At 35.4% G+C, this 234,686-nt stretch overlaps 1 protein-coding gene and 1 non-coding gene across 2 annotated transcripts; one reads left to right on the plus strand and one right to left on the minus strand.

Annotated features, from left to right (window-relative positions):
* Window positions 1-2,857: 2,857 nt before the first annotated feature.
* Window positions 2,858-124,226, minus strand: LOC129230500 (nose resistant to fluoxetine protein 6-like). The gene is given in 17 exon segments (XM_054864902.1): window positions 2,858-2,935; window positions 2,937-3,038; window positions 3,040-3,189; window positions 10,168-10,310; window positions 12,840-13,026; window positions 17,368-17,488; window positions 19,134-19,256; window positions 19,388-19,467; window positions 27,058-27,223; window positions 27,765-27,854; window positions 30,112-30,205; window positions 31,006-31,182; window positions 33,885-33,991; window positions 40,182-40,275; window positions 42,094-42,208; window positions 43,366-43,601; window positions 123,899-124,226. Coding segments are annotated over 17 exon segments (2,391 nt in total).
* A 102,210-nt stretch (window positions 124,227-226,436) lies between these two features.
* Window positions 226,437-226,543, plus strand: LOC129230771 (U6 spliceosomal RNA). Its single transcript, XR_008581176.1, has one exon. It is a non-coding gene; the product is annotated as a U6 spliceosomal RNA (small nuclear RNA).
* The last annotated feature ends 8,143 nt before the right edge of the window (window positions 226,544-234,686 follow it).

The raw sequence follows: 234,686 nt of genomic DNA on the forward strand, positions 1-234,686 counted from the left end.
AAGATATTGTTAAGTGTATGCTGAGAGAAAAGTCAGCGAAAAAAATTGACCTGGTTCCGCTATCAAACAACACAGTATCACGCAGAATTACTGATTTGGCAAGTAATGTGGAGAAAGAACTTGTGAATAGAATAAAAGAGAATAATTTTGCGATCCAGCTTGATGAGTCGACTGATGTAGCAAACGCTGCAATATTACTTGTCCATGTGAGGTATATTTTTAACGATACAATTAAAGAAGATGTACTATTTGCAAAACCTTTGAAAACCAACACAACTGGAGAAGCAATTTTCGAACTGGTCAACAGTTACTTTGAAGAAAATGCAATAGATTGGTCTTTGTGTGTGGGTGTGTGCACGCATGGTGCAAAATCAATGACAGGAAAATTTGTTGGCTTTGTGGTGCGAGTAAAGAAGATCAACGAGAAAATTGAATGGACTCATTGCTACATTCATAGACAAGCATTAGCATGTAAGCGTATTCCCGCAGAATTATCCGCTACTTTGAATGATGCGGTAAAAATTGTAAATTTCATAAAATCACGTGCCACAAACTGCCGTCTATTTCACGCGCTTTGTGAGGAATTGAGAAGCCTTCATGTTACTTTACTTCTTCACACAGAAGTTAGATGGCTTTCCCGTGGCAAAATTTTGACACGCTTATTTGAATTGAAGTCAGAAGTCCAAGCATTTTTTGTTGATCATCCATTTCACTTGTGCACTTGCATATTCGATCCTCTTTGGATGCAAAGGCTTGCATATTTAGCTGACATCTTTTCAAAATTAAATGAATTAAATCTATCCTTGCAAGGTGCAGTTGTTAATATTTTCGTTGTATATGATAAAATTGAAGCTATGGTAAAAAAATTGAATTTCTGAATCCAATGCCTGGAAATGGGTGAGTTTTCTTGTTTCACTTCTCTTAGTAGTTTTTTTTATCAGAAAACTCAATGAAACTTGATGAAAGCGTTAAAAGAAATGTATGTGAACATCTGCAACATCTTGAACTAACTTTTGACGAGTATTTTCCTAATAGGCGTAACGTCCCTCTCTCAAACAACTGGATACGCAATCCTTTTGAAGGAAATCCATGCTTAGAGAACACACTGACATTACCTGAAAAGGAAATGCTCATCGAGTTATCTTGTGATAATTCATTGAAAACTACCTTTAAAGAGCTCTCGTTAATTGACTTCTGGCTCAGTGTAAGAAATGACTATACCGTTTTGTCCAAAAAAGCAATTCGAATTTTATTACCATTTTGTACAACATATCTGTGCGAGAAAGGATTTTCCTCCTATACTTATCTCAAAGATAAATACCGAAGCAGATTGAATGCAGAGCCTGATTTAAGACTCAAACTGTCAGACATTGAACCAAACTTTCAGTTTCTTTGTTCCGTCAAACAGCCACAAATATCGCATTAAGGATTTTTTCCCCAATTTAAAGTATGCTTAAAAAAAATAGTTGGTTTATAAAACTTCTTGCTTATAATTTTTCTTGTAGATGTAGTTTTAACTTTTTATTAATGTTTGCACTTAATGATATTTTACTATTATATTTTTGTTTATTGCAATCAAATGCTGCAAAAAATGGAAAGCAAACATGCTGTTTTTTTTATTGTTTCTTACATGTTACTAATTTCAACATCAGGGGGTTCGCAAACTTTTTTGCCTGTTCCAAGGGGTTCGCAAAGAGAAAAAGGTTGGGAACCGCTGGTCTAGACTTACTATAATTGGGGGCAAACCTAACCAGGCATTATTGTGAAGGCTATGTAAATACTAATCACGGTATTACAACGCTTCCAGGTTAGCTTTGCCCCTTCTATGGTCAGTAACACTTACTTGCGGTCGTAATGGATGATCAATCTTAGCAAAAAGTGGATTAGGAGCATTAGGTTGTGTCACAAATTCAGTCGTTTCTCGTTTGAAAATCTCTTCTATGAATAGGCAAGCAGATATAATCATGCAGTTTAAAATAAGCCCGCCCGTTTCGAAAAATGTTAGTAAAATTTATGCATATGCATAGGTAATTATTTTTTCACTCAAAAACAAAACAGCTAAAATCTAGCTAGAGTAGGTAAATTGCAAAGGGGCAGAGTAGTTTTAAAATAGAGGTGGAAAGGTTTTTTTTGTTTAGCAAAAGACTAAATTACCGGCTACAGGGTTGTAAAGCTTGACCACGGAAGTATGACGCGTAAACTCGAAGTGTAAACGGGGAATTTCTTTTTGTAATAAGTTGGATCAGCGAGAACGCAAGACTTTACTGCTTGTGCGTTCTCACTGATCCGACCATAATGAAGTGGTTCGTTTTCGCTTCCACTTCACACGCCATCTCTTCGTCGTCAAACTTTAATATAATCTTTTATTTTGAAGTCAATGTTGACTCTCAAACGTCTACGTCACGAAAGCATGTTCAAGTACCAGTGCAGAGAGACGTCTCCAAGGCATTCGTCATTGATTGTGCCAATGTAGACTGACATCTTTGAGTCATGCCCATGTGTCATCCACTGTCATCCAACAAAATGTCAGCCACTGAAAGTGCTATTGCAGACTGACATTTCGAATACATCTGTCATTGCAAGAGTCATTGTAAACTGACGCCTCAAAAACGTTAGCCATTGTAAGTGACATTGAAGACTAAAGTTTCTGAGATGTCAGTCATTGCCGGTGACATATTGAAAGACGTCTCAGAGACATTATTCCTTTCCTTTGCCATTGATGACTATCCGGCATCACTGAGACGTCATCACTTGCCAAGAAGTTAACTGAGTGGATGAATGTGTGATACAACCTAATACTATTTCAGATTAAAGTACTCATTCAGCAGCTATATTATTTTTGTAATCATAGTCTTCATTATAGCCTACAGAAGGCTCCATTGTCTGTTCCACCTCTGTACTGTCCATTAGTGGCTTTGTAAAGCCCGTCTCCCCCCATTCCTGTATCCTCCATTGCTGTGTCCGTGCTTGGGTACAGCAAAGGTGCGAGAGGACCTCATCTCCGAGTCGTAGGCTGGGAGTTCTGGCACTTTTTTGGGGGGGAGGAGTTCCAGACGGGCGGTCCCCGTCTTCCCTGGACCCCCCTCCAAAAATGATCTTCTCCATGGCGAGGAAGGGTGCCTCAAACGACAGGCTCATTATCAAAGCTAGCACCATGGATACCATGTAGTGTCCTAATATGTTGTATACCTAAATATGGGAAAAGAAATGGAAAATTTAAGTTTGGAGTTGAGTTGTGCAGTTTAATAATTTTGAAGTAATGAACGAAAGTCTCTGATAACTTTGCAAGAACATTTTTAAATTGAGAAAATATTTAGCTTGAACTAATATATTTTTATTAAATCGCTGGTGACTTTGCATGCGCATAAAATACTGAAAACGATCTGCTGTGTTAGGGTATTGAAGTTTGCAAGAAACGTCATTATTAGGCTTTCCTAGAAATGTACATTTAACTTCTTCACTGATTATGAAATAAGAAAAGCTAAAAATACACTTTCGTTACCTCGAAAAGACATTCCTCCAAATTGACTCATAAGTTGAAAACATGGGCGTAGTCAGGATTCCTGTTAGGAAGGGGGCAAGCATAGGCGCAAGAAGATAGTATGTTTTTAGTTACCACCCCCCCTCACCTTAGTACGAAACTCGGAAATAGCTTGAAATTACAGTCTTCCTCCCTCCCTAAAAAAATTCTATGCTATTTTTTGTCAGATGAGGGCAAAAAAAAAAAAAAAAAAAGCGGTTATGTGGGTCCTCTACCGGAAATTTTTCGAAATTGAAGTCCTGAAATTCCATTTTAAAATTATCTTTGGGGACATTGGGAAAGAGCGGGGGGAGTCAGAAGTTCTCTTCTATGGAGGGGTTGTTGCCCCTCCCTGTCTCGCTCTGTCTACGCCCATGGCTGAAAGTAAGATGAGAGATTTAATCAGCAATGACAGAAAATAATATTGAATTTTTAATTTCAATTTTTTATTTAAAAAAAAAAGAAGGGGAAGAGAAAAAAATGATCTAATAAATATTCAGGCCATCTACAGCAGAAGCAAAGTGGAGAGGGCTCTGTTTTAACTTCCAAACAGAAAAACTAAAAAAAAAAGAAAAAAAAAAGGAAAATGAAAGAAGCATATTTGTTTCAAATTGTTCTATCTCTTTCTCTCCCTCTTCTAAATTATTATTTTATTTTTTTGGGCAATTGACTATTTTTTGCTATTTAATGAGATGGATCTACTGATGCCAAAAACTGATTTCAAGTAAATCCTCTCGATTGAGAATAAAATCCTATTGTGCCCGTAGATGATTTAATAACGCAGTTTGCATATTTACTAAAATGTTTATTTTAAAGAAGTATTATGAACATAGTTTCCTAGTATAGCACGTTCGAGAACCTAACTTACTGACCTCGCGAATTAAGTCAGCTAAATACAGTTAAATAATTGAATATTACTAATCCATAAATTTTTCGTATACTTCCAGACCATTAGAAGCACCATAGGTATTCTCTACACACGTTTTTCATTCGTGTTATAGCAGAACCCCTTTATAGTGAAAATTGTTCTTACCGAACAAAAATGAACGAAAGTAGTACACTTCTAAAAGAGGCAATAATTTGGGAGAAAAAAGGGTGAAATACACTTGACAAAGAAACGACCTTCCCAAGGTCAAAAACAAGGAAAGTTTCAATTGGTAACAGACTAGAAGAAAGAAAAAAAAAATGAATAACTACCTTTGTATAATATAGTAATCATCATACAGCAACGTATCGAAGCCCAAATATAAAAAAATATGCAGACACGTATTTCGAGGTTTCAACTAACTCTTTTTTTCAAAGCTGCTGTTTAGTTACTTTATATTTCAGTTTACAAATATAGTGTATTCAAATTTTACACCAAAAAGCTCAATTTTTTGTATTGAAAAAGGGCTTTCTTGGAATCCCGAAACACGTGTCTGCAACTTCTTGCAATGTTTGGGCTTTGATTACGATGTTGTATTACGGTTATTTCGGGAGATAAAGTCCTTTTTCTTCGGCATACGTAAATTGTTTAAAATGCAAAAGTATAATTCGTAAAGTTTTTTTTTTAATTAATTTAAATAGATTTCGGGAAAGAAGGAAGACAGAATACTAAAACAAATCTCTCAACTCTTCAATCGAAGAATTTAAAAATGTAGATTGCACGACAAACCAGAGTATTATCCTTACTGGAACACTATCCTTAAGGTTTTTGCAGTGGGTGGTTAAATGATATTAAAAGCTATGTTGTAAATCAGGAATATCATGAAATGATGACTAAAAAATATTGAGTGACAATGGGGAGAATGTAACCTGGATGCGTCGTAATGCTGTAATTAAGATGTGCGTAGCATTCAAAATGCTGCCAGGTTACGTTTGCCCGGCTATAGGCAGAAGTTACTGCATTTCCGATTTCGGGTACTCATAACCAATATACACTATATGACCAAAAATTTGGGACACTTTCAAAAATTCACATTTTTACGAATTTCTCGAGAAATAAGAGATCAATTGCTCTGTATTTTTTTTGCATAAAAGGTATACTCTAGCTGTCATTTTCCAATAAAAATTAAATCTACTATTCATGTAGGGGACCAGCAACAAATTGAAAAAAAAAAAAGTTTTTGATTATCCTTCATTGTAAATAGCTAGGAATAAGCTATAAATTTCAGTAATAAGTTTACGCGAACTACATCTATTTTTATATTTTCATAAAAGTATCTCTTATACCCACAGAAATATAAGCATTTCTTTCAAAAATACAAAGTTTATTTGCAGGTTTTCGGTCATAACAAGCAGAGTTTCCCGTCAAACGTCATTAACCTTTCAGAATATTTGACAGTATACAAGAGAAACATAATAATAAAATTTGAAGTTAAAATATTGAAGATTTTTGATGAAATATGAATGTTTAAAGCAGTTAAATATTCACTGTGCATGTGCGAAAAATAGCAACTTATAGCCTTCATTACCAAAAGCGAAAGTAGATCCTGCAACTCAGAATAAAACTCCAGCTCGATGTCTTTAAAAATTTTAAAAGTTATCAGCGAATGAGCTGAATTTCAATAATTATTGGATAGGCGACGAATCGTAAGGAGCCGTTCGAAAACTGGCAACACTTTTCATGCTATTGTGCAGAATGATTCATGATAAAAACGAATTATTTGTGAACGATCTCTTTTGATTCGTCGCCTAGCCAATAACTATTGAAATTCGGCTCATTAAACCGCTGATAACTTTTTTTTAATTTTAAAGATATCATGCTGGAATATTTTTATGTAATGGAAGATCTATCTGGGCTTTGGATTACTTAAATTATAAATTGTTATATTTCGCGAATGCGCAGTAAAAAATGAATTGCCTTAAACTATCATATTTCATTAAATTTTCAATCTTTTAATTTCAAATTTTATTATTACATTTCTCTTGTATGCTGTCAAGTATTTTGAAAGTATAGTAACACTTGACTTAAAACTCTGCGTGTTATGAGCCGAAAACCTTCAAATAAAATTTGTATTTTTGAAAGAAATGCTTATATCCCCGTGGGTATAAGAAATACTTTCACGAAAATATAAAAATAAATTCTACATACTGTCCAACCACGGATTGCATGGAATTTTCGAACGTCCAGATAAGACGAATCTATGTGAATAAGGGGGGAAAGAAAAATTTTGACGCGCGTATTCCGCTCATTTGAATGACTCTGCTTCTGCAAAAGCTGACATCGGTGAAAAAAAATCATAGATTCGTCCATTTCCGGCTGTAAAACGGAAGTTTGTCTTTCCATACAATCAAGACAGTGTAGTTCGTTAACTTATTTCTGAAATTTATAGCTTATTCTGAGCTCTTTCCAATGAAGGATGATCAAAAACCTTTTTTTTAGCCTACTTTCCCAGTAAAAGTCATAAAAAGAAGAAAAAAGCATGAAAGAAGGCTTAATGCATCTTAAAAATATCGCAAAAAACAAAAAAACAGTCAAAAATAAATAAAATAATTAAATAAATATTGAAAAATTAAAAATTGGAAAGTAGGGTATTGAGATGGGGGAAAATGTCTGTCGGTCTGTCTGTCTGTATGTCCCCCCCCCCTAATAACTTTTGAATGAATCGTCCGATTCGAACAAACTTTTTTTTGTTCGAAAGATCTTGGCGAGGACATCTCATTCCCATATTTCACTTTTTGATTTGAACTATTTTTTGTTCAATTTTGAACAGTTCAAAAAAACTTAACATTAGCGCCTACGGGGAAATTCAAGGCAATTCCGAACTGTGAGGCGAATTTGCTTCAAACAAACTTTGTAGGAAAAAGCGTTTGATGAAAAACTTGTATATAAAATATCTTTTTGATTTGAACAATTTTCCGTTCAATTTTGAACAGTTCAAATTCCTTAACATTAGCGCCTACGGGGAAACTGAAAGTCAATGTAGATTCCGTGCTTGAAGGCGGATTTACTTCAAACAAATTTTGTTGGAAATAGCTCTTGACGCCAAACTTCAGACTTCGACTCCGAGAATTTAGGGGCACTTGACTTAGACTCCGACTCCTGTGCCCGACAATTAATCGGACTCCGACTCCCCGACTTCGACTCTGACTTCGTAGCCTTGGCAAAAATTTATACACGGAGGACAAATGACTGACTCCGATTCTTAGATATTCGACTTCGACTCCTTTATCCCAAAATGAGATTAACTCTGACTCCGCAGCTATGGTTTTGACTGTGAAATAATTATTATTGATTTGACTTGTTTTTATTTTTACGCTAAAGTTTTAATTTAGGTATTCAGTTTTCGGCGAATAAACTCGAAATCATTTATGTTTCTACATAACGATTGCGCAGACGATTTTTTTTTTTGTTTTTAACAATGAAAATTATTTTTTTAAGTTGACATTTTATTGTTTTTATTTATTTTGGTAAGTGCATTAATTCATTTAAAAAATTGTTTTTGGCAACAGGGGGAAAAGAAACGATATTTTTATTATTTTGATATGATGTATTTATTTTAATTCGCAACTCCAGCGCTCGAATACGCTACCTTGCGGAGATTTACAAAAATGCCGACAAAACTCAAACATTGCGTTCCATGTGTTCATTTTGGGCAAAACAAATAGTTTGTTAAGTGTATTTTTTTTATTTGCGTAATTCATCATTTGGAATCGTCATCCGCAACAGCGTAACATCAAAAATATCTGATATAAACTGTGAGTACACATTTTATTTATCTTGTTCTGAGTGAATTTGAATAAATATCAGTTTTTCAATTCGATGAAAAAAAAACGAACTTAACAACATTGACTGGACACTTTTCCTTAACCTAATTCCACATAAATGATTTAAATAACTTTCGTTACTACAGTATCCTACTGAAATAGACAATATGCAAATAAATTTTCTTGAAAATATTTATCGCAGAACAGATTGAAAAATCCAGAAAGAACGTTAAGAATTTGAACAATAAAAAATAAAAGTTCGCCAAAAATCTGTTTATAGGGTTATGGTTTTAAAGTTGTGTGAAAGAATAATGTATCTTGACAAGATTTCGCATATCAGTTAAATCATTTCCATGACGAATGAATTAAATGCATGATGATTTCTTTTGATATCCAATCATATAGTCATAGAAATAAATTATCTAGTGTTAAACGTTACTCTTGACAGTCTGTCACGTATGTGCACTACGTGACAAAAATGTCAACAAATGCCGGAAATGTCACGAAACTGAACTTAATATGTACTAATGTATAGAAAAAACGGTACAAAATGAAAATGCCGTTCGAAGCGAACCAAAAATTTATGAATTCCGAATTCAACATCGTGAAAATGGGTGCTTCAGAACAACTGAAGCAACTTACTGTGTGTTCTGCATAATTTTTTACTTTCGTAATACTTTTTGATTTCTAATCTCTTTCTACATGGGTCAGAATAACCAAAAGACTTTGAAAAATCTTTTCAAATGAATAAAGAACAAAAAATCATGCATGCGAACAAAAATCTCTATCATTTCCTAAGTTTAGAAGCAATTTATATGTTACAGCGTGCGTTTGTTTTAGTTTTTTCATCGGCCATTAGACAGTGGCTGCAGTGCCCCCTATAGTTTGTTGGAGTTGCGAATAAGCTTATGAATTTTAATTATAATTTTTTCGTTTTGAAAGCTGTTAAAGATTTTTTTATTGGAAAAAAGTGTATTAACTGCTTTGTTTAAAAATTGCTGCTTTTTTTTACGCATCAATTTTTTTAGATGAGTGAGGAATATTTTATTCCTAGAAATCAACTTAAAGTATTTTAAAAATATGTTTGAAAAAATTCGCGATTTTAGCTATTTTTGAGTATATTGATCAGGTACTAGAAAGTAGTATGGGTATACGGCAGGGGCGTAGCTAAGGGGGGGGTTTTGGGGACAAAACCCCCCCCGAAACGTTAGTCTCAAAAAAAAAAAAAAAAAAAAAAAGAGAAAAGGAAGAGAGATGAGAAAGAAAAAAAAAAGAAGAAAAGGAAAAACGATTATTTATATATATATACTATATATATATATATAATATATATATATACTATATATATATATATATATATATATATATATATATATATATATATATATATATATATATATATATATATATATATATATATATATATATATATAATATATATATATATATACTATATATATATATAATATGTATATATATATACTATATATATATATATAATATATATATATATATACTATATATATATATATATATATATATATATATATATATATATAAAAGAAGTAACCCCCCCCGAAAGTCGGGTCTAGCTACGCCACTGGTATACGGGAAAGTAGGCTCGTCTAGTTCTAGACAGAACTTCTTGTTTTTTTGTTTCTCAATTTGTTGCTGGATCCCTAAATGAATAGTAGATGCAATTTTTATTGTGGAAAATGGCAGCAAGAGAATGCTTTTTATGTGAAAAAAATTACAGAGCATTTGATCGCTTATGTTTTGAAAAATCCGTTAAAATGTGAATGCTTGAAAGTGTCCTAATACTTTTGGTGATATAGTGTGTGACTTGAATTTATTGAACAAACTTTTAGTTTAAAGATCATGTAAAACTGATTAATTTCATGAGAACCCGTTAGAAGATCTCTGTTAAGATACCACTGCATTTAGTGTTTCATCCTTACCCAGAAGTAGTGGCTTGTATACATCCTGCTGTGTCCCATGGCTTCATGGACCCAGATGACTATGGGATGGATGAGATAGAACATGTAAGACAGACGAGCCATCGGTATCCAAGCCTTCCAAGACAAGATGTCGTTCACCACGCCTGAAAAAGAAACGGCTTTATGAAGTTCAAGCTAGGTGAGGTCAATACTCAAAGCAGACATCCAGTACCGGAAGATTTCGGTGAGACTCTTGACCTAGATTTTTGAATTGCTATCATATTGTTTGACGCCAAAGATTAGACTTTAGCGTTCAGGGCCATTCCACGCAAAAAATTGACAGTTGGTCCCACACGTGACAGCTCATATATTTCATTAAAAAAAATAATTTGAAGAGATAATGAACAAAATTTTAATGTTGAAAAACCACAAACGGATGTGTGATTTTTAAGACGAAAGTTTTCTTTACTACTTTTTAAAATGGGAGTGTTTCCTTCAGTTAAAAGCTCTACGTTTGGTCTCTGGAATTGATAGAATAAGCAGAGGGGGGAAAAAACAGGGTCCGAAAATACTTTTATTTTACCAACATTTAATTTTTAATTCATTTTTTTAAACGTCAGATTTCTAAAACAAAATGTTCCATCGAGTGACGTCACAAGGAAAGACAGCCATCTAGAGTCGGAGCACGTGGTTGTCTTTCCTGGAAAGATGTCGATTTTTTGTGGTTTTTCGCTGCGAGCCATTATTAGCGATACGAAAATTGTTAGTTAAATAAAATATTCATTTTGCGATGTTTGGCAAAGTCCTGAAACTTTGTTCCGGTCACCCTAGCGACTTGTTCACTTGTGACATCAGTAGTGACAATGAAAACAGCGACTGAACGTCCTAAGAAAATAAGTCAAAATTAAGAAAAAAGTAGCTCATCCCATTTTTCGATCATACTCTTTCAGAAAAAAACATTTTTTAAAAAATGACAAAGAACCCAATTTGAATAAAATGCGTGAGCTGTAACGGACAGGACAAAATGGCGGCTTTAATGTGGAATGGCCCGTCCTGATCTTCCAGAATGGAGTGGTTTCCTTCAGTCAAAAATACTACTTTTAGTCATTAAATGGATAGAATGAGCGAAAAAAATAATAATAATAACATAACATGGACCTAGAAAATACTTTCATTTTCCCAACAATTTTTTTAAATTAATTTTTTTAATTGTCGATTCTTCAAACAAGACGTGGTCTTGATGATGTCACAAATGATGCACTTTGCCGCATCTTTCTACTACGTTTCCACGTTATAATAATCAAGCAGCGAATTAAAATTGCGCTCTAAGCTTGCTATCAACCATATCGTTGCCAATACACGCGAGTAAAGATGCGAATTAAATATTTTACACTGTGAATGGCAACACTGAACGGCATTTCATCATTTGTGATGTCATCGGCAGAAGCTATAAACAATGAAAGCGCTCCGATTTAAATAATTTTTTTAAAATAATTAATGTAAACAACTTGGTCAGATCCCATGTTTTTAAGCATGCTCTTTCAGAAAAAAAATACTTTTAAAATTTTGGAAACGACCCCATTGAAAGATTATTGCACAAACATTGACAACCGCGCCATGATCTCAGTTAGGGGCCGTCTACAAATGATCTTACGCTTTGAGTGGGACGGGAGTGTGACATCCCACAAATTTTTTAAATCAAAATTTGCTTATAGCGTGACTGGTGAGAAAGGGAGGTAAGATGTGATGCTTTGAGACACAGGGGAAGGGGATTCAAATTTGTTTAAAAATGTGTGACATCACTTACATAGATAGCCCCTTAAAAGAAGTAAGACAGATAAGAAAATCTCTTTCACGACAGCTAAAATAGAAACATCAAAAATAGGTGAAGATTTCAAAAACAGACACTTTTGACTGCTTTTTCCACTGACACCAATTTTTAAAAGCCAAAGAGTAATGCTCCTCACGGATATTGCCCGAAATCAAGTCATTATTGTCCGAAGTAATCGCCAATGGGGTTTTTTCCTTTAGTCAAAAGTAGTACTTTTTGGCACTGAAATTGAAAGAATAAGCAAAAAAAAAAAAAAAAAAACATGGACTCAGAAAATACTTTCATTTTCCCAACGCTTAATTTTTAATTCATTTTTTTTAAATGTCCAATTTTTCAAACAAGGCGTGGTCTTTATGACGTCATAAATGATGCACTATGGCGCATCTTTCTACCGCATTTCCACGTTATGATAATCAAGAAGCGAATGCGCTCTATTATAGATGCTTCAAGATAAAAATTTATCATGTATCCTCCAAATAGTAAATTAATTCGATTCACAGTATGCTGTTCAATTTTCAACCCGTAATCTTTTTTTTTAATTGTGCCCTTTTTATCGCCCTCCACAGAAATACATTCATTTCTTAAAGTCAGGATGAACACTACCTTCCATTCCTGACCCCACCCCCTCCTAATGACGGGCCTGACAACAGAGGTTTGAAACAAGGTAAGCACTTTGTGCCATTCTTTTCATGTGCCAGTGCAGACTGACTCTCCAAGACGACATAAGTTCCACATCCCACTCTGGACTGACGTCTCATAGACGTCAAAGTTTCCATTCGCCGTTAGACTTTTTGACGCCTCCGATATGTCATTATATGTTAAGAGACTGACAAAAATCAACCGATAGAGCAACGTCACTTACCTCCGTTTCCTGTGCAGCAAACGAACAGCACCCATGCGATTCCAAGCGCCCAAACAGTCTTCGAAGTTCCAGCGTACAGAGCGGACACGGTGGGTCCAGGAATGCTATTGTTGTTCCAAGGGTAAGCTCCATAAAGGTCCACCAGTTGCAGAGTAGCAAAGAACAACCATCCACTCACCCTCAAAGTCTGAGGAAGAAAGAGTTACTATAAAATTTACATGTAAAAACTTTTCGCTTATGTTTTGTACTGCTGTGGATGTGCTTTTACACGAAGACCACACCACGCTTTAAGATGAGCCTCGCAGGGCAAAACATATACAGGGTGTTCCGTTTTAACCTGCAAGACCTTCATTTTCGCAACCGTTGGTCCTAGATGCATACTTCCAATTGCAAAAATGTTAAAAATCAGATGTAGAGTTAAGATAGTGAAAGTTTGAAGTAAAAATAAAAATGGACCAAAAGATACAAAATTTAACTTTTTATACGGTCCCGAGGTCCTCTAACTTATATTTAGGGAAATATTCTTCATTGAAAAATAATTCCAACACAAAACGTTTGAAATTAGTACGACCAATATTCACCGAGATATGAAGCGCAGCGTTTTGTGACTTACACCACTTTACACTCGCCGTCAATAACACCTTTTGGGGGAAAATATAGCAGTTAACAAGTGTTTAAAATTATATGTGTGCATAGGATGTGGTTTTTCAAACTGTTCGAGGTTTTGCAGTGTGTTTTTGCGTATTGCATAACATTTGCATTTATTTCTGAATAGCAATGAAAAATATAAATACTTTGTCTTTTTATTTTACTTTGACAACCCGTCATTCTTCTGAAAGGGCGATAAATTCCTATCTCATCTTCTGTATGGTCCCTTAAAACTTTAAACTGGAATATCTCCTTGAATTTTGGTCGCACATGTGTCAAGTTTTTTTTATGTCAGTAATACTTTTTAATGGAGATTATTTCTCTAAATATAAGTTAGGGGACGTGGGGCCCGTATAAAAAGTTAAATTTTTATTTTTTGACAAATTTTTATTTTTGCTTCAAACTTTTTATATCTGAACTCCGCATCTGATTTTGAAAATTTTTGCAATTGGGAGTATGCATCTAGGACTAATAGTTGCGAAAATAGAGGTCTTGCAGGTTAAAACGGAACATCCTGTATAAATTTATTTAGACTTTTTCTGGAGACATGGGAAAACACACAGAAGGAGAGAAAATTACGAAAACCAAGTATTGTTGTCATCAATACTAAATGCTTCTTTTTCTAATTAGTGTACATATATTTTTGAAAACCAATATCGGGCGGCTATTTGGCTCCAAATTTGCAATAAACACTCATAATGCAGACTGAAGATGAACTGTTACTTCGGAAGATTTCAGAACTTAGTTTTCGCTTCGTAACATTGAACAATATTACGGTTCACATGGATCAGCTTTGCGGGTCACATATGGCTCGCGGACCGCAGGTTGAGCACCATTGGCTCCGGTCACATATTAAAGATAAAATAGACTGCATGCCCCTTTTCCGAAAGGTAGAAACTGGTTGAAGACATGAAGAGGAATCTAATAGTCAAGTAAGAGACGGGATTTGTGTTTGGAGTTTTTCTCACATCATGGTGAAATTAAACTATGTCTTTGACTAAATTTTGGAAAAAAAAAAAAAAACATAGTTGAAAAACTACCTGAGTAAAAAGGAAATCGTTTAGCTGAATGGTCCCGTGATTGTAGTCAGAAGCATTTTCGGGTTGAGAAGCTAAACGTAATTCCAGCTAAAAGTAATTCCAAAGTATATGCTTTTCCTTAGTCTAAGGCTCAGACATGTAACAGTGTACATAAATAAAGTTGAATAAATGCCTGTTTGAAAAGTAAAATAAGAAATAGCAACGTTTCGTTGCAAGAAATTGTAGATTATTGTTTACACGTGTTTTGGAGTAACATGGAATTCCTTTTTCATTGCAAAAATAAGTGAGCTTTTGAATGAAAAGATATCCGACAAAAACTGAATTTAATTTTACTACTGTCTGACCACGGATTGTATGGTAAGACAAACATCCGTTTTATAGCCGGAAATGGACGGATCTATTATTTTTTTTTACCAATGTCAGCTTTTGCAGAAGCAGAGTCTCATTCAAATGAGCGGAATACGCGCATCAAATTTTTACTTTTCCCCCTTATTCACATAGATTCGTCTTATCTGGACGTTTGAAAATTCCATGCAATCTGTGGTTGGACAGTATGTGCTTAGTAATAAATGCGTCGCATGTACAGCATTCCCAAAATTAATTAGCACGGCAAAATGTCGACATGACAACCATTGAAGGCGATGTTGCATGGCAAAATATATAGCATATAATAAAGCCGACATTGCACGTCAAGAAAATATCTGCGCAGTACACATGGAAGATATATTTCATGGCAAGAAATGATCTACGTAACCAAAACTGAAGATGATATTGCACGGCAAAATAATAGTGACTATACTTTGTTCACGGAAAAGATAGATCGAAAGTAAACTAACAGGTTGCCATAAAGTTTGCCATTATGCCTTTTTTGAGGATTTTTTCTGGAAGAGGAAAGCCAACCCAATAGTACATGCAATATACGAGACAGCTCAGTTATCACATCCAGAGACTGCAGTACCGTTCTTATTAGAACTCATCAGTCTGGATTAGTGAATAACCGAGCTGGAGGCAGATGTCGTCTCATTGAAGCTGAGAGTGCCAACAAACAGGTAGATGAATTTATTCCGCCCGCCAGAGTGGCCGCAGCATGGTGCGGTTCGACTCGTGAATTGAAGGCAAAGCTTGGGCATTCAAGAGTGAAGCCGCACTATGCTACGGACAGTTTAAAAATAATTTACTTTATTTACCTATTTGTTGGCATTCTCAGCTTCAATGAGATGACATCTGCCTCCAGCTCGGTTATTCACAAATCCAGACCGAAGAGTTCTCATAAGAACGAAACTGCAGTCACTGGATGTGACATCCGGGACGTCCGCTTAATTACATGTAGTTCTTCCTTAACCCTGGCTTAGGGGCAGTAACTTACAGCTAAATTAATGTTAACCAATAGTATTCGCTTTCGCAGTGTACTTGACAACCATTTGCTTTTGTCTGAGTCAAACGCGTGATTAACGTTGACAAATGACGCATTTCTTTTTTTTACACACGTTTATCTTTTTCGTGAACGTAGTATAATATAGAGTGTGATACTGCATAGCAAGGAAACAGCGACATACCTGGTATTGATGACGATATTATATTTCAAAAGAAAGGATGCCGGAGTAAAAATTACAAGAAGTATGAATGTAACAAAGAAAACCATGTCGAGGTCTTGTAATAATATTCAAGGTAAGGATGAATAGCAAGATAGTGTAATACGTTCTTTATAAAAATTTTCACACTAGAAATAAACTTTCGTGATCAGATTGTTTAAGCTAGAAATAAACTACAAATAATACAGGTTGGTTGAAAGTAAATTGACAGTTTTTTTTTTTTTTTTTTTTTTTTTTTTTAAATACTCAGAGGCTCTACGCTCCAGCTCTACTGGACGATCCGAATGACGATGTTATGTAGGTTATGTAGACGAGATTATTGAAAGAAATCTAGTTATAGAAGTTTCGCCTCCAGGTGGCGCTTTAATGAAGCAAAAAGGAAAGATAACAGTTGGCAAATCAAAGAAAAATTTTGTGTACATGTTTGTGTGCTTTAGGTGCATACCTTGTCGGCCAACAAACATACTGAGAACTTACAAAAGCATTTTCAACTTTTCTTACCCGCCAATCAACACCGTACAGCGTACGGATGAGGAAGCAGAGTGAGTCATGCTTCCGTGGCGGATTTTGATCCATGGACCTGTGTGATGGTAACCCAGTGTTTAACCTCCAAGCCAAAAGAACCTCAAGGCTCGAGGGAAAAGTTGGGTTGCGTGCTCTCTGAGAGTACAGAGCTCCCCCCAAGTGATGCAGTGGGGAAGTGAGAGAGCGATATTTCATCAGATGGGACGACGAAGTCAGACGTTTTGTCTCCGACAAGGATTACCGACTCCGACAAATATTAAACAAATGAATTGTCATGTTATATAGTGTAACAAAAGGTCTCTGTTAAGTAATTAACTTGAATTCTATAAACTTCTTAAAAGAAAAAGAAAAGAATAAAAAGAAGAATGAAAGGCGAATTCGCGTTTCTAGCGGTAATTTTACGAAAAGTTGCAAACTTATGTATTTATGAAAACAGTAGACATTTAATTATTATTGTTTTACTTGTTTTAAAATACTAAAATTGCTACATACAGTTCTTTGTTCATAAAGATGGAAAATAAAATATTTCTAGTGATTTTTGAAAAAAAAAAAGAACAGATTTATATTTTTAAACATATACGGTAAAAAATCTTCATTGTTAAACCACTTTTAGATCCATTAATTGTACTGTTTTGCTCCGATTCGATTGAGTATAAAATTAGTTTAATGTAAAAAGAGCAAATAAGCTGCAAAAAAAAAAAAAAAAAAAAAAAATCTACTTACTCTGGGGATGACTATTTTCGGTTTCTTCACTAGGATGTATCCGAGCAGCATGCCAACCATGTATGGCCCCACGTGACCATAGGGTTTGAAGTAGTTGGGAACTTCTACGTAGACACGATCACTAGAGTAGGATGAAGAAATAACTAATTGAAACGATATGCTTAAAAAAAGGTGCTATTTCGACCAATTAACCATTTATTAAATGCACAGGTTGGTGATAACTAAAGTTTCCTTGTTTAAATTTATGCGAGGTTCGTACTAATAAGCGTATCGTAGAAGCTCGGCATATGTGTTACGTGGATTAAGAGAAAGAAGGAAATATGCGATAAGAAAAAGTTGTTCACATAACTTGCTAAGAGTTTCGTGGCTTCTTTATCAATTGCAATTCTCATTGCCATTGGGTAAAAATATTTTTCAGGCTTGGTACATCTTTATGGTCCATCGGATAAACATTTCTTAATAAAGTAATCAGTGATTTTCTTTCGGCTAAGCATAATGCACACTATACTTTTTAACGTGAAGTCGCCATTTTTTTTTTTTTTTTTTTTAAATTTTACTCAATTGTTTAGAAACTGGGCGGTCATTCCATTCCAAGCTCGTCAGCTTGCGAGATCGAGATTCTCGCTCACGTGATCGGTTGTGACGTATAAATGTCGCAAAGTAGCACTCTAATCTACTCGAACCTAGCCGCAAGAAAAGTTCATGTCGCTACTTTGCGACATTTCTACGTCACAACCGATCACGAGAGCGAGAATCTCGATCTCGCAAGCTGACGAGCTTGGAATGACCGCTCTGGCGCCCTTTACTTCAGGAAATTAATACAAGAAGTGTTCAGGGTTTTTCATTCTTTTGCTGCAAACTATGTTTCATTTTACCAACTACTAATTGATGCTTAGAATGACACTTGGTCTTTCTCTTGGATACGCCATATATCAAGTCATAAACGAGCTGATGTGTGCATCACATGATTACCTTTTACTCCAATTTAATGTCATTTTCTCATTATTGGCAGTTTTAATATGATTCAATAGTTTACTTTCTAAATATCACCAACAGTGGCCAAATTGAAACCAGATTTAAAGAAAAAAAAAAAAAAAAAGAATTTAAATCGCCAAATTTGTCGCTAAGTTGGCGACCAAAAGACTGGCGATATATCGCCAAGTGTTCGACAAATTATAACACCACTTGAGTTTACATCGAAATTAATAATGATTTCCCCCCAAAAAGGGGCAAAAGACCCCTTTAGAAACACCCGAATGCAACCAAAAGGAGAGGTGCACAACTAGACCCCTCTAGTAGTCTACGTACCAAATTTCACGTTTCTAGGACATTTCGTTCTTGAGTTATGCGACATACATACACACATACATACGTACATACAGACGTCACGAGAAAACTCGTTGTAATTAACTCGGGGATAGTCAAAATGGATATTTCGGGTGTCTGTACGTTCCTAGGCACATATCCACGTGTGGTCGGGTTGAAAAAAAAAATCAACATTCATTTGGGGGTGAGCAAAATGGAAATTAATGCCGATTTTTGAGTGAAAATCGAATACAATACTTCCTTTTTTGTAAAAGGAAGTAAAAACAGTGAAAAGGTAACTCAAAACTTAAAGTAAAACTATAAAGAGTAAACATGGAGGTGACGTAGGTGATATTTTATACTTTTGCGAGGTAGAAAGAAAAAAAGTCGCCAAATAACAAAGTCTCCGTTACTGCGTTCCTCTCTTTATTTCGAATTTGCAATTTTGTTGGCACACTTACTCTGGATCTGGGAAGAGTCCAAGAGGACTTGGAGGCAGATCGTGGATCAAGTTGACAATAGCTGCCACAGCAGAGAAACCAACTGCGAGAATGATGCCAACTACAGCGCCAAGCTTGGGCCACCTGAAACAAGAGATTATCACGTAGAGTGGCATAGCTATTAGTGTGGAATCTGAAATTTTACATTGTATACTTTCTTGAAGCGAAATATAAAAAAAATAAATTAAAAAAAAAAATCGTCTGTCCAGTCTCACCTGATAAGAGGTAGAAGAACGAAAAGTGCCAGGATGTGCAATTGCATGTCCACACCAAGATACCACGTATGCTCCAAGCACTGAAATGATTGTTGATAAATTATTTTTCAAAGAAAAAAAGAACCGACTTCAAAAAACAAAGAGGAACTAAAAGTAAAAAATAATTGGTCATACTTACATACGATTTCCTACCCAAACGTATAAATCAAATTTATTTTACAATTCCAGTACAAAAATCAACTAAACTAAACACCCAATTATAAAATAAACACTGAATTTAATTACTATACGATGAATTATTTTAATACCTAACTAATTACATACGGTCTCTTATTTTTTAATAACCATTTGAAGTCGGGGCCTCCTATAATCTACTACCTAACGTAACTGAGTAGGTTTAGTTTCAAAGACTTGCGCGTTTTGTTAAATTAGCGTTTAACTCAGGATTTGGTGGATTGTCAGTTACGTTAAGTAGTGTAGTTTGTAGAAGGCCCCTACTTCAAATGAATATTAAAAATTAAGAGATCGTATATAATTAGTTAGGTATTAGAATAATTCATCGTACAGTAATTAAAATCAGTGTTTGTTTTATAATTGGGTGTTTAGTTTAGTTGATTTCTGTACTGGAATTGTAAAATAAATTTGATTTATACAATTGGGTAGGAAATCGTATGTAAGTATGACCAATTATTTTTTACTTTTTAGTTGTTGTTGAAGTCGGTTCTTCTTTTATTTGAAAATAATTTATTTTTTGCTTTTTAGTGGTGTAAATATAAAATAAGTACGTAGGGTAGAGTATGTGGTACACTCCTTACGTACATCTCAAGTGAGAAAGCGTCGAGCACAGGAGTCTAAAAACAGCTAAGATGAGCAAAATAGAGAAAAAAAATAGAGCATAGCTCTCGAAGACTTCCGAAGACTGCGAAGAAAGGCTTTTTCAAATGCGCAATTATTTACAAAGACAATTGTCTTCATCATCAGTTTGACTTTATCAAAGTATGCTTTCCGAAAAAAATTCATGAGTCACAAAAAAAAAAAAAAAAAACAGAAATTGCTTTAACTTTGAACATAGAATTTGAAGAGTTTTCTTGATTTTTCAAGGATTCCATCTTCAGATTTGACCTGATGTCCATTGGATCATCTGGGAAGTAAAACGTCGCCTTAGAGCAACAGTAAGACATCTAATCCCAGTAATAAGAGTAAGATATACTACTGTTGCTCTGTGCGACGATATTCCTTTTCAAACGAGAAAAAAAAAGAATTTTCAAAATTGGTCGATACATGTTTCAGTTTACAGGGGACATACACTGGTGTGCAAAAATTAAGGACGAAGTCGAAAAATTAGCATATCAGCTGAACGAAGAGGCAGAGCGGACAGAAAGACCAATCAGGAGATTAAGTAAGGTGATGTACGGTAGCACATGCGCAGATATGCAGGCAGACGTAATGGGGGAGTGTCTGAGTAGTATAAAGCACGTTGTCGGTGTAAGATCAGTATTTCTGGCAAAGAGATTGCACGCCGTATAGCAGTTAAAATCACACCGAGTTGCTGCCTCAGCGAGAAATGGCGAATAATCAATCTGTTAGACGACATCTGGATGCTTTTACCCGAGGTCGAATCATTGGGAAGTTGGAGGAAGGCCGCAGTGTGACAAGTGTGGTTGCAGAGTTCGGAATTGCTCACAGCATCGTTTCACGACTTTGGAGACAATTTCAAACTACAGGAACAGCTAGCCGGGAGTTCAGTAGTGGTCGTCCACGAGGAACCACACCCGCAGATGACCAGCATATTGTCTTACATACCAGAAGAAACAGGCGGCAGACAGGAGAAATGGTTAGACACACGACACAGGCGACTGGACGACCGATATCACGTTTTACCGTGGCCAGAAGACTGCACGGTGGTGGTCTGTTTGCACGACGCCCTATACGGTGTGTACCTCTAACGCCTGCCAATCGGAGAAGGCGTTCTCTGTGGTGCCGAGAACACCGGAATTGGAGACAATGAATGGGGACGAGTACTCTTTACAGATGAGAGCAAATTCAGTATGAGTAGCGATTCTCATCGCATACACATCTGGAGATGAGAGCGGGGAAGCCGCAATCATCCCTCGAACATCATTGAAAGGGACAGGTATGGAGGTCGCGGTGTTCTCGTTTGGGGAGGCATCATGCTTGGTAACGATTCGGGAGCTTCGATTGGCGCTGCAAGACGAATGGGCAGCAATGCCTCAACAACTCATTGACACCCTCATTCTCAGCATGGGCAGACGCTGTGAAACCTGCCTAGCAGTCGGGGGAGATCCTATCCCCTACTAAAGACCGGATGTTTCTTGCTGGACACCCATCACAGGGATGTTTCGGCATTCAGTCGCATTGCGCTCCATGCTACTTTTTCAATAAAGCTTCTTTTTATCCCTCTGATTTCTTTTTTAGTAAGTGTTGCTTACATTACACATGTCCTTACGTATTGGGGATCTTACGGTATTAAATGTGTTGATTTGGAAAGCTTTTGTACAAAGTTATATTGAAAAAACCGTCTCGTCCTTAATTTTTGCACACCAGTGTACATAAAAAGATTCCGAAGAGTTGAGAATGTCTTTTTTTAAGTCGGTTGAAAGAAGAAAATTTTTTAATGCGCATAACATTTTATACGATTGGCACTAAAATCTGCTCTTTGTTCTTCTCCAGGATTTATTTGTGCACTAATTTAGTTAGAACCATTTAAATGTCAATGGTTTTCCTGACTATTTTACATTTCTCAATAATACATATTACGTAACTCGTGAAAAAAGTCACATTTCTCTTTACTTGGCCCCGTTATAAATCGATACCACACTAGAAACAGAGAATCTATTGTGATGTTGTATATATGAAGATCAAAATACAACGAAAGCAATGATACTAAATGAATTTCCTGTTTGCTTCAGAGGAGTCTTTATTCAAAATTTGCGATATGACTACTAATGATTAATACAGAGGAAATATTAAGGGGGCACTCCCCCAAAGCAAAAGCCCCCTAAAAAGGAAAAATACCCCTCAAAACACCGCCCCCCGTCAAGGGGCACCACTGATTAATATTAATGTTTTATAGTACTTTCTTTAACACTGAGTAAAGAAAATACCTTTGTTTTATGGCACAATATTGAAATTAAATGAAGTGTATTGTTTTTTGCCCGTACCTTTTTTAAAGAACAAATATGGTGAAGTAAAGGTTTGGGAACTAAGTTAGATCACTCCTATCCATTGCACAAAAAACCATAAAAATCGTTTAAGTGAGACGCTATGAAGTTACAAACAACAAAGCGCGAGTAAGAAATTTGAAGAGCTCACTTGATTTCTCCAAAATCCCTAATACCCGGACGTTTAGATCATTAGACGACCGGGAGAAGTATACCGTTTCAAACAGAAAAAGAATTTTCCTAATCTGTCCATATGTCTTCTAATAATCGGGGAGCATAGTACATAAAAAAATTCCAACGAAGTCTGTTAATTAGTATTGCCATAACTGTAAATTAAACTGACGGCGTCATGAAATATTAAATCTAGAATACTTGTCAAACTTCAGAAATCGGACACCAGTTACGATATACTTATTAAGGAATATAAATTTAATCGTTGGCGGGGGGGGGGGGGGATTTGTCTTCAATTACCCTTGAATTGAACACTAAATATATTTCAAAACTGAAATATTTAAATAATAATAATAAAAAAAACTTCAATGACTAAATGCAGTTATTTATTAGCAAAAAAAAATTAAATAATTAATTCCTCTATTTTCGTAACAAAATACATTTAATTTACTGATTTGCTACATGAGTAATAAGTACATTAGTTAGACTATAATTAAAATTAACAGGTGGAGCCGTGAAAAATCAAACATTCCGATGCGTGAGAATTAAATTTTGTTCAAGACAAGTTCCTCTGCCTCCTGCCTTGTCTAGTGGTCAGAGGAGCCTGACTGCGACAGGAAGGTCCGAGTTCGAACCCCGGCTTGGGCATGGACGTACTTCCTCTCTACTATCCTTGTCCTTCCTTTGTGTGAATGTGTTGTTATACGTTCATGCCAAAACACTGTGACGTGTCGCGCAGCTGACGAAAGTTGGTCTACGTAGCCACAACGCGTATGAAATTTAAAGTTTCTTAGATTTCTCTGGGCTCCTCATCAGTCCAGACAAAATTAACATGGGACCATCTGTAAAGTATATACTTCCAAACGAAAAAGGAATTTTTCAAATCGGCATTCTTGGAGAAATAGAAAACATTCATAAAAAGCCGCAAGAACGAAATCATAATCTCCTTTTTTGAAGTCAGTTAAAAAAAATTTTACATTAAGTAAAATCTTAATGTTTTTTCACAACTTTTGTTTGAATCTTTTTAACTGAGTATCTAATACAGTTTTTCTCTATAAATATCACTACCCAGGGACAGGTCAAACTGTTCTCAGTTGAAAACAGACTAGAGTTTTAAAAGCTATGACCTTTTTTATTTTCGTAATTCTCAAGCGTTAAATGAAAAACTACATGACATGTCTTAACGTTAGACTTATCTCAATTAAATAATGAACATACAATATCAAAACTAATACCAGCAAACATAGTAAAAGAGCTTAACAAAACATGTTATTGCACTGATGAACAAAACATTTTTTTCTTGAGAATTTTTTAACAAATTTAAGTAGTACCAGTGGGGATGAAGAAAATATTCACAAAAATGTGGAGTTGTTTCTTATTTCAGAGAAATTCACAATCAAATACCTCAAAAAGGCTATTTTTAGCCCTTTTAACGCTTAAGAATTCACGTTCTAAACAGTACACGAACGGTTGCGCTGGGTGCCTGTGTGACCCAATTCTATTAATTAATGCAATTTAAAAATGAAAATTTTAGCAAAAGTTCATTTTCAATTTGTAGAACAGATATTTTAGCAAACAAAAAACAATTTAGGAGACCTTAAATTGATTAACACAACACGTTTTCAAGAAATACTTAATATATTTCAAAAAAGGAACAAAATAAAGAAAAAACACTAAAAAGACACTTAATACATATCCATATTAAATTTCACATGCATTTATCATTGACATAACAGGAAGGAATCTTGAAAGTAAATTGTTTACATTTAAAAGAGATATGGGTTTTTTGGATTTTGACCCCAGAAAATGAATGCGGTTTTTCAACTAAAGAAAGACACTAACTACTGGAGGGTGAAAGAAAATATTTAGAAACTAAACTACTGTAGTTCAGGATCAAATCTGTTGAGTAGGGAAGTTTTCGATTTTTCAATTTTATTTTTATATGATAGAGTAACCTGTATGAACATCATAGGTGAAAAAAATTTTGCGATACGATAAGTAGTTTTTTTTAAATTAATTTTTAAAGTTCAAGCTATTGTGACGTCAAATCGCACAGGAAGTGACGTCATGCGCTCTTCCAACGTGCAGTTGTCTTCGAAGACGAAACGTAAGGCTTACCACTTCGCTTTAACTCCTCGCGTTTCTGGAACATTAAACCTCTCATCCTCTCGAAAATATTCGAATACCATCATTGATGTTACTTGAGGAAGATTATTAGATTGCGCTTTTAACGAATCCGGCCTCCATAGTGTGTTCAAAAGGATTATTGAATTTCTAAAAAATAAAAATATCAGCGCGCTCAAAATGTCCGTAGCGAAAACAAGGGATCTTCGGCGGAAGGCTGCCCACTGTGACGTAAGCTCGTGATGTTTCAGAAGAGCGCACTTTTGTGCGTGGATTTTTAAAAATTCATTAAAAATCAATCACGGTGTTTTAAAATTCGGCGATGGTGAATTTTTTTAGTTTTGAGAGTCAATTAACAATATCCAATAGTCAAAATATGAACATTTAATAGGTTGCAACTTCCCTATTGCACACTCTAAAATAGAAGATTTTTAGTGATTGGGGTAACTCGGAACGCCGTGTTTATTATAATAAAGTAAGGAAGTCTGCATGAATTACTAAGAAATTACTACTATATACATAGCGAATCAATAACATAAAGCTCAGGACTTTCCAGTTTCAAACTGAGTGTATAGCACTTTATGGCTCAAGACCGGCATCGTTCAATGTTTCCATCATTAGCTTTACTTATTCTCATAATCTTTCAAAGAAATGTTACTTAACGCGACCTAAAACAGACATAAACATTTACAAAAATATGTTGATAAACGGTTCTTCTCACATATCGCCTGTTTATTTATTTTAAATCTTATCTATCAGAGCTAGAAAGCGTCAACTTGTAAAAGCAAATCAGCTGTTCCTTTGATTTTTTGCAAAATTCATTTGACGTAATAGTGTGACGTATGATGTTTCTGAAACATTTCGTTAAAATCTTGACCTTCAAAGCGACGCATGGTGCGATTCTGAAGACAAGAGAGTTAAATGCCTTGTCACATCAATATGGGATAAACCGTTAAATGATTTCAAAAAAAAAAAAAAAAAAAAAAAATCCAGTGGTTGTATTCGTTTAAAAACTAACACGTTAAAAATTAAAAAAGTGTATACTCGTAGCATGCAAAACTGTGCACCTGTTAATCCCAAACTTTTTTCTCTTTCTGTTTTTCATTTCTAATTTTTAGCCACAACGTCTTTAATTCTGATGAAACTCACGAAATATGTCGCTATGCATTCATGTATCATGATGACAAAGTACTCAAAATTATTTGTAGTCCATTTTCCGTTCAAAAAATTAAAATTCAAATTAAAAGAAAGTATGAAAGTAGACTGCCGTTAAAGTATCGCTAAAAGTGAAAACGCAATAAAATAAATTGATTTACTAAACTATAAAAATAAAATAGTAATAAGCATTGAAAGCTGAAGGATGTTCTCAAAAAAAAAAAAAAAAAAGTTAAAAAAACAAGCACTTAAAACGTATAATGTTCCCTATTCTTATCGATCAAGATTTAGCGCTTAACCGACAGCTTAACGAACTGTTCGACGTTCTAGAGTCAACACTGCATGAAGTGTTAGACGTTCGAGACTAGAATGTCTACATGATCTGCTCAAGTTCAAGAACCAACGTTAAACACATCGTTCGACGTTCTAGAGTCAACGATACATGGCCCGCGTGATGTTCTAGAATCATCACCATGTGGAACGCTCGACGCTCTGAATGCAGTCAACATGACATGGACTACTCGACGTTCAAGAACCAACGCTAAAGGCACCGTTCGACGTTCTAGAGTCAACGTTACATGAACCGCGTGACGTTGAAGTGAGCACTACATGGATTATTCTACAACACTACGTGGACCGTGTGATGTTCTAAAATCAGAATTATGCAGCCCGCTCGACGTTATGCAGTCAATATTACATAAACTGCTGGACGTTCCGTAGTCAACATTAGACAGAATGATCGATATTCTATAATAAAAACTATATGGACCGCTCGATGATCGAGGGTCAACGTTACATGGCCTGTAAATTGAGGGGCGTATTCATCTCTAACACAATCGATTGTGCTCGATTCGATATAATTCTATCTACTAATAGAAGAGAGATAATTTTCCTTTGGGACTAAGAAAATTTCTGGCTGCGCCATTTGAAGATAAAATTCAATCGAATCTAACACGATAGATTGTGTTAAGAGATTATGTGCCTTAAGTTCAGCTTCGATCATTGACACATTAGAATTTCTTGCGCAAATAGACTTACAAAATCATAAGTGTTGACGTAATTGTTGACGTAGAGGAGGTTGGTCCACCAATTAGCCTTGCAATTGGTGATGAAGGGCTCCAGGGTAATTTTCCAGACCGGACCAGAGCCAAGGATGGGGCTGGCCAACAGAAAAGCGATGGTCATTGCATACGGAGGAGTCAGCCTATAAAGAAGAAGATTTGATAATGTAACGTAAATACATACAGTAAAACCTGTAAAGTTGACCCTCCCCCCCCCCATGGATGTCCATGCATATACAGCGTGATCCGGAAATATGGTGGTATATTTTTAAGTTGGTTAGATCACCTTAAAAATTATTTAATAGCGGTTATTTTGCTTCTAGTTTGTATCATAAATATAAAAATTTCAACAGACGGTGCTTCCATCAATCGTGTGTTCTCTGAACTCGTGTGGGGTTTGTCAAAACGGAAGTCGAGTTATTTTGCCTTAAATCGAGTAGGAGCATGTACTTCTAGAACTCGATATACCGATAACTGCAAATCGTTACTCAGCAATGTTTCTAACGTCAAATGTATGTTCGGTTAAAAAAATCGTTTCGATTCATAACGATTTTGTTACATCGCGGGTACAATACAAGTCACCAAAAAATAGAGTTATAACGAAGTTCTTCTGAAGCATTGCTAAGCGTGATAATTTTAGAAATTGAAAAAAAAAAAAAATCCATGGTAACAAGTTTTTATTACCTCCAAAATCTGTGAAATATGTACATGAATACATTTAGTCCTTTCCTCTTTTCTTGAGATTTGACCACCCCATAAGTCACCAACATGCCACTGAAAAGGAAACAAAGATCATATTTTACATAACAAACATATAAACACAAAATGGACTCCCAAAATTTCTTTGTACGCCAATTACAAACTCCATAAAAATTCTCAAAGTACACATTTAAGTGTTGGGTTTCTGCTCCAATCAATAAAATATCGAATAACTCGTTAGATCATTCAGACCGGGTTTTCCATCATTTAGGCATAAAAACTATGAAGTTGCTGAGAATATCTTCACACGGGTTGCTGAAATGATTTACCCACACCGACCACGTTATGGCTGTTCCAGACTGACGAGCCAAAGCAAGAGCGAATCTGCAGTCTCTAGATGCTATGATAAGCTGTTCAGTATTTGCTTTGCCACTGTACCTCAGTTCTGCTAAGGTTAGGTAACTCGTAGCTTTGCATGCTCCAATGTTTTAAAAATTTTTATTTCTTACGAATAACATGGAATAAGGTAAAAGCACCAGTTGACACTGTACTAGCAGTTGACAATGATAAAGGGAACAAAAACGAGAGAAATTACAAAATGGTACAAAAAATTCAAAATTAATAAAATCTACCTCAGAGCCAGACTAACATAAGTTCCAAAAATGTCACTTTTCAGGTTATTACTGCTTTATACGTAGAATCCTACTCCGCATCGAGCTATCACAACTTATTTCTTTAAAAAAAAAAAAAAAAAAAAAAAAAAAAAACTTCCTTTATAGCTATTAATTGGCATAAAAGAGGGCGAGCTCTGCCCTTTGCACACACCAGGCGAAAGTTTCTTCGCTCCCCTGCAAATTAGCAATAATGTGACTTACGTTAATCTAACTCTGAGGCACAAAAATGGCCTCAAAATTTGCAATACACATACCTTTTAAGTTATTCTTCGAAAACTCTACAAGGAAGTGAGCACTAAATAATTGTGGCAGGGAAAAGCAAAGGGAAATAAGTGACAAAATTAAAAATTTGGAGATAAGCAGTACAAATGCTAGGTGACCCTCTCTTCCATAAGCGGTTTGTACGGGGGAGGGGGGGGGGCAAGGAGGACAACTACCCTCTCACTTCCAAAAGTAAGGTGCCCCCTCACTTTTCAGAGTTAAATACTAATGATCGATTGAAAACTGATTTTTTAAAGGGTAGATTGATTTATTTTACGAAAGTAAAAAGAAAAATTCCAAATATAAATGAGCTTTTCTCATCTTATTTCATAAGAGTGGAACAAAATGGAAGGGGAAAGTCTGCGGAGGAAATCCGTCCCGATTTTGGTGCCATATTCCACAATTTCAGAAGATTTTAAATCGGTATCATTGAAAGCCAGTAGTACAGTTCAATTTAACCAAAACAAAAGGGCCTAGGGGGGCACGTCACCTAACCCCTGCACCTCTCTTGACCCCCCACTTTTTTCGTGCACAAGCTGCCTACGCTCTCCTCTGTCTTGGGGCTAGCGATAGTTCTAATAGCCCAGGTAGGTTCTGATATAGAGTATGTTTTAGAAAAACCTTTCAGTGAAAGCTCATAAGTTTAACTCAAATCTTGAAAATATCCACGTACATCCCTTTGCTTCTCATTGCCTCAATTTAAGGCCCTTATGGTGGATAACTCGACGCATCCGCTATTTTGGAGCAAACTTGATCCAGTGCTTCGCAGCAATAGCATTACTGCTGATGTTTATATTTCTTTAGCATGTGCTAAATTGAGTCAAATGAGTGGTTGTTCGGCTATTAATGATTCAAAAAGCTCCAAAAAAGGATTTCAGCTCTTTAGAGTTCCAGTATATTTAGAAAAAAAAAAAAGAAATGGATAAGTAATAGTCGACGAAGTGACTGGCAGCCTGGAAATGGAGCTCGCTTGTGTGAGGTTAATATCGATTTATTTCTCATGATTTTACTATCATTACGTTATAAATGCTCTGTAATCTTTGCTAGCATGTTGCAGTGTTCTACGGAATGTCTTTTATTCCGTATTTTCCTGTTGTACGATTAGTACGCTTGCTCCGTTTGCTCCAACATGGCGGATGCGTCGGCATCATCAAATGATCGCGGTAATACTGACGATGTACTTGGCGGCTAAATAGTTTGCTTTTAGCGTCATTAGAGAGCTATGCTGCACAGACGAAATAGTTTGATCTTTTGGAGCCTGCGTTGCTCATGTTGATTTACTTTTTCTTTTTTATTGTCAACTACTATTACAGTTACAACCACTACTGTTGTGGTTTTAGTGTACGTACTGATGGCTCTACTTGGTACGAGTTAAAACTGATGAAAAATCTACATACCTCATGAGAATAAAGGTGTCGACCGTTAACATGGAATTAGCAACCACTTGAAACCAGAAATCAGGGGGTAGAAGAGACAGTCTGTTGGCTTGCACTAAAATATAAATTCATTCATTATCTGTTATTAGTCTGTCAAAATCTGGAGCCAAATTTGCCCTCTGAAATTTTTTTAAAGGAAAACAATGATACTGATGACTCAAATCATGCACAGTAGGCTCTTAATTTGCTTTTTAAGTTCACAAGACTGAGGTTGATGTTGCTCTGATTTTTCAGATTACCATGGCGACAAGAATACGTCTAGCTACTTATTTGAATATATATTAAAAGAACAAATCCCCCCCCCCCATGGTTACAAATCGTTTGCGTTTGTTGAAGGCTGAACTTAAGCAGATTTTACTTTTAAAAACAGATGAACTTACAAAACAAAATTTCATCTGAATACAAAGCTTCCAGATTTCTAATAACCTAATATTTAAGATTGATAAGAGATAAAAATACCATGAAAGTATACACTAAAATTTAATCTTTATGATGAGTAAAATTTGCTATAATAACTAGGTCTTCATTAGCGAGTGATTGATAATCGAGATCTTTCAAAATTGAGAACTGGACCGATTGACAATCGATATCTTTTGAAATCGAGAACTCGAGCGATTAATATTTGAGATTTTTTGTAATCTAGAACTTGAACAGTGATAATCGAGAACTCGAACTGTGAAAATGGAGGACTCAAGTTGTGATAACCAAGATTTAGAAATACGATAATCGAGAACTAAAGATCTAATAATCAAGAACTCGTGACAATCGAGTTCTCGAGTGATCTTGAATAATCGAGTGATTCGATCATGAGAACTGTATTATGTCTATCCCTATAAGAAAGTCTTCTCCACTTACTCATGAGGTTGTAGTCTGCGTAGAGGTAGGAATGTCCGACGATGACCCACGTGACCGTAATGAAACGCATCCCGTTGACGGCGCTCAAGTGTTTGTTCTCTTCCTTGGTCTTCACGTTGATGAGCTTCAGGTAATTCGTGTACACCGAGAAGCACACGAGGAACTTGTAGTATCCCTCTGCAACGAAAGAAGAAACATATCAGTATTGAGTTCTAGCTACCACAAAGCTTGAATACAGCTGGAGTAAAGGTTTCTTTATCCAGAAGTGCAGAAACTGGCTGTCGACACGAGGAGAAACTAGTGCTTAAATAAGAGGGGGGGGGGGGGGATCTAAATCTTTACTAATAATAAAGCTGAAAGTCTCTCTGTCCGGAGGATGTCTGGATGTCCAGATCTCTGTGACGCGCATAGTGTCTAGACCGTTCGGCCGATTTTCATGAAATTTGGCGCAAAGTTAGTTTGTAGCATGAGGGTGTGCACCTCGAAGCGATTTTTCAAAAATTCGATGTGGTTCTTTTTCTATTCTAATTTTTCAGAACAAAACTATCATAAGATGGACGAGTAAATTACGAAATTATCATAACGTGGAACTGTAACATGGGTACAAGCCAATTGACGAGAAAATTCACCATACAATATTTGTAAATATACAGGCGAACCAAAAGATCTTTTAACTTTTCTATTACGGGCAAAGCCGTGCGGGTACCACTAGTTATTTCATATTTCTCACCACATAATGGTGAATGTAAAGTACGTGTTTAACTAAGTTTATGCACTTTATACCTTTGCGAGGAGTACACGGAATGTCGCAAAGCAATCTCTGGTGGGGCAAAAGCAAACATGAGGCAAATGCTTTTATGCGAAGAATTAAAACAGTGCACAGAGTATTTACAAGTTTGATACGAATTTGTTTCAGATCAAACACAGAAATCTCAAAACTAACCTGAATGTCGCATGGTTTGTTTAGAAAGCTAAGCCATTACAACATTGCCAAACTATTTACAAGTTAGACCCTAAACTGTTTTAGTTCAAACATTTTGATCTCAGAAATACCCATAGTGTAACAAGTATGCGAAGAAAGTGAAGGCATTAAAACATAGCACACAGTGGTTGCAAGTTTAACTCCCCCCCCCCCTCTATTGAATAATACTGATAATAATAGTAATAATATAAAATAGTAATATATTAATAAAATAAAATAAATAGTAAAGTGCTTAAAATTAAAGTGAGTTACTAGTTAAATTCCAAACTGAAATTTGCATAGCCAATCACTGGTGCACACTTTAAATTACATTTTTTAGCTAGTGGCGTACCTGGCACAGGGGACAATCGGGGCGGCAATCCGTAGTTTCACCCCCTCCCACAGACGCAAAAGAAAATATATATATAAAAACATGAAATTTCATGTAATTCAGAAACAACTACATTTGCGTTATAACGATATTTTAAGTCGGCTAATGTACGAAAAACAGATAAAAATGGGGGGTCCAAGGGCATACATTCCGGAAAATTTTCAAATTTTTAATCTTAAAGATGCATTTTAGCTTCATATTTTTCGAAAACTTGCAATTTCATTTAGGGTGTCACCCCCAGACGGATGACACCCGAAGCGGACCGCCCCTCCCCCCGTAGTGACGCCACTACATTTTAGCATTAAAGTAGTGCATCTTATAGCACTAAAACAGATATTAACATCTTCAACAGATTTTTAAATCACGCAATTTGCCGCCCCTAAAATTAATTTAAAATTCCAGTTAAATTACGAACTATGTCTTGCATATCCAAGCACAGGTACACACTCTAAATTATTATTATTTTTTTTTCAGCATCGAAGCTGTGAATCTTATAGCACTGAAACAGATATTCATACTTAAGAAAACAAACAAAATGTGTCAACTTCGAAACTTGCCGCAATTCTGCCGCCCTAGGCGGCCGTCTAGGTCGCCTACCCCAGGAGCCGGGATTGTATGCCAAGAAAGTGAAGGCATTAAAACATTGCACAAAATATTTACAAATAAGATATGAAAATGTTTTGTGTCAAACATTCTAATCTCAGAAATACCTAAAATGTGGCATGGTACGCCAAGAAAGTGAAGCCATTAAAACATTGCACATTGAGCTTACAAGTTAGACACGAAACTTGTTTTAGGTCACAAATTCTTATCTCAGAAATAACTAGAATGTGGCATGGTCTGCCAAGAAAGTGAAGCTATCAAAATATTTCACAGAGTACTTACAAGTTAGATACGAACCTTTTTTATGTCAAGCATTCTAATCTCAGAAATCAAGCCAGAACATGCTGAGAGGCTTGTTTTGATCGAAAAAATACATGTCCTTTCGACCAATAGGATCGTCACATTTTGGCTGCTTGATTTGGAGCTGATCTACCATGTCAAGCTTTATGCTTCTTGCTCTTGAGGTTATGGTGGATGGCTGCGAATGTATTTAGCTTCTAAATTCGTTCAAAACTAAAAGTCGCCTGCCAATACGAAGGTCACGAGTTCGAACCTGCTGCTCACACTTTGCGTTTTTTAACTCTCGTTTATTCTACCGTAAAATTTTACAGTAAAATACGATTTTACGGTAAAAGTTACTGGCAACATGGATGCCAGTAACTTTTACCGTAAATTTTCCGGATTTTGTTTGGCAGTGTGGTTTCGATCAGTACCTCCTCAATAGTCTTCAATTAACGAGATCTAGAGCTGGGGATCAAGGAGAAGTCATCGTGTAAAAATCTTCAAATTGAATATTTGGCTCACAATGGACTGTCTATTCTGCTATGAAGTGACTTAAGAAGAAATTCCGATTAAAATAAATACTGGGTTTTATGGGATGACAAGGAACCACAAAAAAATTAAGCTCCATGATTCTTTACGTACTTTCGGTGATTGATAAAGGTTCCGGATTGTCTCCTTGCTTCAGTACTGTGATTACATCGATGGCAGTTCCGAGGAGTAGGAAAAGTCCCACTACTCCGCAAACAGCGCTGGAAAAAAGAGAGCGAACTTACATGAAAAAGCATCATACATTCTTTGTGCTGAAATGTGTAAAAAATAATTGCGTGCCTTAAAGATTAACGATAGAAGTGTAATTTTTATCTTTTTTTTTAAAAATATTCTTTTTCTCTCACGCCATGCCCTATTTTTTCTGCTCCTGACTTGGGCATATTTATGACAAAATTGTGTAGTTTAGTGAAGAAAATAGATTATGAACAATGAGAAAAACTAAATAATACTTGAAATTCGCTTTTAATTGTGACTAAAAAAATGCAATATAATAGTAATGACGAAGTTAATTATGAAAATGAAAGTTAACAAGCTAATTTCAAGGCTGAACTTAAGCAATGTGGATTACACTTTTAAACTCAAGACTTGACCACTTGAATCAAAAAAATCTTCCAACACTTAGATTGTTTGAAATGTGTGATGCGTCCAAAATCCATAAATATATGCTTGCATAGGTTCAGTTTTGAAATTAAATCGTTAAATTCATTAACAAAGCATGGCCCCACTTAATTCTCACAGATCGTGACAATCGCTGAAACTCATGGCAACAAAGAGGGCGCTACAGGGAACCCCTGTTTCCAATACGTTGCCATTGATTGGTGGATGCAGGGGCTCCGTTTTGCGCCTCATGCGGTCAAAATGGGCGACGTCCAATCAAAAATAAACAAACTTTGAAACGTTGGCATTGATTGGTGGATGCATGAGCTGCATTCGTTTAACACAAAAAAGTCATAAATTGTCAAGGCCCGTTAAGCGTCAGCGCCATCTAGTGGGGCCATGAACAAAGCTAACGTTATTATTTTTCATTGTTTTTGGCAACAATAAAAAAGCAGAAGTCTTTTAACTTTTTAATTACTATTATTTTATTTTATTTTTTTTTCGGCAATAATGGGGTCGTTTTCAAAATTTTAAAAGTATTTTTTTTTGAAAGAGCATGCTTGAAAACATAGGATCTGACCATTTTTTAAATGATTTCTTTAAGTTTAATATTTAAAAAAAAAATACTTAAATCGATGCTCTTTCATCCTTTAATGCTTCTGCCGATGACATCACAAATGATGAAATGCCATTCAGTGTTGCCAGTCACGGTCCAAAATATTTAATTCGCATCTTTACTCACGTATACTGGCAACGATATGGTTGATAGCAAGCGTAGAGCGCAATTGTAATTCGCTTTTCTTGATTATCATAACGTGCAAATGCGGTAGAAATATACGCCATAGTGCATCATTTGTGATGTCCTAAAGACCACGCCTTGTTTGAAGAATCGGGCATTTTAAAAAATTAATTAAAAAATAACTGTTGGGAAAAAGAAAGTATTTTCTGAGTCTATGTTTTATTATTATTATTATTAGTATTATTTATTTTATTTATTTATTTATTTATTTATTTTATTTATTTATTTTTTTTTTTTTTTGCTTATTCTATCAATATCCGTGACAAAAAGTACGACTTTTGACTGAAGGAAACAACCCCATTAAAAAGCAATTGTGTCACTTCTGTCACACAAAGAGGTTACAGAGCAGAATTTCAAGTCTCTCGCATAAAAAGTTTCACTTCAAAACTATTAAATCAACGTAGAATCAACGCCCAAATCGTGACAAATATACTGCAAATGGCTGTCCCAAGGCTACAGAGCAAAAGGCTCATCAACAGTGAAAAAGCGCTCACAAAATAGAATCTGTTTAAAATCAAACTTTAATAGTTAAAATAATATCATGAATGAATGTAGCATCATTTTGAGGTTTAAAGCTTGACAGGTCCATTTTGCAGGATGTGTTCAAAACTGTTTTGAGTTGAACCCACTTTAACTGCTTTTGCGCTGGATATCTGCGCAGCTAAAATGTAAAATTCTGGGTGCGACAAACTACAGTTCTATTAGGAGTAGAAGTATGGCTTAATACTAAGTGATATGAAGATCTACTCCTTTTCCCTCCTCTATAATCAGAAACAAAAGGAACAGCCGAATTAGAAGTCATTCAATGAGAGAGATTCATTCGACCTCCCCCCTCCACCTAAAAAAAATACATAAAACGAAAGAGAAATCGAAAACAATGGGGTTGTTTCCTTCAGTCAAAAGTAGTAGTTTTTGTCACTGAAATTGATATAATAAGCAAAAAAAAAAATAGCATGGACTCAGAAAATACTTTCATTTTCTCAACAGTTATTTTTTAATTATTTTTTTAAAATGTCCGATTCTTCAAATAAGGCGTGGTCTTTGTGACGTCACAAATGATGCGCTATGGCGCATCTTTCTACCGCATTTCCACGTTATGATAATCAAGAAGAAAATTACAACTGCGCTCTATGCTTGCTATCAACCATATCGTTGCCAATACACGTGAGTAAAGATGCGAATTTAATATTTTGGACCATGAATGGCAACAGTGAATGGCATTTTATCATTTGTGATGTCATCGGCAGAAGCGTTAAACGATGAAAGAGTACCGATTTAAGTTTTTTTTTTTTAATATTAAACTTAAACAAATTATTTAAAAAATAGTCAGATTCTATGTTTTTAAGCATGCTCTTTCAGAAAAAAATACTTTTAGAATTTTGGAAACGACCCCATTATAAAAATGACTTTCATAGGTCAGGAAAAAGAAACTTACGTAATTCTGAAGAAAAAGTTCTCTATAACTGAACAAAAATACCTGTAGGGAGAGGGTTGTACCTTGGGACTCTTTTCATATTTTGATTTTTAACGTCAATTATTTAAATCAAATTTAAAATGTAAAAGCTACATGAACATACCCCAACATATCTCTGAAATATATATTGTAAAATTCAGACAATTTAAATGGCTGGCAATATTTTATGTTCAAAGTAAGAATTCCAAACTGCCCCAAGAGACAACATTGTATTGTACCTTGGGACACATCATATTATATCATGGGACACACTTCATGATTCAGAAAACAGGCACTAGAACAAATTTTGCACCAAAAAACAAAACAAAAAAGTTCTTTATGGTAATGAATTAAATCATGAATAATGAATCATGAAAAAAGAATAAAAATTATTATCTAACATTGAATGTGTTTAAAAGACTACATCAAATTAGAATATTTTTCCATGTTCCTAAACATATCTTAATTATAAGAACCATGCATATGTTGTACCTTGGGGCGTGTCCTAAGGTACAATGTTTTTAGCTGTCCCAAGGTACAATCACACACGTGGTTTAAGAATAATCAGAATAATGATCAATCTAGATGCATTGTCATTGTTTTCTCACAACTAAAATATTTAAAGCACTTCTCTATTGTAACAAAATATAATTCAGTTATTAAATTCACAAATACAAAGACAGAAAATGAAATAAAAAGGAAGAAAGTATTTACCTATGAGCAATCGAATTTTCTTTCTCTCACAAAACCATCAATTTTACTCATTGTTGCTGATTTTTATTATGGCACCATTTAGTGGTGAAGGTTACTATTAGAGATTAACAAAAACATGGCTGCTAAAAATACAGGGTGTCCGAAAAGGCCTTGACACATTTGAAAAATTCATAGAAAACCAACAAATTGTCGTATGAATTTGCGATTTGCACCATAATACTTCGCAGGTTCAAGAGTTTTTATGACATCGAAAAAAAATGAAAAGGGGGAAAAAGAGAAGAAAAAACGCATTTTGCAGCCAGGATGTCAGTATATGCTGACGGTTTAAAAGTTACTTTTAATTCGTTTTTGTTGACATGGGAAAACGCAAAAAGGAATGAAAATTACTGAACGAAGAATTACAATCATAGCATATACTGACATCCTGGCTGCCTTTTTTCTTCTTCTTTTTTCCCCCTTTTCAATTTTTTCCCCGATGTCATAAAAACTCTTGAACCTGTGAAGTATTATGGTGCAAACCGCAAATTCATACTACAATTTGTTGGCTTTCTATGAATTTTTTAAATGTGTCAAGGACTTTTCGAACACCCTGTATATTCTTAGAAATTAACAGTAGTGTCTGAAGGTACAAGCGTCCCAAGGTACAACGCTCTCCCCTACAATGGATTTTGCCGGTGAGAATTTCACATGAAGTTTTTTATACTTCCAGCAAAAAAAAAAAAAAGCTTTTGTTCAATTTCATCTGTATCGATCCTCATGAAGTCATTCGAAATTCTTACGGAAGCATGATTCTCATTTCCAAGGATTCATTCCCTTCAATTATTGTCTATGATTCTGGAGTAGATTCACTTAAGTAGAAGGAAATTCGCTTTGTTATTTTACTTACTTTAATGGTGGTAGTAAAGTGGATGAGAGGATAGAACAGCAGATTATAAATATTATTAAATTTCAAGAAGTTAGGTTGATAAAAAAGGACAGCTCAGTTGCAGTTTTACTAAATAACAGTCATTAAATGCATTGCAAACAAAGTCCTTCTTTTTTAGAAAGTCTAAACAAGTTTGAACTGATTTCATTCTAAAAAACATTCTGAGGGGCTGCTCCTTTTTCCGTTCAAGAAATCTTGTATTTTGCGATACAAAAGCACAATTTCTTATACCAAATCATTGTAAGCAATATAAATATAAATATAAATGAATAAATAAATTATAACTTCGAATAAAATACGTTTTATACATGAAGTCTGAGATACACTGGTGTGCAAAAATTAAGGACGAAGTCGAAAAATTAGCATATCAGCTGAACGAAGAGGCAGAGCGAACAGAAAGACCAATCAGGAGATTAAGTAAGGTGATGTACGGTAGCACATGTGCAGATATGCAGGCAGACGTAATGGGGGAGTGTCTGAGTAGTATAAAGCATGTTGTCGGTGTAAGATCAGTATTTCTGGCAAAGAGATTGCACGCCGTATAGCAGTTAAAATCACACCGAGTTGCTGCCTCAGCGAGAAATGATCGAATAATCAATCTGTTAGACGACATCTGGATGCTTTTACCCGAGGTCGAATCATTGGGAAGTTGGAGGAAGGCCGCAGTGTGACAAGTGTGGCTGCAGAGTTCGGAATTGCTCACAGCATCGTTTCACGACTTTGGAGACAATTTTAAACTACAAGAACAGCTATCCGGGGGTTCAGTAGTGGTCGTCCACGAGGAACCACACCCGCAGATGACCGGTATATTGTCTTACAGGCCAGAAGAAACAGGCGGCAGACAGCGGGAGAAATTGCTAGACACACGACGCAGGCAACTGGACGACCGATATCGCCTTTTACCGTGGCCAGAAGACTGCACGGTGGTGGTCTGTTTGCACGACGCCCTATACGATGTGTACCTCTAACGCCTGCCCATCGGAGAAGGCGTTCTCTGTGGTGCCGGGAACACCGGAATTGGAGAGACAATGAATGGGAACGAGTACTCTTTACAGATGAAAGCAGATTCAGTCTGAGTAGCGATTTCATCGCATACTCATCTGGACAGAGCGGGGAAGCCGCAATCATCCCTCGAACATCATTGAAAGGGACGGGTATGGAGGTCGCGGTGTTCTAGTTTGGGGAGCCATCATGCTTGGTAGTCGTACAGACCTTCACATCTTCGACGCAGGTTCAGTCAACGGAACCCGTTATTGTAACGAGATTCTTCTTCCATATGTGCGTCTTTTTAGAGGCGCTATGGGTCAGCAGTTCCTTTTCATGGACGACAATGCACCATGTCATCGCACAGTAGCTACCGAACAGCTCTTAGAAAGTGACGATATTGAACGTATGGATTGGCCGGCACGATCTCCAGACATCAATCCTATCGAGCATGTGTGGGATTTTCTAGGCAGACGCTTGGCAGCTCGTACCTTACCACCCGGAACAATTCGGGAGCTTCGATTGGCGCTGCAAGACGAATGGGCAGCAATGCCTTAACAACTCATTGACACCCTCATTCTCAGCATGGGCAGACGCTGTGAAACCTGCCTAGCAGTCAGGGGAGATCCTATCCCCTACTAAAGACCAGATGTTTCTTGCGGGACACCCATCACAGGGATGTTTCGGCCTTCAGTCGCATTGCGCTCCATGCTAGTTTTTCAATAAAGCTTCTTTTAATCCCTCCGATTTCTCTTTTAGTAAGTGTTGCTTACATTACACATGTCCTTACGTATTGGGGATCTTACGGTATTAAATGTGTTGATTTGGAAAGCTTTTGTACAAAGGTATATTGAAAAAACCGTCTCGTCCTTAATTTTTGCACACCAGTGTATAGATGTATATTAATTCCCCTCTTACATGACAGCAATTTGGTCGTTGTTTGGCTTGAAGTACTGCTTCGTTTCACAGTTAACGATCTTCGTTGTGCCTTTAACTTGAGCATGCTTTGGGACTAAAAGAAAATGTATAGCATAAGAATAAAAATTTGTTAAAAATAAACTATTTCATTTAATTACATTCATTGAAATTTTTGAAAACATAATTAAAAGCATCTCTTTTTTGCAAGGTACACTTAAGAGATGAGGAAACATACTTGAACTTCTTACCAGGAAATCGTACAATAGTGTAATAAAGTGAAACGCATAGTGAAACATGTTTCTGGGCGCATCAACTATTTGCCCTCGTCTCCCCGTTATCGAAATATAAAGTCATAAAATCTGCCAAAATTTCAAGAAAAGTCGCCAAATTTAACGAGTTTCGGTGCGTAATGTCCTGCTACATGCTGGCGGAGAAATCGCGTGTACATTGACTTTCTCGCCAAGTCTCTACGCTTGGCGCTTTTCTTAAGCTTTGATAGACTTAAAAACCTTATATCTCGATAATGGGGACACACGGGCGAATATTTTTTTGCCTTAAAAAATGCCTCAATTTACTCTTTCGATTCCACCCCCCCCCCCTTTTTTTTCATTATAACACTATTCGTGTGGGTTCCCTGGTAAGCAGAAAAAGGTGCATCGAGATCTTTTCGGGAAACATCCCTTTTTCCTCAAAAGAATCATTTACTTCCAGAGAGGTCAGTTGATGTAAATAGAAACGAACCGAATCACATGACCACGTTCGTAGAATTTTTTAAAAATAAACTATTGATGAGTGACGGTTATAGTGCACCTCGAGATTGTTAGGTCGCGCAGGTTAAAACTAGTTACTCTAGAGCAGCGTTTCTTAAATTGTGTTCCGCGGAACCCCAAGGTTCCACGAAGCTCTGTCAGGGTTCCATGAGACTTGCATGTTTTCATTCCACATCTTTCAAATTTGTCACTTAAAAAAAAAATGCTTTCCCAAATTAAAAAAAAAAAAATTACTTTTACTTTTGTATACTAATCTGAGCTTTATTACCCATCAGGGTTAGCAACTATAGGAAAAATTTTATTTGTCGCCTGAAATTGTGCCTTTAAGATCAAATTTCGAAATTTTTCCAAGATCAGTCATGAAGCACCTCTTTTTCACTTTTGTACACTTCAATTTCGAAAAAAATCCGGAAGCTACTGACCCCCTTAATATCACCAAAGATAGTTTAAAAGTGACTTCAATGTTGAAAAACTTATGGAAGGACACCCCAAATTCCCTTTCCTGCATCATTACCAAATATTGCCTAAAATTACTATTTTGACGCAAATATCCAATATTCTGCTATTAATACTAGAAGGATTAAAAAATTGAGAGTTAAAAAAAATCATTAAAAAAATAATAATTAAAAAAAAAAGATTTAGAATGACAAATTGGTACTAAAAATGAATAGATCATTTTTAATGGGTCCTTAAATTTAAACGAGCAAATTTATCTTTCTAAACCATTATTTTTTTTTCTTTTTTTTTTCTTTTGAACATGTGTAAGTTTAATACTCCAACGAAATTCATATTTCAAACATAGTGAAGTAACGGCTCCATTTCGGAAGTTGTTTGTAGTCACTACAGTTAAAAAGAGTAGTTGTAGTGGTGCTGGCAGTGATGCAAATCCACCAGGTCTAACGATACTAGACCAGGTCCGTGAGTTCAAAGACGTTCAAACAGTCCAAAAAAGAGCGGCTTCCCAAAAGTCCCCCCCCCCCTTTTACACAGAACTGGATGGCACCGCCTGGGTTGAAAGTGTTTGTATCACTACAAACACTTTCACCCCAGTTAATTCGATCTGTAATAAAATAGTTGTGTTTGTAGTTAACTATGTAAAGGAAGTAGATTTTCACCCCACTGGGTTTGCTAAAGCCACTTACTTTGTTCCATTATGTTGTAGACATCGTTCTCCGTGCAGACGCTCGGCATACAAACTCCCATCCTCAGCTCTAAGAAATACAGCCAGTGAGCATTTCTCGCTGTCTCAGCAAAGCTCTATGAAGTTAAAAACAAAAAATGAAAATTAAATGTCTTATTGGCCAATTAAACAGTTCACAGTCATAAATTACATGCAGCAAAACTTATACACTGCAGGCCGCACCACAAAATGCAACACCAAAAAGGAGTAGACACAATGAAACAAAACTTTCACTGTGACTATTCCTTGATTTCACTGTGTCCTACTCCAATGTTACACGTGATGGCAACATTGATATTAGAAAATGATTACAAAATGAAAGCGGCACACTGCACCCACAGTTGGATTGACATTATGGGATGCTATCGTATGCGAAGCATGGTCACTCAACCCTAATATTCATTCTCAGCAGTATGACAGCCTAACAGTACGTTTGTGTCATGCTTCGGTCACATGTGTTGGTACTCATGGCGAAGCTCCCAGTAGCCATGTTTCAACAGGGCAATGCTCAGTAACACACAGCAAGGATCTAAGGGGACTTCTTCCCCAATATCAACTTCTTTCGCCTGAGCGATCAAGGCCGACTAGAGGCCATTTCAGCCTAGTTGGAAACTAGGGGCCCGTCCCTTGAAAGGGTCCGTTGCGCAATCGGATAAATCGGAGTATAAATTTGGCTTGTTTTAACGGTGGAGGGAGGGGGGGCAGGTGACCAAACTGAGAAGGGGCCACCTTGGCTCTCAGCGAACCTGTGATGATGCCCTGATTTATTACAAATGAAGTATATCTGGGGTCACTTGAGACTGTAAATTGAACAGCCTATGAGTTTGATCGAATTAGAGGCGCGTTTGCAGTAACTGTGTTCGAGATGCTTCAATCCTCTGGGCTGGTGGATATCGTCTTATGCCGGATGCGTATGAACAACCATTACTTTGCTAGAGATCATGTAAAATTTAAAGATTGCTGATGGCTACCATGTAAAAACGTCATCCATCTCCTTTACACTTAACTTTGCATACTCAGATCATTTTTTCATTTCCAAACAAGGTCTTTGAACACTATTCGAAGGGAAGGATTAAAAAAAATTGAAACATATCTGCAATTACTTACTGGTGAGTAACGAGGACGAAAATGCAATCTCGGGCTGTCAGAAATTTGCATGTAATCGAGACTTTAATTAAAACTTGCAAATTTTCATCTAAATCGGGAAATTCCGAAACAAGGGGCTAAAAGTTACCGTGTTCTTCTTGGTAATGTTGATCAGCTCTGGAACCTGGTGGAAGAGCGTGTACATGATGGGTTTCTTGGGCAGGAGTGGCACGAAGGTGGCCAGGCAGTACTTCCCCACCTGATGATTGCCATCGAGATCCTTGAGGTCCGGAATGACGGTGTCCACGCATTCGTCGTAGTCTCCTACGTGGCCGAGGTTCCCCACCAACATACCAGCACCAGGTTTTCCCCAGGCATCCACGACTGCAAAGAGAAAGAATTTTTAAAAAAATTAATTTAGTTACTAACAATTAAAAGTCTTCACAATCAAGATTTCAGCCAAATGTTCACTCAATGTTCTCAAAAGTTGTAATATTACACAAGTTTCAGTTTAGCTTTTCATATTTCTTATTCGTTTTAAATCCTCATATATATAATAGCCAATGATCGAGTAACACTCCTGACTTCATCAACAATGAAACTCGTACCACGGCATGATCATTTGATAATATGTTTTGGTAATGTTTAACATGCAGGGAAAGGCTTTATTGTGACAAGGCTGAACTAGATCTGGAAACTTAACTGTTTTACTGGTAATAAGACTGCGTCATTTCAGGGGAATGAAGAAACGAAAAAGGGTTCAACAACGAACGCTATCTACTGGAGTTTAGGTTTATTCCACTGGAGTTAGAGTTAAATTTTCAACTATGAAAATATCACCAAACAGGCAATTGCATCGTTCAAATGGAGAAGCAATTTTTACCCGTCATATCTTGACGGGCGATTTGCTAGTATTATAATAAATATTATTTTATACTAGAAAATTGCCCGTTAAGGTATGACGGGTTAAAATTTCTTCTACGTTTGAATAAAGCAATTGCCTGTTTAGTGATATTTTGATAGTTGAAATTGTAACCCCAATTCCAGTGAATTCACCTTGAACTCCAGTAGATAGCGTTCATTCTTGACCACATTTTCGTTTCTTCATTCTCCTAAAATGACAATCTTACCAGTAAAACAGTTAAGTGACCGGATCCAGTTCAGCCCTGTCAAAATAAAGCATTTCTCTGCATGTCACACATTGCCAAAATATATTATCAAATTTATATATAACTTACTGTGAATTTGGTGCATCAAAAATGAAATAGTGCCGTCACGCAAGCTATGGCGCGAGTTTCATTGTTGGTGACGTCAGAAGAGAAGATTTGAGATTATGTTTTTGGGCTTTAAACTTCTGTTCAAACTATGAGAAAAATACTTTCAAAATTCATAGTTTAATTTAGGGATAGTTTATGGTTAAACATCCACTTGGCAATATCGAACTTTAACAGAAAAAACAGTAAAATTAAAAGAAGCCAGGAATTTTCAAGTTCATTAAACTATTAAAAAAAGGAAAAAAAAGGAAAGAAAGGAAAGAAGAAAGAAAAGAAAAGAAAATAGAGTCCTCCATTTGCGAACTTCGAAAAAAAAAAAGAAAAGCAATTTTTGTTTTTTAGCTAGATGGAGCATTTAAAAGTTTAAAATGGATTTAATAGCATCTTCAGCGAGAATTTTTGTGGTTACTGGTAACTACAGAGTTTCAATTTGTTTCAATTCAAAATTTTCGTATTATGACATATTATGTATGTGATCGCATACACATATCGTGCATAACTGATTACCGGAAGTATACCCTCAGAAAAATTGATGGGAGCATCACTGTCTTATAGTATTTTAGAAGGCTGAAAGGGGTATGTTGCCAAATGGCAAATCGATGCATTTAAGGGTTCTTTCTAGGAACCATCTAATATTTATCGTATACAGCATTGATTATTTATAATGAATTCAGATATTTATTCCACTTCTTATTTCGTTAATGAACAACTTTTTATTATTATTATTATATATATTTTTAAATATTATTATCATTTTGTAGCTGAAACTTTTTCGTTTATATTATTCTAAAAAAGATTAATGTACTGAAAAATGATAGATAATAAATTTTTTAACACAAGTTGAATAAAATGATTCTTCGGAACGACCTAATTTATTTTTGGGCTATTTTGCATTCTTTCACATTTTAATGCAACTTCTTGGGAGAATTGGGATATTTTTCATTTTTTAAAAATATTTTAGCATGGTCAAAAACATGGGGCAAGTTATTATCCTTTTTTTAAAATTTTTACTTATTTTCTCTCTTAAAAAAAGAGTTTCTCTTAAACGAAAGTCTGCCGTTGTTTTTATTTTTGCTGCTGAGGTCACAAGTGCGTAACAATCGCTAGGGTTCATCAAAAGGCGATATCTTGCCAGAAAAGACAACCACGCACTCCGGTTCAAGATGGCTTTCATCACTTGTGACGTCACACGATGAAACATTTTGGCTTAAAAATCAGACATTCAAAAAAATAATAATAAATACATAAATAAAAATTAAATGCTGGGAAAATAAAAATATTTTCCGGGTTCATGTTATTTATTTATTAATTTTAATTTTATTATTATTAATTATTATTAATATTATTTTTTTTTTTTTTGCTAATTTCAGTGACTAGAAGTAGTACTTTTGACTGAAAGAAACATCGAGGATTGCGTGATCGTAAAACCCGTGGATCCGAAAGTCCTGAGGTCGGTCGCTAGCAGTTACGTTAGGCAAAAGGAATTGGAATGCCTCCATCCCCCTTCAGTGTTGGGAAGAAATCGTGGAGATCTTACGACCCACACTTGCCACGAGTTGGTATGACATTTAGGACCCCCCATAAACTTTTTAAATTGGTTGGGTCCGGGGTCACTTATTTGCCAACTGCCAAGCTGCCTAAAACGGTTTCATTTCATTTTCTGAAGAAAAAAGTGGTCACCTAATGCTAACTGTTACTGATGACTTTATAATTATGTGCATTCACTTTTTAACGTTAAGCTATCAAAACCGAATTGCATCACAGATTAACTCAAAAAAAAAATAAATAAATAAATAAATAAAATAAATAAAATAAAATAAAATAAAGAAAGAAAGAAAGAAAAACAGAAAACTACCGTTAATATAATAAACTATCTTTTTTCACAGTCAGAATCAGCAACTCAACAAAACATATTCTCAGCAAACGCAAAGTTCAAAATGGCAGAATGAAGAAAGGCTTGTTACGAAGCAAATTAGCTCTATTTCTTTCGTAAATACATCTCTTTTTGTGTCAGAAAAACACTCAAACGCTTGACGCGTTTACAAAAAGAAATAAACATCGCGCATGACAAGCTAAGAAGAGTAAATAAAATAGAAAAGCAAGCTTTTTGTTAAACGATAATATGCAAACCTTATACCTGAATTTAGCTGTTTATTTTTAAGATTCAAAACGGAATTTTGGCGTTCAATGAATTTACTATTACTGTGGTTGAAGGTGGTTTATTGTTCTTATTAATTTTTTCAAGAAATTTTTGTCTTGTGCTTATTTGTTTATTTATTTTTTACCATTTTATTTGTTTATTTTGTCTCGCAATCGAGGAGATTTCTTCACATTTTTTTGTAGTAAGAGAGGGGGAAAACGCACGATTATCCCCAGGTTAGTAATGAAATAGACTGCAACTTTTTAAATAAATGTTGAAAAATATAAGGAGTGTACCATGATTTATAATATAGTATACGTATAATTTATAATGGCGTACTTTTATGGGAATAAAAAGGAGAAAACAAAATACATTCCTGGACTATTTTCATTTTTAGCAATGAAATTTTAATTGGCAATAGATAAGTTCGGCTTATAATCAATGCATAACAAATAAATCCGCTTGCCATGTTTTTAAAAAATGCATTGTAAACGATAGATTGTCGAAACAAATTATTGATAGGTTATATTTAACATAAACATTTATTTACACAATATATACACTGAAGTGACAAAATTCATGGGATAGCAATATGCAAATATACAGATGGCAGTAGCATCGCGTAGAACAGGTATAAATGCGCAGTGCTTTCGCAGAGCTTTCATTTGTGTTCAAGTTGTTCATGTAAAGAGATTTTGACGTGATTATGACCGCACGACGGGAATTAACAGATTTTGAACGCGGAATGTTAGTTGGAGCTAGACGCATGGGTCATGCCATTTCGGATATCGTTAGGGAATTCAACATTCCCAGGTCCACTGTGTCAAGAATGTGCCGAGAGTATCGAATTTCAGGCATAACATCCCACCATGGACAGCGCAGTGGTCGACCGCGTGCACTTAACGACCGAGACCGGCGACGTCTGCGTAGAGTTGTGAATGCTAACAGACAAGCAACACTGCGTCAAATAACCGCAGAAATCAATGTGGGACGTACGAGGGACGTGTCCGGTAGGACTGTGCGGCGAAATTTGTCTTCCTTGGGCTATGCCAGCAGAAGACCGACTCGAGTGCCTTTACTGACAGCACGACATCGCTTTCAGCAACTCTCGTGGTCACGTGAACATATCGGTTGGTCCCTAGATGAATGGAAAACCGTGGCCTGGTCCGATGAGTCACAATTTCAGTTGCTAAGAGCTGATGGTAGGATTCGAGTGTGGCGCAGACCCCACGAAGCCATGGACCCAAATTGTCAACAAGGCACTGTTCAAGCTGGTGGTGGCAGCATAATGGTGTGGGCTGTTTTTAAATGGCATGGACTTGGTCCTCTGGTGCGACTGAACCAAACAGTGACTGGAAATCCTTATGTTCAGCTACTTGGAGATCACTTGCAGCCATTCATGGACTTCATGTACCCCAACAACGATGGGATTTTTATGGATGACAATGCACCATGTCACCGGTCCACAACTGTTCGCGATTGGTTTGAAGAACATTCTGGACAATTCCAGCGAATGATCTGGCCACCTAGATCGCCCGACATGAATCCCATCGAGCATTTATGGGACATCATCGAGAGGTCTATTCGTGCCCAAAATCCTGCACCATCAACACTTTCTCAATTATGGATGTCTATAGAGACAGCATGGCTCAATATTCCTGCAGAAGACTTCCAACAACTTGTTGAGTCCATGCCACGTCGAGTTGCTGCACTTCGCCGGGCGAAAGGAGGACCTAAACGATATTAAGACGTATCCTATGACTTTTGTCACTTCAGTGTATATATATATGTAACAAGGTTTGTCCCAATAGTAATGAGGCGTTCGTACTACAGGCGCTGTAGTACTAACGCCAGAAAAACTATAGTGCAGATAATAACACTTAGTAAAATCGATGAGCACGAAATGGTTGATTATCACAATCATGCTAGTCTATATCATTATTCTCTCTCTCTCTCTCTTTTTCTGGCATCTCGCTTTTATAATCGACTAATTTTAGCAACCTGGTAAGTTCTACAGTCTTTCTCCTTTTTGGAGACGATCTAGTTTTCTTGCCAAATCTGCCACCAGTTTTGTCAGCAAAAACAGATAAAATCTGTAAAAGTTGTTTCACTTTCACCACGGTAAGAATGAAAGGAAAACAACTTGCCGTTGACACCAAAGTCAGCTCTGCGAACTTTAGGTTGGTAGCTTCCAAAAATGCTTTTTATTATTATTATTTTTTTAAGCTTAATTCGACCCTAACTGCTCCTATACAATGAACATTACTAGCAGGAATGGAAACCACTAAACATTCAAAGAAATAAATGGTATGAAAATATAAGTTATGAGCTAATATACCCGCAACAAAACTACTGTCAACAAAATAGAACGTTAACAAGACGTTGATTTGATAGTGCTAACGATTTAAAAAAAAAATTACTTGACAAAAAAATAGCATGTTTTCTCCATGGTTAATGATGAAATAGACTGAAACTTTCAAAATATTTATTGAAAAATATTACACATACGCTTTGCACCACATAATACAGTCTAGGTGTGATATGTAATGGCGTATTTTTATAGAAATAAGAAAAGAGAAACATCATACATTTTTGGATTCTTTTCATCTTTTCAATAAACGAAAACCATGTTTTCAATCCATCAATAAATCAAAAAATGAACAACACTATTTCTACTTTAAAAAAATGCATCAATAAAATTTTTAGTCAAAAATTCGATAAATCAATTTTTTATTGATATTAAAAACTATCAATGAAATCGATCATCGAAAACTATCGGCAAATAAATAGTTAGACTCCATTGTAAAGGGAGATAAATTGTCAAACTATTTCTACTCGCATTGTAATCACATTCGTAGCAGAATTTTCAAGGGTGAAAGAAAATTAACTTGACTTTTTTTACTGACATACTACTTAGAAAACAGTGGAAGGCAAAAAGAAAGAAAGAAAAAAAAACTGAAAACCGAAGTAGCATCGATTAACCTTAAAGTTTCAACTGTGAAACAAAACAAACTCAGATGGTACCTATTAAATCGGAAAGCAAATAAAAAACATTGACCTATCTGCTCTTGAACCAAGAGCTCTGTTAACCTGGCGGAACATGTCGATACGCGGAAAAGAACCATTCTGTAGCCTGTTTGATGTGGGATAGAAGGTAAGATTGGTTTCCGAAAAATAATTTTCAGTGAAATTTAAATGGAAATTTACTCAGAAATAATACGTGATTTTCAACTGAAACTAGGGTACCGATTAACTTTGCTGATTAAATGCCAAGAAACTTACGATTAATCCATTTCTTAACAATAAATAAATTCAATATTCTGTAAACAATTACTATAATATGTAGTATGAAGGTGTATACAGTAAAAACAAAGCAAATGTAGTAACAGCGTAAAACTGAAGGAAATATTAAAGGATCATTTTCTAAGTTGATGTATGATATCCTCACCTCAACTTTAGATGACTTTTTTTCCAGTTTTTTTTTTCCTTGTAACTTACACAAATGATTAAATAAAACATTTCACAACTTATTTTTTAAATTATTGATTTTTGGTACAACAAAAATTTATTATAAATACTAAGTATCATTTGATTCAAAAAAAAAGTACACACTTTATTATTATTATTATTATTATTATTATTATTATTATTTTCTTACAGACTGAAGGTTGAAGTAATGTTATCTGTTTTATTTATTTTTCCTATTTTGAATAAATATGCACTTGTATACAACGTTGCAGCATTTTTTATGAGTCGATACCTTTTTCCTTTAGCACAGCGCTTTTGTATACACTGTAAAAAAAATTCGGAAACGTTTCTGAGTATATCGTGCAGCTGCGGTTCATGAAATTTTCGAAAACGTTTCTGAGTATTTCGGAATTCTCTTTCTGTAATGTCCGGAAACGTGTCTGAGTATTTCGGAATCCTCTTTCTGTAATCTCCAGAAACGTGTCTGAGTATTTCGGAATCCTCTTTCTGTAATTTTCAGAAACGTTTCTGAGTATTTCGGAATCCTCTTTCCGTAATTTTCAGAAACGTTTCTGAGTATTCTGTGCAGCTGTGGTTCATGAAAGTTTCGAAAACGTTTCCGAGTATTTCGGAATTCTCCAAACAATTTTCAAAAACGTTTCCGAGAATTTCGGAATCCTTTTTCCGTGATTTTTTCTAAAATATAATTCTTTATTATAGTATTGCATACCATATCAGTTTCAATTCTTTCATATCTAAGAGCAATAATACAAGCAATTTTAGAATCATTCGTGGATTTTTTTTTTTTTTTTTTTTGGAATTTCTAATGACAAATAGCATGGTTAACAGCATAACATATGCACAGTTATAAATTTTTGAAAAATTATGAAATAATCTACTAGTTTCATTCCTAATCACAAAATCGTCGGGGAATCGGAGTGGGGGTACCTTCTGAAAAGTGGGGATTGTTTGTTAAACAATCTTAAACTTCAGTTTTTCTCTCAATATTTTCAAGACAAAACTATCAACATATTGTATTTTTAATGCAGAATTTAAAAACATATCTTGTATCAAACTTGATAGCTTTTATCTTTGGATAAAATTTGACAGGACTTACCTACCCTTCGCGTTCCGGAATTCGTTCACCTCAAGTCAATTTCTCTGACGAACAAAGTGTACCGAAAAGTACCAACAGAGAAATTGATGAATTTAAATATGACACCAAGTCCCTCTGCTGGAAAAATTCGGATTGATTCTTCTGTTCTTCCCCTTTTCCAGCTCATCACAAATATAAATACTTACTCAAAATAGGTTACTGATTTTATTTTTACAGTGTGCGCAAAATGCATTATATATTTTATTTATTAAAACATTGCACTCTATTACATGATTATTCCATTTCATATATACGAGAATACCCCCCCCCCCACCATAAGAGTGATGGTGCACCCATAAAATGCTATGAAGCGCCCCCCCCCCCTTTGAAAAAGCAACATCATATACATTATAAATCAAAGTATCATATACATTATAAATCAAAGTATCATATAAATTATAAGTCAAATACTTTAATATGGTGTAAAAATACAAAATTATTTTATTAAGTCTTTTTTTTTTTTTTTTTTGCTTTTGGTAAAATTGAGGCTCGTAAAACGAAAAAAATGATGACACTTTTAAATACATATATGTATTTATTTGTTAAATAAATTAATACACATTTAACTAATTTAAAGCGTTTCGCTAATGCAAATATTTAAAGAGATATCGTCATTTAGATAATACTGAAGCACTATGTTCCTAATTACAAGAGATAGTTTTTTTTTTTTTTTTTTACTTCATACAATCTAGCTACACTGTTTACAAGAGAATGAAAACATGCAACCTTAAAGACGAACTATCAAACCTGACAATTTGCATATTATAACATTTAATTCATAATGCTTGATACATAAATGTTCAGCCAAATATTAACTGAGATTGACACATAAAAACAAAGTACACAATAACACTTATTTAAAGTTTTTTATAATCTTCAATTCATAAATTTAACAGAATAAAACTAGAGGAAAATAGTTTTTTTTAACGAGATTTATATGAACTAAATCTCTTTGAAGTAATAGAGTTGCAAAGCGACTTACCTATTCGTCGGTGGTGGTCTTTTGCAGGCTTTGGTCACCAAAAAGGTGATTTTTATGACAGAATAAAATTCTGCCAACAAAAATTACCCATTTGGTAGAAAGAAGAAAAGTATCAAAGAAAAAAGTAAATTACCTACACAAGTTATGCGACGCAATGAATTTACATGGCGTCCTCTCGGCAATTATTTGGTTTTTAATTTCAGTTTGTATTCCTTCCGCGAGCATGCGTCGAGAATTTGCACTTCGTACTTAAAAATAAGTGACATAGCTTCAAATTCAATCTCATGACGATACATAAGCAAGAAAATATAAGACTTTAACATTATCTTCAGTGAATTCATGCGAGGAACAAAACTTCTACTAATCCCCTTGATGAGTGTTACTTCGCATACATGAGTCAGCAGTTGTTTTCATTGCGTGCTTTCGAAAGTTTCAGTTTAGATTTGCTGCTGGACTATAAAATTGCCGTGTCACCTGCGCATGCGTCGACTCTTACTTTCTTGCTAAACGGGAAACGTTTTTGATTATAGCAGAAAACTGCGGAGGGCGTACGAATCTGTGTATTACGGAAAACTTTTTTGTATATTCAGAGAGTTTTCCGCGATTTTTTACAGTGTATATACGAGAATACCCCCCCCCCCACCATAAGAGTGATGGTGCACCCATAAAATGCTATGAAGCGCCCCCCCCCCCCTTTGAAAAAGCAACATCATATACATTATAAATCAAAGTATCATATACATTATAAATCAAAGTATCATATAAATTATAAGTCAAATACTTTAATATGGTGTAAAAATACAAAATTATTTTATTAAGTCTTCTTTTTTTTTTTTGCTTTTGGTAAAATTGAGGCTCGTAAAACGAAAAAAATGATGACACTTTTAAATACATATATGTATTTATTTGTTAAATAAATTAATACACATTTAACTAAATTAAAGCGTTTCGCTAATGCAAATATTTAAAGAGATATCGTCATTTAGATAATACTGAAGCACTATGTTCCTAATTACAAGAGATAGTTTTTTTTTTTTTTTTTTTTACTTCATACAATCTAGCTACACTGTTTACAAGAGAATGAAAACATGCAACCTTAAAGACGAACTATCAAACCTGACAATTTGCATATTATAACATTTAATTCATAATGCTTGATACATAAATGTTCAGCCAAATATTAACTGAGATTGACACATAAAAACAAAGTACACAATAACACTTATTTAAAGTTTTTTATAATCTTCAATTCATAAATTTAACAGAATAAAACTAGAGGAAAATAGTTTTTTTTAACGAGATTTATATGAACTAAATCTCTTTGAAGTAATAGAGTTGCAAAGCGACTTACCTATTCGTCGGTGGTGGTCTTTTGCAGGCTTTGGTCACCAAAAAGGTGATTTTTATGACAGAATAAAATTCTGCCAACAAAAATTACCCATTTGGTAGAAAGAAGAAAAGTATCCAAGAAAAAAGTAAATTACCTACACAAGTTATGCGACGCAATGAATTTACATGGCGTCCTCTCGGCAATTATTTGGTTTTTAATTTCAGTTTGTATTCCTTCCGCGAGCATGCGTCGAGAATTTGCACTTCGTACTTAAAAATAAGTGACATAGCTTCAAATTCAATCTCATGACGATACATAAGCAAGAAAATATAAGACTTTAACATTATCTTCAGTGAATTCATGCGAGGAACAAAACTTCTACTAATCCCCTTGATGAGTGTTACTTCGCATACATGAGTCAGCAGTTGTTTTCATTGCGTGCTTTCGAAAGTTTCAGTTTAGATTTGCTGCTGGACTATAAAATTGCCGTGTCACCTGCGCATGCGTCGACTCTTACTTTCTTGCTAAACGGGAAACGTTTTTGATTATAGCAGAAAACTGCGGAGGGCGTACGAATCTGTGTATTACGGAAAACTTTTTTGTATATTCAGAGAGTTTTCCGAGATTTTTTACAGTGTACACTTATAAAAAGAATAAAAATTTTGACTTAAATGGCTACTAATAATTGAAAAATGAATTTAAATTAAAAGTGCTCCTAAATTAGCCAGCTGACCACAGGCAATCCCTAATATTTTTATGTTTTCATATCTAGTTAACATAATGTATAATAACATTATTATGCAAGTTGGCTCAAAGAAGTTGGATACAATTTTAAAAATCTTTTTAGGAAAGTGGATAAAAATAAATCGTCTCTCAAAAATTAACTGAGATAAAATTTATTAACTGTTTTTGAAATCGGAATTGTATGATGTTAGAAAAATATAATGGAGAAATTGGTAGCATTAAAAATGATAACTGTGATTATTAATTGGATCAACTGATTAATCGGTCGATTATCAGCAACTGATTAATCAGTTGATCAGTTGCTGATAATCGACCTTTAATCTGCTAATTTGCTTATCGACACATCCTTAACCGAAACTGCAAATAAAAAGCTTTTCAATTTAGCTTCCACTAATAATACACTTTCAGTCTTTTTAGCTACTTTCCGATTAAAAGTTTTTAAAAGAACATGGTATCGTAAAAATCGTGACATAGCAAAAAAAAAAAAGAATTTAAAAAAAAGAAGTTAAATTCAATGAATGTTATAAAATAAAAATTGGAAAATAGGGTTATGAGGGGGGAAAACTACGTAGCCTCATCCTTAAATGTTGTGAAGGAACAAATCTGTTCAGAAAAAAAAAAAAAAAACATCGGAAAACAAAATTCCTTTTCATCTTCATTTTTTCATTAAAACACGTTTTTTATTTTAACAAAAAAATTGCATAATCTAAGAAAACGAAGTTTTTGAAACCGAGGATTGCAATCAGGTGCTTTTGAAAGTTTAACTTTTGCATCAATGTCTGTTTATGTTTTTAGATTTTTTTATTCTCATGCAATTTTATGCTCAATCGCAATATTTCAAAAGATAATATTAATATCTGAAGCAAAAACCAAAAAACAAACTTTCTATGCATAGAAAAATGAGCACAATTTTGTTGAATAAAAGATATTGTTAGAAATTGTAATGTTAAAGAAAAAGAGGAAAAAACTCTATTTTAACAGGCAAAATGTTGATGAAAAACACATTCTAGGTGAATTTATTTAAGCATCTAAAGATAGATATTATTTTAAGAATAATCATATGTAATTGAAGTATTTAAGAATTTTAAGTAGAATACTAAAATATAACAGTCTCCTGAGAACATTCATTCCGTAAGAAATGGCCAATAAATAAACACATAAATAAAAGAAATTAAAAAAAAAAAAAAAAATACGAAGAGCTCTTTGAGGAAATTTCAATCTTACTTAAATCCTTATTTAACAAGCATATTTTAAGTATTGTTCAACTCTTTTCAATATGTCAATTATATTTTTTTTATATTTATAATAAACCATTATTATATAAAAATAGTTGATATCATACAAAAAAATATTATTTATAATTATTTCTTGCGTATTACGAGTATTTCTTTAACTTACAGTTTTAGCACTTTAAAAATATTTTTAACTACGTGAATGTCCAACACAGTCCAATGTATCATCGTCCGGTTACAGGTCGCGTAGAAAGAGGTTAAGTGTTGATAGTCTCTCTCACATAATTACACCATCGCCTTAATATAATTCCCTTTCGTATTGCTTCGCGGGTTCATTGAGTTTTTTTTTTTTTTAATTTTGTTTAGAAATAGTTATTCTATGTCATAATTACCACACAGACTTCGAAAAAATATATCTGAGAAAGTATTTACGGACTTTAACGTGGTATAAAATTTGAAACGATGCGGAAACCTGTTGTCGAAGAAAAGAGAAATTTTGTGAGTCCAAATTTAAGTTTAGAACACTTTGAAAAATTTTAATGTTCGGAAGAAAAAAAAGTATGTGAATCAAAGTTCCGCAGTGACAAATTAAGGGAAGATTCGACATAAGGTAACTATTTGTATTAGTAAGATACCTATAAACACACATAGGGGAACATGGAGCAAAGTGAAATAGCGGGGCAAAGTGAAAGGGTGAAATATTTACTCTGTTTTTAGCTCCACCTATCTGGTATTAATTTAACTATGTAGTGCCATATGTACTCAATTCCAGTCAGGAAAAAAATACCGCCGAAGATTAAAGCATTTGGTAATACAGGCAATTTAAAAAAATGATACTCATATTGTCATATTTTGTTGTAAGTCAAAAATTATTTTTGTTAGTATAAAATGATAAAGTTCGTGTTGTTAACATTTTAAATATTAATTGAGACCTCCTAATATTCAATGGAGTAAAAATTTAGTCAATATTGATCTTATTTGCTGTTTAAGTAAATTGTACAATTAGTCAAGTACAAACGGGGAAAAGTGTCTTTTTTTTATTTCACTTCACCCCATTGGGGGGAAGTGAAATAGTTTGTTTTATTTACTTACTCAATCATTTAACATAAATCATTTACGTTATCATTTATTAATTAATTCATTTACCATTCATTACCATTCCAACATTTCGTAATTTACTTATATTTGTTCATTCATTCACTCATTTTCTTATTCATTCATTCTTTTACTCGCTCATTTATTTTTCTTACGTTCAATGATTTATTCATTTAATTATTCGCTTATTGTTTCATTATATTTTCATTTATTCATTCAACCTTTTATTTACTGATTCTTTTGATCAAAAATCTGTTTTATAATCTAATAAAAAATATTTCATTCGAAAAATAGTTTATTTTTCACTTTTCTCCATAAAAAAAGCGAAAATTTTCCACATTTTTTTTGAAAACTCAAATTTACTACCAAAAATAAAAAAAATACTGTTTTAACGCAAGTTTTTCAAAATATAATGTTCTTGCTTTATGTACTATAATTTTCAAAACAAATTTCCGATTTGTTCATTTTGAAAAACCTCAGTCACCTTAACCATTTCACTTTGCCCAACATTCCCCTACATCATATTTTATAAAACGTCAATACATGAACTATGCTCCCGTGAGCTCCCAAGCAAGTTATGCTCAAACAACAACAAATCAACTGGTATGAGAACAACATTCCACGCATTCCAAGGCAACTAAAGGAGAGCTAACAATATGTAGTAGTCACTTAACAATATATAATAATCAAAATAGTGCGATATAATTAGCAGAAACTACCCAATTAGGCATTAAAGTAACGTAAAGTAACAACGTCTAAAAAGTACAAATTCGCAGATTACTGCAGACATATGTTTCGGCGTTTCAGGGAACGCCTTTTTCAATGCAAAACGTAGTGAACTTACGGATGAAAAGACATTACGTTACTTTACTGTTTAGCACTAAGGTATTTATTTATGCAATTAGGCATTGTTGTTTTTGGTCAGTTTAACGTCAAGCGTTTTAATTCGCACACCACTTTGTTTCAAAGATATCGATCAAAACCACCATACAGCAATTCGCATGTTTTGAACTCGCATGTCAAACAATCCAATTAGCACACAGCTCTTGTGTAACGGGTTACTTGGCTACGCAAGCACAGTTTATTCGCTTCAGTCACTGCAACTATAAACTGCGGTAAATTGACCTAAAAAGCGGAACTACTAAGCGGAGGAGAGCAGAAATAGATCCAGTGAAGCGAAAGCTATTAAGCAGTTTCGTGGATTCCTTACGCTGTGGGGGTACCTTGCCTGTGGCCGTCACTATAGCTTCATCTTCAGCAGGTTTTGGTGATAATTTTTTGATGGGTGAAATCTCGAGCGCATCGTGAATGTTTGCACCGAGAAGTTCATAGATTATGCGGTACAAATAATTAAAAATTCAAGTACTCAATTAAAGCTTAATTTACTCTTATTTAAGCTGTTAATATTGCTAAAATGAAAAAAAAAAGGGTAACAAAATAAAACAATATATACTATAGTTCGGGAAAGCCTAACCAAGCAGCACAATAATAATCACAAATAATTAAAAAGATAACTACTCAATTAAAACCTAGTACACCCATTTTTGAAGCTGTTAGTATTGCTAAAGTGAAAAACAAAAAAGTAAAATTAATCATTATATGATTTGAGAAAACCTAACTTGGAAGCATAATAATAATAATAAATAATTAAATATACACCTACTCAATAAGGTTGTTTCCTTCAGTCAAAAGTACTACTTTTAGTCACTGAAATTGATAGAATAAGAAAAAAAAAAAAACACAGATCCAGAAAATATTTTTATTTTCCCAACAGTTGTTTTTTAATTATTTTTTTTAATTGTCCGATTTTTCAAACAAGGCGTGATCTTGATGACGTCCCAAATGATGCATTTTGGCGCATCTTTCTACCTCATTTCCACGTTATGATAATCAACAAGCGAATTAAAATTGCGCTCTAAGCTTGCTATCAACCATATCGTTGCCAATACACGTGAGTAAAGATGCGAATTAAGTATTTTTGCCTGTGAATGGCAACACTGAATGGTATTTCCTCATTTGGGATGTCATTGAGCAGAAACATAAACAATGAAAGCGCACCGATTTAGGTAATTTTTTTTAAATATTAAACTTAAACAAATTATTTAAAAAATGGTCATATCCCATGTTTTCAAGCATGCTCTTTCAGAAAAAAATACTTATAAAATTTCGGAAACGAGCCCATTAAAAATTAGTCTACTCTTATTTAAGCTATTTATATTGCTAAAATGAAAAGCAAAATTAGTAACAAAATAAATCTATATATATAAAAATGGACTTTGGTAAATTTGTTCCCTAAGATCTCAGAAACTACCCGGCAGATTCGGCTGAAACTTTCACCGTTTGTTCTTTTTGGTACTGGGGAGGTTTGTAGACCAGTTCGAAAAAAATCCGATTGATAGTTCCCTTTTTATTCCAATTTTAGTCCCAATTTTCGCATAAATGCCTCAATATGACGGTGAAAAAATACGTGCACATATTAAAATTATGTGTCCATCGAAAGCGCTTATTTTTCTGCTGAAGATGGCATCTGTTAGAAAGTTCTAAGTTGTATGAAAAACGAGTTATGAGCTTTTTTTGTTCCATGTTCGAAGGCTTTCCTCAACCCAATTCATTATTTAGTGTATCATCTCAACTCAAGCTCATAGCTAGAATTGTTGAATATTTTTGCGTTTCGTCTGACTGTTTGAGGCTTTTCTCAAGTCAAATCTCAAAGTAACGTTTTTTCCCCCAAGATTGGCTAATAATAACTAGATTTGGCTGATTATTTTCCATTTAAACGGAACTTTAGTGTAGTTAATGGTTTTTTTTTTATTATTTGTGCTGATTGGACACTTAATCATTATCCAATCTAACAGCAGAAACTTTGCCAAAATTTATGCAGAAAGATTTCAGTAGCGGATGCATTTGGCAGTTTTTTCAACTGTCGCGGTTTTTGAAGCCAAAGACTACGTAATAATGTTTGTCAGTTTTCACCATGTACACAAAATATCGCCAATCAAAGATTCTTTAAAAACTTTTTTTACTGTTAAATAATCCAGCAACTAAATTAGGCAAATCCATAAACAGCACAAAAACTTCTATTAATGTGACTTTGTGCACAAATTCAAACCATCGCCAAATGTTACTACTTATTTTGGAAACATTTCGGATGAAATTATTTAGCGTCATTTTGTGGTGACCAAAAGTATCTCAGCATCTGGCGACAATATCTCTTTAACAAAAATTAGTAACATGCCGTTTTACAAAGTAAGGATGAGGAGCATTATCCAAGGTATCCCAAAACGATTCCCGCAAATTCGGTACCATTTTAAATCGCACCAAGTAACCACAATAATTGAAATTTTCCAAAATAACTAAAGCAAGGTTAAGGGGATTATGGGCGCGCGGCTACATTTTTTTTTAACAGTTCACACTTCAATAGACATACAAAGAAGATAAGACTCCATGTAAAAAAAAAAGTATTAACTGATAAATCATTTTAAACATGTGAAGTTTAATTTCATATTTTGGAAATTCTTCAAATTTAAATATGGTTAAATTTCGTGTTTTCGTTTCTAAATGAATACTATTTTGCTCTTTTTACTTACTTCTACTTTAGTTTTATGAGTAAGGAAGAAGCTATATTTTAAATCACATCAAAAAGGTGTGTTTTAAATTCTTTCACTTGAAACAGAAAACAAATGCAAGTAATGATTGTTTCTCATAATTATTGCTAACCCAGGCAACGCCGGGTATTTTTGCTAGTCAATATATAATTGGGGCAAACCTAATCTAGAAGTACAATAATAATTATGAATAATTAAAAAGATAACTACTCAATAAAAACCTAGTTTGCTCTTATTTAAGCTATTAATGTTGCTAAAATCGGAACAACGAGCTGATGTGTGCATAACATGACTTCCTTTGACTCCAATTCAATGATAATAGGGCAATGAGTAAGAAAAGAAACACTTTAAATATTTTTACCCCAAGAGTGTTGCGAACTGAAGCAAAAAAAAGTTTTATACAGATTAATTTTCCCAATATTAGACATTTTAATGTAATTCAATGGTTATAACCAGGGCCGTGGAGTCGGAGTCGGACTGATTTTGGAGTAAAGGAGTCGGAGTCATAAGAAAACATGCCGACTCCGGGCTTCTTTTTTTATCTCATTTTCGGGCTCTCCTTGCATTTTTTAAAAATTGACTACCGATTGGTTCGATTACATGGATAAAAAGCTACTAATGAGAAAATATCTGCCTTAGTTTGCTTGCTTTTTAACTTAACTAATAACAACTGTCAGCAAACGGTTTTGTTGCCTAACATTTTCAAGTAATCATTTTCAAATAAAAATAGAAATATAGTGTTTTGTTCGATCTCATCAGTTATAAAATAGTAAAAGGAACGTAACAATTTAGTAAGTCGAGGCGCGTAGCTCAGGTGGAAACTTTTGAGGGTGATTAGCAAATTCAAATAAGTTTTGGCACGAAAGCACGAATCCAAAAGATCCGATGAAATATTCTAAAGTTTTTTTTTTCTTTATTACGATTTTTTCTATAAGCTTGGTTCTCACTATAAAGTATGGAACAAAATAAGTGTAAATGATTTCTTGATTACAACACTCAATAATTGCAGTTAATCTTAAAATCTTCATATTAAGGTTAATTGTAAAGCATCCAATAAAATTTAAATTAAAATTTAGCGAAGAAGAAACATAGATACAGGAAAAGCTATCCGTGCAAATTTGTGTATCGCCGCATTTTATGTAAAATTTGCTCCTGACGTATATGTGCACTATTTTCGTTGAAATTTTATTCATGAAATAGAATTTAAAATATATTCGGGAAATTTTTCAGAATTAAAGTATTTATATTTTTTATAAACGCTGAAATTAACTTTGGGTGTCACCTACCAGATGGGTGTCACCCAGGGCAAACCACCGCCTCTCTTTTTTTTCCCTCAAGTTACAGTTTTCAAAAATTGAAAGCACACGATTTGATCAATATCTATTTGATAATCATTAAAAGGGGGCATACTACAAGTAATCCTTTTCAATTATTTCTTACAATTTTTAAGTCATCTCACATTTAAACTCGTAACTATTGAAAAATTTGATTTTTGAATTGAATTTCTAACGTTATACATGTCTTGGGTTTACAATAAAATGCAAAATGCGAAATTTTCTTAAAAAGGAATTAATATTTTAATCCCTGTTTAGAGGCCCCTGAATGGGGAGAGGGAATCGAAAAAATTCAATAAAAAAATCAGAGTCGGAGCAGGGCGTTTCAAAATAAGGATATGGATAAGGACCTTATCCAGTTAGTTACACAGCTCAGTTTTTAACAATAGACGTCATTCTCGGTCATCTACACTAGTGGATATAGTTCTTTCTGGACACTTTTCAATTTTTTAAAGAATTTACCGTTTGATATTGTATAATGAATCATTAGATCCATTTATTTCCTTTAAATCATTTATTTAAAGATTCTCAAAAATATGCGCATTCATTTTATGTGAGTGCAGACTATAAACAAAATCGTTCTAGAATGAATTTTGATTCATTTATATAGATAATTAACTTTGGCAATGATCAGGATTCTTAGAATAAAAATATTAATAATTATTATCATTGATATTAAAAATTATAGATTATTAAATATTGATTTAAGATTGTGAAATTACATTATATTATTGTTATTGTATGATTTGCTAATCTTATGATTAAATGATTAAATTAATGATTAAATTTTTTAAATATGCATAATATTCACCTGAATTGAAGAAACACATAATAGAAAAGTTGTAAATAAATAATTTAAGTGAAATAAATAAATGTAATCATTCATTATACAATGTTAAATGGGGAAATCTTAAAAAAAAAGAACAGAAAGGTGTCCCGAATTAAGAACACTGGCGTAGTGAAATTTTATTCAAGAAACTGACGCAAAAGTATTGTTGACTACGAAATGCAGCAACAAAATCCTACACAACCATTTGCAGTTGAATTATGCCATTAAACATAAAAGCAACAACACAATTCAGGAAGAGCAAACTAATGGCATAACAGCACGTGTTATATCAGCTAACCCTTTCCACCGAAAAGATCACTCTAAATTAAAAAAACAAACGTCTTGATTTCCTTTCCCGTACCACTTGTTTATTTTTGATATGGAATAAGGTCAAATAAATTGGTTCCTCCATTTTTTCTTCTTCTTGACGCTTGAGCATAACCGAGCACAATAACATATCTTTTCCAGCCGAAGCCCCGGGGTGTAGCCCCTGAGTATCTAGAGAAAGCAAGCAGCTCCTTGCTTTCTCTAGATTTCTCTTTCTTTTCCTTCACAGGTGCGTTGAACCGTGAACTGCGTTTCATCTTGCAGAAAGCTGACAAGCATTAAGGATCAGCTGAAGAATCTGTAGATTACAGATTCACCCGTCGTTTCTGTCTGGTATGGTATATTTTCAATTTATGCCGCAAGACACAGTGGTCAGTGCTCACGCGGTGAAAGCAAATCATGTAGTATCACGTGATCAGTAGAATGTCATTAAACTCACGCGACCAAAGCTAAATAGCCTACAATAGAACAGTAAGGGCTAGGACATAAAGAAAAAACTTCAAAATTGTGTACCGTCACAGCAAGAAAAACAAACGCCATGTAAGGTGTTAAATCATTTTAATAAACAGAAAGCTGTACCTTTCATTACTAGAGTTGAATACGTGCACCGTTTGCCGCTCTAACTACATTTAAACGGTAGGGGAGACTAGGGATACTTGATCCCTAGGGATACATGATCCCATAGCCAAAAATGTATCAAAATCATAAATTGAAATTTGAAACCTGACAATTATATTAAATTTATACTTGTACAAAAAAACTGGCAACATTTTTTTTTTCAGCCATTTTGTTTTAGCTCAAGAAATGATCGTCTGAATGTGACAAGGGAAACATTTTTTTAGGAAAGCATTCCAAAGTTTACATCATCCGTTAAATACAACTTAAAAAAAAAGTCCGAAGTGTAATGTTAAAGTATAGACAGCCTTTAATAATTGAGACATTTTTTAATAAATTGACACCGATTGTTAAAAATAGAGCAAGTATGTTTGTAAAAATTTCATATTAGGGATACTTGATCCCTTCGTTTAGAGGGATACATGATCCCAATGATCAAACTAACTCTACTGATGAATTATGTTCTGATTAGCCAAATGAGCTTGAACAAGTTCAAATAGATGTCAAATCTTTGCTTGAAAGGAAAAGTAAATGATTTTACTATAGTTGGATTTACAACAAAAAAGTGAGTTGCCCATTATGTTGACCCATTAGTGGATAGAATGCAAAGTTGGATATCTAGAGTTTAAAATAAGTTTTCTGAAGCGAAAAGGTAATATGTTTAATCAATCTATTTTTTCTACAAAATTGACAAAATGTGTTAAGCTGCACACCTCCAGTTGTGTTGAGCGGAACTTTAAGAACTACAACAAACAAATTGTTTGCATTTGACTTTTCAAGTTTTGAAAACATATAAGCTAGGCTTTCCTTTTTATGAATACACTGATACTTAAATTTTTCTTCCCTCTTTTTAAAAATTAATTCAAATGATGAAATTTTAATGATTTAATTACTGCAAGACAAGAAGCAAATAAGATGATTTTCGTGCTTGTCATCCCATTTTTTTTTATTTGTTGCAATTTTAGCTTCATTACGCTACTTTAAAAAAATTGTTAGTTTTATTTATAAAATATAGTATTTTTTGTTCACAACTGTATTGGATAATAAGTAACTGACCAAGAGCATCATAAGTTCATGAAAGTTGTGTACATTATTTTTACAAATGTATAGAGAAATTTGAAACTGTGTTATTTTGTGTTCACATTATTATAATCTAATAAAGAAAATTAGAAATTGTGCGTTTTTTTAGAAACATTATGTAGAAAACTAAAATCCATAAACAAATTGCCGATCGAATAAAAAGTCTATGTATTTCCTCAGTGGGCTCAAGTATCCCCCATGAAGGGCTCATGTATTCCTTGATGTGATGATACATGATCCCTTCATGAAATTTTTGAAAAAAAATTATTTTACCAAAACACTATCTGTTTCCATTTCAACTAAAAAATATACTTCAGATAGAGGAAAATATTACCTTTGTTCACGTACTTAAAAGAAAAAAAAAAGATAATTTGCAGCAGAGAAAAAAATTTGAAAACTAAAGTGGGGATTAAGTCTCCCCAGTCTCCCCTAACTACTCAAGTTCACCCCATGTCTAACCAGCATGGACTGCGGTAACAGTTAAGTCAACTTTTGTAATTCGTTTCTTCAGATGTAATGTTACTAATGCTACACAATTTGACACAAAGAAAATTTGTGAACGTCTGAAGTATTACTGCGCAAACCGCACACTCAATTGGCAATTTGCTGTTTTTCTATGAATTTTTAAAATGTGTCAAGGACTTTTCGGACACCCTGTAAACTTATTCAAATGAGGACTGGTCTCAACTGATTCGGATAATCAGAGGTTGGAGTTTTCTGTATTGGAAAGGAAGCTGCATTATTATCACTGCAGAAAAGATTTTAATAAGCCAATAATCCAGCGCAATCAACAAAATGCACAGTAAGTTGCATACATATCGTAAAATCAAGACACCCAGACATTTCTGAGCATGTCAGAAAAGGACGAATCCACCTATGTGGCATATTGACAAGTTTCGGACATGTAGAAAGCAAATAATGGCTAATCTCAAAAATTGTATGAAGTTGAAAATGACACAAAAGATAACTTATATAACATACTTGCGTTTCTATTAGTTTTACATTTAGTTTTTATGTTTCCCCACTGATATTAAATGTTCATAACAAGTTACTTTAAAGCTAACTTTAATCAGTAAAACAAAATCCGTTTCCTTTATGGTGTTGATGAATTATTTGTATCTTGTTCTTTTACTGCATAAAATAATTCGTTTTAACATTAAATGCATGATTCAGCAGATTAACATTTAATTATATTTTCTACTATTAGTGCTGTACATTTGGTTTTTCAAAACAATTCTTTTACTACATCAATAAAACCCTTTTTTTCAACATACCATTTTTAAATTTTTCAAAGAGATTGCTCCAAAGAAGTAACTCCTGAGAAGTAGTATTTGTAATCATGTTTTTTTTTACTCTGCCATTTTTTAAAATTATCAACCGACTATCTACAATAGTTGGAATTACAAAAAAAAAAAAGTTTGTAAATTTTTTTAAATTATTAGTTACATGATCTTTGTTTTTCTTGCCTAGATCTTGGGAATTTTATGAGCCGAAATCTTGGGGTCCTTGCCTAGATCTTGGGAATTTCATGAGCCCAATCTTGGATTTTTTGCCTAGTTCTCGAGAATTTTAGGAGCCTAATCTTGGGTTTCTTGCACAGATCTTGGGAATTCCAATCTTGGGATTTTTATAGATCTTGAGAATTTTATGAGACTAATCTTGGTTTTTAGCTTAGATCTTGGTTTTTTATGAGCGCAATCTTGGATGTTGCGAAAAATCCCCATAGCAACCATTTCAGCCCATCAAAAGTAAGCGACAGATTTCGAAAAGGGATTTTTCCCGCTCACCCCGTCTGCTTGTCGGGTTTCCCAGTTTACTTCCTCTGCGCTGACCGCAGTAATGAGGCCAGTGGCGGACTCTCGCATCCGCCTGGAGAGGATGTGAAAGCGAGAGCGCACCTGAGCAGCGGGGATGACACTTGGCCGAAAGAGAAGACGTTTTCTTCTCTGCAAGAAACGACATTCACGTGCGTTGCTATCGTCTCGTTCGTGAACGTGATGCAGCATTTGTTCTGATTGTGATGGAAAGTGACTTGACGTGAATACTGTTGGCCCTGAGCAGACCCTTATTAAGGCATGAGTTAATTGGGTCCAGGTTCCGTCCGTCACATGCTTTAGGGTCCCATTTCTTTTCAAAATTACATTATGTGTTATAGATATTGCATTTAATAGGTTTTAAATATAACACTAATTTACAAAAAATTGCTAATATGTTTTTGTTTCCATTTATTTTATTACCTTATTATTTGTGGTTAAAATTTAATACTCAATACATTGAATAAAAAGATTTTTAAAATAAAAGTACAGAGGACTTTTTTTATCTAAACCAGTGGTCTACGCAGAAACTAATTTTTTGGGGGAGGGGGGGGGGGGAAGGGGTGCACATTGAGAAGTCAATTTTTCAAGGTTTAATGTAATTTTTAAAATTACAAAAATGAATTTCATTCAAGAAAAATGAGAAAGGTACAGTGAGAACTAATGATCCTACTTGTTAAAATCAGTAAAATCCATCTTTGAAAAAAAAAAAAAGATCAAAATCATTCACTTACTGGAAACAAAATGGTTACAGTTAAAAACAGTTACGTACAAGCGTATTTTTGCTTTTTTTGACTTTAGTTGCATTTTAATCCCTAAAAATAGAATTTTTAAAAATGCACACTTCAGCCACTTTCAGGCGTTTTTAAATTTTTTAACTGAAGAAAATATTTTGCCAAACGTTTTTTGTTTTTTTTTTATAAGGAAAGAAAAATGGTCAATTCATGCATGGAAAACAATTTCGTGAAAATGAGCCTTCAAAACCTTGCAGTCGGGGATCCTGAATTAGAGTTTGTTTCAGAACACGTTTTGATAGGTCAGAGAAATTTTCGAGTAGTAAAATCAAAAGGACAGTCTTAAAAATTGTTTTCGTTTTTTAAAGCACTTCGTGCTTAAGCATTAGAAGAAAAAAATGTTGAAAAGTTTTATTCTTAAAAAGACTTGATCGCAAATGGAAACAAAGGGCGTTTCTAAAATCTTGCAGCGATTAAGAATATTCTTTTTAAAAAAAATATTAATAACAACTCAGATTTAGCATAATTCTTTTATTAATTTAAGCCTTAACTCAAAAAGTTTTTTTTTTTTCACAACTTTATTACACTTCTACGTGTGGGTCATTCTTCAAAAAGTGTAACTTTCCTGTCACACGCTTTTTACAGAAAAACCTTTAAGGAACAATTCATTTAACAATGATTTTTAATGTTATCAAAAATATATCTATTTAATCCGGCCAACAATTTTTTTAATAATGATTTTTATTTTAGTATATTTTTGATTCATAACATGTGAATTCTCACCTCCGTGGCATGTCACACACCTTGTGTGACTGTTTATGTTTCTTTATAACTTGTTTAATTAAAAGTATATACTTATTAATTCCTTTCACAAGTGTCTCAATTACTAATTGTTTAAGTGTATTTAATTTTTTAATATTGTGTTTTAGTTTGTTTTAGTAGGACAAGAAGTCATCTCTCACAATAAATTCTCACCTCCGTTACCTAAACACAAAATGCCATTCCTCATCAACGCGTGGCAGTAATGACATCAAATTTTATTTTCCTTGATACAAGGGAGCTTGTTTATTTTCAACCATAGTTGAAGTTGTGAGATTTTTGTCGAAAAACAAAAGGATAGATTTTTTTTTCAAAAACTTAGTATGGTTATTCTGACTTCTCACCTCCGTGAACTTGAATTTCATGGATGTAAATTACTGTAAAAAAAAGGAGTAAACGTGTTTTCATATGCTTAACATGTGCAGATTGTAGCAACGAAGGAAAAAAAAATCTCTAGAAAATGTATATTAGGTGCCAGGCCTATATTACTGGAAAATCCTCACCTCCGTGAATCTCACCTCCGTGACAGACCTTATCAATGTCATTTTTTCTGAGGTGAAAATAAAGGATGAAGGAAAAATACATCAATAATAGGCACCAAAATTCTACCAAAATTAAAAATTGCCAATATATCCTCAAATTTACTAAATACTTTTTTTAGCATACATTTGAAACTACTAACTAAGCCCAGGCGTCGATCCAGCGCCAAATTGGGGCCGCTTTGCGGTCCCTTCACAAAATTCCGCATGGGAAAAGCGGCCCCATTCACAAAATTCCGCGCCGCAGAAGCGGCCCCATTCACAAAATTCCCCATCGCAAAAGCGGCCCCATTCACAAAATTCCGCATCGTAAAAGCAGCCCCTTCACAAAAATTTATAAAAAGGCAGCCTCTTCACAATATTTTTTAACCGCATATGTGTACGCATCTACGCGGGAGCCTCTTCCACCTTCCCCCATCTTATCTTTTTGCTTGCTGCGTGAGGTGTTTTTGCTTGAGAGCGTCAGAGGGGGGACGGGAGAGGGACACTTGTGATTGGTAGCTTGTTTTCAGGAAAATCTTAAATTTTACTTTGATTACGCAATATATATTTAGTATTAATTTGTGTTGAGTTTCAAAATCCAATTCTAAAATAACTTTACTTAAAATAAAATTATTTTACATGCTGTTTTTATATTTTTATTTGTTTTGAAGATCTTAATTTTCTTACATCGGCCATGGTAAACGAATTTTTCGCATTTTTAATGTTTACTGTACCTTGTTAAGAGGCAAACAAATAAAATTTCTTATATATTTATTAACATCATTAACTTGCAAAGTTTTAAACGAAATACCTACTCTGTAAGAACGTCAAAAGTCAAAAAATTAAACGCTGAATGCTGGTGCAGTATTATTTTGGGTTTTAATTACTTTTTAGTTTTTCAAACACATACATGGAATCTTTAATGAGTATTTCACTTCTGTGTTAAGAAATATGTGATATCTTTGAGTCTGTTCATATTGTATTTATTAGGTGTTATCATTACGTTCAGCAGCATGTGCAATTTTATTGCTCTTAAAGTATTTGAGAGAGGCAAACAGGAAATCTGTTGTGAGACTTTCACCTTAAGAAAGTGTGCCTTGCATATGTATATTTGTAAAAAGCAATAAATGTAATGTATGTGTCAAATTACGAATAAAATGTTAAGGGTCTTACTTTCCCCCTCCCCCAGCGCATTTTCTCTTGACAGCTTTCAGGTATTCTTCAAGAACTTGCAATCACCCCTGAAACCTGTCTAGGGATTTTCTATAACGATACGACAGCTAAAAATGCTTTAATATAATCTTTTCCAAGAAAAAAATCACGAGAAGGTCTTTTTTACAAAAATAAAGAAAATTCACAAAAATATTTTGCTTTTTCACAAAAATAACGAAATTTCACAAAAATATTTTGCTTTTTCACAAAATGGGGACCCAAAAAATAAAACCTGGATCGACCCCTGAAGCCGTACTTTAATTAAGAAAGCTTAATATTATATTCCCACTAATCATTAAAATAGCTGATTGCTTGCGCAATTAACAAAATTACTACTTCAATATTAAATTGACCTCGATTTTTAAATATTAAAAGTTTTTTCGTTTTTTTTTTATTTCTATGAACAAGGTATTTTTTAATTTTTTTATTTGTGAGCAAAAAAAAATGGAACTTAGCTGGGCCATTGTTTATGGTTACTTCTAGTAGGTAACACATTCACGTAAGGACGAAAAAAAAAAAGAAAACAAAAGGTTTCGAAGTTGAAAAATATTTGCTTTCAAAAGTTACGTTTTCTGGAGAATGACCCGTGTGCACCCTTTCGCAGTTCTGAAACATTTTGATTTAAACTATATTAAAGGAATATATCATTTTCTGCAACACTGAGTTGACAAAAAAAGAAAAAAAAAATGGACTGCGAGAAAAAATTCCAGAAACTTTCCTCGTTTTTGGAAGCTTCTCCGTGTTTTCATTTATTGTAGTAGAACTGCAATGAGAGAAAGGAAAAAACAAAGCCAAGATCCCAAATAAAAAGCTGACCTGAATTTCGTATCTACACTTTATTTCTTTTTAATTTTTTCTTAAAGGTCGTAAATGGATCTATTAATAGAGCAGAATAATGGAAGGATTCAACATTCTCTTCGGAAATTGCAACACCTGTTGTCAGAAAAAAGAAATCAAAGCAGCGAAATAGTTCAAAACCTGCAGTTTTCTCACGGCCATTTTATCGATACATAAAAAAAAATCGCCTCGTTGATCAAAGAGGCAGCAACAAGAAAACATTTCCTCTTTGCCTCCTGGCAGTCAAAGAGTCAATTCTGATTGAGGAATGAAATGTCGAGTCCTTTTGCCAAATACTTGCAGTTCAGAGCAATTGAGCAGTCTTTCAGTTCAATTGTCACTGATCGCATGTTAAAAAAAAATTAATTAATTAAAAAAATCACAGTCATAATAGTTTTCATTTTTTGGCCTCGTTATCGTAACTAAAATCATTGTCAAAGACTAATCATTGTTAAGCTTATTTTTGCTCCAAAAACGGACAGATCGAAGTTTGCCATCAGATTTTATTTGCTTTTTGCTTAAACTCAACAACCTCGACAGGTGCAAGACGTCAAATTAATTCACTTATTTTTTTAAAAACACTTTAAGATATGTGCTTTAGCTTTAAACTTCTGTTAAAAAAAAAAAGAGCGTTTCCTTTTCAAATGCCAAAAAAATAAAGAGTGAAGCGTCGTTTATACTTTTCTCTTTCATACTTTTATTCATATTAACGACAAATCAATGACAGTAGCCGCCACTTATAAGAATCACATTTGTTCTAAACAGTTTTGATTTCATAAATTCTAATTCAATAAAGCTGGATTTTGTTCTGTTTTTGACCATTTAATTCATTAAAGCGGTTGATTCAATTAACCACTGATTCAATTAACCGGCTTCCACTATACGTTTTTTCATTAATACACTTTTTTCGTACAGTCCCTTGGAAAACGTATAAACGGTGCTTCATTGTACTTTTGTTTTCCATCAGATTGGTGCATTTACAAGTTTATAATAGATTTAACAGCATCTGAAGTGAGTATTTTCTTGGTTATTGGCAACTACAGAGTTTCAATTTGTACTCTAGTCTTTTAGAAGATTAAATTCGGTATGATGCCAAAGGGCAGCATGAACATTTAAGATTTAAGGGTTAATTTAATTAATAAGAGACCGGCATGAGTCAAAGCTAGACATGTCACTTTCAGAAACATACTCTGTTTTTTGCAGTAAGTTACCGCCCTAAGCCTAACCTTACGCTACCTTAGCCCTAAGGGCTAAAGCAGAACATAAAACACACCACCAGCTCAGTTATTCCTGAGCTAGAATAACTGAGCTAGCGACGTATTTTATGTATACTTTGTTTTATTTATTTATTTATTTATTTATTTATTTATTTATTTTGTACGTCTTTAAAATCTGATACTCTTCCAAAAATTGGAACAATTTCGTTCGTTTGAAGAATCAAATGCTTCCGCACGTTTCATCAAATGTTTCAAATTTTTCAAGCACGTCGTCATGTTATCGAGGATATAAGTTACCTAATTACTCAAAAAGAAAAGGAAATGCGAGAACATCTTCCCACTGCGCTCAAATGCAATTCCACCTTGCTCCCCGTTGACACCAGGAAAAGCATCAACATCAAAGCGTGAAAAACCAAACCACGGATTAAAAAACTAAAGTAATACATAATTTCTGTAAGCAAGAGCTGTTGGGGGGAGGGAGGGAGGGGGGAAGTGGTTTGATTGTAGCCGCGCCATTTCCTCCTTGACCCTGCAAAGTAGAAACACACTCTCTCTTTCTTTGAAGTGGGTTAAATCCTTTTTCCTCGTGTTCCTCTGTTGGGGTTGATTACAAAATGTGGAAGCTTGCCTTTATTAGCATAATGGCACAGTTAGGTAATTTAAGGCGAGGGAAGTTTATTTTTGGTCTGGATTGTGCAATGGACACATTTTTTGCAAACCTTTCAATGATTTTAATGATTTATTTATTACTTTCATTATTATTATTGTCAAATGCGTACAGTTTCATTTAAACTATGATAACAAAAGAAAAATACATTTTAGTAACTAAGAAAATATTTCATTTTAATTCATCTTTTTCATCAATACTTCTTCCAATGAATTTTTATTCGAAGTTTAAAGCTAGATGAAGTTTCCCCCTATTCTTCTTGGGAACCATTAATACGAGCGTTTTACTTGTCTTTAAAGACTGGTGATGTAAGACATCAGTTTATAAGTTGTTCTGTTGATCTTTGATGGCTTAAAGTCATCAAGGATCACCAAGAGAGAACAAGTTATAGTAGTACATCTTCGTATTAGTCATATTAGATTTGCTCATACAGACATCTATTTTGCCATGAACCAACTCCTCTATGCAATGCATGTAATGTCAATCAGACAGTGTTGCATGATCTCGCTGATTGTCCAATTTTTAATCGCATTCGTTTCAAATTCTTCATTTTTTTTTATTTTTTTATTTGAAGGAATTGTTAGAGGACACACTCCATCCGAAATTGTGCTCTTTCCTTCAGAAGATTGGATTTCTTTCTTAAATTTAGTTTTCGTCTTTATGTCCTTGTTTTCGTCTATTTTTTTTCTGTTATATAAGTTTTAATGTTGCTCAAATATATTTTTTAATTAATTCCTTCGGTTCGTTATTCAAAATTTAAAACTTCGTTAGTGTGTTCATTTCGATGCTTTTCAAAATTCTAGGAGTTTTATGTCCTTTACTCCGCCAACAATTTAACGTTTTTTAGCACCTTTTACTTTTTACTAACATTCGTTCGGGGCAATATAGCTTATTAAGGCTCTTCTGCCAAAAAAAAAAAAAAAAAAAAAAAATCCAATAGAATCAACCAACCAAAAAAATTGAAACGATTTTCATCTTCTGGATCTTGCACCAGCTTTAACGCGCTCAACAGCCATTCTGAGGCTTGAAAACCAAACTTCAAACGGTTTTAAAACTGGCTTTAAAGCTCTTTTGGGACAATCTCCAAACGTAACTATATTACAGATTACACGCTGTTATTCAATAAATGACTTTTATCCATCTTTTGGCGTGAAGTTTAAAAATATTTTTACCACTTCGTTCAGAATTCTTAAAAAAAAAAAAAAAAAAAAAAAAAAAAAGTTGAATTTTTCGAGAAATTATTTTTTTAACAGCGATTTATTTATTTATTTTTTTTTTTTCTGAAGAACTGGAAATTTTCTTCGTGTAGTATATACATTTCGGATTATTTTTAGTGAGAGTTGTTCAAATTTGAATTGCCGTGACTGTAAAAGTAAGAATGGCGAAGCATACGGCTAAAAGGAAGTTTTTCCAAAGTTTTTGAATAATTAATTTTAGAGTTCTCAAAAGTTCTCAACTTAAAAACAAAAATTAGCAAATTGAGCGAAAAATTGCTTGGTTATTCGGAAATCAGATCAGTCATATAGAAGTATATATATTCCATGACTGAGCTTACAGAAAAAACTGCTTGGACATAAAACTGCAGATTAAGAGATTACAAAATTTTATCTCCGCTCCCAATTCCCTGCTTTTCATTTATTTTTTTACTCCTATGCATTGAATAAATTACTCTGAGACGGAGAGCTAGAATTTCTTCTCTCTTTTATAGGTTTTTCATTTCCTCGAGACCAACCAAGTGGAAGAAGAAGCGTGCAGTATTTAAAGGATGCAGAAAAAAATAGTAAAAATCTTCAGAGTCGTGCAGCTGCCCCAAAAAGTTGAAGAACGTGAACCCGTTCTCTTTTACCTCATAAACCAGGAGATTCGAAACTAGGTCCCGCGGCACCTTGGAAGGCCACAAGAAGAGGTGAGGGGTGCCGCGAAGGGCTCATGATAACAATAATAAGTATAAAATCGAAATAGACAGAGTGCCGTGAGAAAATTGATTCTTCAAAAGGTACCGCAAATCGGAAAAGTTTCGGAACCCCTGTCATAAACTAAGATGTGATTCAGTTGTAACCCAGGTTCTATCCCTATGTATCCACTATGCCAGAGATTCCTAGACAGTTTAGACCGCCTGAGACAGTTTAAGAGCGAAAGAATTTTAATTGATGTTTTTAGGCCGTAAATTATATTTCTTCAAAAAAAAAAAAAAAAATAAAAAGATGAGAAAATAATTGCATCAAAATATGTGCCTTACTTCCACCATCACTCGAACCAGGCATAATTAACAAGTGTCGTCTCAATCCACCTTCGTTCGATAGATTATTTACGATCAGATTTTAATATAGTAGAATGTTATTTCTGCAGTAAAATATTTGAAACACCATGATATATTCAAGAACAACTATAACACTTTTTTGTTTCGTTGGCGGCAAAGATTTCAAACCTTGGATACTTCGTGGCATCCGTTTGTCATTCCTGCCGCACCCACATTGGACCCTTTGCTCCATGAGATTCTTTAAAAGTAATGGCGAGGGAACATCTGCTCCGATGGGGACTGTTGGCGATCCACTGTGGTGTTGAGATTTTGGAAAGCATCAAGTGCGTTCTTTGGACAAGGACTCCGGTCACCTGCTCTTTGTTCTATTGCTCTATGTAATCCTTTTGCTTTTCCATCAAGAGATGGAAAAAAAAAAAAAAAAAAACTTCGGGTAACTTTAAAAAATTCAATACTGAGAATGGAAGTGCAGTTCCGATGCTCAGAGGGTTGTTTGAGGGTCAACTCCACCAAGGCTTTGGTTTTTGACGTCATTGCCAGTCCTAATATGGTGGTTTACGTACAGGTAAGTATCATTACGGCCACTCCTTCCCCTCCCTCCTCCAGCCCCTAAAAGATAAATTCTGGCTGCACTAATGCCAATGTTACACACCAGAATAAGATACTTTTTGGTTTTAAACGGGTAGGAGGAATTGGGGTAAACTGTTTTTCCTTTCTTTACGGAGCTGCTTATCGTGAGTTAATAAAATTACAGTTCTTTTCCTAGCATTTACAAGACGATTATGCACCACAAATCGTAATAACGCACACAAATGACTTAAACCAAGCACGAGGCCAAAGTTTTCAAGAACGTTTCTCGAACACGAGTTTTCTAATACGAATTTTAAAAAAAAAAGAAACAAACAACTCTAAATGGCAGCAGTCAAAACAAGCAACCCCTGGAGCAAGTTGTAATGGATAACCATCATTTTTTCCAAACAATATCCCAGAGATGTAGGTAGGTTTCGACAAAGTAAGGGATCTCAGTTGCAGTTTCCTGTTTTCCCCCCCGGTTTGGTTTTTTAAAAGATACAAACTGCCGCCAGAAATAGGTCGCACTTTCACCAGCTCCTCTATAAAGGTCTGAACTGAGTTCGTTGACTTAAGCTGACCAATTAGAGGTAAACTCCTTTCTCTTTGTTAGAGATCTTTCCTCAAGAAAGCCACTTATCCACGTGCCACCCCCACAAAAACAAATTATGACAAACGTATTACTGTGTCTGCTATAACTGTGCATATTTGTGTGTAAGTGTGCATGTATGTGTTTGTTTATATCTACTCCATTTATCTATCTATCTATCTATCTATATATATATATATATGTGTGTGTGTGTGTGTGTGTGTGTGTGTAAATAAATGTTTCAGAATCGGAGCACCTATGATATATTTGAATCCCGAATTCGGGGACCATGTTTTTGTAAAATGTGAAAGTGGAATTTTTTGCTCCAGAAAAGCGCTGCATATGTACTCGGTGTCGGGTGAGAGTCAGTTTTCCAGAACTCTTGATCTTATGCCATTTTGCCCCAATTGTTGATGGTAATGTTCGTATATGCATGCAGGAGCGGGAAATTACGTCCCAACCCCCCTCCCTAGGAAAAGAGAGCTCAAGTGGAGCACGAATCAACATAAACAGCCTAGTATATTTCCGATTCTTCTCAACCATTGGTAGTAGACTAAAAATGTCTTATTATCTAAGAAATCCCTAACTTAATTGGGCTGGAATCCTTGGTGATCACTAGACGACTTTCACCAGTCAGATTAGATGGCCAAGCACTCCTCACATTTTCACTGGAGAAGTTTTATAAATGTTATTGCTACTTGTTTTCGTGACCATTTAAGCTGGTATGAAGTGCCAACAAGATGGAACGTCACCCTGATACTCCACGTATGTGCAGGGCCGCCAAGAGCCAAAGCGACTTCTCGTCAGTTTCGTCGTCGAGCCTCCTTCCACCAGTAAAACTTGGCACAATTATACTACTACGAGTCCCAAATGCGCCTACTCAAGGGACGGGCCCTATGTTTCTGATTAGGCTGAAATGGTCTCTCGTCGGTCCTGCGTATGTGCTTGAAACCTATGATACTATATTCCTAAGCCATTGGATTGGTCAGAGCAGTCACATGGCTGGCCTTAGGTCATCTGATCTCTTCTGTACCGATGAGACCATGTGAAAAGTCTGGTCCACGATAGACCTATTTATTGCGAGAAAGACCTTGTTGAAATATTTGCTGTTGCTGCTGCCGTAGTCCAAGAAAGGCCCGGTGTGTTCGCCAACATGTGCTGCTCGCTGCGGTGTAGATGTGAGGCATACATCACTACTAGTATAGTTGTGTTTCGAAGAGATTGCGCAGGAACCGAAAGTGAAACAGAACACCACATTCTGTAGTAGGTAGGATCAGCGAACATGCGTGAGCAATAAGAACTTTATAATACGTTCTGTCTTATCCTTCCTGCTACCGAATGCAGTGTTCTGCTTCAGCCTCCAGTTCATCTGCTATCTCCTCCAGGGCACATCTGAAGTCATTCTTTTTAGCCGATTCTATAATTTTGTATACTCTGTAATTTCTATTCATTAAATGCATCTCAATAATAGAAATATTGTGCAGTGTTTTTAGAAGCTTCAGAAAATAGGGACTTTTTAGATTTACATTTTACGGTATGCCTCCAATAACTTGAAATCAATCGAAATTAGACAAGGATATCTTAGCGCTTCACATTATATCACCTCTTAAAGAACAAAAGTTTTGAAACACCCTGTATATCTTGCTTCGCCCACGACCAGGTAAAACTTTCTAAAAATACAAAAGTTGTAGATAAGAGCAGAGAGAAGCAGAGATATGCCACAGTTTGAAATACTAAATAAGCCAATCCTTATCGAATTTTAATCACGTAAAGAGGAAAAATCTGTATACAGTTAAGATATAAAATACATTTCTTTTGGTTTCATCTTAGTGTAACGAGTGAAATGAGAAACGAATTTGATTCAATTTTCGTGTTCATTTTGGTAGAAAGAAACCGGAAAGTAGGAAAAGAAAAAAAAAGTGATCGTCTTTATTTCAGTCACGCACTGACCTGAATATGGATCTAAATAGAAAGGGAGCGGTTTCTGCACCTGATATAGGATGCTTTTAAAAATAAATGCTCGGACTTTGTAAGAGATCGTTTGCTTGTTGACGGAAATGGGCTGATTTGTGGAAGTAGTTGCGACTTTCTTCCTAAACCGGCAAACTCACAGGAACAACAGAACTTTTTCAAGGGATGCCCTTAGAAGAGGGTTTCACACATGTGGAGGTGACGCTCAGCTCAAACAAAGTTAAATCACAAGCCTAGAAATGGGGTTGTTTCCTTCAATCAAAAGTACTGCTTTTAGTCATTAAAATTGATAGAATAATAATAATAATAATAATAATAATAATAATAATAATAATAATAATAATAATAATAATAATAATAATAACACGGAGCCAGAAAAAACTTTTGTTTCATCAACAGTTATTTTTTATTTAATTTTTTTAAATGTCTGATTTTTGAAATGAGGCGTGGTCTTTATGACGTCACAAGTGATGTACTTTGGCACGCTATTCTATTGCCGCTCGAAATGTCTACGCTTTGCTGTCAACCGCAATGCCAGGTTTTGATAATTTGCGCTGAGCGCTAATGACATCAATGAATGGCATTTCATCACTTGTGATGTCATGTGCAGAAGCGTAAAAATGAATTTCAATAAGCGCATCGATTAAAATATTTGTCAAAAATATTAAACTTTGTCAAATTATTTAAAAATGGTTAAAAATTAAGTTTTTAATCATGCTCTTTCAGAAAAAAGTACTTTTCAAATTTCGGAAACAACCCCATTGTTAGGAAAAGCAAACAACTGCTTCTGAGGTATGCAACACGAATAAGCAGCAAATGAAATTTTTTCTAATTTTCTAGCTGAAGAAATGAGTTTTTTTGAAAATGTCTGAAAATATTCTAAATAATTTAGATTCAGTTGGAAATGTTGGAATAAGTTGCTTTTGATCGACTAGTTTGGATTATATTCTATTCTATTGGACTTAAAAACCTATTTGTACGGTAAAACTAAAGGGTGTTTTTTTAGAGGTATAGAACTTTAAGTTGGCAACACTGTTTGATGTGCCATTTTGATAGCTGTCACTTGTTTTGTGTTCAGTTTGGTTTTCCATTTCATCATGAATAGACAACAAGACGGTGCAACATGCCACAGAGCGCGTGTCACAATTGATTTATTCAAAGAAACGTTCGGTGAACGAATAATTTCGCGTAATGGACCCCTGAATTGGCCTGAAAAATCATGCGATTTAACACCGCTGGACTACCTTTTGTGGGGCTATGTGAAGTCTCTGGTCTACACCGATAAGCCACAGACGATTGACGCTTTGGAAGTGAACATTCACCACCTTATTACTGACATACGGCATCCATTGCTGCAAAAAGTGAGAAAATTGGACTTTCTCCGAGCCAGCCAAGGTGGCCATATGCCAGAAATCATATTTAAATAAAAATGGCAAAGAATCATCTTTCGAATAAAGCAACATTCATGGCAGTTAACAACATTTAACTGTGTTTTATTTGAACCTAAAGCTCTCTACTTCCAAAAAAACACCCTATACTACTATTTCTATACATAAACTTATATAATAAATTACATTAACAAACAAAGCAACTCAACCTGTAGTCATAACACTGCCTTCAAAAGTGCAAAAAATGATTACAATCAAAGCTTGTGGCTTTCATGTTCCTTTTTTACAGCCTGTAGCAAACTTTCATGGGAGATAAAAAGGAGCTTTGTGACTGGTCGATTGAACAATACAGTAGAACCTCATTTATCCGACTCTCGTTCATCCAGACCTCGGATTATCCGGATCAAATTTGTGGATCAAAAAACATGTTCACATAGGTTATTTTAAATTGTTTTGACAACAAAGAACGTAACAATAAGTTCTTCGGATAGTTGTTTTTTATTTTGATCAAAGGTACTGCTCCATAAACAATTACTTGACTGAAAACCAGATCGTTCAGCTCACCAAATGGTCATGTGATTCTAGCCAGAAACACTTAGATGTTGCCAGACAAACCTTTTTCTGTTATTTTCCTCTGATTTAAAGACCCCACCTTTGTTTTCACGCCTGTGTTCCGTTTTGGGAAGCAGACATCAAAAACATTTACAAGTATCCCCCCTACCACAATTCCACCACCTCAGACGTAATTAAGTCAATGAGACAGTTCGCGTAAAACGTATCCATGCTGCTCACAAAGCGTTACTCGAAGATCGATTTTTTTATGCCACAACCGTGGACTCACTCAACCGTGCACTCCACTAAAGACATTGGAATGAAAAGGAAAGTGGAGTAATTCCTGTTGACCTAGAACGCTCCAGTAATTAGCATAAACATGATCTTCCCTTTGATAAATGACTCTCACATGGAACTACAAAAACAGCTGATGTATCTTATTAAATTTCTATTAATCAATTTGTTTTTCTATTCCACTTCGTAGAATTTTAAAATAAATGGATTTCTGCTCATAAATAAACAAAATTTTTGTAAAAGAGACAGTTAATTACATATTTATACGACAGGGCGAGAAATTCAACATTGAAACTTCCGCAAAACATTACTACTCTTTTACTTTAATTCATTTATTGTTGCCATTACAAAATAAATAAATAAATAAATAGTGCAAACGATAAGTAAACTAAATAATGCAAAGACATATAAAACGAAGTAGACTGAAATAAATTCACAGATCTATTGTTTGCATTGAGTTAAGAAACATTGTGAACGAGTTCAGACCTTGAAACGAGTTAAGAAATTTGCCGAACAGGAACACACTTCAATTTTATGCCGACAAAGCAGATGTCTCATTGGACAGATGTAAGTGGGTCGGTCTTATTTTACCTCTTTCAGCAGCCATTGGTCATAGACTTTAGCGCCTCTTATAGTTTGTTAGAATTTCGAATTGATAACTAATAAATATAAAACACTTAGACAGTAAATGTAAATAGCAGTAGCGCAAGAAAGGAAATAGAGTAAACTCTCGATTATCCTCGGAATGGGGTTGTTTCCTTCAATCACAAGTAGTACTTCTAAGCACTGATATTGATAGAATAAGCAAAAAAAAAAAAATAACATGAACCCAGAAAATTCTTTCATTTTCCCAACAGTTATTTTTTAATTATTTTTTTTAATGTCCGATTTTTCAAACAAGACGTGGTCTTGATGACGTCACAAATGACGCAATTTGGCGCATCGTTCTATTACGTTTCCACGTTATGATAATCAAGCAGCGAATTAAAATTGCGCTCTACGCTTGCTATCAACCATATCGTTGCCAATGCACGTGAGTAAAGATGCGAATTAAATATTTTGTTCTCTGAATGGCAACGTTGAATGGCATTTCATCATTTGTGAAGTCACACGACAGAAATGTAAACAATGAAACCGCACCGATTTAAGTAATTTTTTTTAAACATTAAACTTAAATAAATTATTTAAAAAATAGTCAAATCCTATGTTTTTAAGCATGCTATTTCAGAAAAATTCTAAATTACCAAGTTCAGATGCTGATATGCACCCTCACACAAGAACACCTTCACCGTCCTGATTAACTAGTCCAACTAAGTTCTTAAGATTAAGTTCCTAATTTTTTTTTCTGTTTACAATTATTCAACAATTTAACCAAAAAAGTTGAAACTTATTTTTATCTGTAAGTAAGACGTATCTCCAAAACGTTTTGAGCTTATTTATCATTGATTTTGGGACGAAAAGCGTAAGCTTTCTGTTTTTCGCATGACCAAGAAAATTTCTGCGGGAAGAGGTCCCATTTAATCCAGCTAATCAGAGAACTTGGCGAACAAATTTAGGTGAAAATTAAATGTAAAAAGTTTCATTTAACTCTGCAGAAACTTTTACAGCACTCAAATGTGTATTTTTCATAAATATTTTAACTGTAAATCTCCGATCACGCTTTGTCAACTTTGCTGGTTGACCTTTTCTGATCTTGTTTTTGGTCTGATTCTTTTCTTCAATGCATTTTATCAAACACTTTACTATAGAATGGAATAAATTAACTAATTTAGAGACATTTCAAACCAATTTACCACTACTGTGGGGAAAAAATTCAAATTTCGAATGGTGTTAGTGTGTTTTTTACGAATACCAGCCATCTTAAAGTAATAAGCACAATATTAAGAAAAAAATAAACAAAAAATTAAAACCAAATGACTTTTAAGGGTCAGCACAATGCTAAAATAATAAAAAAAAACGACATATGATAATTTTAATCATGAATTTATTCGAAAATATTTGAGTGTACGATGACTTGTGGCGTATTATTTATCTGTCTCTTCGTTTTTTGACCCATTTCAAAAAGAATATCCGTCAATATTTTGAAAAAACTACAGGGTTTTATTTAGAATTTCATAGGAATGATGTGAAAAAATATGGGACTTCATATTCGAATTCTGTTTCGCGTTATTTTGGTTTTACTAAAAAATTTCAAAGTGTATAAACACTTTTGGGAGCCACTGTAGTTTATATAGATTGATATTACTAAAAAAGGTTATTTTGAAAAATTAGCACACTGATGTTAGAGTTCTCCTAATCTTGGCCATTGTCTATATCTATCTCAAGGGTTTCAAATAAAAATGAAGTGCTTGAAGAACGCAGCACTAAAATATCGAATTAATTATGTCTACTGCATTTAAATTTAATGTCTATGAAGCTTCGAGTAATTATCAATATTTATTAGGGATGTTTCGTTTACGAACAATGGGGTCAAAAAGAACGATATGATCTTTTGAAAAATGAACGACCGTTCTTTTGAACAGTGAACAATTTTGAAAATTGCACTGGAAGTACATTTGCTTCAGTTCGTTCTTTTTTTTTTTTTTTTTCATTTTTACGTTTTTATTCTAAGTTACGTTTCGTTAATACTACACAAGTAAACGTAGTTTTGCTTCTTTTCTCTACTTTATAATAAAACATTCGGCACAATTTGCTCTTCACCTTTTTGTCGCCATCTTGTTTTCGCCGGTAAGTTAATGAATTAAGTTTTATTGTTTTTATAGCCTACTACTTACCGAGTTTTTCAAATATTCCTAATTTAGTTATTTTATAATTTTAAATAAATTATATTTGATACATTTTAATCAACTTTAAAGAAAAATTAATCACTTTTTTAAATGAACGAAGTCGTTCAAATGAACGAGTTCAATGAGCGGGTAAAAGAAATGAACGATCATTAAAAAGAACGACATTGCCCAATGCCTAACATTTATCTCTTTTTTGTGTATTTGTTTATAATGTTTCGGAAGCCTGAATGGGATATGCTGTGCCAAGCAAGGTTTACTTCGAGATTTTTTAATTATTTTTTTATGTATATTTTATTTATTAATTTATTTATCTATTTATTTATTTACTAGTGGCACCCACACGGCTTTGCCCGTAGTAGAAAATCAAAAGGTCATTTGGTTCGCCTGTATATTTACAAATAATGGATGATGAATTTCTCGCCAATTGGCAATGTTTAATCGCTCTTCCCATGTTACGGTTCCACGTCATGATTATTTCGAATTTACTCGTCCATCTTATGATAATTTTGCTCCGGAAAATGTTCTTAAAATTGAAATAGAAAAAGAACAAAATATAATTTTCGAAAAATCGCTTCGGGGTGCACACCCCCATACTACAAACTAACTTTGTACCAAATTTCATGAAAATCGGAAGGACGGTCTAGGCGCTATGCGCGTCACAGAGATCCAGACAGAAATCCAGACCGACTTTCAGCTTTAGTATTACTAGAGATTTATTTATTTATTTATTTATTTTACTGCAGATCAACTCTTCACGGGAAAGCTGTCTTCGATAAATTGCGCTTGTCATCGACATTTTTGGCCTGTCTTATTGGGTGGGCAAATTTTATTGCCCCCAACCCCAGATTCATCCAACCGTACATTCCAATTGAGCCATCAGAACGAAAAGGAAAACGAGGTACTTCCCGTTGACCGAGAACGCTCCAGTGGTTAGGCATTAACCGATCCTCGCATTGATGAATTGATTTTTATCAATGACTGGAACAACTAAATTTCGGATTTTTTTTTTTTTTTTTTTTTTTTTTTTTCAGTTTTGGGGGGGAAAAAGAAACAGTTTTTCAACAGCATTACAAAAATATGAATTGCACTGAAAACTGAGTAATAAAACTCATTAACTACATCGATAGTCCTTTCAAACGGGATTTTTGAAGTTGCCGCAATTTTAATAGATAAAATCATATAAAACCTCGAATCAATTTAAAGCCAACCTCCTTGTCTAGTGGTCAGAGAAATCTAACTGCGATGGGGAGGTCCCGGGCTCAAATCCCGGTTCGGGAATAGATATACTTTCTCTCCCTTGCGTTAACCTTTCTTTGTGTGAATGTGCTGTTATGCTGTGAATGGTTGCCTACCACCCTATAAACGGGTCCCTATGGCATGTATGTACTGTAAAATTTGGATTTCACGCCAAATTACGGAACAATTGGAAAAATGAAGCAGCGCACCCCAAATTGCCAGCCTACCTGGCACAAAACAACTTCAAACAATCAACTTAAAATGTTTAGAATGATTTAAAATGAAGCTATTCAAAACATTAGAAATGAATGTTATGACTTTCTTCGTGGAACAATATTGCACACAGTGCCATTACGATCTCATAGTGTTTTTAATGATGATTTTTACTTTCTTTTATAACCAAAATAAAGATGAAAGCATTGAGTTCATGAATATTTTCAATTTATTTATTCATTTGACAATTGTTGGAAAGTCATTCGGCAGCACATTTCGACAGTTTTTAAAAAATGTCTGTTTTATGGTCTGTATGTATGTGGAAGATTTTTTGCGGTCTTTCTAACTCAAAACGCAATGCAGGAAACGGAAAAAAATTTGGTATACATACCCCATATGAATTGGCTTGGTGCTGATTAGTTTTTGGAGGGTCAGTTGCTACAACGGGGTTATGCAATATATGTTTTTCTCCTCATGACTGGAAAATCACAAAAAGTAATGCAAAGATTCAAACAAAAATTAGCACACTCATGAACCTCAATGAGCACAGGTGCTTACTAATTTAGGCGTCAGTTTATTCAAAAAAAAAGAGTTGATTTCGAACGTTTTTCTCGCTAAGCGTGACTATTATATTTCAAACAGTACTGCAAGAATTCGAAAAAAAAAAAATGTATACAGAGAAACCTCAATGAGAAAATTTGTTGATTAGTTTTGGAGTCAATCGCTCCCAAGAGGATGGCGTAATACAGGGAATGGTTGAGCGGGTTTTTTTTTTTTTTTTGTTCCATTTGAACTGACTGCCCAGAAACGAGCCAATCAGGGGTACCCCGAACTAAGCATTTTAAAAGGGGGGAAGTACTTAATTTACCAAATGAAATTCTCATTCTTCCGAATGATAAAATATAAACATGCACTCACATCCCACATACATAACATCTAATGAGAATTATGGCATTAGGCATCATTAAAAAATAATTTTAAAAGTTTTAAAAAGAAACGAAACATTGATACTGCAATATTGTCTCCTAACTTGCCGAATCATAGGAAAAATTTGCCGAATAAGTGAATTTTTGGAAGGTCACAGAAACCTCCCATGACCTCCCAGTAGGACGTCTTTGGTTCCAATGTTATGATACACTACTTTAAAATTTTGCTAAAGCCAAAAATCTCGCCAATCTGGTTGCCATAATGAGTATGTACCGAATATTGGCATGGATGAAAGACATGGAAGACAGTTTCGTGATCGTCAACTATTTTATCTTTTCCAAAAATAAAATCTGATCCTTCTCTAAACTATCACCAATTTTAATAATATTTGGTCCAGCTGTTTTCCTTTTATGCCCGATTCAAAGTGGAAATGTTATAAAAAGCACTCTTTCCTCGGCACAACAAACAGTTGCATTCTTTATCTACCTGATGTACATCAAGACTTTCAATGCACAGAGTGACTGTATTTGAATGATTCACATTACAGCTCTATTACACCACAAAAGGTTTTTCTTTTCATTTTTCCAGCAGTAATATCTGCTGCCTGTCATGCTTCATAAAGAACGTCACGTACGTTTTGCTATGCATTATGGTTTAATTGCGTCTTAATCATACTGAGAAACCTTCTGGCAATTTATTCTTCAGGAAGTATCGGGGCTGACACACTTCAAACTTTTATTTTAGAGGAAGTTCTAATTCGCAGCCGATAGTGCTATTCTCTCCAATAGAAAAAATCTGGACTGAGCCAGAAAATCCCTCGTGCCTTGGTTTGTTGGATGATACCGAAAACCACCGAGCGTGTCTCCAAGGTTTCTTTCCTTTTCTTTTCTCTCTTTTTTTTTTTTTTTTTGCTTTTTTCTTCACTTCTTAAAAATTTTGATAGATCTGAAAAATTTCATTTGTTTCATTCTGTTTCATTCTTTTTTTTCTTTTTTCTCGGTTTTGGTTTTTCCTCACTTCTGAAAAATTCTGCTTGTTCTGAAAACCTATGTGTATTCATTTCTTTTATTCTTTTTCATTATTCCTTTTTTTTTTCCATTTTTGTCGGTTTTTTTTTTTTTTTTCACCCTCACTTCTGAAAAATTCTGCTTGTTCTAAAAAATTACTTTTGTTTTCATTTCATTCATTCTTTTTGAGCAATCACGATTGCTTATTGCTCTCATTTGACTGTTTTTGACGTTCCTTTGATTTTTCCCACCGCCACCCTCCGCACCATCACCGTCGACGGGCTCCTCACGATACTGCACCTCTAGCGAAAACCGTCTCCAGGTTTCGTCAATATCCCACACCTAAACATATACATATATACACCTACACACATACATATATACACCTACACACATACACAAACACATACACACATACACAAACACATACACACATACACAAACACATACACACACAAACACACACACACCTAAACACTCACATACACACAACTACCCACACACTCATGCCTTCACACAGACACAAACACATATGCCTACACACACATACACATACCCCCACACACACCTACACACATACACACAACTACCCACACACTCGTGCCTGCACACAGACACAAACACACATGCCTACACACATACGCTTACATATACACACACACTCGTGATTGCGAAAAACATAATTTGAATTCAAGATGACAAAATTCAAATTAATTTTTAAAATTTTTTATTATTATTTCTTTTCTTTACTTTTTTTTTCCATTTTTCTCGGTTTTGTTTTCTTCCTCCCTTCTGAAAAATTCTGCTTTTTCTGAAAATTTATACATGTTCATCTCTTCCATTCTTTTATACCATTTATTTTATTTTATTTTTTTTTTTTTTTTTCATTTTTCTTGGTTTTGCTTTCTTCCTCACTTCTGCAGAATTCGGTTTGTTCTGAAAAATTATCTGTATATTCATTTCTTCCGTTCCTTTTTATTATTTAGTTTCTTATTATTTTTTTCTCGTTATTTGCAATTAATTTTATTTCATTTTTATTTAGTTTTTTGTTTCTAGTGGTGCCCGATTTATTGTCCACGGGACACATCTGGCTATCATCGCTGATCGATGCGGTCTGTTATGTTCAATAATACGAATAGAAAAATATAATCTGGCGCCTTCAAAAACAACCGATCGAACCAAAGATTTTTAAAAGGACACTGTCCCCAACCTTTTAGGACAACCTTCCACACGCCCTGCTCTCTTTCTGTATCTCTCTCCAAAGTCCTTTCTTCGCCCCTTTGAAGTTTCATCAACTCTTTATCACAAAGAAAAATTTAGCGGCATATTCATCTCTAAATCAATCGATTGTGTTTGATTCGATCGAATTTTATCTTTCAATAGCGTAGCGACGAATTACCTCGTGGGTAAAGGCGGTGAAGGAAATTTCTGGCTACGCTATTGGTAGACAAAAATCTATCGAATCGAACATGATCGAGTCTTTTTGAGATGAATATGCCGCATGGTCCACTTCAGCATCGTTGTCATTCGTTCAAAATCGGTTGAAAACAAGAGAATTAAGGTTGCTTTCGCGTTGACGAAACCAGTTTGTTTTTTTCGTGAAGCATCGTTGTTTGCTCACAATGAGAAGTAAATTTCAACTCAAAACTCTCGCCTAACTCCCCAATCAGGAGTAGACGGTTACAGTCTTGATTTGCTGATCGTGTTTACTACCGAGAGAACCACAGGAATAGTATAATAATGAAACAAATAATTAAGCAGCAATGGAAAGAGCATAGTGAAACATGTTTTTCTGCTTCAAACACCTAAAAAATGTTTGCCCTCGTCTCCCCGTTATCAAGATATAGGGTCTACCCAAATTTTTAGAAAAACTGCCAAGTTTAAAGATAATGTCGAGATATGTGTGGTACTATGCGACTTCGCGTCTGCATCTGGCAAGCCATCTCATTGCTTATCTGCAAAGTAAGTGAAAGATGTGTTTCATTTCTCACCGAAACTCGCTGAATTTGGCAACTTTTGAAACTTTGGGCAGGCTTTTAAGACCGCATATGTTGAACATGAGGAGACGAGGGCAAATAATTAATGCGCTCAAAAACATAATTTACTACGCTCTTTTAATTACCTTTTATTTAGATTTTTTAAAAAATTCTAGGGGGCTCTGAGAAGATTTAAATCGTCAGTTAGAAAGAAACAGATTAAAAACGCATTTCCCTTCAGAACAAAAAGCACCCCTTCCCCGGGTTTCAAAATAACATGTACCAACTTGCAGAGCTGTAAGGGCTAAGGGGCTCCTGGGCATTGCAAAACTGCAGTTTTGCACGTTTTGAAAAATCGCTTTCATATTCGTGGTCTCTAGTAATATATTTTGCTCTTTAGCTCAGGGCTTGAATTGAGTTGAGCCTAAGAATTTCCGTTAAAATTGAAACCCTTAAAGTTTGTGAATAAGAAAGAAGAAAAATGCGAATCAAAAAGACGTAACTATGACAACGCCAAATAAAGCATCAATAATTTTAATGGAGGTGAAATTATTCGAACTTGAGGTTTTTAATGGATTGTGACTTTTTTTTCCGTTGGAGATAGAAGCTTAGTTTTTCGACTAACAGGTCGAGTTAGATCAGGAGTAAAAAAAGCCGCTCTTTCCAGTGGTGTCAAAAATAAAACTGTGGACAATTCCTTCGCTTTTTACTGATTGATGTAATGAAGAAAGTAGTGCCTAAATTTTAGCTAAGCCTAAAAACGTTCGAGCTAAAAACGCAAATAATTCCCGCCGTTAGAGCATTGAAACAAATTGCGTAGAACGCAGAAAATTCTACCCTTTCCAAAGAAATATAATATTAATTTGTGCAAGTAATTTTTCACCCCTTTACTAGACAATAATAGACAATTTACGCGAAATTTGAGCTTAAAAAATTAATTACAAAATAAAAACTAATTCGAATTTTAAAAAATGAAACCCCACCCCCGGGGCTCGAAGTAACAATGTACAAAATTTCCAGGCTGTAAGTTCTATGGGGTCTCCTGGACGCAGGTGCGCCACAGACTTCCTTCCAGAATTTCTTTGAAACTTTACTTTAATTTACTATAAATAGAAAGAGATTACACTATTGTAGCGTTTGCTCATGACGAGTACCAGGGGCGGCAAGTAGGGGGGTCGAGAGGGGGCGGTCGCACCCCCAAATTTTTGAAAGTATTACTATGCATTGAGCAGCTGAAATGTGTTTCGGACAGAAGAAAGTGATGAACACTCATTTAATAGACACGCTTAAAATATGAGCGTAACAATGAATGTAAAATGCCAAGGCATTTTCTTATGAAAATCACGCAGCCACACCACTGCACGGGCCTCTCATAACCATCGTTATGCAGAGCACACAAGAATAAGATATTTAGAGGAATGATAAAAAATTAGCAAATTCAATTTACGTGAATCGCAAATCAGTGTTCAAGAAAAACAATCTTGCTGGTTCTCCGTAATGGTTGATGAAACTCGACACATTTCCAGACATGAGCAAGTTTTTTCCGTTTTTTAAATACAGAAAAAAACCGATGATGAATAATGGTTAATTTTAACTAAAGAAGTAATTTCCTCATATAGGCTAAATATCTCGTTCTTGTGTGCTCCGCGTAACGATGATTATGAGAGGCTCGTGCAGTGAGAGGCTGCGTGATTTTCACAAGAAAATATCTTGGTATTTTACATACATTGTTACGCTCATATTTTAAGTGTGTCTATTAAATGAGTGCTCACCACTTTCCTCTGTCCGAAACAAATTTCAGCTGCTCAATGCATAGTAATGCTTTCATAGGTATTCTTTAAAAATACATACTATTAAAAAATATATCTCACATCAACAAATATCTTTTCTGGGGTCGTTAGCTATGCAATCTCGCCCCATATCATGGTTATTTGCTGTTAGCCAATATGTGTTTTGTTCCATACTAAGTTAATTCATATTTAAGAAACTCGACCCTCCAAATGAAATGCTGAAATGCCGCCCCTGACGAGTACTATATTATTCTCGGAAGAGTAAAAATATGCCTGACCTTGAAACGAAACTCCCCCGTTTCCTCTGTTATTCGAACTAACTGGGATCAAAATCAATTCGGAAAAGCTAAAATTCGAATAATCAAGGTAAAAGTCAAAACACATTCTTATATAAACAGGTTACATCAAAAACAATGCTTTGTAACAAAATTACATCGGATCGTTTCTCGCAAATATTTTATCATTTATAGTGCAGCTGCAGTGGTGTCGAACTGAAGCTCCTTTTGTTAGATTATTTATTGTGCCACCTATGCAGGTGTTGTTCAATTGATCAAAATAAAGGAGCGAATATTTGGAGTAGTTATAATTCCGTTTTTGATACCACAAATTAGAAGGATTACTTGAGGGAGTAAAATTTTCTTCACTCTACAAATCTGATTCAGATTGACCAGAGATCCGGATAAACGGGGACCGAATAAACGAGATTTAATAGTACTATGCTGCTGAAAAAATACTTTGTAAAGAAATAAAAAAAGAACAGACAGGCAACTTTAGCCTTTAAAATTGAACCTTTATTGAATTTTAGAGACCGTTTATGAGAAAGTTTCTCGTCTCTCATCCCCCCCCCTCCTTTATCTAGAGTGAAGAAAAGTCACCTAACTGTCATTAATATTTTATTTTAAACAATGTTAATCAAAATTTGTGTGAATAGAGCAACTTAATAATTTTACATAAATGTGCTGCTAGCAATGGAATTCAAAGCATTTTAATAGCAATTAATGAATACTTAAAAAAAAAAAAAAAAAAAAAAAAAACGCACACACAAAATATAGCTTTTTTGTTTCTAAAAATTGTTTTTTCTATTAAAAATGACACCTTTTTAGCTTTGACAGACAATAAGGAATGAACTAGATCATATAAGATGAAAATTAAGAAACTAATCAGCAGCGAAGCAACTTCTATTGTTTCAGTAATATATTACACATTTTATTCTAACCCCGTTGCTTCAGAACCAAAACGCTAAATATTCGTCAGCTGCTTATAGTTTTTTGCACGAAACAAACAAAATGAATTAAAAACACTTCCGTAAGCTTTTCTAAACTACCATTTAAACAGATCAAAATTTATAAACAAGTTGTACGTTTTTTGACCTATTAATTTTCTACTTTTTCTTGTGTCAAAAAAACATCACCAGCACGCAAGAAGTACTTCTGACCATTTTCATCACAAACCTCTTTCCAATGCACACAATTCAAAGCTTATTACCATTTCAAAACTTCAAAAAAAAATTGTCTATTTGTGGCTGGTGTATAATTCCCGTTTACGAAAGAATCTGGATTGTCGTGTAGTGAAAACATGCTATTAAAAAAAAAGCTTTTAGATTTTGAAACTACTTTGTTTCGTTAGTTTCTTTTTCCATGCGTATGTTTTCATCTTTCACTGTCAGTTGTAACTTCGAAAGTTTCGTGAATTTCCATCGTTAGATACGCATAAAGAACATTCAATCCTTTAGCAACAAAACGATATTACTTGTCCAAGCGAAACAGAGTTTCCCTGTTATACTGTGCTCAGTTATCCATGACCTCTAGGCTCTGCGGTCTACTCGTGTGAACTTTTATTGATGTATTTTCCATAGGGTGAATTCGTGACGAAACGCACCGGACTGCTTTTCGGGGAAAAAAAATCCCTTTTCATGTTAAATTTCTCAAGACACAGGATTCAATTACTTCTTATTGACGTTCAGGTACAGGAGCCTTTACCAATTCACCATACACACAAATATATATATATATATATATATATATATATATATATATATATATATATATATATATATATATATATATATATATATATATATATATATATATATATATATATATATATATATATATATATATTCATGAATAAATAAGCAATACGAAGTTGAAATTGAAAAAGGTCAGAACAAGGAAACGCCAAAATGAAAAACGTGAACCAGGGACTGATACTTTCTCAAGGGGAGGACCAGTCCCTATATTACTGTGTGTGTTAAGGCGACTGGTTCAGGGGGCAAAGGGGGCAATCGACCCTTTACTTCCAAAAGTAAAGGGGTCTTGCCCCCTCACTTTTCAAGTAAAAAATTAATGATCGATTGAAAACGTAAGGATGATTTTGGCAATTTATGATCCCCTACCCCCATGTAAGGGTACGTAAGATTTTTCAGACCCCTCCCCCCTATTCTTACGTAAGATTCCGTTTCGTATTTCAAAATAATACAATAACGAATTTTACATCACTGGAATCGTTATTAAATTCAATACTATCTACTAAATTCTTTTTAAAAACCTTTTTGTGTAAAGAAATACTACCTAAAAAGTTGGAATTGGGACTAAATGTTTTTTCGACATTTTTTTTTTTTTTTTTTTGTATATGATGCGATATTAATTAAAAATGAATTGTTTTATTACATTTTACACAATTCATTCTTTGTATAACGAGTAAAAAAACAGTTCATCATAGTATGTTTTTTACCTTCCAGACGCAAGTGAAATATGATCGCTGCCAAACCACTTGACAGCGCGATTTACGGAAAATATTGCGAAAATTGGGTTTGACCCCCCCCCTCCCTCCCCTCAAGTAAATGTATGTAGAGATTTTTCCAACCCCCCTTCCCTTTGATACCCTTACGTAATCAATGAATGGTCCCTTATGAAAAACAAACAAATAAAAAAGTTAACAAAAGAAAATAGCCGTGGTAAATTATTACACTACCCGGAAAGTTGAGTCCGTCCATCCCAGAGCGCCCAAAGCACTTCCTCCAAGTGAAACTTTCATCGGCAGACGGAGACATTAGCCTATATCCGCAGAAACTGACATAATCGAGAAAGCCAATCTCTCTCAGATGGATACGTCTTGTTAAATCTTTTCCGCAGGGGGGGGGGGGGGGGGGGGGAACCAAATCAGTGGCAACTTTCGCCGGTTTTTCTGTCTAGAAACGCCGCGTTTTTCGCCAATGCTAAACGTTTCGGGCACTTTGAGAAATAATTTGTAATGAGTGAGTGTTCCGCCAATTTTTCAAGATGTCATTCAAATTTATCCTAATGCTAGCGATTTGCAATAGCTATTCTCTAAGCAGAGAGTAAGGTAGACAACCGTTTCAACGAAGTGTCAGTAAATCGTCTGTCGAATTTGCAGAATACGAGCCGTTCATTTTGAAAGTGGAGAAAGTTCATTTTTTGTTATTGAGAGATATTTAAAGATTCATCATCATCATCATCACCATCACACTTGGCTCGAGAGCCCGTTGTGGGCAGTGGCGCACACAATTGCACCAGGGGACTGGGGGGGGGGGGAACCCGCCCTTGAGCTTTTTTGATTGACTATAATCCTTTCCTAAGTATATAGTAGATAAAAAAATTTAAGAAAAGGTTACAAAAATTTCAGGTTTAATAAATGAAAAAATAAAATTTATTTTATCCTTCTTTTCTTGCGAAACTGAACTGTTTGCGAACATGAATTGTTCTATAATGATGATTTTGCTTCGCTGTTTTTATTTTTAATGATGAGAAAAGTAAATACATTCATTTTTGTGCTTTCTGGTATTTTAATTAAGCATTTATTATTAATACATTTATTTTATTAACCAATACTAAGTAATTATTCAATTTTTTTTTTAATGTTTTTTTGCTCCGGTCAATCGATGAAATCAAATCGATCAGAATGCGTGGCGGAATGTGATATGAGAATGGTGGATCTTCGATCCTTGACTCCTCCCCTCCCCCTGAAAATTCCTGTGAGCGCCACTGGTTGTGGGGCTTGATCTTCAAAAGATTCAGCGAGGCTGTTCTCCTCTTAGCCGTACACCTCCAATTTTTAATCTTAATAAACACTAAAATCCGAGTCTAAACAGTCGACACATCCCGTTTTCGGACTACCCTTTGGTTGTTGTCCAAAAGAAAAACTTTGAAAGCTGTTTCAGCACTTCACATCCAAAAATCAAATTTACGTAAACTAGAAGCTAAAACTTCCATTCTCGCAAATGTTAGGATTTATTTTTACTTAAAATTATTTATAAATAAAAAGATCCCACTAAGTTTCATCTAAAATTACCCCATTACCTTCATATTTTTTTCAAAAATGGACTGCCCCCACTATCACAATAAACACCAGAATCTTTCATTTTAAGTCATATATTTAATCCTAGTCGTGGGCACAGTGAGGGAAGTCTGGGGAGGGGGGGGGGTGGTTCTACCTGCCTAATCCACCAATTGAACACATATTTCCGATCCCAGTATGGTTATTTGTATAGTGTAAGGAGTTATGCCCTCTGCCTTCCACCCCAATGTAAATTTTGGCTGTTCTAGTAGAAGGTTTTATAGGTAACCACAACAGAGAGAGAGAGAGGAGAACAGACATTAAAGAGCTGTTACCCCCTCTGGATGTTCCGCAAACAGGTTCGTTAAAAATAGGACGTATTTGAAAAATAATAAAAAGCAGTGTAACAAAAGAAATAATTGATGAAATAAGATCAGTTTTTTAAAAAATAAACATATAGCACGCGTTCGCCGTCTGCTAATTTTAATCGCAGGCAGTATTATTTATTTCATAACTAGCCGCCTGCGGCGACCAGCCGGTCCGCTTTCTTACGCCATTCGCCTTTCTATGCAAGCAGCCACCTACGGCGGCTGTTTGGCTAACTTGTCATTTAAATTTTTACTTCAAGTTTGCCGCCTTCAGCGGCTGTTTAAATAAATTTGGCAGCAGTATTAATCAATATATCTCTATCTTTTGTTGTGCCATTCACATTGTTACGCCAAGATTGCCGCCTTCGGCGACTATCTACCTTTACGACCTATCTCTAAATTTTCTTATCCATCTCTATTTATTTTAACCTCCCTGCCCATTTCCTAATAAAAACAAAGATCACTCCAAAAAAAAAAAACCACCTTTTTTTTTATTTAAGTAGAGCAAAAAAAAAAAAGTTATCTTCAAAATTCCCCATAGTGTGCAAAAGTAGCGTTTGACAAAAGAAAAAAATCTCTGTTATTATTGATTTAAATCTGCATAACTATGAAATGTAACGTAATACGGATGCAGCAAAACGTTCCAGCTTGGGGGGGGGGGGAAGGGAAAAAGAAATAAATGCAATCCCTAAATCAAACAAAAAAGGGAAAGAAAAAAAGCAAGCTCTGCCGGAAAACACGTAGTCATCACGTCATAAAATGTAGAAGTAAGCTGTATAGTAAAAACAAGATAAACATTGTTTGCGATTAAGATTCCATCGTAAATACCGAATCGAAATCCAAGTAGTGACGTCAGAGGCATAAAAGATTGAAGAACGCTTTTTTCGACCGATGCGTGGAAAGACATAATGTGTTCAGCATTAAAAAATTGTTTAAAAAAAACTATTGCGTATTTTTAAGAACTTATTTCTTCTGAAGAGGGCGAAATGATTTTACTATTACCAACTTAAATTTTAGAAATGAGGCTTTGATACTTCTCGCAGGATGATATTTAAAAAAAAACAAAACCCAGGAAAAATGCAAATTAAAGGTTTTTTGAAAAATTCATAAAAAATGCAAAAATTGCTCTATCTTCAAATTTTTTTCATTCATCATATTTAAAATTAAACCTCCTACTTTATAGTGCAAAAAATATTTGTGTTGTGCGATTGGTTCGGGGTCTGTGAGGTAAAAAGTGCAAAAAAACACATAAAACATTAAATAACTTTTTTTCTAATTAAAATATCAAAAATCGAAGTCCGAGGTGCACATCTTCAGCAAAAACTGCACCTGTATACCAAATTTCATCTTTCTAGGCTTTACCGTTTTCCCGGGATGCGCGCCACACACACACACACAAACATCTTATTTTATTATATGTATAGAAGATATTACCGAAAGTATTATTTAAAAAAAGTTGGGGCAAACCTAACCTGACAACGTTGTAATACTGTGGTTGAGATCTGCATAGCCTTTAAAGACTGCTAAGTTAGCTTTGCCCCAACTATAGTCTAATACTCACACTTTTTAAATTTTGGAACAACCAACTACACTACATGTTTTTGAACCAAATTTTCTTTTTATTTCGAAAATTTATCTTTCACTTAGGTAGGCGATCAAGAGACCACAGGAGGAGGGGGGGGGGGGACAGGAATCAAGAGCACGTGAATGGAAATAACATATTCCGTGGTAGAAAATTATAAATTACGAACGATAATTTATGAAATCGCGTTTTTTAAAGTTATTCTTCTTTTTACCCGATGAAATTCGAATTCCAATACAGATTTCTAACACACAACAATTAAGTTCGAAATTAAAACGCACAATCAAAGTAATGATGAGGAAGTGTCAACTGGACTGATACCATAAATTATTACACCCAAACAGAGTATGACTAATAGTAGGCTTCCAGGTTTCGGAAATGTTCAACCGGTACACCGGAATACCCCCCTCCCCCTCACTCGACCAGCGTACCGATATTCAAAAGGGTACACAACCTCTGGATGGTTTTAGAGTTTTTTACACAGAGTAGTTCATTCTCAATGCTATGAATAAATGGTTACTAATTAAGAGTCTAAGCATTGATAATAAATAATACATGACGCAAGCAGATACATTACATTGTATTTCATACAGGTTAATATTTTTTAAGTTACTTTAGTAAGAAGAAAAACTTTGATTGAAGAATAAAAATTTGAACAATATTTGCATGTTTTCTGCATTTGCTATGACTTTTTTTAAAAATTATTTTTTGTTTATATCTTGTTGCAAAAATCCTGACAAGCTAATACGATATTAATTTTACAGGTCAATGTTAAAAATCTGTACTTCAGAGCCAGACTAACGTAAGTCACCCAATCGCGACTTTACAGGAGATAAGAAAAACATTTATCTGTCGCATGCAAAGGATAGGACATGCGCTCTTTTAATACGGTAAATAATAGGATTTTTTTGTTTTCAGAATTACGTTTGCATGGCTCGTTGGGGACTAGGATTCTACATACAATGCAGCAATAAACAGAAAATCGCAATTTTTGACTTGCGTCAGCCTGGCTCAGAATTACAGATATGGCAAAGTTATTTTTTTTTAAATCCTTCACAGTTAATTAATTTTGTTAGACTTTTTTTTTCCATTTGTAATCAAATTTATCTTTTTCCGGGTCGTGAAGTAAACCGACCGGGACACCAGGATTTTATCTCAAAACCGAGACGCCTGGCAAGCGTAACTAACGGGTAACGCAGAGCAGAAAGAGATATTTGCACCTGGGTTTTGGCGCATTTTGCGGGATTTCTAAGCATTTAGTATAAGCTTGTAATGCAAAGAAAATTTGTTATGTATTCACTGAACTAGACTATGAAATACATATTTTATTGCGAGTTGAAATGACTTTTAAATCTAAAGGATCACACATAAAAAAAAATAATAAAAACTTACGAAAAAGCATAATTTCTGTTGCGCGAGCATGAATACTCTCATATTTTTAAAGCAATAAAGATAGCTCACTCATTTTACTCAGCCGTGCATTTTTAGTCACTCTGCGATTGGTGGATAGCGAGTCACGTGCGTCATTGTCATTGCTTGAAAAACTTTTTTTTACGAATCGCATCTCTGGTTGTAAAAATATTATCGTCTGCTGATTTCGCACGTTAAAATACAATGTTTATTATTTTATTTTTTTACTAGTGGTACCCGCACGGCTTTGCCCGTAATAGAAAAATTAAAAGGTATTTTGGTTCGCCTGTATATTTACAAATAATGTATGGTGAATTTTCTCGCCAATTGGCTTGTACCCATGTTACGGTTTCACGTTATGATAATTTAGTATCTCGCCAATTGGCTTGTGCCCCTGTTACGGTTCCACGTTATGATAATTTCGTAATTTACTCGTCCATCTTATAATAATTTTGTTCTTAAAATTGGAATAGAAAAAGAACCACATCGAATTTTCGAAAAATCGCTTCGAGGTGCACACCCCCATGCTACGAACTAACTTTGTGCCAAATTTCATGAAAATCGGTCGAATGGTCTAGGCGCTATGCACGTCACAGAGATCCAGACATCCTACAGACATCCAGACATCCTCCGGACATCCAGACAGAGACTTTCAGCTTTATTATTAGTAAAGATTAGTTTTCATGTTTTTGAGCAATCACGATTGCTTATTGTTCTCATTTGACTGTTTTTGGCGTCCGTGCCTTTTTCAACTTGGACCAGCGAGCAACACCGCCCACCGTCCTCTGCAGGCGGCGCGACGCGGCGCGGCTGCTCCGCTCCTGAGCTATCCGCTTTTCCTGCTCGGAAGCGTCCATGTCCTACACACACGCACGCTCACACACATACACACACACAGGTTTACGCACACACACAAGCCTACACACTTACACACACAAGTATGCACACGTAACCGTACAGGAGGAGAGGCAGGCTTGGAGGGGGGAACAGGAGCTGTTTCTAGAAACAATAACTCCAATGAGTAGGGTCCTGTCTCAGTTCGTGATTGCGAAAAACATAATTTGAATTCAAAATTTCAGAATTTAAATTAATTTTTTTAATTTTTATTATTTATTTATTCTATTTATTTTCTAATTATTCATTTCTTTTTAGTTCAAAAAGTTGTTTTCAAAATTTCTTTCGGATCCCGTGCCCAAAAACGAATAAAAATAGCAAAACTTTTTATTGGCCTGATGCAGATAATGTTGGAATCATTATCGAGGATGAATTGATAATGATTTTTCTCAGCCAAGTTTAAACAGACGCTGCCATGTAGTGTTTCGGATTTCGTTTTCAACTTATAATGTTTGCTAATTTACATCCGGTAAAAGTCGTTTACCGGATGTCTTTATATCTAAAAGATCACTATTTTGCATTGAAAAAGGAGTTTTTTTTAACCCTCAAACACGTTTCTGTAGCATTCTGTTAATTTTGTGCGATAAAACGTTGATGATTTACTTTTACTTGTATTACAAGATATTCGATAGTGATTTATATGTAAAATTAAAATATATACGTATTGGCTTTCATTAAATTTCACAGATGCGGGCTTTTTTTTCTTGTTTTATGATTTTCCGTGAAACAGATTGGATGCATTTAAAAAATATATGTCATTCTAAAAATATACATTATTTTACAAGTAAGACCTATTTACCCCTTTTATAGATATACTTGCTTATTTGAATAAAAGGTGGGTGGTTTATTTACCCCTTCGTATGGGGTAAAGGAAACACCCATCTTGTTCATACATTAAAAAAAAATCGCTAAGAGTATTTAAAGCCTTTTTTTTTTTTTTTTTTTTTGAAAATAAAGGGGAACTTATGTTCAGTAATAAAGTCCAAGATGAAATAAGTCCATAAGCCTCATTTTTTTCTATTTCAAAACTGTTGTTTACGACTTCAAACACGAACTGCTCAAAAAAGAATCCCACTTACCCCAACCATCCCTATATAAGATTGGTTTCCAATAACATGCGAAGAAAGAACGTTTCTGAAGCGTTTCAAAAAGAATGAGTACTTTTCGAATTTTGAAATGTTGCTATTTCAACGCTATGAAAACGTTATCGAAAAACAAGCGTGCATAATTTAACAATTATGATAACAGAACCATTGAAAATAGGCAACAATCCCCGGAAGTTTTTAATATGCGTGTAAGATACTTTAAAATATATATGGCAACCCAAGATCAGTTTTTGATCAGTTAGTTTAATTAAAACCCAATTACGTGTTTTATGGCGTTAACTTATACGATATGTTGTTTGAATAAATCATTTCTTGTTATCCACTGTCAGTGAAGAATATTATTAAAATCTCATTTATTCCTGTACAACTATGTTTAATGTATAGAAATGGATTTATTTGCCCAAATCTCACTTTCCGTTTTAGAACTTTTCATACCCACCGGAGAATTTGAGCAGATATTCTTCTTTTTTTATACAAAAGTAATAATAATAATAATAATTAACAAATAAATAAAGGAAGAAACAACACCAGCTCGCGATTTTTTTTTTTTTTTTTTCAAGAGTTTTTGCCAGTCCTTGGGACAAAAAAGCTTGAGTATCACTGGTCTATATTACGTCTCACTACAAGTCTACAGTTTATATATTAAAAAAAAACTATACAGAACACAGTGGCACCACACATTTCCAATACTCTCGCGAAAATCTCTCTGTAAGTGTGATCGAGAGGGAATAAAAAAGTAAGAATAAAATGTGGAATATCGAAAGAAAATTATAGCTATGTGTTGGTATAGCGAAAACCTAGTGGTGTTAATCATCACCGAATGGGACTATTCGACGCGAAACCTATTTTAAGCGACTCGTTCGAAAATTGATTTTTAGTTTATGAATTTAATTTTGTTTATTTCTACGGTAAAAGGAGTCTCCATTGAAAATAGATGAAATGGAGGGAGTGAAGACTTTCATTCGTGAAGCAAAGACCGCAGGTCCCGTGATAGGTTTTAAAGCGAAGCATTGGAAGAAATCAGGTTTCTTTCGTAGTCTCACGCAAAACGTGTCAACCATTCGTCGTTGTTGAGTCACGTGACTTGGGGATCTTTGCTTCAGGTTTTGCTAAGCCAATGATTGGACTTGCTCTGTCCATTTACTAATTTTTGCTCTAAAAGAGGCACATGCGAAAACATTTTTTTTTCCATTTCTTAATGTTTCAAAAAAATATTATAAATATTTCAGAGCAAAAATTTCCCCAGGATTGACTAGTCTTTTCTTTGCGTCTTAGATTTATTTTTATTTATTTATTTATTTATTTTTATTTATTTATTTATTTTTATTTATTTATTTATTTATTTATTTATTTATTTTTATTTTTATTTATTTATTTATTTATTTATTTATTTTTTGAGACTAAAAAACACATATTTCCTTATTTAATGTTATTCTTTTAAATCTCTTCAATTGTTCACATGTGCCCCGTCCGGGGGCACATGTGAATGAGTCTGGGCACACATGAACAAGGTTAAAACAGCAGGACAATCATATTTCCAAGAAAAACTCATTAATAATATGAAACTTTTACATAGATATCAGTTACAATGAAAGATTTGTAACTTATAATGTGTCAGTAACCTATACTGTTTCAGTTCAGTAGTGTGTCAATAAGAAGATGCTTTTCTTAAACACATAACCTTGCTCACCGACAGGTTTAAAGTTTCGTAGCATGCTCTAACCACTGGATAGACAAGAAAAAACTTATATGTCTGCATTGTACAAATAATATTTTGTTACGTAAGAATTATTTTTATTATATTGCTTTTAAGCTTCATAAAGAGGAAGATAATGTAGTAAAAATGATTTTAAACTTACTTTTTTGGTTCTATAACACTAAATTTTTGACATACTATTCAGTAACACAAAATATAATAACTATTTTAATAAGCAAACCATGAAAGTAAAGAAACAATTTTTTTTTAAAGTAATTAACAATTAATTTATAAATTGGTTGTAGAAAAATAATGTAAATGTTTAAAAGCAACTTTAAAAAATAAATAACTGTTTACTCAATTTAAAAAAAATCAATCATTGTAGTAAATTTACTTGAACGTTCATTCAGTGGTTTGTAACATTTCAGTTTAGATTTTTGAGGGGATTCAGAAAGTGTTTTCACGTGAAGAAGGCGGTGAGGAAATAATGTACAACGGTTACTAGAACAAGAAGTTATCACCACAGATGCAATAACGGGCTCAGCTTTGTTCGAAAAGTTTGACAAAGAAGCAAGACTGGGACTTCTATTGCTCGAGAATTTTTCAAAATTTTTCTTTTAGTTACAGTAGCAACGCGTATCATGGTATTGTGGTATTGTATAACATAGTACGTTTACAAGTACCCCCCCCCTCCCTTTCTCTACAGTAAAAATTTTAAAACATTTTTTTAAAGCTTCTAGATTGCCAAAGCCTCATTATTCCTTCCCAAGTTTTCTTTTTTTTTTTTTTTTAATTAATATTTCTGACATTCAAAAAGTTCAGAATGCAAAAGTCTGGCACCAAAACATCTGCGCCGAATTGGTCAGCGCCGAAACGGTCGCGCCGTATCGTAACAAACACATATTTTGGAAATACTGGGACCCATTAATCGGATGAATCCCTTAAATTAAATAATCTGTAGTCAAAAGACAGTTGGTTAAGTCAGTTAGTAAAAGAAAAGGAAATGAAATGAACAATCAGGTAAACAATCGAGTGTTGAAATTGTCGCGTAAACTGAAATCGGCGAATAAAAGATCCCAAGCGCGAAAAATTAAAAAGGTCAATCGGGCGTATTCCACAGACGGCAGCCAGACAATTAATGGTCTCAACTTTGGCCTCTGATAAATCAATCATTCTTGCTTCAATGGTAGTATCAAGTAAGAAAGGTACAAAACTTTCATATTTTTCATTTCTTTTAAATTATTTTTATTCGCCATTTGTTTCCGTCAACAGATTGGATAGATGCACAATGTAGGCCACATGCAGTTCGCCGGCCCAAAAATTCAATCCCCTCATCCACACCAAGCACTTTATAATTCTTAATGCCATATTTTTTGGTTGTAGCAACACTTCGCGTAGATATTACACACACGCGATACAATATTGAATGCTTCGGAAACTAGTTTATATGCTAAACTTCTTATTTTGTGACACAGTACTGTAAACTCTAGGGTTTCCAATCCCGAAATCCCGGTCCTGAATCTCGCGGGATCCCGCATGATATTTACCGGGATTAATCCGCGGGATTACCAATTCCGCTAATTTTTTCCACGCAAGCAATTTCCAACTTTTGCCGCTCAGAAAACGACTGTTTTCACGAGCATCAACTGAAGTTTGAATTATCTTCCTCGTATATCTCCAAGAAGGGCAAAAAAAAAAAAAAAAAAAACCTTTCACGTGAGATGAACTGGATTTAGCATTTAAAAACACAGTAAAAATAGTTTTTTTTTTTTTTTCTGAGAATGAATTGGTGTTCTCATTCGACGTTTCAGTTTTCATAGTTTTCATACGTTCAGCATATGAGAAAATACGTATGATTTAAAAACAACTTTGAAAACCATCACTAAAATTTTAAATCCAGAATTACGCTTTAGAAAAAATCGGGAAAGTGTATTATTGATTGCAAGAAAAAGCCAATGGAGTAGCCTGAATGCAATGTTGGAGCACTTCTGTGAGCTTAAGAAATACGCTCAAAACCTTTAACTTACAAAAAAATGCACACTATTTTTCCCCAAAGAAGAATGCAATGAAAAATCTCACTATTTTTATTCAGCACGCCTCTAAAAGAGGCGACAGAAACTTGATTGAAACAACTCGACAATACAATACGTTAAGCTGCTCAAGTTTTTGAATGTCTCTTGAAAGTGAGAGGTAAAATTAGCGAAATTATCCGAAAACTTTTACTGAGACTGCGATTTGGTGAAACCAAGCAGCGCTCACCCCTTGCTGTAATGAATCAAATGCACTGACACAATTAATAAAGCAGCAAGGGTAAACTCATTGGAGTTAGATTGGATGCAGCAAAACACATATCCAATCGACATCTTTTTTGTCCGAAGTTTGCAGTTCTTCTGCAAAAACCAAGTATAAGAAAAGAAAAATCTATCTCAGAAGGTGATGAAGCTAATGGAAATCTTATGCTAAATGTCCAATTATTTAATCTCAGCAAAACCAACTGCACTGGACCCACAACACGTGTTTTTTTCAAGCGCATTACTTTTTCATAAAAATTCTTTCTCATGCCATGCGAATACTTTGTTAACGCGTTTGACACTTTTGCGTACCAAACGATAAGTGCTAATTGAGATCTGACTTAGTTGTGTTCTACAATTGGTGTACAGAATTCGGGAAAACTACTAATTCAAGTAACAAAATTTAATTCCTAAAAAGAACGACCTTTTCTATTTGAAATTAAGAATACATTTTTAGAAGAATAAATTCAATCCCGTGGGATACCGGGATCCCCTCGGGATTGGCTCCTTGCAATCCCAAAATCCCGCGGGACTGAATTCGCTGCGGGATTGGAAAGCCTAGTAAACTCCCGATTATCCGTGAGTGGATTATCTGCGATGCTGATTTTCCGCGAGTGTCTCGAGAGAAAAAGTACTGTGCTCAATTAATTGACAGATCAAGAAAGCGCAAATGAAGCATTAGGGAAAAAAGATGAGTAAAATGTAACAGGTCGACGTAGTACCACAGTAGTATTTAGAAGGGAAAATGGCTTGATAATTGACGCTAACCAAAAAACCACGGGATTGTGAAAATGAAAAAAAAAAAAACTAGCAGCATTTGAAAAAGCATGGTAAGACAGACATGTTTCTGCATGGATAAAATATTTGCCGTTATGCCCCCAGGGGTGCCCCAAACTTATATCGGAGGGGGGCAGAAATTCTCACTTCGCCGAATGGAACTCTAAATTTTGACGAATGATTATTGTTTTGCCGAACGGAACTGTAAATTTCGCCGAATGATATGATAATTTTGCCGAATAAAACTCCAAAGTTTGCAGAGTGGTGATAATTTTGCAGAATCGTCAAGCAAAATTTGCCGAATAAGGAAATTTTTGGAAGGTCACAGTTACCTCCCGTGACCTCTCATCCCCAGCATGTCCCCATTATCGAGATTTGAGGTCTTAGAGTTCGCCAACATTTTAAGAAAAGTCGCCTAATTCCGCTAGTTTTGGTGAGAAATGGGAGACATGTTACACGCGGATGTCCTACCACGAGGAGAGAGTGAAATCGTTGACGAAAAATTAGCATATTCGAGTTCTCGCCAAGTCTTTAAATTTAGCGCTATTCGAATAAAAGGTTTTATGTCTCGATAACGGTGAACGAGAGTAAATACTTTTTGTGTCAATTTTAATGTTTAGGCTTTTTCGGATTGCTATCTGTTTCAACTTTTTTTCATCATTACACTGTTGTGTGGTTCTATGGTAAGAAAAGTGTGATCAATTTTTTCAAAAATGTGTTTTCGCAGCAAGAAAGCAAAATCAAGTGACTTTTTTCAAAACAACGTAAATTTTAAAATTTGCTGCTGTTGTTTTACTTTCGTACGGAAGAGGGAGGCGTAATTAAGTGAATAAACAAGCTTGCCTGGCGTTATCATAAGTACACTTTTCCTTTTGCTTTTACGTGCTTTGGTAAATGAAAACCAACAACACAAATAATATTCAATGTACATACTGCATATATTTTCACTCTATTTAATGTACATACTGCATATGTTTTCAATGTTCGTATCACGTTTTATGTAAAAATCCAATCGTTTTGAAAAAGATAATTTAATCTTAGTCGCAGCACATTTTCAACTTTTTTTCGAACTATCTGCGGCACCCAATTCCGCAGATAACACTGTGTGATACGATTTTTCTAACATGAATGATATCACGTGTATTGAATTACTAACACAATTGTAACCGAAATTGCCTTTTGATATTGATGTCTAACACGTCACGTTTTGTAGTTATAGCCTCTATAACATTTTCCCGCACTCTCGTTTATGATGTGATAAAAAACAGTTTAATTCCATCTTTATTTCAATAATTAGAAATATAGAGAAGCTTATTAGTATATACTGTAAAAAATATCATCTGCAACATTTATTGTTTAGTAAAAGATTTTGTTTCAATTATAATTGTTGTAATTTTCTGAACTGGCAACCCTTAGCTTTTGAATTTGCCTCTTAATCCGGAAGAAAATAATTCTTCCACTTCTACATATAAAACTTGGCATGACAAAAAATTTTGTCAAAGCTACGGACAAAAGTGACAAAGGATTTTTTTTTTTTATTTTAAAAGCATTTTTTCCCAAATCGAATCATGTCAAATTAAAATCAAGGAATTTTTGTCAGCCCACAAATAAGAAAGCTCATGAAGAACGGAGGAAATTCGAGGATTTTTAGTCTGTCATAAAACTGGAAATGCCAAGTTTTAAGTGAAAAACTTTCAAAAATATGAAACAAATGCGGAGGAGCAGAATGTCCTTGAAGGTACATTTGTATTATCACTTCAATTTTTTCTCTCCTAATCTTACAATGGCGAGCGATGAGCAAGGTGAGCACTTTCATCAAGAGATTAAATATATAGAAGAACGTTACCAATGAAAATGGACTGCAAAAATATTGAATAATTGCTAGTTTCTAATTTAAGAGAATTTTACTATTCACATGAGGAAAAGTTGATTTTTCATCATTTTCTTTTATAACATGTGACTTATTTTTCTACTTAATGCTCACAATGTAAATGTATGCTTAATTCTTCTCCTCACGGTGTATGTATAAGTTTATATTATTACTATATTTGCATTAAAATTTAAAGTAAAAGTAAAGAAACATGTTTAGATTTGATTTTAAAAAATTCAGTTTTTAGCAATTTATGGAAATTAAATTTGTCGTAACTTAAAAATGGTACGTGCTACAGGAATTTAGTTTAAATATATTTATGATTAGCAGGTCCAAATTGGCATAAATTAGCTATTTAATTCAATGCTGTAGAAAAAAAGTAAAATTTTGTCATACAGTGTATTGAGGAGAAAAGTTAACTTTCAAGTTACTAATCATTTTAACTTGTTTGTGTCTATCTTTTTCAATTGAGGCAGTGAGAAGAAAAGGAATGCAGTGCCAAAATGTAAAAAAAAAATGGAGATAAGTGCAAATGGCAGTGAACCTCTCCAATGTTTTAGGGCGAGAGATAGTACTAGAAACCATGGTAGATGCTGCTACATAGCATGATTTAGAAAAAGTTTTGATGGAACTTTAAACGAGTTTTACTCGAAACTTGAAAATGTCCACTTACACATCCGTTTGTTTCTCACTGTCTCAATTGTTCGTCCAATTGGAATCCATAAAAAGTAATAGTTTCTAAAACCACACAATTTTTGACGTCGCGTAACTGTGTTATTTTCTGAAACTATTTTAGCATAGATAAGAATATTCAGTTTTCAAGCAAACTGTTTCATAAAAAATTCTGAACACGGATTTCCTCAAGAATTTGATTTCAGCTACAAGGAACTGAAGTGATATTCTCTCAAATTACGCACATTGAGTTATTTTTCACTCAATAAAATTATCTATTTTGCTTTGCGTCTGGCATTTTTAATAATGGAAATAAAATGCGTTATATTTATTGCATTGTAGATCTGAAAAGTTAAAACTATATAGGATTCATATTTCCGTCTTTCCGAGGCATGAAAGTTGCATATCATACTACACTTCCTGTTTCCCTTATTATTTACTCACTTTACTCGTAACAACATATGATTTTGTGCGAACCCAGGAAAATATTTTTATGCTCTATACCAGTGGTGCCCAACCTACGGCCCCTGGGTCCCATGCAGCCCGCGAAGCTGACCAGTGGGGCTCGCTGTTTTGTTCAATGTTACAAATCGATTATTACTATTAATCTCGATGTCACAATTACGAAAGTTATGAACTTCGAATGAGGACTTACAAAAACATTTGTACCGTATTTAGCTAATTAAATGCCGGAACTTATTTTTCAAAATTGGGTTTAAAAAATATTTGTGCTTTTAAGAAGAAAAATAAAAATTGCTTAATCGGATCGTATACAAAGTTATTTATCCTCTTTACTGGAGGGGGGGTCGAGACTGCAGGTGACCTTATTACGACTGGTGTGTTCTTAAGTAATAATTGAATACAAAAATAAGTGATTTTTGTGATTATTATAACAAAGTAAATACACCTCGCAGAAAAATTACAAAAAATATGAAAAAGTAATCACAAAATTAATGTAAAATACCGTATGAAATGTTCTATGTTTTGCACAAGGGAAAATTTTTACCACAGACAGGTAAAAATCTTCGAGGGCTGAGAAAAACTTTCTGCGGAACAATGTGGCCCGCCGGATTAACTTAATTTCTTAACTGACGGAGTAGTCTTTTTTTTTTCTACAGACTAAACTTTTTCACAAAAGGTAGAAGTAGGTGTTATTATTTTAAGCTATTTAAACTTCAGCCTGATGGCGAAAATTAGAAAACTACTGCAATACTGCCCCACCCCCCCTGAAGCTGCAAAATAATATTAATATAAACACATGCATAACACTAAAATTGCGCTTTTCCACTTTTAATTTCGAAAAATTTCGTATGACTCCCCCCTCCTCCCCCATGAAAAATGTTTCGCTACGCTCTGGGATAAACCACTTAACTGTTTTACCAAAAGATCATTCGGGGGTCACAAAAGGGTCTTTTTCTAATCTACCCGAACCCGACTAGTGCAACATATTTGTCTATGCCATTCCGTTGATTTTTCCCATAGTTATCTGGGTTGTTCTTTTTTCTTTAAAACAATTTTTTCAGTCGAGATCTAGTTATCTAGTACAGTATTTCTCGGAAAACTACTAGAAACTTGTTTCAAGGTTAATTACATTAGCTTGAATTCATTTTCTTAATTACAGCATTATTACTCAACATAAATGGATCAACCCAAAGCTTTAAAAAAATTGACCACAGATTTGAGTTTATGTAATCGATATGAAACGAGCTAATTTGTGGATCACATGACTTCCTTTTAAACCAATTTAATGTTATTTCCCCATTATTGGCAATTTTAATGCGATTGAATTGTTAACTCTCTAAGTATCACCAACAGTAGCCAAATTGAAACCAGATTTTAAATAAAAACCGCCAAACATGTCACCAAGTGGGAGAAAAAGCTTGGTGACCAAAAGATTGGCGACATATTGCCAAGTGTGCGCTAAATTATAGCACCACTTGAGTTTGCATCGAAATTAACAACGATTTCCCCCAAAAAAGGTGCAAAAGACCCCTTTAGAAACAACCGAATGCAACCAAAAGAGGAGGTGCACAACTAGACCCTACTAGGAGTCTACGTACCAAATTTCAACTTTCTAGGACATACCGTTCTTGAGTTATGTGACATACATACGCACATACGCTCATACATACGTATATACAGACGTCATGAGAAAACTCGTTGTAATTAACTCGGGAATATTCAAAATGGATATTTCGGATGTCTATACGTTCTTAGGTATATATGCACGTGTGGTCGGGTCGAAAATAAAACTCAACATTCATTCGGGGGTCAGCAAAATGAAAATTAAGTTCGATTTTTGAGTGAAATTTTTTTCTCGAATTCAATACTTCCTTTTACAAAAAAGGAAGTTCTACCTTTTACGCATTTTTTGCAACACACATGCGCCCTCCACCCAGGCCCGGATCTCCGTACTCGCAGACCCCGCAGGGGGGGGGGGCACGTCCTTAAAGGGTCCAACGGTTCAAGAAATTGGAAAAAAAACGAGTTGATGTGTGCATCACATGACTTCCTTTTACTCCAATTTGAAGCCTTGGAGTGAGCAAAGAAGCACTTTAAATATTTTCACCCCAAGTTTTTTGCAAACCAAAGCAAAGAAAACGTTTTATACAGATAAATTTTCGCAATATTGGCAGTTTTAATGTGATTCAATGGTTAACTCTCTAAATATGGCCAAATTAAAACCAAATTAAAAAAAAAAAACCCCGCCGAATTCGTCGCTACGTTGGCGACCAAAGGCTTGGTGATATATTGCCAAGTGTTTGCCAAATTATAGCACTGCTTGAGTTTACATTGAAATTAACGATGATTTTACCCCAAAAAGGTGTAAAAGACTCCCTTTAGAGCATCTGAATGCAACCAAAAGAGAAAGTGCACAACTAGACCCCACTTGGAGTCTACGTTCCAAATTTCAACTTTCTAGGACATACCGTTCTTGAGTTATGTGAGACACATACACATATAAGCACATACATACGTACATACAGACGTCACGAGAAAACTCGTTGTAATTAACTCGGGAATCGTCAAAATGGATATTTCGCGTGTCTATACGTTCTTTGGCACTTATGCACGTGTGGTCGAGTCGGAAAAAAACTCAACATTCATCCGGGAATGAACAAAATGGAAATTAAGGTCGATTTTTGAGTGAAAATGTTTTCGCGAATACAATACTTCCTTTTTTGTAAAAGGAAGTAAAAAAAACTAGTAGTAAAACTTATTAACGTTGCAAATATACACTGCTGGCCTCTGGGAAGGGGTCATACAGATTTTGTTGCAGGGGGGGGGGGGAATTCATAAATCCCGGCTTACCCCCCCTGGATTTTTTTTCTCCTCCCGCCCCCCTCTAGGGGCTCGCCGCCTAGTTTGAGGATCCCTGATTTACATAACTTTTCATCATGCTAAATTTTGTACCTGTGCCTCTGGTTTTTTTCGATTCATGTAATTTCTTGCTACCGAATGTATAATTGAGAATTTGTTCTTCCAGCTAAAATTTGGAATGACAGACTTCATTGTTGCATCAATAAATTCCTCATGTCTTGCGAGAAAGAGGTAATAGAAAAAGCATAAATGGGTCCACGCAAAGCTTATGTCATTACCGATCTTCGATTTCCGTTTCCTCGATTTCACGGATGGTCTGGCATGAGTTCCAAGCAATTCACTTTTTAAATCCCGGTGTCTTGTTTTTTGGTTCGTTCGGGTGGCGATATTGTGAAATCGAATAAATACAAAGTTTCTTTTCCAAGAACTCGGCCGTCACGAACAGGAAAAAACTGCCGCGCTTAAACTTGACTCGTAGTGGGAAGTTTTGCTCTTCCTGCGTGGGAAAAAGTGTCTTCTTTGATTGAAAAGTTTCTGTGTCCTTTAATTGAAGTTCTCGCTTCAAAAAGGAGATAGCTCCACATTTAAAAAACTTTCAAGAATCACAGAAAAGAGTTTTAGAAATTCATTTTTTAAGATCTTGTCTTAAAAGTCAATATTAAGTTAGAATATTCCTCTATGAATTAAATTTCGATAACATTTTAATTATTATCTACAGGGTTAGCAGAGGTCGATCAAGGTCATTTTGAAGCTCACATTCTGTGAAGAAAAGAACTAGTTTTGGAACATTTTTCTTTTATATATTTTTTGTGAAAAATCTTGTCATAACCATGTTTAGCTATAACGAATCTAATCTAAAATTCCTTAGGCCTAAAGGACTTCACTGGGGATAAATCGGAACCTTGAGGATTTTTTTTAAACTGATATTTTGCTTTTAGAAGAATTGATTAAGCTTAAAAGTGAAGAAAGAACTGTTTTACAAATGAAATTTAATGGAAGGCCTAATTTTAAAATCGGAAATTTTCTTAAGTGACCGCTTTTACGATACAGAATTTTGTGAAGCGGCCGCAAAGAGAACCCAATTTTGGTCTGTGTCAACCCTGGGTTTGTTAAAATTTCCTCCGAGGTTTGCAGGCCTGTTAAAACAAACACATTACCAGTACAGCAACAACATTGACTTTACCGCTGAAAGAAACTACACAAGTTTTGTTTACAAATGCTCGATATGTGAACCTTTCGGAAGATATGAAGTCTTAAGTCGAATTCTTGTTTAACCCTCTGTAATATGTCCCCCCACCTTTCCGTAGAGCGTCAGTGGCGCAGCGAAGTGGGGCGTTTGGGGGTAAAAACATCGCTCAGAGGTCTTGGTTTTAACCAGGGTTCGAAAATATGATATTTTCTAAAATATCAAAAATGTCCAACATTTTGATACATGTCGGATATTTTGATGTACATCCAATATTTTCAATCACGAAAAACAGAAGTCTTTAATAATAACTGTGTCCTTAAATCACTATCTCTATTGTTTATTTTCTTATACACTGCTCGACATTGAAAATGCAACACCAAGGAGTGGTCAGAAAGTGATGAAATTTGAAAAAAAAAAGACAGAGAAAGCAAGTAATAATAAATGATCTTAATTTCAAAATGATAGGCAGAATACAGAGCGAGAACGGCGTCGGCTCAGTAAGGATGTAGGACCACCGCGGACAGCGATGCACGAAGAAACACGTCTGGCATAGAGTCAGTAAGGGTGCGGATGGTGTCCAGAGGGATGGCTCTCCATTCCCTTTCAACCATTTGCCACAGTTCGTCTTCTGAACGAGACAGGGACAGAGCCTGTAAACGGCGTCCAATCACATCCCACACATGTTCAATTGGTGACAGATCAGGAGAGTATGGTGGCCAGGGAAGCATTGTGTGCCTTGGAGATCATGTTGGCAGATGCAAGCACTGTGTGGTCGGGCGTTATCTTGCTGAAAAATTACATTAGGTATTCCTTGAAGGTAAGGGATTGCCACAGCCGCAGCACATTATCCAAGTATCGTTGGGCCTCATAGTGCCCTGAATACGAACTAGAGGTGATATGGAATTGTACGCAATTGCGCCCCAAACCATTATGCCACGTTTTCGTGCGGTGGGACGTTCCACAGTTACTGCCGGATTAGATCTCTCTCCACGTCGACGCCACACACGTATGCGGCGACTATCACTGGATAAACGGAAGCGGAATTCATATGAGAACACGACATTTCGCCATTCTGTCATCCATGTCGCTTTAGTCCGGCACCATACTTAATAAACGTTGCTGTCTATGTTGTGGGGTCAATGGCAGTCTTCATAGCGGACACCGTGATTGCAGACCACGTGCGACCAAACGACGTGAAATGGTTCTGGTTGACACGGGAACATTCAGGGTATCTTGCACCTGCTGCAGAATCGAGGAAAAAGTGACTTGTGGGTCTGCTACAGCTTGTCGGTGGATGCGTCGATCCACGCTTTCTGACATCACCCTGACTGTCCCTGCACCCCTCAATCTTGCCACATTTCGTTGTTCCAACCATCTTCGGCACAGCCAATGCACCATGCTCTCATCCTTGTGGGTATCAGCTGTGATTTGACGTACGGACCCACCTCCCCTTCTCAGTCCGATCACCATACCCCTCGTAAATCGTCTATCTGCTGGAAGAGCCTTCGTTAACGTCGGCCTGGCATTCTCTCGTGTTACACGTATCCTCCAAGACAAAAACAAAATTTCTTTGATAATTCTCCAGTCAGAAATAACGACACGAATATTGCCCATTCGGCAAGTTCCTTCCCTTATATCTTACTTCACGTGCGTCGGAGAGCTGCGCATTTCACATCATTTACATAACTCAGTGATGTACATCTACTCTAAAATTTGCATAAATTTCTGAACACTCCTTCTTTTGGTGTTGCATTTTCAATGTCGAGCAATGTATTATTACTATTATATATCGACTTCAAATAAATATTTCTTTCATTATACATCAATATACATTTTATGTAAAAATATACATAGTTTAATTGATATTTATGTACATGATATTTAGAATCATATATGAAATATAATAATTTATTTTTTAAATATAAAACATAACTGCGCTAATACTGGCTGTTGTATTGGATATTAATGATTATATTCATGTGCTCTGTAAAACTGATTACATATTTTCGTGTGCCCTCAGAAAAAACATCACACTATCATATGCATGCAAAATCAAAATAAAAAATTGATTTAAAACCACAAGTATTTGTATAAACGCTTAATTACTGCAATGTGTAATGTTTATATGTATTTAAAATTAATATTTTACTTAAAAGTTTTATCAATTTTAATTGAGAAAAAAGCATCAACTGCTGCACTCATTTTTCTTTTGTTAGCTACTTTTACAAAATTATATGATTCAGAAACAGAAAAACATGTGTTTGTCAATGTGCAGCACAAAACATAACCTTTTTTCTGACCAACTTTTAATTTTCAACTAGGCATTTTAAATCTATATTAAAATTGCAACATTATTAATACTTTTACGAATATAAAATAAAAAAGGAATATTATATTATATGAATGATAAGTTAATGTATCATATACATGGAGTACATTGCTTTTGATTATTATTCACTAATAAATGAGTAATATCAATATGATTAATACTCATATCTTTTTTTCTGTAAATATTGTAGTTTAAAAAATAAATATTGAAAATATCAAAATATCATGATATTTTCAGAATAAATATCGGATATATCGTGATATATATCATTATATATATCGACTGATATATATCGTCAAACCCTGGTTTTAACATTGTTGCCAATCCTAATACAGTAGTTAATACAAGCGTAACGACTGTTGTGATCAAAAAGACCCTTCCGGAAGGAAAATCCGGCTGCGTTAGTGCGGAGCATGCAAGTTTAGGTACTTACATTCAAAAAAACTTGGACAGTTAATATCTAGTTTTAAGTATCATTTATAGTGGTAAGTGTAATAATTTATAAAATATAAATTTTTAAAGTGGGGATATTCTTTTATGCTAACCCTGTAACTTTTTTTCCGATATTCTTAGTTAAAATCTTGCTTCAGTTCAGCCTAGAAATGAATCTGTTAATTTCAACAAATCAGTTTCATAATTATAATATTTAGTTTCGTTTTGGGCAACGGTTAAAATTTTGAGTTGATACAGCAACGATAGAATATTTTACTCTATGATATGATGCTATAAAGAGAGAGCACATTTTGTATGTTATATGTTTTGGATAATTTCTGGAAACACTGCACCTAATTGAAAAATTCTGTGCCTGCATAATATTTATATAAGAAATATAATTTTTCAACCCGAACAAGGTGGGGTCAGGATACTAGTACTCTAATAAATGGAATTAAGCCAAATTTTGAAATTCCTGGATTAAAGTGCAAACACATAAGTAAAAACGTCACGCCTATACCAATGGATTGAGAAATTATCAAAAGAGAAAACTGTCAAACTAGATTCTGCTAAGTTGGAAGAGTGGTGATACAGTTCATGCCATCGAACTGGGCTAAGTAATAATTAAATTTCAGAAGGAAAAAATCCACCTACGTCTAGCAGCCCAAGTTCCTTGCTTCCTCAACGCTAGCATCATCTTGAACATCGCAGCCATACACGGGCCGGACAATTGGACATCCGAGCTCTGCCGGATGATCATGGGCATGAGCTTCTTGAACGTGCTATCAACAGCCTTTTGCATGTTGATTTCCGTGTCTTTCCAGCTGACAGCAATAAAATCCGGGTGGTCGGGATTTTTCAGGATATTTTCCATGGAATTTTTATCATCGTCTTCCGCTGCCAGGGTCACAAGCACCAGACAGACGACGACCACTATCCGGAAGGGGTCCATCATCTGCACCGAACGGCTGCCGATTGATTTTTTTCCGCACAAATTGGAAAATAAAAAACGTTCCATGTTGCTTAAGTATGTGCCATTTAGTTCGAAGCGCGCTCTATTTCGTGGCTGACATCACATGGGCTCACGTGATTGTCGGTAACCACACACGTTTATGTGGAAAAAAAAGCTCTAAATGCTTTTCAAATCTCATTTGCTTTCCAAGGGATTAGCAAAATATCGAATGCTAAGCATTGTTCCTCGGCTGCTTTGCTCACTGAAGCAGAAGAAGCGTACCAGAAGAACTACCTAATTTCAATACGATATCGATTTCGATTTTCATGAATGAAGCTAAAGATCTTATATGAAATCGTAGCATCAACAATAATTTCTGATCTCCTCCACCCCCCCCCTTACACACACAAACTTTTTTAATTTCAAGGGTGAAAAAGTTGTCTGCAATCTGCAACGCTAAATATTTTCTCCATTACCATACTAGACACTTGCTTCTACGGATCTGCGCAGAAATTTTTCAATATTTCTTCGAAAAAAAGAAAAGACTCTTTGGCAAACTGACATTGGACAAGTTGTCAATTTGTCTTTTTTCTTTTCTGTCATGAAATTCAACACAATGTGTTATTAGCTGCTAAACCAGAGGAAAGTGTGGTCCGCGGACCTCCACAGGTCCACGAGCTCACACCAAGGAGTCGTTACCAAAGCACCAGTACGTCCGTTACCAAAATTAGGCATTTTTAGATCTTCCATTTCTTAGATGCTTCTAGATTATTTTTATATTCTAAATACGATAAGGTTTTGTTTTCATAAAATCATTAATCATTTTACTTCAAAATTAAAAAAATATAAACCCAAAATTGTTTGTGCGCGTTTTTTTTTTTTTTTTTTGTGCGGTCTATGAAAATTTCACACAAATTGGGACTCAATTGACTAACCTATCTTTAAAACGAGTGATTAATAGTGTAATTTTGAGCGATTCTTTTTACGCGGTCTCCCTATTTACCGTACAAAAACAGGTTTGAGTGTATATTAAATGAATCATTTTAAAAAAGTTTAGAAAATCTTTAGTATGAGTTGAATTTTTTAAAAATGCTAAAAATTTTTGGTTATTTATCTTGGTAACGTTTTTAATATGTACTACACATTCTTGCTCTTAAAATTACTCTCAATTTAAAAGCAACTAAATCCATCCTTAATTTATATATATGGTAAACGCGGAAAAAGTATGGAAAATTTGAAAAGCGAAGTGTAGGTGAACACAGTGTTTCACAGGTTGTTTTCTTAAATTTTATATAATGCATATGAACAAAGTTGTTTCATAGGTGGATTTCTTAAATTTCATTTAAAATTAAAAAAATACTCAAAGTGCTCATTGGGCTAGTTCTCGATATACTTAACACATTAGAGTCGGGGAAGACCTAACCTAGCAGCAGTGTGAAGTCTACGCAGATTCTAATCACAGCGTTACGACTCTGCCAGGTTAGATTCGCCCCAATCCAAAAATAATACATCTGTTACCATTCACAAAAATGAATAGTTCTCAATTTTATTTTCTCAATTATTATACATATGAGTACGAAAACTTGTCCTACATCAGGGGTGCCCAGTGCCCACCTAAAGGGGCAGGGGGGGGGGGGGTTCATAGTGCAGACTGCTCCATTGAAAACTTTAGGGGGGGTTTTGAGGGGTCTTTTTCACTTTGGAGGGCTCTTGCTTTAGGGGGGTCTTCGTGATATTTAGGGGAGTGCTTCCTTGCCCCTAAGGAGAGTGGGCGCCCTGGCCTACATGTCAAAATTTTAAACAGCAAATCAATAAATGAGCTATAAAATATCATGAATTAATGTATTTTTCTTGAAAATGTCCGTTTGATTATGCCCATAGTTATTGTGCAGATTTTATACTATGTAAAGACACGCGCACAGGACTCCCGACACATTTTTAGTTTGTCTCAAGGGGAGGGGGGGGGCTTAAATTCTAACAAAACGGACTGAAGTAGGACCTTTATCTTAACTTATAAAGAGTAAAATTAGGGATGCGCTGATTAATGGGCAGTAATCAGTTATCAGCCACTTTACCGTTTTTTGAAAAATATGACTTTTAGATACTTGGATCTAAAAAAGGGCTCTTAAGAGTAAAAGGAGCCTGCTGAGAGCCCTTTCGGAAGAAGTATTTAAAATTTAATTTTTAACTGTATTAATGATTTAACTTAACGTTGGAAAAAATAATAGAAAACAAATTCTAAATCAGTGAGGCAGTTAGTTTCACTGAACCATGAACGAATTGCATGCAACATTTTCCTAATTATACGAAGGGGAAAAGTTTTAGCACATCACAAAACATTACAATGAGTGGTAAAATGATTTTATTTTATTTAATTTATTCTTGAGAGTTTCCAACTAACAAATCTCTAAAAGAGAAATATTTTCCTTTTATTAACCAACCAGCTGCCCGCCCTGAACTTATTCGGGTTGAAAAATTATCTATCTTAAATAAATATTGTGCAGGTACTGTTTATTTTCAAACGTCGTGGTACACAACATTTTTTGTTTCTTTTTTATGAGGTTTCAAAACTAATTCACTTCATTTTCGGATCAAGAGGGAGCGACATATAATTGCCAATAAGTAAGACAACGTATACAACGTTGTATAGCTTAAAACCATCGGATTTGTTATTGACTTCCTCTGGCAATATTTTAAATGTTTTGTAGAAAGCTTCACTTAAAATGAACATTTCTTTGTTTTTTAAAATTTTTGTCGTGTCTGTGAAAGCCACATTAGATATAGCTTTAAGTCCTGATGAAGGCCTGTGTAATTTCATTAATGTTTTCGGCATAAAGTTCTACCGGAGAAGAGGCAAAACTCCCTTTCTCTTAAGATTAGCACTTATAGCTGGACAGTCAAAAACGTGGTTCGGTGTCACATATTCGGTTGAATCTCCTGCCTTCCCTGTTGATCTTGATGCTTGGTTCCTAGCCTCACAATCGTTTTTGCGGCGATTCTTTCTGCATTTATATTACAAAGTTGATGTTTCGATGGAATTTATTTTCTCTTAATTTAGATTTGGCTATTGCAATAACATCCTCGTGAGTAACGATGTAATTGTCAAAATTTAAATTTCTGGCTTCTTTGGCTAATTTATCTACTTTTTCATTGCGTGCAATACCAACATGTGCGGGTATCCTCTGAAGAGTACAGGTTCTGTTCAATTCTTGAATATCATGAAGTTTTGAATAGATTTCTTGGGAGATTGAAGAGTCCCCATTTAATTAATATAAGCATAACTAGAACAATATCGCTCAATTATGTTAAAAGCAACTAACTCATTATGAGTAAGGATGGTAATGACAGTCGAAATTTTTATTCTATTTACTTTTAATTACTTCTAATTTACTTAAAAATGTTAAATGTGTCTAATCAGGAATCAAATAAATTTCTACACACAAAACTCCTATTTTATTATCAAAGTTTAAATACCTGCTACTAAAACTGAAAGTTATTTGAACTACCAGTCTCACGTAGTGGTCATGAAAGCCTGTATGAACTACCGGATAGTACTGACGTAAAATGCTGGGGACAACCTTTAACTTTGCTGTAAACAAATTAATGTATTCAACCAAGTAAAAAAGAAACTTAATTTTAAATTAGGATATTGAAGCATTGTAAAAGTCTATTTTAAAGACTTTTTTTTTTTTTTTTTTTTTTTGCTGTCTGGGCAGACGAACAACAAGAGAGAAATTCAAGCTATGGAAAGTGAAAGGTAATGACATTTTAGATCTAATATTAAGCCTCAGCATAAATACAACCAGTGTTAAATGTCAGTATGTTGAACTTGTGTGTACCATTTAACATTATGCTTATGGGAACGGCGAAAAATTTTAGAGATATCGTCAAGTTGGTATCATTTTTGGCTACATATTTTTGTCCCCAAGTTTAGCAACATTTCGAACATTAACATGTAATTAGTACTATTTCAATGCTAATAACGAATGGATAAACATTGAACCCTCTAGAAAATACTAGTTTCAGATAATCTGGGGCTCTCTACTCACGCCTGACAAGGAAGCAATATTCCTAACAAAAATAAAATTGTGCAAGCAAAAACTTGACGCTCTTCCCAATTTCCGACTTATCGAAATATCCTTGCAAAAGCAAAGCAAAGAGCGAACATTGAAAATTATTTTAAAAGCCTTGCTTAAATTAATTACAAATATTTTATTTGGTAACAAACAGAAGATGGCAACAGATAAAATTTTTAAATCATTAAGATTTTTCGGTGTCTCCCATAGAGTAAAGAAATATACATAGAGAGTCCGTCTATGTATATTTCCCGTCTATGTCCCGTCTTTATCCCGTCTATGGTAAAAAGGAGATGAAATTGAAGCCGGAATTATAGGGGGATTATGGGATACAGCGATGCAATTATGGGCGGGGTTATGAAAGCAACCAAATAAAGTAGCTGGCGGATTGGTTAACATTTTAATTTATGTTGTAATGCACTTTCAAAAGCATGCTTCATATACTTGCAACAATATCTAAGTTTAAATTAACTACCAATTGAGATTCAGTAATGGAATGTTTTAAATCAAAATGTATCTCAAGGTATTTAGCAAGAAGCTAAGGATCTTGGGATACAGCGGTGCAACTTCCGGCTTCAATTTCTTAGTATAGCGGGACCTCTCTATGTAATTTCTTTACTCTATGGTGTCTCCCCAGTTTCGCCGACATTTCATTCCCCCTCCCCTCCCCCCGTTTTTCAGTTTTAATCCTACTTTTTGATATAATAAAGGGGGGAGGAAATTTGTCGGGGAAACTGGAGACAAACTGATTTATCCGATTATTTCCCAACAATTAAAACCGCGCAGACTACAATCTATTACGATTTATCTTTCTTATTGTTGCATTAATAAAGCAGTTTTTAATCGCACATAGCATGGCAAAAATCCCCCCCCCCCCCGCAGCCTTGGAGCAATTGGGGCCAAAATTAAACTAAAACACCTGTTTTTGTGCAGGTTCAAATTCATTCCAAATTTTATCCAAAACGTAGCATTGCCTCTTGAGATTTAGCACTCACAATGAACAATGAAGAACGTTTGATTGCACCACCCCCTTTTGAGCTATTGACGCCAAAATAGAATCAGTTCTTGTACCCTCTGTCTAAGGGCTACCTGTCGATCAATTTTTATTTGATTTCGTTCACGATCCCTTGAGATATAGCAGTTACAAGAATCGAATAAAAACGTTCGATTGCTCAAACCCCTTTTTGTGCTATTGGCACCAAAACTGCATCACCCCCTGTTCCTAATAGGGGCAACAAATAGACCAAATTTTGTTTGATTCCGCCAGTTACTTCTTAAGGAATAGTACTCACGCATGACTGGAGAAACGTTCGATTGCTCCACCCTCAGCCCCCGCCTCTGGAAGAATTCGCGCCAAAAACTAATGGGCACAAATTCACAAAGGGTTACATAATATGTGTATCAAATTTCGTTTCATTTCATGCAGTATGTTTACTATGGAGCGATCACAAAGGGGAAAAAACGGTCACGCTCATACAGACACGCATACATTTTTCCAAAATGATGGAAATGGAATCAGCACATTTCAAAACGATCAAATCCTTCAAAATTCGAAAATTTACACGTAATCAGTATTTTCTTCTACAAATTAGATATAGAAGAAAGCAAAAACATAATGTATGTTTAAGTAGATATATAAGCATTTTTCTCAAAAATGGTGTTTAAAGTTTTCCAGTAAATGTTACAAAACTCGCAGAAAAGTTAACAAGGAAACAAAAAAAAAGAAGTTTTAACAAGAAAATCATTATAAAAAATATTGAAAAAGTATGCATTTTTGATAAAATATGCACCTTTAAAGAAATCATGTTTTCCTGCCCACTCGCGAAACTGCAACCGTCGCCAATGGGGTGGTCCATAAATGATGTGACATTTTTATTCAACTTTTTTTGACCCCCACCCACAACACTCAAAAAATGTCAAACTTCCCCATCCCCCCCCCCACCTCTTTTTTTACACGTCAAGCTATTTTTATTAACCCTTTTTTTTCACACAAAATGTGTGATACCGCATTTCTTATTACCGCCTCCCTCCCCCTTGTCACAAACTGCCCCAATGGAGTTGTTTCCTTCAGTCAAAAGTTCTTTTAGTCACTGAAATTGATTGAATAAGCAAAAAAAAAAAAACAGCGATGAAAAACTTTTATTTTCCCAACGCTTATTTTTAATTATTCTTTTTACCCGACTGCGCGTGCGCGAAGCAAAGGAGGGTAATGTGTTTATCAGTCTATGTATGTATGTATGTATGTCCGTTTCTATGTGGCGTTCTACAGGCTAAACGCCTTGGCCAATTTTGGTAATTCTTACGTCAATCGATTTGTTGGGAGTGTCACTTGGGAGTGTCACTAAACACATGACAGTAATCAAAAGTACCATTTCAAAAACCGGTTGCCATTTTGTCAGTTCGGGATCGGCGCAAGTTGGGTGTTGCACACTGTGTCGCACGCTACCTGCGTGTGACAAATGCAGGTAGTTTTCGCTGCCTGAATTTTTTTGTTTACTAAGTCTACTAATTGGGGTCTCAATGGCCGAGTGGTCTAAGCGATTTCTTCTCCCACTTGAGGCGGTAGGTCAAGACACCCTCGCTCTGGATGTATTTTCCCCTCTTTCTGATGTAAATTCTTTCATGTGTTCTTTATATGTATTATGTACTGTAATAAAAAATATATCATGCGTAACGAAGGCAAGACACTCAGATTGTAGTCCTCATCAAAATAAACCCGTGCAATAAGCACCAATAGAAAGAAAGTCTACTAATTCGATTTTCATCTCTAACATGCTGCAATTGTTTTTGCTTTTATTCAAGGGACAGAGTTTCGCGACATGTACTTTCTTGACAGGCTTTTTTAGTTTTGCGAGAAAGATTTGATTGGGGGGGGGGAGGGGGAAGTTTCCGATTGCGCGTCATTATGAGTTATACAGGCTGTTTATATAGCTGTGCTCTGGTTGACTTAAGTTCGCGCATTTTTGCCGATGGTCAAACACATGTAGCTTTAAGCCGAGTTAGATCCCTAGAGGGACTAATTATCAGTAGTTTAGACCACTGCAAATTACTTAATAAACCTCACGATACAAGCAAACTCTCTCGATGAAATGACAAGGTTGCGAAATGTACCGTCTTATAATCATAATAACTAAGTCAATGAAAGTTAACTAAAAAGTGTAAAATAAAAAATTATTAAATAAAAACAAAAACCCGATTGCGTAAAAACCAAAAAAAAAACTAAAAAGGAAAATGTATAAGCCCAGTAGTTTAGAATGTATTAAGTACTACTGAATAACTACACCGTTGAAATAGTTTTATAACCGTACATAGATAAGACAATTCATAAATTCAAAAGCAGAATAGAAGGATCAACAGGCGGGGCCCATTTCTTTCTGATTCAAGGAACCCCGTAACATTTGAATGAGCCCCAACTGTTGATCCTTCTATTCTGCTTTTGAATTTATGAATTGTCTTATCTGTATACGGTTATAAAACTATTTCAACGGTGTAGTTATTCAGTAGTACTTAATACATTCTAAACTACTGGGCTTATACATTTTCCTTTTTAGTTTTTTAGTGCAGAAATCACTTATTACTACATACTGTGCCGTGTTGTTTTATTTTATGTCTTTCTCTTCCATTGATCATTCATTCTGTGCATTTTTAAGTATTTTATGTTAAATAAAACGGCTTTTTTATTTTTTTAAAACAGTAAAAATTCAGTTCTTTATGTAAGAAATTGTAATGTATAGCTTAGTAATGCTTTAAAACAGTTTAAGGGATGCTTAACAATATCTAGAAGAATTCGATATGTTTCTTAAAAAAAAATTGAATACGTACATTTTTCTACAACGCGAAATTTCGACTTACGCGAGGAGTTTTGGAACTCATCCCTCGCGTAAATCGGGACTCGACTGTATAAAGAGATACATTACAGATAGCACAAAGTAGAAGATTTTAAAAAATAAAGTCTTTTTTATAGGGCAAAATGGTTTTCAGAAATGAATTTTAAACTATTCTGGATGGATGGGAAATTTTTACCACTGAAAAATAATGTTATAAGCATTCAAAGCAAGTGTTAGTATTCTCAGCATCCACTTTTAATTAGCTCTTTGTGAAGTTATCACAAAAAGTTTTCAATACTTTAATAAATTAAGTAATAGAAATTCATAAACGACAAACTGCATAGGCACATTCAATCCAAATGAAAGAGTAAATGTTAACTCTTTTGAATGGGAAGAAACTTAAATTTTGCAATTTCAAGAAAGTACAAATATTCGTCATTTGTGCTTTATTAATACTGCAATAATCAGTATTAGCTAACGTAGTTTATAATACTGTGGATTGTTTTGTAAAATATTATTTGTGATGTAAGTAAATATCATTTGTATTAGTGTTATTGAACTCAAACCTTGTTTTCTCTTTTAAAACAAATTATAAAGTGAAGGAAAATTCTTAATTTTGAAATTAATTATAAAAGTAATAGAAGTTCATAAATGACAAAAATTACTCAGGCACAATCAATTCAAATAAAGTAACAATATTTACCTTTTTTGTATGGAAAGAAAGTTAAATAATGCAATTTCAAGTAAGTACAAATATTCATTTGTGCTTCATTAATACTGCAATATTTAGCATTCGATACCGCAATTTTTTAACTCTGTGTATTGTACTGTAAGATATTATTTATCCCCATATGAGTAAATATCATTTATATTAGTGTTATTTTCTCGTTTAGAACAAATTTTTAAATGAGGAGAAATTAATAATTTTTTTAAATGTTTGGGTAAACGTTCATGTGTTTTATGAAATTTGTATATGGTCTAAATTATTTTTTTATTACATACTTCTATTTGCCCAGAGTTTTCCTTGCCGGATTCCAAGCATCATTTTGAACAGCGCCGCCATGCACGGGCCGGACAGTTCGACGCTGGAACTGCTTCTGATGACAGTCGGCATTAACCTCTTCATCATTTGCTCCACAGTCTCTGCCAGTTTATGGTCTGTATAATTCCAACTTGCAGCAATATAGTCCGGGTGGTCGGGATTTTCCCACGGTTTGTCCCCCACAGAATTCTCATTCGAATCTTCGCCATTTTGCCTTCTGTCCCGAACGGCCACCGCCGTTGAGATGAGGCAAAAGGCGGCGAAGAGCACTTTCCAAGCGGCGGGCATATTTCTGAAGATTACCTCTCATAAGAGTCGTCCAAAAATCGCGCCTTATTGTCAAGAAAAGAACGCCGCTTCTTTTTGTACAGCCATTAAATCGCGCCTGCTCCACTTCTCCGGTTGCGTCAGCGAGCCACGTGATCCGACTCAGCCACTCGGATGGCGGAAGACGACCTGAAAGAGAAACTAATTGCAGACGATTCTTTCTCGCTCGTTTTTCGAATTGAGTTTTTGCACCGGTTCGCGTGGTCTGTTTTTTCCTTATTAGAATTAGATATGTAGGTTCCGTTGCTGATTATATCTCGGTGTATGCCCCCAGAACACGAAACTGAATGTGCACGCAGTTTTATGCGAAAGTCGCCTGTGGCGCGTTACTAAACAAACCCGAACTGAAATGAAGATGCCATCGCCTAGATAAGAACTCTTCCCAAAACAAAATAGAACAATATTTAAATCTCTTGCTTCAACTTTTGTTTCAATTTAATGCGATTTATTCACCGGCAAAATTTGCTAACGAGGGAACGGTATAAAATTGTTTTGCCAGAAATTAAATTGCAACACGGTTCTTATTCGCAACTCCAGTTCTCCAATACGCTACCTTGCGGTGATTTACAAAATTAATGAAAAAGGTAAAACATTGCGTTCCACGTGTGTCTGCTGATAAACATAGCCAGTTTGTTTAAGAGTATTTATTAACGCATTCGATGTGTCTTAGATTGCTTTCAGCAACAGACATTGTTTCGTTCCTTAATGGCATTCTCGAGCTCTTAAAAATAATGTTAGTTTTCATTATTTTCTTCTAAAAACAAGTTGACTGTCGTAAATGACGAAAGCGTAAGCACAAGAAAACTCAGGATTAACAAACTTCGCATTTGCATGAGAAAAAAAAAAATGCCCGTCTGTTCGAAGGTTTTTTTCTTTTTCTTTTTTTTTTTTGAAAAGGGGATAACGTTATACCAGGTAAATTTTTTTACTGTTTTGTGTAAATTTGTAAGAATATGTTTTTTTTTTTTTGAGCAATCATGATTGCTTATTGTTCTCACTTGACTGTTTTGATGTCCCATCATTTTATTTTCCCACCGCCACCCTCCACACCATCACCGTCGATCGGGTCCTCACGATGCTGCACCTATAGCGAAAGCCGTCTCCAGGTTGCATCCATGTCCTACACACACGTGCATACATACACAACTACACACACATGCACGCAAACACACACACACATACACCTACACACACATCCACAAACACATACACACAACTACCCACACATTCATGCCTGCACACACATACACATACCCCCTACACACAAACACACATACCCCCCACACACAAACACACACGCCTACATACACACACTCGTGATTGCGAAAAACATAATTTGAATTCAAGATGTCAAAATTCAAATTAATTTTTTTTCTCCTTTTTTAAATCTTAAGCTGGAAAGAAGGATTTAATAACATTAGCAGAAGAATTAGGGCTTACATCTCCGCCTAGTTTAAAAATAATTGATTTAACTAACCTTATTTTACTGCAGCATTAAGTTAGAATGGACAGTATGCAAAATATTTTCTTGAATCTATTATCGTAGAACGAAATGAAAAATGTTTAACCGAGAAAGAACGTTTAGAATGTCAAAAACAAAAGCTGAGAATTTTCATCGCGAACATTATTGCTTACATAATGAGCTGAAGAGTTCCGCTAAAAATTTGTTTAGGGTTATAGTTTTAGTATTGTGCGAGCAAAAAAACACTTGGCGAGATTTTGCATGTCAGTTAAACCATTTTTATTTTTTATCATTAGTGGATTAAAATGGTCAAAAGATTACAGAATTCGATAAGTTTAAAGAAATAATGGATGATCAATAAAAAGGAAAACTACCATTATATATGCGTGAGAATTTTGTTGATGATTTGCATAGCATGACAGAATTAAATCATAATTCAGATATTAGAAACATATGAAACAGAATTGTGAAAAATAACTCGGCTACAAATGTCATATAGTTAAATTATCTAGCATTTAATGTTGTTCTTGTCAGTCTTATGGCCACAATGAAAATGTAGTTCCATCAAGAATTGATAAATATCGAATTCAACATCGTGGAAATGGCTGCTTAGAACTACGAACTACGTAATTTGTATTAATTTCTGACGTTTAGTAATGCTTCTTGAATTCTCATTTCTTTCTACGTGGCCAGAATATCCACAAGACTTTAAAAATTAATTTAAAAAGAATAAAGCAAAAAAATCATGCATACAAACAAAAATTACTAGGCTTATTAGCGTTTTCTACGCTACAGCGTGCGTTTGTTTTACCTTTTTCATCCGCCATTAGACGGTGACTGCAGTGCCCCCTATAGTTTGTTGGAGTTGCGAGGAGATTTATTTGATGGTGGGGGTCTAATTCTTTGCAACTTTCCGCTTTCGAGACACAGCAGAACTTGTTTATCCAGTTCCCGGAAATCCCTATTTACGGTTTATCCAGTTCAAATTCTTTGAGTTAAAAAAAAACTCACTTAAGTAATACAGTAATCCCTCATTTTATCACGTATTTGGATGTATCGCACTTTTCGTCTTTCTAAAGAAAAAATATCTAAAATAAAACTTAGCTTAAAGTGAAACTACTTAAGTAGTACACTCATTCTATTGCCCAGGAATATTCTTTTCTTCCCTTTTCAGCCAATACTGAAACAGGAACGTATTACATTTTGAGCTCGCTACATACCAAGAAATAATGATTTGAATTCGTATTTCACCAAAAAAACATTTGAAAAATTTTAGATATTTTTATTTTGTTTTCTAAGCATTTGAGACGATAATTTTCTCTTACTGTTTTTGCTCAGAAACTCAGCTTAAAATAGGAATAGGCAGGATGAATTTTAGATGCACATATCAGTTACTTGACGTTTAAAGGAATGACTGTTTTTAATGTCTCCTAACTAGCGTGATATAACAGGGGCTGTTCACTTATCGGCCGTCTGTCACGTCCGCACCGATTTTTTCCAACCGAAACAGCTTTTCTTTGCTGGTTGCCATGACAGCAAGCCATCTTGGACGGGACCGGTTTCGATCAGAAGAACCTTGATATCTGACGGCCGTCAAAAGTAGAACAAAATTTCATTGGTTTCCGCCAAGCAGCGCGCTCTTCTCTCTAGTGGGTGAATTCAATCACGTGATTGATGTACGTACAGTGGCTCCCAAAAGTGTTCGTACACATTGAAATTTTGTAGTAAAACCAAAATAACGCAAAACTGAATTCGAATATGAAGTCTTTTTTTTTTTTTTTTTTTTTTTTCACACCATTCCTACGCCATTCTGAATAAAACCCAGTAGTTTTTTTCAAAATATTGCCAAATTTTATTTTTGAAATTTGTCAAAAAACGATAAGACAGAGGAAAAAGACGCCACAAAAGTCATCGTACATTGAAATATTTTCGAATAAATTCATGATTAAAATTATCATATGTGGTTTTTTTTATTATTTTTGCATTGTAATAGCATTGTAAAGTCATTTGCCTTTAATTTTTTGTTTATTTATTCCCTAATATTCTGCTTATTATTTTAAAATGGCAAATATGCGTAGAAAACAACAAACACGATTCGAAATTAGATTTTTTTTTCCCTCACAGTAGCCATAAATTGGTTTCAAATGTCTCTAAATTAGTTAATTTATAAAATTCTATAGTAAAGTGCTTGATAAAATGCTTTAAAGACAAGAATGGGGTCGAAAACAAGGTAAGAAAAGGTCAACTGGAAAAGTTAACAAAGCGTGATCGGAGGTTTACAGCTAAAAAAATTATCAAAAATACACATTTGAGCGCTGAAAAAGTTTCTGCATAATCGAATGAAACATTTTACGTTTAGTTTTCACCTAAAATTGTCCGCTAAGTTCTCTGATTAACTGGATTAAAAGGGACCTCTTCCCGCAGAAATTTTCGTGTTCGTACGAAAAACAGTAAACTTACGCTTTCCGTCGTAAAATCAATGATAAATAAGCTCAAAACGTTTTGGAACAACGTCTTACTTATAGATGAAAATAAGTTCAATATTTTGGGTTGAATTGTTTTGTTGTATAATTGTCGACAGAAGAAAAAATGAGGAATTTAATCTTAAGAACTTAGCTGGATCAGTTAATCAGGACGGTGAAGATGTTTTTCTGTGAGGGTGCATAACAGCATCAGGACTTGGAAATTTGGAATTTTTTGATGAAATAATGAATCATGCTGTTCATTTAAATATTTCAGAAAACAATTTTAAACTATTAGCCCAAAAGTTGGCAATCGGAAACAACTTTGTTTTTTATCAAAATAATGATAAAAAGTACACGTTTGAGTTTGGTGCCTCAAAAATTGTCCTTAAACTTAGAAATATCTCCTCAATCGCCAGATTTAAAGTTAATGGAACATATTTGGAGATATCTGGTGGCTAGATTACGAAAATACACCATTGAAACCAAAAGCGAACTAGAAACAGTAAGACTCGAAGTGCGGTTGAACACTTATTCAGAAATTGCATAAAAAAAGAAAGAAAGAACAATGAAATCTATTCCCAGACGTTTAAAAGCTGTTGTTGATACTGCATGACATTCTACTAAATAATAACGGTAGTAAAAAGTTAAATTATTCAATAATATATAGATATTTTTTAAAGTGTACAAAGACTTTTGTGAAATAAAATTTCCGGCACTTTTTGGTTTTTGATTTTTTAAAAATTAAGTTTAAATGTTTTATTAAAAATTTTCGTGTAGTTTTGTTAAAAATAGATCATAGATCTGATAAATAAATACCTATTCCGAAATATTAATTCTAACCAATGCGTAGGGGCCTATTTCATTGAAAGTCGTAGGTGTACGAACACTTTTGGGAGCCAATGTGAATGCTACTCTGTTTTGGTCGGCAATTCGTCGCGTCCAAAAAACGGGATGGACGAGATGGACGGCCAACACGTGAAAAGCCGTTAAGTCGTGATAGCAAGAACGAAACCATAAGTGGGACCAAAAATTCGCTTTTTATTTTCATTAACTATACAACTCAAGCACAGGTCGTACAATAAATTATAGTCATCTAATAAACAACATGGTGTGTTTGGAGCGCTAGTCCGTCACCACTATATCTGAACTATAATTGTAAGTGTTTGCGACAAACAATCCTATACAATTCTGTTACAAAGCATTGTTATTCTTTACAAATAATAAAGCTGAAAGTCTGGATCTCTGTCTGGATGTCTGTGACGCGCATAGTGCCTAGACCGTTCGGCACATTTTCATGAAATTTGGCACGAAATTAGTTTGTACTATGGGGGTATGCACCTCTAAGCGATTTTTCGAAAATTCGACTTTGTTCTTTTTCTATTCCAATTTTAATAACGTTTTACCGAGCAAATTATCATAACGTGGACAAGTAAATTATCATAATATGTGCGAGCAAATTGCCATAACATGGGCGAGCAAATGAACATAACAAATTGGCGAGAAATTCATGGCGGAAATTCAATCATTCATGATGAATGATTATTTACAAATAATCATTCATCATCGATTATTTGTAAATATACATGCGAACCAAATGACCCTTTAATTTTCAACTACGGGCAAAGCTAGTGCTGTAATAAAAGAAAAGTATATTTATTTAAGAATGTGTTTTGTTTATTACCCATATGATCCGGATTTTCGCTTATCCAGTGTGCCTTTGGCACCAGATGGTCCAGATGAACGAGGTTGTGCTGTATATGCCATTGAAATATCCAGTGGTTGGAAAAACTACATTTTTTTTGTAGCGAACTACAACTACAACTACTTTAGCACAAATGTAATTAACTACAACTACTTTTTCCAAAATGTAGCAACTACAAACTACTTTTGAAATGTAGTCGCTACTTCGCTACTTTTTTAAAAAATAAATAAATAAATAACATAAACATACACACCGTTTGAGGATTGAATCAAAAAATTTAAAAAAATTTCAGATTGATATATTGGCTCATTTGAACATGGAATACAGAAGACCCTCGTTTTACACGGGTTTATTTTACGCGGTTTCGATTATACGCGGTTTAAGATTTGACACCTTTATTTTATTTTACGCGGATGAGTTTCGGTTTTACGCGGTTTCGGCAATGCAAACAGATAAAAATTTCCCCTCTTTCAAAATCCTAACTCCTAAAGATTGCAGATTGCACGTAATAAACTGCATTTTGGCGTGCTAATAATCGAGCTTGGGCCACTGAAGACCTTTTTTTCAATTGATCCCAGAGCTCTTTCCAGAAGTAAAGTTATTAAACTCACACAGTTCAGAACTTACTGGAAGAAGAGCTTTTAGGAGTGATAATAAAACCAACGAGGATACCGACTTCGGTGACGCATAACCAAGTATGTTCACCTTTAAAATTTTGTGCCTTTCCTAGACAATAGAAATGACGTTCTGATTTTTTAGTGAAAGAAGATTCTATCATGGAAATGACGCAAGTGATCACGTATGCGTTAATGCTCTGCAAAGAATTACAGAGAAAAATTCTTAATGACTGCCAAAAGACTATCATAGTCAGCTCTTCATTATAAACAGAACACGAAATTAGTTTATGTTTTCTTTATGCATATCGTGCATAATAATCGATATAAGTACACATTAAACTTATTATATAATTAGTCATCACTGGAATGAAGTATTTTTTTATCTACGGAACCTAACCCTATTTTAACACTACTATTAAGTCTCAATTTACGCGGTTTCGATTTACGCGGCATTTCCGTGGAACGTAACCCCCGCGCAAAAAGGAGGATCAAATGTATTGCTATAAATTATATATTCTTCCTTGCCTTTACTGAAACGATTCGTCAATCCAAACATTTTTTACCATTTGCACGAATATTCCCTGCACGAAAGGATTTAAAAGTGGTAGGAATTCAACCTTCAAATTTTTAATCATTTCCCGACAGTAAATAGTATTTCATTCAAGAAGTGTAACTCGGTTACTTGAAATTAAGATAAATCCAGTCTTAATTCGATTTAAATTTTATACAGGGTGGTCCCGAATTCATGGTACAAACTTTAATGGTAGGTAGAGGACATTGTAACAAGGATTTATTGTATAGGAATGTATAGTCGCAAGAGACGCGGTAAGGCGTAAACAGGGGAAATAAAAGGAAAGAGAAATGGAGTGATCGGTTGGTATCACTGCCGGTAGAGGGCAGTAGATCTCTAGCCGCCGTTGAACATGATGCATCGCAGTAGGGAAAAGCGCCATTCACAATTGCGCTGCCGTAGACAATGGGTGACTTTACGTATGCAGAAAAAGCAGACATGCATTACATGTACGGCCGTGCAAATGGTAACGCCAGAGCTGCGTTACGAATGTATCGCGCGGAGTATCCTAATCGACGAATGCCGGATCATAGAATTTTTTAACGGTTACATCGTCAACTTTGTGAAACAGGTGCGTTCGACGTCAACGGACATGACGCTGGTCGATTAAGAGCTGTACGCACTCCAAGGCTGGAAGAAAGCATCTTGAACATCGTGGCTGATAGACCCGAGTCAAGCACAAGAACTGTTGCGCGTGACGTAGGTGTGAGTCATCAGACTGTATGCAGAGTGTTAAAGGAAAATCGCTTACACCCCTTCCATTTTCAGAAAGTACAAGCATTGAATCCGGCAGATTATCCTCTTCGCGTGAACTTCTGCCAGTGGGTGTTGCAGCAATGTGCGTTGCAGCCGGATTTTGTAGGTCATGTGCTATTTACAGATGAAGCGACATTTTCACGCGAGGGTGTCTTTAATGCGCACAATTCCCATGTGTGGGCAACCGATAATCCACATGCGTTTCAACAACGTTTCAGTATTAATGTGTGGGCTGGTATTGTGAACGACTTTTGATTGGCCCATACTCAGTACTCACGCGACTCAGTGGCGGAAGCTATCTTATTTTTCTGCAAGAAGTGTTACCACAACTGCTGCATGATGTTCCGATCGCCATTCGTAACCGCATGTGGTTTCAGCACGATGGGGCGCCAGCAAACTTCAGCATTGATGTACGGAATTACCTGAATGCCACGTTTGGTGCTAGATGGATTGGGTATGGTGGACCAGTCCCTTGACCACCCCGATCTCCCGATTTCTCGATCCTCGATTACTTTTTATGGGGACATCTAAAGAGTCTTGTTTATGAGACTCCAGTTGACTCAAATGAGGATCTCGTCGCTCGCATATTTGTAGCTGCTGCAGGTGTGCGTGAAATACCAGGCATCTTTGAACGTGTACGCCAATCGCTGCACCGACGCTGTCAAGCATGTATCGCTAATGGTGGACGCAATTTTGAACACTTACTGCTAACATGACACTTGTCAACAACGATTTCAATAAAATCTTTGTTTTTCCTTTCGGCCGTTATTTCCCTTGTTTACGCCTAACCACGTCACTTGCGACTATACATTCCTATACAATAAATCCTTGTTACAATGTCCTGTACCTACCATTAAAGTTTGTACCATGAATTCGGGACCACCCTGTATAGACATACATAAACATAAAATTGATTTAGTTGATGAAAAGCATCTTTTAAACGAAAGAGAAAAACTTTAATTTTCATTATATGAGTTGATTTTAAAGGAACTTATATTTCATAGGAATTAATTGCTTTTGAGATTCAAGCTAGGGTTCCGAACCTGGACACCATCTCTTTTCTTACGCCCCTGATAAAATGAAATAAAATCATTTTTCAATTTTACCGAATAATCTCAAAAACTCACAACAATTAATAATTGACTTTTAATATGTTAATATATCAACATTTAATCGGCAAAAAAGAAAAATAAAGAAATAGGGAAAATATCCCAAACGGTACTACTAATTATCCGAAACATGAAACATAACTAAAAATGCTTATTTACTCCAATGTACAATTTTTAACAACAGTGGTCTCGGGCTACAATGCAATTCGACAAACGCGAAATGTCTATATAGCGAGTTTTACTCGAGAAACGAATTTTGCAGCTGACGCGAATTTCTCACCCGCAACACGAAAATTTTCGGAGCGGAAGCGCAGGGCTTATATCACCTTCTTTCTTGGGTACTAAATATTAGTTTCGTGAATGGAATTTCCTTTCAGCATCACTGAAAGCCAAAATTCCTCGCACCGTACTAGTCGAAACATCAGATTGTTAACGTACAAATCGTCGCTCCGCATTATTTTCGTTCTATATATGAAGTTGATGAAACATAATTTCACAAAGCTGGCTGTTTATCTTAAGTTTGAAACGCATCCCTCGCGTAAGTTCAGATCCGGCTGTATGTGCAAATGGAATTGATACTGAAAGCATTTTGCTTAAGGGGCAAAGTTTGCATGAAAGGGAAAAACTTCGTTTCTTTCTTTCTAAGCCATGCTCTATTCAAGGCGAATATTGGGAAAATGTGTAAGTTTCTATGCCAAACAAACTAATGGCGTCAAACAGATAGAACGCGTGGCGTCAAAATAATATATCAGAGGTCAGCTTATATTTTTCAGTCTTACGAATCTGATTGGTGCAAGTTTTACTCGCGTAAGACTTGCACCTGTCAGATTCGTTTAAAAACGCGTTTTTTTTTTTTTTTTTTTTTTTTTTTTTTTTTTTTTTTTTGAAACTTTATTCAAAAGTAGTTTTCAGAAATCACTACAAACTACTTTTTTTTTTGTAGAGAACTACTTGCTACTCTACTTTTTTTTTAAAGTAGTGCGCTACACTACAAACTACTAAAAAATGTAGCTACTACAGTAGCGTCACTACTTGTAGCGCGCTACTTCCAATCACTGGAAATATCACATGCAATGGGATATTTCAATGGCGTTAAGTCTCGGTGTATCGGACAGGATCCGGAACATTTTCCTGCATCTTTCAAATATTAGAACTGAGTTTGGACTACTTCATACATGGGCACCGAATTTAATACAGTAATTTAAAAGTAATACGCTAGTGGCGTAGCCGAAGGAAAAATGACCGAATCCGGCTCCAAAATTCAGATTTGTCAGTTTTAGAGTCTTCGACTCCGACTCTTTTACCCCAAAATCTGTTCAACTCCGTTTCCGCAAAACTTGGCAGAATTACCGACTCTTGAAATTTTAAACCTTCGACTCCTGACTCCGACTCCGCACGCACTAAAAGAATTATCGACTCTAAAGAAAAATGACCAACTCCGACTTCGAATCTTGAAATTTTAAACCTTCGGCTTTTGTACCCAAAATCAGTTCAACTCCAACTCCGACTCCGCACGCACTGGCAGAATTACCGACTCTAGAGGAAAATAACGAACTCCGACTCCGGCTTTTGAAATGAGCCTCGACTCCTAACTCCGACTCCTTTACCAAAAACCAGTCAGACTCCGACTCAATAGTCCTGGTCAGGACATCAATGACAACCGCAAAGCCTCATAAGCAATGCATAGCGTCTGCTGGGGAAGTGGTCAAGGGGTCATAAATCAAATAAAGAGCTATGCATTCGAAATAAATGAAAGAATGGGGGGTACATTCTTTATTTCAGATTTTAACAATTAAGAACTATATTCTGAATTCAAAATTTTGAAACTGGCAGTATTTTATTTCGTCTTTTTTTTTTTCACATGAAACATTTTAAAATCTGAACACTTCTTTTATCTTCTTTGCAAAATTTTGCTTAAAAAATTTTTTAGCAGAGTGATTGCACAAGCAGCTTCCCGCATATCTCTAGAACACGTCTGCATAAACAGCAAAGCTGGAATCATTTTATATAATATTTTAGAACGACATAAGTAAGGTGGGGTGTAAAGTGGTCATAGGTTAAGCGTAACATAAAATCATTTGATCTTCCCTTTTATGGCAGATATCAGTTAAATATCAAGTTTACTATCCATTTACTGTTTTTAAGGTAAACTGAGTTTAAGTTTGATATAGCATCTCGCTCGAATTAAAGAAAGATTTGAATCCTATAATGTTTGAAAAAAAAAGAAACATAGAACTTTTTTTGCAACGACAGCTTTCAATTTATTCTAGTACAACAATTTATGCCACCCCTTTTCCCTCTCCAAAAAAATTATCTGTAAAAAGTTTTAAAAAGAAAAAGCTAGAAGTATTACACATGCATTGAATAAATAAATAAAGTTTGATCATTTTTTCTCTTTTGTTTTTTAATTGAGTAATATTTTTCCTAAACTATATTTGAGTGTAATATTTTCTTATTATGTAATTTAAGTCGTTTAAGCGTTATTCAGACGCAAATAAAACATAGCAAATTATCACACCTTTCCTGGTGATATCCAGGAGTGAAATGTGATTCAAATTCTTGGTGAATCAACTTTCGACCATAGTTGACCATCAAAAATGTATTTAAATAAAGTTAATTTCTTCAAAAGAGTTAGGTGTGTTGAGCATTAGAAAAAATTACGGGAATTTATGATGGGTTTAGATCGTTTTTTAACTATGAGCACTTTAGCCCACCCCAGGTCATTAACACACACGAAACGTAAAGTGCCATTAAGCTATTTAGATCAATTTTTTCTTCCGAAAATTCAGTGCAGCGTGTTCTTTATTAATGTAATGTAAAATAACGTCAAAACATTTTAAAGTTTGATTGTTTGTTGAAAGGAAGAAAATGTAAATATATATTTTTTATATAACTGTATCTAATTAAGGTAGGGCTTTGTTATAAAAATGTTATGCTTACTGTTTGACCATGGATTGTATGGAAAGACAAACATCCGTTTTACAGCTAGAAATGGACGAATCTATTATTTTTTAGCGATGCCAGCTTTTGCAGAAGCAGTCTCATTCAAATGAGCGAGATACCGGCATTAAATTTCTACTTTTCCCCCTCATTCAGATAGTTCATCTTATTTGGACGTTTGAAAATTCCATACAATCCGTGGTTGGGCAGTTCCCTTTACCTCTTTTTTTTTTTTTTTTTTGGATTTCGAGCACTTTCCTTCGAAGATTGAGCCACCTTTAAACAGTAACTTCTGTTTCGATTTTTTTTCGATATATATATTGTTACAAATCCTGTAAATAGTAATTATTGTAGTAACGTAACCTGTAAATAGTTTCCCGTAATGAATAAACAACCCCTTGACATATGGCTAAAGTATACGATCCCCCTATTTCTTTTTTTGTTCATTGATAAAATTTGATAACGGTCTACTATTTTCCAGAAACGTTTGGAATATTTGAGAGATTTCTTTCGGTGTGTATATAAACCGTTACGCTGGATAAAGAGTGAGTTTCGATTGAGATTTCGAACGGAGAGCGTATTTGCTCTGTTTATAGCGAGGCATTTCGCTGTGTTGTTTTCGTATTTGGAAGTAAATACGTGTGTAACCGTTAAGTTTACGGTGTTGAGTGATATTTGCTTAATTGCTGATGATTAATTTAGCAGTTGTTAACGATTTCTCCTGTATATAGTGTAAATAAAGCTCCTGTGTTTTTATCAAGAACTATGTCTTCATTTCAAGAAAGTGGAAGTCGCACCGAATCCGTTACAATTGGCGCCCAACGTGGGGCTACTTCAGGACTTTCTTGCAGTAAGTGTGACTTTGGACATTTTTTCATTAAGACTTTTTAAATTTGGACTTTATTTTTATGGTGATTACTCGCGCAATGGATGAACAATTAAAACAACTGCTTGATGCAATCAACTTTGTGAAGAGTGATATGGCGGCTAATCAAGAACAATTAAACAATGATATGGCGGCTAATCAAGAACAATTAAAAATGATATGGCGGCTAATCAAGAACAATGGAAAAGTGATTTAATGGTGCTGAAAAATGATTTAGCTTCTAACCAAGAGGAAATTAAAAACGACCTTACTTCGGTAAAGACTGTGATGGAAAATAAATTTAATGAGATAGAGCATCGAGTTGATGCTTTTGATGAAAAATTTGAAACAGTAGAAAACCGTATCGCAACAGTTGAGAATCATGTGGATGAGAAAATTAAAAACATGGAAAGGAGATTGTCGACCGCGGAAAGCAGCTCTGTACAGTTTGGCGCTCCCACATCGGTTGCTCGACCGTCCATTAAACTTGCCACATTTGATGATAAAACTTCGTGGCAGGTTTACAAAACTCAGTTCATGATAGTGGCGGAAGCGAACGGATGGGACTCTGGTACCAAGGCCTGCCGTCTTGCAGCATCCCTGAGAGGTGACGCAGCGGATATTCTTCAGACCCTTCCGGACAGCCAGCGCCTGAATTTCGCCGCCCTCACAGCTGCGTTGGAGCTTCGCTTCGGTGAGAAGTGCCAGAAAGATTTCAGCCGACTCCAGTTGAAGTCCCGTTTTCAGAAAACCGGGGAAATCCTGCAAGAGCTAGCGGCGGACGTCGAGAGACTGTCGCATCTTGCTTTTTGCGAAAGTCCTGCGGATGTTCGAGACAACCTGGCACTCAACTACTTCATCGACGGAGTTCGGAATCCTGAGATCCAGAAGGCCCAACGGATGGCGAATGTAAACGACCTGAAATTCGCTTTGGTATATGCGATGAGATACGAGGCCGCCCAAGAAGCAACCCGTGTGGATCGCCATTTAATCCGGACTCAGGAAGCTGATGAGTCTGATTCCAGGTCGTCCCACCTCGCTGAACTTGAGAGACAACTCGGTGACTTGGCAAGACATCTGAGCAGCATAACAGCCCAAAAGAAACAAGAGCAGAAGTGCTGGAAATGCGGTAGTGAAGGACACCTGCGAAGGAGTTGTCCGGTTCACCAAGCTACGCGAGGGAAGGAAATCAACACCACCAGAGCTCTGCAGATTTCTTCTTCTAGTAGCGGCAGAGTAATGGACTTTTCATTTACGCACATGTAAATGGGAACCCCTGCAGACTGATTGTCGACACTGGAGCCAATGTGACGATCGTTAGGACAGATGTGGCTCGTGAATTTGGATTGAAACCGTTGTGGACCTCGCCACGCGTAAGTCTCCAGACTGTGACAGGTGACAAAATTGAGATTGAGGGTAAAGTGGACTTGGAAATAGTTTTTGGGAATGCCACCTACCATCATACGGCATTCGTCGCTAATATCACGGACCCCTTCATTCTCGGATTGGACTTTTTAAAGAAATACGACTTCACCCTTGACTTCAAGACTAATGAACTGCACTCGATGAGGGAAGACATAGCCATCTTCAACGTTGAAAATGATGTAATATCCGCTCATCAAATTATAGGCCAAACAGATTTATCGATTCCCTCAAGGTCAGAATCATTAATACCTGGCTCCATTGAAGAAACCGATAGTTTTCGATATGGACTCATTGAATACCCTAACCTAAGCAATAGCCTAAAAGGAGTGCTGGTAGCATCTACGCTTGTGGATCTTTCTAAGGATGAAATTCCTGTGAGAGTCGCCAACGTGAGTGAAAGGCCAAGGAATATCCGAAAAGGTGATGTGTAGGCAACTTGTATTCCAGTAAACTGCATCATTAGAAGAATCAATTCCCCTGAGACTGTGTCTTCTGAGTCCTTGACATCGAAGTTAATTGGGAGTGCGCCGTTATCGAATGATCAAAGAACTGCTGCGGAACAATTGGTGGACGACTTCAAGCATCTGTTTTCATCTACATCGGAAGATGTGGGCCGGACGGATTTAACGCAGCATAGGATCTATACTGGAGAACATCCCCCTATTAAACAGCATCCAAGACGACTACCGTTTGCCAAGAAGGAAGAGGTCGAGACCCTCCTAAAAGAGATGCAGGAGAATGATGTCATCGAACCCTCGTCCAGTCCTTGGGCCTCTCCCATCGTCTTGGTCCGAAAGAAAGATGGCTCCACTAGATTTTGTGTCGATTACCGACGACTGAATGAAATCACCAAGAAAGACAGTTACCCTCTTCCACGGATAGACGACACCTTGGACACTCTTTCCGGACACAAGTGGTGTTCGACCCTGGACTTGAAGAGCGGCTATTGACAGGTTGAGATACACCCTGATGACCGAGAGAAGACAGCGTTTACAACTGGACAAGGCTTATGGCAGTTTAAAGTGATGCCCTTCGGCCTCTGCAATGCACCAGCTACGTTCGAGCGTCTTATGGAGACAGTGTTAAGAGGACTTTACTACGAATCCTGTCTGGTCTACTTAGACGATATCATCATCGTGGGACGCAGTTTCGAAGAACATCTGGCAAATCTTAGGAAGGTGCTGCAAAAGCTTAAGGAAGCCAATCTGAAGTTAAACCCGGCCAAATGTAATTTGTTCCGCCGGGAAGTGAACTACCTTGGTCACATCATCTCTTCTGAAGGTGTACAAACCGATCCAGAAAAGGTATCTGCGGTCAAGAGTTGGAGTCGTCCCGAAAACATCCATCAGCTGCGAAGTTTCCTGGGGCTCTGCACGTACTACGGGAAGTTTGTAAAGGGTTTTTCCAGCATTGCACGACCTTTGCATAAGCTGACGGAGAGCAAGCAAAAGTATGATTGGTCCAAAGAATGCGAAGATGCATTTCTACGACTGAAGGAGGCTTTAACATCAACGCCTATCCTCGCCTATCCTCAGCCTAAAAAATCCTTCATCCTGGACACTGATGCGAGCAGCGAGGGCATCGGAGCTGTTTTATCCCAAGAAATTGACGGAAATGAACATGTCATCGCTTACTGGAGCAAATGCTTATCAAAGTCGGAGCGAAATTACTGCGTCACCAGAAAGGAGTTACTGGCCATAGTGAAAGCTGTAGAAAACTTCCATCATTACCTCTACGGCCGAAAATTTCTGCTTCGGACAGATCATGCCTCGTTAACTTGGCTTTTGAACTTCAAGAATCCAGAAGGCCAGATAGCCAGGTGGATACAGCGGCTCCAGGAATATGACATGGAGATCAAGCACCGAAAAGGGTTGTCTCACAGTAATGCAGACGCTTTATCAAGGAGACCCTGTCCTGAGAACTGCAATTATTGTTCCCGAATCGAGAAACAGTATGGAACGACTAGCCCTACTGCCTATCAGGTGACAGTGACTCCAACATCATCAGAACCTGATCCATGGAGTGACGACCAAGTTCGAAAAGATCAACTTGAAGACCCCGACATAAAACCAATTTTGGAGTTAATGGAGAGTGACAGTCGGTGACCTAGCTATCAGGACGTTTCCATCTTCAGTCCTGCAACAAAAAGATACTGGGCTTTATGGAACTCGCTCCATTTACGGAACGGCGTGCTACACCGAAAATGGGAATCTGACGACGGCAAAACATCTAGGTGGCAGTAACTACTTCCCCGATCAAGGATTTTAGATGTTCTGAAAGAAATACATAGTAGTGCGACTGGAGGACATTTTGGTGTCTTGAAAACCCTCAATAAAGTTCGGGAGCGCTTCTTCTGGAGCAAGGCGAAGGATGACGTGGAGAAGTGGTGCCATTCTTGTGACGCCTGTGCTGCTCGTAAAGGACCGAAGAAAAGAAGCAGAGGGAAGCTACATCTGTACAACGTTGGAGCTCCTTTCGAACGAATTCGGATCGACATCCTGGGTTCTCTACCAAGAACTGCTGATGGGAACAAATACATTCTTGTTTCCATCGACTATTTCACCAAATGGCCCGAAGTGTATCCCATTCCAGATCAAGAAGCTACCACCGTAGCAGAGACTCTAGTCCAACATTGGATCTCGAGATATGGAACACCTTTGCAGATTCATTCCGATCAAGGGAGGAATTTCATCTCTGCTGTGTTTAAGGGCCTATGTCAAGTTCTCGGAATTGAGAAAACTAGGACAACACCACTACACCCACAATCGGACGGCATGGTGGAGAGATTTAACCGCATAATCCTGAATAATCTCTCACTTATGGTCTCCAGAAATCAACAGGATTGGGACAAGAAGCTACCTTTGTTCCTGCTGGCCTACTGCAGTGCTGTCCACGAGACTACCGGATATGCCCCATCTCAGATGCTCTTCGGACGAGAGCTTCGGCTACCTTGTGATCTCGTCTTCGGTCGTCCTCCGGATGCGCCTGCATCGCCTGAGGAGTACATCCAGGATCTCCAGGCCCGGTTGGAAGACGTTCATAACTTCGCACGAGAGCGAATCAACATCGCGGCGGAGAAGATGAAGACCCGATACGACACAAGGTCTACTGGACATGAATTCAACGAAGGCGACAAGGTTTGGTTATGGAATCCCATCCGACGGAAAGGTCTTTCACCCAAATTGCAGTCGCATTGGGATGGACCCTGCAAAGTCCTTAACCGACTGAATGACTTCGTAGTGAGGATCCAAAAATCATCTAATGCAAAACCTAGGGTTGTACATTATGATCGGTTAGCCCCATACTATGGCCATAGTTCATGAGTATTACTTAAACAACCATGGTTGATAACATAAAAGTTGTAGATAATTTTTTTTTGCTTTTAATGTTTAGTAATATTTCTTGTTATTATTGTGTTTACTATGCATTATTGGTTATTATTTAATGTGTGTATTTGTGAACTTGTGATAGAAGTTTGGCACCCTTTCTGGGGATTGTACTGCCCGGGACGTGCAGTCCTTAGGAAGGGGGCAATGTTACAAATCCTGTAAATAACAATTATTGTAGTAACGTAACCTGTAAATAGTTTCCCGTAATGAATATACAACCCCTTAACATATGGCTAAAGTATACGAACCCCTATTTCTTTTTTTGTTCATTGATAAAATTTGATAACGGCCTACTATTTTCCAGAAGCGTTTGGAATATTTGAGAGATTTCTTTAGGTGTGTATATAAACCGTTACGCTGGATAAAGAGTGAGTTTCGATTGAGATTTCGAACGGAGAGCGTATTTGCTCTGTTTATAGCGAGGCATTTCGCTGTGTTGTTTTCGTATTTGGAAGTAAATACGTGTGTAACCGTTAAGTTTACGGTGTTGAGTGATATTTGCTTAATTGCTGATGATTAATTTAGCAGTTGTTAACGATTTCTCCTGTACATAGTGTAAATAAAGCTCCTGTGTTTTTATCAAGAACTGTGTCTTCATTTCAAGAAAGTGGAAGTCGCACCGAATCCGTTACAATATATATATATATATATATATATATATATATATATATATATATATATATATATATATATATATATATATATATATATATATATATATATATATATATATATATATATATATATATTTAATTTTTTTTTTTTTTTTGCACATTGTATTCTTGAACTGAAATATGTAAACCTTTGCCCGTTTCCACACCACCACAGCGGTAAGGCAAAATGGCGCGTTTTTTTTTTAACGTGGTATCACCCGTAGGCATTCTCCACTATCTCTACACCTACGCACATTTGCAATTCCCTAGTAGTGGTAACTTTTGTATAGTAGCAAAAACTCTTAGTTCTAAACCATAAAGGGATCGGTCATCATGATCTCTGGCTGATTCCGCTGCCTAGTGGCAACGAAAGGTTGCCACTATGAAGTGTGGCAACGAGAGGTTGCCACTATTTTTGAGAAATTCAACTGTCGGGTTTCTACTGCTGCACATCGTAAATCTCAGTCTCTAGATCGTTATCCTTAATAATGGTTTTTCGTCCTCAATGTGCAGATGAAATACACACAAAATACTTACCATACCCAAGATCTGAAAATCCGAACGAAAAACTTATTCACTTAAAATAAACCCTCCTTTTTAACTGTGCAGAAGCATCAAAAAATCCTCATAACATCATTAAGTTTAAATCTCCCAGCACAAGAAACCTGAAATTACACTACAGGGGAGACTGCTATACCTTGACCATGGTGTACCTTGCGCCATGCACTCTAATCAGCTAGCGCCTTTACCTAGTGAGGAATCACTGTGCTATGTCAGCCATGACAGTCTCCACACCTGCCAGAAAGAGTTGTAGGTTGAAACTCCAGCTTTTATGTGGACAGTGATTGTTTTGTGATTTGTGCAAACAAAAGTAAATAATTCCAGTGCTACTTAAATTAAACTGGATTTTTAAAGGCTAGTGTTACCCAACTGTTTAACCATTATACCTATTGCCTATCTCTGGGTAAGTGTATTCAACATTTAGTCTTTACTTTTTACGTAGCTGTCAGGTTAGGGTAGCCACTTTTGTATGAACATGCACACTCGTGTGCCTTGAAACCAAGCTCCATCTTGTATCTTGAACCACAGGATCAAGGTACAATAGGTACAATAGGTTGTAGTGATTGCTTTTTTTAGGTAGGATTTCATCATTCCTCGAAGTAAAACTGGAATCAAGAGGGATACAGTAGATGTTGAGGTATTGCAAAATGCTATTGAAGCAGTAAGAAGTAATGATCCTGACAAAAAAAAAAGACTTTTAGAGAGGCCGAAAAAGTATTAAAAGTGAGCAGGTCAACCATTACTAGGCATTTAAAGAAGTTGAATGAAAGTGGGTCCAATAAATTAGAATACAACGTAAGTTATGCAGTTAAGCAAGTACAAGACGTCTGTCTCAAGGTACACGAGCATGGACCAAATACATAAAATTTCTGAAAAATATACAAAAATAGAAAAATATTTTCTATAATCCGAAATTTTTTTACTTATGCAAAAAGGCTTGAAATTAAGTTTTAATAACTAAAAACCATAAAAATCACATTCTTTTTTTGAAAACCAAAAAGTTTTAGAAGTGGTCCAAGGTACAATAGTCTCCCCTACAGTGCTGTACGATGTGAAAAGAATTACCCCATGCTACACTTGCAATTTTTAAAGATTCCTTTGATATGCTTCGAGAAGTGCAACGATTACAGATAATTTTTCTTCTCCTTCCTTCTTATCAAAGTAAGAGTCTCTACATCGCAATCCTTCATGATGGTTTTTCGTCCTCACCATGCACATCAAATACACACAAAATACTTACCATACCATAGACCTGAAAAGACTAACTGAGATCTGCATACAAATTTATTCAGAATAAACACTCTTTTCAATTCTGCAAACGAGTCAAAAACTTCAATAAAAAATTAAATTTTTAAATCTCCGAGTACAAGAAACCTGAAAATACGCTATACAATTCTATATACTGTGTAAAATTTATTACCCCATGCTAACATGCAATTTTTAAAGATTCATTTGATATGCTTCGAGAAGTACAACGTTTAGAGAAAATTTTTCTTCTCCGTTTTATCAAAGACAAAATTATTAAAGGATTTAGCAGTTTTCAATTCTCGTAACTTTCGTACAATAAGCAATATTAGTCGTAAACTATACAGTTTATTCCCAACAAAGTATATCTGGCATTGTACTATGCAGACAAATTGATTAAAGAACTATAGCCGTAAAAATGAAATCTTTATAAATTAAGGGAATATTTCTAACAGAATATCTAAAAACTGCAATTACATTATTTTCAAGAAAGACCTTGATAACTTCTGGTGTTACTATTCAGATTTGAAAGTTTCATTTAGATTTTTCCGCTTGAAATTAAATCTAAATGATAAAAATACTATACCCTCTAATATAAACTTTTATGTTTAGAAGTGTACTTACATGCGCAGTCTTCAGGGAAGAATTGGACTTCTAAACCAAGAACGACAATATCCATCACGAGGGCTGACTTGTTCCGCCATCTAGTGCCATCGAGTGGTTGCCCTTATTTTTACGAGGTTCAGCTGTAAGGTATCTTCTGATGCACATCGTAAATCTGAGGTCCCTACATCGCCATCCTTCATGATGGTTTTTTCTTCCTCACCATGCACCCAACTAAACTGTATAGTTTACTATGCAGTTTATTCCCGACAAAGTACATCTGGCAGTATGCAAACAAATCGATCAAAGGAGTATAGTCATTGAAACAAAATCTTTTTAAATTAAGAGAGACTATCCAAACAAAATCTCTTACAAACTACAAACATAAATTCCTCTAGAAAGATCTTGATAACTTCTGGTGCGACCATTCGAATTGAAGCCCTTAATTCCATGTTTTCTCTTCAGCTTTACTTAAACGATAAAAATATTATACCTTATAAATTTTTATGTTTGAAAGTGTACTTACATGCGTGGTCTTCAAAGAAGAAGAATTGGGCTTCTAGACAAAAGGCATCGTGAGGTCGCTTGCTACGATGTTACGTTGCCATCGCGTGGTTGCCTTTGCAGTTACGAAATTCAATTGTAAGGTTTCCACTGGTGACCATCGTAGTCTTTAACGATATTTTTCTCGTCCTGTCGTCCTTACCGTGTATAGAAAATACTTACACATTATTTACCTCATCAAGGACCTGAAAATCTTAACTAAAACGAACATCAACCTATATTTTAGTTTCGCAAAGACATTCGACACGCCTAAAATAGTTTGAAAATTTTCTTTCGGTCAAGAAATCTGAAAATACTTAAAATAGTTTTTTTATAACATAAAACATTTTTTCTTTAAAAAAAATTATGTAAAACTTTTGGCAAGTGCGGACACAATTTTGTATCTCCTCGTTACCCAAGCCAATAATATTTACAAATTCAGAAAGAGAGAAAAAAAAAAGACCCTTACGCCAATTACGAAGAAGGAATAAGCTGTGAAATAGTTCAGTTTAAAGCATACATGTTACGTAAAATGTACATTCAACATTGTTTTTCATTGTTAATAAATTGTAAAAAAAAAAAAGAATTAAAATGTTAAATTACCTGACAAAAAAATATGTCAAACCGTTAGAAAACAGCTAAAGTTTTCTTAAAGTGTAAAATAAAAATACGAGATTCAGGTATGACTTGAGAAGCGAAACGATATTTCTGTTTTTGCTTAGATAAGAAGTGTGTCTGTCCACGGTGACTGACGTTACACTTTGACTCCATTTTTAACTTACAAATTCAGCACTGTCTTGAAATTAAATTTTGTTTCTTCTGAAATTGATCTAAAATATCATGATATGATATATCACTGCCCCCACACTTGTTTTCAGACTTGAGGAAATTGTTTTTTTTTTTTTTTTTTTTGTGAAATAAAAGGGAATAAAAAAATGTGACTGATGTTACGCAGAAGAGACTTTGAGAAAATTGACTTACATACAATTTGCAATTTTCTTCAAACTAATAACGCAAAATCTAAACAGATTTTTCCCCCTTAAAGTAAAGATTTTAGGCCTGATGAAAACACTTTGTTTTATTGGGAAAACTTAAAAATGGAGAGTATAAAAATTATTTAACACCGGTGACTGGTGATACAAAGATTTTGTGACTGATGTTACATTTACAATAAATTGCTGCAATTATAAATTATTTCTCCTTAAAAATGAAATTAGCATATGTTTTGTTTGAAATTGTAATTAAATTACAAGAAAAGTACATTTATAAAGTTTTGCAAGATATATTTTTTATGTATTTCATAAAATAAAAAGTCCTCTTACATTTATTACATCTAGTGCGCTAAATATTTTCTCATGTGAATAAAAAATTTCATTCACATTGACAGGCTATTTCCAATGTCTTTCTGCTTGAATCCTGACTAATATACGACTAAATACTCTTAGTTCTTAATTTCAATGCATCTAACTTCTCGTGATACAATTATTAGTGATATCCTTCAAAAACCCGTTCTCCAGTTGCAGTCAACAATTTCGCTGGAAGTGATTCCCTCCTTTACTGCAAAAAAAAAAGTGTTGTTGCTAAACACTTGCTGCAATTTATAAATTAAAAGAAAAAAGTATTATCTCAAATATAACTCCGTATAATATGGCTGGAAGTCGGATGGTGATAGCTCTGAAATTTGCATGAAGCTGTGACGTTTAGAAATATTTCTGTATCGATGATATAGCAATTTTTTTTAATGTACTACATTCAGAATTAGTTGCATATGTTTGTCAAATTTCATGTTGGATTTTTCTTTTACGGCTGCAGTTTTCTTTTGTGAAGATATAGCAAAGAGCGATTTTAAGAACTAACAGATTTCACCAAGATTTCATTATTTAGAAGAGGGATAATGCAACTTATAATTTAAACCTGAGACTTTAACACTTTAAATTTGTTCTACTCTTGTTCTACATAATCATCTGATTTCTCTTTTTAGTTCCATTCTGAACTAACTTTGGTAATTATGCTAGGTTTTTTTAAATTATTTTATTTATTTTTATCGTCCGCTCTTTTTCGTTTCTACTTTGTTTTACTTTTTGTAATTTTCATGTTTTCCTTTATTTCTTAATTATCTCGCTTCCTTTTTTGCCTTTCTGCAGCAATCAATGGCATTTTTGGAATTTGTTTGAGGTTTATTACCGAAAAGAGAAATGTGACTGATGTTACTGTGACTGATGTTACATATTTTAAATAAGTTTTAAATAATTAAATTCAACTATTTCTAAATATTTAAGGGATTAATATTACAGATATTATCATAAATAAAGAGAATATGACTTTTTATTAACTTGGGTTTGTTTTTGTTTAAGCAATGCAAACTTTTATACAATTTTGTGACTGATGTTACATTAGTATGAGGCCTAGTTTTAAAAAAAATGTTAAAAGACAATTATAACAGTTAAAAGTTTCTTTGTTGGTCTAATCTCTTCCTGTGTAAACAAAATTTCAATAAAAAATAAGATTGTAGACATAACAATTAATTTCCCAAGTGAAAAAAAGGATTAACTTTTAGAGCCGCTCATACAACGACACATGAGCACTGAGTAATGTTGTTTAAATTTGCCTATAAAACTTTAAAAAATGTGTTTATAACTTTTTTTTGCATAGGTTTGTAAAAATACAGTATTTTTCTCCTCATATAAAAGAAAAAATGTATTGATACACTGAAGTTTTTTTTTTTTTTTTTTTACTATGATGTCTCTAGTTTTATGGATTTGTCCAAGTAAAGAAGTTGCCAATCGCTACGAGAGCAATTTTAGTAGCCGTTACGAAAGAGTACCGCAATCTGATATACAAATTATGTTGTTGCAATGTAAAAATCTTTTGAAATGTGATGAATTAAATATTTTACACTGATGCTGTCCCCTCCATGAAGCTTTTTAGCCCTGATGTTAATGGAAACATTGTTTATTATATGAAAAATGTGATTTGCAAAAAAATATTTTTAAAGCAATTTGTTTTTTTTTGTAAAATACAAATCTAAAAATGAAAAATATTCTACTCATCGTATTCCACGTAGAAACTAGTAAAACGGTTGAAATTTCATTGGAGCTTAAGCAGAAGTCAACGTTATATTTCATTTTTCGCTCAAAATGAAAACCACCTGTTGCGTTGCTCTGTTGAGAGCTATGGCATTGTTGCAGAGAAAAGAAAAAACGTGTTGCAATATCAATTTTTGCATTGATTATAACAATAAGTGAAATTTGTGAACATATTGTTGGAGCTATGTTATTTTCCAAATCTGAGCTGCAGTCGGTATCAGTTAAAAAGGGCTACTTTGGCGCTTTGGCGACTAGTTTACTTTCTACCTTGTCGAAAACAGAGCAATATTGTTAACGTCGCCACTAGACGTTAAAACGCGGATATCACAAATTTGCCACAGCAAAAGCGTCTAGCACGGGCTTTGCCGCATTTCAAAAACCCTGTTTAAATTAATTACAAAAATTTTATCTGTTAATGAATCGCTTCAAAAAGTGGAATATCCACACTCATATTTCATACATTTTTAAAATAAACAATGGGTTATGTGAATGTTAAATGAATTAATTTAGAAAATAAGCACACCAATGAATATTGAAGTGCCATTTTTTCCTTCAATATATAGTTCTATAAGTTAGATGTAGGAAAAAAAAAATTTATATTTATCTATTGTTAAGAGTTTGATACAACTTCAAACTTTCTTTCAATGACGACACAGTTCTTGAGAAATGCACTGGAGATTTATTTACAACTATGTACAAGAAATATCGTTAACAACTGCAAAATTAACCATAGCAGTTAGGCAAATATCAATTAACACCGTACACTCAACGGTCCCACACGGATTTACATCAAAATACGCAAAAACACAGCGCAAAAGGGCTACGCAAGTCAGAGCCAATACACTCTCAGCCCAACGGCTCAGTCGAGACTGACTTTTTATCACGCGGCACGGCTATTTATAAACATCGAAAGACAGCTTCTCAAATATTCCAGAAAATCTTACACCGTTCTACCACTTTCTCATTTCTTTCCATTCACAAATTTTATCATTCAGAAATGAGGGAACCGTATACTTCAGCCGAATGTTAGGGGGTTGTATGTACATTACAAGAAGCTATTTACAGGTTAAGTTACTACAATAATTCTAGATGAAGAATAATGGAATAAACGCCGAATTTAGGCAGATTACAACAAATTAATCATAAAAATAATTACTATGTAACGTTATTCATATCCGTAGTTCATATATGACGCAATCGCTGAGAAAATATTTAATCGCGTTCATCAATTTGTTGCTATGCTTAAACAAACAATACGGATTCTTAGAGCTGAAAACTCAATGGACTAAGTTCGTGCGCAAGCGCAGTTGCTGTGGCAAATTTGTGATATCCACGATTTAACGTCTAGTAACGTCACCACCATACTTGCTCTCATTTTGGGAAGATTTCGATGATTGGGAATCTGGCGAATCTTTCTTTATTGGCTTCATTTTTTGGCTCCAGCGCTTGCGTGAGAGGTATTTTTCGTTGCAAATCTACAAACAAAGAGAACAAAAACATCTATTTATATAGGGTTACTATAAATCAGCAAGGTTACCAAAATAAAATTATTTACACCCAAAAGGAGGCCACCGCGCCAGATTCCCAACTATCGAAATATCCCCTTATTTTGCATTCAAATTGAACTTTTATTGTTTTTCATTGCTACCTCATATTTAAATGAAAATTTTAGTCGGAATATTATTTCGTATTTTAATAGAACTTTCAATGCTATTAATAGACTTGCTTTGTTATTTTGGAACTTATAAAGAAAAAATAAGTAGTTGCCAAATATAATTTTGATCAAACTTGCCGGCAAATACTATGGTGGCTATAAAACATTACCCGCGGCAAACATTCCTCTGTGGGGATGTTTGGGGTTGCACCCCCATGGGCGGATCCAGAGGGAGGCCATGAGGGCCATGCCCCCCCCCCCCCCAGAGAAAATTTCAAGAATAGTTAAACCCCTCTTTTTTGAGCAAAAATGCAAAAAAACTTCCCTTATGATGCATGCAAAGTCTAACAATAAGGAAACAACGAGAGGGGGGGGGGGGCATCGCAACCCTGAGAAAAATTCAAAAATAGTTAAAATCTTTTTCAGAGTTGAATATTAAAAAAAATCCTTATTATTCCTCAAAGTCTAACATGAATATAAAAACAACGCCGAGGAGTAATGAAACCACACTGAGTAAGTTTCAAGTATAGTTTTTTAAGCCTCTTTCCTCGCTTAAACTGAAAAAAATAATAATAAAAATTAATTTGAATTTTGACATCTTGAATTCAAATTATGTTTTTCGCAATCACAAGTGTGTGTATGTAGGCGTGTGTGTTTGTGTGTGGGGTATGTGTGTTTGTGTGTAGGGGTATGTGTATGTGGTGTAGGCATGTGTGTTTGTCTGTGTGCTGGCATAAGTGTGTGGGTAGTTGTGTATATGAATGTGTGTATGTGTGTTTGTGTGTGGGGTATGTGTATGTGTGTGTAGGCATATGTGTTTGTGTCAGTGTGCAGGCATGAATGTGTGGGTAGTTGTGTTTATGTGTGTGTATGTGTGTGTGCGTGCGTGCGTGTGTGTAGCAGCGTATGTATGCGCGTGTGTGTAGGACATGCAACCTGGAGACGGCTTTCGCTATAGGAGCAGCATCGTGAGGAGCCGGTCGACGGTGACAGGGTGCGGAGGGTGGCGGTGGGAAAATAAAAAGATAGGACATCAAAACAGTCAAATGAGAACAATAAGCAATCGTGATTGCTCAAAAAAAAATCATTGTAATTCATGTGAAGTCTAACATGAATGGAAACGGAAACAATGCCAGAGGTAGGGCATGGTCACCTCACGAAAATTTTAAAAATATCAAGTGTATACCAAATATTTAGTTCATTTAGCACTCACGACCGCGGCGTCTCCCACAAAGCGAGCAAGAATAGTCGGATGGTTTCCGGTCTCTTTGGAAGGTACGCATATTTTTTGCTGTTAATGGCAGATAAAAAAAATAACCACGATTTTGAAATCTAGAGAAAATTTCTGTCTAGTTTCATATGTAATTCGATATAAAAATATGGTATTTTGAGAAATAGATAGATTCACATCATCAACAAGCCAATATCTCGCTGCTGGATAAGACGAAAACTATTTTTTCAGTCCCTGATTTAAGAAATGGTAAGTTATTTTAGTAATTAACACCTACTCATATTAATTATATCGTATGCAATATTAAGTTGAAACTAAAGGAAATTCCAATTTGAGAAAAAAACATAAGCGCAATTAGATCCGGAGATTTTGTATGATATAACGCTTTTGTGTTGTTCTTTTTCATATTTTAAATGTGATGAATTTTGCTCTTATTTCCAATGTACATAAGCGTAGGTTTTTTGCAACAAAAATTTGCGAGCAAAATCATACTTTTAGTTTGGAAATTAGAAAAACTAAGTTTTTGAAATGAAACACATTTAAAATATGAAAAATAACAACACGAAAGCGTTATATCATACAAAATCTCCGGATCTAATTGCGCTTATGTTTTTTTCTCAAATTGGAATTTCCTTTAGTTTCAACTTAATATTGCATACGATATAATTAATCTGAGTAGGTGTTAATTACTAAAATAACTTACCATTTCTTAAATCAGGGACTGAAAAAATAGTTTTCGTCTTATCCAGCAGCGAGATATTGGCTTGTTGATGATGTGAATCTATCTATTTCTCAAAATACCATATTTTTGTATCGAATTACATATGAAACTAGACAGAAATTTTCTCTAGATTTCAAAATCGTGGTTATTTTTTTATCTGCCATTAATAGCAAAAAATATGCATACCTTCCAAAGAGACCGGAAACCATCCGGCTATTCTTGCTCGCTTTGTGGTAGACGCCGCGGTCGTGAGTGCTAAATGAACTAAATATTTGGTATACACTTGATATTTTTAAAATTTTCGTGAGGTGACCATGCCCTAGCTCTGGCATTGTTTCCATTCATGTTAGACTTCACATGAATTACAATGAATTTTCTTTTTCAGTTTAAGCGAGGAAAGAGGCTTAAAAAACTATACTAGAAACTTTCTCAGTGTGGTTTTATGGCTCCTCGGCGTTGTTTTTATATTCATGTTAGACTTTGAGGAATAATAAGGATTTTTTTTTTAATATTCAACTCTGAAAAAGGTTTTTAACTATTTTTGAAATTGTTTCAGGGTTGCGATGCCCTCCCCCCCCCCCCCCCTCTCGTTGTTTCCTTATTGTTAGACATTGCATGCATCATAAGGGAAGTTTTTTTGCATTTTAACTCAAAAAAGAGGGGTTTAACTATTCTTGAAATTTTCTCGGGGGAGGGGGCATGGCCCCTATGCCCCCCCCTCTGGATCCGCCCATGGAACCAGCTGAATGAGTACGTTTCCAATCAAGCAATTAAAATAGTAACCGATCAGAGACTCGCTTATGATAACAGAACGCAAATTAATGTTTATCAGCACACTCGGTGGAACTGAAAAAAATATTCATAAATTTAACCATAATCAAAAGGCAGACAGAGGATGTATTTGTAGTTATTATTATTATTATTTTAATATTTAATTGTTGCAATTTTATTTGTGGCCGAAAAACTGACCACTCCAGGTTTAAACTACTTTGAATGGCTCCCTTCACAAAAACTCCATACGTTTCATAAGAAAAAAAAATGAGCCATTTGGTTAGCGTCTTCGAAAGGTCTCATGGGCGGATTTATGGGGGGCAGAGGGGGGCAATGTCCCCCCCCCCCCCCGTTTTGGGAGGACTTTATGCAGTAACAACCTATCTTCCAAAAAAAAATTTTTTAATCTTTTTTTTTTTTTTTTTTTGACTAGTTTAGAAGGGCCTGGGTGGATTTATAGGAGGAGTTGCATAGAGAGCAATACACCCCAGTTTTGGGAGGACTTTAAAGAGTAACAACACATCTTCCAAAATCTTAAAACAAAATGATTATTATTTTTCTTTTTTGAATAGTTCAATGAAAATGAAGAGAATAGCGAATGTCCTTTTCTGATGGGAGAAAAAAAATTGAACATTAAATACAAATAGTACAGCTGTCACTGGGGTGCTGAAAATATGCCTAAATTCACTATTTTGAATTGAAAACCATTTGGGCAAGTATAAACATGAAAATATAGGCTACACGAGCTATGAATTCAGCTGCAACACTTATAATAATTGACAATTATTTTTTAATTAGAACCTAAATAAAGGGGAACCCTTCCCCTCCCCCATTTGCGCTTACAAAACGCTCTACTTGTTATGATTTGTTTTCTTTCTTTTCAGAATGTTTATTTTCAGTTTGCGTGATTTCAAAAACTAGATATTTTGTGTTGATACAGACGAAAGATTTTGAAGAGCCTTCTGGATTCACACGTTCAAATTGGTAAAATTGTAAAAATCCTTTAACCGTAAAAACTGACGAATTTTCGTAAAAATTACAAAAATCTGCAGGTAAGAGTGAATTACATTAGGACCGGATTTGCCACTGCTTTGAAGTGGGTCCGTAACTCGTAAAAAATTGCATTTTTTGTTCCTTAAAAAATGGAAAGTGCTTGAAAAAACTAATTCTTCTGCATTTCTTTTAAGGTATTAACTTACATCGCAAAGCATATTTAAATCAAAGAAACTATTTTTAAAAAAAATATTTGTCTATTTTTTCCCGAGATTTTTGTATATCCAATTAAACCTTATAAGGCTTCAAAATGCAGAATTTCATATTCATTTTGCGAAATTTCCTTCAGGGGAGAAACCCCCGGACCCCCTAAAATTGGAGATATGATATATCCCACTTAAAAGGGAGCCTTGCGTCACTCTCTTTATACCAGTCACCTCTCTTAAGGTCAATTCAAAAAGGACAGTATGAAAACACACAGTAATGAAAACGACACACGAAAAAAAGTAAAGCATAGCCTTATACATCACGGGAAAACAACCCAAAACATGGGGGGGGGGGCAATTTTAAAAGGTTGCTAAAAAAATCCTTAATCGCGTAATCGCTCACTTCATTCTTCCCGTTCTTTTTTCAAACTTTTGCAGAGCCAGCACATGGGCAGTTAGTTAGTTTACTATGCAAAACACCATTCGATGCGTAAATACAGTCCCCCCCCCCCATATTTTTGAAATGGTATGAAAATTTAAAAGGTTTAGATAGGGTAGCTATGAATGATTATAATTTCTGAAGCGTTTATTATACCAAAGTTACATTTGAAAGAATTCATTTTGAATGCTTTTACTTTTCATTTTGTTTGTGTACAAATTTAGTGGTCCTTTTAAAACTAGTTTTACCAGTATCTTTATTTGATATCAAAATTGCACATTCCTTGCAGTATTGTTAAAATATTTTATGTGATTCCTCCATGTATTACGAAGTAACATTCAAAATATTACCCGTTATTAGAATTTTCGTGGATATTTAGTGTAAATAAAAATTACAACTTTGAGAAATGAATTAATCAACTTTAAAGCATTAACAGGGGGCCCACTTAGGGGGGGGGGGGGTCATGGTGCAGACTGCGCCATTGAAATTTTTAGGGGAGGTTGTTTTAAGAGAGATTTTTCACTTTCTAAGGGGGAGCTCTTGCTTTTGGGGAGGTGTCTTCGCGATTTTTAGGGGGGTGCTTCCTTGCTTTTAGGGAGATGGGCACCCCTGGTGTTAATATGGGAAGATAGAAGAAAGAGCGTTTCAGAAAACTTCCAAAACCCGATTGCAATCCTTGACAGCGGATTGGAATTTATCAGAAAAAAATTCATCCCCCGCCCTCTCCCCCAGAGAAAACATGCCTTAAACTAACAATAAAGTCCGAAATTGTATATCTGCACTTTAAAAAAAATATTTATTTATATTAAAGAAATCTTATTTTTTTAAAACTAATAGAGGTAACTCTACTTCGAAAAATAAAAGATGTTTTCTTTATTAAAAAAAAGGGGGAAAGAATGCAGAATACAATTTGGCAGATATTATTATAGTTATAAACAAATAAGTTTATTAAGTTGGTGAACTTAATTGTGAATAGAAAGGAAGAATTACGTTCCTTAACTCTTAGGGAAAGTTAAGTTAGTTTTAAAGTTGAATAAATACCTTTGTGCAGAAAAAGTAAAACTAAGAAATAACAATGTAATTGAAAAAAAAATGCAGAATATTGCGTACCCGTGTCTCGGGGTTTCAAGGAACGTCTTTTTGAAGGCAAAATAAGTGAACTTGTGGATGAAAAGACATCTGATAAAAGCCCCTTGTCTTTTCATCTTGTGGTTTCTTGAAACCATTTCAAAGGGACTTACTTCATTTCAAATTGCAGGAAACAAAAAAAAAAAAAAAAAAAACAAAAAAAAAAAAAAACAAAAAAAAAAAAACTGCAGTACCTTATAGCAAAACAATCAATTACATTAATTCTAATAAAACTAAAACTCTCACGGAATATAATTCAATATTCTTATAAATATGTGTGAAAATTAAAGTGATTCATGCATGACATTTCTCTAAGTTGAAGCAATTAACTATTTCTTCAAAAATTACAAATTACGCAATGCGTCTATATTTCGATTCAATTATTGACATTAATATAGCAATCACATATCTGAAGCTACAATTCAGAATGTTAGTCACTTTTACTTAATAGTTATTCATAGTCATAAGAAAGGAACAAAACGTAAATTTAAATCCTCTTTGCACGCAGCAAAACCTTGGCGGGCGTTGCTGTCGCTAAATGCATTCAAAAGCTTGCCAAGCTAAGCGAACACAAAAACGAATATAAAAGCAAAATTTAAAACAGTAGACTGCGTTTACAGTGGTATAATTAAGTGATAATGGCAAATTGAATGCGTAGATATCGAATAGCATCTAAATAAGAAGGTTGTATAATATTGAGCAAAAAATAAGTATAAACAGTATGGATACTTCACTACCGCAACACAAAAAATAAGATTTTAAAATAAAGAAAGGAATTTTCCCAGAAAAAAACTGCACATGCATATAGATTAAACATCCATATATTGATAACAAAAAGCAAAAGAGTTGTTCGGTGCTGTATTTCATCGGATTCTGCGTATTTTTGATAGCTTCTCGGACGCTCCATGTTAAGTCTACGGGGGGGGGGGGGGGGGTAATGTCGAGGCTTCGACCAATAAGCGGAGGTTCTATATAGGAACTCTACACATACCAGTTACTGTCTAGCTGTCCGCCGGACACACTGAAAAAAAGAGGGTGGAGCTACACGATCGGGTAGATAAGTCCTGAACAGCCAAGCCGTGTCTAAATTCTCAGATTATCTGCACTCTTATACGCATGCGCTTAAAATAAGTTTCCCCGCCTTTAGGTATGGGTTTGATTTATCGCTCTCTTGCCGCTCAAAAAAGCGCCAAAGCAAATGCAATTTTCGCGGTTCCCAAACCTTATAGCATAGACGCTTCTTTGTTCGAAGGGTTGTTTTATTTACGTTTATTTAAACCTTTGACACAGACTGAATTCCAAGTGTACAAGTATTTTATTTCAGTGCGTTTTTTGGGGGAGCAGAAGAAGATTTAAAAACAGAAAAGAAACCTTGGAGTCTACCTCCATGCACATGAACAAAAATCAAACATCGTAACATGTTTCTTTTCGTAAAAACTGAGTATTTTTACGCACTTTTGACAAAAATCCAAGTCATGAGGACATCCGAAATATTTTTAATGCACGGATAAAAACTACAAGGTAAAAAGAAAAAGCCACAAAATGCTTCTAATATAATTCTCGCTGATTTTTATGAAAAATGACCCCCTGAATACAAACATAACCACTGTTTTCCTCCATCACGTCTCACTATTTGGCAATGAAGCTGCCCCCCCCCCCCCTTTTTTTCAGTTTTCGACAGTTTCATACACATTATTCTTATTTGGAGGGGAAGGGAGTATTGTATTACCCACTCATGGGGGTATTCCCCCAAAATAATTTTTAGAACCATCAAAACCTGTCTTTTTTTATAAGGGTTTGTTTTATAATTTTTTCACTAATCTATCGGCATAAAACCAAAGTATATATATAGCTCTTATGAGCCTTTAAACGAAAAAAGTCTCACATGGTAAAAATTTCTCTTGGAAATATTTGAAGCACCGCGTGTTGCATAATCAGAGTCGCATCGCAGATCTTCAATAAAGAACTTTCCCGTTTCATTCAACTTAGACTCCCTGTTAAAGTTATGATTAAAATGAACTTAGATATGCTTATAAAAGAAGCATTAATGTATTTTATGTATATGGTGGCAAAAATACCCGCCGTTGCCTGGATCAGTAATAATTGTGAGAAACAATCGCTACTTTCTTTTGTTTTCTGTTTTAACTGAAAGAACTCAAAACACATCGCTTTGACGTGATTAAAAATTGAGCTTCTTCCTTACCCATAAAAGTAAAACAGCAATAAGTAAAAAGAACGAACGAGTATTCATTTAGAAACGAAAGCACAAATTGAAGCGTGTAAAAATTTGAAGATTTTCCAACTATATCTAACAAAAACAAAGATCAGTAAAAAAAAATATGCGCTATATTTAAGTAAATAGTAAACACACACACAAAAAAAAAAGAAAAAAAAATGCTCTCTACTATGTTTCCCTAAATATGCAAAACGTAGAGTTTCCAAATGTTTAAATGATTTGATTCAAAATTTACATTATGATTACTTTTAATATTGCTGTTGTAAGGCAACGAATTTTCAAAACAATGGGTTTAATCTTTAATCGTTTGATGTGCAAATTACATGACATTTACTGTTTTCGATCACGATGTTTTTAATTGTAAGTTTTTTAGCAATAAATTATAGCCTAAGTTGTTCCCTGATAATATAGCTACACTGTTAAAAAAAACTGAAAAATCAGGTAGTTTTCTGACTGGTTTTAACAGAATATTTCAAAATGTATTTTTTCCTTACAAAAACGTAAACATCCCGACGAAAACGGAATTTTTCCATTTCTAGGGTTGCCGCTGTGCTGTACTTTGCTCCGATTAGTCTTCAAGTCATGATAAACATCACTTATTGATAGTGCTTATTAATCGCACTGTTACATTTTGCTAATTAAAAGCATATTTAGAATAACAACTCAGATGCTGTAGACAAAATATTATATAGCTTGCTATTTCATGTCTGGAGAGTAATATACTCGTATGTCGAAATTGTTTATACGCCTTTGAGCTTTGTAGGTTTGGAAAAATGTTCGCGCCATTTTCAGACTGGCAGATGTGTTTTGATCGCCCTGGTGATTTGATGTGGTTTTTTACTGAGTCAGTATTAGAATATTTTTGTGGTTTTAATATTTTGCTCAATACTTTGAACAATTCTATTCGTTAGTCATATTGTGTGCTCTAGCAGTGAGAATAGTTTAAGGATCTCGTGTTATCAATTTAAAATTTGTCTATTGGATTAGCTGTATCCAGATGCATTTAGCACCGCTGGTCATATGTAAGTGTTGTTGAATATCTTTGTAGATGTTAATATACAAATGTATTTTCCTTGTTAATATGCATTTGATAGAATTCCGATGATAGTTTATTTAGAATGTATACAACTATTATAGAGTTATTTTTTATTGCTCTTACGCATTCTTGAAAGTCATTAATACGCTAAATGCCATTTCGTATCTATACCGGAGATAATCGTGGTGTGCGAGCAAGGTGGGAAAAATCACTCAATTTTTTTTTTTTTTTTTTGGGGGGGGGGGGAGGATTCGCTTCACAGTTTGGAATACTTAAAGTAACTTTTTTAAATCTCTAAATAAAGGTGTATTGTTGATCTTTGATATATACAATAAAAGTTTTGGCAACAATAAGTACTTAATTTAATTTATTAAGATCTTATCCAACAACTTATTTGAGATTATTGCAAGTTTCTTGGAAAAACAGTTCGGGTAAAGCGAACTGATTGATATTGATATATGCTTAAGTAATAATGATTATGTACTAAAAATCTATGTTGCGATTCCAATGAGTGAAAAATTTGGATATCATTGGGGGGGAGGGGGGGTATGTAGCATCTGAACCAAAAATTCTTCACGTGCATGTCAATGATTCTGTTTTTAAACACAATAGATATGCGTTACTCTCTATCAGGTATATTATTATATGATAACGTCAACCTGTTTTTAATAGCATTTTATTTGACATATTCTGCAAATAAAAATATCATATTTTTCATATATGTTTTTCCATGCCACCCCAGACAATATACGACGAAGGGAATATCGAACAGTATCAGCAGGGATAATTGGTGTCCTATTCAAATCCATCAATTTTTCTGCTAGTACTATTTGATTAATTTGACTCATCTGAAGTTGATATAGAAAGTTTTGGTCAGCAAATGGATGCTTGGTAAATTAGGTAAGTTCTCTCTCCAAGATATTAATTAAAAAAATCTTTGAGTAACAAATGCAAATAAAAAAAAGTAACAATTTTAGAACAGTTAACTATATCTGTATTATATATCATTTTAAAGAACTAAATTTTTAATGAAACGAAAAGTCAATACTTGTGACATAACTTTTTAAATATTTTTTGAAAATAAAATCTTTTTACTTAAATACGGGAAAGTGAGAAATCGAAAAAATATCGCAATGAAAAAATAAGGAACGTAAATTCTGTTAAAATACAGAAAGATCGTAAATGAACGGAAAAATAAGAAATGGAATTTTCGTTAAGTCACGAGAAATTTATAAACGGAAAACTACAACTACGGAGAAATAAGAAATGGAACTTCTGTTAAATCACGGAAAGTCATTGAACGTAAACGTAATATTTACGGCAACTTTGCTGCCGGTACTTTCTCCGTTATTTTCAGGAAATTTTTTTAACAGTGTATCCATGGTGAAAAAACGGCTAAAATTCGTCCAATAGTTTTGAAGTTAAACCCGGACATATGTAGCACTTTATGGATATATATATATATATATATATATATATACATACATACATACAGTTGGATCTCGATAACTCAAAGCTTATAACTCGAGTATTCTTTTATCTCAAAGTTTTCATTGGGTCCCAAACGCTTGAGATTGCTGTGGAATCTTCTCATAACTCGAACGTAATAGTTGGTCTGTTGTTACTTCGAGTTCTCGAGAGTTGACTATATATATATATATACAGGGGCGGACTGGCCAAGTCGGCTAGTCGGGGATCCCCGACTGGGCCAACCGCCGAGTGGGCCACTTCAAGCAGTTTTTTTTTTAATTGAATTTAATATATTTAAATTCACCCATAAAACTTTTTAAAGTGTCAAGGGAAAAAAACATGTAATTTGTTTACTCTATGTAAAAAAGCGCTTGGAAACAGTTTTTTTCCCCCATCCTAAGCAGGGACCAAAGTAAATAGCCGAAATCCACACGTGCAAATACTTTCCTCTCTCATCAACTTTTTCTCTAGTTTTTACTTCTGGGGGTCATGGCTCCCACATTGAAGAAATGGGAGGAGGCCAGAGAAATTGGGTCCCGACGCGGCCTGAAAAGGTGCTCGGGACGAAAAAAGAGCGCTAAAAACTTATATTTGCCTGTCTATTAACAAAATATCTATAACAAAATATCTATATCTGTTAACAAAAATTGCAGACACTTGCACCATTAGGCAAAGTGGTCCCGGCCATGCTATAAATGAGTGGGCCATGGCCATGCTTTGGAGGTGTTGATACATTAGCATTGGCATGCACAAGGGGGGAGGACACCTGTTGGCCCGGTTTCGAGCCTGAAGGGGGCCCGAAATTTTTAAATGAGGAGTGAAATATATGTAGAGACGTAGGGGTGAACAAGATGGAGGGAGGCCAGTAAAAGTCATTTGTGACGGGCCCCAAAATTTCTGTGCACACCCCTGGTACTCACTGGTTGCGACAGATTCTACTAAATGTTGTCAGTTGGCAAGAGATTTCATTGGTCAATCGTAATTTATCGCTATGCAAGATTTTTCATCTCAGAATCACACACGGGAAAGCAAGTCAGGACCACGATGAACATAATATGAAACAGGACCAAATTTTGACTTAGAAGGGTGAGCTCCTGAACATAGATGGATTTAGGATTGAGTTCCAAGGAAGGAGGGGGAGGGGCAAGGGTTTTTTTTTTTGAGTAACATTAGTTGTAAGTAGGACCAGCTTTAGAATTAACGGGGTCCCTAAGGTATTTCAGGTATGAGGTCCCTTCGTAGTCCTAAAGTCACTAACGATAGTCTTCAGTCTACAATTGAAGACTTTAATGCAAAAACCAGTATAGTCCAAACTTTTTCTTTTCTTTTTCTTTTTAAATTTATTTTTTCGAGAAGAGAATATAGATTTTCTGCAGGGGTGCCCCCCTAAGAGCAAGGGCGACGCCTAAATATCGCGAAGCGCCCTCCTAAAAGCTTCTTCCCCCAGTGGCGTAGCTACACTTTCTGGCGCCCAGGGTGGTTCCCCAATGTGCCACCCTTCTGATGGGAAGTAGCTAGTGAATTCAAATATTTAAAGAAATAACAAGATGTTAATTAAGAGGAAAATAAACTTTTTTTTTCTTCATATTTTTCTTGCAGAAGAAAAAAAAAGGAATTCCGCGCCCCACCGAAAAATTTCAGTAGTTAAGTCAAAAGTCGGATTTTTAGGGATTTTTTAGTAACACTAATGGAAAAGAGGCTTGGAGCTCCCTCCAGATGTTTTTATTTTTCTTTTTCAAAATTAAAAGCAGTTTTATGCTTCCTTTGCTGATGTCAGGGGGTCGGGACTTCTTAAGGAAATTTTCCGAAGTTGAAGTGTTAAAAAAGTAATTTTAGGCTATCTTTTGGAAACATAAAAAGATCGGGGAAGGTTCAGGGGCGCTGTCCGGAAAGTTTTTCAACTGAACTTAAAAACACGTATATATAGGCCGTATTTAGTGGTGTAAGGGAACCCTAACTCCAATAAACACTAGATTTTCCTCCCAAAATATTTTCCAATTTGAAATCAATTCTAGGCTATCTTTGATGATGTTAAATATAATAGGGAACGTTCGGGAGCTTTCTGGAAATTTTTTGATGCCGAAGTTTCAAAAACGTTGTTGTAGGCTATCATTAGTAGCATAAACGGGTGACGAAAATTTTTCCAAATATGTTGGGAAGTCTACCAAACGTTGGGAAAAAGTTGGGGGCTTCCCCGTCTCCTCTGGAAACTCTTTAAAAATGACGTCCTAAAAACGTGACTTGATTCGTTGTTTGACAGACAACGTTAGGAGAGAGAGTTCGAAGAAAGTTTTCCCACCTGAAATCTTCGAAACTGTTGCTCATTTTAAGCTCTTCATTATTGAGAAAAAAAAAGACTTTGCGGGCTTCCCTTAGAAATTTCTAAAAACAAAATTTGGAGCCAACTGTGATGACTTTAGGTGATTTCGGGGACATTCAGATTCTCTTCCTTAGAATTTTCCGGAAAATAAAGTTTCAAAAACCCAACCTGAAGCTATTTTGGGAGACTCTGAATGAGATGGGGACTTTAAAGTTCGAAGTTGATGTCCTAAATACCCCCCCCCCTTATATTTTAGAATATACTATCTTTAATCATGTTACGGGAAGAGTCAGGTTTTGACTGCCCTCAGGAATTTGTTGGTATTGAAGTTTTAAAAACTCAGTATTACGCTAAAAAATGAGATGTGAAGGATGGGGTGGGCGTTATCCCTTGGAAATATTTCGAGATTGAAGACCTAAAACTGCACGATTGGGCTGCTTGGTGACGTTAAGGGATAGGAAGGTTCGGTTGCTCTTCCCGAAAAATGTGACATTTATTGAGGGTTTAACAACGCAATTTCCTTATTGGGAAATGCATTGATTTTTTTCGCATCAAAAGTCTGAAATTGCCGCCCTGAAAAAAGTACCAGCCGTACCCATCTCTGCCCACACTAGCTACGCCACTGCCCCCCTCCCCTTAAAATGAAAAAACTGCCTTTTAAAACATCCCCCCCCCCTAAAAACTTCAATGGCGCAGTCTGTGTTCCGATGTGTCACTCCTGTGCTCCGACTGTTACAACAAGGAGACACAAATGTAAGATCAGACCTCTGCTTTGCAGTAAATAACATGGGAAAGATATTAGCCTTTCTGTCGGACACTGATATTATTTGTTGGTCTTACCAAAAATGAGTGAGTCTCGACTTACCTGGTTCTTAGATCAAGACTCTGAATTGTGTTTTTCAGATTTAAATATCGAAAAATTGCCAAACTCTTCGAACCTTCGCCATTCCCTTGAAGTCTCTAAAGATAGCTTAAAATTTCACTTATAGAAATTTCCGTGGGTTCCCTTTTATCTGCTCTGCACTATACCTTAAATTGATTTCCGTTTCAGAAAAATATGCCCAGAGGGAACTAGTGTTTCCCCCAGACCAAAAAAGGGGCAGTGCGCTTTCAGATAAAAGGGTACTTTTTAAGAGAAGTTTTAAAAAAGGTACTTCTTAGTTTAATGTCTTTGCTCGATGCGGAAGAATTGAGATCCGGCACAGTTTAATTTAACTTTTTTAATTTACAGATCTGGGCCAAAATATTCTTTTCCCGACTGGGTCAAAGTCAACCAGTCCGCCCCTCTCTCTCTCTCTCTCTCTCTCTCTCTCTCTCTCTCTCTCTCTCTCTATATATATATATATATATATATATATATATATATATATATATATATATATATATATATATATATATATATATATATATATATATATATACGGTAAAACCTCGCTACAACGCTATCCGATAAACGGTAATCCTTCTACTACGATAACATTTCGTGGTCCCGGTGAACTCGCATAGGAATTAATGTTATGCTCCTCTCAATATTGCGAAATTCGCTATAGCAATAAACTCCTGTAAAACGTTTTTTTTTTTTTTTAATTTTCAACCCCCTTTTATTACGATAATTTGGTTTTGAAATAATGAAAAATATAATATTTTATCAACTTTTGCACTTTTTTTCCGTTTTTTCTGACAAGAGAAGACTTATTACTGCTTATTGTGTACTTATTCCTTTTTATCACTGTAAGAATAATTAAATATGTTACACACCCATTTTTGAACTTCGAAGTTTTAGTAAGAACAGCAGACAAATTATATTTTAAAAAAATGCTCAAGGAATCCAACAAAATGGTGATAACAAACAAGGTTGTAGTACAACAAATTAAAAATTCTTTTTTAAAATCTATAATAATTGAACTCATTTCTAAGACAGGAGAATGACATGAAACCTGGGGACAAACTTTAAAATAACGTATAGCGTGAATATTTAAGTAATTAAATTTGTTCTAAGATGTTATTTTACAGTTTTAAGTTTGCTTAATTTAGTACTACAAATTAAATTCGTGGAATGTTGATATAACATTTTAAAGTAATTTAAATATATTTGAGAAACAAATGCGGACACGCCAAAAGAGTGACTTTCCGGTAATTAAAAAAATTTTGTAGGAAAAAAATTAATGAGTTATTGTTTTAATTGGAATGAAATAACATCGGAAAAGTTATTTCTATAACTATTAAAAAAAGAAAAAAAAATTCTAGGCCAAACATTTCTTGTGTTAGGCTCCTGGAACATAATATTGTTAGGATTCTGGAGAATCACCCAAATACATTTATGCCTAGGTAGAGCATATATTATAACATAATATATTTCGTTGTTCCCCAAAATATCATTGTAGCGAGGTTTTACTATATATATATAACTAAGTATAATGTAAGTTCACGCTATACGTTATTTTGTACTTTAAAATAACGTATAGCGTGAATATTTAAGTAATTAAATTTGTTCTAAGATGTTATTTTACAGTTTTAAGTTTGCTTAATTTAGTACTACAAATTAAATTCGTGGAATGTTGATATAACATTTTAAAGTAATTTAAATATATTTGAGAAACAAATGCGGACACGCCAAAAGAGTGACTTTCCGGTAATTAAAAAAATTTTGTAGGAAAAAAATTAATGAGTTATTGTTTTAATTGGAATGAAATAACATCGGAAAAGTTATTTCTATAACTATTAAAAAAAGAAAAAAAAATTCTAGGCCAAACATTTCTTGTGTTAGGCTCCTGGAACATAATATTGTTAGGATTCTGGAGAATCACCCAAATACATTTATGCCTAGGTAGAGCATATATTATAACATAATATATTTCGTTGTTCCCCAAAATATCATTGTAGCGAGGTTTTACTATATATATATAACCGGCGCATATACATAAAAATGAAAATATGTATTAATGCTATATTTTAAACACACTTAAGTTCTTTTTTAATCATCATTATATCTGGGAATGTAAGTTGAATGATACGGAAGATTCTCTTCTGAAACTGTGCGATGCGACTCTGATTATGCAAAATGTGATGCCTCCATTTTTTTTTTAAATTTTATAACGTGACAGTGTTTTTTTTTTCGGGGGGGGGGGGGATATGGGGCTCATGAGAGTGAGTCCTATGCTCTGGTTTTATGCCGAAAAAAAGTGAAAAATTGTAAAACAAACCCCCAGACAAAAGGATCGGTTTTGGTAGTTTTAAGAATATTTTAGTGGGAAATACACCCCCCATGAGTATCCAACTTGCTCCAAATGCTCATGCTCGTTATCTTAGTACTTCTTTATTCTTTCAGACGGGTGTTAATGGCTAATATGACACTCCTTTGCCCTCATATAATAATAATAATAATAATAGCTATGAAACTCGAAAACTGAAAAAAAAAAAAGATTTTTTTTTTTTTTTTTTTTGTAATTGAGTGGGTGCGATTAACATAAAGTGGTACCTCGTTTCGGAAAACAGTGGTTATATTTAGATTCAGGGGATCATTTTACGTAAGCATCAGCAAAAATTATGGGAGAAACATTTTGAAGGTATGTGGTTTTCGAGGTAGACCTTGCAACGCAGTTAGTCTATAGTTATATTGAAATATATTGCTGACAGATTGCGCTATAACAGTCCGATTGTGTAGTGCATGGCAACTTGGCGATAGCTGGATTCCACTTTTATAACTAACTATGGCAATTTGGAAAAATTTTCGGGTGACGACATTCTTCAAAAGTCCACGAAGCAATGAATTGCTTCCAAAATTGCCATTTAATCTTAATCCTTTTCCTTACATAAATTTTTGAAAGCAGTTTAATCAACCGACAAGTGATTGCAACCGATGGTGGAATGTGACTGTGTGATGCAATTACATTCATTATTACATATGTCAAAAATTTGTAATTTGATTTTTTCTTTGATATACGGGTTTACTTTCCGCAGCGCGATCTGTTGGAAATGTTTAAACTAAATTAAGAATTCTCCCAGAAAATAATTTATACCCACTCACGTGATTTTCTTATGAAAATGATATTTTTAACCTTAAAGATTTTTCTGTAACAGAGTTTTGAAAACCATCAGTATTTTCCAGGACATCCATACTGTCGTGCTAAGCGCAAAAGTCGTATCTGCAGCTCAGTTCAAAATGAGAAACTGCCGCTTAAAGTTTTGTGCCTCCATGTATTTCATTCAGACGCAATTTTTTAAACATTCCTCATTGACAAATGACCTTAAAAGATTGTAATTTGCTGAAAATACGTGACAAAGATTCACCTGGTCACTAATTCAATTTTGATAAAAAGTGCAGATACGACTTATGTGCTTAGCACTATACCAGGTGTGAGAGAAGAATTTTGACTTTACGAATGGATCACACGTCAAATTTCTCGCTTACTGGGTTTTCTAATTAAGTACCAAAATTAATTTCATGCCGCCCTAACCAATAACTATTGGAACTTCATCTCCGAGAGGTTTCACTTATAAAATCAGAGTTTTTGCTGAATCAATATATATATATATATATATATATATATATATATATATATATATATATATATATATATATATAGTGAAACCTCCGAATAGCGGACAGTCAAGGGACCAGAAGTTTTGCCGTTATTGGGAGGTGTCCGATATTAGGAGGAACTACTTAATTTACCTTTTTCAAAATGGGCTGTTGTTCCCTTTGTAGAACACAATTGAAACAATAGGGAAGTTTTCTATTTTTCAATTTTATTTTTATATGACAGAGTAACATGCATGAACATCATAGGTGAAAAAATTTTTGCGATACGATAAGTAGTTTTTTTTTTAATTAATTTTTAAAGTTCAAGCTCTTGTGACGTCAAATGGCATAGGAAGTGACGTCATGCGTCTTCCGATAGGAGAGAAACGCTAGCGAACCGGTTCCCATGTCGTGGGAGAAACCGAAGAACGTGCTTTCGACTTCGATGACGAAACGTAAAAGGCTTATCTGCTCGCATTTAACTCCTCGCGTTTCTGGAACATTAAACCTCTCATCCTCTCTTAAATATTCGAATATCATCATTGATATTGCTTGAGGAAGATTATTTAGATTTTGCTTTAACGAATCCGGTCTCCATAGTGTGTTTGAAAGGATTATTGAATTTCTAAAAAATAAAAATATCAGCGCGCTCAAAATGTCCCTAGCGAAAACAAGGGATCTTCGGCGGAAGGCTGCCCTAGAACCCCTTAAAAGGGACAGGCCAACTTATCCGACATTTTGGTTCCAAGGCGGCATTGAAACCAACCCTGTTTCTAGTATTTATAACTACGTTATAATATTCCCCAGTTGCTAGATCGTAAAAAAAATTGATAAATTGAGTAAAATGCTCATTGAGGTAAATCTAAAATGATAACTTAGTTCACAAATTCAACAAAAATGTATTGGAAAATGTTTACTGTAATGAACCTCCTTTTCACACCTTATTTGTTTTAAATTTATATTGAAATCTTCTTCATTTACAGAATCAAAAATTCAAACATCCATGAGGCAACACATCTATAGCTTCAGCACCAGTTTTGTGTAACGATGCTTTAGTACAAATACTAATTTTGCCACCCAACAATTGGAACCAAAATGTCCGATAAGTCAGCTCCCCTTATATAGTGGCCTTAGGCTGCCCATTCGCGCCCTGTGACGTAGGCTCGTGACGTTTCAGAAAAGCGCACTTTTGCGCGTGGATTTTTAAAAATTCATTAAAAATCAACCACGGTGTTTTAAAATTCGGCGATGGTGAATTTTTTAGTTTTGAGGCTCAATTAACAATATCCAATAGCCAAAATATGAACATTTAATAGGTTGCAACTTCCCTATTGCGAAAGGTTTACTACATTTTACGTCAAGTGTAATTAATCTGTTTTTTCTTAATAAAGGTATACTGACAGCACACACTTGTCTTAAAAAGCATTTAATCATTTAAAGTAATCAGTTAAAACAGTTTGTCATCTCTTTTTTGCATTACCAACGGCGGCGATTCGGCGGAGCAACCCCCGACACACACTTTTTATGGTTAATTTATTTATTTTATCTCGAGTATCACTATTGCATGATTGATAGTTGGCAATATGACCTTGAATATGGGCAAATCTTTTTCGTGTCTAAAAATTAAACAACCCAATGAAACCACGGCGCCATAAAGCCGACTACTACAGGCGCCGGTCTGCTCAATTGCACCTCCCGAGAGCCCCAGTTAGAAAAAGCGCCCAGTTTCCTTTTTTTATCTCAACTTTTGAATAGTTATTGTGTACAAAATTCATTAAAATCTTAATGAATGAACTTAAAAACGTACGTTACGACTGACATCAGTTTTCACTTATCTGCTTCAATACTCTCAAAACTAGCCGTTACAAAATTATGACTTTTTTTTTTTTTCCTTTTTCATTTTTTGCTGCCCGCAAAAAGTATTATGCTTTTTAGTTCTTTTTTTTTTTGCCCGCAACTTTTAAGACCCAATCGCTGCCTCTGCCCATTACCACTCCTTTAATTCTAAGAAACAGTGATAAGGAAATGACGGGGAGGGGGGGGGAATATCAGTTGTGGAAGATGAAAAGCTTTGTAAGTAAAGCAAGCAGTTACTAAGATATTCTGTGAAAAGAAAAAAAAAACCGGAAGTGCTACGATCGCAAGGGAAATTTTTTGTGAAATAACTGTCCGTTATTCGGAGTGTCCGTTATTCAGAGTGAATTACATGGAATGGAAACACTCAGAAAAGAAGGGAATTTCAGCTCGGTAACTTTGTTAATTAGTTGCTATTTCTCTCAACAGATGGTGCTGCCCGTATGCGAGAGCTTCCAGGTCTGCCGCGAATGAGGGAGGAAAGGGGGGATACGAAAATACGTTTTGGAGATATTTGAAGACACTCATTTTGGTTCTCTCCAAGCACAGTAAAATGTTAGAATCTGACGTTCTTTTCGAGCTTTATTTTCAGCTAAAACCAAATAGGATAAGTGCACCAGTAGTTGGCCAGTCTCCAATAGTCGGTCACAAAGACATAAAACTGCTTATAAATAGAATATGCATAACTCAAAATCGGATATGATGCATTTTCCCACATTCTTTTACCTGTCCAAAATTATCATTTAACAACAGTGAAGTTGCAATACGTTTTATAAAGTAGTAATGTGTCATTCTATTTTAAATGGTGTGCCCATCATCCTAGTTTGCGATTCTGCTTATTTTTTTCTTAAGAAGACACATGATCTTTTTAGGTACCCTTATATTTTTCGTTCTGATATAAATTTGCTTTTACTTATGTTTTAATGGATAGTATAACATTACGTTTCAATCAAAAATCAAACTCATTCTTAGACTCAATTATTTTTAGAGGGGTGGCCGCGACCACTGGGTACTGAACTCTTATGCATTTCTAATAGTCGGCCATGGCAGATTGAACACTGGATCTATACTGTTTTGTTGATCTACCCAGCAGTCAACTGCCTACCTAACAATATGGATTTTTTAATATTCATCTAATACTAGTTAAAGTATTGACACAGCGGCAATTTGGCTGGTTTGAGAAAAAATTCCCTTTCTAACGTTATTTCTTCCAAAGAAAACTTTCTGCCGAAACTTTTTTTACAAAAGGGGGTTATATCGTCATTTTATTGCCTCTAATGTTGATTTTAAATTAGAATTCTTGAAAACTGGTGTTGTAAATTTAGTTCATCGTTGCGTTAAGAATAAATGTTCTATTGCTTAACATGTCATTACCAAATGGTGATTTATCGTCTTTCTTATCAAACCATCTTACGTTTATGGTTTGATTTTTTACTAAGGCTAATTATTTCAAATGTTGGTAACACTTTTTATTACTGCTTCCATAACCATATATTTATTTCCTTAGGTTTTCTTCTCTAGGAAATCAAAATTTATTTCTTGTTTAAAGAAATGCTGACTTAGCTTCAAAATTGCATTACGTGGCTACTAATTCTATTTTAGCTTATTCATCGTTTAAGAATATTCGTGTTGAAGGAGGATGTATGATTATCTTCATGGACACCTCAAATGTCTGAATTTCAAGTTACCTACATACAGGCCTATCATTTGGGCAATTCGCAACTCCAACGAACTATAGGGGGCACTGCAATCACTGTCTAATGGCGGACGAAAAAACTAAAACGAACGACGCACGTGGTAACGAAGGAAATGCTAAAAGTGTTGTGATTTTTGTTCGTATGTATGATTTTTTCGCTTTATTCTTTTTAAATTAATTTTTAAAGTCTTTTTGATATTCTGATCCACGTAGAAAGAAATGAGAATTCAAGAAGCATTACTAAACGTCAAACATTAATGCAAACTACGTAGTTCATTGTTCTAAGCAGACATTTTCACGATGTTGAATTCGATATTTATCAATTCTTGATAAAACTAAATAATAAATTGTGGCCTGACAAGAATAACAATTAATGCTAGAAAATTTAGCATGACATTACAAATTATTACCAAAAGAAGATGATACTTCTTTGCTTTGCCTGGCTAGCGCTTGTTGTTTTGCATTTGTAGCTGAGTTATTTCTCTCGAATTCCCGAAACGGTTAATTTAAAATTTTTCTGTTTCGATGTTTCTAATTTCTGAGTTACGATTTAATTATGTCATGTTATGCAAATCATCTACAAAATTCTTACGGATATATGGTGGTAGTTTTCTTTTCAGTTTGTTTGACCATTATTTCTTTTTACTTATCGAATTCTGTAGTCTTACCACCATTTTATTCCACTCATGATAAAAATTAAAAATAGTTGAACTAAAAACGCGAAATCTCGCCAAGGCTACTTTGCTCGCACAATACTAAAACTATAACCCTAAAGAAATTTGGCGAAACCTTTCAGCTGAGAATAAAAGGAATTAAGTAAATTCTTTCTCGGTTAAACATTTTTCATTTTGTTCTACGATAATATATTCAAGAAAATATTTTGCATACTGTCCATTTCAACTAAATGCTGCTGTAAAATATTGTTAGGTAAATTAATTTAAGATTAAAAAAAACTCATATTCTTACAAATTCATACAAAACAATAAAAATTTTTACTTTGTATAACGTTATCCAATTTTGTTAATCCAGAGTTTTCTTGTTTATGCTTCCACCGTTTAATACTTTTTTTGAAAGAAATAAGGAAAACTAACATTATTTTGAGAAGCTCGAGAATGCTACTAAGGGAAGAATTAATTTCTGTAACTGAAAGCAAACTAAGGCACATCGATTCCGTTAATAAATACTCAGAACAAACTGCCTGTGTTTACGTCAACAGACACACGTGGAACGCAACGTGGCAATGTTTTAGTTTCATCGGCAGTTTTGTAAATCACCGCAAGGTAGCGTATTCGAGCGCTGGAGTTGCGAATCAATAAGGGGGGGGGGGCAATCGACCGCTCTGAAATTTTACAACATAATACAATTATGCATTTCTTCTTGTATTTTGATGGTTTTTTCCTTTCAAATGAACTGAATTCATCCCCTTTGCTCCCCCCCCCTCCCCGCCGAAAAACTTTTAAAATACGGACGAGCCATTGAGAAGGAATGGAGAGTGCAACCCTACTATCCCGATACGGCAACAGTACCCTGTGACCTGGGCAGCAATATCGAGTTGACCGTAACCGCTGAAGAAGTTTTCATTAGCTAAAGCCATGAATGATAAAAACATTTAACTGTAGAAGGGAAAAATTAGATTTATAGCATTAGTGCAGTATTGTAGTATTATAAACTGAAAAAAAAAAAAGATACACCAGAAGGTCCAGTAACTTTTCACAGGTATGTACGAATGTTTTTTTATTTCTAAATATAAACTAGTATGTTGTGGCCATCGCGAAACTTTCTTCTATATTTTTCCTTTTTCTGATCCCTCCCCATGCTTGACGAGGAAGCAATATTCCTAACAACAACAAAATTACACATGCAAAAACTTGACGACCATGTCTGAATTATTGTAAAAACAAAACAAAGAGCGAAAATGGAAATTTACTTTAAAAGCCTTACTTGAATTAATTACAAATATTTTATTTATTAACAAACATAAGATGGCAACAGTTAAAAATTTTAAATCATTGAGATAATATTTCCGATCATTTCCATACAATTAAAACCACGAGAAATACGCAGACGACAATCTATTACGATTTATCTTTCTTATTGTTGCATTAATAAAACTATTTTTATTCGCAAAAAAAAAAAAAAATCAACACCTCTTGGAGCGATTGGAGTCAAAATTGAACCAAAGCCTGTTTACGTATGGATTCACATATATTCCAAATTTCAACCAGAACGTAGCATTACTTCTTGAGATAGGGCACTCACAATGGAAAAAAAGAACGAGCGATTGCGCTACCCCCTTTTTAGCTGTTGACACCAAAACAAAATCAGCTCTTATACCCACTAAGGGCTACTTGTCAAAAAATTTTTGTTTGATTCCGTTAGTTATTTCTTGAGATACAGCAGTCACAATTGACGACAAAAAACGTTCTATAATTCAACCCCCGTTTGAGCTATTGACACCAAAATTGAATCAGCACCTGCTCCTGTTAGGGGCAACAAATGGACGAAATTTTGTTTGATTCCGCCAGTTACTTCCTGAGGAATAGCAAGCACGCGTAACTCAAAAAATGTCCCATTGCTCCACCCCCCTTGGAGGAATTCGCGCCAAAAACCAATGGTCACAAGTTCACATAGGGGCACATATGTGTACCAAATTTCGTTCAATTTCATGCGTTAGTTTTTGCTGTAGAGCGGCCACAAAAAACTGGTCACACACAGACGTGACACACATACACACACACACACACAGACAGACAGACATTTTCCAAAAATAGTCGAAATGGACTCAGCACACCTTAAAACGTTCGAATCCGTCAAAATTCGAAATTCGAAAATTTGCACGAATCCAATACTTTCTTCTATATATTAGATATAGAAGAAAGTAAACTAGTATGTTGTGGCCATCACGAAACTTTCTTCTATATTTTTCTTTTTTTTTTCTGATCCCTCCCCATGCTTGACGAGGAAGCAATATTCCCAACAAAAACAAAATGACACATGCAAAAACTTGACGACTATCCCAATGTCTGAATTATTGCAAAAGCAAAGCAAAGAGCGAAAATTGAAAGTTATTTTAAAAGCCTTGCTTGAATGAATTACAAATATTTTATTTGTTAACAAACATAAGATGGCAACAGTTCAAAATTTTAAATCATTGAGATAATATTTCCTATCATTTCCATACAATTAAAATCACGAGAAATACGCAGACGACAATCTATTACGATTTATCTTTCTTATTGTTGCATTAATAAAAATATTTTTATTCGCAAAAAAAAAAAAAAAAAATCAACACCTCTTGGAGCGATCGGCGTCAAAATAGAACCAAAGCCTGTTTACATATGGATTCACATATATTCCAAATTTCAACCAGAACGTAGCATTACTTCTTGAGATACGGCACTCAAAATGGAAAAAAAGAACGGGTGATTGCGCTACCCCCCTTTTAGCTGTTGACACAAAAATAAAATCAGTTCTTATACCCACTAAGGGCTACCTGCCGATAAATTTTTCTTTCATTCCGTTCATTATTTCTTGAGATACAGCAGTCACAATTGACGACAAAAAACGTTCTACAGCTCAACCCCCGTTTGAGTTATTGACACCAAAATTGAATCAGCACCTGTTCCTGTTAATACCAACATATGGACCAAATTTTGTTTGATTCCGCCAGTAACTTCCTGAGGAATAGCAAGCACGCGTAACTCGAAAAACGTCCCATTGCTCCACCCCCCTTGGAGGAATTCGCGCCAAAAACTAATGGGCACAAGTTCACATAGGGGCACATATGTGTACTAAATTTCGTTCGATTTCATGCGGTAGTTTTTGTTGTAGAGCGGCCACAAAAAACTGGTCACACACAGACGTGACACACATACATACACACACACACACACACACACATACATACACACACACAGACAGACAGACATTTTCCAAAAATGGTCGAAATGGACTCAGCACACCTCAAAACGTTCGAATCCGTCAAAATTCGAAATTCGAAAATTTGCACGAATCCAATACTTTCTTCTATATATTAGATATAGAAGAAAGTAAACTAGTATGTTGTGGCCATCACGAAACTTTCTTCTATATTTTTCTTTTTTTTCTGATCCCTCCCCATGCTTGACGAGGAAGCAATATTCCCAACAAAAACAAAATTACACATGAAAAAACTTGACGACCATCCAAATGTCTGCATTATTGCAAAAGCAAAGCAAAGAGCGAAAATTGAAAGTTACTTTAAAAGCCCTGCTTGAATTAATTACAAATATTTTATTTGTTAACAAACATAAGATGACAACAGTTAAAAATTTTAAATCCTTGAAATAATATTTCCGATCATTTCCATACAATTAAAATCACGAGAAACGAGAAATACGCAGACGACAATCTATTACGATTTATCTTTCTTATTGTTGCATTAATAAAAATATTTTTATTCGCAAAAAAAAAAAAAAAAAAAAAATCAACACCTCTTGGAGCGATCGGCGTCAAAATAGAACCAAAGCCTGTTTACATATGGATTCACATATATTCCAAATTTCAACCAGAACGTAGCATTACTTCTTGAGATAGGGCACTCAAAATGGAAAAAAAGAACGGGTGATTGCGCTACCCCCTTTTTAGCTGTTGACACAAAAATAAAATCAGTTCTTATACCCACTAAGGGCTACTTGCCGATAAATTTTTCTTTCATTCCGTTCGTTATTTCTTGAGATACAGCAGTCACAATTGACGACAAAAAACGTTCTATAGCTCAACCCCCGTTTGAGTTATTGACACCAAAATTGAATCAGCACCTGTTCCTGTTAATACCAACATATGGACCAAATTTTGTTTGATTCCGCCAGTAACTTCCTGAGGAATAGCAAGCACGCGTAACTCGAAAAACGTCCCATTGCTCCACCCCCCTTGGAGGAATTCGCGCCAAAAACTAATGGGCACAAGTTCACATAGGGGCACATATGTGTACCAAATTTCGTTCGATTTCATGCGGTAGTTTTTGTTGTAGAGCGGCCACAAAAAACTGGTCACACACAGACGTGACACACATACATACACACACACATACATACACACACACATACACACACACACACACAGACAGACAGACATTTTCCAAAAATTATTATTATTAATTTATTTTTTAGCAAATAATTTATAAGTTTGTGGAACTTTTCATGTTTTTTACAAGGCCTAATTTATTTATATGGCGAAATTTTTCTCCATTAAATTTCCTCATAATGTGTAAGCATCCGAAGTGTTTTTTCATCAACAGAATGGGGATGTTTCCTTCAGTCAAAAATAGTACTTTTTGTCACTGAAATTGATAGAATAGGCAAAGAAATTGACATGGACTCAGAAAATACTTTTATTTTCCCAACCGTTATTTTTTAATTAATTTTTTAAAATTTCCGATTCTTCAAACAAGGCGTGGTCCTTTATGACGTCACAAATGATGCACTATGGTGCATCTTTCTTCCGCATTTCCACGTTATGATAATTAAGAAGCGAATTACAATTGCGCTCGCATATTGACCGATCCCAAGCGGTAATTCTGTAATCCACGCTATGGCTTGGTTTCTTCCATGCTCGATAGATGGCGCTACTACTTTTTCATGATTTTTTTTTGCTTTATTTTCAAAAATGTCTTGTGTCTTTTGAAGTTTTAACCATGGATAGCTTTCCATCCGGCTTTACTTATTCAAATATTAATATTACAAACGATCAAAACGAAAATTTAACTTACAGAGTAAAAGAAATCACTGATGAAAATGCTGCAAATGTAAGTTTTAAATTTTTTTTTCTTAATTTAATTGCGGATAATCTCGAAAAAAAATGTTATCAAAGGGACAGAACAGCCGATTTAAATTATAGGAATTTAAAAAAAAATGTGAAAATTCATGTGCTTAAAGGTTTAACGTTGTAATTAATAATTTAATCAACGGTCTAATTGATACAACTATATCAATTAGATAACATTATATGCAGTATTCGGGGGGGGGGGAGTACATATATATAGTGTGAAATGTAAGTCAGAACAGCTCTTTTACAAAGTACTCCAATAGGCTTTCTAGTTTATTTATTTATTGCAAAACACACACGCATATATATATATATATATATATATATATATATATATATATATATATATATATATATATATATATATATATATATATATATATATATATATATATATATATATATATATATATATGCCAATGATTTTTTTTTGGTGGTGGGGGTGTGATCGCTTCCTTTTGGGGGGGGGGACACATTCACCCTTAGTTTTATTTACCCATGTTTTGTAGCATTTTTTAAAATTAATTTTCTGTTTAGTTTGTTCTTTAACTTTTGTTGTTTTTTCCACCAGTACTTACATGTTCTTTACTAAATTGCTATGTTGGGCCTTTTTGGTTAAAGATTTTTTAGATTGTATTTGTGTTTTAATAAAAATTGAATTAACTTCTCTTTTGATTGGCTTATACAGATTTAACTTAAATATGCTTGTTAATTTTATACACAGAACTGGTTACATCAACCGATTCCGATCCGCCAATATCAACTAATTCCGATCCGCCGGTCGAAATGCGATCCGAAAACTGCTGGAAACGACAGTCCGTTTTGGAAAATTATAGGCAATTTTTTACTTTAACTTTTTGATCGCCAGAAAAAAAAGTCTTTGTTCAGTAGAAATGAAAGTAACTTGCCTTTGTATTGTAATTGTCAATTTAGCAGTGCGTCCTGTATGCTTTGAAGGACCATTCCCAGAAACTCTTCTGTCTGTCTTATGCACACAGTAGAGTCCCTAGGGACTCTAGCACACAGCGATAGCTGATTTTGTATTTGTTATATCTCCCTGATTTCGGATATGTTGTTGTAACACGCCAAGTACTTTTTGTATCTTCACTGTGTTGCTGTAACCAGTTCTGTGTATAAAATTAACAAGCATATTTAAGTTAAATCTGTATAAGCCAATCAAAAGAGTAGTTAATTCAATTTTTATTAAAACACAATTACAATCTAAAAAATCTTTAACCAAAAAAGGCCCAACATAGAAATTAAGTAAAGAACATGTAAGTACTGGTGGAAAAAAACAACAAAACTTAAAGAACAAACTAAACAGAAAATTAATTTTAAAAAATGCTACAAAACATGGGTAAATAAAACTAAGGGTGAATGTGTCCCCCCCCCCACACAAAAAAAGGAAGCGATCACACCCCCACCACCAAAAAAAAAATCATTGCCATATATATATATATATATATATATATATATATATATATATATATATATATATGTGTGTAAAAAAAATAAAATAAATAAATAAATAAAAAACTAGAAAGCCTATTGGAGTACTTTTGTAAAAGAGCTGTTCTGACTTACATTTCACACTATATATATATATATATACTCCCCCCCCCCCCCCGAATACTGCATATAAAGTTATCTAATTGATATAGTTGTATCAATTATACCGTTAGACCGTTGATTAAATTATTAATTACAACGTTAAACCTTTAGGCACATGAATTTTCACATTTTTTTAAAAATTCCAATAATTTAAATCAGCTGTTCTGTCCCTTTCATAACATCTTTTTTTTTTTTTTTTTTTCGAGATTATCCGCAATTAAATTAGAAAAAAAAAATTTTAAAACCCACATTTGCAGCATTTTCATCAGTGATTTCTTTTACTCTGTAAGTTAAATTTTCGTTTTGATCGTTTGTAATATTAATATTTGAATAAGTAAAGCCGGATGGTAAGCTATCCATGGTTAAAACTTCAAAAGACAAAAGACATTTTTAAAAAGAAAGCAGAAAAAATCATGAAAAAGTAGTGGCGCCATCTATCGAGCATGGAAGAAACCAAGCCATAGCGTGGATTACAGAATTACCGCTTGGGATCGGTCAATATGCATTGCGCTCTACGCTTGCTATCAACCATATCGTTGCCAATACACGTGAGTAAAGATGCGAATTAAATATTTTGGACCGTGAATGGCAACACTTAAAGACCCTATATATAGAGGGCCGACGCGATATTTCCATCTCTACTAGACTTCTGTTAGGGTGTTCTGCAGAGCGCCGTGATTGGCTGACTGAACTGTCGATCAAATAGTTGGTGGTACCACGTGCTACTACGGAAGTCGGTTGTTGCAGCAAGGGGTTTTGGCGCCATCTGTCGGAAACAAATTTAACTAAAACAAATAATATTTTTTAAATCATTTTTGTTAAAATACTGGAAGAACTTTCGGCTAATAAACGTCTTTAAATTGGCAAAATTCCAGAATTTTAGTAGAAATTAAATTTTAAAATCTTAAGTCATACGAATCAAAATTTCGCTGGGTTCAATGGCAAGAAATTAAAGAGAGAGCAAGAATTAAATTATTATTTCCATACCATAAAAATATGAAAAAGAATTCCAGTTCCAAATGTATGAAAATTTATAATTTTTGGTGCAAATTTTAAAAATTATTAAAATTTAAACTATGGAGCATAGTTAAAGTCTGAAGTAAAATTAATTTAGGCATAAAAGAATGAATAATAGTTACTATTTCTCTCGGAAATTATTCATATTATCTACAAAAAATCAAGTTTTGAAAATTGTGTTTCGCATTGAATTTTAATTACATACACTTCACATTTGAAGCTATGCTTTTCCCCCCGTTTCGAACAACACGCGCTATATTTCTTATCAACTTTAATAGACTTAAATATTTGTGGATAAAAAATTAATTTTATCATAGTGTAAATTAAAATGCAATGTTGTAATGAAAAATTTACTCCATGGTAGAAGAAAATGAGATGAAATAATTTTATTTGTATTAGTAGATTCAAAAGTAGTAGTTATATGCTTAATGAGGAATCAGCTGGTTTTTAATCATCAAAATCGTATATGTGGCCAGAAGATAAAAATAGTTAAATCAACAGGTTTAACTCATTTATTGAAAAAAAAAAAAAAAAAACAATTGCGTTAAATTCTATTACAAATAAAAAATTAATATAAGTTTTTTAACACATATATCTAAAAAGTAATAATAAGAAATATTTCATCATTTGACAATCAACTTTTTTCTATTAAACTTTAACAATGGAATCAGGAAATCAACTTTCTAAACAATTTATTTTTGGTCAAAAAGACATTCTCGTTCGTTCCTGATTTTTTTCTTATTCAAATTTAAAGTGCCAAGTACTATACAGTAACATAAATTTTTATACCAATTACAGAAATTCGTTCACATTAAAAAATGACACTGAAACATTTTTACAGTAAAAAATTTACTTTTAAGTTATTTACAAGTGAAAAATCAATATCAGCTTTTTAAATACACTTGAACAAAACATATTAATCAATAAGAATTATTTGATCATTTGACAGTCAACTTTTCTCTCTATATTTTCTTACTCTTGAACAATAAATTTAGAAAATGAAGTTTCTAGATAACTTATTTTGGTAGAAATGTATTCTTGTTGTTCCTGAATTTCTGCCTTAAATTTTTTTTTAAAAACTTTTACACATATGGGTGATTTTTCAAAAACCAGACATTTTCCAACCACATTTTTTTAAAAAATAAAAATGCTTAAAAAAATCTGGGGAAAAAAAAGATACTCGATGTTAAGAGCTAAAAATGGAAAGATAGAGGGGACTCACTTTAACTATGCTACACCCCTTAAAACTGGGGGTCAAATTTTCACACACCAGAAGAGTGACAAGCAGTAAGTTTCATCAAAGGTTACCAAAAAAATTATTATAGTGATAAATAAATAACTGTAACCTAAATCAAAAAATATATTATTCCATGACAAAACAAAACATTGGTAAAACATTGATGTTCTTACCTCTTAATTCAACTACACACTATGAGCAGAGTTAAAAGTTTTCTTCTATTTAAATCAAAAATAATGTTGTCCAGGAGTGTGACAGCAAAAGTGTTATATGTACCCCATTTTTGAACCTCAAATTTTTAATGAGATCAGCAGACAAATCATATGAACAAAATACTCAAGGAATTCAAAGATTAAAAATTCCTTTTTTTTCTTAAATCTATAATAATTTACTCATTTTTATGACATTAGAATGCCTTTAACACCTGGGGACAAATTTGAAAATGATGTACCTTGATTATTTAAATAATTAAATTTATTTAAATAATGTTACTTTACACCTTTAAGAATATGTAATTTAGCAGTACAAATTAAATTTGTGGAATGTTGTTATAAAATTTTAAAATAATTTAAGAAAATTTGAGAAACGAATGGGAACACGCTGAAAGAGTGACTTTCTGGTTATTCAAAAATGTTTGCAGGAGTTATTGTTTTTATAAGAACGGAATAACATTGGAAAATTTATTTCAACTAATAAAAAACAAAAAAAGTTCTAGGTCAAACAATCCTTGTGTCAAGCTCCTGGGACATAATACTGTTAGGATTTTGGAGAATAACCCATACATTTCAATAATACATATCATTAGTGTTTCTTATTTAAATTCTGATTATTTAGTAGAATAACAGAATATAAATATTTACAGCAATTTAAGATATTTGATTACATTATAACAAGACACTGCAACACTTATGCATTAAAACAAGAATCTGAAATACTTTTGCATTTAAATATGATAGGTACTGAAACATTTTCGCATTAAAATATGATTACTGAAATACTTTTCACATTAAAAAATTGCAGTTAACAATGGTTTCAACTTCTATTGTGCATGGAATGTCAAAATGTACCTTCTATAATTATATCATTTACTGACTCACATTTGTTTTGGTTTGATATCAGATTGAATTCTTTATTATAATTTTTGGATAGACGTTTTTTTCTTAAAGGAAGAGCAAGATTTCTTATGTTCTCTGTATTTTTTTCAGAATGTTTGCATCTTTTTCGTTTACTGCTTTGCTTAACGCCTGTGTTTTGAGCTACAGTAAGTCCTTGTTGCTTAACAGTCTTTGTTGTGACGTATTTTAGGACTGGTTCCACCAAATTAATTAACCCATCCATCGTTTCTTGATCATTTATTTCGAACGACAGGGTCCGAATTTCAGCCAGCATTTCTCTGACTTTGGCACCTTTAATATTTACAGATTTTCCTTGCTGTTCTTGTTCATCTACAGTTATTTCATTTGAAACATCGTCATCTTTTTTATTTTCTATATTATTTTCTTTTGTTGGTGATGCGGCTTCATTGACATATCCATCATCAGATACTCCATTTGCATTTCCTAATTCTGTGTTAACTTTTAAATTTTCTTTTGAATGTGTGCCAACATATACACCGTTAACAGACATATCCAAGTTAAGGTATGGGCAGTGTCTAAATTTTGGTGATAAATTATCCCATGTTATGTTGGTATAGTTAAATACAGAAAAAAAATGCTTGCAAAGCCACTTCCTCCTTTGCCAGTCATAACACTGACAGAAAGGCATCAGATCATTATTACCAAAATCAACAATGTAAAATGAGTCTGTATTTGTCTGGCTGCGTATTTGAAAACAAATTCTAGAACTTGATATACGTGTAACATCATGTGATACAATGCTTTTAGTCAAAGATATTCTTTCCATACAGTGTAAGATAAACGGCCTTGGCCTATTAATTAGGTACTGTGGAATATCTGCAGAATATTTTCTATAACCAGAGGAGTATTTAATATTTAATTCATCATATGATCGATAACTATCGGGTATAAACTTTGTAATTATTAATTTTAACATACTGTGTAGAGGCATTGAAATTTTGTTGAATAAATAATCATATTTTAGACGTCTGTTTTGACACTCAACTCCATTGTTGGTATTGATTGGCAGCTCCATTTCATCCTTCCGAAAGGCCCACACCCACACCCATCTCTTACGAACAGAAAGCCATTCTTTCTCAAACCAATTTTGCATTTTTTGGTTTGTTATCCAAAAATTTCTGTTTTTTAGTACCTCCACAGTTTTGTCGAAAGCTTCCACTGATTCTGCATTTGCTATGTCCCTTAAATGTTTCAAAACATAGTCTCTCTCTGCTTGATTGACTCCATTTACTGATTTTTTTATCCAGCGCTCCCAGGCTTGCTCCCGATGAAAATCGCATAGAAACACAAAAGTCTCAGGAAAAACAGCTTCAACAGCATTAATTTCCTGTTCACAGAAGTCCGTCATAAAAGTTTTAGGGTTCCAAGTTAGGTTTGCCTCTTTTATTACATTAATTGCTTCTTTAATGCTAGCAGTTGTTTCATCTTGGGTAATAAATATAGCAACAACTTGATAATTTACATTTTTTTTGACACATATGAAAAACAAGGGCAAAGTATACTTTGTCGTCCGATAAGTAGCATCTAAAAGACACATCATGTTTCCGTAGGTCTGGAGCAAATACTTTTGTTTTGAAGACTGATATACTATCAACATATTTTTTGTAATTTTATCTTCAATATTTTTGCCTTCAGTTTCATGGTGAGATCTAAAGAAGAAGAAGTCATCAGGATATTTCTCCAAATGGTCATCTACCATATGTTGAATATTATCCTGTAGAAAAAAAGAGATAAAATTTCTGAAACCAGGGGCGTAGCTAAGGGGGGGGGGGGTTTTGGGGACAACCCCCCCCCCCCCGAAAAGTTAGTCTCAAAAAAAAAGAGAAAAAGAAGAGAGAAGAGAAAGAAAAAAAAAGAAAAGGAAAAAATTCCAAGCGATTATATATATATATATATATATTATATATATATATATAATATATATATATATATATATATATATATATATATATATATATATATATATATATATATATATATATATATATATATATATATATATATATATATATATATATATATATATATATATATATATATATATATATAAGAAGTAACCCCCCCCCCCCCGAAAGTCGGGTCTAGCTACGCCACTGTCTGAAACTCCTCTCCTGCGGACACTCCTCTGTTACCGACAAAAATATCTGTCCCGTTAGTATCCGCTTTAGAGGGGTTTTACTGTATTTACATACTGACTTATATGCAGAGAAGAACTGCTTATACGTTTTAGAAGGGACTGCGTGAAAAATCTTACAAACTAAAAACATATAATAGGTATGTTTATATTGTTACAAATTCTGTAAATAGTAATTATTGTAGGAACGTAACCTGTAAATAGTTTCCCGTAATGAATATACAACCCCTTTTTCATTCGGCTAAAGTATACGACCCCTATTTTCTTTCTTTTCGTTGATAACGGTCTACGCATTTCGCGAAGAGGTAAGAATGTTGTGGAAAATTCTTTTCGGTGTATAAAAGCCGTTAGCGATGGATAAACAGTTAGTTTCGACTGAGGATTTCGAACTGAGCGTGTGTATTTGCTCTGTTTATAGCGAGGCATTTCGCTGTGTTGTTTTCGTATTTGGAAGTAAATACGTGTGTAAACGTTGAGTTTACGGTGTTGTGTGATAATTGCTTAATTGCTGATGAATAATTTAGCAGTTGTTGAAGATCTTTCCTGTACATAGTGTAAATAAATTTCCTGTGTTTTTATCAAGAACCGTGTCTTCATTTCAAGAAAGTGGAAGTCGCACCGAATCCGTTACAATTGGCGCCCAACGTGGGGCTTCTTCTGGACTTTCTTGGAGTAAGTGTGACTTTGGACATTTTTTCATAAAGACTTTTTAAACTTGGACTTTATTTTTATGGTGATTATTTGCGCAATGGATGAACAATTAAAACAACTGCTTGATGCAATCAACTCTGTGAAGAGTGATATGGCGGCTAATCAAGAACAATTAAAAAATGATATGGCGGCTAATCAAGAACAATTAAAAAATGATATGGCGGCTAATCAAGAACAATTAAAAAATGATATGGCGGCTAATCAAGGACAATGGAAAAGTGATTTAATGGTGCTGAAAAATGATTTAGCTTCTAACCAAGAGGAAATTAAAAACGACCTTACTTCGGTAAAGACTGTGATGGAAAATAAATTTAATGAGATAAAGCATCGAGTTGATGCTTTTGATGAAAAATTTGAAACAGTAGAAAACCGTATCGCAACAGTTGAGAATCATGTGGATGAGAAAATTAAAGACATGGAAAGGAGATTGGCGACCGCGGAAAGCAGCTCTGTACAGTTTTGCGCTCCCACATCTGTTGCTCGACCGTCCATTAAACTGGCCACATTTGATGGGAAAAGTTCGTGGCAGGTGTACAAAACCCAATTCATGATAGTGGCGGAAGCGAACGGATGGGACTGTGCTACCAAGGCCTGCCATCTTGCAGCATCCCTGAGAGGTGACGCAGCGGACATTCTCCAGACCCTTCCGGACAGCCAGCGCCTGGATTTCGCCGCCCTCACAGCTGCGTTGGAGCTTCGCTTCGGTGAGAAGTGCCAGAAAGATTTCAGCCGACTCCAGTTGAAGTCCCGTTTCCAGAAAACCGGGGAAACCCTGCAAGAGCTAGCGGCGGACGTCGAGAGACTGTCTCATCTTGCTTTTTGCCACTGTCCTGCGGATGTTCGGGACAACCTGGCACTCAACTACTACATCGACGGGGTTCGAGATCCGGAAATCCAGAAAGCTCTACGGATGGCGGATGTCAAAGACCTGAATTCTGCTGTTGTGTATGCGATGAGATACGAGGCCGCCCAAGAAGCAACCCGTATGGATCGCCATCTAATCCGGACTCAGGAAGCTGATGAGTCTGATTCCAGGTCGTCCCACCTCGCTGAACTTGAGAGACAACTCGGTGACTTGACAAGACATTTGAGCAGCATAACAGCCCAAAAGAAACAAGAGCAGAAGTGCTGGAAATGCGGTAGTGAAGGACACCTGCGAAGGAGTTGTCCGGCTCGCCAAGCTACGCGAGGGAAGGAAATCACCACCACTAAAGCTCTGCAGATTTCCTCTTCTAGTAGTGGCAGTGATGGACTTTTCATTTACGCACATGTAAATGGGAACCCCTGCAGACTGATTGTTGACACTGGAACCAATGTGACAATCATTAGGACAGATGTGGCTCGTGAATTTGGATTGAAACTGCTGTGGACATCGCCACGCGTAAGTCTCCAGACTGTGACAGGTGACAAAATTGAGATTGACGGTAAAGTGGACTTGGAAATAGTGTTTGGGAATGCCACCTACCATCATACGGCATTCGTCGCTAATATCACGGACCCCTTCATTCTCGGATTGGACTTTTTGAAGAAATATGACTTCACTCTCGACTTCAAGACTAATGAGCTGCATTCGATGAGAGAAGACATAGCCGTTTTCCCTGCAGAGAGTGATGTAAAATCCGCTCATCAAATAATAGCTCAAACAGATTTATCGATTCCCTCAAGGTCAGAATCATTAATACCTGGCTCCCTTGAAGAAAGCAATAGTTTCCGATTTGGACTCATTGAATACCCTAACCTAAGCAATAGCCTAAAAGGAGTACTGGTAGCATCTACGCTTGTGGACCTTTCTAAGGATGTAATTCCTGTGAGAGTCGCCAACGTGAGTGAAAGGCCAAGGAATATCCGAAAAGGTGAAGTGTTGGCAACTTGTACTCCAGTAAACTGCATCATTAGAAGAATCAATTCCCCTGAGACTGTGTCTTCTGAGTCCTTGACGTCGAAGTTAATTGGGAGTGCGCCATTATCGAAAGATCAAAGAACTGCTGCGGAACAATTGGTGGACGACTTCAAGCATCTGTTTTCATCTACATCGGAGGATGTTGGCCGTACGAATTTAACGCAGCATAGGATCTACACTGGAGAACACCCCCCTATTAAACAGCATCCAAGACGACTACCGTTCGCCAAGAAGGAAGAGGTTGAGACCCTCCTGAAAGAGATGCAGGAGAATGATGTCATCGAACCCTCATCCAGTCCTTGGGCCTCTCCCATCGTCTTGGTCCGAAAGAAAGATGGCTCCACCAGATTTTGTGTCGATTACCGACGGCTGAATGAAATCACCAAGAAAGACAGCTACCCTCTTCCACGGATAGACGACACCTTGGACACTCTTTCCGGACACAAGTGGTTTTCGACCCTGGACTTGAAGAGCGGCTACTGGCAGGTTGAGATACACCCTGATGACCGAGAAAAGACAGCGTTTACAACTGGACAAGGCTTATGTTAGTTTAAAGTGATGCCCTTCGGCCTCTGCAATGCACCAGCTACTTTCGAGCGTCTTATGGAGACAGTGTTAAGAGAACTTTCCTACGAATCCTGTCTGGTCTACTTAGACGATATCATCATCGTGGGACGCAGTTTCGAAGAACATCTGGCAAATCTTAGGAAGGTGCTGCAAAAGCTTAAGGAAGCCAATCTGAAGTTAAGCCCGTCCAAATGTAATTTGTTCCGCCGGGAAGTGAACTACCTTGGTCACATCATCTCTTCTGAAGGTGTACAAACCGATCCAGAAAAGGTATCTGCTGTCAAGAGTTGGAGTCGTCCCGAAAACATCCATCAGCTGCGAAGTTTCCTGGGGCTCTGCACCTACTACAGGAAGTTTGTAAAGGGTTTTTCCAACATTGCACGACCTTTGCATAAGCTGACGGAGAGCAAGCAAAAGTTCGAATGGTCCAAAGAATGCGAAGATGCATTTCTACGACTGAAGGAGGCTTTAACATCAACGCCTATCCTCGCCTATCCTCAGCCTGAAAAATCCTTCATCCTGGACACTGATGCGAGCAACGAGGGCATCGGAGCTGTTTTATCCCAAGAAACTGACGGGAATGAACATGTCATCGCTTACTGGAGCAAATGCTTATCAAAGTCGGAGCGAAATTACTGCGTCACCAGAAAGGAGTTACTGGCCATAGTGAAAGCTGTAGAACACTTCCATCATTACCTCTACGGCCGAAAATTTCTGCTTCGGACAGATCATGCCTCATTAACTTGGCTTTTGAATTTCAAAAATCCGGAAGGCCAGATAGCCAGATGGATACAGCGGCTCCAGGAATATGACATGGAGATCAAGCATCGAAAAGGGTTATCTCACGGTAATGCTGACGCTTTATCAAGGAGACCCTGTCCTGAGAACTGCCACTATTGTTCCCGAATCGAGAAACAGTATGGAACGACTAGCCCTACCGCCTATCAGGTGACAGTGACTCCAACATCATCAGAACCTGATCCATGGAGTGATGACCAAGTTCGAAGAGATCAACTTGAAGACCCCGACATAAAACCAATTTTAGAGTTCATGGAAAGTGACAGTCGACGCCCTAGCTGGCAGGACGTTTCCATCTTCAGTCATGCAACAAAAAGATACTGGGCTTTATGGAACTCGCTCCATTTACGGAACGGCGTGCTACACCGAAAATGGGAATCTGACGACGGCAAAACATCTAGGTGGCAGTTACTACTTCCCCGATCAAGGATTTCAGATGTTCTGAAAGAAATACATAGTAGTGCGACTGGAGGACATTTTGGTGTCTTGAAAACCCTCAATAAAGTTCGGGAGCGCTTCTTCTGGAGCAAGGCGAAGGATGACGTGGAGAAGTGGTGCCATTCTTGTGACGCCTGTGCTGCTCGTAAAGGACCGAAGAAAAGAAGCAGAGGGAAGCTACATCTGTACAACGTTGGAGCTCCTTTCGAACGAATTGGGATCGACATCCTGGGTCCTCTACCAAGAACTGCTGATGGGAACAAATACATTCTTGTTTCCATCGACTATTTCACCAAATGGCCCGAAGCGTATCCCATTCCAGATCAAGAAGCTACCACCGTAGCAGAGACTCTAGTCCAACATTGGATCTCGAGATATGGAACACCTTTGCAGATTCATTCCGATCAAGGGAGGAATTTCATCTCTGCTGTGTTTAAGGGCCTATGTCAAATTTTCGGAATTGAGAAAACTAGGACAACACCACTACACCCACAATCGGATGGCATGGTGGAGAGATTTAACCGCACAATCCTAAATAATCTCTCGCTTATGGTATCCAGAAATCAACAGGATTGGGACAAGAAGCTACCTTTGTTCCTGTTGGCCTACCGCAGTGCTGTCCACGAGACTACCGGATATGCCCCATCTCAGATGCTCTTCGGACGAGAGCTTCGGCTACCTTGTGATCTCGTCTTCGGTCGTCCCCCGGATGCGCCTTCATCGCCTGAGGAGTACATCCAGGATCTCCAGGCCCGGTTGGAAGACGTTCATAACTTCGCACGAGAGCGAATCAACATCGCGGCGGAGAAGATGAAGACCTGATACGACACAAGGTCTACTGGACATGAATTCAACGAAGGCGACAAGGTTTGGTTATGGAATCCCATCCGACGGAAAGGTCTTTCACCCAAATTGCAGTCGCATTGGGATGGACCCTACAAAGTCGTTAACCGACTAAATGACGTCGTAGTGAGGATCCAAAAATCACCTAATGCAAAACCTAGGGTTGTACATTATGATCGGTTAGCCCCATACTATGGCCATAGTTCATGAGTATTACGTAAACAACCATGGTTGATAACATAAAAGTTGTAGATAATTTTTGCTTTTAATGTTTAGTAATATTTCTTGTTATTATTGTGTTTCCTGTATCTGTTAGTTATTAATTAATGTGTATATTTGTAAACTTGTGATAGAAGTTTGGCACCCTTTCTGGGGATTGTACTGCCCGGGACGTGCAGTCCTTAGGAAGGGTGCAATGTTACAAATTCTGTAAATAGTAATTATTGTAGGAACGTAACCTGTAAATAGTTTCCCGTAATGAATATACAACCCCTTTTTCATTCGGCTAAAGTATACGACCCCTATTTTCTTTCTTTTCGTTGATAACGGTCTACGCATTTCGCGAAGAGGTAAGAATGTTGTGGAAAATTCTTTTCGGTGTATAAAAGCCGTTAGCGATGGATAAACAGTTAGTTTCGACTGAGGATTTCGAACTGAGCGTGTGTATTTGCTCTGTTTATAGCGAGGCATTTCGCTGTGTTGTTTTCGTATTTGGAAGTAAATACGTGTGTAAACGTTGAGTTTACGGTGTTGTGTGATAATTGCTTAATTGCTGATGAATAATTTAGCAGTTGTTGAAGATCTTTCCTGTACATAGTGTAAATAAATTTCCTGTGTTTTTATCAAGAACCGTGTCTTCATTTCAAGAAAGTGGAAGTCGCACCGAATCCGTTACAATATGTATTGGATTCTGCAGCGACTAATTTAAGAAGTGCATGAATGGCAAGAACGTACGAAAGAGAAACTTATCGACAGTGCTATTGTTATGTACAGTTTTAATTGCTCTAAAAATTTCCAACCATAAAAAAAAAAACTTTTGTTTTTACATGCCTTCAAATGTTGAACAATACTGGGCATATGGTAAACTCTGCATACTATTGTTAATCAACATAATATAAATGTTCTTTTTTACTGCTACTAGGGTGTACTTTTATTTACTACTATTGTATTATATCCATACTTTTATCTGCTCTTGACAAAAAAATAATTTTCTTTTAACTTATATGAAAGCATGGAAATGAAAACTACCATTTTAATTTCATTTTGAAGGATTAGTTTCCACAAAAATATAATTGCATTAGGCTAAAAAAAAAAGTTACGAATGTAGAATGTAATGTCGACTTGACTTCTTGACTTCATCTGTTACTGTCAACCAATACCTCCCCCCCCCCCCGATTATTATCCATTTAACAAGTGTCAGACCTTTTCCGTTTTTAGCATCAGGAAACATGAACCAAAAAAAAAAAAAATTTCGCATCATTCTGAAATTAAGAGAAAAATTAGATGACCTTCGTACAGCCAAAATATTAAATTTCTCTTACCACTGACGATACATACACACTAATCAACCCATTTATTTTCAGTATTTGTGCTTTTAAACTATTTTTTTTTTTTCATCATGAAATGCGAAATCATATTGTTTTAGATCTCATTACAAATATTCTGATAGAAGCATTTAAACATCACACTTCAACGGAAGGAAGCACTACAAGTAAACAAGTAGGCGTTTACAACTCTCCGATGGCGTAAGCCAATGGCGTTGCTCTGTTGAGCACTCGAACAGAAGTCTAGTAGGGATGGAAATATCGCGGGGCGCGACGCATCAGCTTAAGGTCAGCCATTTTGGATCGGAGCGCGTGTTTGAGTGGATGTCCTTTCTGGCAAGTTATCGCGTTTGGATGATTTTTCACTGCGAGCAATTATTAGCGGCACGCGAATCGTTTATTAAATAAAATATTATTTTCGGCAAATTTCGCGAAATCCGAAACTTTGCTGTGGTAAAACCCAAGCAGTGCAACAATGAAAAATCCGATCCAAAATGGCTAAACTTAAGCTGATGCGTCGGCCTATCTATATAGCGGCTCTAGCAGCACTGAATGACATTTCAACCTTTGTGATGTCGTCAGCAGAAGTTAAAAAATTACTTAAATCGATGCAAGAGCACCGATTTAAGTAATTTTTTAAAAATATTAAACTTAAAGAAATTATTTAAAAAATGGTCAGATTCTATGTTTTTAAGCATGCTCTTTCAGGAAAAAATACTTTTAAAATTTTGGAAACGACCTCATTTTACATTGATTTAATTAGTACTAGTAAACATTTCCTCTTCTTATATTCATGTGATTTTGTTTTAAAACTTAATATTTCTTGAAAAGAAAATTTCATATTTTTCATTTTTTTCCTAAAATATCTTTTCAAACAATTTTCTTTAAAAAGAAAAAAGATCCGCTTTTAATTTAACTCGTACACTTTTGAACTACATTTGGTTGAATATTCACTTTAAAAATAAACTTATCTGATGTTTATATAGCTAAAAGTTGGCACAAAATTCAACAGATGTCGCTGGAGTCTGATCGGGTTTTTTGATTTCATTCCAATCTAAGTTGGCACTGAAGGGAAAGGTACGAGATGTGTTACTCCGCGATGAGAAGTAGTTCTAGTAAATTTGGAGGTTTAAACGGGTGTAAATTCCCAAATGATGTGAAAAAAAAAGAGAATGTATGTGGTTGAGACATATAGTTGAAGTTGTTGTGTGTTAAATATACTTAATTTATAAGAATTTGATTACGAAAGGAAAATCAAAGCGCCGTAACTCGACTTTGTCTTGGCGAAGACTTGAGTTTTCAAGGTTAACCTTGGCGGGCTTCCTGTGGAACGGCAAACCCCCCAGAACTCGTTTCTCCCCACTTCGCATCGCCCAAGGAAAAACATCTGATTGTCATTATGACTCTTGAAAGAACTCTCCTTATTGTGGTCAAAGCATTTCTGCCTGGTCTTTTTTCTCATTTATGCTTTCCATCGTTATTTCCAAGCAATTGAATACATTTTTAAAAACAGTTTTCGTGAGTAAAAAATAAAAAATGAAATGAAAATATTAATTTTCAATTATTTACTTGCTGCAATTACAAATACAATGGGATTTTTTTTCTTTGAATTCGAGATTTATTTTACTTGGTAGTTTTAAATAGCTTTCGTTTCTTACATAATGAGCCCAAACTTCAAGAAAATTATTGTGAAAAAATGAAAGAAACCCGAATTTTGTTTGAATGTAACGAATACTTGTTGTGTACAAATCCTTGCTACGGCAAAAGTCGTTTTTTTCTTCTTTTCTTTTTTGGATCGTTTGAAAAGTTTATGGAGGAAAAAAATATAATGCTCTTACACACGTATGTACAGATTCACTATTACAAATTTACACCGATGAACTGCTGGATGAAGAAGTTTTACTTTTTCACTTTAAATTTGAAACATACACATCTCCCTTGAAATACGAAATTAATTCGCCCCACCCTCCCCAGGTTACCCCTGCCTTAAATTAATTTTTATATTAAGTAAATTTACTCACTCCCAAAATATACCTATAAAGTAGGTTACATTAACTACGCTAAGGGTTAGTAAAATAATTTTTAATAAACTGAGTTTCGGGGTTAATCATATACTTTCACAGTCACGCAAAATTGAGAGCCATAACTTTTCTATTTGCACAAACCTCGATGCATTTTCGTTTATCATTTTAAACTTTTTTCAAAAATAAGTTGAGCTTAAAATCGACCTTTTTTTTTTTTTTTTTTTTGAAAAATTCAAAATTAATATCTTCTCTGAGCTCCGAAATGCAGTAATAGCTAATTGTTCCCATGAAGTTTCTAAATTTTTTTATTTGAATAAATTTTTTTAGAAAGGGCAATCTTTTTTTTTTTCGAAAACTAGTTATTTAATCTTGGATCTTCACCGTTATTACTAGAGTATAAAATTAAAACGCGTGTACAGAGTTGAAGTATGTTATTTTAGATAATAAAACAACGCTGAGTTACACAAATTTGCCGAGAATTGCAGACAGGTGTTTCGGGGTTTCAAGGAACACCCAGTTTTAATGCAGAAAAGTGAACACGATCTTTTTTTTTTCTCGATGAAAAATGGGATCCTTGAAACCTCAAAACAGGTGTCTGTAACGAATTATCATTGTTACATTTCTTTTACTTTTCTGCACAAAGGTACTTCTTTGATTTATATACATATGTATAAAAAGACACAATGGCACCTTTTCCGAATTCCGAAGAAATGGTTGGCATTGGCACAGTCGGATTTTTAAATCAGAGGGATTATGGAAAATAATCTATAAACATTAAGAGTTCCTTTTTTGTTGCAAAGATTTAAACGAACTTAGGATGCATTTCTCAACTCCAGAGAGCAAGTCGAGAGCATGTGAAAAATTAAAGAGAAGTTATTCAAAACAGAGGTAAAGAATATGGGGAGTGACAAAGGTTGCAGATTATTTCAAATATGCAATCAATTTTGTCCCGAAAGCTAAGTTTTATTTTTAAATGGCAATTTCAGTTTAATTTAGTCATTTTTTCTGAAAGCACAAGTTGTAAAGAAGCTATAAATTTATATATACATAAGATATGGATAAGAGGAGGCACATATGGAATACCATTTCCATGTCAGAGGCAAGGTAAAAGATCCACTTCTTAACAAACTAATAAAATTGCAGGCAAGGACTGAAAATTAACATTTTTTTTTTTTTTTCGCTAAAGGCTTGTTGATGAACAGCCTTTAGCGAATTCTGAGGATCTGCAATAGAAAAACGAAGATGCGCTTTGGAGAACATGCATGATAGTTTTTCATTTGTTATACTTCTGAAAAGAACGCGGTTCTTTTCTATGCCTTTGGTACCCATTATTACTATGGATAAAAGTTCACAGCTGTGTGCTAACGTTCTCCTTACATATATCAACTTCGGTCGTCTTATTTTTCCTTTTGAAATAGATGATATATACATACTGGATGGTCCGTATTTTGACGAGAGGGCACATGCTTTTTATCAGCGAACGAAGAAATCACCAGAGACAGAGTATGCGTCTTTCAGAGCATATTCTCTTCTTTTAATTATTACTTTTTATTTGTTTTCCTGCTAATTTTTTAATCATTCAGAATTATTTGTTAATTACTTTGTGACCGATAGCTCTCCGCCGCTGTAAAATGAAATCCCATTCACAGCCTTGCATTTGTGATAAAAATATGATGAAATATATTTGAGACAAATGTAATTTCTTTGAAAACTTCAAGGATAGTTGCTTCGTTCTTGGTATTTTATATTTTATTTTTCCCTCGCCAAATTCGGCAAGTCGCGCTGCTGACTGGCACGCGCCCTACGCAGAGTAACCTCGTTTCCTTGACAACGGCTGCAATTCGGCTCGCCTAGCTTTCCCTTCAGTGCCAACTTACTGTGAAACGAAGAACTTTTATTGAAATGACTGAACCTGATAAGACGTGTATCGAATGAAGCCTTGGTAATATTAATATGTGAAAGTTGGGCCTAAATTGGAATAAAAAAAGAACTACTCGTCGAATTTCTTTCGAACCGGTCTGCAAACCTTTCCGTTGATAAAAGAAAGATACAGTAAAAAATTTCAACGAAATCGGCCAGGCATTTCTCGAGTTTAGCGCGTTCACACAATTAGAGACTTTATTTTTTACTATCTAGAGATGCATATTGGCCGTTCCCAAGCGGTAATTCTGCAAGCCACGAATTCCAATGACGTAGGTCATAACGGGCCGTAGCCTACGAGGATGCAACGCTGCTCTTTTTGAGGAGCCTGTCATTTTCGACCGATTTCCGAAGCTGAAAGGGGATTAGAAATATAGTTCAGTTTGAGCCGATAGATGGAGCTTTTAGCGTTGCCAACAAACCGCACGATTGCATATGTTTGCGTGCTAAAATGCGGTTTTGCTTTCGCTTTGAATAGCAAATAATTGATAAAATTGAAGCTGAAAGGAAATATTGTTGGATACGTCAAAGTTCAGCTTCTAAGGTACTTCAGTGTCCAAACCCTCTAAAATGAGGGCAAAAAGCAAGAGGGTTATTAACGCAGACTGCCTCATTGATCTTATTTTTTTCCGGAGGAGGGGATGTGGGTAATTTTTGAAGATTTTTTATAGTGCAATCTCAGTTATGAGCCCCAGTGGGCTCTCCTAACATATCCCACACTATATCTATCCCGCACTATCCAAAATTTTTATCCTTTTTATATAGTGCAAGATGAGCGGCTCTGATAAAAAGATGTATGACCTTGAGATAGTTCATTTTTGTGTGGAAAAAGATAGGAGTGCACAATGGGGACTCCTGGCAGAAATTTCTCGGAGGGGGGGGGATTTTAAAAATGTTAAAAATCTCATTTTTTGGGGGGGGGGGGGTCTTGTTACCGGGTCGTACTCTATAGCATTTGAGAGTCATCCTGGGGAAATACTTCTGATTTGTGTGCACACGGAGGTACAAGTGCAGTCTTTTCCCCTGAAATTGACAGGGGGTAATTTGGGTAGTCTTGTCATTGGGGGCCGCTCCATAGCATTCGAATGAGCGATATAATACATAGCGCATGATCTCAGTGGTGGATCCAGACGACCCTGTTGGGAGGGGCGAATGAGTCATGCATTATAGAGGGGGGATTGACTTATGAAAATAAAATTTTCCCAAACTTTATTAACTGAAGCATGACGTGTTTTTTTTTTTTTTTTTTTTTCCTTTTTTTTCAAAATATGTAATGATTCAAAGGGTTTGAAGAAAGTTGTAAGTGTTTCAAGCACGAAGAATAAAAAATTGAAAGGAAAAAAAAAAGGAAGATTTTTCCTACTAATATTCTAGATCCTGGTCTGGATCAGGATCCATTATCCAAATTAAACCCTTCAACTCTAAGTTTGTTCGAGGACTAGTGAAGTATTTTCAGTAGCCATTTAGGTCCTCAGTTGTACTTTTTTTCCTTATGAACGAAAGGTTGCAGTGTCAAGATGGCTACTTTTTTACCAGTCTTCGTACCGAACACAATGAAATACAAATATTGCATCTGTAAATAAAATTTAAAGATAGTAATGTTTTTTTTTTTGTTTAAGCTGTTTAACATTCGCACATAAGTAGGAGAGTAGTAGGAGAGTTTGCGGGCACTCACTCCCTGAAATTTTTGTGTTTGGAACGCATTTTTTTGACTATTTGGTGGTTAATTGGAAGATTATTTCAGTATAAATGTGAAAATGTGTTTGACATATCATTACGTCAGAATATTTTACTTTACCTTCAGAAAATTTAACAATTTTCAAGATTTTTTTTTTTTTTCTTTTTTTTTTTTTTTTTTGCTCATGCCCCTTTTAGAATTATCATGTTCCCGGAAGGGAGGACGTACCCCAGATCTTATTGACTTTTTTTTCGCTCAAACGTTATTTACAGGCGTTTTGATGAAGTTTACAGATCGAAAAAGGCGATATTTTATATTCCTCATTAATCACTGTTCTTATGGTTTTACTTTTACACTGTTTCGATTCATTAGGGTTCTTTGTGAAACATTTAGGGTAAACAAAAAATTTGAAAAGAATACCTGAAATTTATTCAAAGTTATTACTTTTAAAAACATAGATAAATCCGCTGTACTACGAATAAATTCGAAAAAAAAAAAAGATTGCAAAAACTTTGTTTGAAACAAATTTAATTTTCGTTTTCGAATGCTTTGCTAATTCTAAAATTTATTCTGAATATTTATTTATTCTTCAATGAATTATGAAATCAGCATGTTTTAAGTTCGAAAAATACGTTCCCTGATAATTTCATTACCGTATCGATAAGGGGGGTGGGGGGAGATCTGTAATTTACTTTATCAACCCTGTGTCTGCTTTTGATTTTCAGAATGATAATGCTAATGCTGCATTTTGCACGAAAACAAAACCCCCCAAAACCTGTCAGCAGATCCGCTTAAAGAGGGTAGAAAAACACTACAGCTCTCTCTCTCTCTCTCTCTTTCTTCCCGAAAGCTAGAAAATTTTGGTAAATGCACCGAGAAGATAAAAGAAGTTTTAAAACGAAATGTTTTACCGGATCCAACCATGTGTGACATATTTTAAATTACTTAAAATAAAGAAAATATTTTTTAATCGAACTGCATTATTACCACGGGCATGCCAAGAGGTGGGAGGGAGCAAGGTAGAGCAGCTGCCCCCACCCTTAAATTGGAAAATATTAAAAAGAAAAAAAAAGTATGAAATTTAAAGAAATTGATTATTTAATTGACGTCTGCTTTAATTTCTCAATTTATTGATGATTTGGTAAAAGTTTAAATGTTCATAGGCATAACTCAACATATTTAATGAAAAATGAATAATCTGGTAGTGCTTTTAATGTAAGAATTTGGGCCCTCCCAAAACAGACTCCTGCCTATGCCAGAGAAAGGAAATGTCGTGGGCAGCGTTACCTTCCTCACCAATTTCTTTTATTGTAACTAAAGGGGCCCATACACACAAGGGCGCAGTTAGAGGCTCCCTGCCCCCGAAATGAGGGATTCTATGAAAGACGAAATAAGCTGAGAAGTAACACTGACCTAGTGTCGCATGCCGATTTGAATTAAAACTTTGCACATCGACAGAACACTTAAGAATATTAAACACGTACTTTTTTTTATCGTCAATAAATAGTTTTAATGGGGTGAAATTTATCTCTAAATACTGTCAGCTCCACTTAATCGGGAAACGGATAAATGAATACCCCGCTTTTCGAACAAAACCTCCCGGAATCGAATATTTCCCCATAGACGCAATGTTAAAGATCCCCACTTAATCGAATATTTTCCCGGATTATTGAATAATATTGATCAGCTTTCGAAAATATTCTTGCTGACATTTTTTAGAAATAAATTAAGTAAGGAAAATTATTGACTTAAAAATATGAAGCAATAGTTTTCGCCGACAAAACGGGCGAGAAAAACAACTTGCATAATTACATCGAAACATGTCCACTATTCTATCAAATTTCTTTTGTCTTTGTCAATACAAAAAAAAAAAAAGCGCGTTCGAGAATTAAATTGAATAGCAAAAAAAAAACACACATTTTCAACAACAATTAATTAATGAAAATTAAATGCAAAGCACGGTAGAAGACGAGGAGGGGAAAAAGAGTCAGAAAATGCGTTCCCAAAAGACCTTGAACAAGCTATCAACTATTATGGACTTAATTCGAAAAATAATAAAGTAAGAAAAGATGGCAAAAATTTCATAACCCAAGTTGGTTTTTTTTTTCTCATACGGACTTAAGATTAATTATGAAACTATTTTGTGCTTTCTTTATCTTATTTCAAAAACGTTTTACCAAAAACATTAATTATTGCCTTATATAGCTATAGATTTATTATTGTTACGTTTTAAGACAAACGTTGTCAATTTAGAAAGGTAAAGAACATTTCCCCCTTAATCAAATACCCCGCTTAATCGAATAAAATTTCTTAGAAACGACGATATTTGACAGCGGGGCCGACAGTACTGAATAATTGGGATATTAAAGAGTAGAGTACAAAAAATTCTTTTTTTTTTTTTTTTTTTTCAAGTTTTAACAACAAAAATTCAAATCTTGATTGAAAATTGGTTGGAAGATACATATAGAAATATAAAAATTATTAAAGTTCAAAAAAGGAGGGTGGAGCAAGCATAGGTTCAAACAAAAAAGTGGGTAACGCTGTTCATCCTCGACTACACTAACTGTCTAATTTTAATTTAAAGCAAATTTGTGGAATGTACTGGATAAAAATTAGTACCGATTGCTAGCAATTCCTTCAGTTCTATATTATTAGTTTTAAAAAACGACGGTCACGGAGGGGGCGGTCGCCCCCACCGCCCCCCTAGTAAATCCGCCACTAGTCAAGAAGGCGATTTTTCTGACAAGGAATAATTGCTCATAGGCAACAAGAAAAATCCAAAAACACATCAATTTTAGTTTGTTTAGTTTTTTTCAAACTGCCTGCCAATCATTATTTGAATTTTAGTATTTAAAATTACAAGTGAAAGAATATATTGTACCCTCTAACATCCCAACTGTCCAATTTTTAGGGGTAAATTTCATCCCGTTAAAAGCTGTTTGTTGCCGATAAAAAACTCGTGTTCAATATATTTAAGTGTTGTACCGAAGGATGTGCAAAGTTTTATTCCAATCGGTAATTCACACTTTTGAAGGATTACTTGTGAATATGAAGTAAAGTAATTTTCAATCGATATTTTAAAATTGTGTACTGATTAAATAAAACTAACCAAACATATCGAAAAACATTCGAACTCTCATGAGCTCCTATCTTCAAAGACATTTCAGTTGTTAAAAGACAACACATGTTTCTCCAACTGCAAACTTCTTTGTTCTCCTTTTTCCTTTCTGAAGGTTAGTGTTTGCTTTGACGCCGAGGGAGGAACGCCTAGTAGAGTACAAAGCGATTGCCAGTGGGGTTTTCGGGGAAATTCTTTCAATGACACACCACCCAATGAACGACAAGCAGGTTGTGGGGAAGACACTTGTTATCAACTTTTCTTTTATCCAAATACTCGATGGAAGGGATATAAGAAAGCAGTTTGTATTTCCTTATCCTCCATTCAGCTCAGAAATCTAATTTAAAAAAAAAAAAAAACAAAAAAACATCCGATTGCATTAAATTTGGCTTTCGACAGACATTCATCGCTTTCTATGGTCGAAGATTACGAGGACATACAAAACAGTTTAATACACAGTAATTCATAATTTAAGTAGCATTTTTGAGTTTCAGATATTTTTAACCCTATTCTAAGGTTAAAAATATCTGAAACTCAAAAATGCTACTATCTAGCTAGAGCCTGATTATCGCAGGAGCATGCGGGGCACAGGCCCCTCCTCTTAGATTTCAGGGGGCCCAAAATCCCCTTAATTTATCATGCAAAATAAAAATAAATAATGATTTCACTCAGAATCTAGAGTACAATAATATCATTGATATTTTTGCAAATGCCAAGACAAAGAAAAAATATCTTATAAAAATTCCTCTTAAAAATTTAATCTCTTTCCAAATCCCAAAACCATTCCAGTTTGATCTGTATTTACTATTAAAAGTAATATCATAGATAACTTTGATATTTACGGCAAACTGAAACAGGCAATGTTTAACCGCATCTTGTCTAATTATCGTGTACTATATCTCTTCTACTTTTTAAATGTTGTGATATGAGGTATCACCAAATTCAGCATGGTAGTGTTAATACGCAAGTATCGAAATATTTAGTAGCTTCAGAATAAGCGTAAATAGGGGGAGGGGGCACGAAATGACTTTCATGCCAAGTGTCTTCAAAAATCTTAGTCGGGCTCTAGGGGGCCCTGAAATAGAAATGTGCCCCATGTCCAATATCAGAATGATTGAACTCTGATACCAGCGGTCCCCAACCTTTTATATCAAAGGACATATGCTAACATGCCGGTCGCACGCAGGGACTGATTACTGAATAGACTGACTAACTATAGAGCCCTCACTTTTTAGGGGCCTCCAAATGCTTTAAACTGTTTCAACCAACGACAAAAATTGTGAGGTTTAGACTTAAATACAAAAGGGCTTCGAAAGAGCGTTTGACCTAGGTTCCAGATAACTTAATCGGACACTGCGCACCCAGGGCACCAGGGCTGCTCACCCCCTCTAAGAGTAAGGGCACACACCTCCTAAATATCACAAAGACCCCCCTCCCAAAAAAAAAAAAAAAAGCAAGAGCCCCTTCCCAAATGAGAAAAATATCCATCAGAGCACCCCCTCTAAAAATTTTAATGGTGCAGCCTGCGCCGTACATACGCAATGTATAAAAAGAGAAATTTTAAGGTAAATTTTCTCAAATGCCTTTCGAAAAAATTCTTATATGTAAAATAAGCTTATACTAAATAATGAAAGAAAACTATACGAAGTCGTAGCAGAAAAATGAATTGCAGTTCAAAGTCAATATAAGTTTCGGAACTTCATTTTATTGGTCATCATGGGAGCAGCTAGAAGGGGTAAGGGCAAGGGAGGGCAGCTGCCCCCCCCCCCTTATCCAAAATAAAAATTGTTTAAGGCTACAATGGAGTCTTAAAATGAGAAAAATCGACCAAAGTTTGGATTTTTCATTTTTTTCCCTTACATTAATCTTTGAACTGTGGCACTAGCGCAGCCAGAAATACCTTCTGAAGGTTTTTTTTTTTGATCAAAATACTTTCTGAAGGGTTTGTTTTTTTTTTAAAAAAAATGACTACCTGAAAAGGCATAAGCAAGTGCTTGCATTTTATGGCTCTGATAAAAAGACGCATGACCTTGAGAGAGTTCATTTCTGTGTGGAAAGAAAATAGGAGTCGTAGAGAATGGGGACTCCTGGCAGAGACTGCGCCATTGATATAAAAGGGGGGGGGGGATTTTAGGAGATTTTAAAATCGTATTTGGGGGGGGGGAGTCTCGTTAACGCTGCGTGCTTTTTGCATTTGAAGGTGTGTGCCTTCATCCTAAGGGGAGGGGGTGGATATTTCTCGTTTGAGTGCAAACGGGGGTACAAGGGTAGTCTTTTTCACTAAAATTGATAGGGGGTAATTTTAGAGTTTTTTAAAATTTAATTTTGAGGAGTCTTGTCATTGGAGGGCGCTCCTTAGCTTTCGTAGGGGCAATACATTGCCGATCCACCCAAGAACGATGACGCACCCTTACCATTGCACGGAGCTCCCTCCACCCCCCAAAAGGGGAACTGCATGAAACGAGATCGAAAACCTTCTTCAATTGCTCTCCCCCCCCCCCCCAAAATTTTCAATGTTCTCGGTGCTACACCTACCCCCTCTCCTCATTGGCACCCAGACATAACTATCTGAAAAATCATAAGCAAAAGCTTGTATTTTATGGCTCTGATAAAAAGATGCATGACCTTGAGAGAATTCATTTCAGTGTGGAACAAAGCAGACAGTGAAACTATCAAAGCGGGGCGGGGGGAATCCGGGTTAAGACAGTTAATGAGGTTAAATCATGTGCCATAAGTTTAAATAAAATTCTTAAAATACCTCCTAAAAATTTCAGCACTGTCTGCACAAGGACCTCCCTCCCCCCACCCGCCTGTTTCTTTTCGCATTGAAATTAATTCTCTAAAGGTCATACATGTTTTTACAAGCATGCTTATTCGGATTGCTATATACGTCAGGAGTGATCACAGGGGGGGGGGGGGATCACAACGTAGTCTGTACCATCAACAATTTCTGTGGGGGGGGGGTAAAAAAGGTTTTTGATCTCATTTTGTTAAATCTCACAATTGTAAGAAAATGCCATGGGGGCGGGGGATTTAAAAGTTGAATTTTTTTTGTTTTAATTTATTTATTTTTGATTTAAATTATTTTTTAAAAACTGTTTACACTTTTTTATTTAGTTAGTTTGTGCGTCTGTGTATGTCATTTGCGTAGCACAGGACTTTTCTAATAAAATAATAATAATAATTAAAAATAAATAATCATAAAATATTTTTAAAAAACAAATTTACTTTAAAAAAAAGAGCAAAAATACGAAAGGAAAAAGGGTCGAAAATATTTTTTGGGGGAGGGGGAGATTTTTGTTAGTGAGCGTGGGGAGGGCACCCCTGGATTTCATATGTTTAAAGAAAACTGCTTTCAGGAAGTTAGGTTTTATCATCCAATTAAACAAAAAAAAAAAAATCGTATTACAAGTATTAAAATACATTTGGCAAAAACAAAATATTATCTGGTAAATTCACCGAGAAGAGTAAAAGAAGTTTTTAACGAAAATTTACGAAAAACAAGGACATTCTTTGTGCTTGAAATTATTACTTTAATTCTCTGACCGGAATTTATCTCATTTTCGATGCTTGTTTTCCTCGCGCTATTGTGACTCAAAGGATAATATTTTTCATTTCCAGGTGTTAAGGGAGATTATCCTGGGTTTGCCTTAGATGCTTGAAAGTTGAAAATTTGAAAAAGTATGCATATTATAGCAAGATGTCTAATAAGTTTGACAGTCCAAAACACATTGTGTTTGCCTGTCATAGAGCTTTGTTGGCCTCGCTATAGGCGCCATCTAGGGGCGAAATTCCCTGCCCCTGTCCCTCGTTCTCGAAGCGAAAATAACAGGCCACTATTTTATTGTTTATTTCATGAAATAAAACTTATATTTTTGTTGAGAAATTTTATGAAATAAAATAGCTTAAAACTTCACAGCTAATATAATTACTATCTTCTTTTCAAATTGAAGAATAAAAATCTTAATGTTGAAATTAAAGAGAAAATGATCTATCATACCTTATCATGTGTCGATAGGTTTTATGACTGTGTATAACATATATTTAATGCTCAAAAGTTTACTTTTCATGTTAAAAATTACATTGCCTTTTTTTTTTAATGAGGCATTTAACATAAAATGAAAATGATTATTTTTTTTTGAAAAAAATTCTGTTCTGTTTCTTTCAAATAATCATGCTTTTAATTCTGTCCCCCCCCCCCACCGCCTCAGTTCTTATATTATCAAAATTTCAAAAAAAAAAATATGGCTCAATGTTTTTGATTATGAGCTCAAAAATAATTTCAAGAAAAGATCATCATTACCCTTATCAACTTAATATAAATAAATAAAAAGGCAAATTGAGAACCAGAAACTGGTACTGGATTGTAAACTACTATCCAGGTTGGTCTTATTCATGCAAGCTGCATGCATATCTGCCAGACAACCTGGTTATCTCACCCAGAGGCGGCTGCTTTGTCCTTGTTATGAACTCATCAGTTTGGAACTGTCAATAACCATGCTGAGGCAAATATCCTCTTATTGAAGCTCAGAATACCAACAGACTGGCAGTTAAATTAAATTTAGAAAACCCAGCGAGAAACCCCAGCAACGGTGTTCTTGCGTATTAAGGAGTAAGTTACTGCCTTAAGCCAGAGCTAAGGCAGAATTACAGTTAAAGCTCTTGTTAAACCGTTCCTCAAAAAACAACCACAGTCGTAATTCGCCAAGAAAGATTATTTAAAAAAAGTTGTGTATAGAAATGTAATACAAATTCTCTCATTAAATTGCCACCCCCGCTGTCCAGTACTGGACAACACCGCAGTCTCTGGATAAGATAACTAGGATGTTGATATATTGCATGTAGCAATCTTTCGAGATTTTTTTTTTTTTTCTGAAAGCTGCTGAAGGGTTTCATAAACATATATTAATAAACATATACATTTAATTGAAAGTAACTTGCATTTGCATTGTAATTGTCAATTTAGCAGTGCATCCTGTATGCTTTGAAGGACCATCACCAGAAACTCATCTGTCTGTCTTATGCACACAGCGATAGCTGATTTTGTATTTATTAAATATCCCTGATTTCGAATATGTTGTTGCAACACGCCTAGTACTTTTTGTATCTTCACTGTATTGCTGTAACCAGTTCTGTGTGTAAAATTAACAAGCATATTTAAGTTAAATCTTTATAAGTCATTCAAAAGAGAAATTAACTCAATTTTTATTAAAACACAAATACAATCTAAAAAATCTTTATTCTAAAAAGGCCCAATATAGCAATTAAGTAAAGAACATGGAAGTACTGGTGAAAAAAACAACAAAACTTAAAGAACAAACTAAAGAGAAAATTAATTTTAAAAATTGCTGCAAAACATGGGTAAATAAAACTAAGGGTGAGTGTGTTCCCCCCTCCCCCAAAAAAAGAAGTGATCACACCCTACCATCAAAAAAAAAATTTTGGGGGGGATTATCCGCAGTTAAATTATGAAAAGAAAAAAACATTTAAACTTATATTTGCAGCATTTTCATCAGTGATTTCTTTTACTCTGAAAGTTAAATTTTCATTTTGATCGTTTGTAACATTAATATTTGAATAAGTAAAGCCGAGCCGGATGGTAAGCTATCCATGGTTAAAACTTCAAAAGACGTAAGATATTTTTGAAAAGAGTGAAAAAAAAATAATGAAAAAGTAGCGGCGCTATCGATCACGGAAGAAACCAAGTCGTCTTACAAAACATAGCTTGGCTATAGTGCCTAGAAAGAATAGTGTGCCGATCGACGGGGAAAAAGTGAGGTCAGATCTGAGGAAAAACCAGATGGCGCTGCGCTCGAGGTGTACGTTATGCTCCTCAATCAGACTCGTTTTAAATCAGCGATTGCATGCTTATTTTGCAGTTTAAAAGCCCCGTTTTTTGGATTGAACTTATTTCTGCGCAAAAGACAAATTTTGTAATAAGTGCTATTTGTTGCATGGGTGTTCATTTATTTTTTGAAGAATATAAAATTACCTTATGCTAATTTATCTTCAATGAAAATAGTAGAATATAAGGGGCCATTCATTAAATATGTAAGGGTCCCGAGGGGGAGGGGGTTTGGAAAAGCCTCTATGTACCTTAGGGGGGGGGGTCAAACTCATTCTTACGTAATATTTTCCAAGTCGGTATTTCACATTAGAAATTGCGCGGTCAACAAGTGATTTGGCAGAGATTATGTTCCATTTGCGTATGGAAGGTAAGAAACGTGTTAGGGTAAGATGTTTTTTTATTTGTTCTCCAAAGAATGAATAGTGTAAAATATAATAAAAGAGTCCCATTATGTATGGCATGTTTTATTTTTAATTAATATTACATCAAAAAAAATGTCGAAAAAACATTCAGTTTAGATTCTAACTTTTCAGCAACTATTTCTTTACGCAAAAAGTTAAATTTAATAATGTGAATTTAATAACGATTCCAGTGATGTAACGATTCCTAGATTTGTTATTTTATCATTTTGAAAAACGAAATGGAATCTTACGGAAGAATAGGGGGGGGGGTGAAAAATCTTACGTACCCTTACATGTGGGGAGGGGGATCAAAAATTGCCAAAATTATCCTTACGTAATGAATGAATGGCCCCTAAGTATTCAATATCTGCGCGTCTCTTATTTCTCTACTAATAATAAAGCTACGTGGTTACTTCAGTTTCATCTGCGGAAAGATCAAGTTTATTTTTTTTCAAACAGGGAACATTTTTTTTAACTGCATAATTCCTGATGGACCTTTTCTTCGGTAATTTTTTAGTAAAGTATGTTGGCTGATTTGGGGAAATTGTCGGAATTGCCTCATCTTTTAAAAAAGGTTTTCCCCGAGGAATCAAAACTTCCTCACCATTCATAATATGCTTAAAATGCGTTTCAATAAAATGTTTTTCGAAATGCAGAGCACAAAATGAGCAATATTTATCAAAAACTTTATCTAACCTGGGAATTAACGAGTTCCACTTTAGTTTTTCTTCATCTGCTGGAGCTTTAAAAAGCGTAACTTTTTCCTTGCATGTTTTATATACCCACTTTTGCACCCTGGTACGAAACAAAATGAAGCTTTATTTCTTCCAATGTTAGCCTTAAACGCTGTTTCATGAAACATTCACGAAATAAAGGTAAAAAAGAGAAACGCGGAACTAAATTGTAACAAAATCCCGCGTCTACTAATGTAAACACTGCGAAATTGAACGTACATCTCGACCGCACTGCCATCTAGCGGTTTTCATACAATTTGTCTTCAAGAATCGTGGGGAAAAAAGCGCTGGTCGGCACACTACTCTTTCTAGGCACTATAGCTTGGCTTACAGAATTACCGCTTGGGAACGGCCAATATGCTGCAGGCATTTTCGAGCCAAATCCGGGTTTTCGTTACTTTAATGGCTGCTGAAAGCAGAGTCTTTCAGAGGCAATCCTTTAACGCTGCCGAGCCTCTCTCTTTGAGGAAACTCTTCTGCACGATGGAATTATCGCCCTTCCAGAAGTGATTTGGAAAGGAACTTCTTAAATTTATTTGTACCCTCCGTGTAAGTTCACTGGTAGTTGAGCATTTTCTGTCACTTATTGTAATTCGCTGAAAATACAATAAAACAGTAAAATATATTTATTCTTTTCTTTTTATTCCCCTTTGAAATTAATTGTTTCGCTTTTTATTTTATTTTTTGATTTATCAAAGACTATTTCAAATTCATGCATTAAATATTGTTACAAATTCTGTAAATAGTAATTATTGCAGTAACGTAACCTGTAAATAGTTTCCCGTAATGAATATACAGCCCCTATACATTCGGCTGAAGTATATGGTTTCCCTATTTTTTCATTGATAAGATTTCTGAATGAAAAGAAATAAGAAAGTGTGGAACGGTGTAGCATTTTCTGGAACAGTTGAGAGATCTCTTTCGGTGTGTATAAAAAGCCGTTATGCATGATAAAAAGAGAGTTTCGATTGAGAATTTGTACTGAGAGTGTATTAGCTCTGTTTATTGCGAGGCATTTCGCTGTGTTGTTTTCGTATTTGGAAGTAAATACGGTGTGTGTAACCGTTGAGTTTACGGTGTTGAGTGATATTTGCTTAATTGCTGATGATTAATTTAGCAGTTGTTAACGATTTCTCTTGTACATAGTGTAAATAAAGCTCCTGTGTTTTTATCAAGAACTGTGTCGTCCTTTCGAGAAAGTTGGAAGTCGCGCCGGATCCGTTACAATTGGCGCCCAACGTGGGACTTCTTCTGGACTTTCTTGGAGTAAGTGTGACTTTGGACATTTTTTCATAAAGACTTTGAATTTGTGACTTTATTTTTTTTATGGTGATTACTCGCGCAATGAAAGACCAATTAAAACAACTTCTGGAAGCAATTAATGCTGTGAAAAGTGACTTGACTGAAAGTTTGGCGGCTAATCAAGAACAATTAAAAAATGATATGGCGGCTAATCAAGAACAATTAAAAAGTGATCTGACTGCAAGTATGTTGGCAAATCAAGACCAGTTAAAAAGCGATTTACCCGTGCTGAAAAAGGACTTAACGTCTAACCAAGAACAAATTAAAAACGACCTTATTTCGGTAAAGACTGTGATGGAAAATAAGTTTAATGACATAGAGCATCGAGTTGATGCTATTGAAGAAAAATTTGATACCGTTGAAAGCCGATTCAATGCTGTAGAAAATAAATTTGAAGAAGAAGATAGAAAATTTCATCTACTATTAAAGAAGAGATCTTTAAAGATATGGAAAGGAAATTGGCGGCCTCTGGAAGCGGTGCTGGTGATTTTCTACCTTCAGCTGCACGACCGTCAATTAAGCTCGCCACATTTGACGGCAAATCCTCGTGGCAAATGTACAAGATCCAGTTCCTGATAGTTTCCGAAGCAAATGGATTTGACTCTGCTACCAAGGCCTGCCATCTTGCAGCATCCCTAGGAGGTGACGCAGCGGACATTCTTCAGACCCTTCCGGACAGCCAGCGCCTGGATTTCGCCGCCCTCACATCTGCGTTGGAGCTTCGCTTCGGTGAGAAGTGCTATAAAGATGTCAGCCGACTCCAGTTGAAGTCCCGTTTCCAGAAAACCGGGGAAACCCTGCAAGAGCTAGCGGCGGACGTCGAGAGACTGTCTCATCTTGCGTTTTGCGACTGTCCAGCGGATGTTCGAGACAACCTGGCACTCAACTACTTCATCGACGGAGTTCGGAATCCTGAAATCCAGAAGGCCCTCCGGATGGCAAATGTAAACGACCTGAAATCCGCTTTGGTATATGCGATGAGATACGAGGCCGCCCAAGAAGCAACCCGTGTGGATCGCCATCTAATCCGGACTCAGGAAGCTGATGAGTCTGATTCCAGGTCGTCCCACCTCGCTGAACTTGAGAGACAACTCGGTGACTTGGTAAGACATCTGAACAGCATAACAGCCCAAAAGAAACAAGAGCAGAAGTGCTTTAAATGCGGTAGTGAAGGGTACCTGCGAAGGAGTTGTCCGGCTCGCCAAGCTACGCGAGGGAAGGAAATCACCACCACCAGAGCTCTGCAGATTTCCTCTTCTAGTAGTGGCAGTGATGGACTTTTCATTTACTCACACGTAAATGGGAATCCTTGCAAACTGATTGTCGACACTGGAGCCAATGTGACAATCAGTAGGACAGATGTGGCTCGTGAATTTGGATTGAAACTGTTGTAGACATCGCCACGCGTAAGTCTCCGGACTGTGACAAGTGACAAAATTGTGATTGAGGGTAAAGTGGACTTGAAAATAGTGTTCGGGAATACCACCTACCATCATACGGCATTCGTTGCTGATATCACGGACCCCTTCATTCTGGGATTGGACTTTTTAAAGAAATATGACTTCACCCTGGACTTCAAGACTAATGAACTGCACTCGATGAGAGAAGGTATAGCCATCTTCAACGCAGAAAATGATGTAAAATCCGCTCATTAAATAATAGCCCAAACAGATTTATCAATTCCCTCAAGGTCGGAATCATTAATACCTGGCTCCATTGAAGAAAGAAATAGTTTTCGATTTGGACTCATTGAATACTCTAACCTAAGCAATAACCTAAAAGGATTGCTGGTAGCACTCCTTTTAGGTTATTGCTACGCTTGTGGACCCTACGCTTGTGCCCTCTAGGTTCCTACGCTTGTGGACCTTTCTAAGGATGTAATTCCTGTGAGAGTCGCCAACGTGAGTGAAAGGCCAAGAAATATCTGGAAAGGTGAAGTGTTAGCAACTTGTACTCCCGTAAACTGCATCATTAGAAGAATCAATTCCCCCGAGACTGTGTCTTCTGAGTCCTTGACATCGAAGTTAATTAAGAGTGCTCCATTATCGAAAGATCAAAGAACTGCGGCGGAACAATTGATGGACGACTTCAAGCATCTGTTTTCATCTACACGGGAGGATGTTGGCCGTACGAATTTAAGCAGCATAGGATTTACACTGGAGAACACCCCCCTATTAAACAGCATCCAAGAAGACTACCGTTCGCCAAGAAGGAAGAGGTTACGGCCGTTCACATGACGTTTTTCTACCTCGCATTTTCTCGCTCCGGCTCTGCAAAAACCCGGATCGAAAAATTCCTTCACATGTGAAAAGCTGGTTTATCCCAGAGAGCGGATTTACCCAGCATCCTTTGCGCAAATCCTAAATGGAGGAAGTAAACCGTCACAGTTGGCGCAGTGCATTCTGGGTAACAACCCGGCTTTTCTCCTACCCCCCAAGCAGGAGGAAAAAAATTCCAGCATTTCCCCAGAAAATAACCGGCTTGCGGTCGAAAGCAAGGTTTTTCCTGGGTCGAAAAGCGTCATGTGAACGGCGCTGTTGAGACCCTCCTAAAAGAGATGAAGGAGAATGATGTAATCGAACCTTCATCCAATCCTTGGGCCTCTCCCATCGCCTCGGTTCGAAAGAAAGATGGCTCCGCCAGATTTTGTGTCGATTATTGACGGCTGAATGAAATCACCAAGAAAGACAGTTACCCTCTTCCACGGATAGACGACATCTTGGACACTCTTTCCGGACACAAGTGGTTTTCGACCCTGGACTTGAAGAGCAGCTACTGGCAGGTTGAGATACACCCTGATGACCGAGAGAAGACAGCGTTTACAAGTGGACAGGGCTAATGGCAATTTAAAGTGATGCCCTTCGGCCTCTGCAATGCACCAGCTACGTTCGAGCGTCTTATGGAAACAGTGTTATGAGGACTTTCCTACGAATCCTGTCTGGGCTACTTAGACCATATCATCATCGTGGGACGCAGCTTCGATGAACATCTGGCTAATCTTATGAAAGTGCTGCAAAAGCTTAAGGAAGCCAATCTGAAGCTAAGCCCGTTCAAATGTAATTTGTTCCGCCGGGAAGTAAACCACCTTGGTCACATCATCTCTTCTGAGGGTGTACAAACCGATCCAGAAAAGGTATCAGCGGTCAAGAGTTGGAGTCGTCCCGAAAGCATCCATCAGCTGCGAAGTTTCCTGGGGCTCTGCACGTACTACAGGAAGTTTGTGAAGGGTTTTTCCAACATTGCACGACCTTTGCATAAGCTGAAGGAGAGCAAGCAAAAGTTTGAATGGTCCAAAGAATGCGAAGATGCATTTCTACGACTGAAGGAGGCTTTAAAATCAATGCCTATTCTCTCATATCCTCAGCCTGGAAAATCCTTCATCCCAGACACTGATGCGAGCCACGAGGGCATCGGTGCTGTTTTATCCCAAGAAATTGACGGCAATGAACATGTCATCGCTTACAGGAGCAAATGCTTATCAAAGTCGGAGCGAAATTACTGCGTCACCAGAAAGGAGTTACTGGCCATATTGAAAGCTGTAGAACACTTCCATCATTACCTCTACGGTCGAAAGTTTCTGCTTCGGACAGATCATGCCTCGTTAACTTGGCTTTTGAACTTCAAGAATCCAGAAGACCAGATAGCCAGGTGGATACAGCGGCTCCTGGAATATGACATGGAGATCAAGCACCGAAAAGGGTTGTCTCACGGTAATGCAGACGCTTTATCAAGGAGACCCTGTCCTGAGAACTGCAATTATTGTTCCCGAATCGAGAAACAGTATGGAACAACTAGCTCTACTGCCTATCAGGTGACAGTGACTCCAACATCATCAGAACCTGATCCATGGAGTGACGACCAAGTTCGAAAAGATCAACTTGAAGACCCCGACATAAAACCAATTTTGGAGTTCATGGAGAGTGACAGTCGGCGACTTAGCTGGCAGGACGTTTCCATCTTCAGTACTGCAACAAAAAGATATTGGGCTTTATGGAACTCACTCCATTAACGGAACGGCGTGCTACACCGAAAATGGGAATCGGACGACGGCAAAACATCTAGGTGGCAGTTACTAATTCCCCGATCAAGGATTTCAGATGTTCTGAAAGAAATATATAGTAGTGCGACTGGAGGACATTTTGGTGTCTTGAAAACCCTCAATAAAGTTCGGGAGCGCTTCTTCAGGAGCAAGGCGAAAGATGACGTGGAGAAGTGGTGCCGTTCTTGATACGCCAGTGCTGCTCGTAAAGGACCGAAGAAAAGAAGCAGAGGGAAGCTACATCTGTACAACGTTGGAGCTCCTTTCGAACGAATTGGGATCGACATCCTGGGTCCTCTACCAAGAACTGCTGATGGGAACAAATACATTCTTGTTTCCATCGACTATTTCACCAATTGACCCGAAGCATATCTCATTCCAGATCAAGAGGCTACCACCGTAGCAGAGACTCTAGTCTAACGTTGGATCTCGAGATACGGAACACCTTTGCAGATTCATTCCGATCAAGGGAGGAATTTCATCTCTGCTGTGTTTAAGGGCCTATGTCAAATTCTCGGAACTGAGAAAACTAGGACAACACCACTACACCCACAATCGGACGGCATGGTGGAGAGATTTAACCGCACAATCCTGAATAATCTCTCGGTTATGGTCTCCAGAAATCAACAGGATTGGGACAAGAAGCTACCTTTGTTCCTGCTGGCCTACCGCAGTGCTGTCCACGAGACTACCGGATATGCTTCATCTCAGATTCTCTTTGGACGAGAGCTACGGCTACCTTGTGATCTCGTCTTCGGTCGTTCTCCGGATGCGCCTTCATCGCCTGAGGAGTACATCCAGGATCTCCAGGCACGGTTAGAAGACGTTAATAACTTCGCACGAGAGCGAATCAACATCGCGGCGGAGAAGATGAAGTCCCGATTCGACACAAGGTCTACTGGACATGAATTCAACGAAGGCAACAAGGTTTGGTTATGGAATCCCATCCGACGGAAAGGTCTTTCACCCAAATTGCAGTCGCATTGGGATGGACCCTATAAAGTCCTTAACCGACTGAATGACGTCGTAGTGAGGATCGAAAAATCACCTAATGCAAAACCTAGGGTTGTACATTATGATCGGTTAGCCCCATACTACCGCTATAGCTCATGAGTATTTACGTAAACAACCATGGTTGATAACCAAAAAGTTGTAGATAATTTTTTTGCTTTTAATGTTTTGTAATATTTCTTGTTATTATTGTGTTTCCTATGCATTATTGGTTATTATTTAATGTGTGTATTTGTGAACTTGTGACAGAAGTTTGACACCCTTTCTGGGGATTGTACTGCCCGGGACGTGCAGTCCTTAGGAAGGGGGCAATGTTACAAATTCTGTAAATAATAATTATTGTAGTAACGTAACCTGTAAATTGTTTCCCGTAATGAATATACAGCCCCTATACATTTGGCTGAAGTATATGCCCCCCTCCCCTATTTTTTCATTGATAAGCTATGTGAATGAAAAGAAATAAGAAAGTGTGGAACGGTGTAGCATTTTCTGGAACAGTTGAGAGATCTCTTTTCGGTGTGTATATAAGCCGTTACGCTGGATAAAAAGTTAGTTTCGATTGAGAATTTGTACTGAGAGTGTATTAGCTCTGTTTATTGCGAGGCATTTCGCTGTGTTGTTTTCGCATTTGGAAGTAAATACGTGTGTAACCGCTGAGTTTACGGTGTTGAGTGATATTTGCTTAATTGCTGATGATTAATTTAGCAGTTGTTAACGATTTCTCCTGTACATAGTGTAAATATAGCTTCTGTGGTTTTATCAAGAACTGTGTCGTCCTTTCAAGAAAGTTGGAAGTCGCGCCGGATCCGTTACAATATGTTAAAATACGCTCCTTGAAGAGGTTTCAATGTGCCGGAGGAGAGAAAACAACAAATGGATGTTTTTAACTTTAACATCCGCTGAACTTTTACCATGAGACAAGAGCTGATGCTGAAAGTTGTTGAAGGGGGTACCTGGAGGATTCGAAGTCCGTACCCTCTCAAACAAATTTTCTTAAATAAATTTTCTTAGTTTCATTTAAAATGTGTTTTAAGCGATCCCTTAACACCAATTAATCCACTTTGCAGTGCAGAAATATCGTGCTCTAATTTCCTTCGAACTTTCAATGGGGACTTAAAGTACCTTTTTCCAACATTTTAAGCCTATCCTAAACCTAAAAGCCTACATTAAAAGCCTACTAACCCCAAAAAGTCCCATTTAAGCCTACGAAACCCTAAAAATCCTACAGAGCGGGTTTAATCAGAAATATCGTGACAATAACTATAACATGAGGAATAGATTATACATATATAGAAATTTATTGAAATTTGATTTTATAAAATTTATTTACCAAAGAATATTTCGCATTCAGGCATTAAATTTGTTAAAATATTACAAAAAACTATTACACAATTATGAAAACTTATATCATTTACGAATTTTATTTAAGTAATTAGAAACTTTGTTTACGAATTTTGAAGTACTTTGTTCGTAAACCCGCAACGCACTTCAGATTTAGTTTTGACACTATATGCTGTTTCTATTACTATTATGGTTTTTCTAAGAAAACCCCGTGTGGTTTCAATCATTTTTCGTTTATTTTAAGCTTAATGAGAAATCCGTAATTCCACAATCAGCTTCCTTGATAGAAATGACTTTGCTAGGTAAACTTACAGAGTGGTTATAAAATAACATGAGGGTAACTTTTAAGGGTAGGTGAAATTCTTCAATCAAACCGTTAGCTTGCGCATGGTATAGCGAAGAGCGAATTCTCTTCATTCCGAGGAAATGGGAGAGTGACTTGAAAAGAAGACTTTCAAACTGTTGTCATTGGTCTGTAGTTAACAATGATGGGCAACGAAACCGCGTAATACAGTGATTATAAAAAGACTCAGCAATGGTTTGAGCTGTGATACCCTTGATGGCGACAGCTTCAGGCCAACCCATCGATTATTGTGAGGCAGTAGCAGTTTCCTTGCGATGGAGGGAAAGGTCCATTCGGTCAAGGTGAACATGATAAAATCTCCGAGTTCGTTTAGGGAAAACACCTGAGGGAATTTTAGTATGCCTGAAAATTTTAGTTTTTTGACAGAAAATACATTCTCTTGACCAAGTTACACAGTCCTTGTTCCTGTAAGGCCTGATGAATCGAGATCTATTAATTTTGTTGTGCTCCGAATTCCAGGATGTGATACATTGTGAAACATAGAAAAAATTTGTTTCCGAAATGAAACTGAAATTTACGGACGTGCCATGCCCGTAGATAGGTCACAACATACCACTTGTCATATCCCGGTAGCACAATTTTCTCTAATTTCAAATTCTGAGGATTTTGAATTACATTTATTAGTTTCAAATCATCTGACTGTGCCTTAGAAATTTCCTCATAGTCAATAGGACTTGGCATTGTTATAGCAGCGAGCCGAGAGAGCGTGTCAACTGTGATATTTTTGGAGCCTTTCACGTAATGAATATTAGTTGTAAATTGCGAAATAAAATCTAATTGTCTAATTTGTCTAGGTAAACTCTTATCTGAACGTTGCTTAAATGCAAAAGTTAAGGGTCGATGATCTGTAAAAAGAGTAAAAACACTAGCTTCTAACATGTAACGAAAATGTTTGACAGATGCGTATGCCGCAAATAACTCTCTGTCATATGCACTGTAATTCTGCTCTGTTGAAGAAAATTTACTCGAGAAAAAAGTTGGTGGTTGTATTTCATTTTTGACAATCTCCCATTAAGCTCCTCCTATAGCGAAATCCGAAGCATCTACGGCCAAAATCAGTTCAGTATCCATTTTAAGGTCGGCCAACGGTACTGCATTTGCGATTAATTTTTTACATGTCTGAAATTTCTCTTCAGCCTCACACGACTATTCTATTTTGGTTAGATCATTCTTTTTGGCTCCTCTCAAATAAGCATTTAGGTTCATCTGGTGTTGTTCTAATTTTGGTAAAAATCTGCGAAAAAAAATCAAAAACCCTAGAAATTGCTGTAATTCTTTAATTGTCTGAGGTTGTGGATATTCTAATATTGGTAATACTTTATCAGGAAGGGGCTGAATTCCCCGTTTTTAAATTAACTGACCCAAAAAAAGAAATTTCCGATACGCCCCAAACACATTTAGGAACATTACTATAGAAACCATATTCATTCAATTTTTGAAGTATGGCTCGTACATGCATCATATGTTCATCCTCGTTTTTACTAAAAATCAAAATATCATCCTTATATATTATTTCTGTAGCCTGTTTTTGGTTTCTACGCGAGATTTTTCCTCAATTCTTGATCGATTTCTTTGATTTACACCTTATTTTAAAGCTTATCGTCCAGGCTACTGACGAAAAATAGACCCGCGGCTAGTAATTGTTTTTTCGGGCAAAAAACCCTGTTTTAAAGAACCAGAATGAGGTTTTCGGTTGAATTTATAACTTTAACTTGCACGGTTACCGACAGAGCTGAATAGATTGATCGGCAGAGCGTTCGACGGGTAACCAGGAGAATGCGTGTTCGGGCCCACGTCCGGACAATCTGCATCAAAAAATTAGAAAAATATCGCGCATTACATGAACAATGGTTGATGGTTTGGCTATGGGAAACCCACTTAGCCCCATTCTTTGTGATATTTACATGCATTACTTGGAAGTTAAGCTGTTCCAAAAATTACCATTTCAATTTTATGTTCGCTATGTTGATGACTGTTTTGTTCTTATGAACCATAATGATCTTAATGTTGATGAGGTTTTGGTTATTTTAAACTCTATAGATTCTCATATTCAGTTCTCGTATGAACTAGAACAAAATAACTGCCTTCCCTTTCTTGATGTTCTCGTTTCTCGAACTGAGTCTTGTTTTGAAACTACTGTTTATCGCAAACCTTTTGTTGTTTCTTTACCCCCTCATAAACTGTCGTCTCATCCACCTAATCAAAAATATTCTGCTTTTAATGCTCTTGTTGATCGTGCTTTAAAGACTTGTTCTTCAGAGGAACTTCTTAATGTCGAACTTAACTATCTTAGAGGTGTGGCAATTGATAGAGACTATCCGCCCACTTTGATTAATTCCATTTATAAAAAGCTTTCTAAAAGATCCCAAAGTAATTAATGTTCGAAAAAGAACTTTCATCACTAAGAATTTGGTCGTTTTACCATTCTTTCCTTCTGTTAGTTTTCAGATCGCTAAGATACTTAAACGTTTCCAATTCCCTGTTGTGTTTTCACCAATTAATAAACTTTCGATCTTGTCTCTTAAGGATTCTATTGATCCTCTTAATGATTGTGGAATTTATAAAATTGATTGCATTTGCGGCCTTGCCTATATTGGACACACCCGCCGTTCTTTGAAATTTCGTTTAAAAGAGCATAAAAATTATGTGAGAAAACAACAATTCAATAAGTCTAGTATTGCTCAACACTGCTGGGACTCAAATCACTCCTTTGATTTCAACTCATTTAAAATTATCCAGAAATGCCCAAATTCATCAGACCTTGATTTTTGGGAGTCTTTCCACATTCTGAAGAAAGTCGTTCTAATCTAGTTAACGATCATAAATCCATTCCGTATTTTTCTGCGGTGTGGCATCCATTCATTAATTGGTAGTCTTTTTTCGCCCCTCTTCTTTGATCTCATATTTTTTCTCCGTTGCGTTGTAGGTGGTTATGGTAATGTCTTTCTTTGGTTTTTTTTTTTTTACTTTACGTTTCCATTTCATGTTTTATTTTGTACTTGTTTAACTTTTTGTTGTTTTCCAATTTCTTTCTGTTTTCCTGAATTATGTTTATTCTTCCTTTCGCTAAATGTGCCAGTTGAGTCGTAGTAAAAAAAAAAATTCGGACATAAATTTGTTTCTAATTTATTAATAAGCAGTTTCATTTTGACAGCAACATGTATTTTATGGATCTTTTTACAGAAATTAATTGCTTAACGGTTTTTTTTAGGAGAGAATCATGCAATAAATATTGACTTTGAGTTCCGTTTTGTCTTGTTTTGCTTTTGTTATTGCTTATTTTCATATTTAAACTGTCTGCTGTCCATTTTCATTGCTTTTACTGTGTCTTTACATCTAGAAGCTCACACCTTTGAATTGAAAAAAGGGGTTTCTTGAAACCCCGAAACACGTGTATTCTGAAATCTGTGTATTTGTGCTAAACAACGTTGGATATTTCCTGTTACTTCATACCTTGTTGAAATTTGTATGTGCCCATAATATAGTTATCTAGTACGTTCCTCATTTGGTGAGGAATGATGTTTACATTATTTGTATGACGCGGCAAGTCATTTGCAAGATTATTATCCCAGTGTTTAGTCTGTTGGTGAGTGAGTGCTTTCGCGGTTGCTTACAAAATGATAGTTTTTGCAGCTCATATATTGAATACCTGAGACTGTTTAGTCTTTAATAACAGGTTTTTTTCTCTGTTTCGAAAAAAAAAAAAAAAAAAATCTCTACAACTGAAGGATTTCCTGGTCCTTCCTAGAGCTCCTAACGTAAAATGTGCTGTAACTAAAATTATACGTATTCTGTAACAGAAGTAGGATTACAAAGAGCACAGACTCAAATTTTCACTTTCCGAAGGATTATGTAAATTTGTTTTCCAATTATGAACATAGTTGGGACATTTTACGTTCTTTACAAATGAATTTTTTCCCCCCTTTGAATATACATGAACACTACTTTTTTAAAAACTTCATCTCTGTGTATGTAGGAAAGAAAGAATGGTGGGGTTTCATAAGGCTACCGATTTAGGAATATTGGGCCTTCTATAATCACTAAAATAGGGTCAGGTGGGGTAAAATCTGTCAAAAAAAAAAGAGCAATTTTACAATCATACTAGATAAAAAAAATATAGTGATTCAACCAGTGAATAAAATGCTCAGGATATGCAAATGGATATATTCCTTACGACATTTGAAAAGAAATATCTCTGATAAAACAAAATATTGATACTGATAAATAAATTTTAAAATAGGTTATCAATGACTTATTTTACCCCATCATAGGGTGGGGCAAAGTAGGTCACTAGCGGAAAAACTTTTCTTTCACAATTTATACTAGCAATTTTGTACTTTTTTTTTTTTTTTTTTGATGAGAGAAAAATTAGTTTCTAAACATTTCTAGAAAATAATGCTGTCGTCTGTGATTAGTCTCAGGGTCAGGAATGACTCACTATTTGCGATGCACCAACCTTCAAAAGATCTCTCTCCGGAAAAACAAAGAACTTTCATTTCTTTTCCAAGTTTCATTGTACATGATTCTACATCATAGGAAAATGATGGCATGAAGTAGGCTGCTTTGGTTTTTTTACCCAAAAACTCAACTACTATCCACTATCCAACTCTTAAAGGTTAGCCGCTATCCATGCATTCTGAATCGTGGCACAATTTTCTAATTTTCTTCCAAAGAAAAGGTTTTATTTTTATTTATTTATTCATACTTGGTAATTTTCTGGGTGTGTGTTTCTTCGAAGATAGTTTAATCGACTTATCGTCTTTGGATTTGTTCTGTGTGCAATCTTTCGAAAGATGTGGGTCTTATTGAAATTTCACTAAGTTTATGCATACATGTTCTTTTTCTTCTGTCTGCCTTCAGAGCTTCTTTACTTACTTTAGTTAATTGGTGTAGGTGACAGCGTGCTTATAACAGAAGCTGTTATATATATGAAGAAATACTATTTCCGGGCTTTTTGACCGTGGTAGAAATGGAAAAGAAAATCCAGACGCTTCGTCAAGCTCTGCGACTGACATCATCAGTGGCTGAGTTCGATGCGACTGAATGCGATTCAGAACACTACTTGCAGTTGGAATTATCTTGCTTTATTTTTCTCCATAGTGATAATATTCAAATGAGGCAGTGACAAGCAAAGAGGTGTAAGTGGCAAATTTTAAAAATTGGAGATAACCAGTACAAATAATAGATGAAAACCTCCTCCATCTTGGGGCAAGGTAGCCCTGATTGGTGCTGCTCTACAGCATGATTTAGGAAAACTTTTCAGTGAAAGCCTACCTAGGACCAGAACTTTAAACGCGATTTACTCAAAGCTTTTAAATGTCCACTTACATCCCATTGCTTCTCACTGCTTCAAATGATTTCCAAGCTTTTTGGATATGAAAAATATGAATTAAAAAACAATTTCTCTCGAAGATTGAGCGTACGGTACTAGGAGAAGAGGGAGACCAGCTAAAAGGTGGTTGGACAGTGTAGAGAGATATTTGGCGATCTTGGGAATAAATAGATCGAGAGACGCTTGCAAAAAGTCGTACCGCGTGGAGGAAGTAGACTAAGAAAGCCTTTGCCTGCACCAGGCTGTAGTACTGCTGAAGCAGAAAGGTGCTTAATATGTTTCTAGAAGTCATGGAACAACAACTACCCTCCATCCCCCTTAAAAAAACGCTTCTTTCACTTGCTTACTATGATTTAGGATGGCGAATTTAAGGATTAGAGAAGTTTTCCGCCTTCGAAGTTAAGAATTGGCGAAGTTAGGGATAGGCGAAGTTTTATAGGCGAAGATTTTCAGATTGGCTAAGTTTTAACCCCAAATTACCTTCCTTATAGAAATGATTCTTCTAGGTACACACAGGGCCTGATTAACGCACGGTCCGGCGGGTCCGCGGACCTGGGCACCACAAATTTAGTGGCACCAAAATAGCCTAGCCTAAATTCTCATTTTACTTTTTTTCAATTTTAAGGGAGAGAGGGCTCAAAATTTTTTAAAAATCACCTCAAAAACTCATAAAGGTAAAAAAAAAATTGCGTAAAAAAGTTGTTGTCCCTTAGCTCTGGAATTTCAAAAAAATTACTCGGATGACATAGATGAACATTTTCCAGAAGAATGAACACACTTTCAAATTTTTGCAAAAGGTAACCCTTCTGCTAGAATGGTTTAAAAGGATAAGATCACTAAACATTACACACACATTTCTGAATGTGGATTCACCCCTGCAGCTTCTTCTTACCTTGCCTATCAGCAGCTGTTCCAGTGAACGTTCCATTTCATTTTTGAAAAGAATCAAAAATCATTTGAGAAGCTGCGTTTCTCAGGATAATTTACAGTTATTTCAATGACCATTGAAAATTCTGTGACATCAAACATAGATTTCGATTATTTGATCGATACATTTGCCTCTGTTAAGAGTGTCCCATTTTATGAAAAAATCTCCCTTTACCCAATAGATGGCGCAAAATGTTGCACCCTGGTTGTGACGAAAGCATCATGCTCGTTGTACGTTTTAGCCGCAAACTAGTTTTACAACTGTTAGGATTTACGCGACATCCAGAAAAGGGGACAAACCGGAATTTGTGTGGAGGAGATATTGTTCTTCAGAGGAGTCAGTGAGGAATGTCTTTCATTGTTCGAAACACACCCCTCAAGTGCCTTCAGGCATTGACAGCGCGAAGGAATCGGAAAAGCAAACAAAACCGCTGCAGAGAAATGAGATGAGAGCATTTTTGCTTCGATTTGAAGTTTAGATCAGAAATGATTTCGTTATACCAAGGGTTCATCTTTTTTAACCGCGGAAACTTCGGTAAATTTATCGCAACATATTTTAGAAATGTCTTCTTTTTGGCTATTAAATCTACTTGATGAAATTTTAACTAAATACTGTTTTTTTTTTCCTTTTGTTTTAGCAAGATTAGTGAACTCCCCCCCCTCCTTCGATGATGAGTAGTCATTTGATCGCCATCATTTTTATTTGGAGGAGAATGGAATACACTATGACTACGAGCATTCTTCTGAAGGGCTAGAGAGGTGAAAACCAGGAAAATATGTAGCAAAAAGGGAGATCCAATGGGGTATTCCCCAAAAATATTTTAAAAATCAATAAAACGATCTATCCTTCCTGGATTTCGTTTCAAAGTTTATTTCAGGTCCGTCATTTGGGAAATCAGGGTGAGGAGGGGCCATTGGAACCCCCTGGATTTTAGAAATATTTTTAAAAAAAATAGTCTTTTTGTTCGTATTTTTTGTTTGTTCCTTTAAATATTAGGCAAATGTTTGGATAAGTAGCCTCTCCCCCGGAATTTTTCCGGAATTGAAGTCTCAAAAACGTATTTTAATCAAGTTTTAGTGATTGGGGGGGGGGGGGGGAGAAATGATTGGGGGTAATATGAAGGAAACTTTGTAAATTTAAGTTTCAGAAATAGAATAGTAGATTATCTTTGATGGCAAGGCGAAACGATCGGAGACCCTCACCCGGAATTTTTTTTTAAATTTGAATCCTAAAAAGGAATGTTTGTACGGTCTTTAATTATGCGAAAGGAATAGAAGGCACTCCTGTGAAATTTTTCCGAAATTGAAAGCTTAAAAATCCATTTCTTTGCTATTTTTAGGGAATGGGATAGGGTTCTAGGAACTTCTCGAAATATTTCCAAAATTAAGTCCTGAAAACGAAATTACATGACATATTTCAGGATGAGGGTTGGGGTTAAGAGACTGTCTCACAAAAAAATTCGATATTGAAGTTCCAAAAACGAACTTTCAGACAATTTTAGATAATGTTATAGGGAGGTTTTTTTTCGACTCTTTCGCGGCAATTTGTAGGGATGCAAGTCCGTAAACCAAAATGTAATAATGCTGAGGGATCATCAGGCTCTTTCAATTCGCCACTACGCTCAAGTATTGATGCTTCTCTAAAATGATTTTTTTCCTCTACATATTTTAGTTTTTAAACTGTTTAATGATATGTTTTTGAATGCGTTTGTTCCCTTATAAGAAATTCTTCGCGCCTCCCTTGGAAGTCACAACATGCTGGTTGGGAACCGCTGATCTGGAGCATTAGTAATTAACCAAGCTAGTCAATTAATGGTTAAAATATTTTTTTCTCAATAGAAGTTGTACTATACACATTCATATCTTTAGCATAAAAATGTTGGTAATTACTTTGGTATAAAGCAAAAAGCTTTTAAACTACCATTTAACTATGTCATTACTACAGGTAGATCGTGTTTGTCAATTACTGGCGTTGAAGGCATTTTAGATCAATGCATGTAATTGACCAACCTTCAATAACAAACAGCATAAATGGATAGTTATTACATGCATTTTTTTTCCTTCACTGAGAATAAGCATTGATCAGCATATCTCAGTAAATGAACCTGTAAAATTAAATTTAACCTAAAAAAATTCGATTCAACATTTTATCTGATAACAATTTGCACCAGTAAGAAAAGTGACTTCCTTGAAAACTTCTAGATGTCTATGTAAGTATATCGTACGTAACCTTCATAATGGTCTAATCAAAACCTTTGTTACAAGTTAGTTCAACTTACTGGCTGATGGTCAGTAACTCGCGGATCACACTATAATACTTCCTGTGCAATTTAAATAAACGCTTATCAATATAATGTTTACTTAATCTGTTACTTTTCCAAGTCTAAAACTTTAAAGTATAAAATTGAGATGAAGATTTACTTAATCCATTTGCACAAATTTGACATTTTTATGCTTGTATTTGCAATTTATTCCCAGAATTTTAAGCTTTGTCTTAAAATTTTGATACATTCAAATATAAAAACCATTAAACGTTACATAATATACGAAGTACCTACTTTCTAAAAAAGTTTCGTGTCTACAAGGTAATGATTTGAGCCTATTACGCGTACGCACACAATATGTAAAAATCTTTACTTTTCAAGTTCAATTTTTTTTTTTTTTGAAAGTTCATATATTATCATACATAATACTTTGCTCTTTGTTATAAAGGGCAAATATATGCACAAAGATGTCACACCTGCGCAAATGGATTGAAGGTTTTTTTATTAAATAAGAACTATTTTCAGATCATCTTTGTCCTTCGTTAACATTAGAAAATATTAATTACTTCTTGAAAAATAGTTAAAATCGTTGTTGAAATAAAATATCACGAAATTTTAATGAGCTCTGTTGCGTCAATTTAGAAAGATATTCATTGCGGATTAGGAAAGATTCTGTGGCGAGCACTCGTAGGCCAACCCTCCACTTCTTGTTCACCCACCTGTTTCTAACAACACGGAAAATACACACGGGGACGTCCTCCCTCCCCCCTTTCTCTTTCCTTGACTACAATCACTGCCGCCTCGAGCACAAGCTACAAGCACTGACATCCGATACCACTGGCCATCACTTCAGGCACACGCATGGAAAGCCTCACTTTTTCGCAAAAATCTAGCTCCATCTGCAAAACTAACTGATGGCGATATTTGTCCGGCGGGATTCCCACGTGATCACGAACAATTGGTTTTAGAGGAAAAACAAATCTAGACTGATTTATGAAGAATATGAAGGAATGAAACTTGTTACAGAAAGTTTATGGTCCATATGGAATCATTTATTAGCATAAAAATGAGAAAAAAGCCGAACTATTAATAAAATAGACCTTAATTTCACGTATCCTTACTTATTCGAGTTTTTGACGCCATCTATTAGCACTTTAGGCAACTATAAGATTAGTGGACAGAATCGAGTAAGTTTCAGAACACGTGAGCATTGAAAAATTTTTTAATGATTTTTACAAAATATTTCAATTGCAATGCGTCTACATTGTTTCTATGGTTCAGAGAAAAAAATCTCGAATCTCTGTGTTTAGATGATTTTTCATGAATGTGTTTAAGAGAAATATTTCATATTTGACAAAAAGTACTTTTTAATATCATTTTGTGATAAATGTAGGTAACTCAGCAGCAAATTACTTCATGCACGTTGTTTTTTACACATTCATCTGATATAGTAAAAAGTTTCATTGCAATCCGGCGATTAGATTTTTTTTTTGTCGCTGTTCCCAAAGAGTCAAGTTTAGCATGTTTTTCTACCGGAAAGAAGCCTTTTTAAAGCTTGATGTCAGAATAAGTAAGATTTTTTTTTCGGTTTTAAATTGTTTTTTAAGTCTTTTTCGCCTTAAGAGGCAATTTTAACTGTGATTAGTTTGGTGACTATCTAGTGTTTGGTATTCAAATCCCAGGTTTCCTTTTAAATGTAGTAATGTTCCTTTAAAATGTAGTTTCTAGTATATTAGGCTTCTAGTATGAAACATTGACTTTAAAATTGTGCGGATTTTCTCATGGGGGGGGGGCACCAAATTCTACTGAGGACCTGGGCACCAGCTTGGCTTGATCGGGTACTGGGTACACATACTTTTTTTAAAAAAAAACTACCGATTCTATCGAAGAAGAGTTAATGGACGAATATTGATATTAAGTGTCCTTGAATTCGAAACCAGTGAGCAATAACTAACGCGTATTTGAAGCGGTACCGCACTTCTTTCATTTTTTAATTTTAAGGAATGTTTATGAAACATTCATTTTATGCTTTCATACTCAGTTCGTAAACTAACTTTCTGCTTTGAAAGTCCTTTCTTCTGTGGAAAACGTAAATTTATATCCCAGAACAGGTTTTTCCAACTACACTGCTTAATCGTGAAGTTGAAATTATCAAAATAAGTTAAAATTTCACAAATAACGATCAGAATCGCAGGCAGATATCCGAGTTATATGAGGGCAGAATTTACAAGTGCATCCTTTTTCAGTGAAAAAAAAAGGGAGGGGAGGGGTTGGATGTAAAGACCATGTTTTCACTTTACAAAAGAAATGAGTAGCAAGGGGCAAGTAATTTTGTTAGCCCTACACCTATCGATTATTTCATGTCATTTTCGTGTCAATTCGGCATCAGCATGTGGTTTCATTTTCTTTTTCCTTTTCCGGACAATAAAAGATCCTATAAATCTTGTAGCTTCTGCAAGAATTTTAAAATGATGATTTTCGAAATATTCAAAATAAATATTTCAAAAATCAATTCCTTAAAAATCTGTCTTAGAAACTCGACATTAAATCCCGGGTATCACAAATTTGCCATTTCAACTGCGCTTGCGCACGGACTTAGCTTTTTGGGTTTTCTGTTTTAAGATTTCGTGTTGCTTATGTATACTTTTTGAGCTTTCTGTTTTAAGATTTCGTGTTGCTTGTGTATATTTAGGCTGAGCGAGAGTCCCACCAAATTAATGAATGCGATTAGAACATTTTCACGGCGATTTCGTGATATATTATATGAAACTACGGATATGACTAACTGACAATCTTAAGAGAAAAATGACACTTGAATATTTATTGGTTTGGAAATATTTATTTAACATAAATGTAAAACACGTTGTGTACTTCAAAAATGATTGGAATATTAGTATAGAAATTCGTCTTTTGCGGATATTTTACGTTAGGCGTAAACAACTTAGTATTATACATTTTTATTTAGGTTTAGGGTACGGCTTTGTATTAGAAGTGATGCTGCAATTCTAGTACACTCTTCTGAGGTTAAAAATTTGGTCCTGAAAAGGGACAGAAAAATCAGACACTGAATCCATTAATAATTAAGAAGCAAAATTCAATCTTTACCGAGGTCTAAAAACTAAATCAAAGAAAATTTTGTGATTTCTAATTTTAATCGAATGCTATCTCATATTTAAAACCAAATTTAAAATGTTTAATTAATTTTAGCAAGATTTTTGAAATCAGCTTAAATTAAAGAAAATTTTGTGATTTCTAATTTTAATCTAATGCTATCTCATATTTAAAACTAAATTTAAAATGTTTAATTAATTTTAGCAAGATTTTTGAAATCAGCTGTCCGCGCGCTAGCCAAACCTGGCAATCCTCGACTGGGGATGTCGCGCATCTCTAATTTTTAGTAATTTTAAGACTCCCGCAGCGCTACCTGTTGTCGGAAATCTTAACTAAAAATTCTTACCAAGTGGGATAAATTTCTCCGGTTCCCGATGCGTATGGCCTCAGACAGTTCATTTCTACACGTTCCTGTTCTGTTGTACTCATTTTCAAAATACATTACTCATTTTTGGGACACTCAGGAGCCGCCTGAAAAGAAAAAAGGTATTTTCTGTTCATTGTAACAAATCAGATTTTCGAACCAAATAGTATCAATAGTTTCATCTTTTCTGTACCTCTCGCCTCTTCCAAGGGGGAGGGGGGGACGCATAAAAAAATATCCCCCCAATAAAAGGAACGAAATGTATACACAATGCATAGATAAAACAGGAATTTTCATGAAGGAAACGGATGAAATTAACTACCAGTATTTTATATCAACTTTCCTGCCGTGCTTTATATATATGTTCATCTACATGCAGCTTTGTACTCGCTTCGGCAGTACATATACTAAAATTGGAACGATACAGAGAAGATTAGCATGGCCCCTGCGCAAGGATGACACGCAAAATCGTGAAGCGTTCCACATTTTTTTCTCGTTCCTATTCTGAGATTTAAATCGTCTTGTCACGAGCAATGTATTGCAATTTGTAAATTGAAATTCAGGGGGAATTCGGGGGCATTTTTAATTTCTGAAGAAAGGACAGAACTCGTTTGTGGTTGGAAAGTGCAAGATTTCAAACTGATTTCTTTCCCTTTCAAGTACTTTTATTATAGTTTTAATTATTATTTGCTTGACTGTTGTATTTCAATACTAAGGGTGTGAAATAGAATGATATTTTTCGTAAATAGAATTTGATAATAAATTTTTAAATATATTAAAGTTTTATATCGAGTTTCAACGAAAAAAAAAAAAAAAAACTAATTTGAATTCTGAAATTTTGAATTCAAATTATGTTTTTCGCAATCACAAGTTTCGGCAGGACCCTTCTCATTGGATTTATTGTTTCTAGAAATGGCTTCTGTCCCCTCAAGCCTGCCCCTCCTCTTGGGCAGTTGTGTGTGTGTATAGTTCTGTGTGTGCGTGCACGCGTGTGTGTATGTGTGTAGGCGTGCGTGCATGTGTAGGCTAGGCTTGTCTGTGTGATTAGGCTTGTGAGTATGCTCAAAGGCGTGAGTGTATGCGTGTAAAGGCGGGTGTGTGTGTGTGTGTCAGTGTGTATGTGAGTAAAGGCGCGCGCCTGTGTGTGAGAGTGTGTATGAGCGCGCGTGTGTGTATGACTTGCACGCTACCGGATTCCGGGGGACAGTGGTCTAGACCAGAGAAAGCGCGCCTGTAGAGGTCTCGGTCTAATCTGAAAAGGAACCGAACGACAAGGACGGTCAAGTGAAAACTATTAGCAATCGTGTTTGTTCAAAAAAAAATTGAAATATTAATTTGAATTCTGAAATTATGAATTCAAATTATGTTTTTCGCAATCACAAGTTGCGACACGATCCTACTCATTGGAGTTATTGTTTCTAGAAACGGCTCCTGTCCCCCCAAACCATGCTCCTCCTCCTGGGCGGTTACGTGTGTATAGTGGTGTGAAAGCGCGCGTGTGTGCATGTGTATGCTTTTGCGTGTGCGTAGACCTGTAGGCATGTGTGTGAGTTTGTATGTGTATGTGTGTGCATGTGTGTGAGTGTGCATGTGTATGAACGTGCATGTGTGTAGGACATGGACACCACCGACCAGGAGCAGCGGATTCCGGGAGACGGTGCTCAGGACCAGAGGCCGGTGGGCGGTGGTGCTGCAGAGGCCCCTGATCCAAGCTGAAAAAGGAACCAAACGCCAAGGACGGTCAAATGAGAACAATAAGCAATCGTGATTGCTCAAAAAAAAACGCACACACTCGGGGAAGTACGCTGAATTTGCCGTCCGGGGCAAGGGTCCCGCCCGCCTTGTTCCCCCCCCCCCCCCTAGATATCCGAGACTGCTCCGACCCTGTGAACCGCGTTCTTAATCCGATTCTTTGGATAAAATTTTACTATACTCGATTGCAAGCTTTCTTGGCTATGGAGAAATGAGCTGCGGCCAAGTGAAGGAAATAGTTCCTTGCGCTTTGCCAGATAATCGGGGGGAAATTACGCACTTTGCTTTAGAAATCGGATTAGTTAGTTAAACCGACGCAAAAGGGACATTTTTTTGTCATAATTTCTGTGAATCGTTAAATATTTTCAATTTTAAGAGCGGTGCAGCGCGGATTCATACATTCATTTGCAACTGAACGAACCAGCCAATCAGAGCTCACAAACAGTTGGCGATCTCCGGATATTCTGCGTTTGGCGCGATTTTGCTCAAGTGCTCCACTCTCGTTGAAGTATGCCAAAGCGGATTAATTCGCCAAGCAGGCAACTGCCAGTGCGGTGTCTTATCGGAGATCCTCCTTACAAACCTACAGGCGGTCTTTTCACTCAGTGTTTTTCCTCCGCGCTTAATGACGTCACTGACAAGTTAACTTGCAAGCTAGTATAAATAAAATTTTGGAATTAGAACCAGTGTTAGACGGGTTGCGTCCTGTCTATTCTGTTATTCATCTCAACTTTGGTGAATTTCGAGGATAAGATTTTTTTGCCGTCCTTCAGATTTCAGGACATGCAGGATCACAAACGATCTTGTGATCAGTGCCGAAAAAATTGGTGTGAAAATTAATGGATCTAAAACAAAATTAATGAAGGTGAGGAGCAAAAATTGTAAAAAAGGAACCGTAAATTCAAAAGAAACCGAAGAAACAAAAACTTTTACCTTGCTACGTTAAGTTACTATGAATCATTACTTTTCCAAGTGTGTCCTCCAGGAGAAGGAGGGTGGTGTGGGGTGTCCCGTGGCATAGGCTGTGCTACTGATCTTTTTAGCACAGGGGTAATTTGACAGTGGGTTTGCTCTTTTCGAGCAATCACACTGCTTATTGTTCTCATTTGACTGTTTTGAATTCCTTTGATTTTATTTTCCTCTCTCCTCCCTCTGCAGCATCACCGTTGACCGACCTCACGATGCTTCTCATCTAGCGAAAACCATCTCCAGGTTGCGTCCATATCCTACACACACACACATACATGCACACCTACACACACATCACATACTTGCACACCTACACACACACATACATGCACACCTACACACACACATACATGCACACGTGACTGCGAAAAACATAATTTGAATTCAAGATGTCAAAATTCAAATTAATTATTTTTTGAGAGATCGCGATTGCTTATTGTTCTCACTTGACCGTCCTTGATGTTGTGGTTCCTTTTTCAGTTTGGACCAGGGGCCTCTGCCAGGGCCACCACCACCCACCGGCGCGGCTCCTCCGGTCCTGAGCACTGTCCCCCAGAATCCACTTCTGCTGGACGATGGCGTCCATGTCCAACACACGCATGCTCATACGCATTCACACTCACACACGCGCCGACCTTTACACCTTTACAGACATACACATTCATGCTTGGACACAAACACACAGGCCTACATACACACACTGGTGATTGCAAAAAACATAATTTGAATTCAAGAAGCCAAAATTCAAATTAATTTATCTTCTTGTTTTATTTTGTAGAAGGAAATCAAATTATTGGTGACGAAATGTTTTTACTGGGGATTATTTCACGGTCAAAGATATGTACCCGCCCTCCCACCACAAGAAAAAAAAAAAATCCTCGCTGTCCGTACAGAAAGCAAAAGGCATCAGGGATCCTCCAACTATGGTTGTATGAAATAATTTTTCTTTTTTATTTAAGTCCTTATTTCCAATGGGAACATACGGAGAAATATTTGCAGTCGCATTCAGACAAGATGTAGCCGTCACAATTTCGCGGGCTTTTAGATTACCAATACTCTATTAAAAGAATATTGGATATTACACCATAATAGCTGAAATCTCCCTTCGCCTATACTGACTAGAAATAAACTACTGTATATATACATTTTAAATGGTACAAAAACTAAAAACTGGTTGGGTTATCCGACATCTTTCGCATTAAAACTGCACATTAGGTAGCTGTGCAGATAGTCATGATTAGTAGTGCAGTAGAACGTTTCGATAAGGGAAAATAAGGGGACTCGACAATCTGTCCCTTAAATACAGGTGTCCCTTGATCGGAGTTATATGAAGTAATTCATGCAGTATATTGAAACAGTATAATTTCGTAATAAACGTAAACTAATAACATTTAAGATAATTATTGAAGATGTTTCCTGTATGTAAGACATAAAAATTTCCTGTCACTGATGTGTAAGTGTTTGAACTCCTCCGAAACGGCTCGACAAATTTTTATGAACTTTACCTTGCGGTGATTTACAAAATTAAAGAAAAGGTAAAGCAATGCGTTCCACGTGTGTCTATTGGTAAACAAAGGCAGTTTGTTATGAGTATTTATTAACGCATTTGACTTGTCTTAGATTGCTTTCAGCAACAGAAATTGTTTCGTCCCTTAATGGTATTCTCGAGCTTCTCAAAATAATGTTAGTTTTCATTATTTCTCTCTTAAAAGTGGATGATTGTCGTAAATGGCGAAAGCGTAAACACAAGAAAACTCTGGGTTAACTGACTTTACATTTGCATGAAATTAACAACGAATTCGTCTACCTGTTCGAAGATTTTTTTTTTTTTTTTTCTTTTCGAAAGAAGATAATGTTATTCCAGGTAAAACTTTTTATTGTTTTGTGTGAATTTGTAAGAATATGGGTTTTAAAAAAAAAAATCTTAAGCTCGAAAGAAGGATTTGATAACATTAGCAGAAGAATTAGGGCTTTCATCTCCGCCTATTTAAAAAAAAAAAAGAAAATAATAATTTTACTAACCTTATTTTACTGTAGCATATAGTTAGAATGAACAGTTTGCAAAGTATTTTCTTGAATATATTATCGTAGAACGAAATGAATAATGTTTCCGTATAAGAACGTTTAGAATCTGAACGAGGAAAAACAAAAGCTAAGAATTTTCATCGCCAAAATAGTGCGCCCACTTGACTTTATTGCTTACATTTTCAGCTGAAGAGTTTTGTCCAAATTTGTTTAGGGTTATAGTTTTAGTACTGTGCGGGCGAAAAACTCTTGGCGAGATTTCGTATGTCAGTTTAACCATATACTACATAAATAAAATTCAGTATTATTAAAACTAGAATAAATAAATAAATAAATAAAAATTAATTTGAATTTTGACATCTGGAATTCAAATAATGTTCTTCGCAATCACGAGTGTGTGTGTATGTAGGCGTGTGTGTTTGTGTCTGTGTGCAGGAATGTGTGTGTATATGTGTGTAGGGGCGTGTGTGTGTGTAGCTGTGTATGTATGCGCGTGTGTGTGTAGGAAGCAACCTGGAGACTGTTTTCGCTAGAGGAGCAGCATCGGGACGGGCCGGTCTACGGCGGTGCTGCAGAGGGAGGCGGGGGGGGGGGGAATAAAATCATAGGACATCAAAACAGTCAAATGAGAACAATAAGCAATGTGATTGCTCAAAATAATAATAATAATAATAATAATAATAATAATAATAATAATAATAATAATAATAATAATAATAATAATAATGATAATAATAATAATAATAATAATAATAATTGTGAAATAACAAAAGCATTGCAACTGATTTTCATTAATTAGTTTTGAAATAATGTGTTATTTGGATTCGTTTGATGTCATGTAATTTACAATGCTGAAAACAGTGATCATAATATTTCAAGTTTTCTATACAACGCTTTTCATGGGCGGCACTCTATCTGTTTGGGGCTCAGCCCATTTAAAAAGGTTTATCAGAGGGAAGAATGGGTGTAGAACTCAGCAAGATTTTAAGAACATTTATTTGTTTATTTTCCTGGTATTGTCAAGACAAACTTTTATCAGTTAATTTTTAGACAAAAAGGAAACCTTTAGTTCCTATAAATTCGATATTTTAAAGATATTTATGCGGTTTTTTTTTTTTTTTTTTTTTTTTGTAATTTTTCTCTGTGACCCTCAATGAGAGGCAAATGCATGAAGGTCCCTATTGAAAGGGACTAGGACCAGAAAAAGTGTCCCTTATTCAGAGGTGTCCCTTAAAAGAAGTACTACTGTAGTTCTAAGCGCTTTTTCCGAGAATCGGTTGAAATTATGCTCTTTACTTTAGAAATTGGATTATTAGTTAGTTAAACCAACGCATACGTAAACTTCTTCTGTCAATCGTTAAATATATTCAATTTACCAGCGAAGCAGCGCGGAGCATTTTATACATTTGAACCAAACGCACCGGCCAATAGACAAGTGGCTATCAAATCTTATTCGTGAAGTGGGTAGGGTGGGTAGCTAGTTAGAGTGACGTTTAAATCTGTTAATTCATTTTGAAAATGGGTATCATACTAGCAAAGGGCTGTTAACTTATCGGCTGTCCGTCCCGTCCATACCGTTTTTAGACATGACGGACTGCCCACGAAAACAGACGGTCGCCGTACATCAGTCACGTGGCTGAATTCACACACTAGAAAGAAAAGCGCGCTGCTTGGTGGAAGCCAATGAAATGCTGTCCCACTTTTGACCGCCGTCAGATGCATGACAGACGGCTCATAAGTGAACAGCCATTAAAGGACTGTTGACTTATCGGCTTATATATGTTGTGCTGTGCAGTGGAGTACACAAAGGAGGGGTCCAGGGGTCCGGACCCCTCCCACAGGTCCTGCTTTTATCCCCGATTTATTACGTTTCTATGTATTTTGAACGAAGAATAATTTCAAACGAAGTTAAAAATAATTACAGTTTTTAAAAGGTTAAAAAAAAAAAAATCTTCATGTTATTATTATTTTTTTAAAAATATTGTGCACATACATACTTAATATTAAAAATGTTATTTAAAAGAAAGTCTCGTGTATAACACGGTTTCGATACTAAATGGAGCGAATTAACCGTGTTATACGAGGGATCCATGTACAGTGCTTTAGCCGCATCTGCTTAAAGTGTGACATGTGTGCACGCAACAGAAAAAAAATAACGAGTCCCCCCCGTACTCCTCCTCAACACTTGAGCAAAGTTATCACTATTCCATCCTAAATTATCGGTCAAAACTTTTTTTTTCTTTTCTTATAATAGGACCCAATGAGAGGCTCAGCGAGGGGATGAACTACTAGAACACCTGTTTTTTTTTTTTTTTTTTTTTTGCCATGCTGCCAATTCTAATGTTAATAAATGTACTTTCAACACAGTTAAGCCCATCCCCTAGAAATGCTACGGAACATCCCTTCAAAAGAATAAACGTCGATAGTGTACTGAGAGTGTAAAACAGCCCTTCTTAAAGTAAATGAGAGGATGTATAACAGAGGGTCGGGGGGGGGGGGGGGTCACAGGGGCGTAGCTAAGGGGGGGGTTTTGGGGACAAAACCCCCCCCCCCCCCCCCGAAAAGTTAGTCTCAAAAAAAAGAGAAAAAGAAGAGAGAAGAGAAAGAAAAAAAAAGAAGAAAAGGGAAAAATTCCAAGCGATTATACATATATATATATCTATTATATATATATATATATATATATATATATATATATATATATATATAAGAAGTAACCCCCCCCGAAAGTCGGGTCTAGCTACGCCACTGGGGGGTCAGTTTCGGGGAAGGTTTTATAGAACACATTTCTCGTGAAATCTATATGATCGATAACATTTGATTTCATCTGTAAAATTCTTGATTGATTTTTGTTACAATAGGTTATTTAAATCGTCGAAGCGAGGTGTGGTTCCTGGAGAGCTTGCGAGCAGCGTGGTTCGCTCATCGGCAGCAATCTTTTCAAATGTTCCTTTTTTTACTGTTTAAAGTTTTAATGTTTTAATAGCCTTTTGCTCAGTTTTTAAATGTTCATGTAGATCTTTTACAACAATAAATATATTTAAAGGATAAGCCTTAGCGTCCTTATTTTTAATTATAAGTGAAAACTTGTTCTACGCTCGCAAGGACGCCCTAGGGGGGGGGGGGGAGCAAGTGGGGGCTCAAGTCATCCCCTTCCCCCAATTTGAAATTAGAACTTCTTTGTTTTTAGTACTTTTTTATTTGCAAAAATGTAATGAAATGTAAAAACATTTTTCCTCCAGCAATTAATGAATAAGAAATTAAAAATGTCAAATTTTAATAATTCTAATCTGTACTTAAATCGGTTTCTATGGGGAAAATATCCTGCTAAAACATGGGGAAAATATCTGAGGCCCCCCTTAAAGTTTTGCATATGGGCGCCCTTGTACGGAATGTTTTTATTTCCTCTTCATTAAGAAAACTAAATAAGTAATTTTCCGGTAAATATTCCATTAATTTACCGCGAAGTTTTTTTTGAGCAATCACGATTGCTTATTGCTTTCATTTGACTGTTTTTGGCGTGCTATCATTTTTCCCACCGGCGCGGCGCCACCCTCTGGCAGCACCACCCGTCGCGTCGGCTGGCCTCACGGAGGTGTTTTCCCATTTGGTCCAAGTTTGGGCCAGTTGGAACCTCACCCTCACGGATGCTGCTCCTCTAGCGAAAACCGTCTCCAGGTTGCGTCCATATCCTATACACACACGCATACATACACGCACCAACACACACGGACACACAACACATACACACACACACAAACACATACACACACATACACAAACACCACCATACACACACATACCCCTACACACATACACATACACACACGTATGCGTATAGACACCTACACATATACACAAATACACACAACTGCCCACACATTCAT

Source organism: Uloborus diversus, chromosome 9 (assembly GCF_026930045.1).
Source record: "Uloborus diversus isolate 005 chromosome 9, Udiv.v.3.1, whole genome shotgun sequence".
Classification (NCBI taxonomy): domain Eukaryota; kingdom Metazoa; phylum Arthropoda; class Arachnida; order Araneae; family Uloboridae; genus Uloborus; species Uloborus diversus.